Source organism: Pristiophorus japonicus, chromosome 16 (genome assembly GCF_044704955.1).
Source record: "Pristiophorus japonicus isolate sPriJap1 chromosome 16, sPriJap1.hap1, whole genome shotgun sequence".
In the NCBI taxonomy this organism is placed as follows: Eukaryota; Metazoa; Chordata; class Chondrichthyes; family Pristiophoridae; genus Pristiophorus; species Pristiophorus japonicus.
This window is the reverse complement of record NC_091992.1, coordinates 54,145,418-54,433,775: the sequence shown is the minus strand read 5'-3', so window position 1 is coordinate 54,433,775 and position 288,358 is coordinate 54,145,418. Positions and strand designations below refer to the sequence as shown.

The 288,358-nt window shown below is 46.1% G+C and overlaps 2 protein-coding genes and 1 long non-coding RNA gene across 9 annotated transcripts; 1 reads left to right on the top strand and 2 right to left on the bottom strand.

Moving 5' to 3' along the window:
- Positions 1–54,366: 54,366 nt before the first annotated feature.
- On the bottom strand, positions 54,367–96,779 carry LOC139226510 (uncharacterized). The gene is made up of 3 exons (XR_011587273.1): positions 96,607–96,779; positions 92,070–92,391; positions 54,367–54,386 (listed from the first exon to the last, which is right to left on the bottom strand). It is a non-coding gene; the product is annotated as an uncharacterized lncRNA (long non-coding RNA).
- A 176-nt stretch (positions 96,780–96,955) lies between these two features.
- On the top strand, positions 96,956–229,195 carry LOC139226508 (NADPH--cytochrome P450 reductase-like). Of its 7 annotated transcripts, XM_070857338.1 has the most exons (17): positions 101,792–101,900; positions 102,920–103,071; positions 142,855–143,068; positions 168,047–168,095; positions 169,879–170,007; positions 176,175–176,324; positions 179,242–179,366; positions 184,946–185,035; positions 185,615–185,713; positions 196,283–196,399; positions 198,097–198,215; positions 199,431–199,612; positions 208,014–208,163; positions 210,283–210,550; positions 217,067–217,212; positions 217,981–218,066; positions 223,408–229,195. In XM_070857338.1, the coding sequence occupies exons 2-17, from the start codon at positions 103,059–103,061 to the stop codon at positions 223,550–223,552; spliced, it is 2,082 nt and encodes a 693-aa protein (XP_070713439.1). In that variant the 5' UTR covers positions 101,792–101,900; positions 102,920–103,058; the 3' UTR covers positions 223,553–229,195. The 7 variants fall into 7 exon arrangements, with proteins under 7 accessions (XP_070713441.1, XP_070713439.1, XP_070713443.1 ...); XM_070857340.1 differs by lacking the exons at positions 101,792–101,900; positions 102,920–103,071 and adding an exon at positions 96,956–97,045; XM_070857342.1 differs by lacking the exon at positions 102,920–103,071 and having other exon boundaries at positions 142,858–143,068.
- Positions 229,196–245,687: 16,492 nt separating this feature from the next.
- Positions 245,688–280,256, bottom strand: tmem120aa (transmembrane protein 120Aa). Its single transcript, XM_070858129.1, has 12 exons — positions 280,091–280,256; positions 272,091–272,209; positions 271,552–271,668; positions 269,247–269,306; positions 269,062–269,157; positions 264,297–264,386; positions 262,181–262,246; positions 259,875–259,936; positions 256,369–256,461; positions 254,410–254,474; positions 251,832–251,900; positions 245,688–246,042 (listed from the first exon to the last, which is right to left on the bottom strand). The coding sequence occupies exons 1-12, from the start codon at positions 280,151–280,153 to the stop codon at positions 245,926–245,928; spliced, it is 1,017 nt and encodes a 338-aa protein (XP_070714230.1). The 5' UTR covers positions 280,154–280,256; the 3' UTR covers positions 245,688–245,925.
- Positions 280,257–288,358: the final 8,102 nt, after the last annotated feature.

The following is a 288,358-nucleotide window of genomic DNA, read 5'->3' as shown; positions in this document are numbered from 1 at the left end:
TGTTTGATGCTGTCCCCAACCTTACTGCTACTGTTTGGTGGTCTGTGCACAACTCCCACTAGCGTTTTCTGCTCCTTGGTATTCTGCAGCTCCACCCATACCGATTCCACATCATCCAAGCTAATGTCCTTTCTTACTATTGCATTAATTTCCTCTTTAACCAGCAAAGCCACCCAGCCTCCTTTTCCTTTCTGTCTATCCTTCCTAAATGTTGAATACCACTGGATGTTGAGTTCCCAGCCTTGGTCACCCTGGAGCCATGTCTCCGTGATGCCAATTACATCATACCCGTTAACTGCTATCTGCGCAGTTAATTCGTCCACCTTATTCCGAATACTCCTCTCATTGAGGCACAGAGCCTTCAGGCTTGTCTTTCTAACACACTTTGCCCCATTAGAATTTTGCTGTCATGTGGCCCTTTTTGCTTTTTGCCTTAGGTTTCTCTGCCCTCCAATTTTACTTTTTTTCTTTCTATCTTTTGCTTCTGCCCCCATTTTACTTCCCTCTGTCTCCCTGCATAGGTTCCCATCCCCCTGCCATATTAGTTTAACTCCTCCCCAACAGCACTAGCAAACACTCCCCCTCGGTCATTGGTTCCGGTCCTGCCCAGGTGCAGACCGTCCGGTTTGTACTGGTCCCACCTCCCCCAGAACCGGTTCCAATATCCCAGGAATTTGAATCCCTCCCTTCTGCACCACTCCTCAAGCCACGTATTCATCTGAGCTATCCTACGATTCCTGCTTTGATCAGCACGTGGCACTGGTAGCAATCCTGAGATTACAACTTTTGAGGTCCTACTTTTTACTTTAGCTTCTAGCTTCCTAAATTTGTCTTGTAGGACCTCATCCCTTTTTTTACCTATATCGTTGGTACCTCTATGCACCATGACAACTGGCTGTTCACCCTCCCTTTTCAGAATGCCCTGCACCCGCTCCGAGACATCCTTGACCCTTGCACCAGGGAGGCAACATACCATCCTGGAGTCTCGGTTGCGGCCACAGAAATGTCTGTCTGTTCCCCTTACAATTGAATCCCCTATCACTATAGCTCTCCCACTCTTTTTCCTGCCCTCCTGTGTAGCAGAGCCATCCACGGTGCTATGAACTTGGCTGCTGCTGCCCTTCCCTGGTGAGTCATCCTCCCCAACAGTACCCAAAGCGGTGTATTTGTTTTGCAGGGGGATGACCGCAGGGGACCCCTGCACTACCTTCCTTGCACTACTCTTCCTGTTGGTCTTCCATGCCCTATCTGGCTGTGTACTCTTTTCCTGGTAAGACCAACTCACTAAACGTGCTATTCACGTCATTCTCAGCATCGTGGATGCTCCAGAGTGAATCCACCCGCAGTTCCTGTGCCACAATGTGGTCCGTCAGGAGCTGCAGGCGGATGCACTTCCCGCACACGTAGTCGTTAGGGACACTGAAAGCGTCCCTGACTTCCCACATAGTACAGGAGGAGCTTCACACGTGTCTGAACTCTCCTGCCATTACTTAACCCTTAGATAAACTTAATTTGGCAACAACAATGCTAAATGTTACTTACTGATAAAGAAAAGAAAAAGAAAAAACTACTTACCAATCACCAGCCAATCACTTAACCTCTTGGCTGTGACGTTACCTTTCGATTTCTTTCTACTTCTTTTTTGTCTCCCTGCTGCAGCTGCACCGGCTGGCCTCTCCGACTCAACACTGCTCCTCCTCCTCGCTCTCCCGCTCCTGCAACATAACAGTTGGCATTCAAGGATCATGGAGTTTAAAAGTAGGGAAGTCCTGCTACAACTGTACAGGGCATTGGTGACACCACACCTGGAATACTGCGGATAGTTTTGGTCTCCTTATTTAAGGAGGGATATACTTGCATTGGAGGCAGTTCAGAGAAGCTTAATGAGGTTTGATTCCTGAGATGAAGGGGTTGTCTTCTGAAGGAAGGTTGAGCAGATTGGGCCTAAACTCATTAGAGTTTAGAAGAATGAGAGGTGATCACATTGAAACGTATAAGATTATGAGGGGGTGTGGCAGGGTAGATGTAGACAGGATGTTTCCCCTCGTGGGGGAATTTAGAACTGGGGGGGCATAGTTTCAGAATAAGGGGTCGCCCATTTAAAACGGAAATGAGGAGGAATTTCTTCTCTCAGAAGGCCGTGAATCTTTGGAATTCCCAACCCTGAGAGCTGTGGAGGCTGGATCATTGAATATATTTAAGATGGAGATAGACAGATAGTTGAACGATAAGAGAGTCAAGGGTTATGGGGAGCGGGCAGGAAAGCGGAGTTGAGGCCAAGATCAGATCAGCCATGATCTTATTGAATGGCGGAGCAGGCTCGAGGGGCCAAATGGCCTACTCCTGTTCCTATTTCTTATGTTCTTATGTTCAGCTGAACCAGTCTCCCAATCTTCAACTGAACCAATATTCCAGCCTTCAACTCCCCGTGGCAAGTTGTAGGGTTTTTTTTAGAATATGAGGGCTGATTTCCTGATTGGGCAGTTCAGTGAGGACTGGCACTCTGACAGAGCTAGTCAGGAAATGACAAGCCTCCAGCCTCTAACTTTCCTCCCAGTTAAATGAATGGATATAAAATTAGGGGTTGTAGGCCCATGATCTCCCAACCAGCATTACCTGTGAAGGTGAGACTGCACCAGGGGTGCCTGACCAGGTAACCACATCTATAATAGAAGAATTTTACAATTTCTCTTTGTGAATTGAGTGCTGAACAGGGTGAGGGTTGCTAGCAATGGGAAATGGCACACATTCCATAGTAATACAGGAACATTGGGAACAGGAGTAGACCAATCAACCCCTCGGGCCTGCACCGTCATTCAATCAGATCACGGCTGATCTGTACCTCAACTGTATTTTGCTGTTTTTGCTCCATATCCCTTGATACCCTTACCTAACAAAAATATATTGATCTCAGTCTTGAAAGCTCCACTTGTCTCCCAGAATCCACAGCCTTTTGGGGGAGAGAATTCCAGATTTCTACTATTCTTTGTGTGAAAGAGTGATTTCCCTCTTGAAAGGCCTAGCTCTAATTTTAAAACTATGTCCCCTCATTCTTGACTGCCATCACCAGAGGAAATAGTTACTCTGTAGCTACCCTATCAATTCCTTTTAACATTACAAACACCTCGACCAGATCACCCTTAAACTCCTATACTCAAGGGAATAGAAGCCTAGTTTGTGCATCAAGAACAGTTTTGCACACCGTAATGTATTTGCTTCATGGGTTCTTTGCTTAAGAATTCATAGCAACTCATTGCTGTTAAGAATTAGGTGGTTAATTAACAAAGGTTTAACACACACACTACACATTACCAGTTCATCCACCTGCCTCATTGTGGATGACCGAGACTCAACTGGCTGGGGTTTTATTGAGTCTTGTGAACATCACGTGACTGGCTAAGCCACTTACAATGCTACAGCTCTTCAACTATTTTGGTAGAACCTATGAGCATGCTCACCGGTGCATACATTAAACCCCACAAGTCAGGTACAGCAGAGTTAGATGCAGAGTGACGACAGCTCCCTCTGCTCTGCCCCGACAATGTGCCTTAGCTGCGACTTCAGGTGAGCGCCTTCTCCTGCATTGGTGCGGCATTTTTCCTCTTGTCGCAGTGGCTTATCCCGTGTGCTGTCTGAGTGAGATTTCCAGTCAGTGACATTCTAGGGGTTCTGTGTTGAGACTGCCAACTAGAAACTGGGTGAAACTGCCAACACTGACTCACCCTTGCAGATAACAGGAAGAACAAACAATTCAACAAAAAGATAATTGAGACGCCACTTTTTTCTGGAAGCTGCTTGATGGACAATTTCACAACTGACAATTCCAAGAAGGTGACTTCAATAGAGAGCATTGGGGTCTTAACTGAAGAATGGCCACTGCAATCCTGATGCAGTAACACAGTTTTTATATAGCACTTTACACAACCTCAGGACGTCCCAAAGCGCTTTACAACCGTTTAAGCCCACCAAGCCCTGAGCCCCACCACCGAGCCCTGAGCCACAAAGAGGCAGAAGTGGTGGTGGGAAGACAGGCGGGGGGGAGAGAGAGAGAGAGAGAGCCTGGGGGGGTGGAGGGGAAGGGAGAGATGACAGGGGGAAAGAGACGGTGTGGGGGGGGATCGGAGGGGAGAGAGGGAACCGAGGGAAGACGGATCACGTTCTTCCAACCCCCTTTACATCCACACCCGATTCTCGGAAAGCTCGGTGCGTGTGTTACAAGGGACATCGTTGGAGTGGATGAAATTCAGAAGTCACGATGCTGTCACTATTCACTTCATACCCAATAAACCATCCCTGGGGGAGGGATGCACTTGTGCTGGTTTAAGGACTTCGGCTGGAGGAGGCAGCACTTGCGCTGGGGTAAGGGACTTCTGCTGGAACTTGGGAGGCTTTTGCTGGGTTGTTCGTGATCTGTCCTCTATGACTTCAGAAGTCAGAATGGATCAAATTACAATTTGCAAAGTCAGTGGACTTGGGCTGGGTGGTTCCAGTTACACATTCCAGAGACACCTCAGGGTGTGGCTTATCCTCCAAGGGGACCAATCAGCAATATGTCATGTGATAATGAAGAGCCAATCAGTCACACAGTGGCCAAATAGTTAGTACAAATAGTTGGTATCCTTAAATATACCCAGGTGAGCTGCATGTTGGGACAAGCATCCATTAACACTTCTCCAACGGTGTTAATTACATAGAATCTACAGCACAGAACTCCAACCCAGGAAGAGCATCCTCTACTGAACCAGTCTGACATCTCCATTTTGCCCCAAAAAGTATCACACAAAGATATTGGTATTTTTATGTCGTGGACTAGATTTGGACCAAATTCATTTCACTTACAGCCAGCAGAGAGAGTAGGCCATCAGCACATCAGCCTGGGCTTGAACTGTGCTCAGCTTTGTGAGGTAAAAGTGACTGTGTAGTAACAGAACCCAAAGTCTCTTTTTCTTCGATTTGGTCTATATCGTTAATAAATGCTGCCTTCCAAACTCAGGTTGGCAGACATTCTGCATGGCAGGAGGGGGGCGGGGGGGCCTGGGGTCCACCTAAGTTTGTTTGTTTACGTCATTCCTTTAGGGTTGCCACGGAAGTTACAGAGATGGGAGAACTCCCCAGCGGAGATTTTTTACCAGATCATTTGTCACTTGAGGGAAGATCAGGGAATTAATCACTGTGGGCTTTACAATCTATCAGGGTTACAGTCAGACACATTTACCATCGGTGATGACAAAAACATACAATGGAGGAGTTCAGCTCTGTTAAAAGCAACTTCAGGAGGCTCAGGGCTCACACTCATTGTCCTTATAAATGAATTCAGAAAAATGAAATTAGAGGGAAGAAAATACAACCGACATCACCTAACCAGATTATATGATCATTGCTTACTGTCAGCGGTGGCTGGTAGCACTCTCACCTCTGAGTCAGAAGTTTGTGGGTTAAGTCCCACACCAGAGATTTGAGCACAAAATCTAGGCTGACACTCCAGTGCAGTACTGAGGGAGCACTGCACTGTCAGAGGTGCCAACTTCCAGATGAAGCGTTAAACTGAGACCCTGTCTGCCCTCTCTGTGGATGTAAAAGATCCCACAGAACTATTTAGAAGAACAGCAGGGGAGTTCTCCCTGGTGTCGTGGACAGCATTAACCCCTCAGCCGACATAACCTAAACAGATTATATGATCATTATCACATTGCTGTTTGTCGGACCTTGCTGTGCGCAATTTGGCTGCCGCCAAACAGTGAGTAGTGAGTGCTTCATTATAACAGTGAGGGCTTCATTATAACAGTGAGGGCTTCATTATAACAGTGAGGGCTTCATTGGCTGCAACATCCTGAGATCATGAAATGTGCTATATAAATATAAGTCTGTCTTTCTTTTGCTGGGAGGGTCAACACATGGAGAGCATTAACTCAGCATATGGAACCATATTACATTACTAACATTCTGCATAGCTATTATATTTCCAAACAAAACAAATATTGCCAAAACAAACAGGACTACAAATGTCCTTTGTGGTCCCTGAATGCTAAACTACAGGGAAATAAATGATGAATGGCATTCAGTGGACAAACGTGTGCAACATGAGTAGAATTTTGGATCTGGTATGTTCCATTTCTATTGTACAGTGCAAGTCCCGGAGACCTGTTCTGATGCTTTAAGTGGTGTTCACAAAAGAAGAGAGAGTTCTCACTGTGTCTGGATCACATTTCTCCTTCAACCAATAACATGCAAAAAAGAGTAATCGGTCACCCATTCAATTGCTGTCCGCGGGATCTTGCTATGTGCAAATTAGCTGCCACATTTGCCTATGCAGCAATGACTGTATTTCATAAGAACATAAGAACATAAGAAATAGGAGCAGGAGTAGACCATACGGCCCCTCGAGCCTGCTCCGCTATTCAATAAGATCATGGCTGATCTGATCATGGACTCAGCTCCACTTCCCCGCCCGCTCCCCATAACCCCTTATCCCCTTATCGCTCAAGAAACTGCCTATTTCAATGTAATTCACGTTCCATGAAGCATTTTAACTACCCCAAAACTAATTTCCCAGAAAAGATAGGTAAAGGGGATAAGGGAATGGAGTTCCAACAAAGTGTACTGGATTCCTTTCTAAACCAATATGTAAAAAGCCCAACTAGCAAGGATTCACTACTGGATCTAGTAATGGGGAATGAACCAGAGCAAATAAGAGCCATAAAAGTAGGGGAACATCTAGGCAATAGTGACCATAATATAATGCGCCTTAAGATAATAATTGAGAAGGACATATGCATGACAAGACCAGGGTAATAGATTGTAGAAAAGTTGTTTTTTAGGAAGTGGAGTAGAACTTGGGAAAATGAAATGGACAACAATATTGACAAACAATGATGTAGAGCAGCAATGGGAAACATTTAAAAAAGTGTTCAACAGAGTCCAGGAAAAATATATTCTGCTAAAAAAAACAAGAACAAACTAAACACTAATGAGACACCATGGATGAATAAAGACATAAGGGAAAAGTTAAGGGAAAGAGGCATATATTAAATACAGGGACAGCAAGGGAGAGTATGACAAGGGAGAATACAAAAAGATTAGGAGAGAAGTCAAAAAAAACAATTAGGAAGGTAAAAAGAAGCTATGAAATTAAATTATCAAGGAACATAAAATATTCTACAGGCACATAAATAAAAAAAGAAAAGTCGGGATGGGAGTATGGCCATTCAGGGATGGACAGGGTAAAATCACAGGCAGTGATAGCGAAGTGGCAGAAATATTAAATAATTACTTTGCTTCAGTATTTACCAGGGAGACAGATCAATTGGACATGACATTGGAAGATGAGATTAGAAATGATATAACCGCAAAAAGAGGAGAATATTAAATAAATTAATCAAGCTCAAAGAGGATAATATTCCTGGTCTGGACAGATTGCATCTGCACATTTTAAAACAATCTAAGGAAGAGACACATATTTAATAATTCGTTAGAAAAAGGTGTAGTGGCAGATGATTAGTGGATAGCTAACGTTATACCTATATTTAAGAAGGGGATAGAACATGTCCAGGGAACTATAGACCAGTCAGCTTAACATCGGTGGTATGAAAGATAATGGAATCCCTACTAAAGGCGAAAGTAGAAAAACATCTAAAAACCAAAAATATAATAATGAATAGTCGGCATGGATTTCAAAAGGAAAAGTAAGCTTGACCAAACTCATTGAATTCTTTGAAGAGGTAACAGAGAGTAGACAAGGGTGATGCTGTAGATGTAATATATCTAGATTTCCAAAAGGCCTTTGATAAGGAACCACATAATAGACTAATGAATAAGGTCAGAGAATGCAGAGTCAGGGGACAAGTAGCAGAATGGATAGCTAGCTGGCTGCAAGACAGAAAGCAGAGAGTAAGGGAACTTGTAGCTATTCAGAGTGGCATAAAGTAGGAAATGGGATCCCACGGGGATCAGTGCTGCGAGCATGTTGTGCTCAATTTATATTGATGATTTAGATGTTGGAATCAAAAATACAATTTCTAAATTTGCAGAGGACACCGGATTGGGGGAACAGTCAATACTGAGGAGAAATGCAACCAATCACAAGAAAACATTAATGAACTTGCAGAATGGGCATATAATTCCCGCCCCGCTCAGGAAATTGGGGTTACGGCCCACAAAACGAAGTGGAGTGCAAAATAATGCTTCCTTTCTGGGGCGGGCACATCGGGAATGGGGCACAGTGCTTCGCATGGGCCGAGGAGCGCTGCTGCGTGGGGAGGGTAGGACCCAAGCTGAAAACTCAGCAACAACAATAGGGGCCTCCCTGGACCACCGGGGAGCAGGGGAGGGGTACCGTGCCAACAGCCCCGCAGAGCGCCGGGGCGACCGATCGCGGCACGGACCCTATGGTCAAAGCAGCAACCGGACACCTGACAAAATCAGCTGAATTTGTTCTTGTAATGGCCCACACCTCCCCTTTGACACGTGCCCCGCGAGCGGCCAGCCGTGCCTGTACGCACCCCTGCCCGGCGCAGCCTCAGGGGACGATACCCAATTTAGGGTCAGGGCACTAACGAGGCGCTGCGCACGGTGATGATGTTGTCATCGCCCGGCGCAGCAGAGCTGAGCGCTACAGGTTACCGTCGAAACTAAAACCCCGCAGAATTTAGTGGGATTCGTTAGCAGCGCCGCACCTGGGCGAAACATTCGGGGCGTTAACGGGAGGCACAAAGGACCCGAATTTCTCGGCCTATGGATCTAAATGACATAGAGGAGCAAAGGGATCTGGAAGTACAAATATACAAATCTCTAAAAGCAATACAGGTTAGCAAGGCCATAAAAAGCACCAAATACTAGGGTTTATTTCGAGAGGGATAGAATTGAAAAGTAGAGAAATTATGCTCAACCTGTATCAAACTTTGGTTAGACCACAGCATCCAATGGTCAGGCTGAGAGAGCAGTGCAAACCATCAAGCAAGGCTTGAAGAGGGTAACTGAAGGTTCACTTGCAGACTCGCCTATCCCAAGTCCTGCTTAGCTACCGCACGAGACCCCACCTGCTGAATGTTGTGTATGGTGAAAGAGTCAGCCTGAACACTGTGAGCTCGAAGTAAAGTGTGACCTTAGTCTTTTATTGCAGGTCTCCAGAGTGCCTCCCCAACCTGTGAAGCCTCCTTAAATACCTGTGCTCCCAAGGGATTATGGAATCCCTTGGGACTCCCATGGATGAGCCCTCTGGTGGCTGTACAGAGTAAATACAAGTATACATATATAACAACACTCCCCCCGCAAAGTCAATAGTGTAACTATTTACAATGTGAGTCGATTTGGGGCCCTTCTTGCCCTGGTTAATCGTCTCGGTCTGAAACCTCGTGTTGTTGAATCCTTTGTTGGGCCCTGCTGGGCTGCTGTGGATGATGGGTTCTGCTTTGTGGTCAACCGTGGTGCCGGTTGCCACTGGTGTATATGTTGGGGGATCAAAAAAGGTAGAGTCCAAGGTGTGTTGCTCAGGATAGTCCGCGAATCTGAGTTTGATTTGGTCCAAGTGTTTCCGGTGAATGAGTCCATTTGAAAGTTGGGCTTCCCTGCTCCCCTTTTTGGCCACGACAGTGCCGGGAAGCCACTTGGGACCTTGTCCATAATTTAATACAAATACAGGATCATTGATTTCAATCTCATGTGACACATTTGCGCTATCATGGTATGCACTTTATTGAAGCCGCCTGCTCTCTACCTGTTCATGTAGACCAGGGTGAGCTAACGAGAGCCTTGTCTTAAGCGCTCATTTCATGAGCAGTTCAGCAGGTGGGATCCCAGTGAGTGAGTGGGGTCTCATGCGGTAGCTAAGCAGGACTTGGGATAGGCGAGTCTGCAAGTGAGCCTTCAGTTACCCTCTTCAAGCCTTGCTTGATGGTTTGCACTGCTCTCTCTGTCTGACCATTGGACGCTGGTTTAAACGGGGCAGATGTGACATGTTTGATCCCATTATGGGTCATGAATTCTTTGAACTCAGCACTGGTAAAACATGGCCAGTTGTTACTCACCAGGACATCGGATAAGCCGTGTGTGGCGAACATGGCCTGCAGGCTTTCAGTGGTGGCGGCGGACATGCTTGCCGACATTATCTCACATTCAATCCATTTGGCGTACGCGTCTACAACCCAAGGAATATGTTACCCAAGAACAGGCCTGCATAGTCGACGTGTACCCTAGACCATGGTTTGGAGGGCCAAGACCATAAACTTAGCGGCGCCTCTCTGGGTACATTGCTTAACTGCGAGCATGTATTACATCTGTAAACACAGGACTCTAAGTCCACATCGATACCGGGCCACCACACGTGGGATCTGGCTATCGCTTTCATAATTACGATGCCTGGGTGAGTACTGTGGAAGTCATTGATGAAGGTGTCTATGCCTTTCTTGGGGACCACTACTCGATTGCCCCACAGAAGGCAGTCTGCCTGTATAGAAATTTCATCTTTGCGTCACTGGAACGGCTTTATCTCTTCCTGCATTTCCACTGGGACACTGGACCAGCTCCCGTGAAGCACACAGCTTTTGACTAGAGATAATAAGGAGTCCTGGTTTGTCCAGGTTTTGATCTGCCGGGCAGTGACAGGTGATTGCTCACTCTCAAATGCTTCCATAATCATGGCTAGATCTGCGGGCTGCGCCATTTCCACCCCAGCGGTGGGCAATGGCAACCTACTGAGAACATCGGCGCAGTTTTCTGTGCCTGGCCTGTGGCGGATGGCGTATGTGGACAACTTGAGCACCCATCTCCGGATGCTGGCCGATGCGTTGGTATTTACCCCTTTGCTCTCAGAGAACAGGGATATAAGTGGCTTATGATCAGTTTCCAATTCGAATTTTAGCCCAAACAGGTATTGATGCATTTTCTTTACCCCATAGACACACGCTAACGCTTCTTTCTCAATCATGCTGTAGGCTCCCTCAGCCTTAGACAGGCTCCTGGATGCATAAGCAACCAATTGCAGTTTCCCGAAATCATTAGCTTGTTGCAATACACACCCGACGCCATATGACGACGCATCACATGCTGGTACCAAACGCTTACATGGATCATACAACACAAGCAATTTGTTTGAGCAGAACAATTTTCTCGCTTTTACAAAGGCATTTTCTTGGCTTTTGCCCAAAACCCATTTGTCCCCTTTTCGTAGTAAGACATGCAGTGGTTCTAACAGTGTGTTGAGACCCGGTAAGAAGTTACTAAAGTAGTTCAGGAGTCCCAGAAACGACCACAGCTCCGTCACGTTCTGTGGCCTTGGTGCGTTCTCGATTGCTTCCATATTCTCATTGGTGGGCCTGATGCCGTCCGCCGCAATCCTCCTTCCCAGGAACTCCACTTCAGGCACCAGGAAAATGCATTTCGAACGTTTTAACTTGAGCCCCACACGGTTGAGTCAACTAAGAACCTTCTCCAGGTTCTGCAGATGTTTGACTGTGTTCCGAGATGTCATCCTGGAAGACCATGGTGTGCGAGACCGACTTCAGTAAACTTTCCATGTTTCTCTGGAATATCGCCGCCGCCGATCGGATTCCAAAAGGGCATCTGTTATAAACAAAAAGACCTTTGTGCATATTGATGCAGGTGAGTGCTTTTGATGATTCCTCCAGTTCATGTGTCACGAAGTCAGATCCAGCTTCGTGAACGTCTTTCCTCCCCCCAGCTTTCCAAAGAGGTCGTCGGCCTTTGGTAGTGGGTATTGGTCCCGCAGGGAGAAACGATTGATAGTTACTTTGTAATCGCCACAGATTCTGACCGTGCCGTCTCCCTTGAGGACTGGGACGATAGGACTGGCCCACTTGCTGAACTCGATCAGTGAAATGATGCCCTCTCTTTGCAGCCGGTCTAGCTTGATCTCTACTTTTTCTCTCATCATGTACGGTACTGCTCTCGCCTTGTGATGGATGGGTCACGCCCCCGGAATTAGGTGGATCTGCACTTTTGCTCCTTGGACTTTCCTGATGCGTGGTTCGAACAGCAAAGGAAATTTGTTTAAGACCTGGGCACACAAAGTGTTGTTAGCGGGCGATCGCGCTCGGACGTCGTCCCAATTCCAGCGTATCTTTCCCAACCAGTTCCTGCCGATCAGCGTGGGACCATCGCCCAGTACCACCCAGAGTGATAGCTTGTGCACCGCTCCATCGTAAGAGACCTTTACGGTAGCACTGCCAATTACAGGAATCAGTTCTTTCGTGTAAGTTCTTAGTTTTGTGCAAACTGGAGTTAAGACTGGCATTGAGGCCTTGTTGCACCACAACCTTTCGAAAGTCTTTTTGCCCATGATGGACTGGCTCGCGCCCGTGTTCAGCTCCATTGACACCGTGAGTCCATTTAGTTCAACATTCAGCATTATCGGGGACAATTCGTGTTGAATGTGTGCTCCCCATGTACATCTGCCTCATCGATTTGAGGCTCTGGTTCGCCGTGATCCTCCGTGGATCTGTCCTCCTCTTCAATGTGGTGGTTTGCAGGTTTAACAGGCTTTGCAGCTCACCTGCACATTCGTTGGAGGTGTCCCATTGTTCCACAGCCCTTGCAAACGTACTCTTTGAATCGGCATGAATGGAAACGATGATCACCCCCGCAGCGCCAACAAAGTGTTAATGGCCTTGCATTCATCACGCTTGATGGTGGACTCTGAGACATCTGCGGATGTGTAGCTCAGGTATGTGTGACCTGTTCTGTATGTTATGATTCGAAAACAACATCACTTTGTTCACAGTACTTGTAGCAGCACTTGTGTGCTGGGAGATTTGTTTTGTATTGTCACTGGTGACAATGAATGTCTGGGCTATCGCTATGGCCTTAATCAAGGTTGGGGTCTCTACAGTCAAAAGTTTGCGAAGTATGGTTTTGTGGCCAATGCCAAGTACGAAAAAGTCTCTGAGCATGTGCTCTAAATGTCCTTCAAATTCGCAATGTCCTGCAAGGCGTCTTAGCTCGGTGACATAGAAACATAGAAACATAGAAAATAGGTGCAGGAGTAGGCCATTCGGCCCTTCTAGCCTGCACCGCCATTCAATGAGTTCATGGCTGAACATTCAACTTCAGTACCCCATTCCTGCTTTCTCGCCATACCCCTTGATCCCCCTAGTAGTAAGGACCTCATCTAACTCCTTTTTGAATATATTTAGTGAATTGGCCTCAACAACTTTCTGTGGTAGAGAATTCCACAGGTTCACCACTCTCTGGGTGAAGAAGTTCCTCCGCATCTCGGTCCTAAATGGCTTACCCCTTATCCTTAGACTGTGACCTCTGGTTCTGGACTTCCCCAACATTGGGAACATTCTTCCTGCATCTAACCTGTCTAACCCCGTCAGAATTTTAAATGTTTCTATGAGGTCCCCTCTCATTCTTCTGAACTCCAGTGAATACAAGCCCAGTTGATCCAGTCTTTCTTGATAGGTCAGTCCCGCCATCCCGGGAATCAGTCTGGTGAACCTTCGCTGCACTCCCTCAATAGCAAGAATGTCCTTCCTCAGGACATAACTCGCCACTTCTTGGCCTTCAGACCTTTTGTAGGTGTAGAACCAGTACCTCGCCATCAGAACGCTTTCCTTCGGGTTCAAATGCTCTCGGACCAGTGTGCACAAATCGTCATACGATTTCTCCATGGGTTTCGCTGGAGTGAGCAGATTCTTCATGAGGCCATACGTTGGTGCCCCACAGACGGTGAGGAGGATCGCCCTTCGTTTGCAGCGCTCTCTTCCCCATCTAGCTCGTTGGCCGCGATGTATTGGTCGAGTCGCTCCACAAAAGTTTCACAATCATCTCCCTCCGAGAATTTCTCCAGAATGCCCACTGTTCTCTGCATCTTTGGGTTCACTATCTGTATCTCGTCACCAGTTATTGTGTATGGAGAAAGAGTCAGACTGAACACCGTGAGCTAGAAGTAAAGTGTGACCTTAGTCCTTTATTGTGGGTCTCCAGAGTGCCTCTCCAACCTGTGAAGCCTCCTTAAATACCTGTGCTCCCAAGGGATTATGGGATCCCTTGGGACTCAAGGGGATGAGCCCTCTGGTGGCTGTACAGAGTAAATACAAGTATACATATATAACAGTACTGTGGACAGTTCTGGTCGCCATATTATAGAAAGGTTATAGAAGCTCTGGAGAGGGTGCAGAGAAGATTTACAAGGATGATACCAGAACTGTGAGCTTATACATATCAGGAAATGATGAACAGGCTGGGTCTCTTTTCGCTTGTAAAGAGAAGCCTAAGGGGTGACCTAATAGAGTTCTTTAAAACTATGAAAGGTTTTGATAGAGTGGATACAGAGAGAGTGTTTCCACTTGTGGGGAAGAGCAAAACTAGAGGCCATCAATATAAGATAGTCACCAAGAAATTCAGTAGAAACCTCTTTACCCAGAGAGTGGTGAGATTGTGGAACTCGCTGCCACAGAGAGTGGTTGAGGTGAATAGTATAGCTGCATTTAAGCGGTGGTTAAACAAGCACATGAGGGAGAAGAGAATAGAGTGTTATGAGGATAGATTTAAATGAGGAAGGAAGGGAGGAGGCTCGAGTGGAGCATAAACTCCACTGTTTGGGCTGCATGGCCTGTTTCTGTGCCATATATCCTACGTATTCCTGTTAAGTGTTATGTATTGTCCAGGTACATTAAAGGTATAAGTATAATAGTGCGCCACAGAGGGCGCTGTGGTGGGAGACCTGAAAGTACCTGCATGACAGAGTATAAAAGGCTGCCCATCACACCTGAGAGGCACTCTGGAGTTACACAATAAAGGACTAAGGTCACAGCAGTTACTACAACACCAGACTGCGTGGAGTCAGTGATTTGAGTGCTGCATACACTACATTGGCGACGAGGACACGGACGAGCTTCACGCAACCATGGCTACTCTGGGCTCATTAAAGGATTTTACAGTGGGCAATGATTGGGAGGCCTTTACAGCAAATGACCTGACGGAGGGCACGGACGCACTGAGAGAGAAGCGTAAGGTGATATTGCTTTCCAGTTGTGGTGATGAAGTTTACTGTCTCGTCAGGGATTTGCTGGCACCCGCGAGCGCTAAGGACAAGTCACATGAGGAGCTGATTGAACTTATTCGTGACCAACTGAAACCAAAGGAGAGCATCCTCACAGCCAGGCACAAATTCTACCATCACTGCAGACCTGAGGGCCAGGATGTCACCAAATATGCTGCGGACATCAGGAGACTCGCGGCGCCGTGTGATTTTGGCACACACCTTGACAAGGTATTGCGAGACGCCTTTGTTATGGGGATTGGACATGAGGGTCTCCTCCACAAGCTGATATCCACTGAACACACAATCACCCTGAAGCAAGCCATCACCATCAGCAGGGCATTTATGACCTCGACTTGCAGCACCAAGCAGATGTTCCACACAGTCTCAAACCCGGCAGGCACTGTCCACAGGATAGTGCCCACCACAGACAAAACTGCAGAACGTGGCTCTGCCCAGGGCAGAGAGCACGGATCTCGGGGTCCTGGAACTCAGAGTCTGCCGAGGGAGGGCTAATCGAGCAGCACCATGCTGGCGCTACGGAGGAAGCCATGGGGCTCACCGGTGCAGGTTTGCGAAGTATACGTGCAATACCTGCCACACGAAAGGCCACCTTCAGCGTATGTGCAAAAGAAATCTGACTCACCGTGTGGCTGAGGAGATGGTAGAGGGTCCATCTTCCAGTGAGGAGCAGGCAGAAGAAGATGAGGCGTTTGGTCTGTATACATGTACCGACGGTTCGGCCCCAGTGATTTTGGAAGTCAAGATTAACGGAGACCCAGAGAGTATGGAAGTGGACACTGGATCGGGTCCATCGTTGATGAGTCAGGAAACTTTTGATAAACTTCAGGTCAACCCAGCTGCATGACCCAAGCTGGTCCCGGTCACGGCAAAGATGCGTACCTACACCAAGGAATTGATACCTGTTCTTGGCAGAGCGGAGGTGCAGGTACCGCACGGGGGCGAGACGCACGGTTTATCTTTGTGGATCATTGCAGGTGATGGGCCGATGCTTCTCAGCAGGAGGTGAATGGGGAAGGTCCGTGCAAGCTGGGAAGACTTCATTCCTCCACAGACCACTGTTCCCCGGGTTCCCAAAGAGCAGCGCCGACCGAGTTGGAGGAGAAAGAAGCAGTTCATCGGCAGTCTAAATCCCCACACAGACGAGCAGACCCTGGAAGAGCAGTTTTTCAAGTACGGGCCGATTGCTGAGGTGCGAGCCGGCGACGTGCTGCAGGCGATGAACGGGAAATCCATCGATGATCGACAAATCGGGGGGGGCCCACGTGGAGGAAGAGTCGGGCGGCGGTCGCGGCTACGGTGGAGGCCAGGACAGCGGCGGCGGTGGTGGCGGCTACGGCAGCCGCAGGAGAGGCAGCAGTTACTGGGACAACAGCAGGAGCGGAGGCTACAGGAGAGGCGGCAATTACTGATACAATGGCAGGAGTGGAGGCTATGGCGGCGGCAGGTATGACTCGGGAGAACGCGACAGCTACTTGGGTGGGTACAAGAGCCAGAGCGGTGGATATGGCACCAATTACAGAGGCCGCTCTCACAAGGACTATGACTGATCGATCCAAAGAGCCACGATCAAATTGTCTTGACCATTTTCCTTTCTTTTTTCCTCTTTAATCCTTCTATTCCAGAGAGTAAAACGTCATACCAGCGAGCTCAAGATGGTGGCGAGCCACATGGCAGCAGAGCTCTGCAGACAAAGGCAAGCAGAGCACCTAAAATGGCGGTGCCCTAGGGAAGCCTCGTGGAACCACAAGATGGCGTCTTAAAAGGGAAATGCACCCGGGAGTCTTAAAAGAGCTTTACACCATGGCGGGCCCCACAAAAAGACTTTTGTAAGGCAAGAGTGAGTCTAAATGAGCAATGTGATTTGTATGATGACGTGAGTTATGATAAGAGTTAATATTTTGATGCTGAATGGGTACTGTGTTTAAAATAAGGGATATGCATTACGAAAAGAATTAATACTCTCTCTCCTGCGACAGTTGGAACTGATGCTCTCCACTCTTTCTCCTGTGACAGTTGGAACTGGTGCTCTCCACTCTCCTGTCCTTATATATATCAGTAATTAACTTTTAGCATTGTAGTTCCAATTTAAGTGTATCTCAGGGTTAAGTCATGGCAGGACAGCTCGGACACGTGTTATGCTCCTCCTGTAATATGTGGGAAGTCAGGAACACTTCCGGTGTCCCTGACGACTACGTGTGCGGGATGCGTGTTCGCCTCCAGCTCCTGACAGACCGCGTTGCGGAGCTGGAGCTGCGGGTGGATTCATTCTGGAGCATGCACGATGCTGAGAATGACGTGAATAGCACGTTTAGTGAGTTGGTCTTACCACAGGTAAAGGGTCCACAGCCAGATAGGGAATGGAAGACCAACAGGAAGAGCAGTGCAGGGAAGGTAGTGCAGGGGTCCCCTGCGGTCATCCCCCTGCAAAACAGATACACCGCTTTGAGTACTGTTGAGGGGGATGACTCATCAGGAGAGAGCAGCAGAGGCCAAGTTCATGGCACCATGGCTGGCTCTGCTGCACAGGAGGGCAGGAAAAAGAGTGGGAGAGCGATAGTGATAGGGGATTCAATTGTAAGGGGAATAGATAGGCGTTTCTGCGGCCACAACCGAGACTCCAGGATGGTATGTTGCTTCCCTGGTTCAAGGGTCAAGGATGTCTCGGAGCGGGTGCAGGACATTCTGAAAAGGGAGGGTGAACAGCCAGTTGTCGTGGTGCATATAGGTACCAACGATATAGGTAAAAAACGGGATGAGGTCTTACGAGACGAATTTAGGGAGCTAGGTGTTAAATTAAAAAGTAGGACCTCAAAAGTAGTAGTCTCAGGATTGCTACCAGTGCCACGTGCTAGTCAGAGTAGGAATCGCAGGATAGCTCAGATGAATACGTGGCTTGAGAAATGGTGCAGAAGGGAGGGATTCAAATTCCTGGGACATTGGAACCGGTTCTGGGGGAGGTGGGACCAGTACAAACCAGACCGTCTGCACCTGGGCAGGATCGGAACCAATGTCCTAGGGGAAGTGTTTGCTAGTGCTGTTGGGGAGGAGTTAAACTAATATGGCAGGGGGATGGGAACCTATGCAGGTAGACAGAGGGAAATAGAAGGGGGGCAGAAGCAAAAGATAGAAAGGAGAATAGTAAAAGTGGAGGGCAGAGAAACCCAAGGCAAAAAGCAAAAAGGGCTACATTACAGCAAGATTCAAAAGGGGCAAAGTGTGTTAAAAAGACAAGCTTGAAGGCTCTGTGCCTCAATGCGAGGAGTATTCGGAATAAGGTGGATGAATTAACTGCGCAGGTAACAGTTAACGGATACGATGTGATTGGCATCATGGAAACATGGCTCCAGGGTGACCAAGGCTGGGAACTCAACATCCAAGGGTATTCAGCATTTAAGAAGGATAGACAGAAAGGAAAAGGAGGCGGGGTGGCGTTGCTGGTTAAAGAGGAAATCAATGCAATTGTAAGGAAGGACATTAGCCTGGATGATGTGGAATCGGTATGGGTGGAGCTGCGGAATTCCAAAGGGCAGAAAACGCTAGTGGGAGTTGTGTATAGACCACCAAATAGTAGTAGTGAGGTTGGGGACAGCATCAAACAAGAAATAAGGGATGTGTGCAATAAAGGTACAGCAGTAATCATGCAGGACTTTAATCTACATATAGATTGGGCTAACCTAACTGGTAGCAATGCGGTGGAGGAGGATTTCCTGGAGTGTATTAGGGATGGTTTTCTAGACCAATATGTCGAGAAACCAACTAGAGAGTTGGCCATCCTATACTGGGTGATGTGTAATGAGACGGGACTAATTAGCAATCTTGTTGTGCGAGGCCCTTTTGGGAAAAGTGACCATAATATGGTAGAATTCCTTATTGAGATGGAGAGTGACATAGTTAATTCGGAAACTAGGGTCCTGAACTTAAGGAAAGGTAACTTCGACGGTACGTGAATTGGCTATATTAGACTGGCAAAGGATACTTAAAGGGTTGACGGTGGATAAGCAATGGCAAACATTTAAAGATCACATGGATGAACTTCAGCAATTGTACATCCCTGTCTGGAGTAAAAATAAAACTGGGAAGGTGGCTCAACCATGGCTAACAAGGGAAATTAAGGGTAGTGTTAAAACCAAGGAAAAAGCATATAAATTGGCGAGAAAAAGCAACAAACCTGAGGACTGGGAGGAATTTAAAATTCAACAGAGGAGGACTAAAGGTTTAATTAAGAAGGGGAAAATAGAGTACAAGAGGAAGCTTGCAGGGAACATAAAAACTGACTGCAAAAACTTCTATAAATATGTGGAGAGAAAAAGATTAGTAAAGACAAATGTAGGTCCCTTGCAGTCGGATTCAGGTGAATTTATAATGGGGAACAAAGAAATGGCAGACCAATTGAACCAATACTTCGGTTCTGTCTTCACAAAGGAAGACACAAATAACCTTCCGAATGTACTAGGGGACCGTGGGTCTAGTGAGAATGAGGAACTGAAAGATATCCTTATTAGGCGGGAAATTGTGTTCGGGAAATTGATGGGATTAAAGGCCGATAAATCCTCGGGTTCTGATAGTCTGCATCCCAGAGTACTTAAGGAAGTGGCCCTAGAAATAGTGGATGCATTGGTGATCATTTTCCAATAATCTATCGATTCTGGATCAGTTCCTATGGACTGGAGGGTAGCTAATGTAACGCCACTTTTTTAAAAAGGAGGGAGAGAGAACGCGGGTAATTATTGACCGGTTAGTCTGACATCAGTAGTGGGGAAAATGTTGGAATCAATCATTAAAGATGAAATAGCAGCCCATTTGGAAAGCAGTGACAGGATTGGACTGAGTCAGCATGGATTTATGAAAGGGAAATCATGCTTGACGAATCTTCTGGAATTTTTTGAGGATGTAACTAGTAAAGTGGACAAGGGAGAACCAGTGGATGTAGTGTATTTGAACTTTCAAAAGGCTTTTGACAAGGTCCCGCACTAGAGATTGGTGTACAAAATCAAAGCGCATGATATTGGGGGTAATGTACTGACGTGGATAGAAAACGGGGGTTGGCAGACAGGAAGCAGAGTGCAGGAATAAACGGGTCCTTTTCAGAATGGCAGGCAGTTACTAGTGGGGTGTAGCAGGGCTCAGTGCTGGGACCCCAGCTCTTTACAATATACATTAATGATTTGGATGAAGGAATAGAGTGTAATATCTCCAATTTGCGGATGACACCAAATTGGGTGGCGGTGTGAGCTGTGAGGAGGACGCTAAGAGGCTGCAGGGTGACTTGGACAGATTAGGTGAGTGGGCAAATACATGGCAGATGCAGTATAATGTGGATAAATGTGAGGTTATCCATGTTGGGGGCAAAAACACAAAGGCAGAATATTATCTGAATGGCGGCAGACTAGAAAAAGGGGAGGTGCAACAAGACCTGGGTGTCATGGTTCATCAGTCACTGAAAGTGGACACGCAGATACAGCAGGCGATAAAGAAGGCAAATGGTATGTTGGCCTTCATAGCTAGGGGATTTGAATATAGGAGCAGGGAGGTCTTACTGCAGTTATACAGGGCCTTAGTGAGGCCTCACCTGGAATATTGTGTTCAGTTTTGGTCTCCTAGTCTGAGGAAGGACGTTCTTGCTATTGAGGGAGTGCAGCGAACTGATTCCAGGGATGGCTGGGCTGTCATATGAGGAGAGACTGGATCAACTGGGCCTTTATTCACTGGCATTTAGAAGGATGAGAGGGGATCTCATAGAAACATATAAGATTCTGACGGGACTGGACAGGTTAAATGCGGGAAGAATGTTCTCGATGTTGGGGAAGTCCAGAACCAGAGGACATAGTCTTAGCATAAGGGGTAGGCCATTTAGGACTGAGATGAGGAGAAACTTCTTCACTCAGAGAGCTGTTGACCTGTGGAATTCCCTGCCGCAGAGAGTTGTTGATGCCAGTTCATTGGATATATTCAAGAGGGAGTTAGATATGGCCCTTACGGTTAAGGGGATCAAAGGGTATGGAGAGAAAGCAGGAAAAGAGTACTGAAGGAATGATCAGCCATGATCTTATTGAATAGCGGTGCAGGCTCGAAGGGCCAAATGGCCTATTCCTGCACCTATTTTTCTATGTTTCTATGTTTAATACCACAAGGTACAATAAAAGGGTAAATGGATCCGTGACTAACATGATTAATGGACCAATGCGATTCTCGATTTATGTGATTCATGCAATGGTTCAGCGGCTGCAGATGAGCCGCCAAGGCGATCACTTTCTGAGAACAGAGGCAACGCACTTGTTGTGATACCCTGTCTCAGTGCAGTCCGTTACCTTGGGCAAAAAGAGGCACTATACCGCCACCGTACCTCACCCAGAGGAGCTGGGATTAAATAACTGTTCAGTGTAACTGCAACATCTGTACCACATATTATATGTACCATACAAATGTACTGTCTATCTATACCTGTTTTCTGTTGGAGGTTATGCTTGTGTACTTCATCACCCATGTAAGGACTGCAAATACCACAGACTTGCATCGGATCGCAAGCATAACCTTTACATGGGGGAGAAGAGGGAAGTGGATGGTCATGGACTTCATGGATTCACACTCACAAATCAACCAAGACGAACAAGGCCGAGGTCACCGGCGATGGCTTCTGGAACTGGGGTGGGAGTGAGATGTTATGTATTGTCCAGCTACATTAAATGTATAAGTACAATGGTGCGCCACAGAGGGCGCTGTGGTGGGAGACCTGAAAGTACCTGCAAGACAGAGTATAAAAGGCTGCCCACCACACCTGGGAGGCACTCTGGAGTTACACAATAAAGGACTAAGGTCACAGCAGTTACTATAACACCAGACTGCGTGGAATCAGTGATTTGAGTGCTGCATACACTACATTAAGAACTTTGGGATATTTCTGAGAGATGTGATAAGACACTTTGGGGGTCAAAGTAACCTAACCTACCCAGCGGGTAGAAACTGACGGGTCGGATCTGTCGCCTGTTTCACCACTTGCCCGATTTGACATTCCATTGTCTTCAGTTAAATCTGGGGGGCAGGGGGTGTAAACCAGGCGAGGTGTAAAATGGGCAGGATAACTGATCCCTGGAGAATTAGGTTAAAATAACCACTACATAAATGTAGATACCATTATTTATTGATTGACTAATATCTTGTAGTAGTTTGGGACCTCAGCCATAGCTCATGCCACTGGCCATTTAATCATTTCACAACAACTTGTATTTATATGACACCTTTAACGTAGTGAAATGTCCCAAGGCACTTCACAGGAGTATTATGAGGCAAAGAAATTTGACACCGAGCCGCATAAGGAGAAATTAGGGCAGGTGACCAAAAGCTTGGTCAAAGAGGTCAGTTTTGAGGAGCGTTTTAAAGGAAAAAAGAGAGGCGGAGGGGTTTAGGCAGGAAGTTCCAAAGTCTAGGGCCTAGGCAACAGAAGGCACGGCCACCAATGGTTGAGGGGATTATAATCAGGAATGCTCTAGAGGGCAGAATTAGAGGAGCGCAGCCATCTCAGGGGATTGTGCGGGGGGGGGGGTGGCGAGGAGATTACAGAGATAGGGAGGGGTGAGGCCATGGAGGGATTTGAAAACAAGGATGAGAATTTTGAAATCGAGGTTTTGCTTAACCGGGAGCCAATGTAGGTCAGCGAGCAGAGAGGGTGATGGGTGAACGGGACTTGGGCAGCTGAGTTTTGGATGACCTCTAGTTTATGTAGAATTAAATGTGGGAGGACAGCCAGGAGTGCATTGGAATAGTCAAGTCTACAAGTAACAAAGGCATGGATGAGGGTTTCGGCAGCGGATGAGCTGAGGCAAGAGTGGAGACGGGCAATGTTAGGAGGTGGAAATAGGCGGGCTTAGTTATGCTGCTGATATGTGGTCAAAAGCTCATTTCAAGGCCAAATATTCATTTGTGACTTTGATGAGAGCCGTTTCAGTACTGTGGCAGGCGCGGAAATCGGATTGGAGGGATTCTAACATGGATTGCAGGAAAATGGGCATGGATTTGGGAGACAACAACACGTTCAAGCATGTTTAAGGACAGTAGTGATAGCAGAGTGTGTCCTGGATGTTAGATTTTTCTCTGTTAATCCTGGAGTGAAGCAATCCCAGACATCCTGGGGGTTTCTATAACTACAGGAGTTGTAACCCAAACTGGCCAATTACAGTGGCACATATCAGCAGCTGCTTCAGAGTAGCAGTGGCAGAGGCCTGGGTGACAGTCAGCAGCCCACCTCTGGTGTATGTGTCCAGGGAGACAAAAAAAATGGGATTAAGTCAATGGATTCTTAACCCACTTTCTGAGCCTGACAAGTATTATTGGTTTTACTCATCACCAAATTATGGAGATAGTCATCATCATAGGCAGTCCCTTGGAATCGAGGAAGACTTGCTTCCACTCTTAAAATGAGTTTAGGTGGCCGAACAGTCCAATACGAGAACCACAGTCCCTGTCACAGGTGGGACAGATAGTCGTTGAGGGAAGGGGTGGGTGGGACTGGTTTTCCGCACGCTCTTTCCGCTGCCTGCGCTTGATTTCTGCATGCTCTCGGCGATGAGACGCGAGGTGCTCAGTGTCCTCCCAGATGCACTTCCTCCACTTAGGGCGGTCTTTGGCTAGAGACTCCCAGGTGTCAGTGGGGATTTTGCACTTTATCAGGGAGGCTTTGAGGGTGTCCTTGTAATGTTTCATCGCTATGCAATGAATAGCCACTAGATGGAGCCTGTGCACAAAATCTATTTGTTTATTTAAAAGCTTTATTGTTGACTGTAAAGTTAACAAAAATGACTCAGAGGTTAGTCAGATGCAATGCCCAGATGCACTGAGCCAATACAGGCCAGGAACGGCTTGATTCCAGGTCTGTGCTGAGGCCTTTAGAAATAGGAGCGTAGAGCCAATCACATTGAATAATTCTCACAGACAGCAAACCAGGACATAAAATGCATTGATTATTATTTACTTTTTAATATGACAGCAATATGAAGATTAGGACACACATAGGATTAGGGTAGATGCTGAACTATCATCAGCAAACTTTTAAAAATATTTTTAAAAACCATGTAGTTCTTAATCATATTAATGGAAATGTTTGACATTCCACAAATATGAAATTAGTTTTTCAGGGCCAGAACAGTTGTTCAGCAGTCGATATGCTGTTAAAAATCCAGTTACACCTTTTTTAACAAGGCTTAGCCTTTTCGGGGGCGGCGGGGAGAGCTTAACAGTGATATTCCAGCGCAATAGTGGAAGTTTCCATCCTACAGTACGATTAGGTTTGATTGCCAGCTATGGGGAGCTCCAAAGCAGAGCCTGTGGCGGAGCAGGGAATGACTGACACCATCCTCAGGATCTCCATGTTTATCTGCGCGTGCGCGAAATCCTGAAGTTGCGGTCAGTTACAAAGGTAATGACAGCAAACGCTGTCAGTTCACAATAATTACCACCACAAAATCCAGCCGTGAAGTTTGTATAGAACATGGAATTCTTAATCATATTAATGGAAATATTTGATATTCCACAAATATAAAGAAAGACTTGCATGAAGGTAGGCATGCAGGTACAGCAGGCAGTAAAGAAAGCAAATGGCATGCTGGCCTTCATAGCTAGGGGATTTGAGTATAGGAGCAGGGAGGTCTTACTGCAGTTGTACAGGGCCTTGGTGAGACCACACCTTGAGTCTCCTAATCTGAGGAAGGACGTTGTTTGCTATTGAGGGAGTGCAGCGAAGGTTCACCAGGCTGATTCCCGGGATGGTAGGACTGATATGGTGGCGGTGCAGGCTAGAAGGGCTGAATGGCCTGCTCCTGCACCTATTTTCTATGTTTCTATGTTTCTATATATGGAGAAAGACTGGATCGACTAGGCTTATATTCACTGGAATTTAGAAGAATGAGAGGGGATCTCATAGGAACATATAAAATTCTGGGATTGGACAGGTTAGCTGCAGGAAGAATGTTCCCGATGTTGGAGAAGTCCAGAACCAGTCTAAGGATAAGGGGTAAGCCATTTAGGACCGAGATGAGGAGAAACTTCTTCACTCAGAGAATTGTGAACCTATGAAATTCTCTACCACAGAAAGTTGTTGAGGCCAGTTCGTTAGATATATTCAAAAGGCAGTTAGATGAGGCCCTTACGGCTAAGGGGATCAAGGGGTATGGAGAGAAAGCAGGAATGGGGTACAGAAGTTGCATGATCAGCCATGATCATATTGAATGGTGGTGCAGGCTCGAAGGGCCGAATGGCCTACTCTTGCACCTATTTTCTATGTTTCTATATTTCTATAAGCGCCTGTCATGGTCGCTAGATGTCCCACAGTGCTCTACAGCTAAAGAAGCACTTTGTGAACTGTAGGCAGAGTTGGAGCACTGTGTGCAGTTTTCAGCACTCCCTTATAGAGAGGACATTGAAGCCACAGGGATCGTGCAGTGCCGATTCACCAGGGGAAGTAGTTATGAGGAGAGACGTGAGATACTGGAACTATTTTCAATAGAGCAGAGACAGCTAAAAGGCAATTTAATTGAGGTTTTTAAATTCTGAAGATTTTTGATAGAATGGATCGGGGAAAATTATTTCCTCTGGTTGAAAATTCAGACACAAGGGGGCCAATTCATTAAAATTGTCAGTAAGAGTGAGGGGAGAGATTAGGAAAAATCTGTTTACACACAGGCGTGTTGGAGCATGGGATGCTTTGCCACAGGGAGTGGTTGGGGCAGACAGTCGTACCCTTTAATGGAAACAGGATAAATATTTGGAGCACAGGAAGATGCATGGCTATGGGGAGAGATGAAGCAATGGAATGAGCTTCGAATTTCTCTAGCACAGACTAGGCCTGCCATGATGGGCTGAATGACTTCCCTCTGTACTGTAAACCTTTGTAGGTAGTTGATCTCAGCTGGGGGCAGTAGTTCAGATGCTACAGCTGGCCTCAGTGCCCGGGTCAAGGAGGGGAAAATTAGCCAATGTCACTGCTAGAAACTTTTTGGCCCTGAAATTGTGGCCTCTCTGGGCGTGTATGATGTGCCCACGTGCCCAAAGAGGCCCCGCAAGTTCCGAGTTTAGATGCGCGAAGCGCATGCGCCTGAACCCAGCATTTGGGATCTGTCAAAGCGTCTTTTGACTGATCGCACACAGCCCCGGGAGAAGAGCCTTCACGGGCGGAGATTTGGGCTATTTGTCCAACTCCTGTCCAGCGAATGTCCTTCAAACTCTTCCACCTGGTAAAAGCAGTAAAGATGTAAGGCCTGCTTTTACCAGCGTAAGAGCTTTAATTGATAGAAAAAAATAAATGTTATTACTTATTTTTATATTAAAAACCCTGAATATGAAGGCAAGTTTATTTTTAACATTATTAAAACATTTTTTTAATTTCCAAAAAATAAATTTTTCTCTGAAACATTTAATTTAATGCAAGTTCTATTAATTTTTTTTTAAAGTGTTTTTAAAATTTATGTTTATGTTTCATTTGTTTTTAGGGGTATTCTTATTGATAGTATGGGAGCTCGGAGCTCAATGCTCCCATTACTATGAATGAGAATACTACATTGTGATTGGTGGTCCAGGCCCACGTGATCCCAGGATGCCTGTACGCTCCTGGGATGCGTGGGTCTCTGCGCTGGGCAGTGCATCTCAGCCTCGGAGCACATGTGTTCCTCCGGGGCCACCAGGTACTTTGGTAAATAAATTTTGGTTGGAGGCGTCCGTCCGAGGGAAACCCCGACCGCAATTTTTGGCCCTTCATGAGCAGACAATGGTTGAGAAAGGAGGTGTGTTGACCTCAGGTGCCCCCATGAAAAGAAAAAGAAAGACTTGCATTTCTGTAGCGCCTTTCACGGTCACCAGACATCCCAAAGCACTTTACAGCCAATGAAGTACAGTCACTGTTGTAGCCAATTTACGCAGAGCAAGCTCCCCCAAACGGCAAGTGTCAGTTTAGATTGTCGTGCTTCAGTCTCTGGATTGGGACCTGAATCAACTCACCTTCTAACTCAGAGGCGAGGAAGCTACCCACTGAGCCATTGGCTGACACTGTATTCCAGAAATTGTGCATCTGGTATTCTCTGAACCCAAAGTGCAGATTGAGGTCCAGATCCACTCACAATCTCATAGAAATTTACTGCGCAGAAGAAGGCCATTTCGGCCCATCGTGTCCGCGCCGGCCGACAAAGAGCCACACGGCCCTCGGTCAGCAGCCCTGAAGGTTACACATAAACCTATGAACAATGAACAATGGCGGAAAGGTAAAGGGCATCCGGCCCAAACAGTCCACCCCACACAACTGCGACACCCCTTGCACCGAAACATTCTATACTCCACCTCAACCGGAGCCATGTGATCTCCTGGGATCTCCACCCCACAATTTTCCTCCCATCAAAGAGATCAGGCCGGAGATCACAGGCTCGCGGTAACAGAGGGGGAGTGGCCTCGGACACTAACTTCCTGTCTTCAGTCCGGCATTTTCTTTCCAGCGGCAAAGCTGTGACCAAAATGACTGAAGCTTCACTACCTCCACTGGCCACCAGCGATTGCTCAAGGACAGATCTCAAATGGATGAACGTGGCTAAATCGGAATTAACTCCAATTTTTGAGCCACTGTGTATTTTTGACCCGAACTAAATGGCCCCTCTGCTCGCCCTTAGCACAACTCATGGCTAAAGCCAATAAGATGGAGGGTGGACAGATGTTGTCTCCATTACTTTATTCAGCAGAAATGCTGAGGAAAGGCATCGTGAAGCCACAAAATCAATGATACTTGTGGCTTCACGATCAGAGGTATTAACCCATATAAAATAAACAGGGTTCAGTGTCAGAAGTTCATGGGTTCAAGCCCCACTCCAGGGACTTGAGCACAAAAGAAAACTAGGCTGACACTCCAGTGCAGTGCTGAGGGAGCGCTGCACTGTCAGAGGTGCCGTCTTATAGATGAAATGTTAAACCAGGGGCTCGCCTGCCATCTCAGGTTGACGTAAAATATCCCACGGCACAATTTGGAAGAAGAGCAGGGCAGTCGTTTTCAAAAGGAAATTGGATAAATACTTGAAGGAGCAAACATTGCAGGGTTAGGAGAAAAGAACAAGGGAGTGGGACTAACTGGATCGCTCTTCGAAAGAGCCGGTATTGATTTGATGGGCCGAATTACCTCCTTCTGTACTGTACTATTCTATGATCCTACGATCACATCGGAAAATCAAGAAAAGATTTGGCAACATTCTGGACATCACATTTTAGGTTTCAGAGAGGGTGCAGAAGAGATTTACTCGAACTGTTATGTCTGTAATGCACTTATGAATGACTCCACGAGGCAATGTGTTGTACTCAAATTGTAGTGACCTTGGTCCTTTATTGGTAACTCCAGAGTGAGGCACAAGCATGGTGGGCAGCCTTTTAAAATGGGCCCTGCTCACCTATGCAGGTGACCCTCAGGTCTCCCACCACAGTGCCCTCTGGTGGACAGCCTCTGCCACAGGGGCAGGAAACCACGGTCTCCACCAGTTGCACCCTCTAGTGGTGCCAGCATTGTATATACACAGTGTAAACCTTATTGATAGTACATTAGGTAACATGTCTCCATCTTTTGCAACTAGACAGTGACTACACAGAGAATATATCTATAGTCTGCATATATAACAAGAACTTATAACCAGGGTTGAGGTACTTCAGTTATGTGGAGGGACTGGAGAAACTGGATAGAGGCGCAAAGGAATCTAGGGGTATGGATACACAAATCATCAAAAGTAGCAATTCAGGTGAACAAAGCCATAAAAACTGCAAACAAAGCTCGAGGATTCATTCTAGAGGAATAAAACTCTAAAGCAAAGTTATGTTAGATTTATATACAATGTTACACACTTAGTGGCCAAACTTGGTCACGGCCCCTGCCCGCCCAAAGTGCCGTCGATGGCCGGCAAGATACCGGATGGTACTTTGGGCGGGATTTTCATCGCTGAGGTCCCTCGAAGGTCGGCGGGTGGCAAATCAACGACGTACACCGCCAATCTGTGCGTCAGCGAGCAGGAGATCTAATTCTTGGTGGCAGAGGTGCTTGCCGCCCAAGTGCCGCCGAAGATGGAGTTGAGCCCACGGAGGGTCGAAGAGCTGAAAAAAATAATCATCACCAACAAAAAATAAACATGTGAGGACCTTCAGGGGACCCCCATCCAGGTAAGTACCTGTAAAGAAATCATTTTAAAACATTCTACTCACCTTTTTTACAGGATCTTGACACTTACTGTTGAGTACGGAGCAGCCTCCACACAGTGGTCCACCGCTGCCCTGCCGCCGACTTCCACCCGCACCAATCTGGCATCTCGGCGGGCGGGAGGTCACTTACACACATCGGCCATCTGCTGATGTTGACAGGCGCTTCCCGGCGGCTCTCCCCTCCCACCCGCTCCATGCCACGTCGAAAGCGGCACTGGGCGGTTCGAGCAGAGGAACGTCGGCGGCAGTGGGTGGTGAGTTCATCAAGTTCAGCCCCAAAGAGTAGGGCTCCAAATTATTAAAAGGATATAGAGGCACTCGAAAAGGTGTATAAAAGATTTACAAGGATGATACCAGAAGCGAGAGTGTGGAGCTGGCAGGAAAGACTGAACAAGCCGGGGCTCTGTTCTTTAGGAAAGAGAAGACTGAGAGGTGATCTGACCGAGGTCTTTAAAATGATGAAGTGTTTGATAGGGTAGACATAGGGAAGATGTTTCCACTTGTGGAGGAGATCAAAACTAGGGGCCATAAATATAGGATCGCCACGAATAAATCCAATAAGAAATTCAGGAGAAACTTCTTTGCTCAGAGAGTGTTGAGAATGTGGAACTCACTACCACAGGGAGTGGCTGAGGCGAATATTATCAATGTTTATAAGGGGAAGCTACATAAATACATGAGGGAAAAAGGAATAGAAGGATATGTTGATAGGATGAGATGAAATTAATAAAGTGGAGTATAGACACCGGTAAATAGCCTCCTTCTCAGCAGTAAACGCTATATAATTTTATGTAAACTGGGATTGTTCTCCTTCATCATAATAGGCGAGGATGACTTGCTTCCACACTAGAAAAGAGTTCTCGGGTGACTGAAGAGTCCAATGCGGGACCTACAGTCTCTGTCACAGGTGGGGCAGACGGTGGTTGAAGGAACGGGTGGGTGGGGGGCCTGGGTTGCCGCGCGCTCCTTCCGCTGTCGACGCTTGGCTTCAGCTTGCTCTCGGCGACCAGACTAAAGGTGTTCAGCACCTTCCCGGATGCTTTTCCTCCACGTTGGGCAATCTTGGGCCAGGGATTCCCAGGTGCCGGTGGGCAATGTTGCACTTTATCAAGGAGGCTTTGAGGGTGTCCTTGAAGCATTTCCTCTGCCCACCTGGGGCTTGCTTGCCGCGTCGAAGCTCCGAGTAGAGCGTTTGCTTTAGGAGACTCGTGTCAGGCATGCGGACGATGTGGCCCGCCCAGCAGAGCTAATTGAGCGTAGTCAGTGCTTCGATGCTGGGAATATTGACCTCAGCGAGGACACTGATGTTGATTCGCCTATCCTCCCAGTAGATTTGCAGGATCTTGCGGAGGCAGCGCTGATGATACTTCTCCAGTGTTTTGAGGTGCCTACTGTACATGGTCCATGTCTCTGAGCCATATAGTCTCCTTAGAGCAAAGGAGGTTAACGAGGCATTTAAAGAAATGTTCAAAATGATCTGGGGTTTTGATAGAGTAATTAAAGAGGAACTGTTTCGCTGACAGGAGGATCAACAAGTAGAGGATACAAAGTTAAGATAATTGGTAAAAGAACCAGAGGCGACATGGGGAGAATGTTTTTTACGCAGTGACTTGGAACGCGCTGCCTGAAAGGATGGTGGACGCAGATTCAATAGTAACTTTCAAAAGGGAATTGTTATGCGATCACGGCTACAACTGGATGTCAGATGAGGACAAGATCAGACTTACCCACAATGCCCTCACCCCACACTTCACTCCCCCAGTATCGAATACACTCCTAACACTGACTGTCAAGGTTAATCCCATTTTGGCAATTCCATGAAGTCACGGTCCCCATGGAGTGCTGTGCTCCCAGGGAGCCCAGGTTGGAGTTAGTCCTGATTCTCCAAATCCCCTCTCCCTGCTGGGAGCAGGGGACCATGGAATTACCCTCAGATCTCAGAAAGGAATTAACTCCTTTCAGAGAAGGTGGGAGGACTGAGAATCGGTGAAAAGGTACAGTGCGAGGTGTAAGGATTGTCTGCTGATGTGTCATAGGCTGTAACACAAACCAGGGGCTCCGTTGACTTCTGAACACAGGCATTGTATTAAAGCTTGTAGTGTCTTACTGGTCTCTTTTATCCTCAATATAATTACTGAAAATTCAGGGTGTGCTCATAATGTTTGGAAATGTAGTTAACAAAAGAACCTGCATGCTACAGCTGCTTTTTCTCTTGATGTTTTGAGACCATCAATGTACGTAGTTGAAGTTGTCATGTATCCACACATGTTGCTGCCTGTACTATTACATAATGATGTACCACCAGAGGGCACTACTATGGGAAACTTGTACACCAGCTGTATGGTCACTAAGGTATGCCACCAGAGGGCACTGCAGTGGGAGACTTGTAGGTTACCTCTACAGGTGTGCCAGGCCTTTCATTAAATGGACTACGGTCACCACAGTACAAGTACAATACATTGCCTCGTGGAGTCATTATCAGAGCATCTAAAGACATAACAATTGGCGACGAGATTATGGACTTTCACGCAAAAATGGCTAACCTTGGCACATTGCAGCAGTTCGCCGATGGTGATGATTGGGACACCTTTGTGGAACGGCTCGACCATTTCTTTACAGCAAACGACCTGGCAGGCGACAATCCGGCCACATTGGCTGATAAGCGCAGAGCTATCCTGCTAACCAGTTGTGGACCCACCGTCTATGGCCTCATCGAGGACTTGTTGACACCAGCGAAGACGACGACCAAGACGTACGAGGAGCTTGTAACACTGATCCAAGAACAACTCAAGCCCAAAGAGAGCATCTTCACAGCCAGATACCGGTTTTATACCCACTGACGGCCCGAAGGCCAGGAAGTCGCGAAATATGCTGCAGACCTCAGGAGGCTGGCTGCACCGTGTGATTTCGGCGACCACCTCACCGAAGCACTGCGGGATATCTTTGTCATCGGAATCAGCCACGAGGGCTTTCTTCACAGACTGCTATCTGCGGATACCACAGTCACACTGCAGAAGGCCATCTCCGTGAGCCAGGCATTCATGACCTCGACCTGCGACTCTAGGCAGATGACTCACCCTCAGGACTCAAACCCGGCAAGTACTGTACACAGAATGATGCCTTTTAGAGGCTGGACTGTAGAACATGAATCTCCTCAGGGGAGAGAGAACAGGTCCCGAGTCTTTAACTCAGAGTCCGCCAAGGGGGGCTAATCGAGTAACACCATGCTGATGTTGTGGAGGGAATCACAGGGCCCACCAGTGCCGTTTTAAGGACAATGTGTGTAAAGGCTGCAGCACAAAAGGCCATTTCCAGCAAATGTGTAAAAGAAATATGACTCACTGTGTTGATTAAGAGTCTGCAGATGGCCATGAATCCAGCACGGATTATGAAGCAATAGTCAGAGGGGCAGCTCAGCCCCACAATGAGGTGTATGGCATATTTAGCTGCACCACAGAATGTTCCCTGTTGAGGACGGAAGTCGAGATAAACGGCGTTCTAGTTTTCATGGAAGTGGCCACAGGGGTGAGCCAGTCAGTAATGAATCAAGAAGCCTTTGAGAGGCTATGGGACAATCAAGCTGAATGACCCAAGTTGGTCCTGGTTCAGGCAAAGCTGTGCACCTACACCAATGAACTATTCCCAGTCGTTGGTAGTGCGGATGTAATGGTACTCCATGATGGCGCGGTGCACAAGTTATCACTGTGGATTGTTGCAGGTGATGGACCAGCGCTACTCGGAAGAAGGTGGATGAAGAAGATCCATTGGAGCTGGGAAGATTTCATCCCTCCAGCGATCGTTGTCCCCCATGCTCAGAGGCAAAGCAAGCCCTCACCTGAGGTTGGATCCGGCACCAGAGAGCAGACCAGCACAGCACCCGAGGCACAGACCACTCAGTATGACTGCGTGGAGATAATCCAGCTGATATGACCCGAATGCACCTTCCAGGCTCCAATGGCAGGACTCCAGAGGAAGAAAATTGGATCCAAAGGCGACTTCCCAGCTTCGGTGGCAGAACCCGGGGAGAAGAGGATCATCGCAGTCGACATCGTGGATGGAAGAAAGATGGCGCCCGAACCACGAGGTGAAGCGCTGAAGAAAAAGATGGTGGTGGCCAGACCACGAGGTACAGCGCTGATGGAGCAACACGTGGTACCAAGCGAAGAAGAAGATTGGGGTAAAGATAGCAAGGCTCCCTTAAAGGAGGCCAGCAACCCACCACACTTAAAGGGACAGTTCCACATTCTCAATCAATGTAATAGCAACCATGAGTCAAATGTAAAGTTTGTAATTGATGATCAGAGCTTTATATATGTAATAAGCAAAGAAAAGTCGTGCGATTGCGATCGGAGATATAGCTTATCTACAATGAGTAATGAAACGTTGTGCGATGTAGGATTTCAACTGTATTCAGATAATGTAGCGGGTAAACACCCACCGGGAGCACACAGGTCCAGCCGGCTACCCGATGCTGTAGCCTGCGTCCCTGGGACCACAGTGATGCACCACGGAATGTGGCCATAAGCAGCTAAAATAGACAAGCTGCAGAGCAAGCGATCTCAGGAGGGCAACGGCACCCATATCGATACCCTGTCCCTGATCGGCTCCACCTCTCAGGCACCCGATGGCACCAACCGCCACGAGCCTGAAAAAGCAAACCGCACTAAGGCACAGCCCCAAGACCCAATCGCCCCTAAGGCTACACCCGGGAACGAAGGGTCACCCGCAATGGTCCTCCCAAATGGGACCGGGACAGCCAGGATCCCAACCCAAAGAACGCCCAGGCAAGTGAGGCAGCAGTTCCCTGCGCACTGCCAGACGATTTCCCCTCAGGGAGCAGCAGCGATCCGGGGCGCAAGGAAAGGACAGGGAGGTCACAGGCATCTGTGAACCTGCCCGATGCTAGGAGCAATGGCAAAGGCCCCGAGAGCAGGCTACTTGAGCTAACTGGGTTCCCACTGCCAGCACTGGGCACCGCTCCGCCACCAGACTACCTGGACATCAACGAGCAGTTCTTGAACTAGTTTGTCCTCATGCTCCGGTACTGACACCAGCACTGAGTCCAAGAATGTATCAAGAATGCACCGCACCAGTCAAATGTACTTGCCTTACAACTGTACCACAAATGTATGTGAATGTAACTAACCACCGGCATAATTTATATGTGGGGGGGAGAGAATGGAATGGTCATGGACTCACAAACAGAAACCACCAGCACCTCTACTGCCAACGAAACACCACCTACTCACCCAAAATGGAAATGACCCCCTAAGGGTCAACCAGACAGAGCTAAGCCCAGAGCATCGTCAATGCATGAAGGCGATTTGCACTAAAGACTTGGGGGAGAATGATGTCATGTATCTAGACATGTTGCTGCCTATACTATTACATAATGATGTGCCACCAGAGCGCACTACTATGGAAAACTTGTACACCAGCTGTATGGTCACTAAGGTGTGCCACCAGAGGGCACTGCAGTGGGAGATTTGTAGGTTACCTGTACAGGTGGGCCAGGCCTAGTATAAAAGGCAGGCCACCATGTGTGATCCTCACTCTGGAGTTACATTAAATGGACTAAGGTCACTACATTCAAGTATAATACATTGCCTCATGGAGTCATTATCAGAGCATCGAAAGACTTAATAGAAGTCCAGTGTACTGGGCTTGTACTCATTCATTAGAGTAGGCCAGTGTATTGGGCTTGTACAGCATTGGGCTTGTTTAGCATTGGTGTAGACCAGTGTGTAGGGCTTGTTCAGCATTGATTGTAGACCAGTGTATTGGACTTGAACAGCATTGGTGAGCCAGGGTGTCCCTAGAGATGGAGCACGCGGTGTCCACCAGTAAGCTCGCGGCCTTCCACGAGAGGTGGGCAGGAGAGGGACTGGAGTGCATCATCACCCCCCACAACCAAATTTTGATTTGAATTGAGTTGATGTCCAAAATGTAATTTGTTTATTGTGTCGGTTTTAGTGCCCTCCCCCATACCTTTTAGTCAGGGAGCACTTGTATAATTTGTGTGTTGGTGCCCTCAAAAAAAACAAGGGGGCACTTGTTTGAAAGTTCCTGATTTAGTGCCCCCCCCCCCTTTAATCAGGGGGTATTTGAGTTAACGACTTACGTTTTACAGATTCCAACAAAATAGTTGTACAGCATTGGTGTAGGCCATTGTATTGGGCTTGTGCAGCATTGATTGTAAGCCAATGTATTGGACTTGTACAGCATTGATTTTAGACCAGTGTATTGGACTTGTACAGCATTGATTGTAAGCCAATGTATTGGACTTGTACAGCATTGATTTTAGACCAGTGTATTGGACTTGTAGGCCAATGTATTGGGCTTGTTCAGCATTGATTGTAGCTTTTCACTAGCACGTTATAAAGGACAGTGTTTTGCTCTGGGTCCACCCTTCAGAACATTCCACATGTGCATGCAGTGGAGGAAAGAATTACCTTAGTGTACTACGTGCAATAAAATTGCAATAATTTACAACCCATGAAATTCGTTAGACAGAGGAAGGTTTCCCCGTATGGTGAGCTCCTGATTTCAAATATGCCGCCCTGTTTATCTGCGGGAAGCCCAACAATACTCCACAGGAGGGGGTTGGGGGGGGGGGGGGGGGTTCGTCCTGAATAATAGTCACACGGTTTTAATCAAACCCTTTCATTGTGCGCTCATCATCATCATCATCATCATAGGCAGTTCCTCGAAATCGAGGAAGACTTGCTTCCGCTCTTAGAATGAGTCCTTAGGTGGCTGAACAGTCCAATATGAGAGCCACAGTCTTTGCTACAGGTGGGACAGATAGTTGTTGAGGGTAAAGGAGGGTGGGACAGATTTGCCGCACGCTCTTTCTGCTGCCTGCGCTTGATTTCTGCATGCTCTCGGCAACGAGACTCGAGGTGCTCAGCACCCCCCCGGATGCACTTCCTCCACTTAGGGCGGTCTATGGCCAGGGACTCCCAGGTGTCGGTGGGGAGATTGCATTTTATCAGGGAGGCTTTGAGGGTGTCCTTGTAACATTTCCTCTGCCCACCTTTGGCTCATTTGCCGTGGACGAGTTCCGAGTAGAGCGCTTGCTTTGGGAGTCTTGTGTCTGGCATGTGAACGATGTGGCCTGCCCAGCAGAGCTGATCAAGTGTTATCAGTGCTTCAATGCTGGGGATGTTGGCCTGGTCGAGGATGCTAATGTTGGTGCGTCTGTCCTCCCAGTGGATTTGTAGGATCTTGCGGAGACATCATTGGTGGTATTTCTCCAGCGACTTGAGATGTCTACTGTACATTGTCCGTGTATCTGAGCCATTACAGGAGGGCGGGTATTACCACAGTACTGTAGACCATGAGCTTGGTGGTAGATTTGAGGGCCTGGTCTTCGAACACTCTTTACCTCAGGTGGCTGAAGGCTGCACTGGCACACTGAAGGTGGTGTTGAATCTCGCCATCAATGTCTGCTCTTGCTGAGAAGAGGCTCCCGAGGTATGGGAAATGGTCCACATTGTCCAGGGCTGCACCGTAGATCTTGATGACTGGGGGGCAGTGCTGTGCGGCAAGGGCAGGCTGGTGAAGGACGTTTATCTTACGGATATTTAGCGTAAGGCCCATGCTTTCGTATGCTTCAGTAAATACATCGACTATGTCCTGGAGTTCAGCCTCTGTATGTGCGTCGTCCACGTACTGTACTTCGACGACAAAGGTTGAGGTGGTCTTGGACCTGGCATGGAGATGGCGAATATTGAACAGCTTCCTGCTGGTTCTGTAGTTTAGTTCCACTCCAGTGGGGAGCTTGTTGACTGTGAGGTGGAGCATGGCAGCGATGAAGATTGAGAAGAGGGTTGAGGCAATGACGCAGCCCTGTTTGACCCCGGTCCGGACTTGGATTGGGTCTGTAATGGATGAGTTGGTAAGGATCACAGCTTGCATGTCGTCGTGGAGCAGGCGGAGGATGTTGACGAACTTTTGGGGCTATCCAAAACGGAGGAGCATAATCCAGAGACTCTCGCAGTTGACAGTGTCAAAGGCCTTTGTAAGGTCAAAGAAGGCCATTAATAAGGGTGGCGCTGTTCCCTGCATTATTCCTGCAGCTGTTGTGCTGCAAAAATCATGTCCGTTCTGCCCCGTAGGGGATGAAATCCGCAATGTGACTCCGGGAGGAGCTCCTCGGCCACAGGGAGAAGATGGTTGGGGAGGACTGTAGCGACAACTTTCCCAGTGGCTGAGACCAGGGAGATTCCCCTGTAGTTGCCGCAGTCGGACTTGTCCCCTTTTTTAAAGATGGTCACGATCACTGCATCACGGCATGCTCTCCTCCCTCCAGATGAGAGAGATGAGGTCATGTATCCGTACCAACAGCGCCTCTCCGCTATACTTTAGTGCCTCAGCAGGGATTCCATCCGCTCCCGTAGACTTGTTGTTCTTAAGCTTTCTTATGGCTTTTCCTACCTCGTGCAGTGTTGGGGTCTCACTAAGGTGGTGGCGGGTCACATGCTGCGGGATGGAGTCGAGAACACTCGAGTCAACGGCAGAGTCTCGATTGAGGAGATCTTCGAAGTGCTCCTTCCAGCAGGCCTTGACTGCCTCGGTGTCCTTGATGAGTGTTTCCCTGTTCTTGGCCAGCAGTGGGGTGGGGCCTTGGGAGTTTGGACCATAGATGGTCTTGACTGCGATGAAGAATTCTCGCACATCATGGCTGTCGGCCAGCTGTTGTACCTCCTGTGCTTTCTCCATCCACCACCTGTTCTTTGGGTCCCGGGTTTTTTGTTGGACCTCAGCCTTGAGCCGCCTGTAATGCTGCTTTGCTGCTCCAGAGTTGGGTTGTTGCTTAAGGCTCAGAAATGCTCTGCACTTGCGATCTATTAACGCTTGGATCTCCTGATCATTCTCATCAAACCAGTCCTAGTTGAATGACCAAGCGTCTCTTCTCAGGCACTGGTTATGGAGGCCTGGAGGGCAGACTAAGCACTGTGGGCATTCTGCATCACAGAGTCATCAAGGCACACCAGGTTAGCTGTGAGGCACTGACTGTATAGGGTTCTCTTAGCTGGGTCTTTAAGTACCCGGCATTGACTTTTTTGTGGCACTGCTTCTGCTGCCCCCTCCACTTTGGGGCTATGTTGATGTCAATGATGGATCGGATTAGGCGGTGGTCCGTCCAGCAGTCATCAGCTCCTGTCATGGCACGGTGATCCGCACATCCTTGCGATCCCTGGCTCGGATGATGACATAGTCGAGCAGGTGCCAGTGCTTGGAGCGAGGGTGTTGCCACGATGCCTTGTATTTGTCCCTCTGGTGGAATAAGGTTTTGGTGATGAAAAGTTCATGTTCTAGACATTTTGTCAGGAGTAGGGTATCGCTGGAGTTGGCTTTCCCTGACCCCTCTCTGCCAATCACGCCTCCCCAGACAGCTGTGTCTTTGCCGACCCTGGCGTTGAAGTCACCTAGGAGGATCAGTTTGTCGCCCGCAGGGACGCAGGACAGGGATTTTTCGAGGTCGGAGTAAAAACCCTCTTTGTATCAAGTGTATTGTTGTATCGAGTGTTGGGGCGTGCGCACTGATGACTATGGTGCATTGATTCCAGGATAGGGTGAGTTGAAGAGTCATGAAGAGTTCGTTAACCCCACAGGGGGAGTCTTTGAGATCGTCGACCAGCTCATTTTTGATGGCACTATGGATGTTGAGATTTAACATGACCCTTAATGACGTTCACTTGCTTTCTGTCACTGGACACTAGCAGAGGGAAATGGAATATCACTGAATCCCAACATCCACTAGAAAGGCCCAGAATGGAAGTCCAAAGATACATGAACCAACAGGCCTACCAAAGATCACAAGTTATTGGGAGCACGTGCTCGCCAGGCCATAGTAAAGGTACCAATGCTGCTCACAGCACCTTCCTGAGGAACATAAACATCATCTCTCTCAGTAGATTCTGACTAACCTTTGTTCTGAGTCCTGTTCTCCCATTACCATCATCCTCATCGGCAGTCCCTCGGAATCGAGGAAGACTTGCTTCCACTCTTAAAATGAATGCTTAGGTGGCTGGATAGTCCAATACGAGAGCCACAGTCCCTGTCACAGGTGGGACAGATAGTTACTGAGGGAAGGGGTGGGTGGGACTGGTTTGCCTCACGCTCTTTCCGCTGCCTGCGCTTGATTTCTGCATGCTCTCGGCGATGAGACTCGAGGTGCTCAGCGCCCTCCTGGATGCGCTTCCTCCACTTAGGGCAGTCTTTGGCCAGGGACTGCCAGGTGTCGGTGAGGATGTTGCACTTTATCAGGAAGGCTTTGAGGGTGTCCCTTGTAATGTTTCTGCTGCCCACCTTTGGTTCATTTGCCGTGAAGGAGTTCCGAGTAGAACGCTTGCTTTGGGAGTCTCGTGTCTGGCATGCGGTGTTCTCCGATCACCCCTGTGCTCGCTGACCTACACTGGCTCCCACTCCAACAACACCTCAATTTTAAAATTCTGATACTTGTTTTCAAATCTCTCCATGGCCTCACCCCTCTCCATCTTTGTAACCGCCTCGAGCCCCACAACTCTCATTAAACTTGGCATTCCTCCACTTGTGGCCCCTTGTCCATCCTCCACTTCCTTCACCCCACCATTGATGTCCATGTCTTCAGACGTCTAGACCTTAAGCTGTGGAATTCCCTTTCTAAACCTCTCCGCCTCTCTACTTCCTTCTCCTCCTTTAAGTCGCTACTTAAAACCTATCTCTTTGACCAAGCTTTTGGTCTCCTAATATCTCCTCATGTGGCTCGCTATCAAATTTTGTTTGATTACACTCCTGAGAAGCACTTGGATGTTTTACTACGTTAAAGGCACTCTGAGAATACAAGCTGCTTGCTGCGTTTGTGCTTCTGAGTAGCTACCTGGCTCCTGATTTAATTTATCCACTGGTTATTAGTGCAATGAAGCCTTTGAACTCATGCAATTGAGGTTACCAATCCCTTTTATCTATTTTATGTAAGGGAAGTACTGGTAACTTCAGAAAGATTCATTTTCCAATTAGCTGCATAACTCTGTTAGAACTCGGTCCTCTCATCTCTAAGCCTGGTGTGAATCCAGCCCAGACTGGTGGAAGATAACTTTAAGGGGGGGGGGGGGGGGCGGTGGGGGGGATTTTAACACCCTCTGCCCGGCAGAAACAGAGCAGAATGCTAAACAAGCCCAATGCTCCTCTGGGTTCCACAATGATGCCCCCTCCTCCCTCATCTTCCTCACACCTGGTACCCTCCAGAATATTGCGGGAAATACAAATCGGATGGGACGTAAAGCGGGCCGACGATTTGCTATCGCCTATTCTATGTGATTGCAGGAAATCAAAATGACCTGCTCAGGGCAACTGGGGATGGGCGATAAATGTGGCCTTGTCCACATCCTGAGAGTTACAAAGTCTGATGGGGCAAGACTTCCATCTGACCGATGGACTCAGCACACTGACCCCAGTGAATTTTCTACAATCAGCCAGGCCCCTGGCAGCTTTGCTCCCTTGCACTTGAGAGCTCGACACTGGGGAGGGCAGGAAATGGCAGATGTCGTGGGATTTATATGCGTGCAACAACTTAAAGGGACAGGCAGCTTCAGGGGCACCTTTGTGGCACAGGAGGAGTCCCCAAGTTTGCACAATCTACACTCAAGGGTAGTGTTATGTCGTTAATACTCTTATAAATGACTCCACCAGGTCTAGTATTGTACTTGCTGTTGTTGTGACCTTAGTCCCATTTATTGTAACTCCAGAGTGAGGCACATGCATGGTGGGCAGTCTTTTATACTGGGCCCTGCACACCTATGCAGGTGACCCTCAGGTCTCCCACCGCAGTGCCCTCTGGTGGCACACCTTATGTGACTATACAGTTAGTATACATGGTCTACGTACATGACAGTTAGGCTGCAACATGTCAGGGTGAGGAGGGAGCCCAGGTTGGGGTGTGGAAGTAGGAGGGCAAGTGCCAGCTGCAGGTTCGTCATGGCATCTGAATTCCAATCTTCCACAATCTCTTCTAGCTTCTCGTCCCCTCCTGCTCCTCCTCCTCCTCTAGATATCCCACAGCAAGAAGAGGCAGAGAAGACAGAACCACATCTGCCAGGCCCTTCTGCTTACGGCCCTGCCATCATTCACCCTCTCCCTGCCAAACACCAGCTCAGACACAGCCACCTGAAGGGAAATTGCTCCCTTTACTTCTCAACTTCTCAACTTTCTCATTTTTCAGCTCCCTCTCCCCTGCTTCCCGGTCAATGTTGTGGTCAGATAGGCTTTAGTTACAAGTACCCGCTGAGATCTCTGCATTCCTCTACTCTGGCCTCCTGTCCTCTTCGCCCTACAGCTGCGCCTTCAGCCGTCTACGTCCTAAGCTCTGGAATTCCCTTCCCAATCCTCTCCACCTCTCTCTTCTCCTTTAAGACCCTCCTTAAAACCTACATCTTTGGCCAAGCATTTGCTCACCTGTACTAATGTCTCCTTCTTTATCTCAATGTCAATTTTTGTCTGATTATTTTCCTGTGAAGCGCCTTGGGACATTTTCCTACGTTGAAGGTGCTATATAAATGTACGTTGTCATTGTATTGAAGAAACCACAAACATGTGGGTTTTTAAAAAATGTATTTGTTCCTGGGATGCGGGTGTCGACAACAAGGCCAGTATTTATTGCCCATCCCTAATTGTCCTTGAGAAGGTGGTGGTGAGCCGCCTTTTTGAACCACTATTCTTTATAGTGGTTTGGTACAACTGAGTGGTTTGCTGGGGCTATTAAAAGTCAACTACATTGCTGTGGATCTGGAGTCACATGTAGGGTCCAAAAGGACAGCAGATTTCCTTCCCTAAAGGATGTTAGTGAAACAGATGGGTTTTTAAAGACAATCACTGTCAAGATTATTGACGCTAACTTTTTGTTCCAGATTTATTTAATCAACTGAATTTAAATTCTCCTGCTGCCATGGTGGGATTTGAACTCATATCAGCTGAATCACGTCTGTGGATTACTAGCCCAGTATCATAACCACTATGCTGCCGTTCCCCTGTACAAGAGGGTTGTGAGTAATCAGTCCTGACTGCCCACGTGAACACAGGAAAACGGTGCAGTTGGACTCACTGTGGGGAAACCACAAGCAAAACCAGCACTGGCCCCAAGTTTCCACACGCTACAAAACGGGCGCCCCTTCGAGCTGGGCGCCCGTTTTTCACGCCGAAAATGGCGCTGGAAAAAAAACGCGCGATTCTGGAGCGCCCTGCAGCTCCATGGCAGCTTGGCGCAGTGCCCAGGGGGCGGAGCCTACCACTCGTGCCGATTTTGTAAGTGGGAGGGGGCGGGTACCATTTAAATTTTTTTTTTCCTGCCGGCAACCCTGCGCGTGCACGTTGGAGCGTTCGCGCACGCGCAGTGTGAAGGAAACATTAGCACTCGGCCATTTTTGTAGTTCTTTGTAGCTGTTTAATTTTTGAACATTTTTTAATAAAAGCACATTGCCCTTCCATGATCAGCACTGAGGCTTCTTGCAGCAGTGAGAAGGCTGCAGGAAGCCTCAGAAAGTTGAGGCAGCCGTTTCCCGACGGCCTCTCCCCCTGCCGTCGGGAATGGCTGCTCAACTTGTGAGGCTTCCTGCAGCCTTCTCACTGTCTCCTTCCCCCCCCGCCCGCCGTCTGGAACGGCTGCCTCCCCCCCTCCCCCGCTGCATTCGGTCGGTCGGTCGGGCCCGCACTCCCTCCTTCTCTCCCTCCCCCCTGCCCGCCCGCCATCTGGAACGGCTTCCTCTCCCCCCCGCTGCATTCGGTCGGTCGGTCGGGCCCGCACTCCCTCCCTCCCCCCCCCCCCCCCCCCCCCCCGCCCGCCGTCGGGAATGGCTGCCTCCTCCCCCCCCTGCCGTCAGGAACGAACGGCTGCCCCAACTTGTGAGGCTTCCTGCAGCATTCTCCCTGGCTGAAGCACTTTCACACAGGTAGGAAGATGGTTTATTTAATCTTTTCTTTGCTTATAAATTTTTATTCAGGTTGGATTTATTTGTATAATATTTGTATAAGTATAAATAAGGATTTATTGTAGAATTTAATGACTTCCCTCCCCCCCCCCCCCCCTCGTTCCCTACGCCTAATTTGTAACCTGCGCCTGATTTTTTAATGTGTAGACAAGGTTTTTTCAGTTCTACAAAAATCTTCACTTGCTCCATTCTAAGTTAGTTTGGAGTACGTTTTCACTGTGGAAACTTTGAAATCAGGCGTCAGTGGTCGGACACGCCCCCTTTTGAAGAAAAAATTCTGTTCCAAAGTGAAACTGTTCTAACTGACTAGAACTGCAGAAAAAAAAATGTGGAGAATTGCAATTTCTAAGATAGTCCATTCTCCACCAGTTGCTCCTAAAAATCAGGCGCAAATCATGTGGAAACTTGGGGCCAGTATGTGGTGAACCAACGTGCTGAGTCACTCCGCTGCCAGGCTGGCTATTTGTGTTGACTTGGTTTCTTTCACAGTCAACAGGTGACTTCTGAGTTGTGAAATCTAGAACAGTGAGGCAAATCGAAAGTCCTTTTGCATCAATGGGGTTCCATTTACTGCTCGCATTTTCTTTTCTCGGCTGCATTTAGTCCCCATGCTTAATATCCACAAATCTATCGATCTCTGTCTTGAATATACTCAAAGACTGAGCCTCCACTGCCCTCTGGGGTAGAGAATTCCCACCCTCTGAGTGAAGAAGTTTCTCCTCATCTCAGTCCTAAATGGCCAACCCCATATTCTGAGACTGTGACCCCTGGTTCTAGACTCCCCAGCCATGGGAAACATCCTCTCTGCATCTATCCTGTCAAGCCCTGTAAGAATTTTGTATGTTTCAATGAGATCACCTCGCATTCTTCTAAACTCTAGAGAATATAGGCCAAGTCTACTCAATCTCTCCTCATAGGACAATCCCCCCATCCCAGGAATCAGTCTGCTGAACCTTCGTTGCACTCCCTCGATGGCAAATATACTGGGCCCAAGTTTCGGCTGGAGTAGCTCCTATTTTTTTGGAGCAACTAATTTAGTTTCGAGTATTTTAGAAATCGCAATTCTTGGCATTTCGTTTGCTCCAGTTCTAGTTAGTTATTTTAGTTTTGTTTTAATTAATTTTTTTTTTCAAAAGGAGGCATTACCAGCCACTTACACCTGTTTTGCAAGTTCAGGCAGCGAAAAGTTACTCCAAACTTCCAAACTAACTTAGAACGGAGTAACTGTCAACTTTTGTACGCTCAGAAAAATCTTGCATACACTTTAGAAATTAGGCGCAGATAGCCAGAGATAAGGGGGGGTGGGGGGGAAGGGTAGTTAGAGGGAAGTTAGGGGATTTTCCAAAGCATTAAACACTTCACTTTTAGCAATAAAGAGCCATCATCAATAATAAATGATAAATAAATCAATAAATCAACCAATAAATCAATCAATCAATAAAAAAATAAAAAATAAAAAATAAAAAATCAATCACTAAATCAATAAATAAAAAACTAAAAGTTTCTACTCACCTATTGCAGCACCTATCCGTTCGGGAGCACCAGGAGCCCTCCAACAGCACACAGCCCTGCCTGCCGAAGAGCTGGTCGGGCGGGCCCCATTGCCGAGGAGGAGTTCGGGTGGGGCCCCACCGGGGAGGAGTTCGGGTGTGGCCCCACCGGGGAGGAGTTCGGGTGTGGCCTGCCACCGGAGAGGAGTTCGAGCAGGCCCCACCGCTGAGGAGGTGGTCGGATGGGTCCCGCCACCGGGGAGGAGTTCAGGTGGGCCCCACCGGGGAGGAGTTCAGGCGGGCCCCACCGGGGAGGAGTTCAGGCGGGCCCCACCGGGGAGAAGTTCAGGCGGGCCCCACCGGGGAGTTCAGGCGGGCCCCACCGGGGAGGAGGTGGGGCCCGACATGCTGACTGTCCGTGACTAATCCGTGTCTTTCTAGGTGAATATTTATCCTGTCCTTCAGGAATTTTTCCAATAAGTTTCCCACCACTGAGGTTAGGCTGACTGGCCTGTTATTATTCGGTCTATCCCTTTCTTACTTCTTAAACAAAGGTACCTCGACATCCAGGGGGCTCTAAATTTGTTAGTCCCGCCCTTTTTCTTTCAGGGTACATATTTGGCCTGAACCCGACGGATCTCCTCCTTGAATGCCTCCCACTGCTCTGACGATGATTTACCTTCAAGTAGCTGTTTCCAGTCAACTATGGCCAAATCACTTCTCAGCTTAACAAAGTTGGCTTTTCCCCAATTTAGAACTTTTATTCCTGGTCTATCCTTGTCCTTTTCCATAACTACCTTTAATCTAACTGAATTATAGTCACTAGCACCTAAATGAACACTGATACCCTTTCCACCTGCCTAGCTTCATTCCCTAAAACTAAATCCAGAACCGCCCCCTCTCGTGTTGGGCTTGCTACATACTGGCTAAAAAAGTTCTCTTGAATGCATTTTAGTAATTCCGCACCCTCCATACCCTTCACACTAATTTTGTCCCAGTTAATATTAGGACAGTTGAAATGCGCTACTATTACTGTCCTATAGTTTTTGCACTTCTCAGAAATTTGCCTACATATTTGCTCTTCTATCTCCCTCTCACTATTTGGAGATCTATAGTACACTCCTAGCAGTGTGATTGCCCCTTTTTTGTTTTTCAGTTTGACCCATATGGCCTTGTTTGATGATCCCTCAAACATATCATCCCTCCTCACAGCTGTAATAGTTTCTTTAATCAATACTGCCCTCCACCCCCCTCCCTTGGTACCCCCCCCCTCTAACCCGTCTGAAGATCCTGTAACCAGGAATGTTGAACTGCCATACCTGCCCCTCTTTTAGCCATGTCTCTGTAATAGCTATAATATCATACTCCTAAGTGTCTACCTATGCTCTCAGCTCATCTGCCTTATTCGCTATACTCCCACAAATAGGAATGAGATAATGACTAGATAATCTGTTTAAGTGATGCTGGTTGAGGGATAAATATATGCCATAACATCAGAGAGAACTTGCCTGCTCTTCTTCAAAATTAGTACCATATAATCTTTTACCATGGGATCTTGACCATCCACCTGAAAGGGCAGACAGGGCCGTGGTTTTACATCTCATCCGAAAGATGGCATCTCCGACAGTACAGTGCTCCCTCAGGCAATAAGGAAGGAAAATGGCAAGTTGGCCTTTATGGCAAGGGGGTTGGAGTATAAGAGTAAGGAAGTCTTGCTACAAGGCCCTGGTGAGACCACACCAGAAGTACTGTGCAGTTTTGGTCTCCTTATCTAAGGAAGGATGTAGTTGCCTTGGAGGCAGTGCAACAAAGGTTCACTAGATTGATGCCTGGGATGAGAGGGCTGTCCTATGATGAGAGATTGTGTAGAATTGGCCTATACGCTCTGGAGTTTAGAAGAGTGAGAGGTGATCTCATTGAAACATACAAGATTCTGAAGGGGATTGACAGGGTAAATGCTGAGAGGTTGTTTCCCCCTGGCTGAAGTGTCCACAACTGGGGAGCATGATCTCAGGATAAGGGGTAGGCCATTTAAGACAGAGATGAGCAGGAATTTCTTCGCTCAGAGGGTTGTGAATCTTTGGAACTCTCTGCCCCAGAGGACTCTGGATGCTGAGTCTTTGAGTATATTCAAGTTTGAGATAGATAGATTTTTGGATTCTCGGCGAATTAAGGGATGTGGAGATCGGGCGGGAAAGTGAAGTTGAGATCGATGATCAGCCGTGATCTTATTGAAGGGTTGGAGCAGGCTCGAGGAACCAAATGGCCCACTGCTGCTTCTATTTCTTATGTTCAATACTATACTGAGGTGTAAGTCTAGATTATTCTATGGTCCTAAGTCTCTGGAATGGGGCTTGAACCCACAACCTTCGGACTCAGAAGCGAGAGTGCTAGCACTCAGCCAAGATTGACACACCAAGTGAGTTAGGTACCGAAATTGGCCCTTTTATTAAGAGGCGGTGACGGGATGGAAATGAGTTTCTGCCCAGTCGGGGCAGACTCCCTGACGATCGGGACATTGCCCTTGTGATTTTTTTGAGGAGGAGAAGGTATCTGCCCTGCTTCTGTGCGAGCGGCGGTAATGACATAATTAGAGCGCGCACCGCCTGGTCCCCGCCTGGAAGCGACATCGCCCTCAAATGGTCGATCGTGGGCGGGAAGCTGTCAGTGCGTCTGCCCTTAAAGGGGAGGGTGCACCGTTGTGGCCGCCATTTTATTTTAATTGTCGGCCGACTCTGCAGTCGGCCCGCCAATGGCGGCCATGGGTTCGGCCGGGCCTCCAACAGGCAGCCCAGCACCCCGCTCTTGGCCCGGCCGAAGCCCGCCCTGGTGGCCTCGCAGCATCCCTCCCCTTTAAGTGAAGGGAAGGGACATAGCTAAGCGTCAGCACCAACCAAAGTTAAGGACACCCCACCCACATGTTTGATGGGGTGGAGTGGCATCTAAATCTATCAAATTTGAGTACCCCTGATAAATAGCAATACAGTATTTAGTCGGGGCTCCTCTTGCCAGGGCTGTTGGGAGTCGGATCCAGACCCAACCCTCCTACACCCTTTGCTGAGGCTGCCTGCCTTCGCAGCATGTGCTGGATCAGAGTCAGCAACACTAACGCTGAGCCAGTGGTCACTCCATCCGGATTTGAGAGTCCCATTGGATGTTAACTCAATATATAAAGACCGTATTCAAGTCTTCACTCGCCGGGCGGGCTAGAGTAGGGCTCCAACCCTCCCCCTTCTAACTCAGAGGCGGGAATGTTACCCGCCAAAGACACACACCCACCACCGCAGTTCCAGCGAAGATCTAAAGCAAAAGGTTACATTTGTAATCTTCACTTATTAGCAGTGATGGGCACTCATACTGACTTAAACATGCAACCTAGTGCAATATAGAGCTCCCCCTAGTGGACTACTGTGGTAAAGCAACTGCTGATGTAAATACAATAAAAGGGTCATGTATGATGACAAGTTGCTGTAGAGCCATCTTGTGTGTGTGTGTGTTTGTGATGTCGTAAAGAATATATCACACCTAGTTTGACGCATGTCACTTTTAAAATTTAAGTAAGCAGTTCCTCTGAAGCAGTTCCTCAGTGGGGAATATGGCACTGTCTGGTGTGTTTGTGAGCTGTACAAAACAGAGATGTCCCAGATTTCATCCCTGGTATTTGCTAATTCACCTGCCCTCATCTAATGCAACTGCGATGTATGACAATTAGCTTCAACAATTAGGGTCAAGAAGGCAGTTCACCACCACCTTCTCAAGGGCAATTAGGGATGGGCAATAAATGCCGGCCTTGCCAGCGATGCCCACATCCCAGGAATGAATAAAACAAAGGACACAACTATTTGTACTAACTATTTGGCCGCCGTGTCTCTGCTGACTCTCCATTATCACATGACATATTGCTGATTGGTCCCGTTGGAGGAGAAGCCACACCGTGAAGTTTCTCTGGAAGGTATAACTGGAACTGCCCAGCCCAGGTTCTCACTGACTTCGCAAAATTGTAATTTGATCCTTTCTGACTTCTGAAGCCAGAGAGGAGAGATCTCGAACAACCCAGTAAAAGCCTCCCAAGTTCCAGCCGAAGTCCCTTACCCCAGCACAAGTGCTGCCTCCCCCAATCTAAGTCCCTTACCCCACAACCCTAGTAGCTAGCAATAGCCACTGACCCAAAAGACGTGGAAATAATGTAAAAAATATAATGAAATGTATTGACAATAAAAGACAATCAAGTTGCATTGTACAAAACTCTCCAAAACTCAGAGCTCAGTGGGAGGCTCGGGGCTCGGAGGCTGGCCGCTCAGTCAGACAACGTGGTCAGTTCAGAATGAACGTGTTGGAGGGGGGGGCGGGGGGGAGGGGTGAAATAGGGAGGACGCATGCGCAGAAAGTGCTTAGTACAAATAGTTACTCTGAAAAAACGACCAGGATTGGAGAGGAAACAACACCGGTTCTCAGTCTTGATCGCTATCCATCTGCAATTGAGCTCTTGAAAATAGCTATGACTCAGTGGTAGCACTCTCACCCATGAGTCAGAGGTTGTGGTTTCAAGTCCCACTCCAGACACTTGAACACATAATCCACGTCGACACGCTAGTGCAGTGCTGAGGGAATGCTAGACTGTTTAAGGTGCCATCTTTCAGATGAGATGCTAAACTGAGGACCTGTCTGCCCTCTCAGCTGAACGTAAAAGATCCCATGGCACAGAGCAGGGGAGTTCTCCCTAGTGTCCTGGCCAATATTTATTCCTCAATCAACATCACTAAAACAGATTATCTGGTCATTATCACTTTGCTGTCTGTGGGAGCTTGCTGTGTGCAAATTGTTTGCGGCGTTTCCTACATTACAACAGTAACCACACTTCAAAAGTCATCATAGGCACTCCCTCGGAATTGAGGATGATTTGCTTCCACTCTTAAAATGAGTTCTTAGGTGGCTGAATAGTCCAATACGAGAGCAACAGTCCCTGTCACAGATGGAACAGATAGTCTTTGAGGGAAAGGGTGGGTGGGACAGGTTTGCTGCATGCTCTTTCCGCTGCCTGCGCTTGATTTCTGCATGCTCTCAGCGATGAGACTCAATGTGCTCAGCGCCCTCCCGGATGCATTTTCTCCACTTAAGGTGGTCTTTGGCCAGGGACTCCCAGGTGACAGTGGGGATGTTGCACTTTTTCAAGGAGGTTCCTGTAACGTTTCCTCTGCCTACCTTTGGCTTGTTTGCCGTGAAGGAGTTAAAGCGCTTGCTTTGGGAGTATCGTGTCTGGCATGCGAACGATGTGGCCTGCCCAGCGGAGCTGATCAAGTGTGGTCAGTGCTTCAATGCTGGGGATGTTGGCCTGGTCGAGGACGCTAATGTTGGTGCATCTGTCCTCCCAGGGGATTTGTAGGATCTTGCAGCGACATCGTTGGTGGTATTTCTCCAGCGACTTGAGGTGTCTATTGTACATGGTCCATGTCTCTGAGCCATAAAGGAGGGCGGGTATTACTACAGCCCGATAGACCATGAGCTTGGTGGCAGTTTTGAGGGTCTGATCTTCAAACACTCTTTTCCTCAGGCGGCCGAAGGCTGCACTGGTGCACTGGAGGCGGTGTTGAATCTCATCGTCAATGTCTGCTCTTGTTGATAAGAGGCTCTCGAGGTATGGGAAATGGTCCATGTTGTCCAGGGCCACGCCGTGGATCTTCATGACTGGGGGGCAGTGCTGTGCGGCGAGGACTGGCTGGTGGAGGACCTTAGTCTTCAAAAGTATTTCTTTGCTGTAAAGTGTTTTGGGACATCGTGAAAGGCATTATATAAATGCAAACCTTCCGTTCTTTCTTTCATGAACACCACCCCTTGCCTGCGATATCACTATGGTGAAAATATTAATTCAACTCTATTACCGCTCCAACCCAAGTCTAAAGTTTGCCGAATAAAAAGCAATTCTGGGAAGAGAAGATCCCTTTAATATCTGAATGTAACTTGTAGTATTTGTGTTTTCTAATTGCCATTGTTCCGTTTGTCAATAGGCCGTAGCCGGAGGAAAGTATCCAGCGTGCATATAGTAAACAGTACTCAATGGTAATGGAATATCTTTAACGGAGCCATTCAAACATTAAATATCCACTTCAACAATGGTATTTAATGAGCTTTAAAGCATGGACAATGGAATAAAAACAGAAAAGACAATAGCTGTGATCCTATCTGCATGATTTCTTCTATTTGTTGAGCTCTCACTCATCAATAGAATGAGAAAATCCATCATAATGCCTTGACTCTCACAGCGGGATCCAGATCACATTGCTTTGGCCATGCGTAGGTGAGAACAGATGACATTTACAAAAAATAAAATTGTCCCTATTTTCTACTTTCTTCTCCTGAATATGTCGATTGCTGCTGACCTATGATCCCATAGGCCCTAGTACCAATACTCATTGGGGGTCGTTTTCAACATCTCTGTCTGGGTGATAACTGGGATCAAACGCCACCCCTATGTTTCTTCTGACGTTGAACGGGTTCTACAATAGGGAGGGAAAATTGTTCTGCCACATTACGTCCCTGGCACAAAGTTGAAATTTATTCCAATTTTCTTTGATTGCTGAACCATCTAAGAAGTTTCACAATGTTCAAAACTTCAATGTGCATTGTTTTAGATCTTGGCCAGGGTTTCATGGGCAAACAACACACCAGATGGGCAAAGGGTCACACCGTCTCCAGTGCCTCAATATCCTTTTAGTAATATGGAGAGCAGAACCGTGCACAGTGCTCTCAGGGGTGGAAATTCGCCTATTTAGAGGCGGTGACACCGCCTGGTCGATGATCTTACCGCTGCCAACCACGAAATTCAGTTTTACTGCCTGAAGAGGGGATTGGAGCGGTAAATCAGGCATTACACGCCACTCTTGAGGTGGTAAACGGCGGTAATTGGGGTGGTAAAATCCGAGCGGTAATCAGCATTGTTGCTGCGCAACAGACATACTGGCGCCAGCTGGATTCAATTGAGGCGGTGATATGATACGGCACTACCTCATGCTTATCTTCGCTGCCTGTGCACGCTTACTGAGAGGAGAAAGATGGCAGAGGCGAGAGGTTGTCAGCGTGCTCACCGGTTCTCTGACGCCGCAGTGGATGCGCTCCTGGACATTGTGGAGAGGCGACGGGAATTGTTCTGGAGCGAGACTGGCAGGAGACCACAGCCTCAGACGTTCCAAGATTGTGGAGGAAAGTTGCGCAGAGCGTGTCTGCGAGAAAAACGGTGCCCACGACAGCTACCCAATGCAGGAAAAAGTTCAATGGCCTGACGCAGTTTGTGAAGGTGAGTATCTTTTACATGAACCTTAGCATGCCATGCTCTGAGCACAATGTTTAGTGTGTGCAGTCACTCCTCAATCAGTATGTGTAGGACCCCATACTTTTCGTAGGTGAGCATAGGTGCAAAGTTCGCCTTTGCAGCCTCAGCCATTCCCTGGGCCGGCATGTGCAGTTAACCTTCCTGCTCCATTGTTGAGTCCAATCCCTGGTCGTGCTACCTCCTCAGTCTCCAGATGCGTGTGGAAAATGGTAGCCTGATCTTAACTGTTAAGTGCCAAATTTCAGCATTGCCACACCTAGTGCGCGCAGCTATTCCGAATGACATCGACCTGTGAAGATTCCCACACAGTAACATCTACTCAACTATGTAAGGCATCTCGGACAGACGGATAGAAGGATACAGATGTTCTGTTTCTTTTTGCAGGCCAAGCTGGCGCATAACTGCGCAAACAAATGCGGACCGGAGGAGGGGCCCCCTGACCTCCAGGCCCTCCGCGTGGTGGAGAAACGCGTTTCGGCCCTCGTGGACGCACAAATGGGTGTGGTGGCAGCAGGTGAGGCCGAGCCCCCTCGAGACAATGATGGTATGTTGAGGACCTTAGCATCCTCTATCAGGTCACTTAGCCCTGACACCACAATCCTTCCCCACTTTCCATGAGACTGGCATTTCAAAACGCCTGTCCCAGTCTTGGCCCCCTCCCCTGCAGGTAGCCACTCTTCTCTGGCCCAGGAGCCTGTACGTGAGCCGTCCAGTGCCGGCAATGGTGGAGACGAGGAGGAGGCGGGGGGGACCTCTCTCCCAGTTACTGAGGAGCCAGCGACCTCAGCAAGTGGGGACACCACCTCAGGTGAGAAGGGCATGATCGGGGAGTTGGAGGCGGGTGATGTTCTGGGACCCAGTGGACTGCAGCAACGCCAGGATGGAGGGAAAACTTGGGGGCCAGTTCCCCGGAGGGTGAGTGCGTGGCTGAGAGATGCTCAGCAGCACTCTGAAGAGGACCCCAAGCTGGAGATTGTCGCAAGACAATCATTGCGGATGCGCAGCGATCTGTTGGGTGCATTGGCAAGAGTTCCCAAGTGCCTCAATGCACTTGCTGTGAGAATGGAGGAGTCCGCCTCAACTTTTGCACTTGCGACTCAGCTGGCCATCGAGCCCAGCCTTGGTAGATACCAATAGATGCTGGAAGCCACAAGTGACCACAACTGATAAGTCGTCAGTGCGTGGTGGCATCAATGTGCTCATTCTCTGATGCAGACGCAGTCTGCCCTGATGCAGACTCATTCTACTCTGATGCAGAGTCAACTTGATGCCACGCAAGCACCGACTGCTGTCATTGTGTCTGGCTTCCCATCAGTCCATCAGTTAACAGAGCCAAAGCAGGCCAGAAATCTGCGCTCCCCCAGACTACTCAGGATGCAGAGGCTCTGCCCCGGGGAGCGGCAATGTGTCGGTGTGTCGGTCGAGATGGTGCATGGTGTCCTCTCTCAGGTCGACATAATTCCCCCTCCTACCACTGCCATTCCGCCTTTGCACCTGCCGCTGTCTGCAACCATCCCGCCGCTACTGCTGCCGCCCATGCTGAGGTGGTACAGTCCGCAGCTGGGCCTTCCAGGGCCCGAGCTGGTCAGGGACATCCTGCTAGGCCACCAGTTTTGTCTGCGGTGCCCAAAGTTCACCCAGCCTTGCTGCAGGCACTGAGACCCCATTGAGGAGGAGCAAGAGGCGTGGGAGGGGGGAAAAGGCAAAGGGTGTTAAATCACTGCGCATGTTTCACTAACCAATAATAGCATTGTGGCCATATATGTTGATCTTATTGGAATATTATGGTGTGTGTATAGTTGCACTTGTCTCTGGGTGATTATGTTTGCAGGGCTGCTGCTTCATTCATAATTTGCTGCTGATGATGAGTGAGATCATCAGTGGAATGGTGGTTTAAAAACCTCTACCTATCCAGAGTGCAAATTAAAACATGCAGAGAACATCTTAAAGCTATGTACAGCAGCTTGAATATCATTATTTCAGTCCAGTTTCTAATCCATGCTTCTTTAAGGCACACTCTTGTTTTTAATAAAAGTTATTTTGCAACTTTCATTATTGTGGTGCGATTTATATACATGGATGGTTGGAGAGTGACATCAGCACATCGCCAGGTGAATAGACTGGCCACTCGGCATGTGTTGCATCATTTACTGGAATCGCTGCACGATGAGGCTCTGACAAGCAGCCCTTGCAGTGGCAACAGTGTCAGGCTGCCTCCTCCATGGCTGATGCTCCTCATTTTCCACCTCATCGTCCTCTTCCTCTTAAGGTGCAGCTGCCATCCCTGGTGGCAATGGCTGATGACCACGCTGTGCAGCATGCAGCACACAACAGTGATCACTGAAAACATTTCACCCCCAGTGGGTCTGCCAGTCCTGGGTAGAGAAAGAAAACAGGTCAACATCATAGGAACATAGGAGCTATCGTCAAATCCCCCACCATCAAACCCTAGGGGTCATCATTGACCAAAAACTTAACTGGACCAGCCACATAAATACTATGGCTACAAGAGCAGGTGAGATGCTGGCTATTCTGCAGCAAGTCACTCACCTCTTGGCTCCCCAAAGCCTCAATTTTGAACTCAATTGCTGATTATTTTTTGAAAAACCAATGTAAGTATCGTGCAAGTGAAAGATTATATGCTGGTTACTTGTTATATTTTGCTGCTTCTGTGTAATAATTTTCTTGTTAATAAATTTGAATATTCATTTTAGCCTAAATGCAATGGATTTAAAAAATATATTATTTGTTCATCGGATGTGGGTGTCGCTGGCAAAGCCAGCGTTTATTGCCCATGGACTGACAGCATGATATTGTTCTGTCTTTTTAAGTGAATAGGGGAACATGATCTGTAGGCCTCAATGTTTCTCCAGTAAAAAATACCATGGTAGAAAGGTAATTATTAGTCCTGTGGCACACTGACCAATTTGCATCAAAAGTAAGAGAACAAGTTTCAGATCACCGGAGATCTGCTTGTAGAAAGTTCCTTTGTGCAGGAATCAAGCGGAATTGTGCCTGTGAATGATATTATTATAGCAGGGCAAAAATTAAGAGATTTGCTCTTTACATTTGGCCCAAAGGGAACCTTTAAGAAAACGACTTGGATTTTTCATCCAGCTTTCTGTTGGCATTAACGAACAAGTTGAGCCCGCAGGTGTTTCATTGTAGTAAGCAACATGTATTGTATGAATATTAGACCAGGAACAGCTGGAGAGGGACACAATTATATAACAATAACCGGTCCAGTTAATTAACTACCAGACAATGACAGTCCAACGGCATTAATAATGTCAATGGGAGGGAAAAACAGGAGAGCACCTGAGTGTAAGCTTGCAGAGGATAACAGTATCTGGACTTGACCAGGATACTTCAGGGGAACATGAATTATGCTGATTATTCATGTAACATTATAGAGAAACATTAATGGAAAATAATTTTGGTATAGCAAATTCTTAGCACAGAAGTTGTGAATATTTACAGTAATAATAAACAAGATTTTGATATCTACTCATCCAGAGGACACAGACCTGGCACTCAGTCAGACTGAAGATCTATCAGGTAAGACACATAAATCAATGCCATTCTCAGGGCTGGATTTTGCGCTGAAAGGCAGCGTTCAGGTTGCCTGCGCCCCGTCGCGATCCTCTGGTCCGTTTTTACGGTGGTGCTGAGCAGCACCGCTGGGAAGAGCTGTGCCGGGTGTGAAGGCCTCTGGTTGTGACACCGGCAGTACTTCGGCCTTTTGCCCGATCCGTCCGCCCAGAAGTGCGCCCGCAATGACCGCCTGGGAAATTAGCATAGCCGGCAGTGCAGAGGAAGGTTAAGTCATCATCATCGGCAGTCCCTTGTATCGGGGATGACTTGCTTCCACGCCAAAAAGGGATGAGTTCACAGGTGTTTCAATGAAGGACCTAATATTCCAGGTCCCGAACTACATCCTGAAGGGTGGAAGATGCCTGTGCGTGCATTTTTTTAACGTTGCACACCAGCTACTACACGGGCTTGACAGAGCTAGGTCTTAGTCCAGTGGCAAGGATTAACCAAGGCGACTGGAGACCAGCTCTGCTGCACGGACCTAGTGCGCGCACATATCGCAGTGTGGGCTGGCCCATGCTGCCCCTGGGTCCTCAGCGCTCTGGGCCCCGTACCCTCATTTGCCGCACCTCTGCAACGATCTCTCGCCGCTTCTCCACCACAAACATTCGCCGCATCTCCGCCACAATCTCCCGCCGCACCTCCAGACTAACTGCCATTCACCAGCTAACCGCTGGCTGACAAATCCTATCTTGCAGATTGACAGACTCCCGTGTGGATACAGCACGTACTCAAAAGATAAATGCGAGTGTTGGTTCCTTTCATTTCTTTAGTGATTTGTGTTGTGGTGGCATGGGCAATGTTTTGGAAATGTTTTTTTTTTAAGATTCCTCTCCGCCCCCAGGCCTCTCTCGGAGCGCACATGGCCCGGCACTTTAGCTCGCGGGTTTCCCATTTTTGCAGCACAAAAAGTGTACGTCTCCCTTAGCGCTGCGCTCCCTGTCGCAGGGCCCAGATGCTGAAACTTTCTTACCAAAACGCAAACTATTCCTGCCGGTAACTTTCCCACCCCGCCTCTGTTTTTGCCCTGAAAACAGAAAAGCCTAAAATGCAACTCGTCTTTCAGAATGGTTTCTGTTTGATCAGTTGTTTATAATCTCCAGACCCAGTGCCTGATTGAGACAAGCACGGAAGATTGGAGTTCAGAAAAGGGAAAACTAAGATCTATTTTGTGGTAGATCCAAGATGCCTGGATCCCCGGTAGTTATCTGTACTTTGTCCAGTCATCGGTACATTGTCTAACTATCTGTACATTGTCTAACTATCTGTGCATAGTCCAACTATCTATACATTACTAACTATCTGTACATAGTCCAACTATCTATACATAGACAACTATCTGTACATAGTCCAACTATCTATACATAGACAACTATCTGTACATAGTCCAACTATCTGTACATAGACAACTATCTGTACATAGTCCAACTATCTGTACATAGACAACTATCTGTACATAGTCCAACTATCTGTACAATGTCCCATTATCTGTACTTTGTCTAGTTATCTGTACATTGTCTAGTAATCTTATATAGAATCATAGAATCATCGAAAGTTACGACACAGGAAAAGGCCTTTCGGCCCATTGTATCCGTGTCAGTCGAATCCCACTTTCCAGCTCTCGGTCCAGAGCCCTGTAGGTTACGGCACTTCAAGTGCACATCCATGTACCTTTTAAATGTGATGAGGGTTTCTGCCTCTCCCACCCTTTCAGGTAGCGAGTTCCAGACCCCTACCAGCCTCTGGGTGAAAATGTTTTTCCTTATCTCCCCTCTAATCCTTCTACCAACTACTTTAACTCTATGCCTCCTAGATATTGACCCCTCTGCTAAGGGTAACAGGTCCTTCCTATCCACTATATCTAGACCCCTCATCATTTTATGCACCTCAATTAAATCTGCCCTCAGCCTCCTCTGATCCAAAGAATACAACCCCAGCCTATCCAATCTCTCCTCATAACTAAAATTTTCCAGTTGTGGCAACATCCTCGTAAATCTCCTCTGTACCCTTTCCAGTGCAATCACATTATTCCTGTAATGTGGTGACCAGAACTGCACGCAGTACTCTAGCTGTGGCCTGACTAGTGTTTTACACAGTTCCAGCATAACTTCCCTGCTCTTGTATTCTATGCCTCAGCTAATAAAGGAAAGCATTCCGTTGGCCTTTTTAACTACTTTATTGACCTGTCCTGCTACCTTTAAGGATCTGTGGACATACACTCCAAGATCCCAAGACATTGCCTAATTATCTGTATATTGAGTGTTAATTGATGTAAAAATATTGTGTAAATTCACTTGCCAGTGTAAATGAATATCTAAAATGACTACTTCTTTGGATTCTACTTCTTGATACTTCTTATCAGTTGTTAGTTTTCAGTAAAGGATAATACAAGCAGGTGGTTAAAGAATGGAGCACTCAATGAAGGCATACAGTGGCCCAGAAGAGCCAAGGGCCCAGGGGCAGCACGGACCAGCCCACACTGCAATATTTGCGCGCACTAGGTCCGTGCAGCAGAGCAGGTCTCCAGTCGTCCTGGTTTAACCCTTGCCACTGGATAAAGGCCTAGCTCTGTCAAGCCCTTGTGGTGGCTGATGTGCAACGGTCACCACATGTTAAAAAAATCCACGCACAGGCATCTTCCACCTCTTCAATTGTTCAGGACTGGAACATTGGGTCCTTCATTGAAACATCTGTGAATTCTTGTGGAAGCAAGTCATCCTCGTTCGAAGGACCGCCTATGATGATGATGATGACAGTGGCAAGTTGACTTGACTGGTTCATGAGCAAGTGATCAAAAGGAGAACAAAGGGATCAAGAGAGAGATGGTAAAGGCTGGTCTGACTGGGATTAGGTGTTCTTTACCAGTGTGACAATTACAGTCACTTTGCATTGGAGAGAGAGATTGCTAAATGATCACAGCCCAAGTGCAACATGTTTTGGGGGCTCGGTACAATATATAATTGTTGACAAGGCCATTATTTAAGTTGAACATTTCCCTACTCAATAGAAACAGTTGGATCAGGCAAGCATATTTACTTTGAAACATTTTTATTACATTTAAATATAAAGCACTTTACAGCCAATGTATTATTTTTCACCTGAAGTTACTGTTGTTATGCAGTCAAATGTGGCAGCCAAATTGGACACAGCAAGATCCCACAAACAGTAAACAACTGAATGACCAGGTATTGTGTGTTAGGTAGCGTTGATTCAAGGATCGAGGAATGCTGGCCAGAGCACCAGAACTTTCTGCTTTACTTCAAATAGTGGCCATGGGTTGTTTACATCTGCCTGAGCAGACAGCCGGAGCCTTGGTTTAACATCTCTGACAATCCAGCACTAGATTAACTTAGACCTAGTTAAGGACCCAAGGACACAAAAAAATAGGGGCAGGAGTAGGCCATTTGGCCCCTCGAGCCTGCTCCGCCATTTAATACGATCATGGCTGATCTGATCATGGACTCAGCTCCACTTCCCTTCCAGCTCCCCATAACCCTTTGTTCCCTTATCACTCAAAAATCTGTCTATCTCCGCCTTAAATATATTCAATGACCCAGCCGCCACAGCTTTCTGGGGCAGAGATTTACAACCCTCTGAGAGCAGAAATTCCTCCTCATCTCAGTTTTAAATGGGCAGCCCCTTATTCTGAGACTATTTCTCCTAGTTTTAGTTTGCCCCATGAGTGGAAATATCCTCTCTGCATCCACCTTGTCGAGACCCCTCATTATCTTATATGTTTCGATAAGATCACCTCTCATTCTTCTGAACTCCAATGAGCCCAACCTACTCAAAACCTCAACAGCAAGTTGAGTGTCCGAAATCTGGAGTTCAACAATTCGAAATGTTCCGGAATCTGTACACCGGGCCGATCTGTGGTGGGGTCGTCCGGAAACTGGAAAATGTTCCGAAATCCGGACTCCCTCGCCTCGGCAGCCTGACCTCGCCTTCCCCCACCCCCAACCCCTTTACCTCGGCTGCCCGACCCCACCTACCTTGGCCAAAGACTTTCCAAAATCCGGAAATACCCAGAATCCGGAACAGCCTCGGTCCTGAGGTTTCTGGATTTCAGATGCTCAACCTGTATAAATATTCACTTTTATATCCAAGGAGTCTTCTAAAGTTTCTATTTAGAATGCAGGAACTACCTTGATTTCTGAGCCATGTGGGAACTTCAGGACGCTTCATGTGTCCCGGAATCCCACATGTGCAGGAAGTGCTTCCAGCAGTTTGAACTCAAGCTGAGAGTTCCTGAGCTTGACAGGCAGCTGGATTCACTGCAGGGCATACCGGTAGCTGAATGTTTCCTGGATCGCAGGTCCTGGGGCGGGGGGCGTCACCTCACAGCCAGATAGAGATCAGAATAGCAAGCAGATGGCCACCCGAAAGGGTAGGAAGAGGCAGGCAGTGTGGCACGCTCAAACTGTTATTCAGCATTGAATACCTGCATGGTGATGACATCTTGAAGGAGTCATCATCATCATAGGCAGTCCCTCGAAATCGAGGAAGACTTGCTTCCACTCTAAAAGTGAGTTCTTAGGTGACTGAACAGTCCAATATGGGGATTACAGTCTCTGTCACACGCTCCTTCCGCTGCCAAAGCTTGTTTTCTGCATGCTCTCGGCGACAAGACTAGAGGTGCTCAGCGCCCTCCCGGATGCTCTTCCTTCACTTAGGGCGGTCTTTGGCCAGGGACTCCCAGGTGTCAGTGGGGATGTTGCACTTTATCAGGGAGGCTTTGAGGGTGTCCTTGTAATGTTTCATTGCTATGCAATGAGTAGCCACTAGGTGGAGGCTGTGCCATCCTAGACTGGGTGATATGTAATGAGAAAGGACTAATTAGCAATCTTGTTGTGCGAGGCCCCTTGGGGAAGAGTAACCATAACATTGTAGAATTCCTTATTAAGATGGACAGTGACACAGTTAATTCAGAAACTAGTGTCCTGAACTCGATGGTTTGAGGCGTGAATTGGCTAGAATAGACTGGCAAATGATATTTAAAGCGTTGACGGTGGATAGACAATGACAAGCATTTAAAGATCACATGGATGAACTTCAGCAATTGTACATCCCTGTCTGGAGTAAAAATAAAATGGGGAAGGTGGCTCAACCATGGCTAACAAGGGAGATTAAGGATAGTGTTAAATCCAAGGAAGAGGCATATAAATTGGTCAGAAAAAGCAGCAAACCTGAGGACTGGGAGAAATTTAGAATTCAGCAGAGGAGGACTAAGGGTTTAATTAGGAGGAGGAAAATAGAGTATGAAAGGAAGCTTGCCGGGAACATAAAAACTGACTGCCAAAGCTTCTATAGATATGTGAAGAGAAAAAGATTAGTGAAGACAAACGTAGGTCCCTTGCAGTTAGATTCAGGTGAATTTATAATGGGGAACAAAGAAATGGCAGACCAGTTGAACAAATACTTTGGTTCTGCCTTCATGAAGGAAGACACAAATAACCTTCCGGAAATACTAGGGGACCTAGTAATCCTTATTAGTCAGGAAATTGTGTTCGGGAAATTGGTGGGATTGAAGGCCGATAAATCCCTGGGGCTGATAGTCTGCATCCCAGAGTACTTAAGGAAGTGGCCCTAGAAATAGTGGATGCATTTTCCAACAGTCTATCGACTCTGGATCAGTTCCTATGGACTGGAGAGTAGCTAATGTAACACCACTTTTTAAAAAAGGAGGGAGAGAGAAAATGGAAAATTATCGACCGGTTAGCCTGACATCAGTAGTGGGGAAAATGTTGGAATCAATTATTAAAGATGAAATAGCAGCGCATTTGGAAAGCGGTGACAGAATAAAAAGTCCAAGTCAGCATGGATTTATGAAAGGGAAATCATGCTTGACAAATCTTCTCGAATTTTTTGAGGATATAACTGGTACAGTGGACAAGGGAGAACCAGTGGATGTGGTGTATTTGGACTTTCAAAAGGCTTTTGACAAGCTCCCACACAAGAGATTGGTGTGCAAAATTAAAGCACATGGTATTGGGGGTAATGTACTGACGTGGATCGAGAACTGGTTGGCAGACAGGAAGCAGAGAGTCGGGATAAACGGGTCCTTTTCAGAATGGCAGGCAGTGACAGGGTGCCGCAGGGCTCAGTGCTGGGACCCCAGCTATTTACAATATACATCAATGATTTAGATGAAGGAATTGAGTGTAATATCTCCAAGTTTGCAGATGACACTAAGCTGGGTAGCGGTGTGAGCTGTGAGGAGGACGCTAAGAGGCTGCAGGGTGACTTGGACAGGTTCGGTGAGTGGGCAAATGCATGGCAGATGCAGTATAATGTGGATAAATGTGAGGTTATCCACTTTGGTGGCAATAATACGAAGGCAGAATATTATCTGAATGGCGGCAGATTAGGAAAAGGGGAGGTGCAATGAGACCTAGGTGTCATGGTACATCAGTCATTGAAGTTTGGCATGCAGGTACATCAGGCGGTGAAGAAGGCAAATGGTATGTTGACCTTCATAGCTGGGGGATTTGAGTATAGGAGCAGGGAGGTCTTATTGCAGTTGTACAGGGCCTTGGTGAGGCCTCACCTGGAATATTGTGTTCAGTTTTGGTCTCCTAATCTGAGGAAGGACGTTCTTGCTATTGAGAGAGTGCAGTGAAGGTTCACCAGGCTGATTCCCGGGATGTCAGGACTGACATATGAGGAGAGACTGGATCTACTGTGCCTTTATACATTGGAGTTTAGAAGGATGAGAGGAGATCTCATAGAAACATATAAAATTCTGATGGGACTGGACAGGTTAGATGCAGAAAGAATGTTCCCGATGTTGGGAAAGTCCAGAACCAGGGGACATTGTCTAAGGATAAGGGGTAAGCCATTTAGGACTGAGATAAGGAGAAACTTCTTCACTGAGAGAGTTGTTAACCTGTGGAATTCCCTACCGACGAGAGTTGTTGATGCCAGTTCATTGGATATATTCTAGAGGGAGTTAGATATGGCCCTTATGGCTAAAGGGATCAAGAGGTATGGAGAGAAAGCGGGAAAGGGGTATTGAGGTGAACAATCAGCCATGACCTTATTGAATGCTGGCGCAGGCTCGAAGGGCTGAATGGCCTACTCCTGCATCTATCTTCTATATTTCTATGTTACACAACAGGACGTTTAACGTCGGTGGTGGGGAAGCTTTTAAAAACAATAATCCGGGTGAAATTTAACAGCTGCTTGGACAAGCGTGGACTAATAAAGGATAATCAGCACGGAGTTGTTAAGGGCAAATCGTGTTTGACTAACATGATTGAGTTTTTTGATGAGGTAACAGAGAGGGTGGATGAGGGCAGTGCAGTTGATGTAGCATTTATGGACTTAGATAAAGGCGTTTGATAAAGTGCCACATATTAGGCATGTTTGTAAAATTAAAGCCAATGGGATAAAAGGGGCAGTAGCAGCAGAATGGATATAAAATTGGCGAAGGGATAGAAAACAGAGAGTTGTGGTGAATGTTTTTCGGACTGGAGGGACGTATACAGAGGTATTCCTCAGGGACTGGGACCAATGCTGATTTTGATATACATTAATGTCTTGGACTTGGGGGCCTACAGGGCACAATTTTGAAACTTGCAGATGACATGAAACTTGAAAGTGTAGTAAACAGTGAGGAAGATAGTAACAGACATCACAAGGACATTGAGAGTTATGGAATGGGTGGACGCATGGCAGATGAAATTCAATGTAGAAAAGTGTGAAGTGATACACTTTGATGAGATGAATGAGGAGAGACAATACAAGCTAAATGGTACAATTTTAAAGGGGGTGCAAGGACAAAGAGATCGAGGGGTGGGAGGAGGGGGAGGATGCATGGAAGGGGGGGGGGGATGTTTGTGCACACATTTTTGAAGGTGACAGGACAGGTTAACAAAGCAGTTAAAATAGCATATGGGATCGTAGGCTTTATAAAGAGAGGATTGGATACAAACGCCAGGAAATTATGCTATACCTATATAAAACACTAGTTTGACCCCAGTTGTAGTATTGTGTCAAACACTGAATGCCACACTTTAGGAAGGACGTGAAGGCTTTGGAGAGGGTACAGAGAGAATTTATAGGAATGGCTCCAGGGATGAGAGATTACAGTTACATGGTTAGACTGGAGAAGCTGGTGTTGTTCCCCTTAGAGCAGAGAAGGCCGAGGAGATTTGATAGAGGTGTTTAAAGGGTTTAGATAGAGTAAGTAAAAAGGAACTGTTTCCAATCGCTGAAGGGTCAAGAAGCAGAGGGCAGAGATTGAAGGTGATTAGCAAAACTTTTTTAAGCAATGAGTGGTTCAGATTTGGAATGCACTGGCTGATAGGGTGGTGGATACAAACTCAATAGGGAATTGGATAAATACTTGAAAGAGAAAAGATTGCAATGATTTTGGGAAAGAACGGGGCTGTGGGACCAACTGGGGTGTTCTTCGAAGGAGCCGACACAGACTCGATGGGTCGAGCAATAAAAGTCTCGGCCCCGGAAGATTACCGGCCTCAATCGGGGTGAGGGGCAATTTCGCCCCCACACACTTCAGCCACTGACTATTAAATATTCATACATTGTTCTAAATGTTAACTTTCTTGTATAAATGAATGTTACTGGTATGTATTTTTCAGAGATTCCCACGATTTTAAATGGATTTGGAGGCAATGTAAGACCTATGGTCCCAAAGTTCCCAAAGTTCAAAGATGAGAATATCACAACCTCATCGACCAGTTTCAGCAACACAACCTCTACCTTGAAGGTTATAATTTCCACCACAGTGGTCACAGCTCCTGTTTTAATGAACCTGTCTGACCCTCGCCATAACACTCCCATATTGGGAGTCTCTTTGCCAATAATTTATAGGAGCATTTGAGTTTGAAGACATTACATCAATTCCTTCAAATGTGGATTCTACTTCAGAAGAATTCAAAACAACAGCAGCAAATATTGAGCTAACCGTAAGTGATCTGGATTTCTTTATTTGTAACGTAAAGCAATGGTGTTCTCTCAGCTGATCTCCAAAGTGTCTTTTTCATGTTTCCCTTGCTGTGATCTTTGAGTGTTGCAGCCATTTTAGATAACCCCATGTTATCAACACAGTGCCCGCTCCCACCCCATGTACACACAGTGCCTGCTCCCATCCCATGTACACACATTACTCGCTCCCACCCCATGTACACACGGTGCCTGCTCCCACCCCGTGTCCACACAATGCCCGCTCCCACCCCATGTACACACAGTGCCCGCTCCCACCCCATGTACACACAGTGCCTGCTCCCACCCCGTGTCCACACAGTGCCTGCTCCCACCCCATGTACACACAGTGCCCGCTCCCACCCCATGTACACACATTACTCGCTCCCACCCCATGTACACACAGTGCCTGCTCCCACCCCGTGTCCACACAATGCCCGTTCCCACCCCATGTACACACAGTGCCCGCTCCCACCCCATGTACACACAGTGCCCGCTCCCACCCTGTGTACACACAATGCTCAGTCCCACCCCATGTCCACACAGTGCCCAGTCCCACCCCATGTACACACAGTGCCCAGTCCCACCCCATGTACACACAGTGCCTGTTCCCACCCCATTTACACACAATGCCCAGTCCCACCCCATGTACACACGATGCCCAGTCCCACCCCATGTACATACAGTGCCCAGTCCCACCCCATTTACACACAGTGCCTGCTCCCACCCCATTTACACACGATGCCCAGTCCCACCCCATGTACACACAGTGCCTGCTCCCACCCCATTTACACACGATGCCCAGTCCCACCCCATGTACACACAGTGCCCGCTCCCACCCCATGTACACACAGTGCCCGCTCCCACCCATGTACACACAATGTCCACTCCCACCCCATGTCCACACAGTGCCCACTCTCACCCCATGTCCACATAGTGCCCACTCCAACCTCATGTACACACAGTGCCTGCTCCCATCCCATGTACACACAGTGCCTGCTCCCACCCCATGTACACACAGTGCCCGCTTCCACCCATGTACACACAGTGCCCAGTCCCACCCCATGTACACACAGTGCCTGCTCCCACCCCATGTACACACAATGCCCAGCCCCATCCCATGTACATACGATGCCCAGTCCCACCCCATGTACACACAGTGCCTGCTCCCACCCCATCTACACACAATGCCCAGTCCCACCCCATGTACATACGATGCCCAGTCCCACCCCATGTACACACAGTGCCCGCTCCCACCCCATGTACACACAGTGCCCGCTTCCACCCCATGTACACACAGTGCCCGCTTCCACCCATGTACACACAGTGCCCACTCCCACCCCATGTCCACACAATGCCCGGTCCTGCCAGTTTGCAACTGTAGTGCTTCCATTATATGTTAGCTTTGTAAAGATTAAACATCAGCCAAGGCTACTGTCAGCAATTGGAGTAGCTAAGGTTTTTAACTCAGGATCCTCAATTTGCTATGTCATGATTACCAATGCAAAGTCGATATTTCAACCCTATTACAAACTGGAGCCATATTACCCTTCTCTTTCCAGATTTCCAATTCATGACTTGTTCTTTTCATGCCATTTATATGTATTACACAAGGATAGAAATTCCACCTCAGCAATGTGGAAAGCTGGAATTGATACGAATTTATGCTGTTTGAAGGTGCAGCATTTTCCTGTAAAATGTATCACAGAATTTCAAAGCTTAGGCAGCTGGAAGCACGGCCACCAGTGCTGGAGCGATTAAAATCAGGGATGCTCAAAAGGCCAGAATTGGAGGCGCACAGAGAACTGAAGGCTTGTAGGGCTGGAGGAGGTTACAGAGGTAGGGAGGGACCAGGCCATGGAGGGATTTGAAAACAAGGATAAGGATTTTAAAATTGAGGCATTGTTGAACCAGGAGCCAGTGAGGGTCAGCAAGCACAGGGGTGATAGATGAATGAGAGTTGGAGCGAGTTAAGATACAGGCAGCTGAGTTTTGGATGAGCTCAAGTTTATGTAGGGTGGAAGATGGGAGGCCAGCCAAGAGAGCATTGGAAGAGTCAAGTCTAGAGGTAAAAGAAAAGGCATGAACAAGGGTTTTAGCAGCAGATGAGCTGAGGCAGGGACGGAGTTGGGCGATGTTATGAAGTTGGAAGTAGGCAGTCTTGATGATGGAATGGTTATGTGGTTGGAATCTCATCTTGGGGTCAAACACAACTCCAAGGTTGCGAACAGTCTGGCTCCGCTTCAGACAAATAATAGAATAGAACGACTGGAGAGTGGCATAATTACAAATAACAAGATAGCATTTACATACTTTGCTTGTCACATCCAAATATTGCAAAATGAATTACTTTTGAAGAACAGTGACCACTGTTGTGCAAATGAGCATGCAGCCATTCGGTAACACTCCACAAACAGCAACATAATGAATGACTACCTCATCTATTTTTCTGGCAGTTTTGATTGAGGGGGTAATGTTGGCCAGGATACTCAGGCAGCTCCTTCTTCTTCGAATAGTGGCACATGAACAGGCAGAATCTCAGTTTAACATCACATCTGAAGGATGGCACCTCCGATAATGCACGCTCCCTCAGTACTGCAGTGGAGGATGATCTCAGTCAGCCTGGATGATGAGCTTGGGTCTGAGCGTGGAGCATAGATCCAAAACCTCAAGCTGAGACAGTGAGAGAGGAGGGATTGCATGCACGGCGCTGGGGAATCTGTTGTTACTACCACAGTGAAGGGAATAGGCTTTGACAAGAATGGGCCACCTGAAATAAAAAGAGTTGGAAACGCACATAACTACCAACAAAGTTTGAAGAGAGTTGGAAAAAGGCAAAGTAAATCACAGCCTATCAATCAGGTGTCATCAAACTTGGGCCTTGTAGATTGTAGAAGGAAGATAAGTCTGAAGGAGGTAACCAGGAGGCTCGATGAAGGCAAAGCGTACGATGTAGTGTATATGGACTTTAGCAAAGTTTTTGATAAGGTCCCACATGGCAGACTGGTCACAAAAGTAAAAGCCCATGGAATCAGGGCAAAGTGGCAAGTTGGATCCAAAATTGGCTTAGAGGTAGGAAGCAAAGGATAATGTGGATGGGTGTTTTTGTGGCTGGAAGGATGTTTCCAGTGGGGTTCTGCAGGGCTCAATATTGGGTCCCTTGCTTTTTGTGATTTACATCAATGATCTAGACTTGAATATAGGGGGTACGATTAAGAAGTTTGCAGATGATACTAAAATCGGTTGTGTTGTTGATAATGAAGAAGAAAACTGCGGATTGCAGGAAGATATCAATGAACTTGGCAGAACAGTGGCAAATGGAATTTAATCAAGAGAAGTGTGAGGTAATGCATTTTGGGAGGGCTAACAAGGAAAGGAATACACATTAAATAATAGGATACTGAGAAGTGTAGAGGAACAAAGGGACCTTGGAGTGCATCCCTGAAAGTAGCAGGCCGTGTAGATAAGGTGGTTAAAAACGCATACAGAATACGTGCCTTTATTAGCTGAGGCACAGAATACAAGAGCAGGGAGGTTATGCTTGAACTGTATAACTGGTTAGGCCCCAGCTAGAGTACTGTGTGCAGTTCTGGTCACCGCATTACAGGAAGGACGTGATTGCACTGGAGAGGGTACAGAGGTGATTTACGCGGATGTTGCCGGGAGTGGAGAATCTAAGCTATACGGACTAAGATTAGATAGGCTGGATTTGTTTTCATTGGAACAGAGGAGGCTGAGGGGAGACCTCATTGAGGTGTATAAAATTATGAGGGGCCTAGATATAGTGGATAGAAAGAGCCTATTTCCCTGAGCAGAGATTCAACAACCAGGAGGCATACATTCAAAGTAATTGGTAGAAGGTTTAGAGGGGATTTAAGGGGAAATTGCTTCACGCAGAGGGTTGTGGAGGTCTGAAACTCACTGCCTGAAAGGGTGGTAGAGGCAGAAACCCTCACCACATTTAAAAAGTACTTGAATGTGCACGTGAAGGTTACGGGCCTAAAGCTGGAAAGTGGGATTAGGCTGGATAACCTCTTGTTATTGTTCCCCTCAGTTATTGAGTATCACCCAAAATTTGGTGACATCCGCAAATTTAGAAATTGTGTTTTTGATTCCAAAGTCTAAATCGTTAAAGTAAATTGTGAACAACAGTGGTCCTAGCATTGATCCATGTGCAATACCACTACACACCTTCTGCCACTGTGAATAACTGCCTTTTACCCCTACTCTGCTTTCTGGGAACAGATTAGCACAGGAGAAGAAATAAGCCAACAGTGATCTGCCTTAATTCAGGCTAAGACAAGAACCCCTCTCACTAGGATCACTAGTTAGGCAAGACCGCTTGTTGCCCATAACTGAATTCCAGAGGTAAAACAGAATGAACCATCTTGACCATTAGATATGAACTGTTGCCAATATATGCATGACCATGCCAACACAGCCAATGTACACACATTGTGCTCTGGCTTCACATTATATGTATCTGTATGTGAATTCTTGAAAATTATGTTGACATTGTTATGTTAAAATGATTAAATTATGAGGACAGGTTGCATAGACTAGGCATGCATTCCCTTGAATATAGAAAATTTTAAGGTAATCTGATTGAGATGGTTAAGATGATCAAAAGGAGTTGATAGGATAGAGTGAAACTATTTCCTCTGATGGGAGAAACAAGGGGGCATAACCTTCAGATTGATAGATTTTTGTTAGGCAGCGGTATTAAAGGTTATGGAACCAAACGGATGGATGGAGTTAGGATACAGATCAGCCATGATCTAATTTAATGGCGGAACAGGCTTGAGGGGCTGAATGGTCTACTCCTGTTCCTATGTTCTTAAGACACCAATTAGTTGATGACAGTATATTTGTCAACACATTTCCATGACCAGTGTGGTATTAGCACGGTTAGGAAAGTTGGAAATTTCTGCCTACAAAGTTTAATTATGTTCCAGTTACGGTAATCAGAATCATTTACCTTTGCATCTGTTACCATTAATTGAATATAACGAGCGCAAGTTAGCAATTAGTAGTCATCGGTCTCAGTGACTTGTACAGTGATCCAGGAGGGCTTGGAGGCCATACTAAAACAGAATGATGTTCCTATGTTGTTGTTTTAATATTATTGTATTAGTGTCAAAGTCCTGCACATGCTGTAATGAGTCTATCTCCTCCCTCACCAGATCAACCTCATAGTGAATTCGTCTTCGCTGAGTGCATTGTATCATGGCAGCTCTGTGTTTGCAATTGGGCAAGTTATCTGCAGGCCTTATCTTTTTTCCAACAGCATCCATAGGATTACATCGAATTTATAGCACAGAAACAGCCATTCGGCCCAACTGATCCATGCCAGTGCTTATGCTCCACTTGAGCCTCCTCCCACCCCTCTTCACCTCAGAATCATAGAACATTACAGCACTGGAACAGGCTGTTCAGCCCATTGAGTCTACGCTGGTGTTTTTCTCCACATGAGCCCCCTAGTCTTGTCCCACTCTCCTGCTCTATCCCCATGCCCGTAAGGGACATCTCTCCCAAGCAACTAATTCCCATTTCAAAGAATTTTAACAATGGTTAGTGGCAGAAAATTCCACATTTTAACCATTTTGCTATAAGAACATAAAAAATAGGAGCAGGAGTAGGCCATACAGCCCCTTGGGCCTGCTCCGCCATTCAATAAGATCATGGCTGATCTGTTCATGGATTCAGCTCCACTTCCCCGCCCGCTCCCCATAACCCCTTATCGTTTAAGAAACTGAACCCCTTATCATCCCCTTTAACTTGTCGTGTGATTATCTTAAGTTTATGCCTTCTTTTACTGTCTCTTTTACTGTGGAAACAATCTATCACTGTTTATTACATCATAACCTTTGAAGTTACCCCTTTACCTTCCCAGTTCCAGTGAAAAAGCCTGAACTTCTCAAGTCTCTCTTCATAACTATAATCCCTCATCCCTGGTGACATCGGAATGAATGACAACAGCACCTTTTTCATCACTTCTATATCCTTTCTCTAAAAGGTGTCCGAAGCAGTGCACAATTGTTGTTCTTTTATTTAAGGCCTTTTTTTCCATTTGTGTGAGTCATCTTCTAACCATTCTCAAACGAGCCCTGCGAATGAATTGGGCCAAGAGTCCAAGATGGTTTCACTCCCCTGCATGTCTTAAGTTGTTGAAACTCGATGGTCTTTGAAGATTTGCCAACTTTTCTCTTCTGTTTTTGCAGCTCGGATTGCACGACCGTGAATTTCTGGATGGATTATTGTTCCTCAAATGGCACTGAATGGGTTCTCAGTGCAACTAATGTCACAAATGTCTTCCTTGAAAATATTAACAACACAAATGTATTACAGAGCACCTTCCCATCAAATCCCATCAATGGTGGTTCACTCGAGGTTCATGGTAAGTCTTTGGATATTGGTTGGAATCTCCTTCCCCCTTCACTTCCAATTCAGTCAATGGTGGAACATCATCTGTAAGAATGAAGCTGTAGTTTGACAGAAATTTCAAACTGTTTATCAGTACAGATATTTTTGCTCTTCCCAACTCCATTGATTCAGTAAATCCTTGGCACATTTGTCAGGACACATTTAAGAAGCCCAGATATAAAAGTGTGTTGCAGGACAAAAAAGTAATTTATCTCGAAGACTGATGTTAGCTTGACTATAATATAGATATATTTTTACATTATTCTAATACAGAACCACTAAACGTCCCAAAGCCAATAAAGTACTATTTTGGAGTGTAGTCACTGTTGTAATGTAGGAAAGGCAGCAGCCAATTTATGCACAGCATGCTCCCACAAACAGCAATGTGATAGTGACCAGATAATCTGTTTTAGTAATGTTAATTGAGGAATAAATATTGGCCAGTCATCATAGGCAGTCCCTTGAGTCGAGGGTGACTTGCTTCCACGCCAAAAAGTTCACAGGTGTTTCAATGAAGGACCTAATATTCTGGATCCAGAACTACATCCTGAAGGTGGAAGATGCCTGGGTGTGGATTTTTTTAACGTGTGGTGGCTGGTGCACAACGGCCACCACACGGACTTGACAGAGCTAGGGTTATCCAAGACGACTAGAGACCAGCTCTGCTGCAAGGACCTAGTGTGTGCACATATTGCAGTGTGGGCTGGCCCCTGGGCCCTCGCCTCTTCTGGGCCCCGAACTCACACCTCTCCTTGGCCCCGATCACGTCCCTCTACAATCTCTCGCCACTCATTCGGCCCGACCTCGCCGCTCCTGCTGTACCTGGCTACGCTCCAATCAGTGCCCTGGATCTTGGTGACAACCAATCCAGTCACCCTCTTCGCTGCTGTTGCTCTCCTGCTCCAGCACGTGCTGCTCCCTGGAGTGGCATGCCACCAAGCTGCTCCTTCCGTTCTCCGGCCTGCTTCGATGGTGCTTGCAGGCCAGGGGCGGTATATTGGCCAGTACACCAGGGATAACTCCCATGCTCTTCTTCAAAATAACACCATGGGATCTTTTACGCCCACCTCCGACAGTGCAGCAATTCCTCAGTACTGCACTGGGAGTGTCAGCCTAGATTTTTGCACTCAAGTCTCTGGAGTGGGACTTGAACCCATAACCTGCTGACTCAGAGGTGAGGGTGCTGCCCACTGAGCCACAGCTGACACAGATTCAGATAGAATTGGCTTAAACAGTGTTCTCAAAAAGCCTATCTTTTCCCCTCAATTATGCTGATAACATTGGAGAGGGTAGAGGATAGTGTAAGAGAAGGAGATTGCTGAAAGGCTTTATGTTGCTATAGAGCATGCATCAAGAGTTTTTTTTTTACAATAAGTCTATGGCTCAGGAAAAACAATGATAGGAAGTAACAGTATGGCAGGAAAAGACCTGAGGCTTCTCACCTAGCTATCTGTTCAAAGAATTAGGGGCCATAAAATAGCCAATAGTGTTGCATCCAGCAGGAAGCAGACCATAAAGAAAATGGGATAAAGCTACAACATTTGACTCTGACAAGACTATATTGGTGAACGCGGTACGTGGATGATCCATTATGATTTACCCCTGGAAGTTCCCTGCACAGATAGATTCAGACGTATACTATTCTGTATGGAACGCTAAATGATGAATGTTTTGAAGAATGAATGAAGTTAATTCTCGGACATATTGCTGTCTCTAGCTTTCTGCACCTGTTGAGAGGATAACGAAGGAATCATCCAAACGCTCGTAGTTCGAATAGTATAACAGTGCCAAACTGCAGTTGAGAGAGAAAAGCAATCAGGTAAATTCTCAGATCTGGCGCTTCCAGTGAGCAAGCACATTGAGGGGCGCCTGGGTCAGGGACAGAGCTAGAGCCCTGATTCCCCAACCCACACAGATGTCTGCTGGGAGCATGAAGTCGAGCAATTCACCTTTCTGCACTTTATGACAAATTGTCAGTTTGGCTCACTGGCTACACTTGCATCTTTGAGCCAGCAGATTGTGGGTTCAAGCCCTATTAAGGTGCCGCTCTAGAAGAATATTTTCAAAATAGAAATGGAGTCATTTAGAAACAAAAAAGTCCAACATTCACACAGAAAACCTCAAAGCCAGGCCTTCGTTTTTTTCTGAGGGAAACATTGGAATGAACAGGCTTAGCTGACAAAAAAGGTTAACGCTAGTCCTTGAAAACTAAACTGTGACAATTCTTCGGCACTTCCTGGGGAGAGGGTGGTGGAGGAATACATTAGGTGCAGCTTGTGTTGATCCCCTTCTCTGAGCCACCGTTTTGTTTACTTCTGTACGGAGAGCTTGTTAGGTTTAGAATCAACTTTTTTACGCAAGTGGGATCATAAGTAATCATACTGTTGGCATCATCCCAAGTATGCTACCTGCTACTTATGCACCTCACTTTGAAGTCAGATTTACAGACATCCATGTAAGCTAACAGAGTGACATTAATACTCAGCCTGTTGATAGGGTGAGATGAAGAGGATTGGGAGGACGCTGGTGTAGAGCATAAACACCGGCAGAGACCAGTTGGTCCGAATGGCTTGTTTCTGTGCTGTACATTCCATGTTTAATAATTATGCAAATGAAACAGAAATTATTAGAGTTTAATTTATGGCACCCATAAATGCATCCATAATTGTAACTCTTATTTTGACAGAAATACAAGAAGCTCAGCTCTACAATTTCACAGGTAAGTACAATGCTCATACCACGTGGAACATGTACCTGGGCTTTCAATACTCTGCATTTGGGTCACAATCCTTCACGCCAGAGTGGCGTTTTTTTAGGACTCTCTTGCCAGTCAGGTAGTCTGCTTAGATCAGCTTGGACTATCATATTGAAGGGTGGTAGACCAATTACAACACACCACTATAATACAAAATAACCCTGCTCTCTACAGTGGCAACATCATTGGATCACCTGAAAATTGAGATGTGAGAACATAAGAACAAAAGAAGTAGGAGCATGAGTATGCTTGTATCACAATGCTGTGAATTTAGGCCTTGCGCCACTTGTAGCAATGTTTAAACAGATCAATCTTTCATTGCTGTCGTTTTCCTGAGATCCTTCCGGCCCCATTAACCAACTGATTCTCTGAAGAGAGTATGGCAGGCCAGCCTGGGGCATTCTTAATGCCACTTTTTTTTGACACACTAAGTGGTCCAGGGCAAGATTCCTTCCTGAGCAGTTCCACCAGATGATCCAAGTCAACAGAGAGTGGAGAGCACCAGTTCCAACTGTCACAGGATGGGAGAGTGGAGAGCACCAGTTCAAACTGTCATAGGAGCATCCAGTCGTGCCCCGGTAACTGCCCCCAAAGGAAGTAGAGTGTGGGAAATTGCACTCCGCTTCCATTGAGGGGTGGTAAGGCCAATTCTGCGGCGGGAGCAGGACTTCCACGTTGGGGGCTAAAATTCCCTGCCCCAGAAGGTTACCGCCCCCAAGGTGGGAGCCTGTGCGGAGAGGCAGAGGGAAGATGAGGGGAGACGGGAGCGGGGGATGGAGGGGAGAGTGGTGGAGGTGGGATGCGGAGAAACCCAGGGCGGGGGACAGGAGGGGCCACATTGCAACGAAGGTCTGGGGGGGGGGCGAAGTGTGTTGGAGGGGCTGGCTTGGGGGCTCTGTGCCTCGGTGCGGGGAGTGTTCAGAGTGGGGTGGACGGGTTGACTGCGCAGATGGCAGTTGGTGGATGTGGTGTGGTTGGCGTCGCGGGGGGCGTGGCTCCGGAGTGGCCGGGGCTGGGGGGCTCAACATCCGGGGGTGTTCGGCATTTGGGAAGGTTTCTGACGGGACGGGGCGGGTTGGGTGTGGGGGGAGTGTTCCTGGTGTTGGGTGGGTCCGGAGCCAATGGGTGGCATGCTTTTGGGATGGGGGGGGGCTGTTTGGGGCTGGGATTGGAAGGGACTTCTTCACTCGGGGAGTTGTTGGCCTGTGAGTTGTTGATGCCAATTCGTTGGATGTGTTCGGGAGGGAGTTGGATGTGGTCCTTGCGGCTGGGGGGGGGGGGAGCGGTCGGGGGGGTGTGTGGAGGGGGCGTGGTGGGGAGGTGCTGGGGTGGGTGATCAGTCATGATCTTGTTGAATGGCGGTGCAGGCTTGAAGGGCCGAATGGCCTACTCCTGCACCTATTTTCTATGTTTCTATTAACAGATTCCTCCCTAAATGAAACCAGAGTTCTAATTTCATTCAAGACCAATGTTGTAACGCAAGTTCTTAGAGGCAGGAATCCAGCACGCTACTGTTTGGTTCTGGGCACCCTCCGGAGCATTAACTTTTGCCTACAGCTGCTGCAATTGCTATGCAGCTGCAATTCTTATTTTCAGGGACAGAAGAGTGTTGAATGTGCTCAATGAAAGGCTTGTTTTTGTACAAAAGCCAGTATAAAAAGCATTCGAACTTTTTTTTGCCACAAACAGTGAAGTATATTGAGCGTCAGTGGTGCCATTGCTGAACAGAAGATCATGTGCTTCCGGTTGCAGTTCCTCACTTTAGGTTCCTAATCTCAAATGTGCCACTATGAACAAAAGCCAATCAGAGGTCAATGCCCTGCTATTGACTGCATCAGCAACACTCCAGTTAGCACCATGGTAAGGTTCAGTACCAGTGCTTACAGTGATATATGCCTCGGGCTATTTACCCTTCCCTGCCATAACATTGGTGGAATTTCAGTAAGGCGAGGTTCCCGTCAAATGTCCGCTGAAGTTCCAGCATGGAGCGGGAGAAACCTCCCGGAAATTCAGTCATTTCAAAATGTGACTGAAACCTAATATGAATCAACGCAACCTAAATCATAAAGCAGAGTAATCAAAATTACGTTAGCTGCTTCCTCTTAAGACCACAAAGATCAGCACAGACGGTCCAGGGTGTCCTTGGAGATGGAGCACGCGGTGTCCACCGGTACGCTCGCGGCCTTCCGCGAGAGGTGGGCACCGGAGGGACTGGAGTGCATCATCACGCCCGGCAACCAAATTTTAATTTGATTTTACGTTTTAAAGTTTAATTTGTTTTAATTGCCGGTGCTTTTAGTGTCCCCCTTCCCTTTTATAGGGGGCACTGGGGAAAATTGTGATTTTAGTGCCCAAAAAAAAACCAAAAAAAAAAAAGATCAGCACAGATAAAGGAAGCCATTCAGTCCATCGTCCTCATCTTTCTATAGAAACCTATAGGGGTGGGTTTTTGGGTTTTCTGCGCTCCCTTATTCGCCCCCGCAGTGATCCTCGGGTCCGGTTTTGCGTCGGTGTGGAGCAGCACTGCCTGGAAGAGCTGTGCTGTTATGTAACGTCCCTGGTTGCAACACCGGCGCGGGTTTTGACTTGAGCCCGATCCGTACACCCCGTCGCACGTCCTGCAGTGACCGACTGGGAAATTAGGCAGTCCAACGATACCGACTGCAGTGAGGTAAGTAATGCACTCCTAAGGTAAGTGCGATTGATTTCTCTTTTAATTTTTTTACGATTTGTGTTGTGGTGGCATAGGCGATATTTTGCGAATGTTTTTGGGGGTTTTCTTTTTAGGTTTTTTTCTCCCCTGGCATCTCTCGGAGCGCTCCTGGCCCGGCTCTTTAGCTCAGGAGTTTCCCATCCTAGCGCCCCAAGTGAGGGGTACAATGCCTCCCTCAGCGCTGCGCTCCCTGACTCAAGACCCAGCTGCCCAATGTTACTGACTGAGGCGCAAACTGTTCCCGGGCGCTAACTTTACTGCCCTGCCGTCATTACCGCCCCGAAATCATCAAAATTGAAAATCCAGTCCAATGTCCTTCCAGAGTTTAAGTATTTCTCTTGTGCTCAGTGAACAGAACCGAATGTACATTTCAAACTGTGGCCTTCGCTATACGGCTTCAGTGTGATAGCCTGAACCTTAACTACTGTCTTATCTTATAGTAGCCTTGAATGACGGGAGAGTTTTGCCTCCAGTAACCTGCCAGGATATTAATCAATGTGTATGAAGTACTGCTTCCTGATATCTGTCCTGAACTTGTCACTTTGTACTTCTTTCTCCTTGCCCTGCAGTCACTGTTTATCTTGAAATAGTGCTCAGGTTTTATGTTTTCTGTATCATGCAGTATCTTATATATGACTAGCGTATAAAATTCTGATGGGACTGGACAGGTTAGATGCAGGAAGAATGTTCCCGATGTTGGGGAAGTCCAAAACCAGGGGTCACAGTCTAAAGATAAGGGGTAAGCTATATAGGACCGAGATGAGGAGAAACTTATTCACTGAGAATTGTGAACCTGTGGTATTCTCTACCACAGAAAGTTGTTGAGTCCAGTTCGTTGGACATATTCAAAAGGGAGTTAGATGTGGCCCTTACAGCTAAAGGCATCAGGGGATATGGAGAGAAGGCAGGGGTGGGGTACTGAGGTTGCATGATCAGCCATGATCATATTGAATGGTGGTGCAGGCTCGACGGGCCGAATGGCCTGCTTCCGCACCTATTTTCTATGTTTCTAGAAGGTCCCCTCTCTTACACCTCCTTTAAGGCTGGATCACAATTTGTTGACCCGTTCCACAGAACTCAATCCTCTGTTCCGCAATACTTCAGATCCCGAACTACATCTTGAAGGGTGGACGATGCCTGTGCGTGGATTTTTTTAACGTGTGGTGGCCGTTGCACACTAGGCACCACGTGGGCTTGACAGAGCTAGGTCTTGGTCCAGTGGCAAGGATTACCCAAGACAACTGGCAACTAATGGAGATCATACAATGGGCCCAAGTTTCCACAGGATAAAAAACGGGCGCCCCTCCGAGCTGGGCGCCCGTTTTTCACGCCTAAAACGGTGCCAGAAAAAAAACGCGCTATTCTCGAGCGCTTTGCAGCTCCTTGTCTGTTTGGCGCGGCGCCCAGGGGGGCGGAGCCTACACTCGCGCCGATTTTGTAAGTGGGAGGGGGCGGGTACTATTTAAATTAGTTTTTTTTCCTGCCGGCAACGCTGGGCGTGCGCGTTGGAGCGTTCGCGCATGCTCTGTGGAAAAAAAACATTGGCACTCGGCCATTTTTGTAGTTCTTTGTAGCTGTTTAATTTTTGAACATTTTTTAATAAAATCACATTGCCATCAGCACATCACTGAGGCTTCCCCTCCCTCCCCTGTGCGGCAACAAGCCGCTGTCTCCTTCCCCTCCCTCCCCTGCGCGGCAACAAACGGCGGTTTCCTTCGAACGATGGCTGAAGCACTTTCACACAGGTAGGAAGATGGTTTATTTAATCTTTTCTTTGCTTATAAATGTTTATTCAGGTTGGATTTATTTGTATAATATTTGTAGAAGTATAAATAAGGATTGATTGTAGAATTTAATGAGTTCCCTCCCCCCCCCCCCCCCCACCTCGTTCTGGACACCTAATTTGTAATCTGCGCCTGATTTTTTTTAATGTGTAGAACAGGTTTTTTCAGTTCTACAAAAATCTTCACTTGCTCCATTCTACTTTAGTTTGGAGTACGTTTTCACTTGGAAACTTTGAAATCAGGCGTCAGTGGCTGGACACGCCCCCTTTTGAAGAAAAAAATTCTGTTCTAAAGTAGAACTGTTCTACCTCACTAGAACTGCAGAAAAAAAAATGTGGAGAATTGCGATTTCTAAGATAGTCCGTTCTCCACCAGTTGCTCCTAAAAAATCAGGCGCAAATCATGTGGAAATTTGGGCCCATTATGTTACACAACAGAGCACATAGTTTACACATGGATTTTAAAAGCCTGTTAAGGATCTAATAGGACACTGCAGCCTGAGACAATGACCAGGAAAGGGGATTGAATCGATGGCAAGGTACAGAGATTGTGGTGGGGGCCAAAGATGATGGTTTTGTTCTTACTGCTGTTTAGCTGGAGGAAATTGCGATTCGTCAAAGATTGGATATCGAATGAGCACACTGACAACACAGAGGCAGTGGCGGTGTTGAGAGAAATGGTGGAGAGACAGAGCTGGTATCATCAGCATATATTTGGAAGCTGACCCCATGTAGGTGGATGATGTCGCCCAGGGGCAGCATATAGATGACGGAGAGGATGGGCCAAGGATAGATCCTTAGGGGATTCGAGAGGGAGTGGTGCAGGGGATGGAAGAGAAGCCATTGCTGGAAATAGTCCTAGTGAACTGGACAGCAGAAGAAAGGTGTAGGAGGAAGATGGCATCGTTGATCATGTCAAAGAGGAGAGAAGGGATAATGCATTATGGTCACAGTGACAGGGGACTTGTCACTTTGGTTAGGGTCCTTTCAGTACTATGTCAGGGGCAGAAGCCCAATTGGAGAGATTCAAAGATGAAGTTGCAGGAAAGGTGGCACACATATGGGAGGTGTCAACACATTTAGCGAACAAGAGAATCATAGAAATTTAAAGCACAGAAGGAGGCCATTTCAGTCCATCGGGTCCACGCTGGCCAACAAAGAGCTATCCAGCCTAATCCCACTTTCCAGCTCTTGTTCCGTAACCGTGTAGTTTACAGCACTTCAAGTCCACATCCGAGTGCTTATTAAATGTGATGAGGTTTTCTGCCTCTACCACCTTTTCAGGCAGAGAGTTCCAGACCCCCACCACCCTCTGGGTGAAGAAATCTCCCCTCAAATTCCCTCTAAACCTTGTACCAATTACTTTAAATCTATGCCTCCTGGTTGTTGACCATTCTTCTAAGGGAAATAGGACCATCCTATCCACTCCTAGGTCCCTCATAATCTTATACACCTCAATAAGGTCTCCCCTCAGCCTCCTCTGTTGCAAAGAAAACAAAGAAGCAAGAAATAGAAAAAACAGGAAGAAATGAACCAGTACACGACAGAGGATTAATTAGCAATCTGGTCGTGCGGGGCCCCTTGGGGAATTGTGACCATAATATGGTAGAATTCTTCATTAAGATGGAGAGTGACATAGTTAATTCAGAGACTAGGGTCCTGAACTTAAAGAAAGGAAACTTTGACGGTATGAGACGTGAATTGGCTAGGATAGATTGGAGAATGATACTTAAAGGGTTGACGGTGGATAGGCAATGGCAGACATTTAAATATAACATGGATGAACTACAGCAATTGTCCATCCCTGTGTGACGTAAGAATAAAAAAGGGAAGGTAGCTCAACCTTAGCTAACAAAGGAAATTAGGGAAAGTGTTAAATCCAAGGAAGAAGCATATAAATTGGCTAGAAAAAGCAGCAAACCTGAGGACTGGGAGACATTTAGAATTCAGCAGAGGAGGACTAAGGGTTTAATTAGGAGGGGGAAAATAGAATATGAGAGTAAGCTTGCTGGGAACATTAAAACTGACTGCAGAAGCTTCTATAGATATGTGAAGAGAAAAAGATTAGTGAAGACTAATGTAGGTCCCTTGCAGTCAGAATCAGGTGACTTGATAATGGGGAACAAGGAAATGGCAGACCAATTGAACAAATACTTTGGTTCTGTCTTCACTAAGGAAGACACAAATAACCTCCCGAAAATACTAGTGGACCGAGGGTCTAGCGAGAAGGGGGAACTGAGGGAAATCCTTATTAGTCAGGAAATGGTGTTAGGGAAATTGAAGGGACTGAAGGCCGATAAATCCTCATGGCCTAATAGTCTGCATCCCAGAGTACTTAAGGAAGTGGCCCTAGAAAATACTTGAAACTATCATTAAGGAAGAAATAGCGGGACATCTAGATTGGAATAGTGCAATCAAGCAGATGCAGCATGGATTCATGAAGGGGAAATCATGTTTAACTAATTTACTGGAATTCTTTGAGGATATAGCGAGCATGGTGGATAGAGGTGTACCGATAGATGTGGTGTATTTAGATTTTCAAAATGCATTCAATAAGGTGGCACACAAAAGGTTACTGCAGAAGATAAAGGTACACGGAGTCAGAGGAAATATATTAGCATGGATAGAGAATTGGCTGGCTAACAGAAAGCAGAGAGTCGTGATAAATGGGTCCTTTTCGGGTTGGAAGTCGGTGGTTAGTGGTGTGCCACAGGGATCGATGCTGGGACCACAACTGTTTACAATATACATAGATCATAGATGACCTGGAAGAGGGGACAGAGTGTAGTGTAACAAAATTTGCAGATGACACAAAGATTAGTGGGAAAGCGGGTTGTGTAGAGGACACAGAGAGGCTGCAAAGAGATTTAGATAGGTTAAGCGAATGGGCTAAGGTTTGGCAGATGGACTACAATGTCGGAAAGTGTGAGGTCATCCACCTTGGGAAAAATAACAGTAAAAGGGAATATTATTTGAATGGGGAGAAATTACAACATGCTGCGGTGCAGAGGGACCTGGGGGTCCTTGTGAATGAATCCCAAAAAGTTAGTTTGCAGGTGCAACAGGTAATCAGGAAGGCGAATGGAATGTTGGCCTTCATTGCGAGAGAGATGGAGTACAAAAGCAGGGAGGTTCTTCTGCAACTGTATAGGGTATTGGTGAGGCCGCACCTGGAGTACTGCGTGCAGTTTTGGTCACCTTACTTAAGGAAGGATATACTAGCTTTGGAGGGGGTACAGAGACGATTCACTGGGCTGATTCCGAAGATGAGGGGGTTACCTTATGATGATAGATTGAGTAGACTGGGTTTTTACTCGTTGGAGTTCAGAAGGATGAGGGGTGATCTTATAGAAACATTTAAAATAATGAAAGGGATAGACAACATAGAGGCAGAGAGGTTGTTTCCACTGGTCAGGGAGACTAGAACTAGGGGGCACAGCCTCAAAATACGGGGGAGCCAATTTAAAACCGAGTTGAGAAGGAATTTCTTCTCCCAGAGGGTTGTGAATCTGTGGAATTCTCTGCCCAAGGAAGCAGTTGAGGCTAGCTCATTGAATGTATTCAAGTCACAGATAGATAGATTTTTAACCAATAAGGGAATTAAGGGTTATGGGGAGCGGGCGGGTAAGTGGAGCTGAGTCCACACCAGATCAGCCATGATCTTGTTGAATGGCGGAGCAGGCTCGAGGGGCTAGATGGCCTACTCCTGTTCCTAATTCTTATATTCTTATGTTCGTTGGTGGTCATTTTCCAACATTCCATGGACTCTGGTTCAGTTCCTATGGATTGGAGGGTAGCTAATGTAACCCCACTTTTTAAAAAAGGAGGGAGAAAGAAAACAGGGAATTATAGACCGGTTAACCTGACATCGGTGGTGGGGAAAATTCTGGAATCAATTGTTGAAGATGTAATAGCAGCGCATGTGGAAAGCAGTGACAGGAGCGGTCCAAGTCAGCATGGATTTATGAAAGTGAAATCATGCTTGCCAAATCTTCTAGAGTTTTTTGAGGATGTAATTGTTGAGTGGATAAGGGAGAACCAGTGGATGTTGTGTATTTGGACATTCAAAAGGCTTTTGACAAGGTCCCACACAAGAGATTAGTGTGCAAAATTAAGGCACATGGTATTGGGGGTAATGTATTGACGTGGATAGAGAACTGGATGGCAGACAGGAAACAAAGAGTGGGAATAAATGGGTCCTTTTCAGAATGGCAGGCAGTGACTAGTGGGGTGCCGCATGGTTCAATGCTGGGACCCCAGCTATTTACAATATACGTTAATGATTTAGACGAGGGGATTAAATGTAGTATCTCCAAATTTGCGGATGACACTAAGTTGGGTGGCAGTGTCAGCTGCGAGGAGGATGCTATGAGGCTGCAGAGTGACTTGGATAGGTTAGGTGAGTGGGCAAATGCATGGTTATCCACTTTGGTGGTAAAAACAGAGAGACAGATTATTATCTGAATGGTGACAGATTAGGAAAAGGGGAGGTGCAACGAGACCTGGGTGTCATGGTACATCAGTCATTGAAGGTTGGCATGCAGGTACAGCAGGCGGTTAAGAAAGCAAATGGCATGTTGGCCTTCATAGCGAGGGGATTTGAGTACAGTGGCAGGGAGGTGTTACTACAGTTGTACAGGGCCTTGGTGAGGCCACACCTGGAGTATTGTGTACAGTTTTGGTCTCCTAACTTGAGGAATTCTTGCTATTGAGGGAGTGCAGCGAATGTTCACCAGACTGATTCCCGGGATGGCAGGACTGACATATCAAGAAAGACTGGATCAACTGGGCTTGTATTCACTGGAGTTCAGAAGAATGAGAGGGGATCTCATCGAAACGTTTAAAATTCTGACGGGTTTAGACAGGTTAGATGCAGGAAGAATGTTCCCAATGTTGGGGAAGTCCAGAATCAGGGGTCACAGTCTAAGGATAAGGGGTAAGCCATTTAGGACCGAGATGAGGAGAAACTTCTTCACCCAGAGAGTGGTGAACCTGTGGAATTCTCTACCACAGAAAGTTGTTGAGGCCAATTCATTAAATATATTCAAAAAGGAGTTAGATGTAGTCCTTACAACTAGGGGGATCAAGGGGTATGGCGAGAAAGCAGGAATGGGATACTGAAGTTGCATGTTCAGCCATGAACTCATTGAATGGCAGTGCAGGCTCGAAGGGCCGAATGGCTGACTCCTGCACCTATTTTCTATGTCAAGACCAGGGGCTACAGGGACTAACCTGCATCCTACCATCCATCAGTCAGTACAGCATTTTGTGGCAATTTCTGGGTGGCTTTTACCTTAGACACTTTTAGAAAAATACACTAACCTCAAGAGATTGGCGAACCTTTTTTCTTTGTTAAGGGACAAGGACACCCACCAGATGCTACATGTCATTGTAATCACGTCAAGATTTCACAAATAGTATGATGCAGTTCAACAAGATATGTCACTGCGCAGTAACAAAAACAGAATCATTGAATTTATAGCCCAAAACAGGCCATTTAGCCCATCGTGCCTGTGCTGGTCTTGGTCTTCACATGGAGCTACCTCCTCCAATCCCATTTCTCTACCCTTGCCTCATATCATTTGATAGTCGTACTTTTCAAGTACTTATCCAATTCCCTTTTAAATAAAGAAAAAAAGAAAAACTTGCATTTATGTAGCGCCTTTCACAACATAAGGATGTCCCAAACCACTTTAAAGCCAATGAAGTGCTTTTAGAAGTGCAGTCACACAGTGTAGGACAAGGTTGTGCAATAGCAACGTGATAATGACCAGAATATCCGCTATCAGGTGTTGGTTGAAGGATAAATATTTAGGACATTGGAGAGAACTCCCCTGCTGTTCTTCAAAATAGTGCCATGAGACCTTTTACATCCACTTGCGGGCAGACCGGGCCTCGGTTTTAACGTCTCACCCAAAAGACTGCACTCTGACAGTGCAGCACTGGAGTGTCAGCCTAGATTTTATGCTCAAGCTTCTGGAGTGGGACTTGAAGACAACCTCTGACTTCGAGGCGAGAGTGCTACTCACTGAGCCACGGTTGACATCTGATGGGTTAGAGTCGCTGCCTCAATAGCCACTTCTGGTAAAGTATTCCATGAGCTGAGCTGTGGGTAATGCTGTACTTTTGTCTTAGCCACAGCAATCTTTGGACCATTATCCTTGGGAAGAAACCACTGGATGAAGTAAAACGTCAGATAAGGAGTATTAAATACCCAGACAATCTCAGTGGAGCAGACGATATTGCATTGTGTAGGCTGAATAAGTCTGTGACATTTAATAACTATATTTGGCCAATCTGTCTATCTACTGCTGTTCATTTAAGTATCAAATGTAGAGCCACAGAATCAACCGATGACGAGGATGGTAAGTGTAATGTATGCACCTATGAGTATGCTCACAGTTTTGTAGGGCTGTTGACAGTCAATGCGATCGAATCGCTAAAAATAGCACTGGGCCCTGATTCCGTTAGGTGTGTCGAGGAGGCTCAAGCATGTGGGGAGTTTTGTCCGAACTGACTCCTGTCCGGACGGAATTCCTCATCGGCGCCAAGCCCCGAAACCTCCCTCGGGAGCCGGTGCCTCACAACTTGAGCCTTCTCCAGGAAATCCTCTCCATGCCTTTCAGTTCTGCGCGGAGGGGTTTCCTGTACGGGCTGCTCTTGCACACTCTCCACCTTGCCACCCTTGTCTACCGTCCGGACACACCATGGCGCACCATCTTACCATCCGGAGGAGGCGGGGGTCTCCAATGGAGTGCACTCTACGCGGGAGTCCTCCCTCTATTTATTGGGGACTTGGCCTAGTTTTTAAAGTCGGTTCACGGGCTCCCAGGCCACCTGCAATTTCAGCGGTCTGGAAGAGTCCGTGTTCCCTGTTATTGAATGTGTGAGGTTGCAGCCCCTCTTCCAATATTTGAAGGGGCTGCTCCTCAAATTCTGGTTGCACTTCAGTCCCACACTCCAGATTTTTGGGCACACTGTGTGGAGGGGAGCGGGCAGGTCGGAAGTCCTCCTCGTAGGACTGCTCCTGGGCATGGCCAAGGGGGCCATCAGCCGGTCCAAGCAGCGGGAGGTCGAGGGGGTCGTTCAGCCCGACTGCCTGCCTCTCTTCTGCGGTGACATCTGAGCCAAGGTGTCGCTGGAGATGGAGCATGTGGATCCACTGGTATGCTCGCGGCTGCCGGAGGGATTGGAGTGCATCATCACCCCCGGCAACCAAATTTTAATTTGACCGTAGTTTTTCAAAAGTTTAATTTGTTACTTTGTCGGTTTAAGTGCCCCTTTAATAAGGGGGCATTTAGTTTAAAGTTTTACATTAATAAAATAGTTGTAGAGCTGTTGAGTTGGGAGTGGCTTAGCCAGTCACGTGATGTTCACAAAACTCAATAAAACCCCAGCCAGTTGGGTTCGGGGGATCCACGATGGGGCAGGTGGTTGTGAACCTGGTGGATGAACTGGCAATGTGTCGCGTGATTGTTAAACCTTTTGCTAATAAACCAACTAGTTCTTAATAGCAATGTGTTGCTATGAATTCTTAAGCAAAGAATCCATGAAGCAAATACATTACAAGAAGGAACCTGGGATGGGTTGGTGGGTATGGTGGGAGAGGGGAAGGGGACAGGGATGGGTCTGTGAAGGCATTGAGTAAACCGCTTTGGAGAGCAATGTGGGTATTTAGAATCTTTTCATATCAAAGCCAAAATGGAGAAGTTGCTTTGAAAACATTATAAAAACGCTGTGACTGTAAGTATCAAACTCATCTTTAAAATTACACAACAGTTATGTCTGTTGAAGACTTGGGATTTAAAATTATCAGGTGCGTGCATTCCGCTATACCACTAATGCCTGTGGCACATATCATCATCATAGGCAGTCCCTCGGAAACGAGGAAGACTTGCTTTCACTCTAAAAATGAGTCTTTAGGTGGCTGAACAATCCAATACGAGAACCACAGTCCCTGTCACAGGTGGAATAGATAGTCATTGTGGGAAAGGGTGGGTGGGACTGGTTTGCCGCACGCTCTTTCCGCTGCCTGCGCTTGATTTCTGCATGCTCTCGGCGATGAGTCTCGAGGTACTCAGCACATAAAGCACTAGCCGAATGGAAAGTTTGATTTTATTTTACTCTTGAGAACAAAGGAGCAGGAGTGGGCCATTCAGCCCCTCGAGCCTGTACCGCCATCCAATTAGATCATGGCTGATCTGCATCTTACCTCCAAGTACCCACCTTGGTTCCATAACCCTTAATACCCTTGCCTAACAAAAATCTTATCAATCACAGTTTTGAAATTTTCAATTGGCCTAGCCTCTTGGTGTGCGAATTTCAGATTTCCACTACCATTTGTGTGAAGTACTTCCTGGCATTCCCTACACACTTCGCATTCCTACCCAGCGCTCTGCACTTGTGCCACTATTTCATGGCCAGCACGGTGTTGGATCTGGGATTCAAAGAAGGGGCTGTGCTTGAAAGGTTAGAAATGAGGGGCAAATGTCTAAGCCCTCACCCGTGGTGTGATACCTGGTCCACCGCGAGCACGGAGGGGAAGATTTTCCAACTATTGATTTTAATTAGGTGGCTAATCTCAGATAGCACACCGTGATTTTTGCATCCATTCTCGTAGCTGGCCAGGTACCACATTGTAGGAGACAAATCGAATATCTACCCCCACAGTCCAAAATAGAAATTTCACTGTGGCGATTGCACCACCATCGAGAAGCTTTTAATGTGATGTGGCGGTGCTTGAAGCAATTGGCCACACCAGGAACATCGGCACCAATCCACCTGCAGAAGCTCCAGATCATGCAATGCCTCCAACACAGGAGTGCTGACCACAGGCCTTCAGGACTTGGGGAATGTATGGAAAATGGCTTCTGAGAGCTTCTCTCAGGGTCTGCCGAAGCTAGCAGATTTTCTCACCTGCTGATCAGTGGGCAGTTTTGTATCATAGTCTTGTATCATGCCGTAAAATTCTCTTCAAAATAGCAGATATTAGCATACGGATTAAATCAGCTGTATCATTACAGGCAAATAAAGCGTAATATTAAGCACAATAGTTGATAATTAGCTACAGTATATTAATATAATATACATACTGGGAGAAAGTCCATAATGAGTCAATTGTCCTTCATAAGAATGTCTTTAGATTAGGTTCAAGAATCTTTGTAAATTTGTTGTTTTTTACAAATTAAATTCAACCTAATTTATCCTCTCATTTGGCTTTATAAGTTTATACAATTTATCTTTTATTGGTACAGGAAAATGGGAATTTCGGATTGATGATGAAGATACTATTACACTACAAGCATTATTATCTTCATCCAATAATCAAACAGTCAACGCTTTTCACAACTTTCAGGTACACTAGGGTAACTATTTAATTTATTTCTAATCTTCCGTCATTATTCTCTACTCTCGTCAAGAGCCCCACCTAAGAATACTTTTCCCTGCCAGTACAAAGGGCAGCAACCTATTCGTTGCCTTTGCCAATACCAGTGTTTTAACCAGTGTTGTACAGTACCAGCACAGGGTTAGCTTTTTGCTGTGTTTTTTCTCTATTCCCCATTTCATTCTGCAGCTCTCTCAGATGATCCTTCCGTGAGATCAAGAACTTACACAACAGGGAATTACAGACTGGAGAAATCTCTTAACATTTCAGCGCAATTAGATATACTTTGAATCTTCCAAAAGAGTCAGTCGCCTGTCACCCACGGATCCCCCCGTGGACTCTGTAATTCCTTTCCGAGTACATTTGTGGCAGAGCCAATATGTTTTTGAAGATAATGTGACAAAAATGTACTCTCAATCCTCCCAGCTTTCTGGATGCTGCCTTTGGAAACCCAATCCAATACAGAACAACACAGTGGGTACTGTTCGTTAAAGGTGGAGCAGGCATGCACCTAGTTCAGTAATTGAGTTCAGACCTGCTTGAAACTTGATTCCATCAGTCATGAATTACTGAATTGTGTTGGTTCTTGTACAATCTGGCAGATAAACCGTGCTACAGAATGGGCTGTGGGCAATTTAGGGAATAGCTGTCTTGGGATCTACTTTTATGAATTTCTGCTCAAGGAGTGGAGATTCCCCTGTTGGGAGAACAGATCAGGAATTCAGGAACGTGCCCCAACAATTGTCCATTCTTTAAAATTCATGAAAACAGTAAGGAGAGCAACAGCTGAATTCTCACAATGTGCAATCGGAAGGTGAAGCTTTGTGTGATACTGCATAGCACACTCGCCTCAGAAGGTTGTGGTTCAAGCTCCTCTCCAGGGACTTGAGCACCTAATCCAGGCTGACACTTCAGTGCGATAGAGGGTCTGCACTATTGGAGGTGCTGTCCTTTGAATGAGACGTAAAACCAAGACCCCGTCTTCCCTCTCAAGTTGGCGTAGAAGATCCCATGCCACTATTTGTTCTGGCCAATATTTCTCCCTCAACCAACACAAAAAAAAACATATTATCTGGTCATTATCTCACTGCTGTTTGTGGGACTTTGCTGTGCGCACATTGGCTGCCGTATTCCCCTACAAAAGTGATTGCACTTCAAACGTACATTGGTTGTAAAATGTATCCTGAGGTTGTGAAAGGTGCGCTATAAATGCAAGTTCTTTCTTTATTGGATGGTCAGAGTTCACTGATGATTGAAGGAAAACTCTAATGTTATCGGCCCCAGATAAGTGAATGCAATTAATTGGTTTGTTCCTGTGGTTCCCAATATGGGTTGCTTCTGTTTTATTGGTGAGACACCAAATGGAGGCTAACCATTTCTTTAAAGAGAAAGGGGAACCAGCAGCCGTTGCCCTAGCCCACTATTACAGACCTCCGAGTGACTAGATTAGAATCAGCATTGGCAGGTGTTGGGGAACGTGGAGAAGCATGGATGCAGCGAGTTAATTAGCATAGGGCATGGATGCTAACATTGCTAAAGGAACATGGTTAAAAGTGGCATTCAGAAAAAATGTTTCAGCACTAATCTCCCAACCAGATATATTTGGGTTTAAGTCCCAGATCTCACTTGGAGAACAAGGAGGTCTGGAAACAACAGGATCAAATCAATGCCTTCCTTCTATCCATGGCAATGCACATTGGTTCATCGGTGCACTGTACCATCATAAAACCCTGTGAAAACACATCACTTGAAAATTTACTATAGCAACCTTTCCCAGGGAATAAGAACATAAGAAATAGGAGCAGGAGTAGGCCATTTGGCCCCTCGAGCCTGCTCCGCCATTTAATACAATCATGGCTGATCCGATCATGGACTCAGGTCCACTTCCCTGCCTGCTCCCCATAACCCCTTAATCCCTTATCGGTTAAGAAACTGTCAATCTCTGACTTAAATTTATTCAATGACCAAGCTTCCACAGCTCTCTGAGGCAGCAAATTCCACAGATTTACAACCCTCAGAGAAGAAATTCCTCCTCATCTCAGTTTTAAATGGGCGGACCCTTATTCTAAGATTATGCCCCCTAGTTCTAGTCTCCCCTATCAGTGGAAAGATCCTCTCTGCATCCAATTTGTCAAACCCCCTCATAATCTTATACGTTTCGATAAGATCACCTCTCATTCTTCTGAATTCCAATGAGTAGAGGTTCAACCTACTCAACCTTTCCTCATAAGTCAACCCCCTCATCTCCAGAATCAACCTAGTGAACCTTCTCTGAACTGCCTCCAAAGCAAGTATATCCTTTCTTAAATATGGAAACCAAAACTGTATGCAGTATCCCAGGTGTGGTCTCACCAATGTCCTGTATAACTATAGCAAGACTTCCCTGCTTTTATACTCCATCCCCTTTGCAATAAAGGCCAAGATTCCATTGGCCTTCCTGATCACCTGCTGTACCTGCATACTAACCTTTTGTGTTTCATGCACCAGTACCCCCAGGTCCCGCTGTACTGCAGCACTTTGCAATTTTTCTCCATTTAAATAATAACTTGTTCTTGGATTTTTTTTTTTGCCAAAGTGCATAACCTCACACTTTCCAACATAATACTCCATCTGCCTAATATTTGCCCACTCACTTAGCCTGTCGATGTCCTTTTGCAAGTTTTTTGTGTCCTCACACATTGCTTTTCCTCCCATTTTTTGTATCATCAGCAAACTTGGCTACATTACACTCGGTCCCTTCATCCAAGTCATTAATATATATTATAAATAGTTGGGGTCCCAGCTCTGATCCCTGTGACACCCCACGAGTTACTGTTTGCCAACCCAAGAATGAATCATATATCCTGACTCTCTGTTTTATGTTAGTTAGCCAATTCCCCATCCATGCTAATATATTACCCCCAACCCCGTGAACTTTTATCTTGTGCAGTTATCTTTTATGTGGCACCTTGTCAAATGCCTTCTGGAAGTCCAAATACACCACATCCACTGGTGTCCCTTTATCCACCTTGTTCATTACATCCTCAAAGAATTCCAGCAAATTTGTCAAACATGACTTCCCCTTTATAAATCCATGCTGACTCTGCCTGACTGAATTATGTTTTTCCAAATGTCCTGCTACTGCTTCTTTAATAATGGACTCCAACATTTTCCCAACCACAGATGTTAGGCTAACTGGTCTATAGTTTCCTGCTTTTTGTCTGCCTCCTTTTTTAAAATCGATGCATAGGGAATAATAGTATTTTGTTCAACTGATTACTTATATTTCTCTTTACTGCAATTAGAAATTCATATCAAGAGCTTTCTCACACAATGTTCCAATACAACCTTATACAACTGTAGATCTTTATAAAAGCCTTTAACTGAATTAGTTTCTTGTAATATTAAACCCAGGTCAACATTAATATCTGATCTGCTGAATAAATTGGCCCTCCATTTTAAAGTTCTTGGTGTTAATAAGAACAACATAAAATTACCTAATTAATTCATGAAAGATGTTTATTTGATTAACTGAATAAGTGGGCCAAAGTGAACTTGTTATATGCAAGGAGCCAATTCAGGCGTTGGCCATCATAAGGATTTGAGACAGGATTGTGACTCTTAGGATTTAAATATTCACCCTCTAACGCCATTGCAGACTTGGAAGGAATGGAAATATTTGAGGGTCGATGGGGTGTCACTGCATGTCCCACCACCATGCAGTGCCATGAGATGGTACAGTGCAAGATGGATCATCCATGTCATCAAGTTCCTGACCCCATCTATTCCACTATAGGAGCTCACAGAGGGGAGGAACAGCAGAAGGGCATTCATCCCTGCATCCTCCCCCATTTACTTCTTGTGAGTATGGCAGTGGTCTGGGAGCAGGCCGTCCATTCCATTCTTTGAGCTCTAGTTAATGTATAGCCCAATATTATGGCCCTGAAATTCCGATGTCCCGGGTCCGTACGAAGTTTCTACGGATCCGGGAAGGCATCGGAAAAGACGGTTTTCGGCACGCAATGCGCATGCGCTGAAAACTGGCATTTCCAATCTGTCAAGTTTCTGGCTTGACAGATCCTCTCCGTATCTCGGGAGCGGGGACACTTGCAAGGCAAAATTTCTGATATTTCCAAATATCTTGCCCTGCAAATGTCCTTTAAAATCTTGCGCCTGAAAAAGCAGGCGTATAGCCTACTTTTACAGGTGTAAGAGTTTAAAAACATAGAAAAACATGATTAAAATAAAAATTTTAAAAACACATTTATGTTAAAACCCTGCCCACTCATAATTTTATTTTAAACCCTAACCCTAACGTTTTTTTAAAAATCGGGAATTTTTTAAATTTAAAAAACGTGTAACATTTTTAATTTCTATTAGTTTATTGTGTGAGGTGTTTTTTTTTAAATGTTTTGTATAGTGCTTGTGCGTTTTGGGGTTTTTCTCATTCTCCTATTACTATGAATGAGAAAATACTTGCCTGTAATTGGGTGTCCAGGCCCACGTAACTCCCGCGGATGTCCCGACGTGCACGTGCTGCGCGTCGTTTGGAGAAGAGGCCTTTGAATCGGAAGTCCCAACGTGCGCAGCAGCTCCAGGTAAGTGCGCAGTTTATTTCTATTTTTTCAGGATTTACCCATGGGAAGCCCTCCTTGGAATTTCAGGGCCAATGTTTACCATGGTAAAACAGATGTGTCTCTGCCAAAATAGTTCAGGAAACTGCAGGCACCGTATAATTAAAGCTTTATCAACACCCAATGTCTTTGCGATTCTTTGCAGTATCATCAAGGGAGTCCCTTAATCTGTGGTAAAATGGAGAAAAGATGAAACCTGGAAGGCAGTGAAACTATTGCGACGATACAAATATTAGGAACTACAAATCGATCAGGAAATATATACCATGGGTCATAAAATATGTTCCAAACATTCGCATTATCTGACAAGTGCTTTTCTGCATTATTATATCTTGCTTTCACTGCACAAAATGAACCTACTGTGAGAATTTACGCAGAATTCATGCATTCTGATTTTAAAGAAGCTGTTTATCTGACTTGGTTTTAGGTTGGAGTACAACCACTGCTTTGAACTTTAACTCCCTTGTTCCTCGTAAGTTCCAACAATGCCGTTCTACATACTGAAGCAAAGTACTGTGGGTGCTGGAACCTGAAATAAAAACAGAAAACGCTGGAAATACTCAGCGGGTCAGGCAGCATCTGTGGAGAGAACCAGTGTTAACGTTTCAAGTCGATGACCCTTCATCAGAACTGGAGAAAGTTAGAGAAGTAACAGGTTTTTAAGCAAGTGTAAGGGCAGGGAAAGGGGGGGACAGGAGGAAAGGACAAAAGAGAAGGTCTGTGATAGGGTGGAAGGCAGGAGAGATTAAGAGACAAAAGGGATGATGGTATGAGACAAGAGGAACATCCTACACATTGTTCCTCGTTGCAGTGTCGGCATCAAGACCCATTGGAACCAATCGTGATGCAATGTGGGCTTACGGAGATAGAGCAAGGGAATGACATTCATGCTGACACAAAACCTAATGCAGCAGTCTCTGCACTTCAGCGGTCGTCAATCATGGTTCAGTTACTGCTCTGTCCTACTGTCACTGCAAACTCATGCCGACACTCGGGTAATTTTGACAATTAATGTAAAACGGGTGGTAGCGAGTCTGCAGCCCATTTTGTATCTCTCCCGATTTTTATTTCCATTAAAACACCAAGAATCGGGAGAGATATAATGTGGGCTGCCAACTCGCATTCACCCATTTCTCACAAACACATAAAGTCAAGATCTAACCCCATTTCTCTGTTCCCTTCATCTTTGTCATTCTTAATCCTCCCCCCCTCATCCTTGGAAACGACTGAAAGAATTTTTGTCCCTCTATTCTACCACTTCCATTTAATTATAAGTTTGGGTTTTGTATAATTACATACGGCTCCAGGTACCATTGTACTGGGAGTACACATGATGGGAGGGGAAAATTGTATGTAGGCACATTTTAAGGACGTGTTTATTTGCAACACCTAAAGCTCCGATTGGGCCCCCTTGATGACAAGTCCTGATTGCTGATTGGTCCCCTTGGAGGATAGGACACACCCAGCAAAATGTAATTCGAGCCATTCTGACTGCCGACTAAAGACAGAACAGAGCTCACTTGGAACAGACATAGAAACTAGGTGCAAGAGTAGGCCATTTGGCCCTTTGAGCCTGCACCACCATTCAATAAGATCATGGCTGATAATTCACCTCGGTACCCCTTTCCTGCTTTCTCTCCATACCCCTTGATCCCTAGAGTCGTAAGGGCCATATCTAACTCCCTCTTGAATATATCCAATGAACTGGCATCAACAACTCTCTGTGGTAGGGAATGCCACAGGTTAACAACTCTCTGAGTGAAGAAGTTTCTTCTCATCTCAGTCCTCAATGGCCTACCCCTTATCCTTAGACTATGTCCCCTGGTTCTGGACTTCCCCAACATCGGGACAGGGCTCTCTTTCACAGATTAAGACCTTCTCCCATCCCCCAAAGAAGTTCCTGCCCTCTTCCCCACCTCCCGCCACACCCAAGTTCCTGACTTTCTTCCTCCATTGCCTCCTGCCCCAGGTTCCTGACCTTCCCCGACGAAGTTTCTCCCCCACCGATTCATGACCTCAATCCCAACAAGTTCCTGACCTCCTACCCCCACCCCCTACCATAGAGAGAGCATTGTGTGTGGGTCACGGATTGTTAACAGGTTTATTAGGTACGAAGTAAATAGTGACAGTGTCATGACTTCCGGATTTCATCCAGCCTGATAGAGAATTCAAACAGGCTGCATTTAGACAGGCTGTGAAAATTCACAGACACCAAGTCAGAGATGCTACGTGAATGGGAGCATGTTGCATTAAATCATCAATCAACTTGACATTTTAGGACCTTGGGTAGCGAGCCAATTAAAAGGTTAAAAGACTATTAATTGAGCCAATAAGGTCAAAGAAGGCGAGTTCTTTTCTGTAAATTGAACCCGGTATAAATACAGCCATTTTGACCATGTGGTCTCAGAAGGACAAAGACCTGGCTTAAAGCCAAGAGCTTGTTACTGCTGCTAAAATAAAGTGACATTAAAACTACAATCGGAGTTTGTATTTCATTGGAAATTAAGAGATCTAACACAGCCTTACCATCTGGATCACGGTCTCGCTTGTAACCCCCCTTTAGACTGGATCACATTCTTCCGCCATCCCCACTGTGCCCTCTGTATTCTCTACCTCCCCATCCCCACCCCCACCCATTGAGTTTCTGACACCTCTTCCCTTCCCTATGCTCTCCCCCTTCCGATCTCCCCTCCTCCCCCCTCTGATCTCCCTCTCTCTCTGATCCTCTTTTCCCTCTGATCGATCCTCTCTTCTCCCCCCGGCCTTATGAGGGACCTTGTTCCACGAAGCTGAAGAAAGTGTGGCTACACTGCAGCCGCAACTGTGAGGGTACAGTGCATGCGCAGAAGGACACAACAGTGTTCGTGCAGATAATCACTTGGAAATTTTAACAGGATGAAAATTTTAACATTTCCCTGGAACTGAAACCAATTATGCAAATACCCAAACTCACAAAATTAGATCGTTATTAGCACTTTACCATTCTGGTAAGATTTGTCTCAATTCTAAACCATTTAGAACTGACTTACCCCAGTACATGACAATTGGCTCCATTATACCATCTCCTACTCGAACTCATGGCAAGCCTACCACATTCTTCCAAAAAGTCGGTAAATACCATACCAACCGACCACTGCATATAGGCTAAAACTACTTACTTGTATTTATTTAGTACTTAAATACACAGAAGCTAAATGGTATGTTGGCCTTCATAGCTAGGGGATTTGAGTATAGGAGCAGGGAGGTCTTACTGCAGTTGTACAGGGCCTTGGTGAGGCCTCACCTGGAATATTGTGTTCAGTTTTGATCTCCTAATCTGAGGGAGGACGTTCTTGCTATTGAGGGAGTGCAGCGAAGGTTCACCAGACTGATTCCAGGGATGGCTGGACTGACATATGAGGAGAGACTGGATCAACTGGGCCTTTATACACTGGAGTTTAGAAGGATGAGAGGGGATCTCATAGAAATGTATAAGATTCTGACAGGATTGGACAGGTTAGATGCGGGAAGAATGTTCCCGATGTTTGGCAAGTCCAGAACCAGGGGACACAGTCTTAGGATAAGGGGTAGGCCATTTAGGATTGAGATGAGGAGAAACTTCTTCACTCAGAGAGTTGTTAATCTGTGGAATTCCCTGCCGCAGAGAGTTGTTGATGCCAGTTCATTGGATATATTTAAGAGGGAGTTCGATATGGCCCTTACGGCTAAAGGGATCAAGGGGTATGGAGAAAAAGCAGGAAAGGGGTACTGAAGGAATGATCAGCCATGAATTTATCGAATGGCGGTGCAGGCTCGAAGGACCGAATGGCCTACTCCTGCACCTATTTTCTATGTTTCTATTTTTCTATAATATGGTAAGATACTGAATCACCAAAATACTTAAAACAATAAAACCAGTCCACAAGGCATTAATATACCATCTTTAGAATTTACTTCTTACAGATAAACAACTGTTTGGTGAACAATAGTTTTGTCTCTTGGTAGACCCTCCAGATGCAATATTTTCCATGAAGTTATGATTTCTTGCCAAATTAAGCTGTGTAACTGTAGCTGGAATTTATGACACAGGCTATCTTTGATGTTGCAACCATTTTCTTGACTTGGATGTTCCAATATTTCTTCAAGATAAGCAAACAGACTGAGGGTTTATCTGTCCTTCTCTTGTGAAACGATAACATCTGATGCTCACCTCTTTAGCTCTATATTTCCCTTAATCGCTTCGCTTTAGAATTGTCTATTCCACTGTCTGTCAGCCCACATATGTTATTATAAATAAACTATTCCAACCACCAAATAAATTTTTGACTATTATTTTATTAACAAAGGCAATGAAACAAACAAAGAAACCTTATTTGGGAATCCTTTTCCATTGAATATACTCACCTTTTGTTCAGGTTGACATGGTACCGTGAGGCAAAATCCAATACAAACAGGGCAACCTCCAAGCATCCGTCCAAACTGCAAGTGAATAACAGTAAATTTAAGTAACAATTTAGAACTCCCTATCTGTTGGGACATTTGAGGCTGGATTTTTGACTCCTCTCCGCTCAGTTTTTTGCCCCGGAGCGCGACACTGGCGGCGGTGAGGTGTTCTGGGTGGGCGGTCAGCCTCCAGCGCCCCGCAGCGATCCTCAGGTCCGGTATAGCGGTGGAGCGGAGCAGCACCAACCGGAGGAGCTGCGCCGGGTGTGCAACACCCCTGGGTGAGACACCAGCGCGAATTTTGATTCTTGTCCGACCCGTATGCCCCACAGCATGCCTCGCACTGGGAAATCAGGGCGGTCCAACGGTGCCGACAGCAGAGAGGTAATGGATTCCTAAGGTAAGTGTGATTGTTTTTCTTTTTAATTTTTTTTGCGTTGTGTGGCGTGAGCAATGTTTTGGAAATAATGTTGTGGTTTTTTTTTAAGGTTCCCCCCCAGGCGTCTCTCGGAGCCCTTCCGGCCCGGCTCTTTAGCTCGGGACTTTCCCATCCTAACATCCTAAGAGAGGTGTAAAACGTCTCCCTTAGCGCTGCACCCCCTGACTCGGGACCCAGCTGCCCAAACTTAGCTACTGAGGCGCAAACTATTCCCGGGCACAAACTTTACCGCCCTGCCGCCATTATCACCCCAAAAACATCAAGGCTGAAAATCCAGCTCCTGATATAGTACAGTGGCGACTAATTGCAGAACGTTTCTGATGGACCTGTGGACCAGGTGTGTCCTAAAGATCAGAACATGGACAGGCAGACAGAGAGGTCCTACACCGTGATCTTACACATCTTGGAACTCTCCCAGAGGTACTGTCAGCTCAAGCCAATTTTCAAATCAGATTTACCCCAATTGACATTGCAGAAAGTAAGCTAGACTATAGATAAGGCACCAAATTAACAAGTTTGAAACAACTCAATATAGAAACATAGAAACATAGAAAATAGGTGCAGGAGTAGGCCATTCGGCCCTTCTAGCCTGCACCGCCATTCAATGAGTTCATGGCTGAACATTCAACTTCAGTACCCCATTCCTGCTTTCTCGCCATACCCCTTGATCCCCCTAGCAGTAAGGACCTCATCTAACTCCTTTTTGAATATATTTAGTGAATTGGCCTCAACAACTTTCTGTGGTAGAGAATTCCACAGGTTCACCACTCTCTGGGTGAAGAAGTTCCTCCGCATCTCGGTCCTAAATGGCTTACCCCTTATCCTTAGACTGTGACCCCTGGTTCTGGACTTCCCCAACATTGGGAACATTCTTCCTGCATCTAACCTGTCTAACCCCGTCAGAATTTTATATGTTTCTATGAGGTCCCCTCTCATTCTTCTGAACTCCAGTGAATACAAGCCCAGTTGATCCAGTCTTTCTTGATAGGTCAGTCCCGCCATCCCGGGAATCAGTCTGGTGAACCTTCGCTGCACTCCCTCAATAGCAAGAATGTCCTTCCTCAGGTTAGGAGACCAAAACTGTGCACAATACTCCAGGTGTGGCCTCACCAAGGCCCTGTACAATTGTAGTAACACCTCCCTGCCCCTGTACTCAAATCCCCTTGCTATGAAGGCCAACATGCCATTTGCTTTCTTAACCGCCTGCTGCACCTGCATGCCAACCTTCAATGACTGATGTACCATGACACCCAGGTCTCTTTGCACCACCCCTTTTCCTAATCTGTCACCATTCAGATAATAGTCTGTCTCTCTGTTTTTACCACCAAAGTGGATAACCTCACATTTATCCACATTATACTTCATCTGCCATACATTTGCCCACTCACCTAACCTATCCAAGTCGCTCTGCAGCCTCACAGCATCCTCCTCGCAGCTCACACTGCCACCCAACTTAGTGTCATCCGCAAATTTGGAGATACTACATTTAATCCCCTCATCTAAATCATTAATGTACAGTGTAAACAGCTGGGGCCCCAGCACAGAACCTTGCGGTACCCCACTAGTCACTGCCTGCCATTCTGAAAAGTACCCATTTACTCCTACTCTTTGCTTCCTGTCTGACAACCAGTTCTCAATCCATGTCAGTACACTACCCCCAATCCCATGTGCTCTAACTTTGCACATCAATCTCTTGTGTGGGACCTTGTCGAACGCCTTCTGAAAGTCCAAATATACCACATCAACTGGTTCTCCCTTATCCACTCTACTGGAAACATCCTCAAAAAATTCCAGAAGATTTGTCAAGCATGATTTCCCTTTCACAAATCCATGCTGACTTGGACCTATCATGTCACCTCTTTCCAAATGCACTGCTATGACATCCTTAATAATTGATTCCATCATTTTACCCACTACCGATGTCAGGCTGACCGGTCTATAATTCCCTGTTTTCTCTCTCCCTCCTTTTTTAAAAAGTGGGGTTACATTGGCTACCCTCCACTCCATAGGAACTGATCCAGAGTCAATGGAATGTTGGAAAATGACTGTCAACGCATCCACTATTTCCAAGGCCACCTCCTTAAGTACTCTGGGATGCAGTCCATCAGGCCCTGGGGATTTATCGGCCTTCAATCCCATCAATTTCCCCAACACAATTTCCCGGCTAATAAGGATTTCCCTCAGTTCCTCCTCCTTACTAGACCCCCCGACCCCTTTTATAACCGGAAGGTTGTTCGTGTCCTCCTTCGTGAATACCGAACCAAAGTACTTGTTCAATTGGTCCGCCATTTCTTTGTTCCCAGTTATGACTTCCCCTGATTCTGACTGCAGGGGACCTACATTTGTCTTTACTAACCTTTTTCTCTTTACATATCTATAGAAATATTGAGTAGCTAAATTAAACTAAGATAAATAAGTTAATATTTCAGTACTCCTGCTGAGGCTAGACACTACACTCTCCGGCTGTTTTACATTCCTCTGGACTGTTGCACTCTCACAGGACAAAGTGTACTCATCAGGGCACTGTGAGGTCTCCAGTAGGACAAAGTTTGTGCAATAATTGCAGTTCTTCTAGATACTGATACTGTAAAATTCACCAAAAATTGACTTGGTTGCAGCAAATGACCCTGCATCAGATTGGCTGGATAAATTGCCTTCGATATTAGTTTACAGTCAATAAAACATTTTTCTAACAGAAACTTGGGTTCCCAACTCCAAAATTAATTGTGTGAGCCAAAAGCCTGACTCCCCATTGCCTTCACGGTGCTAATCACCTGCTTCCTCCCAGCTCGAAAGAAAGAAAGCAAGGCATGTTGCAAATGCTCCCAGATATTACATCCTGGCCCACTTTGATACCCACCTTCGATCTGGCGTATGTTGGTTGCTATCTTGCTGGTTAACCCAAGCTCTCAGAAAGGTATAATTGAGTAAATTTCTAAAGTGACATGTATTATCAGATCAGTCACATGGTCTACTCCTGCTCCTATTAATTATGTTATGTATTAAAAACATACAGAAGATGGAGGCGACATGCAGGAAAGAAAGTGGAGACAGAAAAAAAGTCTCACATAAAGAATGATGAGAAAAAGAGCGGTCTATAGAATCAATACCCTCATGAAGAGAGAAAGAAAAAAAGACAGAAAGTTGGGAGTGGGAGACCACAGAGACACAGTTACAGAGTTTGTAGCCATGAGCAGCACAAATCAACAATAATAAACAATTTGTATATTTAATAGTGCCCTTAGAAAATTGAAATGTAGCAAAGGACTTGATAAGAACAATTGGACTTCAAGCAATAGTTGCGAAAAGCAATAATCTTGGTAGGTTTTTAAAGGCAGGAGGAGACGTGGCAAGGGGTTGTCAGCACGCCAAGATCATGGATGTCAGGAGATGCAGCATGTAGATTAGGAGTAGGGGGGTACCAATGATGAATGTAGCACATGCTAGGAGTGACCATAAAGTAAGTTAGGCATGCAGTAAAGAAAATACTTTTATATATCATCTTTCACAACCTCAGGATGCACTGTAATCACTGTGTTAATGTAGCCACAACCAATTTGCACACAGCAAGCTCCCACAACAAACACAACCTACAGTGTTGTGGGTTAACTGTTGGACAGCACATAACCCCATTGCTCTTTGAAATAGTGGCATGAGATCTTTTACATCCATCCGAGAGGGCAGACGGGGGCTCTGTTTATCAACATAGATAGTCCCTCGGGGTCGAGGATGACTTGCTTCCACACTAAAAATGGTGACAGATTAACTAATTTAAAACAGTGGAAGATGCTTGTGTGTGAATTTGTTTAACGTGGGGTGGCCGTTGCACACCAGCCACCACACGGGCTTGACGGGGCAAGGTCTTGGTCCAGTGGCAAGGGGATCCAAGACGACTGGAGACCAGGCTCCGCCGCATGTGCCAATATATACACACAAACACAAAGATATATATCCAAGAGACGGCGCCTTCAACAGCGTCAGCCAAGATTGTGTGCTTATGCCTCTGAACTGGGACTTGAAATCACAACCTTCTGACTCGGGAGCCAGAGTGCCATCCATTGACCCTACACCCAGGAAGATAAGAGTGGCCATACTCATACATTAAATATTGGAACACCTCAACTCAGATTAGTTTGTCATTTAGCAAATATAGACTTTATTAATACCCACTCCTCTCCCAAACAAATCCTGTCACTGTAAGGCCCTATTTCCCACATTCAGCATTAATCAACAATTTACTTCAACTTGTCCCCACTTGGCCAACCTGCAGCCACTGGCTTACATCACCACCAATTCTGGTACGGGGGGGGGGGGGGGTGGGGTCATCATTCATGTAACTATTATAAGATAAGGGGCTACATTAATCTTGAACCAACTGAATTCCACATTAAAGGTTAGTTAAAACTTACAGTTAAAGTTTAGATCTGAGTACATTACCCTCTACCAGCGTCAGTATCTGTGTACTGCCCCCTCACTTATATTGGCTCATTCCGAAACCTCGGGGCGGGGCGAAGAGTGCACTGGGAATATAGAGGGGAGCTTGAAATCATAAATCATATTTATTGACGAGATTGCACCGTGTTTTGATCAGAAGGCCGTGGGTTTAACGATATAATTTGATTATATTGTTTTATTTTTACACCGATGAGTGAAATCGTGGTGTATTAGCTGAGAGCAGTGTAAGTGTTTTGCTCCTGCCCCCCCTCCGGAGGATCGCGGCGGTAGTGGCGGCGTGGCTCGAGCGGCCCTGCCTGCCTGCCTGGGGACGCTTGGGGCTGAAGCAGCTGCTCCCGTCGTGCCGCGCCGTTCGGTCACAGTAAGTACCGCAGCCGCCCGCCCGCTGGGTTTACGCGCCGCCGCTGACACCGCCTCATGAATAACACGGTCGCGGTGCCGTGAGGCATTCCCGTTCCCTTTTGCTGGGCCGACGGTGTCCGCGGGGGTCCTAGGGCCGACGGTGTCCGCGGGGGTCCTAGCGCCGCTGGACGCATCTGTCTTTTGTTGCTCCCCTATTCCCCAAGACTCAAACTTTTGCGGGGCGAGGGGTTTCAATCACAGATTCCCCGCGGGGTTTAGCGAGGGTCAAGTGTGCGTCTGCAAATGTTGCCTGGCTGCAACATAAGTTATAGTCAAGTCGTGCACAACTCCATGGTCTCCTTGAAACTTGGCACGTTGTCCATTGCAAGTCTTCCCTGATGTATTGTCTTCCAAGTTTAGAAAATAAGAAATAGGAGCAGGAGTAGGCCATTTGACCCCTCGAGCTTGCTCCCCCATTCAATAAGATCATGGCTGATCTGTTCTTGGCCTCAACTCCACTTCCCCGCCCGCTCCCCATGGCCCTCGACTTCCCTATAGTTCAAAAATCTGTCTATCTCCACCTTGAATATATTCAATGACCCAGCCTCCACAGGTCCCTGGGGTAGAGAATTCCAAAGATTCATGACCCTCCTGAGAGGAAAAAAAAATCCTCCTCATTTCTGTTTTAAATGGGCGACCCCTTATTCTGAAACTATGCTCCCTAGTTCTAGATCCCCACCTGAGGGGAAACATCTTCTCTGCATCTAACCTGTCCAGCCCCCTCCGAATCTTTGGAGAGCGTCCATCACATTCACAAATGTAGAAAATAACGAGCAGTGTTGCTTTAGAAAGCATCTGGCAATCTGCAAACTCCACCCCACCCCTCACCTATCACAGCTATATGCTGGTTGAATTTATTTGGCTCAGGGAATATCTGAGTGCTCATTCCAAACTTCTGGTCTTTGTGGGTCGCTGAGGTGAGTACTGTGAAACTCCAGTTCCTGCTCCCCCTTCATTTGCACTTTTCTCTCCTTGCAGATACAAACAGGAGCTTGGTGTTCTGATTTAGGATTTATTACCTAAGCGTCGAACACCTCAATGAGATTACCTGTAACGTGCAGAGTGGTTAGAATGTGGAACTCGCTACCACTGGAAATGATTGAGGCAAATAGCTGACATGCTTTCAAAAAGTAACTAGATGAGTACATGAGAGAAAAGAGAATAGAATGATATACTGAAATGCTGAGATGAAGTAGATTGAATCGGAGGAGATGACAACAATTTGTGGTAAAACGTCCCAAGACGCTTTACAGAAGTGTTATAAGACAAAAATTTGACCGAGTCTAGTGTATAAACACTAGCACAGACTAATTGGGCCAAATGGCTTGTTTCTGTACTGTAAAATTCTATGTAATTTTATGTTTCGTTTAAACCATGCAAACTTAAAATACTGATGTATTTTGCTTCATCTTCATGCATCCTGTTATGGCCTGATCAAGTAACAAGCGCTCCCGTCTACAAGTTCGGCCCACCTATTAGTAATGTTCAAGTGATTCCTTTAAATAGAAACATAGATACATTAATCATCAATATCTTTGTTCCTGTGACTGTACAACTACAGTTTAACTGTGGACAGTTTGTTGCAGAAATCTCCAGTGCATAAAGACAATACATTGCACAGATCCCGGGGGGTGGTGGTGTGATACACAATTTAATTGGTGTGAAAAGGTTGTTAAAATGTCTGGAATAACCAGCGCAATTAATACCTTTTTTAAGTGACGCTTTTGTAATTGATCCCTGTGGTACGAGCATTATTTGTCCGATATATGCAGATGCCCGTGATAAGCATGGATGGTGTAAGTGTTGGGACTATATATGTAAAATAAAAACTTGAGCTCATTCTGAATAAGGGGTAAGAATGCTACATTTATCTTAAGTAGGATGTTTTTACCTGATGGGCATTATAGATTAGAACAACCAGAGGAAGAGCAGTGATTGTTTATCTGATCACAAGTTCTAACTAGGAAAAGACTGGAACAAGCAATTTTTAAAGGATGTGCCGTACTGTTTGAATTTGTCTCACCAGACTGTTGTGAACAAAATATTGGTTGGGCTTGTTTTTGAAAGGTTTTGGATTTTCGGAAAGGGGGAGCATTGTATAAACTGATACTTACTTTGGGGAGGGGAGGCGAGGGGTTATTTCCAGTTGGACTTTATTCAAATAGTTTAACGATGACGTTAAATAGTATAAATGTCATCATGGCCCATTGTGGAGGAAGAGGTCATGCTTGAAGTAATGTGTTGTACTGCCCTTGTACATTCTGACAGTGATCGATAAATAAATAAGGACTGTCAGTCTTGGTCCCTGCCAACCACTATCCATTGACTGGCATTCTCCCACCCTTTCTTATTTGTCCCCGGTGTTCACTTGACGTTGGGTTCAACCTGCCTGCCCCCCAGCCTCCATGCCCCCCTCTCTCCCCCACCCCACCCCGCTCTAGTCGGCCTGACCCCCAGGCGCAGAGCTGCAGTCTGTTCCCTTCAATGTTCAGATAGAAAGTTGTTATATTTTCGCTGTGACTTTGTGAACTGAGTGTCAGATTGACTAGTAGTGCTACAACAATTACGGTTCAGGTCTTTGAGTGTCGAGAATAATTGAAACAAGTCTCATCTATTCCAATGAAATACTTTAATAACAAATAGTAAAATACAAACAAGCAAACCATACAAGCCTCACACCTTCTGTTCTATATTATCCGTTTAAACAGAGGTGATCAGTCTCTGCTCCGGTGTCCTGCTTCAAGTTCCTAACTTGAGGTCCCTGCTTCTCGAGGTGTTGCTCCTAGGTTCTCTCTGGTTGACTAGCCTTTTCCCTCTACTTTTATACCATTCTTAGACTTAGTCTACATGCACCAACCTGCCCATGGGGTGACTCAAATGTCTGAGGCCACAGTCTTCCAGAACATCTTGTGGTAGTCACAAGGCATCTCATGCTTTCTTTGACCTGATTATGCACCCTAGGAGTAGATGAAGGTTGGCGGCCTTTGACTTTCCCTTTGTTTGCTTTTGATGTGATTATCGCGGCCGCTTCCGTTGTGACTTGTCCGTATATGTGACATGTCTTGACCGTTTAGTGGCTGCAGTATTTTCCAAAAGAGTTCATATCAGTAATAGGCCAGTTATAGAAAAACTATTTGTACCTAAATAAAGAACATCTTCCAAAATCTTTATATTTTTTAATATGCACTCTTGGGATGTCGACGTCACCGACACGGTCAGAGATTATTGCCCATCCCCAGTTGTCTAGACTGAGTGACATGGTAGGCCACTTTGTAGGGCAGTGAAGAGTCAACTACATTGTTGTGGGACTGGAGTAAGCAGGGCAGATTTCCTTCCCTAAAGGGCATTTAATGAACCAGTTTTTACAACAATTCGATAGCTTCATGGTCAACTTTTTACTAGCTTTTTATTTTTAAACTGCAAGGGTGAGACTTGGACTCAAGATCTCTGGATTACTCATCATCATAGGCAGTCCCTCGAATCGAGGATGACTTACTTCCACGTCAAAAAGTTCGCAGGTGTTTCAATGATGGACCTAAAATTCCAGGTCCCGAACTAAATCTTGAAGGCTGGAAGATGCCTGTGCTTGGATTTTTTTAACGGGTGGTAACTGTTGCACACCAGCCACCACACGGGCTTGACAGAGTTAGGTCTTGGTCCAGTAGCAAGGATTAACCAAGACGACTGGAGATTGGATTACTCATCCAGTAATATAACTACCGCCCACGACCGCATGCCAGATGTTCTGTTTGTTGCTGGAGCTCTGTTTTCTGGGATGTGATTGGTTTACTGGCCAGTGCTGAAACCGCATTCTCCACGATTAACGATGACTGTTAAACTTGCTCTATCTTTCCCATGTTTCTGCAGTATCTTGCATATGGTTTGACCAGGCTCCACCCAACCTCAGCCCTAGCCTGAAATCACCCCAACTTGCTTCCTTGGCTGATTCTTTTCTTCAACTTTGACCTATAAATAGTAAAAATGTAGTCAAAGGAGGGTAGGGGCCTATGGGGGACCAAAAGGAGATCTTGTGGAGGCAGAGGTCATGGCTGAAGTACTAAACGAGTACTTTGCATATGTCTTCACTACCACGAAATACAAAAACAGATAGCAAGAGTTTCTACAGGTAGATAAAAAGGAAAAGAGTGGCTAAAGTAAATGTTGGTCCCTTAGAGGACGAGACCAGGGAATTAGTCATGAGGAACATGGAGATGGCAGAAACTCTGAATAAATTATTTGTATCAGTCTATACGGTAGAGGACACTAAAAATATCCCAACAGTGGATAGTCAAGGGGCTATGAGGGCGGGCGGGGGAGGAACTCGACACTGTGTAGAGGACACAGAGAGGCTGCAAAGAGATTTAGATAGGTTAAGCGAATGGGCTAAGGTTTGGCAGATGGAATACAATGTCGGAAAATGTGAGGTCATCCACCTTGGGGGAAAATAAAACAGTAAAAGGGAATGTTATTTGAATGGGGAGAAATTACAACATGTTGCAGTGCAGAGGGACCTGGGGGTCCTTGTGCATGAATCCCAAAAAGTTAGTTTGCAGGTGCAGCAGATAATCAGGAAGGCGAATGGAATGTTCGCCTTCATTGCGAGAGGGATGGAGTACAAAAGCAGGGAGGTCCTGCTGCAACTGTACAGGGTATTGGTGAGGCCGCACCTGGAGTACTGCGTGCAGTTTTGGTCACCTTACTTAAGGAAGAATATACTAGCCTTGGAGGGGGTACAGAGAAGATTCACTAGGCTGATTCTGGAGATGAGGGGGTTACCTTATGATGATAGATTGAGTAGACTGGGTCTTTACTCGTTGGAGTTCAGAAGGATGAGGGGTGATCTTATCGAAACATTTAAAATAATGAAAGGGATAGACAAGATAGAGGCAGAGAGGTTGTTTCCACTAGTCAGGGAGACTAGAACTAGGGGGCACAGCCTCAAAATACGGGGGAGCCAATTTAAAACCGAGTTGAGAAGGAATTTCTTCTCCCAGAGGGTTGTGAATCTGTGGAATTCTCTGCCCAAGGAAGCAGTTGAGGCTAGCTCATTGAATGTATTCAAATCACAGATAGATAGATTTTTAACCAATAAGGGAATTAAGGGTTATGGGGAGCGGGCGGGTAAGTGGAGCTGAGTCCACGGCCAGATCAACCATTATCTTTTTGAATAGCGGAGCAGGCTCGAGGGGCTAGATGGCCTACTCCTGTTCCTAATTCTTATGTTCTTATGTTCTTGTGACACAATCACAATCACTGAGCAGGTGGTACTCAGTAAGATAATAGGACTTGAGGCGGATAAATCTCCTGGACCTGATGGCTTGCACCCTAGGGTCTTAAGAGAAGTAGTGGCAGGAATTGTGGATGCATTGGTTGTAATTTACCAAAATTCCCTGGATTCTGGGGAGGTCCTAGCAGATTCAAAAACTGCAAATGTGACGCCCCTATTTAAAAAAAGGAGGCAGACCAAAAAGCAGGAAACTATAGACCAGTTAGCCTAACAACTGTGGTTGGGAAAATGCTGGAGTCCATTATTAAAGAAGCAGTAGCAGGACATTTGATAAAGCATAAATCAGTCAGGCAGAGTCAGCATGGATTTTGAAGGGGAATTCATGTTTGACAAATTTGCTGGAATTCTTTGAGGATGTAACGAACTGGGTGGATAAAGGGGAACCAGTGAATGTGGTGTATTTGGACTTCCAGAAGGCATTTGACAAGGTGCCACATAAAAGGTTACTGCACAAGATAAAAGTTCACGGGGTTGTGGGTAATATATTAACATGGATAGAGGATTGGCTAACTAACATAAAACAGAGAGTCGGGATAAATGGTTCACTCTCGGGTTGGCAATCAGTAACTCGTGTAGTGCTGCAGGGATCAGTGCTGGAACCCCAACTATTTACAATCTATATTAATGACTTGGATGAAGGGACCGAGTGTAACGTAGGCAAGTTTGCTGATGATACAAAGTTGGGAGGAAAAGCAATGTGTGAGGAGGACACAAAACACCTGCAAAAGGACATAGGCTAAATGAGTGGGCAAAAATTAGGCAGATGGAGTATAATGTTGGAAAGTGTGAGGTTATGCACTTTGGTAGAAAAAATCGAAGGGTAAGTTATTTAAATAGAGAAAAATTACAAATGCTGCAGTACAGTGGGATCTGGAGGTCCTGGTGCATGAAACACAAAAGGTTAGTATGCAGGTACAGCAAGTGATAGAAACATAGAAAATAGGTGCAGGAGTAGGCCATTCGGCCCTTCGAGCCTGAACCACCATTCAATAAGATCATGGCTGATCATTCCCTCAGTACCCCTTTCCTGCTCTCTCTCCATACCCCTTGATCCCTTTAGCCGTAAGGGCATATCTAACTCCCTCTTGAATATATCCAATGAACTGACATCAACAACTCTCTGCAGCATGGAATTCCACAGGTTAACAACTCTCTGAGTGAAGAAGTTTTTCCTCATCTCAGTCCTAAATGGCCTACCCCTTATCCTAAGACTCTGTCCCCTGGTTCTGGACTTCCCCAACATCGGGAACATTCTTCCCGCATCTAACCTGTCCAGTCCTGTCAGAATCTTATACATTTCTATGAGATCCCCTCTCATCCTTCTAAACTCTAATGTATAAAGGCCCAGTTGATCCAGTCTCTCCTCATATGTCAGTCCAGCCATCCCTGGAATCAGTCTGGTGAACCTTCGCTGCACTCCCTCAATAGCAAGAACGTCCTTCCTCAGATTAGGAAACCAAAACTGAACACAATATTCCAGTTGAGGCCTCACCAAGGCCCTCTACAACTGCAGTAAGATCTCCCTGCTCCTATACTAAAATCCCCTAGCTATGAAGGCCAACATATCATTTGCCGCCTTCACCGCCTGCTGTACCTGCATGCCAACTTTCAATGACTGATGAACCATGACACCCAGGTCTCGTTGCACCTCCCCTTTTCCTAATCTGCCGCCATTCAGATAATATTCTGCCTTCGTGTTTTTGCCACCAAAGTGGATAACCTCACATTTATCCACATTATACTGCATCTGCCATGCATTTGCCCACTCACTTAACCTGTCCAAATCACCCTGCAGCCTCTTAGCATCCTCCTCACAGCTCACATCGCCACCCAGTTTAGTGTCATCTGCAAACTTGGAGATATTACACTCAATTCCTTCATCCAAATCATTAATGTATATTGTAAAGAGCTGGGGTCCCAGCACTGAGCCCTGCAGCACTGCACTAGTCACTGCCTTCCATTCTGAAAAGGACCCGTTTATCCCGACTCTCTGCTTCCTGTCTGCCAACCAATTCTTTATCCATGCCAGTACATTACCCGCAATACCAGGTGCTTTGATTTTGCACACCAATCTCTTATATGGGGCCTTGTCAAAGGCCTTTTGAAAGTCTAAATACACCACATCCACTGGTTCTCCCTTGTCTACTAGTTACATCCTCAAAAAATTCCAGAAGATTTGTCAAGCATGATTTCCCTTTCATAAATCCATGCTGACTTGGACCGATCCTGTCACTGCTTTCCAAATGTGCTGTTATTTTATCCTTAATAATTGATTCCAACATTTTCCCCACTACTGATGTCAGGAAGGCCAATGGAATCTTGCCCTTTATTGCAAAGGGGATGAAGTATAAAAGCAGGGAAGTCTTGCTACAGTTATACAGGGTATTGGTGCGGCCACACCTGGAATACTGCGTGCAGTTTTGGTTTCCATATTTAAGAAAGGATATACTTGCTTTGGAGGCAGTTCAGAGAAGGTTCACTAGGTTGATTCTGGAGATGAGGTGGTTGACTTATGAGGAAAGGTTGAGTAGGTTGGGCCTCTAATCATTGGAATTCAGAAGAATGAGAGGTGATCTTATCAAAACGTATAAGATTATGAGGGGGCTTGACACGGTGGATACAGAGAGGAATGTTTCCACTGATAAGGGAGACTAGAACTAGGGGGCATAATCTTAGAATGCGGGGCCACCCATTTAAAACTAAGATGAGGAGGAATTTCTTCTGAGGGTTGTAAATCTGGAATTTGTTGAGAACTGTGGAAGCTGGGTCATTGAATAAATTTAAGACAGAGATAGACAGTTTCTTAATCGATAAGGGAATAAGGTGTTATGGGGAGCGGGCAGAGAAGTGGATCCGAGTCCATGATCGGATCAGCTACGATTGTATTAAATGGCGGAGCAGGCTCGAGGGGCCGTATGGCCTACTCCTGCTCCTATTTCTTATGTTATGTTTAGAAGAGGATGTTGCCAATGTCGCAGTAAAGGATGAGGTGATAGCGATATTAGATAGGGGAAAAAATAGATAGAAGAGGTACTTAAAAGGTTGGGAGTCCTCAAAGTAGAAAAATCACTCAGTCTGGATGGGATGCAGTCTCGGTTATTGAATAAGGGTTGAAATTGTGACTCTGGCCATAATCTTCTAATTCTTCTTGGATTGGGGGTGGGGAATGCCAGAGCAATGCAAATGTTACACTGCTGTTTTTAAAAAAGGGGAGAGGGATAAACACAACAACTACAGGTCAATCAGCTTAATGTCAGTAATGGGGAAACATAGAAACAAAGAAAATAGGAGCAGTAGCAGGCCATTCGGCCCTTCGAGCCATTATGATCATGGCTGATCCTCAATCTCAACACCATATTCCCACTTTTTCACCATGCCCCTTGATGCCTTTTGTGTCTAGAAATCTATCTCCTTAAATATATTCAGTGACTTGGCCTCCACAGCCTTCTGTGGCAGAGAATTCCACTGGTTCACCACCCTCTGAGTGAAAACATTTCTCCTCATCTCGGTCCTAAATTTCCAACCCCGTATCCTGAGACTGTGACCCCTTGTCCTAGACTTCCCAGCCAGGGGAAACATCCTCCCCACATCCATTCTGTCCAACCCTGTCAGAATTTTATACATTTCAATTGCTGCACCTGCATGTTTGCTTTGAATTACTGGTGTACAAGGACATTTCCCAAGCTATCACCATTTAAATAATAATTTGCCTTTATGTTTTTCCTACCAAACTTCACATTTATACACTTTATACTGCATCTGCCATGTATTTGCCCACTCACTCAACCTATCTAAATTGTCTTGCAGCATCTTTGCATCCTCCTCACAACTCACAATCCCACCTAGTTTTATGTCGTCAGCAAACTTGGAAATATTACATTTGGTTCCCTCATCCAAATCATTTATTATATATAATATATACTATGGTGTCCCACTAGTCACTGCCCACCACCCCGAAAAAGATCTGTTTATTCCTACTCTGTTTCCTGTCAGTTAACTAATTTTCAATCCATGTTAGTACATTACCCCCAATCCTATGTGCTTTAATTTTGCAACCCTTATGTGGGACTTTATCAAAGGCCTTCTGAAAATCCAAATACACTACATCCACTGGTTCTCCCTTATTTATTCTATCAGTTACATCCTTAAAAAATTCCAGTAGGTTTGTCAAACACGATTTTCCTTTCATAAATCCATGTTGACTTTGTCTAATTCCGTTGATATTATCTAAATGTGCCGTTATCACATCCTTTATAATATACTCTAGCATTTTCCCTACGACTGATGTCAGGCTAACTGGTCTGTGGTTCCCTGTTTTCTCTCTCCCTCCTTTTTTAAATAGTAGGGTTACATTTGCCACCTTCCAATCTGCAGGAACTGTTCCATAATCTCTAGAATTTTGGAAGATGACAACCGATGCATCCACTATTTCCATGGCTACCTCTTTTAGTACTCTGGGATGCAGATCATCAGGCCCTGTGGATTTATCAGCCTTCAGTCCCATTAGTTTCTCCAGCACTATTTTCTTACTAATAATCATTTCCTTTCATTTTCCTTGCTCATTAGACCCTTGGTTCCCAAGCATTTCTGGGATGTTATTTGTGTCCTCTTCAGTGAAGACACAACCGAAGTATTTATTTAATTGTTCTGCCATTTCCTCCTTCCCCATTACAAATTCTCCCGTTTCTGTCTAAAGGACCTACAAAAACAAACTTTTTTTTTTAGAAACATAATCCGGGACAAAGTTAACTGGCATTTGAAAAAGTATGGGTTAATAAATGAATGAATGTCCACCCGATTCGTTAAAGGCAAATCGTTTTGGGCAGTGCGGTTGATGTGCATCTGGATTTAAAAAGGTGTTTGACAAAGTACCGTAATAGAATTGTTACCAAAATGTAAGCCCATAGGATTAAAGAGACAATGGCAGTTTGGATACAAAATTGGCTAAGGGGCAGAAAGCAGAGAGTAGTGATGAACGATTGTTTCTCAGACTGGATGGAAATGTGCAGTGGTGTCCCCCCAGGGGTTAATATTAGGACCACTGCTCTTTTTGATGTATATTAATGACCTGGACTTAGGTATACAGTGAATAATTTCACAATTTGCAGGTGACGCAAAACTTGCAAATGAGGAGGATGTAACAGACTTCAGGAGGACATAGACTGGTGAAATGGGCAGACACAAGGCAGGTTAAATTTAACACCCAGATGTGTGAAGTGATACATTTTTGTAGGAAGAACAGGGAGAGGCATATGGTGAGTGAGTACAGAAGAAGAGGAAATGGAAGGAATTAAAAGTTGGAAGCAACCAGACAGAAGGATCTGTTTGTATCTGAGCAGTGCCATGGGAGAGATTTGGTATCTCGCGTACTTGAGATAACCTGAGCAGATGCACTTTTGGTGTGAGCCACAAGAAGCTGTAAAAGTCTCGCTAAACAGCTGCTGTAGAGGTGGCCAATAGCAGCTCGTAACTACTGGCAGTGAGCTGGTGGTATCAACATCGCACATTGTGTTTGTGCAAATAAAGTGATGTAATCCACCATCTCGACACCTTGGTGCTACTTTATGTTGGTCTGCTCTGCAAGATTGGAGTTTCTCCATGGCTCGAAGGAAGGTTTCTTCTACCAATTGTGTAGGAAGTGTTGACTTGTTCATTGCTCATGAATCAGATCTTTGTAACTCACAACCTGAGAGTGTGTCTTTAATGGGCGAGCAGTTCTCACTGGGCAAGCAGCAGTTTAGTGCTCTGTGCTGATCAGCTGTGCAGTTGTAGCTGGCTAAGGCTGCGCGATAACCCTACACACACTGGAGATTGGGGGCCCCAAGCCTTGGCACCCTGCATCTAAGCTTTCACGACATGGGTATGTCCGGGTCTTAACTCGCACCATGTCCCGCTCAACCATCACCCCTATGCTCGCTGACCTACATTGGCATCCGGTTAAGCAATGTCTCGATTTCAAAATTCTTATCCTTATTTTCAAATCCCTCCATGGCCTCGCCCCTCCCTATCTCTAATCTCCTCCAGGCCCCCCCCCCCACCCCCCGAGATGTCTGCGCTCCTCTAATTCTGTCCTCTTGAGCATCCCTGATTATAATCGCTCAACCATTGGTGCCTTCTGTTGCCTGGGCCCCAAGCCCCAAGCTCTGGAACTTCCTGCCTAAACCTCTCTGCCTCTCTTTCCTTCTTCAAGATGCTCCTTAATACATACCTCTTTGACTAAGCTTTTGGTCACCTGCGCTAATGTCTACTTGTGCGGTTCGGTGTCAAATTGTTTTGTCTCATAATACTCCTGTGAAGCGCCTTGGGACGTTTCACTATGTTAAAGACGCTATATAAATACAAGTTGTTGTATGTGTGCCATGTGCACTCGTACCAATCAACCTAACTTACTTGTGAGGATTTTACAATGGCTAGCTTGGGAGGCTCAAGTGTGGTGATAGAATTCTGTGCTGATCAATTCTTATTTGGGCTGACTAGTTTTCTGCCTCGGCAGTTATTTGTAAATTAAATTTGGGTAAGAGGAAGGGCTGGTTAGAAAGTTGCACAAAGTGTTAATTTGTTGATCAGATAACTACAATGTGTGTCAGCTGTGGCTCAGTTAGTAGCACCCTTGCCTCTGAATCAAATGTTGTGGGTTCAAGTCTCACTCCAAAAATATGAGCGCAAAAATCTCGGCTGACACTTCAGTGCAGTACTGAGAGAGTGCTGCACTGTCGGAGGTGCCATCTTTCGGATGAGGCATTAAACTGAGGTCCCGTCTGCTCTCCCAAGTGGACGTAAAAGATCCCATGGCTCTATTTCGAATGAGAGCAGGGGAGTTATCCCCGATGTTCTGGCCAATATTTATCCTTCAATCAACATCACTAAAATAGATTATCTAGTCATTATCATATTGCTGTTTGTGGGGGCTTGCTTCCACATTTCCTACATTACAACACTGACTGCACTTTAAAAAGTACATAATTGACTGTAAAGCGCTTTGGGACGTCCAGTGATCATGAAAGGCGCTGTAAAAACAAAGTAATTATCTGCACAAACATTTTCGCGTCCTTCTGCACATGCGCGCGGTTGGACCCGTCGCTTTCTGCGCATGCACACCCCATCCTTTCTGTGTATGTGCGCTGGCACCGAGATCTGAGATGCGCAGTACCCCATAGCGTGGAGCGGGGCTTTGTTCTGTCCGTGGAACAAGGCCCCTGAGAAGTTTGAATCGGTGGGGGGGGGGGGGGGGGGAAGAGAAGGAGAAATGGGAGGTCAGAGGGGGAAGAGAGGGAATGGTGGGGGGGAAGGAAGGGAGAGAGAGAGAGAGAGGGGGTCAGGAACTCTGGGTTGGGGGGGAGCAGGGAGAGGGTTTGTAGTAAAGAGTACAGAGAACAAAGTGGGGATGGCAGAAGAACGTGATCCAGGTCTAAAGTGGGGGTTGAGAGCGAGAACGTGATCCAGATGGTAAGTCTGGACGAAATCCGGAAGTCACGACACTATACACAATAAACCTATTAACAATCCGTGACCCACACACAGTGCCCCATCTATGGGGGAGGTCAGGAACTTGTTGCGGGGAAGAAGGTCATGAATCTGTGGGGTGGGGTGCAGGTGGACAGAAACTTGGGCTAGGGGATTGGAGGTCAGGAACTTGGGCTGGGGGAGAGGAGGTCAGGACTTGGGCTGGGGGTGGGGTGAAGGTGGTCAGGAACTTGGGTTGGGGGAGAATGTCAGTGGGCTGGGGTGTGGGGGCAGGAACTTCTTTGGCCGCCCTGTCTGTTCCAAGTCAGCAGTCAGAATGGCTCGAATTACACTTTGCAAAAAGAAACTGCTGGGTGTGTCCTATCTTCCAAGGGAACCAATCAGCAATCAGGACTTGTCATAAAGAGGGCCCAATCAGAGCTTTAAGTGTTGCAAATTAACACGTCCCAAATAAATGCAAGTCTTTTCATTTTTTTTCATTGACGCCTAACCGGTTAGGTTTTCTGCCTCAATTTATCTAAATTTTCATGAATGTATTTCTAATTTTGTATTGTGTTTCTGCTGTTGCTGAATTGCCCTTCTCACCCATGCCACTCCAGTGGGGAAAGTAGCTCCTCCTTGGAGTTCAGGGGAGGAAGTAAAAATGGGGAAGTGGGGAGGGAAAAGAGAAAGACAGCTGTCCTTGGCTGTGTGACTCCACACAGCTGGAAGAAGCAGCCAGCTATGAGTAACACTGCTGGAGGATCCAGAGGATGTTGCCTGCTCTCTTAGTGTGTGGCTTACGAAGAAAATTAGAGGGGCTCGTACCCTCTCTCGGTCTCCCTCCCACTTCCAATTTCCCGCCCCCCTCCTAGAAGGCTGCGAAAATGTTTGTGCAGATAATCAAAGCGATACTCTAGGCAAAAGCATGGTCACAGACCTAAAATGTTAACTCTGTTTCTCTCCACAGATGCTGCCTAACCTGCATTTTCTGTTTTTATTTCAGATTCCAGCATCCGCAGTATTTAGCTTTTGTTGCAGCCCTAGTAGCAGGGTCAGGCGTGAGTGGCAACATGGTTCAGCCCCACTTTCGGCTTCCTCATAGATTATACTGTGCATGCACGACTGGATCGCATGCACATGTGCAATAGGGGACGGAGTTCACCGCGCACATGCGCAGAAGAACATAAAAATGTTTGTGCAGATAATCACTTCGGCTTAATAAATACAATGAGGAAGAAGCTAAATGAGGCTCTGGTGACTGGCCTTACTGTAGAATGTTGTTTGGTCAGTTTTTGTTAACCTGGAACAAAAATGCACTGCAATTGTTCTCTAATAACCTGTTGGAGTGCGTGACCTGTTATCCAGCCGCACAAAGATGCTGTACCTATAATGTCTTTGTTAACTCTGAGATCTCGGTCTGTGCTGTATTTCAGCAGTGGCAGTGGTATTACAATTAGCCTCTGTATCCCTAGGGCTGTTGAGGGAGAAAATCTGCCAGGGTTCCTGTTATTTAGTGGCTGGAAAGTGTGCTTTTGTGAATGTCAATCCAGGAGGGGACTGGGCTCAACTCGGCGGTGATGCCCTACATGGTTTAACAGCTTACCAGAACTAGCATGTGAAGAATGGGCACTGGCTAGGGGGCAGAGCGAGGCACTTGGAGATTGCTGGTTCCTTTCGAACTGTGCATCAGCACAAGTCAGTAGCTTAGGTGGGGGAAGACACAAATAGTGCAATTCAGTCCTGCAGTCTGGTCTTTTGTTTATGAATTGGAAGCGTTTGTTGATGAGCAAAGCTGGTGCTTTTGAAATGCATGTGTACAAAACTGGCAAGTCCAACAAAAGAGATCACTTTTTTTCAAACTCTTAACCCCAAAAACAACAACTTGCATTTATATAGTGTCTTAAAAGGAAGTAAAAAACATCCCAAAACGCTTTACAGGATTGTTATCAAACAAAATTTGACACCGAGCCACATTAGGAGATATTGGAACAGGTGACCAAAAGCTTGGTCAAAGAGGTCGATTTTAAGGCATTTAGGAAGGAGCTGCTAGCCCAGGTGCCATCTTGAAAGCCCTTGCTGATTTTATTCCATTTCATTCTCTCCCTCTGGTTTTCACTTTCTGTAATGCTGTTGCTTTTTTATTGCTCTCTTAATTTTTTTTCCATTTCCATGTTTGTGGCTAACAAACTAAAGGCCAGCTTCCCAGTAGAAGGTTGGCATAAGATCTAGTAAGTGAATGGCAATCTCAGTTGCAGACTGTAATGCTATCTGCCATGGAGTGGCTTCGAGTGCAGCGCTTTCCACTCTGCATGGCATAACATTTGTAATGGGGGTTGTTAACTTGACCACTTGTGTTTTAAGAGGTGATCCTGGAGTGAGTGCGCATAATTGAACTCTGTGAACACAAGCATTGTAGTTTTAATAGGAGAGTTGTCCAGCTCTCCATTGTTGATGCCAGTCATTGAAGAGTTAGATTTGGCATAGAGGTCTGCATTTTGTCGAGGCAGAAGTGTTCTTGTATACATGTGACAGTGTTCTGAGAATGGGCAGAGAAGAGTTTCATTGTGTTTTCTATCTTTTTTTTGCTAAATAGAATCATGGAAGGAAACCATTTGGCCCATAATGTCTGTACCAGCTCTTGGCTAAAGTAATTCAAAACTGACCCTTTGGAACAGAGGAGGCTGAGGGGAGACTTAATTGAGGTGTAAAAATTATGAGGGGCCTAACTAGAGTGGATAGGAAGGGCCTATTTCCCTTAGCAGAAGGATCAATAATTAGGGGGCATAGATTTAAAGCAATTAGAGGGGAGTTGAGAACTTTTTTCACCCAGAGGGTGGTGAGGGTCTAGAACTCATTGTTTTAAAGGCTGATAGGGGCAGAAACCCTCATCGCATTTTAAAAAGTACTTGGATATACTTCTTTTGCTGGAAAATGAAATTAGGCTGGATAATTTTTTGGCAGACAGACATGATGGGCTGAATGGCCTGCATCTGTGCAATAAATTTTGGATTTTCTGATCCCGCTTTACTTCTCTGCTTCCAAAGTTTGAGTGTTCCCTTAAAAGATGCAGTGACTGCTGCTTCCACTGCTTTCTTTGGCAAAGCACACCATGCTGTAATAGCTGTCTGTATAAACAAATTCTAACCCCTCTTCACCTTCATGGTGACAATTGTATATTATAACCCCTCATCACTAACTCTTCAGCTGCAGGAAATGGTCCTTCTTGTTCACCCTATTCAAACCCTTCATAAATTGAAAATCCTCAATTCAATCTCCTTGGTCTTCTGGGCTCCAGTGGAAATAGCCCCACTGGAAATCTCCTGTTTCTGCTTGTAACTGTAGTTTCTCATCTACATCATCAATACGCTTGTTTCAATTTTCACCAGGATATCATACATGGTGGAATGGTTCCAATTCAGCATTAACTTCTAAGTATATCATGAACATTGAAATCGTATCTCTATCTCCCTATCTTTGTCATCTTCTCCAGCCACACAACCCCCCTGAGATGTCTGGGCTCATCGAATTCTGCGCTCCTGGGCGTCCCTGATTATAATCGCTTGACCATTGATGGCCGTGCCTGCTGTTGCCTAGGCCCCAAGCTCTGGAACTTCCTGCCTAAACCTCTCCGCGTCTCTATCTCTCTCTCTCTCTCCTCCTTCAAGATGCTCCTTAAAACATAACACTTTTACCAAGCTTTTGGTCACCTGCGCTAATTTCTACTTGTGTGGCTCAGTGTCAAATTTTTGATCTCATAATATTCCTCTGAAGTGCCTTGGGACATTTCACTACTTTTAAAGGCGCTATATAAATACATGTTATTGTTGAAATGCATTTTATTTAAGAAAATCCTATTTAGGTTATTAATAAACTTGGAGGGAAATGAAAAGTATGTGGGTCCTGAAATGGGATCAGATCGCGGGTGGGCTGGATGGTACTCTACATCCTTAGCAGCTTCTGCTGTGTTGATAAAAACCAATTCCTCTGTGGTATTTTACAAGAAATTGCTATTTCTGTCAATCTGAGGCCTTTCTGCTCATGTTCGTCTGTTTTTTGTCAAATGATGGTGGAGGATTCCTTTAGTTCTTTGTTCTGACTTGAGCAAAGAAGAGCAATTAACCTTGTGTGTCTCCTCTTCAATCATTGTTGCACTGATCTGATAACACATTTTACATGATATTTCAAAACAAAATTTATCACTTGTACAAAAGTGCAAGACTGCGAATGCTGGAAATCCTAAAATGAAAAAAAAGTTTGGCCTGTATCTGGCATAGACTTCCTTTTTAACTCCAAATATTTAAGGAGTATTGGGCTCTTGAACATGGAACATATTCTCATTCAGGTGTAGCATCCTCTGCTTCTGTATTAACCATGATTTTAGAAACTTAGATCATGTTTATTAGCACCCAGTTGTTTTACCTCTAGCTCTCCCATCTCTTCATAAATCTGCACCCCTTTTTCTGCATCTCCATCTTTTGTGAGTATAGTGGCTGCAGTCAGACACACTATTCCGCCAGTCCCATTCTCAGGAGTCCTGACCCTTTGAGTTCAGACTAAGGTGTCTTTTGATTTAAGGCTGCCATTATACTGTGGGTACTCAGGCTAATGAAACTGAACATCTTCCATTAACACCAAATGCATTTTAATGTTGAAGTTTATACTTCTCGTTAACGTAAACAGTAGCTGACCAATTAGAGGACAGCACGTGTGCTATGTGTGACCAACTAAATGAAAGGGAACATGGTGGCCATGAATAAGGAGGCCATGTTCTTGGGTCTACTTCTGTGGGTTAGTTACTTAAGGTGTATTTCATTATGAGCTGTTCATATTACCTTTCAAACGTTTGTACTTTGGAATGACACAGATTAAAGTGGCGTGCGTGTTGGGAGTGAAAAGGCTGTGATAGACTTCTGAGTTGGTTATGCAAGATTATTGAATCAGTGGGTGGATGGGCAGGGCTGGGGAGTAAACACACAGATTTCATAGTAAAAGAACATTTTGCAATATGTATAATGTGGCATATAGATTTACCAAGCTTGTGGTTGTACTTAAAACACCGTACTGTACAAGGTGAAAACATTAAGTACAATAGGGCAGTCCTGGGGACTTTGTTACACAAACTCTGTTCAATACTGGCCATAGATTTTTGTTTTCCACGAGGGGTGGATTGAATTGACAATAAATGACTGCTGAGGGCATGTTTAAAGGCAGTCACGCATTCAAGGGACCTGTGTGGCTTTGTAAACCAAGTTCTTTTTTCTCCCCCGATTTTTTTAAATCCTTTTTTTTTAAAAAAAAAGCATTGATTCCTCGCTGGAATACCAGTTCCACGGGTCACCTCTGATGTCTCTCATGCATCGTTGGTTACGTGAACCCTGATGGTGAGTGCTGATTGGCTATTTCACTGTCAGGGCATCTCCCAATCCTGTGCATGTATCCAACAGTAATTGGGGACACAACCCTAGTCAATTAAAGAAAAAAATTGCCCTCCATCCGTGGTACCCTGCCTCCTCGGCTGAGATCAGTACAGACCAGGGAATGACCCTTGAACCTTCCTGGTCTGTAAAGGTCTCTAAGGGGAGACACTTTGGAGGTAATTTTCCTCGGAGCTTCTGCCGCTCCGCCACCATAACTTTGGTGGAAGATCGACGGAATCCTGCTGTTGAGCATAAAGTTATGACAGCTGAGCTAAGATAAGTTAAGAAATAGGAGCAGGAGTAGGGCATTTGGCCCCTCTGCCATTCAATAAGATCATGGCAACTCCACTTCCCTGCCCGCTCCCCATAACCCTTGACTCCCCTATCGTTCAAAAATCTGTCTATCTCCACCTTAAATATATTCAATGACCCCCTCCACAGCTCTCGGGTCGAGAATTCCAAAGATTCACGACCCTCTGAGAGAAGAAATTCCTCCTCATCTCCGTCTTAAATGGGCGACCCCTTATTCTGAAACTATGGCCTCTAGTTCTAGATTCCTCCACGAGGGGAAACATCGTCTCTGCATCTACCCTGCCACACCCCCTCATAATCTTATACGTTTCAATAAGATCACCTCTCATTCTTCTAAACTCCAATGAGTATAGGCCCGACCTGCTCAACCTTTCTTCATAAGACAGCCCCCTCATCTCAGGAATCAACCGAGTGAACCTTCTCTGAACCCAGAGGAAATTTTATTGTAGTGTTGTGTGAGTAACAACTTTGATCACTGGTCTGCCGAATAACACACTCTCAGCTGCTTGCTTTTGATAATATGAGTAATCTGTTAGGCATTCTGTGTCATGCGTCCTTTATGTAACTCTGGGATTGTTGATTTGTGCTGTGTATTGCTACTGGATCACTTACATTGCAGGGTGCTTCCGAGAGCACTCTGGCCATTGGTTGCAACTCTGTGACAAAGGGTCGTCCAATTCATTGTCGGATTTTGCATTTTCTCTCATGTTGCACAGCTCCATTTCATGACCGAGGGAAGCTCTAAGTACATGAGGGAGAGAGGAATAAAAAGTTATGCTGCTAAGGTTAGAGGTTAGAAGAAGTAGGATAGGAGTAGGTGCATATGGAGCATTAACATTGGCATAGACCAGTTGGGCCGAATGGCCTGATTCTGTGCTGTAAATTCTATGGCAGGAAGAGGACATTTGTATGTGGGGATTAGTGCTCTCCAGTTAGGGGAAATGGAACCCAGCAGCAGGATTACTGAATTATTCCAAGATTGATACGTTTATGCTGCACCTTTAGTCCAAAATAAATTGACTTTATTAATGATTGATTATTACTGTCACGTAGCATCTGCAGTAACTCTGGATTAAAAGAAAGCACGGTTTCATCGATTTTGAAGCATTGCTTTAACCCATCAAAATCTTTAACATGCTCTCAGACCACACCTTGAGTGCTGAGCCTAGCTCTGGTCCCTGAGCCACAAGGCAGACAAACTTTATATAGCGCCTTTCAAATCCTTGGCATGTCCCAAAGTGCTTTACAGGCAATGATGTACCTTTTGAAGTGTAGTCACTGTTGTACCATAGGAAACGTGGAAGCCAATCTGTGCACAGCAAGGACCCACAAACAGCAATATGGTAATGACCAGACATTTTGTCTTAGTGATGTTGATTGAAGGATAAATAGGACACCGGAGAGATCTCCCTTTGCTCTTCGAATAGTGCCATGGGATCATTTACTTCCACCTGAGAAGGCAGAAGGGGCCTCTCTTTAATGTCTCATCTGAAAGACGGCACCTCTGACAGTGCAGCAATCACTCAGTACTGGCATGGGACTTGAACCCACAGCATTCTAACTCGGGGGTGAGTCTTTCAGTCTTGAAAGCAAGTAACTGAGAGGTGATCTTTCACAGGTATATAAGATAGCTAATAGAAAAGTTGAATACAGAGCTTTAGTTCAAGCTAAACCATGAGAGTAGGATAAGGGATCATTGGATTAAATTGACAGTAGGATAAGGCAACATTGGATCAAACTAAACCATGATACTCTGCAGTAGGATTTTGGGAACATTGGATCAAACTAGTCAGACAAATGTAGCTTAAAGTTGGGAAATTTTGCACAAATAATTGGCAACATTTGGAATGGTAGAATAGTGGAGGCAAAAACCCTGGAATAATTTTAAAAGGTATATGGGGCGGGGGTTCGGGTGGCGGGAGGGCGGGTGTGGGGACGTGGGGGATGGGTGCGGGGTCTGCATGGTCTTTTTGGGTGGATGAGCTAAAATGGGATGAATGGCCCTCCTTCTCTGTGTCTGTTTTGGGAGCACCTCGGTGTACAGAAATTCCTGGTACAGTCATAGAACAGCCAGACTATATGCATGGACCCTGTTACTTTCAGGCACTTGCTTGTTTTGATGTGTGAAATGAATGCACCAAGCAGCTGGTGTTGAAGTGGAGCCAGATATCAGGGCTGCAGTCACTCCTCTGATTAAATTCCATTGCATTCACTTCTGGTTGATTTTTTGAATGAGTTGAAAGAAACCGTCTGCTCAGTTTGTGCTGCGATTAGACCCACACCAGGGCTGCGTGTATCTGTTCATAACATTGAGGCTTGCACCATCAGTCTTGCATGTGACTTTTGACTATTTTGCTCTGCGCCAGCATTTCCTCAAGTCACTCGTGTTATGCTACAGTGCTGTATTCTGTGTTTTTCTTTTATTTTGTAGCACCGTGACCAGTTCCCACACTGCTATATTTACAAGGGGGCATTAATATAAGCTAGCCACTACTGATCAAAAGAAGAATTTAGGAGGAATTTCTCTAGAGTGTTGAGAATGTGGAATTTGCTGCCTCATGGAGTGGTTGAAGCAGAGATAGATTTGAAAGAAAGACAGACTTGCATTTATATAGCACCTTTCATAGCCACCGGAAGTCTCAGTGCCTTGCAGCGCCTGATGCATTTAAGGGCAAGCTTGATGCATTGAGGAGAGAGAAGGGAATCGGGGACACGAGGAAAAGGTGGAAAGAAGTAATTGGAGTGGGAGGAGCCTCGTGTGGAGTATAAACACCAGCATAGACCAGTTGGGCCAAATGGCTGTAGATTCTATGTTGTATTATTTGAACAATGGATCACAGCCATCGCATTACAGAATTGTATTAAAATTGGAAATATATTGAATACTAATGAAATACATATCTCGTAATTCAAAAAAAAAGGAGCGTTTTGGGGAAGTTTCCAGACAAATTTACAACATTTTAATGGCAAAAGAATTGCAAATTGGGCTTTCTTGGTGAGAATTTTAACTCAACCCTGCGGTGACCCATTGGTGTGTTGATGTTGCTCCTATCTGGAGATCTGTGCAGAGTCTACACATCTGCACTGCAAGGCAGTCGCATGTCTTGCATCTGGAATGGCCTTATTCGTCCCGTACACTGGCTTATCCTTGATTTATATTCAGTTGGTAAGGGTGAGGCAGCAGGAGGTGACCAGTTTGTGATTTGGCAGCCTCAATGAGCCTCATTAACCACCATCAGAACCTGACTAACCAGCCAGCTCAGTGAAGGATCAGCCTTTAAAAAGGATCTAGAAGCACTGGAGATGGTGCAAAAGAGATGTACAAGGAGGATACCAGAACCGAGAGGGTACAACTATCAGGAAAGACTAAACAGGCTGGGACTCCTTTCTCTAGAAAAGAGCAGATGGAGGGGTGACCTAAGAGGTATTTAAAAGTTATAAAGGCATTCAATAAGGCAGACATAGAGAAAATGTTTTCACTTGTGGGAGAGTCTAAAACTAGGGGCCATAAATATAGGACCGTCACTAATAAATCCAATAAGACATTCAGGAGGAACTTCTTTATTCAGGGACTGGTGAGAATGTGGAATTCACTACCACATGGAGTGGAATAGCATAGATGCATTTATACCTTTTAAGGGGAAGTTTGGTAAACACAAATGAAAAAGAAATAGAGGAATATGTTGATGGGGTGGGCAGCAGCTTGAATGGAGTATAAACACTGGCATAGATCTGTTGGGCTGAATGGCCTGTTTCTGTGCTGTAATTTCTGTATAATGCTCTTTTAAGCATGATAGCAATGGCGATGGGGCACACAAACCTATAAATGACCTCATTGGATGAAATTGTTAATGAATTTATCCACTTTGTTCACAGGCCATGTATAAGTAACACCTACGTAGACTTTGACTGACTCCACAGATCACTAGAAAGCTTTTCAGAAAACAGCCTTCTTTTGTTAATTTGGCCTACATTTAGGATCAGAGTAAGGCAACCTATAGTCTTGAGTGGCTGGGTGACCAGTTAGTTTGTCGTCTTCTCCTTGACAATTATTGATTAGTGTACATCAGTAATTTCGATCATACAGACCAGGGTATCCAAAGTGAAGTCTGTCAATCCGTCCCAGGAAGCCCTGGAAACTTAATTCTAATATGGCTTACATTTATTGGCAAGTAAATCATTTGAGGTTTGGAAAAGGCTTTGCATCAACCTTGGGTATTGTCCTGTTGGATGCATTAAGAGGCCCAGTGCTTCTCTAGGTGAGGGAACTGCTGTATATGATCTGTCTGGCATTCCATACTTTTTATTCCCCCTCTCCCAGTCGCTGGGGTGTGGTTCAGCAGGGGTTGGCAGCTTTCCCTCCCACTGTTGCCATCCTTCATGTAGGAGTCTTGACTGAGAGTGCCAGCAGACTTTTCATCTGCAGGGTTGGGGTGGTTGGGAGGGAGGAAGAAAAGCATCACCATGGAACCCAATCTTGTTCTCGCCTTCAACCATATGCACACACTCTTTTCCAAGGATCACTTCATAGCAACCAAGAGTGGGAGCATCAATTATTTTTTTTTCCATTCCCAGCCTAGGGGCACTAGAACAAATTGCAGAGCCTTACTGCATCCAGAGGTGAGATCCGCAAACTCAGCACAGACTGGATCGGACCTCATTCTTCAGATTCTGTATAACTTGTCTGCAGAGTGATAATAACTACGCTTCAAAAGTGATTTGTTAGCATGAAGCTATTTGAGATGTTTTCAGGATGTGAAAAGTGCTTTTTAAATGCACGTTTGTACATTTGCTCTTTGAATAGAGGGGTACTCATTATACAGTCTGTAGGCCAACTATGGCCTCTGTTGCAGCCCTCCGACTGGATGAGATACTCCACCTGCATTTTGCTTTGTGGTATTCTTTGTTGTTTCTCATTAAACTCTAGCACCAGTGAACGTGTCCCCTATTAAGTCTTGAGGCCCTATAGTTTAATAGAGGACTTTCACTCGAGCTATGGATTGTGGAACAGAATCACCTTCATGGAGTTGCTATTTTCTTTCTACTGAAGAGAAGCAAAAGAAAACTGACAGCAGTGCTTGTCTGGTACCAAATGGAATGTGAAGGCAAAATAAAGAGAAAAGGCAGGGACATAGGGCCCAAGTTTCCACAAGAAAAAAAACGGGCGTCCCTCCGAGCTGGGCGCCCGTTTTTCGCGCCTAAAACGGCGCCTAAAAAAATCCTCGGTATTCTGCACCTACTTACAGGTCCTCTGGCCCTTGGCGCAGCCAGCACGAGCTGTGGGGGGGCGGAGCCAGGTCACGGCGCAGAAAACAGTGCCGGGACCTCTGCACATGCGCGCTACAGTCGGCACGCAAGTGCAGTAGCTCCAGGCGCCGAACTGTGTGGGAGGGGCCCGAAGCACGCAGCCCCTATCCCTGGCTGAATGGCCTCACTGGGGCTCCTCCCACGGCCAGCTCCTGCTCCCCGCTCCCAACAAGACCCGACCTGTCTCCCCCCCCTCTCTCTGTCTCCCCCCCCCTCTCTCTGTCTCCCCCCCCTCTCTCTGTCTCCCCCCCCCCCTCTCTCTGTCTCCCCCCCCCCCCTCTCTCTGTCTCCCCCCCCCCCTCTCTCTGTCTCCCCCCCCCCCTCTCTCTGTCTCCCCCCCCCCCTCTCTCTGTCTCCCCCCCCTCTCTCTGTCTCCCCCCCCTCTCTCTGTCTCCCCCCCCTCTCTCTGTCTCCCCCCCCTCTCTCTGTCTCCCCCCCTCTCTCTGTCTCCCCCCCCTCTCTCTGTCTCCCCCCCCTCTCTCTGTCTCCCCCCCCTCTCTCTGTCTCCCCCCCCTCTCTCTGTCTCCCCCCCCTCTCTCTCTCTCCCCCCCCTCTCTCTGTCTCCCCCCCCTCTCTCTGTCTCCCCCCCCCCTCTCTCTGTCTCCCCCCCCCTCTCTCTGTCTCCCCCCCCTCTCTCTGTCTCCCCCCCCCTCTCTCTGTCTCCCCCCCCTCTCTCTGTCTCCCCCCCCTCTCTCTGTCTCCCCCCCCTCTCTCTGTCTCCCCCCCCTCTCTCTGTCTCCCCCCCCTCTCTCTGTCTCCCCCCCCTCTCTCTGTCTCCCCCCCCTCTCTCTGTCTCCCCCCCCTCTCTCTGTCTCCCCCCCCTCTCTCTGTCTCCCCCCCCTCTCTCTGTCTCCCCCCCCTCTCTCTGTCTCCCCCCCCTCTCTCTGTCTCCCCCCCCTCTCTCTGTCTCCCCCCCCTCTCTCTGTCTCCCCCCCCCCTCTCTCTGTCTCCCCCCCCTCTCTCTGTCTCCCCCCCTCTCTCTGTCTCCCCCCCCTCTCTCTGTCTCCCCCCCCTCTCTCTGTCTCCCCCCCCTCTCTCTGTCTCCCCCCCCTCTCTCTGTCTCCCCCCCCTCTCTCTGTCTCCCCCCCCTCTCTCTGTCTCCCCCCCCTCTCTCTGTCTCCCCCCCCTCTCTCTGTCTCCCCCCCCTCTCTCTGTCTCCCCCCCCTCTCTCTGTCTCCCCCCCCTCTCTCTGTCTCCCCCCCCTCTCTCTGTCTCCCCCCCCTCTCTCTGTCTCCCCCCCCTCTCTCTGTCTCCCCCCCCTCTCTCTGTCTCCCCCCCCTCTCTCTGTCTCCCCCCCCTCTCTCTGTCTCCCCCCCCTCTCTCTGTCTCCCCCCCCTCTCTCTGTCTCCCCCCCCTCTCTCTGTCTCCCCCCCCTCTCTCTGTCTCCCCCCCCTCTCTCTGTCTCCCCCCCCTCTCTCTGTCTCCCCCCCCTCTCTCTGTCTCCCCCCCCTCTCTCTGTCTCCCCCCCCTCTCTCTGTCTCCCCCCCCTCTCTCTGTCTCCCCCCCCTCTCTCTGTCTCCCCCCCCTCTCTCTGTCTCCCCCCCCTCTCTCTGTCTCCCCCCCCTCTCTCTGTCTCCCCCCCCTCTCTCTGTCTCCCCCCCCCTCTCTCTGTCTCCCCACCCTCTCTCTGTCTCCCCCCCCCCTCCTCTCCTCCCCCCCTCTCTCCTCTCCTCCCCCCCCTCTCTCCTCTCCTCCCCCCCCTCTCTCCTCTCTCCCCCCCCCTCTCTCCTCTCTCCTCCCCCCCCCTCTCTCCTCTCCTCCCCCCCCCCCCTCTCTCTCCCCCCCTCTCTCCTCTCCCCCCCCTCTCTCTCCTCTCCCCGCCCCCCCCCTCTCTCCTCTCCCCGCCCCCCCCCTCTCTCTCCTCTCCCCCCCCCCCCTCTCTCCCCCCCCCCTCTCTCCTCTCTCCTCCCCCCCCCTCTCTCCTCTCCTCCCCCCCCCCCTCTCTCCCCGCCCCTCTCTCTCCTCTCCCCGCCCCTCTCTCTCCTCTCCCCCTCCCTCCCCCTCTCTCTCTCTCTCTCTCTCTCTCTCTCTCTCTCTCTCTCTCCCCCTCCCGCTCAGCGACACAAACGGCTGCAGAATTCTCCCTGGCTGAAGCACTTTCACACAGATAGGAAGATGGTTTATTTAATCTTTTCTTGGCTTATAAATGTTTATTCAGGTTGGATTTATTTGTATAATATTTGTAGAAGTATAAATAAGGATTTATTGTCAAATTTAATGAGTTCCCTTCCCCCCCCTCCCCCCCACCTCGTTCTGGACGCCTAATTTGTAACCTGCGCCTGATTTTTTAATGTGTAGAACAGGTTTTTTCAGTTCTACAAAAATCTTCACTGGCTCCATTCTACTTTAGTTTGGAGTACATTTTCACTGTGGAAACTTTCAAATCAGGTGTCAGTGGCCGGACACGCCCCCTTTTGAAGAAAAAATTCTGTTCTAAACTGGAACTGTTCTACCTGACTAGAACTGCAGAAAAAAAAATGTGGAGAATTGCGATTTCTAAAATAGTCCGTTCTCCACCAGTTGCTCCTAAAAAATCAGGCGCAAATCATGTGGAAACTTGGGCCCCTAGAAACAAGATAAAAGGGAGTGGGGAGGGAAGAGGATAAGAGACAAATATGTTCATATGTTTTTACTGCATTGAAAAATTCAAAGCTGCGCTTTCACAGTGATTTGAGTGGTAGCTGTGTTTTTGTTGCCTGTACCTGTGTCAAGCTGGGGGAGACAGGCTCTACACATTTACTCAAACCCAAGCGAGGGGTGCTGTCCATCAGTGGTACAGCAGGCTACCCAGAGTTGTAAATCTTTTTACTGGGGCTTTGCACCAGCTGCTTTTCTACTGGAGCTATTGCCCATTCTTCCCAGCGTAAGACCATCTCTCCCAAATGATTTCTGATGGGTGACTGTCTTCGAGCTATTGGGCAGTTTGGTGGTGCTGACAGTGAACTGAAGGATATTGGTCACTGAGTGGCTAATGCTGCAACAACTGGACAGCGAACTGGGATTAAAGCACATGCAGCTCATCTCCGGCGACTCGAGATGGGCGCAGATTGTCTCTTCACCAGGTTTGTTTTATTGGCCCCTTGGGTACATGGCTGATTTTGAGATCATATACCTTGCCCCTAGCAGAAGTTAAATATTGGCAACTTTGGCTTATCTTCAGGGAATTATTCTAATGCAGTGCAAGAGGACAAATATGTAATATTTGAAGTATCCATGTGTCGCCGCTCGGTATAGCTAAAAGTTGTATGTAGATAAGCCCACTATCCATTAAAATATTTATCACAAAGGTATATTAAATATCTGAGCAAATTAACTGGAGCCCGGAACCTGATCCTGGTCTGAGCTGTGTCCTCTGGCGCATTGCTGCACGTCCCTCTGACCTTCACTGAGACATCTGCGCCCCCCCCATAAGAGAGCAAAAATAGCAATTTTGGAGAGCTGTCTGCAACTAGCTAATACAGTGATCCAGGAAATAGTCCTGTCCAAAAGTATTGAAGCTGAGAATGCAGCAGGGAATGCCCATTTCCTGTTTAAACTCCCTTCACTTGTGCCTAGTTCCAGTGGCACTTTCAGGTTTCACATTGTCAGATAGCCAAATCTTGATTTGCTCCTTGGTAGCTTCGCACTGCTGAAGTCACTCTGATCTATCAGAGTGTGGCTTACGATCATGACCACTCTCTCATACGTGGCATAAATAAAATCGCCTATTTCCACCTCTAACATTGCCTGCCTCCACCCATGCCTCAGATCTTCTGCTGCTGAACCTTTCATCCATGCCTTTGTTACCTCTAGATTTCACTACTCCAATGCACTCCTGGTTGGCCTCCCACATTCTACACTACGTCAACTTGAGGTCATCCAAAACTTGGCTGCCATGCCCTAACTCGCACCAAGTCCTGTTCACCCATCACCCTGTGCTTGCTGATCTACATTGGCTCCCGATTAAGCAATGCATCGATTTCAAAATTCTCATCCTTGTTTATAAATCCCTCCATGGCCTCGCCCCTCCCTATCTCTGTAATCTCTTTCAGTCTCTCAACCAACCCCCCCCCCCCCCGCCCCTGCGAGATGTCTCAAATTCTGCCCTCTTGAGCATCCCTGATTATAACTGCTCAACCTTCTGTTGCCTAGGCCCCAAGCTCTGGAATTCCCTCCCTAAACCTCCGCCTCACTACCTCTCTTTCCTCCTTTAAGACACTCCTTAAAACCTGCCTCTTTAACCAAGCTTTTGGTCATCTGCCCTAATTTCTTCTTTGGTTCGGTGTCAAATTGATCTGTTTTGTCTTCTAACACTACTGTGAAGTGCCTTGGGACGTTTTATTATGTTCAAGGTGCTAAATTTTAAAAAGTTGTTGTGACTATACTGTTATTTCAGGCCAAAGAATCATAGCTTTTAAATCATCGTTTCAAGTTACGTTCAGCAGTTTTCTGCCTTATCATCTTTTGTTGATTGGCAGCATTTTTTTATAAATGAATTCAAACATTATCTGCCTTCCTCGCTATAATTCCAGCTAAATAACCCTTTTTCTTCAGTTGAGGAATCCATAGTGCAGAAGCCCACCAATGTTGCAAAGTATAGGAGGGAAAGCTAATACTTGTGAAGACTTCATCTTTTCCTTCATTTCAAAAAAAATGACACAAAGATTGCATAGTGCCAGATTTGTTTAGGATCCCGTGATAATATGTCCAAGTTCCTTGTTATACAACATGTGACGAGAGTGCGATTGTGAAACTGGTTCACTTTCCGCTCGTCACTTTCTCTAGTAAACAGAAATCCAAAAAAGGAAAATAGAGGCGTTCCATCTGCAGATTAGTTCACAAGCAAGTGGAATCCTGCAATGTCATTTAGCCAGTTGACAGCACCTTGTGTAAAGAGCTGAGGAAACCAAAGTCCAGAGGACTGCTGTGTCAGAGTAACGTGCTAGCATGTGTGTTGAAATTGTTGACGCAGTTCAAATTGGGAAATGATGAATAATTCACGTGTGACATTTTGAACTTTGTTTAGCTCAGGGTCATAGAAACATAGAAAATAGGTGCAGGAGTAATGGGTGACTTTAATATACACATAGATTAGGCTAGCCAAACTGGAAGCACTACGGTGGAGGAGGATTTCCTGGAGTGCATAAGGGATGGTTTTCTAGACCAATATGTCGAGGAACCAACTAGGGGGGAGGCCATCTTAGACTGGGTGTTGTGTAATGAGAGAGGATTAATTAGCAATCTCATTGTGCGAGGCCCCTTGGGGAAGAGTGACCATAATATGGTGGAATTCTGCATTAGGATGGAGAATGAAACAGTTAATTCAGAGACCATGGTCCAGAACTTAAAGAAGGGTAACTTTGAAGGTATGAGGCATGAATTGGCTAAGATAGATTGGCGAATGATACTTAAGGGGTTGACTGTGGATGGGCAATGGCAGACATTTAGAGACCGCATGGATGAATTACAACAATTGTACATTCCTGTCTGGCGTAAAAATAAAAAAGGGAAGGTGGCTCAACCGTGGCTATCTAGGGAAATCAGGGATAGTATTAAAGCCAAGGAAATGGCATACAAATTGGCCAGAAATAGCAGCGAACCTGGGGACTGGGAGAAATTTAGAACTCAGCAGAGGAGGACAAAGGGTTTGATTAGGGCAGGGAAAATGGAGTACGAGAAGAAGCTTGCAGGGAACATTAAGGCGGATTGCAAAAGTTTCGATAGGTATGTAAAGAGAAAAAGGTTAGTAAAGACAAACGTAGGTCCCCTGCAGTCAGAATCAGGGGAAGTCATAACGGGGAACAAAGAAATGGCAGACCAATTGAACAAGTACTTTGGTTCAGTATTCACTAAGGAGGACACAAACAACCTTCCGAATATAAAAGGGGTCAGAGGGTCTAGTAAGGAGGAGGAACTGAGGGAAATCTTTATTAGTCGGGAAATTGTGTTGGGGAAATTGATGGGATTGAAGGCCGATAAATCCCCAGGGCCTGATGGACTGCATCCCAGAGTACTTAAGGAGGTGGCCTTGGAAATAGCGGATGCATTGACAATCATTTTCCAACATTCCATTGACTCTGGATCAGTTCCTATCGAGTGGAGGGTAGCCAATGTAACCCCACTTTTTAAAAAAGGAGGGAGAGAGAAAGCAGGGAATTATAGACTGGTCAGCCTGACCTCAGTAGTGGGTAAAATGATGGAATCAATTATTAAGGATGTCATAGCAGCGCATTTGGAAAATGGTGACATGATAGGTCCAAGTCAGCATGGATTTGTGAAAGGGAGATCATGCTTGACAAATCTTCTGGAATTTTTTGAGGATGTTTCCAATCAAGTGGACAAAGGAGTACCAGTTGATGTGGTATATTTGGACTTTCAGAAGGCTTTCGACAAGGTCCCACACAGGAGATTAATGTGCAAAGTTAAAGCACATGGGATTGGGGGTAGTGTGCTGACGTGGATTGAGAACTGGTTGTCAGGCAGGAAGCAAAGAGTAGGAGTAAATGGGTACTTTTCGGAATGGCAGGCAGTGACTAGTGGGGTACCGCAGGGTTCTGTGCTGGGGCCCCAGCTGTTTACATTGTACATTAATGATTTAGACGAGGGGATTAAATGTAGTATCTCCAGATTTGCGGATGACACTAAGTTGGGTGGCAGTGTGAGCTGCGAGGAGGATGCTATGAGGCTGCAGAGTGACTTGGATAGGTTAGGTGAGTGGGCAAATGCGTGGCAGATGAAGTATAATGTGGATAAATGTGAGGTTATCCACTTTGGTGGTAAAAACAGAGAGACAGACTATTATCTGAATGGTGACAGATTAGGAAAAGGGAAGGTGCAACGAGACCTGGGTGTCATGGTACATCAGTCATTGAAGGTTGGCAAGCAGGTACAGCAGGCGGTTAAGAAAGCAAATGGCATGTTGGCCTTCATATCGAGGGGATTTGAGTACAGGGGCAGGGAGGTGTTGCTACAGTTGTACAGGGCCTTGGTGAGGCCACACCTGGAGTATTGTGTACAGTTTTGGTCTCCTAACTTGAGGAAGGACATTCTTGCTATTGAGGGAGTGCAGCGAAGATTCACCAGACTGATTCCCGGGATGGTGGGACTGACCTATCAAGAAAGACTGGATCAACTGGGCTTGTATTCACTGGAGTTCAGAAGAGTGAGAGGGGACCTCATAGAAACGTTTAAAATTCTGACGGGTTTGGACAGGTTGGATGCAGGAAGAATGTTCCCAACGTTGGGGAAGTCCAGAACCAGGGGTCACAGTCTAAGGATAAGGGGTAAGCCATTTAGGACCGAGATAAGGAGAAACTTCTTCACCCAGAGAGAGGTGAACCTGTGGAATTCTCTACCACAGAAAGTAGTTGAGGCCAATTCACTAAATATATTCAAAAGGGAGTTAGATGAAGTCCTTACTACTCGGGGGATCAAGGGGTATGGCGTGAAAGCAGGAAGGGGGTACTGAAGTTTCATGTTCAGCCATGAACTCGTTGAATGGCGGTGCAGGCTAGAAGGGCTGAATGGCCTGCTCCTGCACCTATTTTCTATGTTTCTATGTTTCTATGTTTCTATGTTTCTATGTTTCTATGTTTCTATGTTTCTATGTTTCTATCTGCATCTAACCTGTCCAATCCCGTCAGAATTTTGTGTTTCCATGAGATCCCCTCTCATTCATCTAAATTCCAGTGAATATAAGTCTAGTCGATCCAGTCGTTTCGAAGTGTAATTATTGAAGCCAGTCATGTGTGGAACTGGTCAAGCTTTAAGGAACTGGCTGATCGCTTTACCATAATTGAGATAAAGGTTTTTGCCTCGTGTACTTGGATGTAAGGACAGACTTGGATTTATATCGCACCTTTCAGAACCTCAGGATGTCCCAAAGTGTTTTACAACCAATGCAGTACTTTTTTTGAAGTGTTATCACTGTTGCAATGTGGGAGACGTGGCAGTCAGTCTGCAGCAATGAAATAAATGACCAGACATACTGGTTTGTTTGTGATGTCGGTCTGTTGTTCTGGCCACTTGCGTACCAGCCGTGGCGTTTTGGCCAGTCGAATGCACAGGCCTCACGGCATTACTGCCAGCCCGTGCCTCTACCACTGGTGCAGCACCTTTACTAGACCCAGTTTTTAAAAAATCTTCCTGGCTGCTTATCTTTTTAAAAGAACAACATCTTGGCAGGTTACTTTTAATGTGACCATTGACTTCTAAATTTTATTAGATTTGGGGATTTTGTGTTTTGGCTGCATTATTGTATGGTTCTATCCATTTTTCAATGCAGTCCAATGATCCAATGCAAATTAGAGTTGAGGTCATAGATCACCCATGATCTTATTGAATGGCGGAGCAGGCTCGAGGGGCCGTATGGCCGACTCCTCCTATTTCTTACCTTCTTGGGATCCTGATAATAGTTGGCCAGTCGTTGAAAGCCACTTAAATAGGACAGCTCCAATTGTCAAGGCTAACTCATTTTTATTATTTGTTCTTGGGATCTGGAGACAATTGATACGTGAAATATTTGTTTCCCATCCCTAGTTACCCCGAGGGCATTAAGAATCAACCATGTACTGTGGGACTGGAGTCACTTGTAGACTAGGCCAGGACAGGTTGTTGTAAGTGAAGTGAGACCCACGTTGTCTCTTCACTTGAGTAGTAACAAAAATAGTAATTGCTTCAGGTTCAATACCTTTATTTCTTCAGTCAATATGCAAAGCACTTTGAGCAGAGTAGATTAAACAAACATGAGTACAGATGTGTAGACATGCACTTCACTATTCTCTTGCTGCATTAACTTTACTAAGCACAAAGGGGACAAAATTGCCCCTTTAAGAGCCGTGACCGCCTCAAAGAGGCCACCCGACCGGCGACGACCCCTTTCCGCCCTGCGTGGGAAATTGCCCCGCAGGAGTGGATTGGCCACAGCTCAATGCCCCCGACAGCTTTCCTGGCGGGAAGCTGTGTGTGGTTGGGCAGCACGTCCGCCCTTAAAAGGGAGGGCACGCTGCCGCAGCCACCATTTTATTTTAGTTGATGGCCGACTCCAATGACGTGACCGCAGAGTTCGCAGTGCCCCTCCCCTTTAACTGAAGGGGAGGGACATTTGTGATACGTCAGCACGACGCTGATGACTCCGACCGATGTCGGTCCGCCCTGACCGGAAAAAAGGTTAAAGAACTGAATATCACGCGAATCTCCGCCCCATGGATTGAGACGGAGAGAAAAAACAAAAAAAACGATAGGGGCACCACTTTTTAGGGTGGAGGGGGGGCAATTTTGGTTCCAAAATGTCTGCTTTTATATAATTCTATGCTTGTAGTGATCTCTAATCTGCCCCTTTTCCCTTGATTGGATTCTTTCTGTCACCTGACTTAATATGATCTCCCCCACCCAATTAGTAATCTTCCCATGTGTCATGTATCTTACATTATTATATACAACTGTATCCCAACATGCTATACATGACTGTAATAAGATATGACCTGTAACCACCAGCATACCTTATCACCAGGGGTGCACTTGCAAGAGACAGGTATATAAGGACAGGTCTCAGGCAAGTGCAGCATTCCAGAGCTGTGAAATAAAGGTGCAGGTCCAGAGTGACCTTGACTTCACTACATACCTCGTGTGAATCTGTACTGAGGGGACAGGACTTTACACCATGGTGTCCATTTTGAATCAGAGTTCAAACCCCATGTCACGCAGCTTTACTTATCTCGTCTGTCCTCAGAACATTATCTGTCTGCTTTTCTGTGAAAAGTAGCTGCATTTAATAACTTCTTTATCTTTCAAACTTTTACAGCCAAAAAGCCTTCATCTGGCAAGTGTTCCGGTTCCAAGTACAATGCTTTATTCAATTGATGACGCACACACGCTATCCTACAATGATGTTACCGATTCGCTATGCTAAACTAGCTGTTAGTTTTCCCACTATCTACCAAGCTAATAACGTAACGTCTCAGTTACCTGGTTTTATTTTGTATGCTAAGCTAACTTCTAATTTCCCAGCAAACTCTCTTAAGTTAGTTCATTGGCTCACAGGAACAGGTGTAGGCCATTCAGCCCCTCGAGCATTTTCCGCCATTCAATGAGATCATGGCTGATCTGTGACCTAACTCCATATACCTGCCTTTGGCCCATATCCCTTTAATACCTTTGGTTAACAAACAGCTATCATTATCAGATTTAAAATTAACAATTTTAGTTTGCGGAAGAGAGTTCCAAACTTCTACCACCCTTTGTGTGTCGAAGTGTTTCCTAATTTCACTACTGAAAGGTCGGGCTCTCATTTTTAGACTATGCTCCCTAGTCCTAGAATTCCCAACCAGCGGAAATAGTTTGTCTGTCTCTATCTATCCTATCAGATCGCCACTTAACCATCTAAATTCTGGGAAATACCACCATCATTTTTATAATATCTCCATCTAACTTTATTTCCTCGTGATTATTTACCAGGAAGATAGAAGAGGTGGATATGAAATTGGATAATGAGATTAGTAATGAGATAAGTACATTTAAAATAAAAAGGGGATATATTAAATAAACTAATAAAACTCAGAGGATAAAACCCCATGTCCAGATGGATTGCATCCATGCATTTCTTTTAAATCTAGGGAAGAGATAGCAGAGGCATTACTACACATATTTAATAATTAATTAGAAAATGGTGTCGTGCCAGAGGACTGGCGGATAGCTAACATAATACCTATATTTTAAGAAGGGGGGTAGAACATGTCCAAGTAATTATATACCAGTCAGCTTAACATCGGTGGTCGGAAAAATATTGGAATCCCTACTAAAGGAGAAAATAGAAGAACATCTGGAAATCAAAAATATAACCATGAATAGTCAGCATGGATTTCAAAAGGGAAAGTCTTGCTTGACCAACCTCAATTAATTATTTGAAGAGGCAACAGAGAGAGTAGATAATGGTAATGCAGTAGATGTAATTTATCTAGATTTTCAAAAAGCCTTCGATAAGGTCTCGTGACTCATGAGCAAGGTCAGAAAATGCAGAGTCCGGGGACAAGTAGCAGAATGGATAGCTTGGCTGGCTTCAAGACAGAAAGCAGGAGAGTAGGGTAAAAGGTAGCTATTCACAATGGCAGAAGGTGGCTAGTGGTGTTCCACAAGGATCAATGCTGAGACCACTGTTCACAATTTATATTAACGATTTGGAATCAAAAACACAATTTCTAAATTTACAGATGACATCAAATTGGGCGGGGGTGGGTAGACAATACTGAAGAGGACAGCAACAAATTACAGGAGGACATTAATAAACTTGCAGAATGGGCATATCATTGGCAAATGAAGTTCAACACCCACAAATGTGAGGTACCTTTCGGAGTGATTATCTGCAAGAGCATTTTTGTGTCCTTCTGCATACGCGCGCAGTTGGTCCCGCCCCTTTTGCGCATGCGCACCCAATCCCCTCATGCGCGATGTCACCGAGGTCTGGCCGAGCATGTGCAGTACCCCACAGTTGCGGCTGCAGTGTGGCGTAGCCCACACTTTCCTCAGCACTGGGCAAAGGTCCCTCACTGGATCAGTGGTGAGAACAGAGGAGGGAGGGGGAGAGAGCGAAGGAGAAGGGGAATCTGGGGGAGAGGAGGTCAAGAACGAGGTGGGGGTTAAAGAGTACGGAGAGCACAGTGGGCATGGCGGAAGAACGTGATCCAAGTCTGGGGGGGGGGGGGGGTGGCTGTTGAGCGTGTGATCCAGCTGGCAAGACTGGACGAAATCCAGAAGTCATAACATTCACTTCATACCCATACCCAATGAACCTGTTAACAATCTGTGATCAACACAATGCCCCCTCTATGGCGGGGAGGGAGAAGGTCATGAATCTGTGGGGTAGGAACTTGGGCAGGGGGAAAAGGTCAAGGAGGGGGGAGGTGGGGGGGCAGTGGGGGAAGAATGTCAGGAACTTGGGCGTTGGGGGGTGATGAGGTCAGCAACTTGGGCTGAGTGGGGGGGGGGAGTGGGTCAGCAACTTGGGGTGGGGGATTAGGTCAGGAACTTGTGGGTGGGGGGTGGGGGAGCAGGTCAGCAACTGGGGGTGGGGGATTAGGTCAGGAACTTGGGGGTGGGCGGTTGTGAGGGATTAGGTCAGGAACTTGGGTGAGGATGGGTGGGGCAGGAACTTGTTTGGGGGGTGGGAGAATCTCTTGCCCTGTGAGTGAGCTCCGTTATGTCTGGAGTCGGCAGTCAGAATGGCCCAAATTACACTTTGCAAAGTCACTGATTACGTAGGCAGGCCGGTTCTAATTACACATTCCAGAGAAACTTGCTGGGTGAGTCTTGTCCTCCAAGTGGACAAATCACCAATCAGTCATTTGATCAAGGGGACCCATGATCAAGGGGACCCAATTGGAGCTCTAAGTGTTACAAATAATCATGTCCTTGAATCCATTGGCGGGCGGGATATAGCCCGAGGCCGTATTTGGCCCGCCATTACAATGCAGGAACATGTAGGTTTAGATCTGAGGACAAATGCAGTAGAATCATTTTTCTGGAATATATTTACAGAGTACAAGTTGAACCTCCCTTATTCGGCTCCCTCGGGACCTGGCCTGTGCCGAATAAGGGATTTTGCCAAATGAGGGGCGATCCGCGGCCTGGGAGGGGATAGGGGGGGCGGGCAGAGAAGAGGAGGTTGGCATCCTGGGCGGGTCTGAAGCGTCAGCAGGCCGTCAAGGAAGTGTTGGCAGGCCCTTTCCGGGCCGAGTGTCGGCATAGCCCCAGCGGGTGTCGGCGCAGCCCCAGCAGGCTCTCTGTCTCACTAAGTCGGGGTGGAGGTTGGCCACGTTCTGCGCATGCACTGCCGGAATCATGCCGGACGAAGGGTGGTGCCGGACAAGGGAGGTCCAACCTGTATATAGACTCCACTGATGAATTTTATGAACAAATTGGCTTTTTATGACCTGTAGCTTAAATGTTGTCACTAGGATGCCAGCGAGTGTTTTTGACACTTCTGGAAAATTCTGCACACTCAATGGGACCACTACAATTGTGGATTTTATCCTCCCAAATGTGAATGGAACTGAGATACAGATCAGCCATGACCTAATTGAATGGCTGAATGTCCTCCTTCTGTTCTTATCTTCACAAATCTTATGACGTGTTCAGTTTCCCCTCTGACCTGTACCTAACGTTGGTGACTGTAAACGGTGGTGGTATTGCATATGGCTTTTGTGACCCCTCTATTCTGTATTGCTTTAGACTGTATTTAAATACCCTCAAAAACTCCCGGAGAGTGTGCAACGTCCCCGTTGACACCTGGGAGTCCCTGGCTAAAGACCACACTAAGAGGAGGAAGTGCATCCGGGAGGGCGCTGAGCACCTCGAGTCTCATCGCCAAGAACGTGCAGAAATCAAGCGCAGGCAGCGGAAAGAGCGTGCGGCAAATCTGTCCCACCCACCCTTTTCCCTCAACGACTATCTGTCCCACCTGTGACAGGGACTGTGGTTCTTGTATTGAACTGTTCAGCCACCTAATGACTTATTTTTAGAGTGGAAGCAAGTCTTCCGAGATTCCCAGGGACTGCCGATGATGATAATGATTTAAATAGTGTGTTATGAAACATAGAAACGTAGAAAATAGGTGCAGGAGTAGGCCATTCGGCCCTTCGAGCCTGCACCACCATTCAATATGATCATGGCTGATCGTGCAACTTCTGTACCCCATTCCTGCTTTCTCTCCATACCCCTTGATCCCTTTTAGCCGTAGGGGTCACATCTAACTCCCTTTTGAATATATCTAACGAACTGGCCTCAACAACTTTCTGTGGTAGAGAATTCCACAGGTTCACAATTCTCTGAATGAAGAAGTTTCTCCTCATCTCGGTCCTAAATGGCTTACCCCTTATCCTCAGACTGTAATCCCTCGTTCTGGACTTTCCCAACATCGGGAATATTCTTCCTGCATCTAACCTGTCCAATCCCGTCAATGTTATGTTTCTATGAGATCCCCTCTCATTCTTCTAAATTTCAGTGAATACAAGCCTAGTCGATCCAGTCTTTCTTCATATGTCAGTCCTGCCATCCCAGGAATCAGTCTGGTGAACCTTCGCTGCACTCCCTCAATAGCAAGAATGTCCTTCCTCAGATTAGGAGACCAAAACTGTACACAAAACTCAAGGTGTAGTCTCACCAAGGCACTGTACAACTGTAGTAGGTCCTCCCTGCTCCTATACTCAAATCCCCTCGCTATGAAGGCCAGCATGCCATTTGCTTTCTTTACTGCCTGCTGTACCTGCATGCCTACCTTCAATGACTGATGTACTATGACACCCAGGTCTCGTTGCACCTCCCCTTTTACTAATCTGTCACCATTCAGATAATCTGCCTTCCTGTTTTTGCTACCAAATTGGATAACCTCACACTTACCCACATTATACTGCATCTGCCATGCTTTTGCCCATTCACCTAACCTATCCAAATCCCCCTGCAGCCTCCTAGCATCCTCCTCGCAGCTCGTGCTGCCACCCAGCTTAGTGTCATCTGCAAACTTGGAGATATTACATTCAATTTCTTTGTCTAAATCATTCATGTATATTGTAAATAGCTGGGGCCTAGCATTGAACCCTGCGGCACCCCACTCGTCACTGCCTGCCATTCTGAAAAGGACCCGTTTATTCCTACTCTTTGCTTCCTGTCTGCCAACCAGTTCTCTATCCACGTCAATACATTACCCCCAATACCATGTGCCTTAATTTTGCACACTAATCTCCTGTGCGGGATCTTGTCAAAAGCCTTTTGAAAGTCCAAATGCACCACATCCCCACTGGGTTCTCCCTTATCCACTTTACTAGTTACATCCTCAAAAAATCCTCGAAGATTTGTCAAGCATGATTTCCCTTTCATAAATCCATGCTGACTTGATCCGATCCTGTCACTGCTTTCCAAATGCGCTATTACATTTTTAATAATTGATTCCAGCATTTTCCCCACCACCGATGTCAGGCTAACCGGTCTATAATTCCCTGTTTTCTCTCTCCCTTTTTTAAAAAAAAAAAAAGTGGGGTTACATTAGCTACCCTCCAATCCATAGGAACTGAACCAGAGTCCATGGAATGTTGTAAAATGACCACCAATGCATCTACTATTTCTAGGGCCACTTCCTTAAGTACTCTGGGATGCAGACTATCAGGCCCTGTGGATTTATCGGCCTTCAGTCCCTTCAATTTCCCTAACCCCATTTCCTGACTAAAGGATTTCCCTCGGTTCCCCCTTCTCGCTAGACCCTCTGTCCGCTAGTATTTTCGGGAGGTTATTCGTGTCTTCCTTAGTGAAGACAGAACCAAAGTATTTGTTCAATTGGTCTGCCATTTCCTTGTTCCCCATTATGAATTCACCTGATTCTGACTGCAAGGGACCTACATTAGTCTTCACTAATCTTTTTCTCTTCACATATCTACAGGAGCTTTTGCAGTCAGTTTTTATGTTCCCTCTTACTCTCATACTCTATTTTCCCCCTCCTAATTAAACCCTTAGTCCTCCTCTGTTGGATTCTAAATTTCTCCCAGTCCTCTCCCAATGGATTCTTCTCCCAACCCCCACCCCCAAAAGAATTCTAAGACCCATTACCTGCTGGATACAAGTTCGGTACTTTCACCGTTGCTGGTGATGCTGGTATTTTCATCTATTAAACTCCGAACTCCAAAAATAGCGAGAGAAGGTATTACGTGAGGACCCGAGCCTTTAGCCTCTTTTTACACTTTCTTCTCATGCTTTTTCTCTCTTTCTCTCAATGGTCAATATTTAACATGTTGTTAAATTGTTATGAAGTGCCTTGGGATGTTTGACTACGTTAAAGGCACTATACAAATAAAAGTTATTATTACTGATGGGCAGATAGGCTGGATTCATTGTAACCGGGGTTCTGAATGTGGCATTTCTTTTTCAGGTGTATTGCATTGAATTTACAGCATACATCCCATGCTGCACACGAGCATCCTCCCAGCCTACTTCATATCACATTATCAGCTTCTATGTCTTTCTCCCTCATGTATTTGCCCAGCTGCCCCTTAAGCGCATCTATGCTACTCGCCTCAACTACTCAAAGATAGCAAGTTCCACAATCTAACCACTCTTTGGGTGAAGAAGTTTCTCCTGAATTCCGTATTGAATTATTAGTGACTATCTTATATTAATAACCCCTAGATTTGGTCTTCCCCACAACATTGGCCCGTAATTTGCGGTCAGTAGCGAAGCAAAGGTATTTGCAGCTGGCCCCGATGTAAGCTTCCCACAGTGATCTTGCGATCTCGGAGGCGAAAAGTTTGGCTTTTCTGACGTACAGTTGAAATCAGCATCACTTAACGGGGAATCCTTAATGCAAACTGCTGTGATGTCAACAAGCTGTCTAAGCAGCCAATCACAATGCAGAATTCTCATAGACCGAGAACCAGGAATTGAGTAAGCTCCTTTGATTCTAACTTTTAAAAAATGTTTTAGAAAGCAAAACAAAGATTGGGGCTCTCTCATGGGGAAAAGGTAAACCTGAAATAAAGATTTTAAAAAAACTTTAAAAAAAAATTAAAAAGGTCTTAAATTGTAATTTTTATTAAAATGGATAAATTTGACACTTCACAAAATTAAGATTAGCTTTTCAGGGCCATAACATTTTCTTAGCAGTCAATACGTTGTTTAACAATCCCAGTTACACCTAATCCAAAAGAGTCTAGCTTTTAAGGGATATTTAACAGCGGTATTACTGCATTAAAGCCAAAGTTTTTGTCAGTTTCACTGATTGCTGGCTCTGTGGGGGAGGGAGGGGCCACAACGCAGTCTGTGATGGAGCAATGAATGACTGCCCGCAACTTTAGAATTTCTGTTGGGCTGTAGCACATCCGCTACTTGAAGTTGCAGTCAGTTTCAAAGGGGTAATAATAGTGAATCCTGTTCGTTCGCTCTTATTACCCACCGCCAATTCCGGGCCATTGCATTCAGTGCTTTACCCCTCTTTCCCCACCCCTGTGCCATTGCTCATCGATTGAGACATCCAGATGTTCTATAGTCTGTATCTAACGTATTTCACGAATCTTTTGACATTGAAGACATTTCTAGAAAAGGAACTTGCAGTATTTGGCTTCTTAAGTGTGTTGGGAAAGCTGATTTCTGCTTTGAATTTTCCCTAAGGTGATCATTTGTTCTTTCAGCAGCCTCATCAGTGAGGAACATGGATTCTTCTGATGTGGAGTTTGGGGCGTCAACAGCAGACAGCACAGCCGAGTCTCCCATGGTGGTAGAGGAATCGTTCTTCAGTACATTGGACATTTTTCTCTTCTCCCTTATTGCTGGGTTTGCAATCTATTGGTTTGTCTTCAGAAAGAAAAAAGTGGAAATCCCAGACTACAAAACAATCCAACCACAGTAAGTGTTTAAACAAAAATTCCTGCAAAATCATCATCGGGATGTCCCGTGGAGAAATCCACAGACATGACGAAGAATATCTCTCTTTCTATAGTTATTTAGATTCTTTCTGTCCCTGGAACTGTCTGAGGCTGAACCAGATTGTTCGAGACCTTGGTGTTGTATTTGACCCTGAGAAAATCATCCAACCACACACCCACAACATCACTAAGACCGCAGATTTCCACCTCCATAACATCGCCTGACTCTGCTTCTGCCTCAGCTCACCTGCTGCTGAAACTCTCGACCATGTCGTTGTTACTTCTAGGCTTGATTATGCCAATGCACTCTTCCACCATCCATAAACTTGAGCTCATCAAAAACTCTGATGCTCTTATCGTAACTCGCACCACATCCCATTCACCCATCGCCTCTGTGATCGCTGATCTACATTAGCTCCCGGTTGAGCAATGCCTCAATTTCAAAACTCTCATCTTTGTTTTAAAATCCTTCCATGGCCTCACCCCTCCCTAATTCTGTATATTCCTCCAGCCCTACAACCCTCCGATATCTGCACTTGTCCAATTCTGGCCTCCTGCACGTCTCCGATTTGAATTGCTTCACCACTGTTGGCTGTACCTTAAACTCCTGAGACCCTAAGCTCTGGGATTCCCTCCCTAAATCTCTCTGCCCCTCTACCTCTCTTTCCTCCTTTAAGACACATCTTAAAACCTACCTCCGTCATTTGGCTCAATATCTTTGTGGTTCGGTGTCAAATGTTTGTTGACACTCCTGTGATGCGCTGGCAGTATATTGCTGTTGCTGTACTTGCTCTCTTCCTGTACCATCTGCTTCAAATGTTTATCTGCTCTTAACAAATGCAATGTTTCAACTGAAATAAATATTCAATGCTTTTAACAATTGTGAAGCAAAAATAAGCCTCCCCCAAATGACAATTTTAAATTGACTACCACAGACTGTCCTTATTCACCCATCAACTATTTTAATTTTGAAAACTGTTCCAATATCTTGACTGTCACCTCTCCAGTATAAATACAAATATCTTGTCTTAACTAGTTTCTCATCTCTGCAAAGTCTCTGACTTGGCTCAAGTATTGTAATTTTGTATTAACGAATTATAAGTGAATAAAAAGCAGCTCTAACCAGAGATTAGCATCCTAAAGAAATCTAGAGAAAATAAGCAATTAGCTTTTAATTTACTAATTTCAGTGTCAGCTGTGGTTCATTAGGTAGCACTCTTGCCTCTGAGTCAGAAGGTTCAGGGACTTGAGCACATAATCTAGGCTGACACTCTAGTGTAGTGCTGAGGGAGTGTTGCACTGTCAGAGGTGCCGTCTTTCGGATGAGACATTAAACTGAGGCCCCATCTGCTCTCAAGCGGACGTAAAAGATCCCATGGCACTATTTTGAAGAAGAGCAGGGGAGTTATCCCCAGTGTCCTGGCCAATATTTTATCCTTCAATCAACATAACAAAAAAACAGATTATCTGGTCATTATCACATTACTATTTGTGAGAGCTTGCTTGTGCGCAGATTAGCTGCTGCGTTTCCCACATTACAACAGTGACTACACTCCAAAAATACTTCATTGGCTGTAAAGCACTGAGACGTCCAGTGGTCGTGAAAGGCACTATATAAATCCAAATCTGTCTGTCTAACTTTTACACAATTCACTGTGGTTTATATGTATTTCTGTAACCTACTCTCCTCTTAATGTTGCTTATGTATATCTCCTGGTGTGTCTTGTGTTCCTTTACTGGTGCACTCCATTGCTATCTTTCAGCTTTGATGTTCGTATGCAGTAGGATAGCAGCCCAACATGTACCTTAATACTGGGATTGATGGCGCAGGCCCTCTAGAAGTTGCAACACATGTAGGTGCAAGAGAACTTGAGGTTGGGAGAGCAGTGGGAAATGGGTCCTAGTGTTGCCTTGGGAGGGACTGGGCAGGGATTGGGCTATTTGGGAGTGTCGCAGGTAATCTGGGAGCTGGCTGCACTTGTGATGTGTGGGGATCTGGCAAGACTAGAATGGAATCTACCTCAAGAAATGGGATCGATGAAATTGAGATATCATAAACTCAAACTTGCATGCTTTTAATATTCTTCCTCTTGAAGCAAACAGTTAATTCCCTTTTAACAATTTTTAGTTTCGATAACAGTTTATGGCAGAGAATTCCACATTCTAATCACTCCCTGCAAAAATTTGTTTCTAAACTTTCCTTTAATTCTTTGCATGATCTTAAATGTGTGCCCTCATTACTCTTACTGATCAGATTCTTTTGAAACAGTCCATCATTTAATCTTTTGTAACTATCTTAGGTCGTCCTTTAACTTTTTTAGATCTAGTGGGTGGGATGGGGGGAATATTTTCATGATGAACTCCTCATCCCTGGTAATATCCTAGTGAATCCACACTACTTATTCCATTACTTTTAAATCCTTACTAAAAAGGAAGACAATGGTGCCAACTTTGGTCTTATCTCCATCATTCTCTCTAAGTTTGTGTATTCTATCCAACCAGATGCATGTCTGTTTGATTTTTTTCATGGCCATATCCTTTTGCAATGCTGCCTTTTTAATGAGCCATGTCTGCTTCAATACTCTTTTAAAATCTCGCCATTTAAGAAGGTGCACAACATTTAGTTTTGCCATCAACTTGATCCCAAAGTGAAATCACATTGATTTCACCATTTGCTTCATCCAGCAGTGTTTTCACTCAGTCACATGAGATAAATCCCACAAATTTCCACACTTGCTGTCCAAGTACTCCAGATTTGTCCCTGGAAGCAGCGAAAGTGCCGGACACCGAGTGATAACACATCACTCGCCCTAATTCTGAGACACTGACGTAAGAAGCTCATGATTTAAAACCTAAACTTTCTGTATCGGGTTTTAATTATTGAAATGTTTGGTTATCTCGCATAAAAATCCAACTGTCCAGTCCATAACGGGACAGGGGGAAACCCAAGGCAACGAGAACCAGTGTTAGTCGTCTCTTCCCCACCAGTCCAATGGGGTTTGAATACTGAGTGCGAGAGACATTTAAGAGAAAAAAAAACACCAGACTGATCCCTATGGGCTGAGTGGTGAGGAATGACTGGAAAAACTCAAAGGTGATTAAAGATGGGATTTTTCAATGGTATTTAAGGTAGTAAATGGTATAGAAAAGCCATGAGTAGAATCAGTTCAAACTGAAGAAAAGGCAAATTCAGGATTGATGTTGAGAAATCTTTCTTTGCACACAGTCATCAATACTTGAAATGGTCTTCAGGTAGGATAGTTGAAATAAAAGCCCTGGAAATATTCGAGACAATTGCTTGCTGTGACAGGAGGAACAGTATAATCTGAATGGATGAGCTAAGATGGGCTGAATGCCTACCTTCATTCTACTTGCCTTGTTCTTGTTTTGTCCTCTGACTTAGTTTTTGGGGCATTCTCTCTTCGCAGTTGTGCGGTTGGTGATGGGAAGACAGCTTATTTTTTGAAATAGGAGTTCAAACAAAAAAACTGACTTTGTCAAAACAAAAAACTACAGAGATAAAAATGAGTGAATTGAAGATGTGCTCGGGTGTAATCGCGTTGCAGTAAACCCATTGCTGGCAAACACAGCCAGTTTTTGCAACACCAAAAAGCTGCAGAAGAATTATGTTCTAATGAGATCATTCTACCTCTCCTCTAACTCACCCTACCCCAGAGAATTTTGAGTTGCTCAAGGTGCTGGGAAATGGAACACCTCCCACACTCCCACTTTTTCTGAAGCCAGATTGCATGGTCAGTCATTTCCAACTGCACCAGTGTGACCTGATATTTTCCAGTTCCAGTATAGGCCACCTTGTGGTCGATGAGTGAGTGCGAGAACCAGCATGTGTTGAATTAGAGGTTCAACATGGAGGTTATTGTGTTCCTAACACAGATGAGACTGCACACAAGGTTAAAGTAACGGTGACCTCAGTCTTTAATAAGACACTCCAGAGTGAGGAATAGGCCTTATATACAGTGCTCCCAAGCGATGCTGAGATCCCTTGGGACTTCAGGGGATGAGCTCCCTGGTGGCGGAACATGGGAGTGCATGCTTTACAGATACACATCACTCCCCCGCCAAAGTCAAAGTGAAAACTATTTACAAGGTGAGGCGCTCGGGAGCCTTTCTTTCCCTGGTGGACTGCCTCGGTACAAATGTCTGTTCTGGTGTGTTGGCTGTGCTCTCGCTGGGCTGGCATGTTGTTGGCCCTGCAGGGCTGCTAGGTGAGCTTGGCTTTGCTGGGCTGTTGGCGTGATGGGTTTGATTTCCTGGTCTGGCATGGTGTCGTTGAACCTTTGGGTGTGTGTTGTGGGCTCAAAAAAGGTGGTGTCTGCTGTGGGTTATTCAGGGCAGTCTGTGAACCGCAGCCTCGTTTGGTCCAGGTGCTTTCTGCAAATTTGTCCATTGTCTAGTTTGACTACAAATACCCTACTCCCTTCTTTAGCTGTCACCGTGCCCGCGATCCACTTGGGACCATATACACAGGTCAATTTCCCGTGACACAGTGGCGCGACCATCGTTTACATTTTGTTGCTGCCGCCTGCTCTCTACCTGATCATGCAACTTGGGGTGAACCAGCGAGAGTCTGGTTTTAAGTGTCCTTTTCATGAGTAGCTCAGCCGGGGGCACCCCTGTGAGCGAGTGGGTTCTTGTGCAGTAGCTGAGCAGTACTCGGACAGGTGGGTTTGGAGTGAGCCTTCTGTGACTCGTTTAAGGCTCTGTTTGATGGTTTGCACTGCCTGCTCTGCCTGCCTATTAGAGGCTGGTTTAAATGAGGCCAAGGTGACATGTTTGATCCCATTGCGGGTCATGAATTCTTTAAATTTGGCACTAGTGAACCATGGCCCATTGTCACTGACCAGTATGTCAAGCAGGCCGTGGGTGGCAAACATGGCCCTCGGGCTTTCAATGGGGGCGGTGGCGGTGCTTCCCGACATTATTTCACATTCAATCCATTTTGAAAAAGCATCCACCACCACCAGGAACATTTTACCGAGAAACAGGCCCACATAGTCGACATGGATCCTCGACCATGGTCTGGAGGGCCAGGACCACAAACTTAATGGTGCCTCTCTGGGCGCGTTGCTCAACTGAGCACACACGCCGCATTGCTGTACACAGGATTCTAAGTCAGGGTCTATACCGGGCCACCACACGTGGGGTCTGGCTATCGCTTTCATCATTATGTTACCCAGGTGTGTGCTGTGGAGATCCGAGATGAACGACTCCCTGCCCTTTTTTGGTAGCACTACATGGTTACCCCACAACAGGCAGTCTGCCTGAATGGACAGCTCGTCCTTTCGCCGCTGGAATAGCTTGATTGACTCTTGTATTTCAACGGGGATGCTGGCCCAGCTCCCATGCAGTACAATTTTTTAAGTAAAACAGCAGAGGATCTTGGCTGGTCCAAGTCCTAATCTGGCGGGCTGTGACAGGTGATTTATCATTTTCAAACGCTTCCATGACCATCAACAAGTCTGGGCTGTGCCACCATCAACAAGTTTGTAGGCTGCGCCATTTCCACCCCAGCGGTGGGCAATGGTAGCCGACTGAATGCATCCGCACAGTTCTTGGTGCCTGGCCTGTGGTGGATGGTATAGTTATACACTGATAGCACGAGTGCCCACCTTTGTATGCGGGCTGAGGCATTAGTATTTATCCCCTTGTTTTTCAGCGAACAGGGATGTGAGGGGCTTGTGATCGGTTTCCAGCTCAAATTTGAGGCCAAATAGATATTGATGCATTTTCTTTACCCCGAACACACACGCTAATGCCTCTTTGTCAATCATGCTGTAGGCCCTCTTGGCCTTAGACAAGCTTCTGGAAGCATAGGCGACAGGTTGTAACTTCCCCGTAACGTTAGCTTGTTGTAATGCACACCCGACTCCGTACGACGACGCGTTACATGCTAGCACAAGTCTTTTAAACGGGTTATACAATACAAGCAGCTTGTTGGAGTATAAAATGATTCTGGCTTTCTCAAAAGCAATTTTTTTTTTTTCCCCCATACCCAGTTCTCACCTTTGCGCAATAACACATGTAGGGGCTCTAAAAGGGTGCTTAACCCCGGTAGGAAGTTACCAAAATAGTTGAGTCCCAGGAATGACCGCAGCTCCGTGACGTTCTGGACGCGTTCCTGATAGCCTCTGTCTTGGCATCTGTGGGCCAAATGCCGTCCGCTGCGATCGATCTTCCCAAAAACTCCACTTCTGTTGCCATGAAGACGCATTTCAACCTCTTCAGCCGCAGCCTTGCGCGATCCAGTCGCTGGAGGACGACCTCCAGGTTTTGTAGGTGCTCGGCGGTGTCCCGACCTGTGACCAATATGTCGTCCTGAAAAACCACCGTGTGTGGTACCGACTTGAGTAGGCTCTCCATGTTTCTCTGGAAGATCGCTGCAGCCGACCGAATTCCAAACGGGCATCTGTTGTAGATGAACAGTCCCTTGTGCGTGTTGATACAGGTGAGGCCCTTCGAAGACTCCTCCAGCTACTGCGTCATGTAGGCTGAAATCAGGTTGAGCTTGCCTCCTGCCAGCGTCGCAAATAGGTCGTCTGCCTTAGGTAGTGGGTATTGGTTCTGTCGCGAGAAACGATTAATAGTTACTTTATAAGCGCCGCAAATCCTGACCGTGCCATCACTTTTGAGTACTGGAACATACGGGCTGGCCCACTCGCTGAATTCCACTGGGGAGATGATGCCCTCGCGTTGCAGCCTGTCCCGCTCGATTTCCACTCTCTCTCTCTCTCTCATCATGTGAGGTACCGCTCACGCCTTGTGGTTAATGGGTTGTGCCTCTGGGACCGAATGAGTCGTGCCTCTGGGACCAAGTGGATCCGCACCTTCGCCCCGGAAAAGTTTCCAATGCCTGGCTCAAAAAGGGAAGGAAATTTGTTGAGAACCTGGGTACATGAGGCCTCATTGACATGTGATAGCGCTCGGATGTCATCCCAGTTCCAGCGGATTTTGTCCAGCCAGCTGCTTCCAAGCAGTGTGGGGCCATCGCCCAGGACAATCCAGAATGGCAATTCGTACACCGTGCCCTCGTAGGTGACCTTGACCATGGCGCTGCCCAGGACAGTGATAAGCTCTTTGATGTTAGTTCTCAGTTTCGTGTGGATGGGGCTCAGGGCTGGTCTGAATGCCTTGTTGCAACACAGTCTCTCAAACATCTTTTTACTCATGATGGATTGGCTAGCGTCAGTGTCCAGTTCCATGGCTACGGGTAAGCCATTCAATTTTACATTTAGCATTATAGGTGGACATTTCGTCTCAAATGTGTGCACCCAGTGTACTTCAGCATCTGCCTCCCCTCTCTCAGGCTCGAAATTGCTTTGATCCACCATGGACCGATCTTCCTCTGCCACGTGGTGGTTAGCAGGTTTTGCAGAGCTTGCAGCTCGTTTGCAAGCTCGTTGGAGGTGCCCCATTGTTCTACAGCTCTTGCAAACGTACCTTTTGAAGCGGCATGTATAGGCTGAATGGAAGCCTCCACAACGCCAACAAGGTGTGAATTGCCTTGCATTCATCCTTTGTTGGGGACTCTGAGTCATCTGGGTCACCTGAGGCCTGCTGGCAGTTGCAGACTCGTGGGTTCTGCCCTGTACATTTCTGCTCGCAAACACAGTTCCAGTTAATTTATGAACATTGCTAGCACTTGTGTGCTGAGAGATTTGTTTGGTGTTAACACTGGTGGACATAAACGCCTGCACTATCGCAATGGCCTTACTGAGAGTCGGTGTCTCTACAGTCAAAAGTTTTCGTAGGATGGTCTCGTGGCCAATGCCCAGTACAAAAAGGTCTCTGGGCATTTGCTCCAGATAGCCATCAAGCTCACATTGTCCTACAAGTCGCCATAGCTCGGTGACGTAGCTTGCCACTTCCTGACCTTCAGATCGCTGGCACATGTCGAACTGATACCTCGCCATCAGCACGCTCTCCCTCTGGTTAAGATGCTCCCGAACCAGTGTGCACAGCTCCTCATACGACTTATCTGTGGGTTTCACCGGAGCCAGAAGATACTTCACGCGGCTGTAGGTCGGTGCCCCGCAGACTGTGAGGAGGATCGCTCTCCTTTTTGCAGCGCTTCATTCTCCGTCCAGCTCGTTGGCTACAAAGTACTTATCTAGCCGTTCGACATAGGCTTCCCCATCCTCACACTCAGAACTTCTCCAGGCTGCCCACAGTTTGCTCAATCTTTGCGTTGGATTCGTATTCTCATCGCCAGTTATTGTGTTACTAACCCAGATGAGGCTGCACACAGGGAGGTTAAAGTAACAGTGATCTCAGTCTTTAATAAGACACTCCAGAGTGAGGAACAGGCCTTAGGATCCGGCTTATATACAGTGCTCCCAAGGGATGTTGGGATTCCTTGGGACTTCAGGGGATGAGCTCCCTGGTGGCAGAACATGGGAGTGTATGCTTTACAGATACACAACAGAGGTAGCCTTTTGACTTGGGTTGGGAGGTAGGAGACAGAGTGGGTATAACTGTTAGGTACTCAGATGGCAGGATGTGACCAGTAGTATTTCCTAGGGCTCTGATCTTGGGCTTCTATTTTTCATCATAATTATTCATGACTTGGATGAAGGAATAGAGAGTTGTACATTAAAGTTTGTAGGTGACACTAAATTAGGAGGGACAGCAAGGAGTGCCGATGGGAGCAGAAAGTTGCAAAGGGACATAGACAGATTAAGTGAGTGGGCAAAACTGTGGCAAGTGGAGTTTAATGTGGGCAAGTGTAAGGTTATTCACTTGGGATCTTAAAGATAAATCAGTGTATTTTCTAAATGGTGAGAAATTGGGACTTCTAAATCTTGTCGCACATAACATAACATAAGAGCATAAGAAATAGAAGCAGGAGTAGGCCATACGGCCCCTCGAGCCTGCTCCACCATTTAATACTATCATGGTTGATCCGATCATGGACTCAGTCCCACTTCCCTGCCAGCTCCCCATAACCTCTTAGTCCCTTATCGGTTAAGAAACTGTCTCTCTCGATCTTAAATTTATTCAATGTCCCTGCTTCCACAGCTCTGAGGCAGTGAACTCCACAGATTTACAACCCTCTTGAGAAAATAAATTTCTCCTCCTCTCAGTTTTAAACGGGCGGCCCCTTATTCTAAGATTATGCCCCCTAGTTCTAGTCTCCCCCTCAGTGGAAACATTCTCTCTGCATCCACCTTGTCACCTCTACAGTTCCAAGTACACATCATTTAAAGCTAGTAGGCAGGTCCAAAAAGGCCAGTGGAATGTTGGCCTTTATATCAAGGGAGAGGAAGATATGCTTCTATTGAGCCTTGGTCAGACCCCATCTGGAGTACTGTGTTCAGTTTTGGGCATTGGACCACAGGAAGGATATATTATCCTGGAGAGGGAACAGTGCAGATTCACCAGAATTATATCACAGTTTATAGGGTTATATTATGAGGACAAGTTACATCAACTTCGCCTGTATCCCACCATAAGTATAGAAGATTGAGGGGTGATCTGATTGAAATGTTCGAAACATTAAGGATTTGATGGGGTAGTTATAGAGAAACTATTTCCTTTGGTGGGGGAATCGAGAACGAGGGGACAGAATCTTAAAATTAAAGCCAGACCATTTAGGAAGGAAGTCGGGAAGTAGCTTTTCACACATAGGGTAGTCGAAATCCGATTTCTGTTCCTCAAAAGGCTGTGGATGCTGGGGCAATTAGAGCTTTCAAGATGGAGATCGACAGTTTTTTGTTAGACATGGGTATCGAGGGATATGTAGCTGACGTGAGTAAATGGAGTTGAGATACAGATCAGCCATGTTCTAATTGAATTGTGAAGCAGGCTCGAGGGGCTGAATGGCCTACTCGTGTTCCTGTTTTTCCTAGAGCCAGATTGGTGATGTTGTCCATGCCTTCTAGAAGCTGTGTTGAGACTACCCGAATGAATTTCATACTGGATCTCAACAGCCAGTAGGCTTTCATTCCAACAGTATGCTATGGATCCCAATGATGAAGGGCCTATGTCTAACCCGCTGCACCATCCAGCCCCTCGGAGGCCTTTACTCATTAACTCAAATCACAGTATTGCTGTGCAGAGGCCTCTGGCATTTCTTGACCACGTCAAGCTTTGAGGTCCAGCAATGAGGAAATCGCCTTGTGGAGGGAACAACTTAAACCTTTAAGCGTAGAAGTTTCAGCTAAAAGCTGTTATGCAGTTTTCTTTTTCAAATTACCCCATTGCAATTTTCACCTGTCCACTCGAGTAGCTTGCAACCTGCCTCTAGATTAGCCCAGGATCTTGATTTGGAAACTGGTTAAAAATGAGCATGGGAGGGGGGAGGTGGGCTGCTGTTCACGTGCAACTTTGAGTTAGCTAACATTTGATTAGAATGTATGGATGTTCTTTGAAAACATTGTACGATTAGCTCAGTAAGTACCATTTATAAAATAAGTAATTGGAAAACAATCGCTGCTTTAATTTTTGCGTATTAATTAGCAAGGACCGAGTACTTAGCAGATTCAAGTGCGATGATTGTCACCTGATATTTTTGTTTTCTGCCATCGTTTGATGTGGTGCATCATTCATTGTGGCGGTGAAAAGATCGGGAGACATGTCATGAGTAGGAACCTTTTATGATGGATTTGGTAACCATAGCAACAGGCTTCCTCTGTTCAGTCCTGAAACAGCTGCCTTTCGGCTCAGATCGTCTCCTCGAGAAGGCATTGGCTGTGATGCGGCTGTTGCCAAGGGAAACATAAGTGTGGAAGGGGGGCAGATTGCAAAAAAGATTTCCCGCACAGATGGGCAGGGCTGCTGACAACTGTAGAAAATTGAATTATTTACTGATGCAATCACTCCACTGTTAGCGGATCTTAGCAGGGGGTGCAGTGACAGCGCAAATATGGATCACGAATTAGTTTGACTGAGATGAGGGATTCCACTGGGAGAGTTATTGAGGCTTTACTTTCTCACTGTTGTATTCAAAAATCTTGGTTGTGGAATGCTGGCAGGATGAATGGTCTATAGTATCTGAATAGATCAATAAAGTGGCATAATTACAGGGGAACTCTGCCTAATTTGCATGATAGACTGGGAAACCTGCAACTGGAACTATGGGCTGCATATACTCTGTTCGCCAGCAGGAAGCAGACCTAAGCAGGTTAGTGTTTACTTAATTAATGCTGAAGAATAATAGTGTAGTGATACGACACAGCAAGACGGCCTGCATTTTGCTGCTAGTATGTCTCATATTCCAGGTTTGATTTTTCACTTATGTTACAGTGGAGGTGGCATCTGTATCTCTGGATGCACATGAGAACCTCGAGGTAGTTTTATTCTCTGCCTCCAGGAAGCACGGTGTTTGCCGACTTCCCACCAGGAGTTGCCCTTTGGGTCCGTGGGAGAATCGGCCTTCTGCCAGCAGTCGGACTTTCTCTCACACAGGTGCACGCACAGACAGAGACCATACACAGACACGCGAAATTACTTGCCTCCTGCAAGGAGCATGAGTTCACATGACTTACAATACCAACATGAAGCAGGCTTTTAAAGTGCCAATCAGGTTGGAAGAGTATAACTCCCCCACCTTGAGTAAGGAACAGCCTCTCCAGTCACGGGAGTGTCAGCACAGCAATGTTTGACTCTATATACCCATATTGTGCAAAGTAGTGACAATCAAGTAAATATCTGCCTGCTTTTGTATTTGGTGCATTTTTATTCTGAGGCTAAAAGTGATGTTTACATGGCTTCAATTAGCTATTTTATTCGAATGAATATTCTAGCCTTCAGTGCGCTCTGAGTTGGACTTGTGTGGTTGTGCGCTTTCTGTTAAGCTGCTTTCCTCCCAGCCACACACTAAAGAGGTGCTGATTCAGACCTCTTTATATCTCGTTCTGCCAAGTCCCGTAATTATGTCGGAGAAAAACGAGGTGGACGACTTTGAAAGAGTTTTTGGGCCTCTTGTCTTTCACCTATATTAAAATGATGTAGAAATGCGGCGACTGCACTACAAAAACTGGTTAATGTCGTTGTTGGTGTGCTCTCAAAAACAATGTTTCCCCAAATTAAACGACCCTCTTCCTAATCGGGGCTAATACAATTTTACAAAACAAAGAAAAATAATCTCATTTGGATGGGTGAGAGGAATTTTGAGACACTCCCTTTACAGTTTTGCATGCACAGAAATGTGAAGTCAGCCGTCAATTAAAGCTCCGAGAGATTCTAATGAATGACGTGCTGCGTGAATAACTGCTGTTCTGCATCATGTGGAGCTAAATTCATTTAAAGCATATCTTTCTGCTACACGGATTTCAGCACATCACTGCAGCTGCATGAGACTTGAGTTTAAGGTTGAGCATAGTGGGTAATGAGTCATATTAGTGGATTAGTACAAGGGTCGATTATCCATAAGGCCACAGCAAGAAAAGAAGCATTTGGAGTCTCCTCGCAGGTACTAACAGGAGATTGGTGTTCTGATTTAGGATTTATCCATCAACTAGACAACAGCCCTTTCCAAACCCTCCAGATATGCAAAAGTCCTACAGGTCTGGTTGGGCTGGGCACTCTTTACCTTTCTGCCATTGTTTATAGGTTTATATGTAACCTTCCGGGCTGCTGACTGAGGGCCTTGTAGCTCTTTGTTGGCCGCTGCGGACACGATGGGCCGAAATGGCCTCCTTCTGCACTATGTTTCCAGGACAAGCCTGTATGCGAGAAACGCATGTGTAAATAGAAAGTGAGTTGACTGGGCTTAGTCAACCACATTGCTACGGCTAGAAGCCAGAACGGACTGTAGTTTGAATAGCCCCTTCAGGGATAGACCAAGTATCGTAACTGTTCCATCCCCCACCCTACTTGCATGGAAGGCTACAGGAGATTGGCTAACTGCCCCCTTCCCCCTTCCCCCCCCCCCCCGGTTTATACCGTGTTGTTAACACAATTTGTCTGCTATAAATGGTGAAACTCTGATTTATTATGTAACAACTGGTCAGTGCCTCATGTTTGAGACCAACAGCAGTAGGCCATTCAGCCCCTCGAGCCTGTTCCGCCATTCAATTATATCAAGGCTAACTTGTATCTTAACTCTCTCTACCTGCCTTGGTTCCGTAACCCTTAATCCCCTGGCCTAACAAAAATCGAACAATCTCAGTTTTGAACTTTTCAATTGAGCTTCTTTTTGAAGGAAGAGTGTTCCAAATTTCCACAACCCTTTGTGTGAAGTGCTTCTTGACATCGCACCTGAACAGCTTAATTCTAATTGTCAGGTTATGCCCCCTTATTCAGGACTCGCTGCCCCGCACCCCCCCCCCCCCAGAGGAAATAGTTTCTCTCTATCCTATCAACCCCTTTTAATCATCAACACCTCAATGAGATTACCCCTTAACGTCTAGAGTGGAACAAGCTGCCACAGGAAGTGATTGAGACAAATAGCTTGCATGCTTTCAAAAGGAAATTCGACAAGTACGTGAGAGAAAAGGGAATAGAAAGAAATGCTGAAAGGCTGAGATGAGGTTGTGGAATAGGAGTCGCTGCATGTGGAATATAAACATTAGAACGGACTAGTTGTGCTAATTTTCGCGGTGGGGGGTGGAGGCGATGTCCTGGGTTCAGCCCTTGAATTCAAGACATGCTCCAGAGTCATTTTTGCTCGGGTGTAGAGTAATCACCGACGCGGATGAGTTGGGCTGAATGCCTTGTTCCTGTGTTGTTGGCCTAATGCTGGGAGCTCACCAAAGAAGTACAGTGGGAACTAGCATACGTTAGCAGAAAAAACATGGATGCAGCCGATTAATGGCAAGTGGCCCCATTTGGGGAGCCTAGAAAAAGGTGTAAAGTTGGGGGAAAGGCTCAGTCAGAAACAATGGTAAAAATGATAGTTTAAAGATATTTAAAAGAGCAGAGTTCAGGTCCCAAACAGTGATATACTATGCATACTCCCAGGTGAAGGGAATATTAAAATAACTAAAGTACTGTAGTTACAGCAGGAGTGATGAATAAGAAAGGTGTTAAGTTAACCAGTGTGAGAAAAACAGCATCACGACCGGTTAGGGTCTCTTGCCCAAATAAGTGTTTTATATACTGACGCACGGAGTACAAAGAATAAATTTAGTGAATTAGAAGCACGGCTACAGTTGAGAGTATGACGTTGGCTATTGCTGGGACATGGCTGTAAGCTGGTCATTCTATGTAATTCTATGATTGGGAGTTAAATATTCCAGGTTATAAGATCTTTAGAAAGGATGGGGAAACTGAAAGAGGAGGATGGGAAGCCTTATTGATTTAAAGATGCTATTACAACATTACTATTGGAGGATATAGATAAGGGAAAGCAGTCAGCGGACTGACTATGGTTAAATTTGAGGAATAAGAGAGGACTTAAAACTGTAATGGGAGTTGTTTACAGGCCTCCTGATCGCAATGAAGTGACAGAATCTATTAATTCAGAGATTAGAGAGGCTTGTAGGAAAAGCTGAGTCGTTTTAATAGGAGATTTTAATTCTCATAGATTGGGAAGAGCAGAGTAGCTCAAGTCAGAACTGTAGTGAATTTCTTGAGTGCATTAGTTTTCTGGAGCAATATGTTCTAGAACCAATAAGCTAGTAGACCATTACTAAATCTAGTCATACTCAGTTAATCTCTCGTGTTTCCTACATTACAAGTGACTACCCTCTCAAAAAGTACTTAATTGGTTGTAAAGTGCTTTGAGTCGTCCAGTGGTCATGAAAGGCGCTATATAAATCCAACTCTTTCTTTCAGTAAGGGAATATTTATCTAACAGTAATCCAACATGATCAAATTCAATGTTGGGTTTGAAAAGGAGAAACTTAACATAGTTACTAAGGCCCCAAGTTTCCACACGCGGCAAAACAGGTGCCCCTCCGAGCTGGGCGCCCGTTTTTCGCGCCGAAAACGGCGCCTGAAAAAAAACACGCTATTCTCGAGCGCTTTGCAGCTCGATGTCAGCTTGGCGCGGCGCCCAGGGGGCGGAGCCTACCACTCGCGCCGATTTTGTAAGTAGGAGGGGGCGGGTACCATTTAAATGAGTTTTTTTCGTGCCGGCAACCCTGCGCGTTGGAGCGTTCGCGCACGCGCAGTGTGAAGGAAACATTGGCACTCAGACATTTTTGTAGTTCTTTGTAGCTGTTCAATTTTTAAAATTTTTTAATAAAACCACATTGCCCTTCCATGATCAGCACTGAGGCTTCTTGCAGCAGTGAGAAGGCTGCAGGAAGCCTCAGAAGTTGAGGCAGCCGTTTCCCGCCGGGCCCGACCGACGGCAGGGGGGCCTCCCCCCTGCCGTCGGGAATGGCTGCCTCAACTTCTGAGGCTTCCTGCAGCCTTCTCACTGCCTCCCCCCCTCCCCACCCTGCCATCGGGAACGGCTGCCTCCCCCCCCCCCCCTCCCCGCTGCCGTCGGTTGGGCCCTTACTGCCTTCCCTCCCCTGCCGTCGGGAATGGCTGCCTCAACTTGTGAGGCTTCCTGCAGCCTTCTCCCTGCCTGAAGCACTTTCACACAGGTAGGAACATGGTTTATTGAATCTTTTCTTATAAATTTTTATTCAGGTTGGAATTATTTGTATAATATTTATATAAGTATAACTAAGGATTTATTGTAGAATGTAATGACTTCCCTCCCCGCCCCCCCCCACCTCACCTCGTTCCGGACGCCTAATTTGTAACCTGCGCCTGATTTTTTAATGTGTAGACAAGATTTTTTCAGGCCTACAAAAATCTTCACTTTATCCATTCTAAGTTAGTTTGGAGTACGTTTTCACTGTGGAAACTTTCAAATCAGTGGCCGGACACGCCCCCTTTTGAAAAAAAAATTCTGTTCAAAAGTGAAACTGTTCTAACTGACTAAAACTGCAGAAAACTTAAATGTGGAGAATTGAGATTTCTAAGATACTCCGTTCTCCACCAGTTGCTCCTAAAAATCAGGAGCAAATCATGTGGAAACTTGGGGCCTAAGATTCTAGATTTTGATCAGGCTAACTTTAACAGAATGAGACAGAGACTGACAACAGCAAACTGCTATTGAGACTCCCAAAGCAAGTGCTTTACTCGGAACTCCTTCATGGCAAATGAGCCAAAGGTGGGCAGCGGAAACGCTACAAGGACACCCTCAAAGCCTCCCTGAATAAAGTGCAACATCCCCACTGACACCTGGGAGTCCCTAGCCCAAGACCGCCCTAAGTGGAGGAAGTGCATCCGAGAGGGCGCTGAGCACCTCGAGTCTCAATGCTGAGAGCATGCAGAAATCAAGCGCAGACAGTGGAAAGAGCGTGCGGCAAACCAGTCCCACCCACCCCTTCCCTCAACGACTGTCCCATCTGTGACAGTCTGTGGCTCTCGTATTGGACTGTTCAGCCACCAAATAATTCATTTTAGGAGTGGAAGCAAGTCTTCCTCGATTCTGAGGGACTGCCTATGATGATGATGAAAAGTAGAAGCTATAGGAGATGTTCAGGGAAAAATAAATTATTTTAATACAGGACTAGTATATACCCTTAAGGGGCCAAGAGCTCTACTTACCAATAAAATTACCATGGTCAACTAGAAGTGAAAGATAACATATCCAAGGGACCGAGCTGCCAAAAGGAATACGAAAATAAACTTTCAAGGGATATCAAGATTAACACAAGGGCCCAAACTTGGTGGACTTACCGCCTGCTGCTGCCAAGTTTTCTGGGAGGTCTCCCCTCCGAGCGAGTTTGGTGGAGGCCTCCCGCCGGCGGGGAGGGAAGATCGTTGGGGACCGCCTGCTGACTAAAATTAACGTTGGCAAGAAAACAGTGTAGTTGCACCTCTCCAGCCCGGCACTGTTGGGACCTGACCGGTGCCGGACCAGAGAATTTTCCGGACCACGGGAGGTCACGCCAACCCTAGCGTTGTCAGCAGTAACCGGTAAGTCTAGGGTTCTGCGCCGCGTTCTGCGCAAAAGCCTACTGCGCAGCATTTCTCAGGCCCAGCTTCGGCGCCTCAGTCAACCTCCTCGCTCCCTCTCCGCGCCGACCAGACCTCGGAGGGAACACTGGAGGCAACGGGGAGAAGAGGAGCAGCCAGCCCCAGGACACCGCGCGGAACGCGACACCCCACGCCAGGAATGATGCCGGACCAGGGATGTTGCCGGACCAAAGAGTCCTGGACTGGGGAGGTACAACTTGTACTAGAAAAAGCGCTAAGGCCTGACCAGTCCTGAGGACCTGATTGAAGTAGGTGAGGAAATTGCAGATTCTTTGGCCATAATCTTCCAAAACTCTCAATTCAATAATTGTCGCTTTTAGATTGTGAAATTGCAAATGTAACTCCATTATTTAAGAAAGATGAGATTGAAAGCAGGAAATTATAGACCTGTTTGTCTAACATCTGTTGTGGGGATGTTATTGGAATCCATAATTAAAGACAGAGTGACTGTGCACTTGGAGAAATTTGAGCTGATTAGAAAGAGCCAATATGGGTTTGTAAAAGGTAGCTCATGTCTAATGAACCTAATTGTTTTTTTTTTGAGGAAGTAACTAAAGTAGTAGACTATGGATGTAGTTTATTTGGACTTTCAGAGGCATTCAATAAGGTTCTGCATAAGAGACTGTTAGTTAAAATTAAAGTTCATGGAATTGAAGTTACATTGACCTGGTTAGGAGATTAGTTAAATGGTATAGAGATAATGGGTATGTACTCTAATTGGAAGGAAGTGACTAGTGGTGTCGCACAAGGATCTCTGCTGGGGCCTCAACTATTCACTATTCATTAATGACTTGGATAACACAATAGCCATAAATCCAAGTTTGCCAATGGCACAAAAATTGGTGCTGTAGTAAGTTGTATAGACGGGTGCATAACATTTCAAAGAGACAGTGATAGATTAACTGTGATGGGTGTATTTCAACACAGGTAAATGTGTGGCTGAAAGAGATTGGAGATAGGGAGGAGCAAGGCCATGGAGGGATTTGTAGACAAGGAGGAGAATTTTGAAATTGAGGCGTTGTTTAACTGGGAGCCAGTGTAGGTCAGCGAGCACAGGGGTCATGGGCGAGCGTGACTTGGTGCGACTTAGGACACGTGCTGCCCTTTGATGCCCTTACATAGAGTAGAATGTGGGAGGCCAGCCAGGAGTGTCTTGGAGTAGTCAAGTCTAGAGGTAACAAAGGCATGGATGAGGGTTTCACCAGCAGAGGAGCTGAGGCAAGCTGCGTAGGTGGAAATAGGCAGTTATGCTGCGGATTTGTGTCCGGAAGTTCATTTCAGGATCAAAAATGACACCTAGGTCGCGAACAGTCTGGTTCAGCCTCAGATAGAGGCTAGGGAGAGGGATGGAGTTTGTGGCTAAGGAACGCAGTTTGTGGCGGGGCCAAAGACAATGGCTTCGGTCTTCCCAATATTCAATTGGAGAAAATTTCTGCTCATCCAGTACTGGATGTCGGACAAGCAGTCTGACAATTTAGAGACCATGGAGGGGTCGAGAGAAGTGGTGGTGAGGTAGAGCTGGGTGTCGTCGACGTATAATGGGGAACTGATACTGTGTTTTCGGATGAAGTCGCCAAGGGGCAGCATGTAGATGAGAAATAGAAGGGGGCCAAGGATTGATCCTTGGGGGACACCCGAGGTAACGATGCAGGAGTGGGAAGAGAAGCTATTGCAGGTGATTTTCTGGGTACGATTAGATAGATAAGAATAGATTAGGAAAGTAAAAGGTTTACAAATGGGTTTGAAGCTGCACCTCCCTGGTATTGGTGGGGTGGAGGTGGGGTGGCGCGGTGTTTGTGAAAGAAGCTTAAAAGAAAGCATGAAACCGCACAAGTCATACTAGGAGCACACTGGAGGCTGGATTATTTATTCTGATAAAATAGCTAATTAAAGGCAAAAAAAATCACCCATTTTGCTTCAGAATAAAAATGCACTAAATACAAAAACTGTTAGACATGCATTTATTGGTCTGTTCCTACTTTGCACACTATGGGTGTACAGAGACAAACAATAACTGGAGAGGTTTCTCCTCATTTGAGGTGGGGGAGTTACACTACCACAGTTCTTGCAACCCAATCGGCACTTTAAAAGCCTGCTTTGTGGTCATAGTGGGATTTTTATGTGAAAATCCTAATTCCGAATTCCTCACCCCCACCACCACCACCCCTCCTCCCCCATATATTGACCAAATTATTAATCCTGTCTGGTTTATTCTTGAGTACAATTATGGGTTTTTGCATAATTATTGTTAATATTCTGTATAGCTCTGTAAATAGAAAAATGCCTCGTGTTAATGACCAAACTGTGGCTAACTGGCTGTAGTGCACTAGAATGGTCTGTTATGGCGTTCTAATTCTTACCTGTTCATACGCCTTCTCATGGTGCTGCTTCTTGGTGCCACCTGTGGCCAATGCTGCATTAACATTACAGGTGCCAACAGCTTTTGTTTTAATTCACTCAGTTACATCACTCCCAGCTGATCAAAATGCCATCTGAATTGCGGACGCGTTAGCATTGCGGGCGCGAAAGCTGACTGTTACGTCTAATGTTTCTGTTGGAGCAATCCTGGTTAAGATTTCAGCTGTATTTGCATGTTGCTACCATAGGTGCCTGAGCCAATTGGTTGGAATCATGAGTTGGCTACAGATGATGTCCAATCAACTCTCCTTAAGCTCCATCCCCTCCCCAATCATGGTAGGAGATTGATGCCAGGAAGTTCTCCACGCAAAGAAAGAAAGAAGAAAGACTTGCATTTATATAGCGCCTTTCACAACCACCGGATGTCTCAAAGTGCTTTACAGCCAATGAAGTACTTTTGAAGTGTAGTCACTGTTGTAATGTGGGAAACAAAGCTTGATTAACACTTGCACATATGGATAATATAACTTTTTTAATAGACGGCTGGATGCTGTGTTGGAGGACTAAGTTTTTTTCTGCATGGATGTGATGAAATGGTTTATCTTGTGAACTACTCAAAGTGCAGGACCAACAAGCAACAGCTGAAAAGGAGTTGGACAAGAACTTGAAGCAGCAGCTGAATGTGTAACAAATACAAAGAAAAGAATTGCAGAAATGAAAGATTTACACACACTTTTTTTTTAAAAAAAAAGGACAGACCAGAAGACTAAGTTATGTGGCAATTGGTTTTTAGCTTGCCTCAAAAAAGTTGAATATAAACTCTTACATTCTTACTGGTGCTAATTTCTATAGCTGTACTGGTTTTCCACATACAAAGTGTCTTAAGATAAGTGTGCTTATATAATGGGCGACCTAGTGTTTGCATTCCGTGATGTGTACTTGCTCTCACTTCCTCCATATCCTCGCCCTTCTCCATCTCTAATCTCCTTCAGACCTACAACCCTCCCCAATCTCTGCGCTCCTCCAATTCTTGCTAGGGGGAGTGTTAATTGTGATATCCAGTGCATGGTTAGTACTCTAAACCAGAGGACAGAGGCTTGGCCAGTGCTTAGACTTGCAGTAGCTGGGACCTCACATATGCATAAGCTCTTGCATTTCCCTACCAAGTCGCCACACTCCTCCTCCCGTTTCCCCCCCCCCCAGATGGTTAAAACCTTGACAACTTGATTACATAATGCTATCATCGGAGCACCATCAGCACAAGGGCTGCTGTAATTAAAGAAGGTCCGCCACCACCTTGGAGCAGCAAGGGATGGATCAGAAATGTAGCTTAGCCTGTTCTGCCCATATCTCCAACAAAAGGAAACCTTGCATTTTGACACCCAAAACATCAAGAACATGTGTAGGTGCTGTGCCCTCATTGTGGATGTGATGTGCACCTGGGAGAATCCCTTTGGGTCATGCACTTGAGTATAGCACCTAGACTTGAGCGCAAACTGTACTCCGTGGGTGACTTTCCTGTGCACACGTTTTGAGCATCCTGCATTCCAGGAGATGTACACCCTCTGAGCATTACTGAACAAAGTGTGCTCTTGCTGAGAAAGTGAGGCGCCTTCTGCACCTAAGACGAGAAGTAGTGCTGTGTAAACGGGACAATGTGGATGTGTTCGTCTCTTCGCTCTGGGCTGTCTGTGTCATCAGAGCGCTGCTGCCTTTGAGAGAGCTTACTGATGAAAAGTAAGCTCTAGCAATAGTGCTGCAGTGTACTTGCAGTCATACAATTGGTGTAGGAGAGCTTGCATGCGTTTGAAAGCTGAGTAGATCTATTGTCTGCTAGTGCGCCGCATCTCTACTAGGCTGTGGACTCATGGGCAATCTCTGGAGGCTAACTTCAATGATTGTTGCAGGTTTAAGCAGGGTCCCAGACATGAAAAGTTAACTGTTTCTCTCACCACGGATGCCTGGCCTGCTGAGTGTTTCCAGCATTTTCTGTTTTTGATAAAGTCAAGCGCCTGCTCTTTACAAGGCTGCAGAGATCGTGCATGATAACTGCAACCACCAATTCCTGCCTCCGTGCTTGCATTGTGCACCACCATGGACTGCAGCCAGCAGAATGATGAGGGCACCAGGTTATTGGTGAGGCTACACCTAGAGTACTGCGTTCAGTTTTGGTCTCCGTATTTAAGGAAGGAAAAATACGGGTACCTGTATTGGAGGCCGTTCAGAGAAGGTTGATTCCGGAGATGAGGGTGTTGACTTATGAGAATAGATTGGGCCTGTACTCATTGGAGTTCAGAAGGATGAGGGGTGATCTTAGCAAAACATATAAGATAATGAGGGGTCTCGACACGGTGGATGCAGAGAGGATATTTCCACTCAGGAAACTAGAACTAGAGGGCGTAGTCTCAGAATAATCGACCGCCCATTTAAAACGGAGATGAGGAGGAATTTCTTCCCTGAGGGTTGTAAATCTGTAGAATATATTTAAGGCGGAGATAGACAGTTTTTTGAGCGATAAAGGGTTATGGGCAGGGAAGTGGAGCTGAATCCATGATCATATCAGCCATGATATTAAATGGCGGAGCAGGCTCAAGGGGCCAAATGGCCTACTCCTGCAAGTTCTTATGTTCTTGTAATACAAATCATCACATAACTAAACATATGCAAGTAATATTCTTTATCTGCTTGCTGTTTTTCCTAATGATCCTGCTCGCATACTTCCATTTTACCATTTGGACATCTGCATCAGCCATATAGGAATGACTAGGTTAATTGGCCTTCCCCATTACAATGTGGTCCCTTGCATGCAGAAAGTAAGTGCACCTTGGTTTGAACTGCAGGTTTCCATAGTTTGAATGCATTCATTCATGATGCCAGTGCTAAAAGGGTTAAATTATGAGACTAGGTTGCATAGACGAGGCTTGTATTCCCTTGAGTGCAGAAGATTAAAGGGTGATCTAATTGAGGCATTTGAGATGATTAAAAGTTTCGATAGAGTAGATACAGAAACTATTTCCTCTGGTGGGGGAGTCAACAATAAGGGGGCATAATCTTAAAATTAGAGGTAGTTCATTCACGGGTGAAGTCACAAAGCATTTCTTCAGAGTTGTGGGAATCTGCAACTCTTTCTTCTCTCTTTCCCTCCCCACACCCCTGCCCCCCCCCCCCCAAAAAAAAAAAGAAAACTATTGAGGCTGGGGGCAATTGAAAATTAGTGAAACTCTATCATTTTATTCAAATAGTGCAATCCTGCTGTTGAAATAATTTCAATTCTTGGGCACAAAGCAGCCACTTTGGAGCCAATGGACGATTATAAAATTCAACATATTATTCATCATCATCATAGATAACTTGCTTCTATGTCTAAAAGGATGAGTTCACAGGTGTTTCAATGAAGGACCTAATATTCCAAGTCCTGAACTACATCCTGAAGGGTGGAAGATGCCTGTACGTGAATTTTTTTAATGTGTGTTGGCCGTTGCACACCAGCCACCACATGGGCTTGACTGAGCTAGGTCTTGGTCCAGTGGCAAGGATTAACCAAGACAACTGGAGACCTGCTCTGCTGCACGGACCTAGTGAGTGCACATATTGCAGTGTGGGCTGGCCCGTGCTGCCTCTGGGCCTTCGCCTCTTCTGGGCCCCGAACTCACACCTCTCCTGGGCCCCAATCACATCCCTCCACGATCTCTTTGCTGCTCCTGCACCCCAACTTCGCCACTCCTGCTGTACCTGCCCACGCTCCAATCAGCGACCTGAACCTTGATGATGTCCAATCCAGTCGCCCTCTTCACAGTTGTCGCTCTCCAGCATGTGCTGTACCTTTTGAAGTCCCCGATCTGCTGATGGTCCTTGCAGGTCGGGGCCTTCAAAGGAGCAGCGTGCGGCCCGATCCAGCATTCGGCGGGTCGGCACCGACCTGCAAGCATATTAATACCCCGGTGATTAAGTAATAAAATCATTAACTATATCGGCACGATTTTTAAATGTGTTATCAGTAGGATTTCAGTAAAGCATGTCTGATTTCTGCATTATCTCCACTTTAACCGCAAAAAACATTTAGCAGTCCAATGATTTTCCTGGGTTTTTCAATTGGTTTGTGTTTTTTGAAGTGTAGTCATGTGTAATGTAATGTAGGAAATGCGGCAGCCAACCTGTGCACAGCAAACTCCCAATGACCAGATAATCTGTTCTTGTTATGTTGATTGAGGGTTAAATTTTGGCCAGGACACCAGGGATAACTCTTCGAAATAGTGTCATGGGATCTTTTACGTCCACCTGAGAGCAGACAGGGCTCGGTTTAACATCTCATCTGAAAGATGGCACCTCCAACAGTGCAGTGCTCCCACAGCACTGCACTGGAGTGTTGGCCTGGATTTATGTGCTCAAGTTCCTGGAGTGGGACTTGAACCCACAACCTTCTGACTCGGATGAGTGTGCCACCCACTGAGCCACAGCTGACACTTTGCAGGCAGTGGCTGAAAAGTAGCTGTGCAATAAGGGTATCTGATTTTGTGACGGGATATAAGTGAGGCCATGCCATCGGCTTGCACAGGGTTCATTTCAGTATTAGTATTCAACTGAAGAAACTGACTTTGAGATGGACTCCACCACAATTACACCTTATCGGTATAAACGATGGACATGGGAGCTTAGGATTTGGTTTCTCAAGCAGGCTTCTTAAAGGAACATGGCTACTTTAGTTGGGGAAGATATTTTGTAGTCTTGGGTTGTTACATTTTGCTCCGTGCATTAGTTGAATTTGCTGTGTTGCCTGCCATTTTTCCCCCCGCCTGTACTGTGCTGACCCCACTGAGAAACCCCCAACCACCAAAGAAGCACCTCTGCAGGATTATGCTCACTAGAAACTGGATCAAGGCTGCCCAAACTCAATTCCCATAACACCATTTCAGCCTGGGCTAGACTCAAATCCAGGCCACTGGAAAAAGTATTTTAAGCTGCACAACACTAGTTGAAGTACAAGTACTGGTAGTTAGTGGATGCTGCTATTAGAGCAGGGCAGTGGATGAGTTTTGAGTTGGTCCAGCAAGGAACTGGCACAGATATGATTTGGCCGTATGGCTTACTTCTGAGATGGAAACTTCTGTGATATGAATTTAGTGTATTATAGAAGCATATTGGCACAAGGTAAGTGTTTTGGTGCAAGTGATACTTCCTACAATGTATTAGTATGAATATGCTCGATAACTATAGTGGTTGCTCATGGGGTGATTGTGTGAAAGAGATATTTTGCCATTGGCTAAGCTGTTTCCATTAAGATGTGTGTAATGTATTTGCTTCTTGGGTTCTTTGCTTAAGAATTCATATCAACACATTGCTATTAAGAACTTGTTGGTTTATCAACAAAAGGTTTAAAAATCACACTACACATTACCAATTTATCTACCAGGCTTATAGCCACCTGCCTCATCGTGGATCCCCCGAACCCAACTGCTGGGGTTTTATTGAGTCTGGTGAACATCACGTGACTGGCTAGGCCACTCTCAACTCACCAGCTCAACAACCCTGTGAGTATACTCACCGGTGCATACATTACAATGTGCATCAAAATGAAATTCATGGGCCAGATATTGCAGAAGAACTCTTAAACCTCCAGTAATGTTACCTGAGTAATGGGTTTATCTTATCTCTGCAGGGCACAAACATTGCGAGAAACCAGTTTCATTGAAAAAATGAAGAAAACAGTAAGTGTATTTTTCACTTGTGATACATTCTGGGGCATGGACACAACCACTTAATGATTTGGGGGAACTGACTCTTCATAGCGATTACAGCTAACAAAATGACTGAGTAGGCTTGATAGACTGAATGATGACCACCTCCTCTTGTTCATATGTCACCTGTTTTTTGTAGCTCCTTTCTATAGATCTCCCAGTCGACCCAAGAGGGCAGTCTAAGTGGGTGACTTGCTTCCACTGCTCTCTACTTAACCATCTGGAATGAACACAATAATCATGTTTCTTGATTTGAAATGTTTTCCTCCATTACCCTATTACCTCCATGCCAAATGTTGATCACTTTGGTGAACTAATTTGAACAGTTCTAAATTATCTTTCACTAGTTTCAAGTTGTCCCACTGTTATGGTTTAAATTTGGTTACATACTGGATCTGTCTTTTCCATACATTTTACTGTCTTGTATGCCTCCATAAGGACCCCTTTCAGTCACCTTGCCAATGTTTTCAAAGTCTCTCTATAACTCAGTCCTGTGATACTGCATCACCTCTATGGCTTGCATGCCTCCTAGATGTCTTGATGATCAGGACTGGACACTGCACTCATGGTATGATCCGAGCAGAGCACTGTGTAACCGTAGCTTCCTTCAACCTGTACTTGTACAGTTTTGCTTGAGATGAAGAAATTCTGCTTGTGGGAAATTTGTTTGTTTCTTCCCTTTCTATCTCTTGCTAAGGTTGCATAGGCACCCTCCAATACCTTGACCAAATGACTGTTTATCAAGTGAGTAGACAGTTAATGTCAGCAAGCTGTTCTATTATGGAGCATTAGTCAAGCTCAGTCCTGTTCTCATTAAACATCTACATGAGTATATTTTAATCCACTTTCTAATACTGCCTGTACTATTCTACTTTAAAAAAAAAAAATTGTAGAGGTAATGAAAGCAGTGCTGCTAGTTCCTGATTTACATTTATTCTGAAGTATGTCGCCCCCTATATGTGTATGTGTATACTGATTGCTTAGTGTGCCAAGCGCTAACTTCAGATGTCCTGAAGTGTTACAAACATATGAACAATGAGGGAAAGGTAAAGACTCTCTGGTCCATCCAGCCTGTTCCCCCACAATTGTTAATATCTTACATACACTCCACTCCACCCAAAACCATGCGATCTTCTGGTAGAGGCAAAAAAACAGATTTTAGAACACAGGCCAATTTGGGGGGCGGAAAATCTAGGAAATTCCCCTCCGACCCATCTATGTGATTGAAGCTAATCCAGGAGATGACGATGGCCCTGAAGTACCTACCTTTTATGCAAGAGATGATCTCTGCCCCAACCAGAAACACGTCCCGCTCTCGCTTAAAGGAATTCAGGGAATCTGCATCCACCACACGAGAAAGCAGCCTGTTCCAGAGGTCCACTAATCTGTGGGAAATGAACTGCCTCCTGACATCTAAGCTAAATATGGCCTTACCCTAAAAATTGTAATCCCTGGTCCTCCCTGACCTATTTAATTAGAACAAACTATCAACTGGAACATAATCTGTTCCCTTCATCATCTTCTAAACCTCAATCAGATCACCGCTAACTTTACACTTCTCGTGTGTAGATTCCCAACTCTTTTAGCCTATCTTGATTCCTTTCCAAAGTCTCTGAGGAGACCAAAACTGGACACAGTATTCCAAATGAGGCCTGACCAAGGTTGTACAAGGACAAAATAATATGCCTAGTCTTATAATCAATTGTCCTATAAATGAACCCTAATGTGTCTTCTTTCATATTTCTCCCTGCAGGGAAAAAGCATAGTTGTGTTTTACGGTTCTCAAACAGGAACAGCAGAGGAGTTTGCCAACCGGCTCTCAAAAGATGCTCAACGCTATGGGATGCGAGGAATGGCTACAGATCCAGAGGAGTATGATATGGTTAGTACCGCATTTTGAGGGCCACAAAGAACTCGGGAGAACCAAACCGAAGCTAATAGATGTAAATGTATAAAACATAGATGGTGATTCCCCATGACCTTGCTTAAGTTTAAGAAATTCTGTATCTCTTCCAGCAAAAGCTCTCTTCTATTTTCTCTCTACTCCCTTTTCTCTATCTTACTCTTTGTCTTTCACTTGTTGTGCCTCTCTCTCTTCTCTCTCCCCTCTCCTCTCTCCTCTCCTCTCTCTCTTCTCTCCCCCTCTCTCCCTCCCCCTCTCTCCCTCCCCCTCTCTCCCTCCCCCTCTCTCCCTCCCCCTCTCTCCCCTACACCGCATCTCAATCTCCCTCCCTCCCTCCCTCCCTCCCTCCCTCTCTCTCTCTCTCTCTCTCTCTCTCTCTCTCTCTCTCTCTCTCTCTCTCTCTCTCTCTCTCCATCTCTCTCTCTCTCTCTCTCTCACCAGCCTCCCCTTCGCTCAAGGGACCCAGCACAAAAAAACATGCGGGTTCACCCCTTTCAAAAAAAAAAGGGTTAATTATTCAGTAGATTTAATTAGGTTTCTTGAATACTGTTCAACATTAAATGGAATAAATTAGCAATAAAAATATATACTTGGCCGTAACTTACTCCGTCGGCTGATATTGAAAAAGAAAATGATTCATGAAGCAGCAGTTATTTGGCAAAGGTACTATTTAAACAATATTCAACACACTTTTAATTAAATGCCATAAATTAGCAATTAAAAAAAAAAAACATTTATTTGGCAGACCCTGAGGCCTTGTCAAGCCAGGAGGGCACTGGTCCCACAGTGGCATCGATATTAAATCTTTTTCATAAATAAATAGCTTCCACTCTAATGTTTCCTCTTCAGGTATCACTGTGTTTAAAGGGTGAAGAGCTGGGGCCCAAAATTCAGTACCGCTGGAAAACTGGTGCTCCCCCCACCTTTTTGTGGCCATTAGTGCCCAAAAAGTTTTGTGGGTTGGCCACCCCATATTCAGCTCTATAAGTGAACAAATGGGTTCCAGCGCTAATGATCCCTTCCAAAGTGGATTTTTCAGCAGTGTGGCTGTCTTAATTTGAGCGTTATCACCACTGATAAATTCAACATGCAGGTAAGGATTTCTAATGAGCCAGCTGGATACACTGTTGGACGGTGTGGAGAACAGAAGAAGAATACTGTTTCCTGACGTGGGGAGACCTGGCAGACCGCCAGTACATAATGCATGGAGGGAGATTGCAGGGGAGGTGTCGGGCACCTCCATATATTGTGAGGACGCACCCTCCCAGGAGGGTGCTGGCCAGTCTGCACCCGGCCCTTCCAGGGTAGCGATGGGTCGATGTTTCCTAGCTCTGGGGCAACGGGGATCCTCCTCCTCCTCCTCCACCTACTCCTCAGGTGGTACTGCTGGCTTGACCTCCAGCGACTGTCCCCTCATGATGGCCAGGTTGTGCATCATGCAGCAGACCACAACGATTATGGAGACCTGTTGCGAGTACTGCAAGGTGCCTCCTGAGCGGTTCAGGCACCGGAATCTCTGCTTAAAGATGCCTATGCATTGCTCGAGATGCATCTAGTGGCACAATGAGCATCATTGTATGCATACTCTACTGCTGTCTGCAGAGGAGTGAGCAGTCAAGTGGACAGGGGTATCCCTTGTCCCCAAGCAGCCAACAGCAATCCTGATTCAGGTTGGTGAAGATGGCGGGCACACTGGTCTGACACAGAATGAACGAATCATGGCTGCTGCCTGCCTTGCCCACTGCCTCTCTGCCTGGTGCTGACAGCAACGCCTTCTCCTACATGCCGCCCTGCTTCTGACCAGGTGTTGCCCTCCCAACATTCCTCCCATTCTCAGGGTGAACTCTGCCAAGCAGGTCTCTACAGCCCACAGAACTCCACTAAAGAGTCAGACCTGAAAGTTGTACAAAAGTATGTGCAAACCTCTGAGTAGCACTCAGCGGGTTTAATGGAGCCAAAACAATTAATAAAATTATATGAAAAGATAAATACTGCGCATGCTGGGAAATGAAATAACAATGATAATTAATAAAACTATGTTAAAAGATAAATACTGCGGATGCATGCTGGAAAATTAAATAAAAACAATCATAAGTAATAAAACTTTTTACCTACCAAAGGGCCCCAACAGTGTCGCGTTCGAGTACCGCATCGATAACCTCGCGGGGGCACTGCCGGGTAAAGTCCTACCTTTTTCTCAGTGAATTTTGCTGTGGTAGTCCCTTTCCAGCAGGCTGCATAGCTCACTGCTGGAAACCTTCCTTTACAGCGGCTTCACCATGGCATTTCCGGCCAGAAGTGAACACCACTCAAATCCTCCCCGAGCTGAATATGGCTCGAGGAGGGAAAAGTACCCGACAGCGGTGGGCAATCGATTTTTTTCCGATCAACCGCCGAAACTCCACGGTAGCCGTCCCTTCGGCAACGGTGAATTTCAGGCCCCTGATCTCCTCGGCCCCCTAATGGTTGATTCTGGTAGGTGAGTGGGATGGGCAATTTAATGTCTAAAATGAACACTCCTCCTCAGTTCAGCACTTCTACCAGCTGGAAGTGCACGATGTGAACTCTGAACAGTGAAGCCTGAACCTATTGCTCTGCTCTGCAATTTGTGAATACAGCACTAATGCACTTTCAACCATTATAGGCTGAGGCCCATCCCTGAGTTAATGCACTGATATCGCCCTCTTTGATCACAAAAATTCATCTAAAAGAAGAAAAGATTTTACTTTGTTTTTCCCCCTCTCACCTGAACGTGTTGGGGCTGGATTCCGCAGGTGACCGTCGCTCTCGGCTACCTTGCCCGGGTAGCCATTATGCATCTATGAGCCTTAAACATGTTGCCAGGTTCTTCAACCGTGTCTCTGATTTGAGCATTTTTAGTTGTGGTATATCTAATAATCTAGAGATCTCATTGTAGTTCCCCAACCTCTGTACCAGCTGATATCCACTAACTCAGCACAAGAGCACGGATGGCACATTCCTGGTCTGTATTGCACAGCATCTCACTGCATAAATGCATTGAGGCATAGAATTGCAGGTTTTTTTGTTTCTAAAAGCATACAGGCTGACAAAAGCTCAGGATGTTAAGCTAGTATATGAATGTGATGGGAGTGATCAGTGATACAAGAATGCTGAGATGGCCAGGTCGAGTATGTAGATATAAACACACTTTGCAGTATGTGTAAAATTATGGGCTTAGCCATCGGGTTATTAGTCACAATTAGGTCAGGAAATCTCTGGGTGCAATCGTGTATAGGTACAAAGTTTACACTTGAAGTAGTACTCCAAGAACCATCATGGCGCTTAGTATTTCAAACTGTAGTATGTGTACAGTTCTAATGCTGTCCCAAACACACACACAAATCACTAAGCAATAAAAAAGTAGGTATTACGAAAGTGAATGTTCACACTGAATGGAGCACTGTTACATTCCTAACTATTTTAACTGAAAATGGGGAATGCTGGAAATGGCACCCTAAAACCTGTTGTACAAAAGGAGAGGGAATGTAGATGAATTCTGATAATGTACTCATAGAAAATAGGTGCAGGAGTAGGCCATTCGGCCCTTCGAGCCTGCACCGCCATTCAATGAGTTCATGGCTGAACATGCAACTTCAGTACCCCATTCCTGATTTCTTGCCATACCCCTTGATCCCCCTAGTAGTAAGGACTACATCTAACTCCTTTTTGAATATATTTAGTGAATGGGCCTCAACAATTTTCTGTGGTAGAGAATTCCACAGGTTCACCACTCTGGATGAAGAAGTTTCTCCTCATCTCGGTCCTAAATGGCTTACCCCTTATCCTTAGACTGTGTTTAATCTTTCAAATGCTGGCTGAAATTTGCATTCTCAGTAACATACTGTCCTTATTATTTTACTCTTGCTTTTAAAAAAATCTTTTACTTTTAGTTCATGGTGGCAAAGTCTGCTTGCAATCCAAATGAAAGGCAGTGATGTGCTGTAAAGTTAGATGGGGAATTGTGCAAGCAGCTGATGTACCAGGGACATATGTCCAAATGTTCATGAAATTGGTGGATTTTGGTTCATGCGTGGGGTAAAAATGGCGTTGTGTAGAAACATAGAAACATAGAAAATAGATGCAGGAGTAGGCCATTCGGTCGTTCGAGCCTGCACCGCCATTCAATGAGTTCATGGCTGAACATGCAACTTTAGTACCCCATTCCTGATTTCTCGCCATACCCCTTGATTCCCCTGGTAGTAAGGACTACATCTAACTCCTTTTTTGAATATATTTAGTGAATTGGCCTCAACAACTTTCTGTGGTAGAGAATTTCACAGGTTCACCACTCTCTGGGTGAAGAAGTTTCTCCTCATCTCGGTCCTAAATGGCTTACCCCTTATCCTTAGACTGTGACCCCTGGTTCTGGACTTCCCCAACATTGGGAACATCTGCATCTAACCTGTCTAAACCCGTCAGAATTTTAGAAATAGAAACAAGATACTACTGAGCCCCTTGAAGCAAGACTTCCTGTCCACTATGGCCCTAAAAAGAAAATCCTTGTACTCAGCCAGGTGACCATTTAAGGTCAAAGCCTTGTGGCTGACAGAAACCTTGTTCAGTGTTCCTGCTAACACAGTAATGTTCACCATAGCAAAGACTAATTTCTGATGTCTGTGTGGCCACATTAAAAAATGAATTACTGAAGGAAACTGTTAGCAACATCTTTGGGCATGTCTGACCTTGTACTTGAAAATGGGGAGGAGATGTTAAATCTGATTCTGTTAATTTTTATACTTAATTAAAAGTTTTTATAATTGTCCCAGAGTGCCAGGTGATCTCCCTGCAGTGTGAATGGGGTAGTACTAGTCTTATCTAACGTGGTTGACAGCTGAAGCAATGTTGTTCAGTGTAGTGGTAGGCACACTCCCCTTCTCCCCCCTCCCTGCCCATATCCATGGAAGATGAAGAACAAAACAATGGTCCCAGGCTACGATAGAACATAAGTACAACGATACCTTGCATTTGTATAGCACCTTTACTGCAGAAAAGCATCCCAAGGTGGTTTGTGAAAGCGTAATGGAAAAAATTGATTCCAAGCCAAAGTAGGAAATATTAGGAGAGATGTCCAAAAGTTTGGTCAGAGTGGTGGGTTGTAAGGAGGGTCTCGGATGAGAGGGGGAGTTGTAGAGTCAAAGAGTCTTAAGGAGGGAATTCCAGAGTGAGAGACTTGGGTGGCTCAAATGGCCACCAGTGTTAGGGCAATAGGAGGGGGCTGATGCACAAGAGGCTAAAGTTAGAGCAACACAGAGTTTGGGATGGGAGGGTTATAGTGCTGGAAGAGGTCACAGAGATGAGAGGGGTAAGGCAATTAAGGAATTTAAACACACATATATATAATTTAAAATTTGAGGTGTTGGTGAAGCAAATGTAGGTCAGCAAGGACAGTTGGTGCACGATAGGGTTGTGGGCATCAGAGTTTTGGAGGCGGGCTGGAATATTTGAATAGTTGAGTCTAGGAGTGACAAAAGCAGGGATGTGGATTTCGGCAGCAAATGGGCTGAGGTAGTGGTGGGGGAACGGATGTTACGGAAGTGGAAGTAGAAGTAGGTGATCTTTGATGAGGAGATTGGGTGCGAAGTTCAGCTTGAGGTTGAATAGAACGCCGAGGTTGCAAACAGTCTAGTTCAAGCCCGAGTGGCCTGGGAGAGTAATGGGGTCGGTGTGGAGAGTAATGTTGTCATGTAAGAAAACACAGCAGCCAATTTGCACACAGCAAGGTCCCACAAACAGCAATGTGATAATAGCCAGATAATCTGTTTTAGGGATGGTTGAGAGATAAATATTGGCCAGGACCATGATCCTGACTGTGTGCTCAGGTGAATGTAAAAGGTCCCATGATATGCAAATAAAATTAACCTGTGCCCTTGCCAGTATTTTGCCCTCAACCAGTACCACCAAAAACAGATTATTTGATCATTTATTTGATGTTTGTGGGACCTTGTTCTGCGTAGATTGGCTGTATTGTTTAACAGCACAGCCACAGTGACTGCACTTCAAAAGTAATCCATTAGTTGTAAAATGCTTTAGGATGTCCTGAGGGTGTGACATGGTAAAATTCCAATTCTTACAGTATTTTATAGTTAACTGAATGAGGGGTGCAATCTTCTATTCCTTCCTTTCAGTCTGAATTAAGTCGACTTATAGAACTAGAAAACTCGCTGGCAATTTTCTGCATGGCTACATATGGAGAAGGAGATCCCACTGACAACGCACAGGACTTCTATGACTGGATACAAGAGGCTGATGCAGATCTGTCTGGTGTGAAATTTGCGGTAAGTGTTATGGAAAGTGGACAGGAGTAGCTTTATAATCCTTATGTAACCTAATCTGTCATGGAGGTCGTTTCAGAGGACCCTTTAAGAGACTGGGGAATTTGTACAATCTGAAGTGTGTTTACAGTATTGAATAAGAGGGCATACAAATTTAATAATTCTGTATTTAATAGAATATGACTTGTGGTATTTTCATAGGGTGTGATTTATTTTGAAATGAGATGTGGTGGTGCTATGTTTCTTTAGTATTATAATTAATAAAACAATGTTTTCACGTATAATCTTTATTGCAAGTGTAGAAAATAACCGACAAAATAATGCATCACAAACCAGCTTAAAATGAACACAGTTGCTTTGGAGTCATAGAAACATAGTAAATAGGTGCAGGAGTAGGCCATTCGGCCCTTCGAGCCTGCACCACCATTCAATAAGATCATGGCTGATCATTCACCTCAGTACCCCTTTCCTGCTTTCTTTCCATACCCCTTGATCCCTTTAGGCGTCAGGGCCATACCTAACTCCCTCTTAAATATATTTAATGAACTGGCATCAACAACACTCTGCGGTAGTGAATTCCACTGGTTAACAACTCTGAGTGAAGAAGTTTCTCCTCTTCTTCATCCAAAATGGCTTGTCCCTTATCCTTAGACTGTGACCCCTGGCTATAGACTTCCCCAACATCGGGAACATTCTCCCTGCATCTAACCTGTCCAGGCCCATCAGAATTGTATGTGTTTCTATGAGATCCCTTCATTCTTCTAAACTCCAGTGAATACAGCCCCAGTCGATCCAGTCTCTCCTCATATGTCAGTCTTGCCAACCCGGGAATCAGTCTGGTGAACTTTCGCTGCACTCCCTCAATAGCAAGAATGTCCTTCCTCAGATTAGGAGACCAAAACTGAACACACAATTCCAGGTGAGGCCTCACCAAGGCCCTGTACAGCTGCAGTAAGACCTCCCTGCTCCTATACTCTGATTCCCTAGCTATGAAGGCCAACGTGCCATTTGCCGCCTTCACCTGCATGCCAACTTTCAATGACTGATGTACCATGACACCCAGGTCTCGTTGCACCTCCCCTTTTCCTAAACTGCCACCATTCAGATAATCTGCCTTCATGTTTTTGCCACCAAAGTGGATAACCTCACATTTATCCACATTATACTGCATCTGCCATGCATTTGCCCACTCACCTAACCTGTCCAAGTCACCTTGCAGCCTCTTAGCATCCTCCTCACAGCTCACACCAGCACCCAGCTTAGTGTCGTCTGCAACTTGGAGATATTACACTCAATCCTTCATCTAAATCATTGATGTATATTGTAAAGAGCTGGGGTCCCAGCACTGAGCCCTGCGGCACTCCACTAGTCACTGCCTGCCATTCTGAGAAGGACCCGTTTATCCCTACTCTCTACTTCCTGTCTGCCAACCAGTTCTCTATCCACATCAATACATTTCCCTCAATACCATGTGCTTTAATTCTGCACACCAATCTCTTGTGTGGGACCTTGTCAAAAGCCTTTTGAAAGTCCAAATACACCTATCCTCCTAAGTTTTTAAGAAATGGCCTTCATAAAAGTAGCATTGAATGCAATCGTAATTTGAGGCATGACACGTGGTGAGTGCAGCAAGCTTGGGAGGAGCCGGTGACTTTGGACCAATGGTTCCCAAAGCTCTCCTCCACTGGGGTTTTCTTCACATCGTGTCTGGGTCCATTGTGGATTAATTGGTAGAGATTCATTGCTATGGTTAGTCAACAACTCCTGCTGCTAGTCATCATTGTACCATGCGATTACCAGGATAGTAAAAGGTGAACCAGGTGGACCTTGGTCTTTTTCTGTCGAGCAATTCGTACAGAGTATTGGGCTTCCCAAGACGAGGTAAGCTGCAATAGTGTCCCATGCCCTGATAATGCGGCGAGGCGCGGGGAAAATCCAGCAAGGCTGGGGATGCAAAGGTCCTGCCGAATTTAATGGCAGGACCCCATTATAAGTTTTTTTTTTTTCCTTCCATTTCCTGACCAAATTCACAAGCTGGCTAGCTGCTGAGTAGGAAAACCAGTGGCAGGAAGTTGCTGCCGGGGACCCTTGGGGACTGTCCCTGACTGTCAGGAGGGAGGAAACTGGTGGTGAGGGCAGAGTGGTGGGTGGGGAGAGACAGCAGTATTCGGGAGGAAGCAAGAGATTGGGGTGAGAGACCGTTGATCAAGGCGGGTGAGGGAGAGGCCGTGATCAACTGGGGAGGTCGAAGGCTTCCGTGAGGGGCCGGGGGAGCATTCCTCCTCCTGGTCCACAAGGAGTGCTATAAATGACATTTAAATTGTGGAGCCAGCAACTCCCGCCTCCCTTTTACTGCCGGGTTTCTTGAGCCCTGGGAAATACAGCTGGTAGCTGTTAAATTTAAATCCGGCTCCTAATTGCACTGTCCCACATCGTGGGGTTACTATCGAGGCCCAGTCATGGCTGATGTTCTCGCACTCGTTTTCCCTGCAGATTGAGTTTTGCTACTTTCAGCCTAGCTATCTGCAGGAGAGTGAAAACGTGGGGAGTGCTTCAAGCAACACTTGCTACTGGCAGGTTAGCGAGAGGGTGGCCCACTGAAAGAATGTGTTGGTAGGATCAAAACATCACCGAACATTAAATTTTAGACCTAGTGATTGTGAATTGGACTCAGTTACCCAACCAGCCGCTTTGGTCTGAATTTTCAAATTACATATTGCCCTTAGTAACTGATTATCCAGAGTTACGGAAGCACATTGGATACTTTGGTTAGTACCCAGAACATGTCCATTTGCAGAGATCAATCCTTGTGAGCATTGGTTCCAAATGTACAAACTCTCCATCCGCCCCCACCCCCCAAAAAAAATGTCCAAGATTGTCAATCAGACAAATTAATTTAGAATGTGATTCCTTCTTTTAGGTCTTTGGGCTGGGAAATAAAACATATGAACACTTTAATGCAATGGGAAAGTCTGTGGACAAGAAACTGGAGCAGCTGGGAGCAGAAAGGATCTTCGAGCTTGGGTTGGGAGATGATGATGGCAAGTGAGTGCCTTTTTCGCGAGAAGAGATTGTTTTTTTCATCAAGTTTCTATAAATATGGTATTGGTCGAAAATGCTCTAGCTTTCAGGATATCATAGCTGTGATACAAAGGTTAACGGGTGATTTACATTACATCTGCTAAACACAAGGTCACTTGCCAATGTAAAAAAAACTCTGATAATTTAAAATGTAAAGCAGACAGTGACTGCACCCCCTATCGGGGCTTCATTTCCAAGACCAAGGTGCTGATGATGTAAGGCTTTCACGGTTATGACTTGGTTCATTGCTTTCAGTGAACCAGTGACAAATGCTGGGAGCAGAGGCTAAGCACTGCAATCTGAAGTGGTCCACTTCAATGCTGTGTCTTCGAGATAGCATGAGAACTGAGGCATTGATTCGAGGGGGTGGCTAAGTGTTCTTCAGTTGAATCTTAATATTGATCGCAAGCAGAGATTGCATGTATACATGGGGGTATTTCTGTTGCTGGGTGGTGGTTAAGGGCATGTAGACATGTCAAAAAATTAAGCTTTGCTGGATGTATTTCTTCCTTCCTCTCGCCTTATTTTCATTCATTAATATACTTTTTTAAAAATCGCTGGTTTCATTTCTGGCTAAATTGGTAAGTGACCAAAAGGGGTCAACTTACACTTTCCAATGACTTATCCAGAAATAATGGAAGTCCTTACTATCTTAAACAGGAAAGGCCAAGTCCTGGGTAATCACATTGTAATAACAATTCCCTTTCTCACGGCAGCTGTCGGTAAGTACTGATCTGTAACCAGCACTTGGAAAGAGCTCGGATGTGTCTTTTTGCTCATGTTCTTTTAAGCCAAGGCCAAGTGCTGTAGGGTTACAAGTATTCCTTTGCTTGATGTGTTGTCTCAAAATGGCAATGGCTGTTTTTCTATGCCCCCAAGTTTCGTGCCGCGGCGAAAACGGCGCACCTCCGAGCTGGGCGCCTGTTTTCCGCGCCGAAAACTGCGCCCAAAAAAAAGTCCGATATTCTCGAGCTCCTTGGAGCTCGCTGTCTGCTTGGCGCGGCGCGCCCTTTGCAGCAGGGGGCGGAGCCTAACACTCGCGCCGATTTTCTAAGTAGCAGGGGGCGGGTACAATTTAAATTAGCCTTCGTGGTGCCGGCAACCCTGCGCATGCGCGTTGGAGCGTGCGCGCAGTCTCACACAAACATTGGCACTCGGCCATTTTAAAAAATACTGCAGAAAAAGTGAAGATTTGTTTCTTGGACCCCTGCAAAGGCTTGTAATTTAATTTTTTTTGATATTTCTGTGTGTGAGGGAGTGCTTTTAGCAGCACTGCTGAATAAATCACCTGCTGAAATCAGTGAGTTCAGCTTTTCACTGCTAAACTTGCAGAACCGGTGCTGCATTGGTACATGCAAATTAAGGACTGTGTGTTTGGAGAAATAAGAGTGCCAATTCAACTTTGCAATAATACGTGGTGTTGACAATGCAGCACCCATTCTGCAAATTTAAATATAAAACTGTCGATGTGGCTGCCTCTCCCTGTCCAAATGGCCTCAGTCCCCCTCACAGCTCGAAGGCTGCTACTGTATCTTTGGCTGCCGGCCAGCCACTGACGCCGCTGATATCCTATGGCCGAATGGCTTCACGTCCGTCCACTGCTGATTCTTTGGCTGCCGGCCAGCCACTGACGCTGCCCCTAAAGCGTGGCCGAATGGCCTCAAGAACCTTAATGAGCTGCGTGTGTCCTGCGTTGATTCTTCGGCTGCCGGCCAGCCACTGACGCCGCTGATATCTCATGGCCGAATGGCCTCGGGTCCGTCCGGTGCTGCTTCTTCGCGGCCAGCCACGAAGAGAATGAAGGCCTGCCTCAAGCACTGCAGCTCAGCTCGAAGCTTGCTGCCGCTGCCGTCGAGACACTGACGCCACACCGCTGCCTGTCTCCAACATGAAAGGCCTGCCTGAAGCACTTTCACACAGATAGGAACATGGTTTATTTAATCTTTTCTTTGCTTATAAATTTTTATTCAGGTTGGATTTATTTTGTATAATATTTGTATAAGTATAACTAAGGATTGATTGTAGAATTTAATGACTTCCCTTCCCCTCCCTTCTCCCCCGCCCCCCCCCCCCCCCACACCTCGTTCCCTACGCCTAATTTGTAACCTACGCCTGATTTTCTAAAGTGTAGACAAGGTTTTTTTGAGCGTACAAAAATCTTCACTTACTCCATTCTAAATTAGTTTGGAGTAAGTTTTCACTCACGAAACTTTGAAATCAGGCGTAAGTGGCCGGACACGTCCCCTTTGAAAAAAAAATTCTGTTCCAAAGTGAAACTGTTCTAACTGACTAGAACTGGAGCAAACTAAATGTGGAGAATTCCGATTTCTAAGATACTCCGTTCTACACCAGTTGCTCCTAAAAATCAGGAGCAAATCATGTGGAAACTTGGGGGCCTATAAGTGGTGAGGTTTGTTGTGTTGATTGAGGTATTTAGTAACATGTCTGTGGAGTTGACCTTTCAGATGGCACGAGATTGTGTTTGGTAGTTTAGGGATGTTTCTACTTTCAATGTGTGCTGTTAGCGAGTACAAGTTACTGCATTTCTGATGGTGATCTCAGCGAGTTTGGCTGGAAACCTGAATTAGAAGGGATACAGGGACTGGCTGTAGATTCGCAGTTCATATTTGAATGCTGAGATTGGGGTAACGAGGAGCAGGCTCTGTAATGTAGGCTTGCATTATAAAGAAAGCGAGAACTTGCATTTATGTAGCACCTTTCACGACCTAAAGTGCTTTACAGCCAATTAACATATTTTTTCAAGTGTAGTCACTGTTGTAATATAATTATGTAAATGCTGATTTGATTCCAAGCAACAAAATGTGTGAGAAAGAAAGGATATTGTCATTACTGTGTAATTGTTGAGGACTTTGTCCTCTGTTGATTGGAGATAGTAAAGGTTTCATTATTTCTGGTGAAGTTATTGAAGAATGTAAACTGACTGTATTGTCTTTGCTCATCAGATTTATGTTTTCCATTTGATTGTGTATTAATATTTTTGTTGCATTAGCCTTTAGAAGTTGGACTTGGCATTTTGATATTCCATCACTTCAAAGAAAGTGGTACCTTTCCCTGCCATAGAGGGAGTGCAACAAAGATTCATCAGACTGATTCCTGGGATATGGGGATTGTCCTATGAGAAGAGATTGAGTGGACTAGGCCTATATTGTCTAGAGTTTAGAAGAATGAGAGGTGATCTCATTGAAACATGCAAGATTCTCTCTTGATGCAGTGAGGATGTTTCTTCTGGCTGGGGAGTCTAGAAGCAGGGGTCACAGTCTCACAATAAGGGGTCGGCCATTTAGGATGAAGTTGAGGAGAAACTTCTCCACAGAGGGTGTTGAATTTTTGGAATTCTCTACCCCACCGGGCTGTGGAGGCTCAGTCTTTGAGTATATTCAAGACCGAGATCGATAGATGTTTGGATATTAAGGGTATCGAGGGATATGAGGATAGTGTGGGCAAGTGGAGTTGAGGTAGAAGATCAGCCATGATCTCATTGAATGGCAGAGCAGGCTCGAGGGGCCAAATGGCCTACTCCTGCTCCTTGGGCTCAATTTTGGCCATGACTTGCTCCAATTTTTTTTTTGAGTAAGTTGGTTTTTCTGCCGTAAGTTTAAAAAAAAATGCCACTTTCCCCAATAAACTTGCTCCAGAGTAAATCAGTTTGGTACGACTTTTTTTTAGTTGATTTTTTTTCAAAAGGGGGCGTTCCCAGACACATAACACCAGTTTTGGCCATTTATGCCACTTTGGCCAGCTAAAACTTACTCTAAATCGAATTAGGTCAGCGTATGTGGCCAGCTCTGAAACACCTTGAGGGCAGTTAAGAAAGCGGCGCACATTATTACAGCGGCGGATATTAGGCCAGGGATAGGGGAGGGAAGGGAACTGGAGAGGAACTGAAACTAAACAACCAAGCACCAAACATTGCAAGGAAAAGCTCAAACCATTAAAATACTAATAGAAATCAAGTAAATCCTACCTTAATCTTTAAAGTCGGCCTGGGAAAGCAGCGGGCCGGCCTGTGTGTGAGGCCGGCCTGTGTGTGAGGCCATTCTGCCTGGGATAGGGGAGGAAAGACGATGAGTCCAGGGCTAGGGGCATCTGCGAATGAACGGGGTGGGAGTGGGTGCGGAAGCAGAACGACCGAATGCAGCATTGGTGGGTGGGTGGGGGAGGAGAGAGAGCGAGAGATGCTGGCCTCTATCAATGAGGGGGGTGCCAAGCAGAGCGACCGACGCGGCATTGCGGGGGGGATTAGAGAGAGAGATATGCTGCCCTTTAAATCAACGGGGTGGGGGGTGCGGGGAAGCAGAGCGACCGAATGTGGCATCGGTCCCGACACCACTGCGCATGCGGGCAGCTGCCGGCACTGTTTTCGGCGCAGGGCTGTAGCTCCGCCCCCCCCCCCCCCCCCCCCCCCCCCGCACTATATACGCGGCTCCAGGACCTGGGACACTTGGCAGAGCGGCCAGGATGGGGGCACATTTTTTCTGCGCCGTTTCCATCGCACAAAGTCGCCACATCTAGGGTAAGTGCACTGAAAAAAGCGGCTGCGGAAAATTGAGCCCCTAATTCTTATGTTCTTATAGTACAACTGCAGCTAATCCAGCACACGGGTTGCTTGAATTGGGTAATTGTTAATTTCGTAGCTCATTGATCTCTGCAAATACAGATTTAGGAAAACGGAACAGTTTCTGGATTGTAGTGTCATGGTTTGCTTTTATCAACTGCCGCATGACTGTTGTGAGGGCTAAAATTGTTCACTTAAATCATTTGTTTTTAAACCAAGGACACACAGGTTGATCAATTTTGAATTATAAACAAAAAAACTTATCTGGCCATCTTTTTGGGGAAAGCATCTTCCTCCCACGGATTAGACTACAAGACGGGTGTCATCCGGTCAGTCGGAAAAATGCTGCACCACAGTGGCATCCAGTTCCATTTCTGTGGGATGGTGCTCCGGCTGGGACTGGATGGACCAGTGTCCTTCCACTGCTCGATACCTGACACACTATAACAACAACTTGTATTTATATAGCACCTTTAACATGGTGAAACATCCCACGGTGCTTCATAGGAGCATTATGCAATAAAAATTTGACACCGAGCCGCATAAGTAGAAATTATCACAGGTGCGATGTAGGTGTTTTAAGAGGGGGTGGGGGGGTGCTGGAGGAGATTACAGAGATAGAGAGGGGCAAGGTCATGGAGGGATTTGAAAATGAAGATGAGAATTTTGAAATCGAGGCATTGCTTAACCGGGGGCCAGTGTAGGTCGGTGAGCACAGGGGTAATGAGTGAGCGGGACTTGGTGCGAGTTAGGACACGGGCAGCCAAGTTTTGGACTAAGGCAGTATGTAATGTGGCATTTGTCCAGAACACACCATGTCATCTCATTTAATGTAATTCTGGAATCATAACTCATGACATGGATTCTCAGTATATTAAATCCAATATTGTTTTTTACTATTCTGGAATAATAACCCATGAACACGGATTTGCAGTATAATTAAATCTGGAATTTTTTTACCTGTTAGCTTGGAGGAGGATTTCATCATGTGGCGAGAGCAGTTCTGGCCGGCAGTTTGTGAGCACTTTGGAGTGGAGGCCACCGGTGACGATTCCAGGTAAGTGTCCCTTTAAGAATAGCATAGGTCATTTTACATTAGCCTGGGTAAATTCGTCAATTTGACGATCACTCTGGAAACCGCTAGATAGTGGAGAACAGAGATAGAACTGCTGATCCTAGTCAGCACAGGCCAAGAGTTTTACTCTTGTATCCTCTATGGTCAATTTACTTCAGTAGAATATTTGTTATCAGACTGTTTTATGCTGTAATGATGGTTGTTACCTATGATCGTAGGTATAGGCAGAATCGCTCTAACTCATAAGGAGCAGTGTTAACTATGCTAAGGTGCATGGATACCAAATACTGACATTTGGTTGTACACAGTGCCATCTACAAACTGAGGTCATGACCAGTGATAATGGTGTTACTGATTTAACAAAAAAAAAGTTCCAGGCCGCTAGCTGCTTTCCTGGTTACAGATTGTTCGTGACTATCAGTTCCACTGTGGAAGCTTGGAGTAGCGACATAGTTCGATAACTAAGACTAGTTTATCACAGCATCTGTAAAGCATATGAACTGTTCACATAATGCTGTGTGATTCCAGTTTAAAAGTAACATTGCACTTATTGTTCTTCAGCATCCGTCAGTATGAGCTAGTGCTGCATAATGACATTAACATGAACAAAGTCTACAGCGGCGAGATGGGACGTCTGAAAGCTTACGAAACACAGAAACCGTAAGTGTGTTTTTGCAATGTGCTTACAGTTGGCGCTGCTTTGTGTTGCAAAAATCAGCTCACTTTATTTCAGTGTAATTTCATAAACAATAATCCTAATTTGAATACATCTATTAAAGAAAAGTAGCTGACCTCCTGCCTATATCCAAATCTATTCCACTTGTTACTGATTAACTTTTTTGGCACAGCAACTCGTTGTCACCTTGTTTCTGACAATTGCTGCATTTGCAACAGAACCAGTGCCACAATCAACTTATGAAGATATGGATCCTAAACTCTGCTTTCTCCTTTCTGAAGAAAACATTGTCATTTTTTTGTGAAGTTTTAGGCTAACCCACTAATTGGGCAGGGTACCAAAGAGTTGCATGCACGTTAATCCTTTTTGTAACACCTCTCACTCCTCTCAGTACTTTTTAAGGTGACCTGTACTTTTCAGGAAGTACAGGTTGAGCCTCCGAAATCCAGAGTTTCGGAATGTTCCTGAATCCGGACACCAAGCCGATCCGTGGCGGGTTCGTTCGGAAACCGGAAAATGCTCTGAAATCCGGACTCCCTCAGGCCGCCCGACCTCACCCCGTCTTCGGGCTGCCTGTCCTCCGCCCGACCTACCTCGAGCTCTCCTCATCCCGACCGACCCCCCCTCCCCTCCTTTACCTGACCCTCCTCTCCCCTCATTTGCCCTGACCCCTCCCCTATCTACCTCGGCCCAGACAAAGACGTTCCGAAATCCGTAAATACCTGGAAAGGCCTCGGTTCTGAGGTTTTTGGATTTCGGAGGTCTCACCTGTACTTCCAACCTAAAGCTCTCTCTCTCTCTCTCTCTCTCTTTCCCCCCCCCCCCCCCCCACCTCCCCCCACCACCACCACCCTGACCCCTTCCAAATACTTTACATTTGAGAGAAAATTGCTTGCCATTTCCCTTATTTGGAAAATTCTTAAAAAACCATCGACAACCGGATGAGACTATAACAGGCTGTTATAGACTCCTGTGGGGATAGTTTGACATTTTATAATTCCTAAACTAACATGGCTAGATGTCTCAAAACAAATGAAAGAATAGTTCAAGATCCTTACAGCTCCCAGCACAAGGGTTGGAGGGAAAAGTGCAGAAGTTCCTGGAGCTCTACAAACTTTGTGGAGTATTTTAAATTTCACCCCTCTTGGTCCTTTGCTGCCATCTCCAAACACATCATACCAGATCCGTAAATTGGATTAAAGTCTGATTGAAAACATTCTCTCCTCTGCACATATGAGGCGCTTTTGAGAATAATCGAATCCAGATCTGTTCCCAACTTGTTTGAAGACCTTTAAGCAGTATTGCAGTATTTCAGTAAACCAGTACTTCCACTTAATAAATTTTAAGTTTTTTGTAATGGGTGAAAGGCATTTCCAGGACTGGTTTGCCGTGCTTATAAAACATTCATACCAAGCATTGGTTTAAAATCAGTATCCAGCACTTGCGTATGGAGCACACAACTTGTTTAAAACAGTGTGAAGCGACTAAAACTGCACCAGGATAGGACAGGACAGGCCGGGTGGAAAACAAAGCCAGCTGATTTTGCCACACATCTGCTTCTGGATACAACTTGGTAAATTTAAACGCCTGGATTTTCACCAAACTTCAGGAACAAGTTTAACCAGTAGTGCCCCAGGACTCTCTTCCAAAAGTTATCTGTTCCGAATTGTAAATGTCTGAGGGCATTGAACACTCGAACACCAGATTCATTGATGCCAAACTCAACAGGCAAGAGACTTTCTCACCGTATCCCTTGTTTCTTTTTGACAGAAGGTGAATTATTAGATCAAAAAGTGATGGCCATTTGTTCCTGAACCATTTTGTGTTCCACCTGAAAAAAGCACCCAGACATTATTGCAAGTGACAAACATGTGACCTCTTATGTACAATGTTCCATTAGATTTGAATTGGATGCGAGGAATTTATAGTTTTGGCTGTGGTTTGCTACATGCAGGGAGATCCTGGCCACTACCATTTTGCCTTTTGGATAGCAAATGCAGGATGTTTCCCCAGCGAAAAGGAATGAGATTGCAAACAGACTCGGAAATGTCTATTCTCACAGGGCGCATATACATTGGCTGTAAAGATACATTAGCAATCCAGAACTCTGCTGTCCCTCACCAATGTGCTCGCTGACTTATATTGATTCCCAAACCAACAGCACCTTAATTTTAAAATTCCCATCCTTTTGGTCAAATCTCTCCATGGTCTCGCCGCTCCATATCTCTAATGTCGTCCAGCCCTACAACCCTCTGATATCTCAGGACACCAGAGTGGTGAGATTTGGGACTCACTGCCACATGGAGTGGCTGAAGCAGATTACATCGATACATTTACGGGAAAACTTGATGCATATATGAGGGAATAGAAGGATATAGGGCAGGGTGGAAAGACGCAGTTAGAATGGGCCGAGGCTCGTGTGGAGTATAAACACGGGTCTGGACCAGTTGTGCTGAATGGCCTGTTTCTATGCTGTAATTTCTATGTAATTCTACTTGTATCTTCTGACATTTATGTCTATAGTTTGTTGAATGTGTAAGGAATCTCATTTGCCCTGTTTCCATCACAACAGTACACTGTTTCATATTCATTGAACATCTGTTTGCATATTATAGCCTGCATGTCTGTGGTACTATGGAAACAGCTGAATCGATCTATGCTCATTGCATTAAATAGTTGCAAAGGTGTCACTGAATGGAAAGAATAGCATGGTCTGTTCACTACTGTCTGTCTCTGTCTGGCCTGTTCCAGACATTTCACATTTTAAATATGAGCAGACTTTGAAAATGTCTTTTGATAAACTGATGAACCTGATTTATACATTAAGTGGGAATATTAAGATCACAAAATAGTCCCTTGTTTAGGTAGTGATTAGTCTTTCATTCGGTACTTCAGGACAATCTACAACAACCTTATTGAGTAATAGCTTGTAAATAATTTAAAATCTATTGTGGCATTAACTGGAATTCTATATTCCTGGCATTTCTGAGCCTAGGTGCAGAAACATGGGTCGGGAATTTCCTCCGAGCTGATCCCACTGCCCCGCCATAAATTTACCAGAGATGCGAGAGGAATCTCTGGAAAATTCTCGGCCAAGATGTTTAATGTCAATGTTCACTAGTGCATCGGATGGTGGATAGACAACGGATTGATTACTGAACTGAGGAAGATACTATGATTGTGTGAGACCATTTCCATGGTGTGGGGAGGGAGGGGAGTTCGATTTAAGTTGGGAAAACAAGCAAAGCCTACAGAACCCACCCGAATCTCGCATATGAAAGTGGAACAAGCAATATGTTAACCTTGTGTTAAGTGTTGCCTTGGTTCAGTTGATAGCATACTTGACTTTAGTTTAAGCCCCACTATAGATGAATATAGTTGAAGCGAATAGTATGAATGCATTTAAGAGGGAGCTAGATAAGTGTATAATGGGTTATGCTAATCGATTTAGATGAGGAAAGACAGGAGGAGGCCTGAGTGGAGCATAAGCACCGGCATGGACTGGTTGGGTCGAATGGCCTGTTTCTGTGCTGTATATCCTATGAACACATGTTCTAGCTTTACACTTCAGTGCAGTACTGAGAGAATGCCGTCTTTCTGATGAAGCATTAAGCCAAGGTCCTGTCTGCCTGTTCAAATGGACATACAGTCCCATGGCATTTTAACAAAGAACATGGCGTTATCGTCCATTTCTCCCCCCCCCCCCCCCCCTTAACCAACACCATTAAAATAGATTAACTGTTCATTCGTAGCATTATAGGTCCCAAGTTTCCACATGATTTTTAGGAGCAACTGGTGTAGAACGGAGTATCTTAGAAATCGGAATTCTCGTCATTTAGTTTGCTCCAGTTCTAGTCAGTTTCACTTTGGAACAGAATTTTTTTTTCAAAAGGGGGCGTGTCCGGCCACTTACGCCTGTTTTCAAAGTTTCGTCAGTGAAAACTTACTCCAAACTAACTTAGAATGGAGTAAGTGAAGATTTTTGTACGCTCGAAAAAACCTTGTCTACACATTAGAAAAAACAGGCGTAGGTTACAAATCAGGCGTAGGGAGGGGGGGGTTGGGTTTAAAGGGAAGTTTACAAACATTCAACAATTCAGTTTTACAAATAAAGAGCCATCATCAATAATAAATGATAAATACATCAATAAATCAACCAATAAATCAATCAAAAAAAATGAATAAGAAATAAAAAAAATTTTAAAAATCAATAAATAAAACATTTTCTACTTACCAACTGCAGCACCGGGAGCCCTCCAACAGCGTGCTGGGATGCCCCACCCCAGTGTGTCTCTGTCAGTGTCTCTATCTCTCTGTCTGTCTGTGTGTGTCTCTCATTCTCTGTCTGTCAGTGTCTGTGTTTCTGACAGCGAGAGGGGGGGAGGAGGGAGAAGGGGATAAAGGGGAGAAAGGAGATTGGTGGGGGGGGGGGAAGGAAAGGAGATTGGGGGGGAGGAAAGGAGATTGGGAGGGGTGGGAAAGGAGATTTGGGGGGGGGAAGAACGAGATTGGGAGGGGTGGGAAAGGAGATTTGGGGGGGGGAAGAACGAGATTGGGGGGGGGGGAAAGGAGAAGGGGGAGGGAGGCTGAACGGGCCGGGCCAGAGACTTCGGGCAGGGACCGTCCCCAGCACCGGATTTACAGGTAGGTGGCATTGGGTCGGGTCGGGGGGGTGGTGGGAGGGAGGTTGGGTCGGGGGGAGGGAGGGAGGGAGGGAGAGGGAGGTCAGGTCGGGGGGAGTGTGATCAGGTCGGATCCAGTCCGGGGGGGTGGGTGGAGCGGGAGTCGGGTCGGGTCCAGTCCGGGGGGTGGGGGGGGAGCGGGAGTCGGGTCTGTGTCGGGTCCGGTGCGGCGGGGGGGGGAGCAGGAGTCAGGTCGGTGTCGGGGTCCGGTCCGGGGGGGGGAGTCGGGTCGGGAGGAAGCAGGAGCTGGTTGTGGGAGGAGCCTTATTCACGCAGCCCCAGTGAGGCCATTTGGCCAGGGCTAGGGGCTGCGTGCTTCGGGCCCCTCCCACACAGTTTTGGGCGCCCACTGTAGCGCGCATGTGCAGAGGTCCCGGCACTGTTTTCAGCGCAGGGACCTGGCTCCGCCCCCTACAGCTTGTGCTGCGCCGCGCTGAGGGCCAGAGGACCTGCAGGGAGGTGGAGAATCTGGAGGGTTTTTTTAGGCGCACTTTGTGGCACGAAAAACGGGCGTCCAGGTCGGGACTGCGCCGTTCTAGGCGCGGCTCGAAACTTGGGCCCATAATCTCTGCGTTCTTGCTGCGTGTTGTGGCTGCCTCGTTTATCTCTCTTACAACAGTGACTACATTTCAAATAGTAATTTATTAGTTGCAGGGTTTCCCGAGGATGTGAAAGATTATTTGAAGTCCACAGTTTTTATATTTTACAGCTGTGAAGAAGGTTTTCTGCTCTTTTCAGATATCACATATTTCCAAATGATGCCCTCGAAGTTCTTGTCATTCTTGTATTTTCAAATATTTTTTTATCTTTTTTTTATACCTTTTGATGGGGAAAAGCTTCTGCAAGCTACAGAGTTAACCTCCAGATCATAATCGGAGACTGTCATTTGAGATGCAAAAGGCACCTTGCAACATGTAAAGCATACTAGAGCAGGAGAAAGATTAACTTTATATAATTATGTGTGCGTATTGTATTCACCTTTCTTTCAAGGGTTCTCCAGGCAGCCTTTGCGAATAGTTAAACCAAATTTACAGCGCAGAAGGAGGCCATTTCGGCCCATCGTGTCCACACCGGCCGACAAAGAGCCACACAGCCCCTCGGTCAGCAGCCCTAAAGGTTACATATAAACCTATGAACAATGACGGAAAGGCAAAGAGCACCCAGCCCAACCAGTCTACCTCACACAACTGCTACACCCCTTATACTGAAACATTCTACACTCCACCCCAACCAGAGCCATGTGATCCCCTGGGAGAGGCAAAAAACAGATAAAAACCCAGACCAATTTAGGGAGAAAGAAATCTGGGAAAATTCCTCTCCGACCCATCCAGGCGATCGAAACTAGCCCAGGAGATCACGCTGGCCGTATTCTATTCCTTGCAGTACTTACCATTATATCTGCGCCATCCAACAAAAGGTCATCCAGTCTAATCCCAATTACCAGCTCTAGGTCTGTAACCCTGCAGGTTACTGCACTTTAAGTGCCCATCCAACTATCTCTTAAAAGTGGTGAGGGTTTCTGCATCCACCACTCTTCCAGGCAGCGAGTTCCAGATCCCCACAACCCTCTGCGTAAAGAAGCCCCCACCCTCAAATCCCCTCTAAACCTTCCACCAACCTCCTTAAAAGTATGTCCCCTTGTAATATACCCCTCCAGCAATGGAAATAGACCCTTACTATCCACTATGTCCAGGCCCCTCAATATTTTGTACACCTAAATGAGGTCTCCTCTCAACCTCCTCTGTTCCAATGAGAACAAACCCAGCCTATCCAATCTGTTCTCATAACTAAGATTCTCCATTCCAGGCAGCTTCCTAGTAAATCTCCTCTGCAGCCTCTCTAGTGCAATCACATCCTTCCTATAATACGGCGACCAGAACTGCACGCAGTACTCCAGCTGTGGCCTAAGCAAAATAATAATACAATTTAAACCTAACCTCTCTGCTGTTGTATTATATGCCTCGGCCAATAAAGGCAAGCATTCCGTATGTCGTCTTAACCACCTTATCCACCTGGCCTGCTACTTTCAGGGATTAGTGGACAAGCTCTCCATGGTCCCTTTGTTCATCTAAACTATTAAGCTTAATGTGTATAACTTTTCTTTATTAGCCCTCCCAAATTGCATCACCTCACACTTCTCTGAATTAAATTCCATTTGCCACTGCTCTGCCCACCTGACCAGTAGATTGATATCCTTCTGCAGCCCATGACTTTCCTCATCATTATCAACCATACAGCCAATTTTAGTGTCATCTGCAAACTTCTTAATCATACTCCCTATATTCAAATCTAAATCGTTGATGTATACCACAAAAAGCAAGGGACCCAGTACTGAGCCCTGCGGAACCCCACTGGAAACATCCTTCCAGTCACAAAAACATCCATCAATCATTACCCTTTGCTTCCTACCTCCAAGCCAATTTGGATCCAACTTGCCACTTTGCTCTGTATCCCATGGGCTTTAACTTTCATGACCAATCTACCATGCGGGACCTTATCAAAAGCCTTTCTAAAGTCCATATATACTACATCGTACGCAATATCCTCATCGACCTTCTTGGTTACCTCCTCAAAAAATTCAAGCAGGTTAGTCAAGCACGATCTTCCCTGAACAAATCCTTGCCTTTCCAAATGCAGATTTATCTTGTCTTTCAGGATTTTTTCCAATAATTTTCCCACCACCTGAGGTTAGGTTGACAGGCCTGTAATTACTTGGCCTATCCCTTTCTCCCTTCTTAAACAAGTAGGCCTCCAATCCTCTGGCACCATGCCCAGATCCAAAGAGGCCAAAGTGGATAACCTCACATTTATCCACATTATACTTCATCTGCCATGCATTTGCCCACTTACCTAACCTATCTAAGTCACTCTGCAGCCTCTTAGCATCCTCCTCGCAGCTCACACTGTCACCCAACTTAGTGTCATCTGAAAATTTGGAGATACTACATTTAATCCCCTTGTCTAGAACTCGGCTGCCCGTGTCCTAGACGAGGGGATTAAATGTAGTATCTCCAAATTTGCGGATGACACTAAGTTGGGTGGCAGTGTGAGCTGCGAGGAGGATGCTATGAGGCTGCAGAGTGACTTGGATAGGTTTGGTGAGTGGGCAAATGCATGGCAGATGAAGTATAATGTGGATAAATGTGAGATCCACTTTGGTTGTAAAAACAGAGAGACAGACTATTATCTGAATGGTGACAGATTAGGAAAAGGGGAGGTGCAACGAGACCTGGGTGTCATGGTACATCAGTCATTGAAGGTTGGCATGCAGGTACAGCAGGCGGTTAAGAAGGCAAATGGCATGTTGGCCTTCATAGCGAGGGGATTTGAGTACAGGGGCAGGGAGGCGTTACTACAATTGTACAGGGCCTTGGTGAGGCCACACCTGGAGTATTGTGTACAGTTTTGGTCTCCTAATTTGAGGAAGTGCTATTGAGGGAGTGCAACGAAGGTTCACCAGACTGATTCCCGGGATGGCAGGATTGACATATCAAGAAAGACTGGATCAACGGGGCTTGTATTCACTGGAGTTCAGAAGAATGAGAGGGGATCTCATAGAAACGTTTAAAATTCTGACGGGTTTAGACAGGTTAGATGCAGGAAGAATGTTCCCAATGTTGGGGAAGTCCAGAACCAGGGGTCACAGTCTTAAGGATAAGGGGTAAGCCATTTAGGACCGAGATGAGGAGAAATTTCTTCACCCAGACAGTGGTGAACCTGTGGAATTCTTTACCACAGAAAGTTGTTGAGGCCAATTCACTAAATATATTCAAAAAGCAGTTAGATGTAGTCCTTACTGCTAGGGGGATCAAAGGGTATGGCGAGAAAGCAGGAATGGGGTACTGAAGTTGCATGTTCAGCCATGAACTCATTAAATGGCGGTGCAAGCTCGAAGGGCCGAATAGCCTACTCCTGCACCTATTTTCTATGTTTCTATGACTGGAAAATGATGGTCAAGGCCTCTGCTATTTCCTTTTTTACTTGGTTCAACAGCCTGGGATGCATTTCATCCGGGCCTGGGGACTTAACTACTTTCAAAGCTGCTAAATCCCTTAATACCTCCTCTCTCTCTATATTTATATTTATATTTATATTTATATTTATATTTATTTCATTCAGAATATCACACTCCTCCTCGATAGCAGTATCTGCATTACCCCTTTCCTTTGTGAAAACAGATGCGCAAAGTATTAGTTAAGAACCCTACCAACATCTTCCGCCTCCACACACAGATTACTCTCATGATCTCTAATAGGCCCTACCCTTTCTTTAGTTACCCTCTTACTCTTAATATAAGAGTAAGCTCCATAAGATTTGCCAGCACTCCAAACATAATCATAATTTGAAATCTTGGGGGCCAAAATTGCCCCTTTCCTTAAGGCCTCTTAACACCGGAAATCAGCCGCCACGCAAGGACACTGACTTTTCGTGTATTGGCTACCATTATCAAAATTCCGCTCCTGCGGTATACCGGCAGTGACCTGCTTCATCTTCTCCTCCCCCCCACCGCTTCGCTGCTGCCGATCCGTCCTAAGTGCGCCATCACAGTGTGCACCGCTGATGTTCCCCTTCCCCCGATGGTGAAATTCCGCCGAAGTAATCTTCCTCCTGCTGGATGGTGCCAAACCTGCTTTTTCCCCGATGGTGCAATGAGGCGGTGGCCTTCTAAAATGGCGTTGCCGCTGCCATGGCTTTTTCTGTTGGTCAACTGCCATGTCGGGCCGACAGTTCTGTCCCCGGGTTTGGCTGCGCCACCAACAGGCAGCCTGGCACCTCCTCTTGGGTGGCCCAGTAGACAGTGCTACGCTGATGACTGACAACGGCGGTCACTCCGCAGCCCCCCAACTTCCACCCCCTGGTGTACTCACCACCAGACTTGGTCCGTCGGGGAAAAAAAGCCAAAGAGTGGAATTTTGCTCAAGAGGCCACCTCAACCACTGCGGCGGTAAAAACAGCAGAAAACGGGGTGTGTGCGCTCTGTTTCAGGCGGAGGGCAATTTCGGCCCCGTAGACTTTAGTTGCAATAGAAAATTAAATGTATTTGAAAAGTTGAATGAAGGTATGGATGGATATCAGGCTGGCAGTATTGAAGGAGTTGTAGGAACTGGCCCACTGCAAGAGTTCCCCCGCTCAAATGTTGGGCTTAAGTGCAGATTTGTGTCCACAACCCCGAGCTGGGGCAGTGCAAGTCTCAGTGATGTATTAGGAGAACGCACCAGCTGGAAACCATATCGCTCAGTCAGCAATAGAATGGCACTGGCAAATGCCTGGTTAATTTGTCACGTGTAGGAATACAATGTGTTACATGACCAGCACAAATGAGAAGAGAGAGAGAGAAGGGTGGAAGATAAAACAGTAATAAGTAAAAAAAAAAAAAAAAAAATTTGGATGCTGAAGGCTGGTGGAAGCAGATTCAGTAGTAACTTTCATAAGGGAATCGGATATATACTTGAAGAATTTTTTTTTTTAATTGCAGGACTATGGGGAAAGAGCTGGAGAGTGGGTTGAATTAGATAGCTCTTTCAAAGAGTGGTGCAGGCCTCAATCGTCGCCTTCTGTGCTGTATGATGCTGTGATTCTGAAACCCACGGTGGAGGTCATCACCAGGGTAGGAGTTGGAATAAGTCAAGAAATATGGACTAGAACGTGCGAAGCTTGGATTTTAAAAGCCTTTAGATTGTAGGAAGAAGGGAAGAGTGATTTAGGCAAGTTTATTCTTGGCACTGAATAAAAGACTATTGGGGTAATGGATTTTGGAAACTGTCCATCTTCCTGTTTTGTTTTCCAGCACAAATATTGAGCAATGTTACTTTCCTTGATGTGAGCACCATGCTAATGTTTATTTCATAACTGCTGTTATTTCCAACTTAGGCCTTTTGATGCAAAGAATCCATTTTTGGCATCTGTGACAGTGAACCGGAAGCTGAATAAAGGAGGTGATCGGCACCTCATGCACCTGGAACTGGACATCAGTGGCTCAAAGATTAGGTAAAGTATGAAGACCTTTCAGTATTTGGCACTGGTTTCTTCAAACAGTGAATCCTCTTGTTGAATATGAATTGATTTCATAAACCTAGCAATGAGAAACTCGTTCAGCACTTCAATGAGAGGGCAGTCAGAAAAGAGGTCTGATCCATAAGAAATGCAGATGGACTTGAAACGGAGGTTGAGCATAAGATGGTTAATATTCTGAATGATTACAAAATGGATTGTGGTGGTGTGGGGTTTACTGAATGGATGGGGGAGGTTACTGAAATGGGTGCCCATGAATCTCTATTGTGACCACGACGCATTCTAATTTTCATCAGTGTCTTGGGTCTAGAAACTCCGTGCAAATTGGTGAAGTTTGCATATGGGAGCAAACTAGAAATGATAGAGGCATCTTGAGAATTACAAAAAAAAGTGATCGATATTGCTTTTATTCATAAATAATTTTGAGGCCTCTTGATTGCGTCTCAGACTGGAATAAGAGTGAATAATTGTGGACAGTTATTCCTTTTTAATTTTTTTGGAAGGGTGGGAGAAAGTAAACCTGAATCCAAACAGCAGGGTAGCAGCACAAGAGGGCACAAGTTCAGGATTGTGAAGGGCAGTTAGGACAAATGTCAGGAACTAGTTCTTTATACACAGAATAATTAACACCTGGAACTAGTTCCCAGGAAGATGTGGATACCATGGGACTGGACTTGTTTAAGGGACAGCTAGATGCTCGAATACAAAGACAGGAGCCATGCAGACGAGGGAGGATCCAAGTATTAACCCCCAGTTTGCACTCAGTTTGGCAGGCTGGCGTTGGGAACCTTGGCATCTATTGGCTAGAGATTGCCATCCAGAAATCGGCTAAAATGCCATCTTTATTGGCCATTTCAGTTCTATCTAATCCTGTTATCCTGCTTTTTCTTCATATTGATAACCATTGTATCTAGCTCCCTCTTAACCACCAGTTGACTTTGCATCTATGGTTTTCTAGGGCCAAGTGTTCCACATTCTCTCAAATCTTTTGTGTGTAAAATTGTTCCTTAGTGCAGGTTGTACCTCTCCAGTCTGACACATTTGGGACCTGACTGGTGCCGGACCAAAGAATTTTCTGAACCACGGGAGGTCAACTGGTGACAACGCTGCTGACAACGACCTGGACACATTCTGCGCATGCGCTGCACAGAAGCCTACTATGCAGCATTTAGTCGTCCAGAAGTAGAGAGAAGCAGCGGGACGGGGAGAGAAGTGAGCTGAGCCGCCGAGCCCCAAGCCTCTAACCGGGTCCCGAGCCTTCCCTTTGAGCCACGGCGGGAGGAGAGCAAGAGAGCCTGGAGGGTGGGGGGGGGGGGTGCAGGAGAAAGAGTGAGAGCCTAAGGGGGGAAAGAGAGAGAGAGAGTGAGAGCGAGCCTGGTGCCAGACCCAGCTTCGGTGCCTCAGTCAGCCACCTTCTCTTTCCTTCCCCGGCCCGCTTACCTCAACAAACAGCATGGGACGCCACCCATCCCGAGACTGATGCCAGACCAGGGATGCTTCCGGATTAAAGAGTCCCAGACTGGAGAGGTGCAACCTGTAAAAGAAGCAATTATGGGGAATATGAGAGTACAATATGTCTGATCTTTGGGGGCCAGCTAAGTAGATAGTCAGTCCTCCACATTTCTATGATCTTAACATTCACTGTGTAGTGTTTCTTTTCCTTTCTGTTGCAGATATGAGAGTGGAGATCATGTGGCTGTGATCCCCACGAATGATTCAACAATCGTCAATGAGATTAGCAAAATACTAAACTCAGACCTAGATGTAATATTTTCCTTAAAAAACCTTGATGGTGAGTGAAAAGGGAGCTTTCCGCATTCAGTAAAGGGTGGAAATGGTAAAAGCAGTGAGGAAGGAATGTCTAATGTTTGTTGAATCGGATGGTGGAATATTAAATATGCAGCTCGTATTCAAGCCGAGAAACAAGCTGCCATTTGCGATGTGGGGAAGGGGCTCACAACTACCAGTGTCCGTGGCATGGTTAAAATCCCCAGCCATGTGCCTGTTGTGCTGTTCATTAGAATCATCGTAGGATCATAGTAATTTGCAGCACGGAAGGAGACCATTTTGGCCCATTGTGTCCGCACCGACCGACAAAGAGCGACCCAGCCTAATCCCGCTTTCCAGCTCTAGGTCCGTAGCCCTGTAGGTCACAGCACATCAAGTGCACATCCAAGTACTTTTTAAATGGGATGAGGGTTTCTGCCTCTACCACCCTTTCAGGCAGTGAGTTCTAAACCCTCACCACCTTCTGCATGAAGAAAGTTCCCCTCAAATTCCCTCTAAACCTCCTCCCAATTACTTTAGATCTATGCCCCTGGTTCTTGACCCGTCTTATCCATTATTGTCATTTGATCATTAGTCCTCTAATTTGACAGTTTCAACCCCAATGGGAATGTGAGGCATGGAAAGGATCATTTAAATTCAGAATGAGTACCCCTGGAGTTTACTGCATTGCTATAATTAATGGCAGTATTTTCCTTAAACAGTGATGCCACTTATGGATCCCCTTTCCCCAAGCTTCCAAACTTTTATTGCTGTTTTAGTCCTTGAGCACAGACCTTTTTCAGGTTATGAATTCAGATTAAATATAAAACCAATTGAATTAAACAGTCTAACTGTACAAGGCACATGATCTGTCATGAATCTAGTCTGAAGCACTAAAAGCAGTATTTCCTTCTGCTAAAAGAGGTTATAAATCCTCTGGGAGTTGATGTTTACATACTTGACTATATAAATAAAAATCCTAGGCTGTGTCTGTGCTAATGCTGATGAGGGTAGGTTAATGGGCTTTGATAGTCGAAAAGGATACACCGAACTTGTCCTCCATTTGGAGAAGTGCAATAACTTACCCACCAGCATTTAGCTTTGTTTGAGATCAGTTATTTTTCAAGTGCTCCAAATGCACATCTTAATTAATTTCCATCACAAAGAGCTACTGAGACTGCTCAAGTGCTCTCTCCAGTGTGCCGTTAATGTCTCCTTTGTTGTGGTTGTCTGCTTCCAGAGGAGTCCAATAAGAAGCACCCGTTCCCCTGCCCGACCACATACCGAACAGCTCTGTTACATTACCTGGATGTCACCAATCCTCCACGCACTAATGTCCTCTATGAACTGGCACAGTACGCATCGGATCCCAAAGAACAAGAATTTCTCCGGAAAATGGCTTCATCCTCCCCTGAAGGAAAGGTAGAGTGCACCAATGTTTATCGAGAGCCTAGTTATGAATATTGAAGTGAATCTTGTTCAGACACCAGTTGGGCATCTGCTTGCGGGATTGGTTTGTCTTCTCTCTCCCTCTCATCCTCTTTCTCACTCTCACTGTCTCTTCCATTTTTTTTCATCCCTAGCTACAGCATTTAGAAAACGGCTTTTCCTTCAGCCGCCATGCCTTCAGCAGTCAAGGCCCTAAACATGATCATTCCCTCCATAAACCTCTTCACCTTCCTCGCCTCCTTTAAGGCATTCCTCAAAACCTAGATCTTTGATCAAGCTTTTCGACATCTATCCTAATGTGTGGTTCCTTGTAAATGTGTGGTTCCTCACTAACCCTCCCTCTCTCTCTCCCGGCTCTCCCACCCTCTCTCTCTCCCGCCCTCACCCTCCCCCCCCCCCCCCGCCTCCCCCCTCACCTCGCCCCCTCACCTCGCCCCCCGCCTCCTCGCCCCCCGCCTCCTCGCCCCCCGCCTCGCCCCCCGCCTCGTCGACTCTCCCTCCCCCGCCTCGTCGACTCTCCCTCCCCCGCCTCCTCGTCCACTCTCCCTCCCCCGCCTCCTCGTCCACTCTCCCTCCCCCGCCTGCTCGTCCACTCTCCCTCCCCCGCCTCCTCGTCCACTCTCCCTCCCCCGCCTCCTCGTCCACTCTCCCTCCCCCGCCTCCTCGTCCACTCTCCCTCCCCCGCCTCCTCGTCCACTCTCCCTCCCCCGCCTCCTCGTCCACTCTCCCTCCCCCGCCTCCTCGTCCACTCTCCCTCCCCCGCCTCCTCGTCCACTCTCCCTCCCCCGCCTCCTCGTCCACTCTCCCTCCCCCGCCTCCTCGTCCACTCTCCCTCCCCCGCCTCCTCGTCCACTCTCCCTCCCCCGCCTCCTCGTCCACTCTCCCTCCCCCGCCTCCTCGTCCACTCTCCCTCCCCCGCCTCCTCGTCCACTCTCCCTCCCCCGCCTCCTCGTCCACTCTCCCTCCCCCGCCTCCTCGTCCACTCTCCCTCCCCCGCCTCCTCGTCCACTCTCCCTCCCCCGCCTCCTCGTCCACTCTCCCTCCCCCGCCTCCTCGTCCACTCTCCCTCCCCCGCCTCCTCGTCCACTCTCCCTCCCCCGCCTCCTCGTCCACTCTCCCTCCCCCGCCTCCTCGTCCACTCTCCCTCCCCCGCCTCCTCGTCCACTCTCCCTCCCCCGCCTCCTCGTCCACTCTCCCTCCCCCGCCTCCTCGTCCACTCTCCCTCCCCCGCCTCCTCGTCCACTCTCCCTCCCCCGCCTCCTCGTCCACTCTCCCTCCCCCGCCTCCTCGTCCACTCTCCCTCCCCCGCCTCCTCGTCCACTCTCCCTCCCCCGCCTCCTCGTCCACTCTCCCTCCCCCGCCTCCTCGTCCACTCTCCCTCCCCCGCCTCCTCGTCCACTCTCCCTCCCCCGCCTCCTCGTCCACTCTCCCTCCCCCGCCTCCTCGTCCACTCTCCCTCCCCCGCCTCCTCGTCCACTCTCCCTCCCCCGCCTCCTCGTCCACTCTCCCTCCCCCGCCTCCTCGTCCACTCTCCCTCCCCCGCCTCCTCGTCCACTCTCCCTCCCCCGCCTCCTCGTCCACTCTCCCTCCCCCGCCTCCTCGTCCACTCTCCCTCCCCCGCCTCCTCGTCCACTCTCCCTCCCCCGCCTCCTCGTCCACTCTCCCTCCCCCGCCTCCTCGTCCACTCTCCCTCCCCCGCCTCCTCGTCCACTCTCCCTCCCCCGCCTCCTCGTCCACTCTCCCTCCCCCGCCTCCTCGTCCACTCTCCCTCCCCCGCCTCCTCGTCCACTCTCCCTCCCCCGCCTCCTCGTCCACTCTCCCTCCCCCGCCTCCTCGTCCACTCTCCCTCCCCCGCCTCCTCGTCCACTCTCCCTCCCCCGCCTCCTCGTCCACTCTCCCTCCCCCGCCTCCTCGTCCACTCTCCCTCCCCCGCCTCCTCGTCCACTCTCCCTCCCCCGCCTCCTCGTCCACTCTCCCTCCCCCGCCTCCTCGTCCACTCTCCCTCCCCCGCCTCCTCGTCCACTCTCCCTCCCCCGCCTCCTCGTCCACTCTCCCTCCCCCGCCTCCTCGTCCACTCTCCCTCCCCCGCCTCCTCGTCCACTCTCCCTCCCCCGCCTCCTCGTCCACTCTCCCTCCCCCGCCTCCTCGTCCACTCTCCCTCCCCCGCCTCCTCGTCCACTCTCCCTCCCCCGCCTCCTCGTCCACTCTCCCTCCCCCGCCTCCTCGTCCACTCTCCCTCCCCCGCCTCCTCGTCCACTCTCCCTCCCCCGCCTCCTCGTCCACTCTCCCTCCCCCGCCTCCTCGTCCACTCTCCCTCCCCCGCCTCCTCGTCCACTCTCCCTCCCCCGCCTCCTCGTCCACTCTCCCTCCCCCGCCTCCTCGTCCACTCTCCCTCCCCCGCCTCCTCGTCCACTCTCCCTCCCCCGCCTCCTCGTCCACTCTCCCTCCCCCGCCTCCTCGTCCACTCTCCCTCCCCCGCCTCCTCGTCCACTCTCCCTCCCCCGCCTCCTCGTCCACTCTCCCTCCCCCGCCTCCTCGTCCACTCTCCCTCCCCCGCCTCCTCGTCCACTCTCCCTCCCCCGCCTCCTCGTCCACTCTCCCTCCCCCGCCTCCTCGTCCACTCTCCCTCCCCCGCCTCCTCGTCCACTCTCCCTCCCCCGCCTCCTCGTCCACTCTCCCTCCCCCGCCTCCTCGTCCACTCTCCCTCCCCCGCCTCCTCGTCCACTCTCCCTCCCCCGCCTCCTCGTCCACTCTCCCTCCCCCGCCTCCTCGTCCACTCTCCCTCCCCCGCCTCCTCGTCCACTCTCCCTCCCCCGCCTCCTCGTCCACTCTCCCTCCCCCGCCTCCTCGTCCACTCTCCCTCCCCCGCCTCCTCGTCCACTCTCCCTCCCCCGCCTCCTCGTCCACTCTCCCTCCCCCGCCTCCTCGTCCACTCTCCCTCCCCCGCCTCCTCGTCCACTCTCCCTCCCCCGCCTCCTCGTCCACTCTCCCTCCCCCGCCTCCTCGTCCACTCTCCCTCCCCCGCCTCCTCGTCCACTCTCCCTCCCCCGCCTCCTCGTCCACTCTCCCTCCCCCGCCTCCTCGTCCACTCTCCCTCCCCCGCCTCCTCGTCCACTCTCCCTCCCCCGCCTCCTCGTCCACTCTCCCTCCCCCGCCTCCTCGTCCACTCTCCCTCCCCCGCCTCCTCGTCCACTCTCCCTCCCCCGCCTCCTCGTCCACTCTCCCTCCCCCGCCTCCTCGTCCACTCTCCCTCCCCCGCCTCCTCGTCCACTCTCCCTCCCCCGCCTCCTCGTCCACTCTCCCTCCCCCGCCTCCTCGTCCACTCTCCCTCCCCCGCCTCCTCGTCCACTCTCCCTCCCCCGCCTCCTCGTCCACTCTCCCTCCCCCGCCTCCTCGTCCACTCTCCCTCCCCCGCCTCCTCGTCCACTCTCCCTCCCCCGCCTCCTCGTCCACTCTCCCTCCCCCGCCTCCTCGTCCACTCTCCCTCCCCCGCCTCCTCGTCCACTCCCCCTCCCCCGCCTCCTCGTCCACTCCCCCTCCCCCGCCTCCTCGTCCACTCCCCCTCCCCCGCCTCCTCGTCCACTCCCCCTCCCCCGCCTCCTCGTCCACTCCCCCTCCCCCGCCTCCTCGTCCACTCCCCCTCCCCCGCCTCCTCGTCCACTCCCCCTCCCCCGCCTCCTCGTCCACTCCCCCTCCCCCGCCTCCTCGTCCACTCCCCCTCCCCCGCCTCCTCGTCCACTCCCCCTCCCCCGCCTCCTCGTCCACTCCCCCTCCCCCGCCTCCTCGTCCACTCCCCCTCCCCCGCCTCCTCGTCCACTCCCTACCACCACGACCCCCCGCATCTACCTGGTCATGCCCTGTAAGAATCTTGTATGTTTCCATGAGAACACGCTAGAGAATATAGGCCTCGTCTACTCAATCTCTCCTCATAGGGCAATCCCCTCATCCCAGGAATCAGACTGGTTAACCTTTGTTGCACTCCCTCTATGGCAAATATATCCTTCCTTGGGTGAGGAGACCAAAACTGGACACAATACCTCAGGTGTGATCTCATCAGGACCCTGTATATTTGCAGTAAGACGACTTTACTCTGGTACTCAGATCCTTTTGTAATAAAGTCCAACATACCATTTGCTTTCCTAATTGCCTGCTGTACCTACTTGTTAACTTAGTGATTCGTGTACAAGGGCACCATTTCCCTCTGAACGGCAACATTTCCCAATTTCTCACCATTTTAAAAAATACTCTTCCTTTCTATTTTTCCTACCAAAGTGGATAGCTTCACATTTCTGCACATACTGGGCTCAAATTTGGCTGGCCCCTTTTTTTCTGCGCACTCATCAAAGATGTGCCGACTTTGTGGGCTGAAAACGGCGCTGAAAAAATCTCCCCCAATTCTGGCCGCTGTGTTGCCTCTACCGGGGCTTTGCGCAGCGTAGCCAGTCGATTGGGGGGTGGAGTTGCACCAGAATCAGTGCCGACAGCTCTCTACATGCGCGTTGGAGTGTGCGCGCATGCGCAGTAGCTCCTGCCCCCAGCCTCTGTGTGCGTGCTGCAGCGTGGGACCCGATGCGACCCACCCCTATCCCAGGCCGAGTGGCCTGGCTGAGTGGGGTAGAACACTGTCTTTCAGGTCTCACATTATGTTCAAAACAAGCTCAGATGGATGGGAGGGAAGTCCAAGGTTCCTAAGTGAAATAATTTTGGATGGTTTCAATCCAGTTCTTGTTTACTGTTAGCCCATAGTACAAAATTACCAAATAATTCCAGGACTTGAGCATATAATCAAGGCTAATGCTCATGAGATGAACGGCTGTATACCATAGCTGACCAGAAACTGCCAGTGGAATATCTATCTCTATAGTGAAATACCCAGTGGAAGTAGAGGTTCCATGTCTCCTTTGGCAGGTTGGCAGTTTATCCTAGAAGTTATTTTCTGCTTGGATGTCGGTGGCCACTTCCCTGTGCTCTCCCCGGTTGTCCCGCGCCTATCCCCGGCCGAGTGGCCTCCTGCACTGGCCGGCACGCTGAATTCCCGGGCCGAGTTTTGATAGGAAGGTAGGACTTAGTTTTATTTTTTATTTCTTGAATGTTTTGATGCTTACTAATGTTGTGCTTTGTTTAGTGCTTTGCAAGGTCCTCTCCGCTTCTCTTCCCACCCCTATCTCTGGCTGAATGGTCTCAGATGTACCTGCCTGTGCTGATTTCTTAACTCTCCAAGGGTGTGGCCACATACGCTGGCCTAAGTTAGTTTGGAGCAACTATTAGCTGTCTAAAGTGGCCTAAATGGCCAAAACGGGCATAAGTGGCTGGTAACACCCCCTTTTGGAAAAAAAAACTAAACAAAAGAAAATCCTAACTAACTCACTTACACTGGCGCAAATTGAATATGCAAAATGGGGATTTTTAAGATACTGCAGAAAAATCAAGTTGCTCCAAAAAAAACGAAGCAACTCCTGGGCAAATTTGAGCCCTATATTCCATTTGCCATGTTCTTGCCTACTCTCTTAACCTGTCTATATCCCCTTGAAGCCTCTTTACATCCTCCTCACAACTTACATTCCCACCTAGCTTTGTATCATCAGCGATGCTGAGGATGTTGTGAATAGCACGTTTAGTGAGTCGGTCACACCGCAGGTAAAGGATACACAGGCAGATAGGGAATGGGTGACCAACAGGAAGAGCAGTGAAAAGAAGGTAGTGCAGGGGTACCCTGCAACCATCTCCCCCCAAAACAGATACACCACCTTGGGTACTGTTGGGGGGGGGGGGGGGGAATGACTCATCAGGGGAGGGCAGCAGCAGCTCCCTGGTGCAAGGGTCAAGGATGTCTGAGTGGCTTCAGGACATTTTGGAGGGGGAGGGTGAAAAGCCAGTTGTTGTGGTGCATATAGGTAAAAAATGGGACAAAGAAATGGCAGACCAGTTGAACAAATACTTTAGTTCTTTCTTCACGAAGGAAGACACAAATAACCTTCCGGAATACTAGGGGACTGAGGGTCAAGTGAGGAGGAGGAACTGAAGGAAATCCTTATTAAGCGGGAAATTGTGTTGGGGAAATTGATGAGATTGAAGGCCGATAAATTCCCGGCCTCCCAGAGTACTTGAGGAAGTGGCCCTAGAAATAATGGATGCATTGGTGATCATTTTCCAACAGTCTATCGACTCTGGATCAGTTCCTATGGACTGGAGGGTAGCTAATGTAACTTTTTTAAAAAAGGAGGGAGAGCGAAAATGGGTAATTATAGACCGGTTAGCCTGACATCAGTAGTGGGGAAAATGTTCGAATCAATTATTAAAAATGAAATAGCAGCGCATTTGGAAAGCAGTGACAGGATCAGTCCAAGTCAGCATGGATTTATGAAAGGGAAATCATGCTTGACAAATCTTCTGGAATCTTTTGAGGATGTAACTAGTAGAGTGGACAAGGGAGAACCAGTGGATTTGATATATTTGGACTTTCAAAAGGCTTTTGACAAGGTCCCACACAAGAGATTGGTGTGCAAAATGAAAGCACATGGTATTGGGGGTAATGTATTTACGTGGATAGAGAATTGGTTGGCGGACAGGAAGCAGAGAGTCAGGATAATCGGGTCCTTTTCAGAATGGCAGGCAGTGACTAGTGGGGTACCGCAGGGCTCAGTACTGGGACCCCAGCTATTTACAATATACATCAATGACTTGGATGAAGGAATTGAGTGTAATATCTCCAAGTTTGCAGATGATGCTAAACTGGGTGGCAGTGTGAGCTATGAGGAGGGATGCTAAGAGGCTGCAGGATGACTTGGACAGGTTAGGTGAGTGGGCAAATGCATGGCAGATGCAGTATAATGTGGATAAATGTGATGTTACCCACTTTGGGGGCAAAAACATGGACAGAATATTATCTGAATGGCAGCAGATTAGGAAAAGGGGAGGTGCAACGAGACCTGGGGTGTCATGGTACATCAGTCATTGAAAGTTGGCATGCAGGTACAGTAGGCGGTGAAGGCAAATGGTATGTTGGCCTTCATAGCTAGGGGATTTGAGTATAGGAGCAGGGAGGTCTTACAGCAGTTGTACAGGACCTTGATGAGGCCTCACCTGGAATATTGTGTTCAGTTTTGGTCTCCTAATCTGAGGAAAGACGTTCTTGCTATTGAGGGAGTGCAGCGAAGGTTCACCAGACTGATTCCTGGGATGGCTGGACTGACATATGAGGAGAGACTGGATCAAGTAGGCCTTTATTCACTGGAGTTTAGAAGGATGAGAGGGGATCTCATAGAAATATATAAAATTCTGACGGGACTGGACAGGTTAGATGCAGGAAGAATGTTTCCGATGTTGGGGAAGTCCAGAACTAGGGGACACAGTCTTAAGGATAAGGGGTAAGCCATTTAGGACTGAGATGAGGAGAAACTTCTTCACTGAGTTGTTAACCTGTGGAATTCCCTACCGCAGAGAGTTGTTGATGCCAGTTCATTGGATATATTCAAGAGGGAGTTAGATATGGCCCTTACAGCTAAAGGGATCAAGGGGTATGGAGAGAAAGCAGAAAAGGGGTACTGAGGTGAATGATCAGCCATGATCTTATTGAATGGTGGTGCAGGCTCGAAGGGCCAAATGGCCTACTCCTGCACCTATTTTCTATGTTCCTATGTATATATTACATTTGGTTCTGCTCATCCAACTCATTGATATAGATTGCGAATAGCTGAGGCCCAAGCACCGATTCTTGCGGTGCCTCACTAGCTATAGCCTGCCAACCCGAAAATGACCCATTTATTCCTGCTCTCTGTTTTCTGTCCGTTAGCCAATCCTCAATCCATGCTACTATATTACCACCAACCCATGAGCCCTGATTTTGTTTAACAATCACTTGTGGGGCACCTTATCGAATGGCTTCTGAAAATCCAAATACACCACATTCACTGGTTCCCCCTTCTCGATTCTGGTAGTTACAACCTCAAACATGATTTCTCTTTCATAAATCCGTGTTGACTCTGCCCAATCCTAATATTTTCTAAGTGCCCTGTTACTGTGTCCTTAATAACAGATTCTAACAATTTTCCCTCGCTCTCGCTCATATCTCGACAAGGTTTAATCTTTGCACAGCCCATGGGTACTTATGTAATTGATATTTGTGGATTTAGTAAAATGCAGGACATTGTATTGCTTGTTTATTTATAGTCGAGTCTATTTCATAGAATAATACAACACAGAAGGTGGCCATTCAGCCCATCGAGTCTGCTAAATAGAGTATCTGTGGTATATTCTGTTGTCCCACAGGTCAGGAGAAACCTAAGCTGGTAAATACTTAAAAGAACAGCATCAGATTGGAATGTGAGGTAGTCTCTTCAATCTCTAGTAAGAATGTGTAAATATTGTGTTTCAGTCGCAATACCTCAAATGGGTGGTGGAAGACAGGAGAAACATTCTCGCCATCCTGCAAGACCTGCCATCTCTCCGTCCTCCCATCGACCATCTCTGTGAGTTGTTGCCACGGTTACAGGCCCGCTACTATTCTATTGCTTCATCTTCAAAGGTGAGACTTGCTGAGAGGTGCTGCCGAATGCTGCTGTTGTAGAAATATAATGGCTGAAGATGTTAATGTGTATAAACCACTTACAATATGGTATTGATCACAATACCAATAAACAGATCGTCAATTTTAAAACCTTAGATCAATAAAAATGTGACAAACATTTGTTCGGTGAATGTTCTGTGACTTCTCGATGAATTCCGATTGCAACTATGCACAGCATTAATGTCAACGAATGCAACTATGAATCTACAGTGTTCTGAGTCTGTGCATTTTAATTTTGCCCCCATCACGCTGGGCACTTTAGTTCCTCCCCAGTGATTCCATCAGAACTGATGTAATTTTGTTTTCTGAAACAAATAGTAAAAAGCAACCTGATCATTTCGTAACAGTTCAATTTTGAAGAGAAATTTTTTATTCAAATTGAGTCGGATGCTAATCAAATAGCTTGGTGCTGCATATGACCTAGTACTGACATGTTACTGCTAACTTGCAGCTAACTACTTGCTTAAAGTAATACTGACATTGTGCTGCAGGACTGGAAGCCGAATGTTGTTCAAAATTAATAACAGGGTTGTCTGGAAAAGTGTCTTGTGAATTGTTTATGCGTTGCATTGATTTCCTGCCATAATGCAAGCCCTGCTTTGGCCTGAGCAGAGTGAGATCGCTGGAGCCAAAGGAAAAGTTGCTGCCTGCACTGTTGGCTCAGTGGAAGCGCTCTCGTCTCTTGAGTCAGAAGGATGTGGGTTCAAATCCCATAATCAAGAGCACATAATCTAGGCTGACACTCCAGTTCAAGACTGGGGGAGTGCTGCCATGTCAGAGCTGCTGTCTTTCGGATATAATGTAAAGCCCCATCAGGTAGACGTAAAAGATCCTATGGCACTATTTCGAAGAAGGAGCAGGGAAGTTATCCCTGGTGTCTTGGCCAGTATTTATCCCACAACTGATTTTCTGGTCATTATCTCAATGCTGTTTGTGGGAGCTTGCTGTGTGAAAATTGGCTGCTGCCTTTCTACATTACACCAGTGACCACGCTTCCAAAGTACTTAATTGGCAGTGAAGCACTTTGTGATGTCCTGAGGTCTTGAAAGGTGCTATATAAATGCAAATTCTTTCTCTTGTTTTATTGGGAGTTTGCATGTCAGTCTGATGCCAAACCTCCATGAAAAAGACACCAAATTGTGAGGCCCCTGTCAGTGTTGTTGGTACCAGCTGTACCTCTTTCATGCCTCTTTAAGGGGTAGGCCATTTAAGACCGAGATGAGGAGAAACTTCTTCACTCAGAGTTGTTAACCTGTGGAATTCTCTACTTCAGAGTGTGTTGATGCCAGTTCATTGGATATACTCAAGAGGGAGTTAGATATGGCCCTTACCGCTAAAGGGATCAAGGGGTATGGAGAGAAAGCAGGAAAGGGGTACTGAGGGAATGATCAGCCATGATCTTATTGAATGGTGGTGCAGGCTCGAAGGGCCGAATGGCCTACTCCTGCACCTATTTTCTATGTTTCTATGCAACAGGATATCCAACAAAATGACTATGCCGTGCCTGGCCACTCATGGGCAGGGGAAGAAAGAGCTCACTGATTGCACAATACAATGTCAGTCTTTGGACTTTGCTGCCTGAAGGATCGGGCACCTGCCTTGTTCGGGGGGGGTGGTCACACGGGGCGTTGTCAAAGAAGCTCCTATACACTTCACCTGAAATTCTTCAGGCTTCCAGCTCCAACCAGACCATATAGGATGGGACAGAGAACCAGAATCCCTATCCAAACCTAGGTGGCATGGAGTGCTAGCAATTCGCTCTGGGTATTATTATGTAGCACTCCGAGTCAGCATGTGAAGCAGTAGTGTGACTTGAGATTTACTGGCACTATTACAGGGATCTAGCTGCAAGGGTGTGTTACACAGAAACTAACAAACTACCTGGGGCATCAGTGCTCCTGTAACAACTTGTATTTTCATATTTAACAATGATATCTCGCACAGCGCTGAGGGAAAACAAGTTACTTTACCTGGCAGCGAGTTGTGTTGAATGATTTGATAATGGCTTTGTGATGTGCTCAGCACATATTTCACTGCTAATGTTTTTAAATGGTTTAAAGAATGTGTTGTGTTTTAGGTTCACCCTGATTCAGTTCATATCTGTGCAGTTGTGGTAGAGTACACGTCCAAAGCAGGCCGCATCAACAGAGGCGTGGCGACAACCTGGCTACACAACAAAGTGTCGACTGATAACAATCACAAGTCAACTGTCCCAATGTACGTCCGGAAGTCTCAGTTCCGGCTGCCCTACAAACCCAGTACGCCTATTCTCATGATCGGACCCGGCACCGGAATCGCTCCCTTTGTTGGGTTTATTCAGGAACGAGCCTGGCTGAAGCAGCAAGGTACAGGAGTAAAACAATACTTCCAACGTTCGCAGGGGCCTGAAACTTTCCGTTTATGGCTGACTCAGTCCAGTGTTGTTGTTTGCTGATCCCCACTTCCTTTCCCCCCCCCCCCCCCCCCCCAACTTTCTTGAGATGTGGCTTCTGTTTCTTTCCCTCTTTAATGCTGTGCCATCTCTGTATTGAGATCTGGTTCCATCATCATCAATGTGTAACCAGGTTGCTGCAAGAGTTGCCTATGGAGCTCTCACTGCTGGGGATTGCAACATCGATATATTGAATTGTTCCTGGATTCAACAGTCAATTTGGAAAGTGGTTATGGAAATCACAGAATGGGTGCTTTGGGCATGGGTATGGATCATTATGCTACAGGTGATTCTTGTCAGATTCTGACATTTTACATTTGTGAAACTCTTCATTCAAAATGTCCATTATGATTAATATACAATATTTGCTAGACCTGAGTTTAAGTACAGACTTTAGGTGGTGGTGATTGAGTGCATTGACAGATTTGTGGAATGGGTGTAGGAATTTAATTTTCTGATGAGCAAAACTAGAGACCGTCAATATAAGATAAAAACTAAGAAATCAAATAGGGAATTCAGAAGAAACGTCTTTATAATGCAGTATAATGTTGATAAATGTGAGGTTATCCACTTTGGTGGCAAAAACACGAAGGCAGAATATTATCTGAATGGCGGCAGATTAGGAAAAGGGGAGGTGCAACGAGACCTGGGTGTCATGGTTCATTAGTCATTGAAAGTTGGCATGCAGGTACAGCAGGCGGTGAAGAAGGCAAATGGTATGTTGGCCTTTATAGCTAGGGGATTTGAGCATAGGAGCAGGGAGGTCTTACTGCAGTTGTACAGGGCCTTGGTGAGGCCTCACCTGAATATTGTGTACAGTTTTGGTCTCCTAATCTGAGGAAGGACATTCTTGCTATTGAGGGAGTGCAGCGAAGGTTCACCAGACTGAGTCCCGGGATGGCCTATGAGGAGAGACTGGATCGACTGGGCCTGTATTGACTGGAGTTTAGAAGGATGAGAGGGGATCTCATAGAAACATATAAAATTTTGACGGGATTGGACAGGTTAGATGCAGGAAGAATGTTCCCGATGTTGGGGAAGTCCAGAACCAGGGGACACAGTCTAAGGATAAGTGGTAAGCCATTTAGGTCTGAGATGAGGAGAAACTTCTGCACTCAAAGTTGTTAATCTGTGGAATTCTCTACCGCAGAGAGTTGTTGATGCCAGTTCGTTGGATATATTCAAGAGGGTGTTGGATATGGCCCTTACGGCTAAAGGGATCAAGAGGTATGGAGAGAAAGCAGGAAAGGGGTACTGAGGTGAATGATCAGCCATGATCTTATTGAATGGTGCAGGCTCGAATGGCCTACTCCGGCACCTATTTTCTATGTTTCTATTTCTTTACCCAGAGAGTGGTGAGAATTATGGAACTCGTTACCACAAGGAGTGATTGAAGCGAATAGTATAGATGCATATGAGGGAGACGAGAATCGAGGGTTCAGCTAATAGTTAGATGAGGAAAGACTGGAGGAGGCTCGAGTGGAGCATAAACGCCAGCATGGATTAGTTGGGCCGAAAGGCCTGTTTGTGTTGTATATCCTATGCAATCATTTTCTTCACACTGCCTTGGCACCAGACATTTATAACACACTCAGTTTTCAATCTATTCACTTGTGTGTTTTTAAATGTTTTTTGTGTCAGCTTGGCTGTGTTGGCAACTTTTGTCCCTGAATCTGAAGATTGTGCATACAAGCCCCACACTCTTTAAAATTAGCGGACATGATCTAGACTGAGACTCTACTGCAAGGTTGAGGGAGTGCTGCATTGTCAGAGTGGCTGTCCTTGGGGGTGATATTAAACTGAGGAATGCATAATTTGGTGGACATTAAAGATCCCATGGCGCTATTTGAAGGAGACCAGGGTGTGCGCTCCCAGTATCCTGGCCAACGTTCTTCCCTCGGTCAGCACCACGAAGAACAGATAGGTTGTTCACCTCGTGGTGGTTTGTGGGCAAAATTATTGTTGTGTTTACCCTCATTCTGGTTTCATAATGTAGTTTGTTGTATGAAATACTTTGAGATATTTGAGAGGTGTGAAACAGTGCTATATAAAGTCTTCCTTAACTGAATCCAGTCATCAGCTAGGCAGGGATCTATTCCATATGTTAGCTGCGAAGTGATTTTTTTGAGTTACATATAAATATATATCATCATTTGTGATGGAAGGTTCGGTATAATGGAGGCCAGTCAGCTCATTGTGCCAATGCTGCCCCTCTCCATAGGAACTGACTGCTCGGATTCCAGTCCCTTGCTCTTTCTCCATATGATTCAATACATTTTTCCAAATATTTATTTAATTCCACACTTAGTAAATACTGGTTTGAAATGTTATGACATATAATCAGATACTTTAGGCTCATCGGGTGAGGGGGATCAGGAGTAGCACACTATTCCACTTTTGTTCTTCCAGATCATGTATAATGGATTCACATGCCTCCATAGTGATTGGTTACTTAGAATTACACAACAAATTAGGTTTCCACCACCCACCCCCCCGCCCCAATACAAAATAAATTCAAACGTCCTGTGCAAAGATCAACTGGCCACCTGTATCTACCTCACTTGCCTCTTTTTGCTGTTCATATCCTGGCCTGCTCCTCTACTGCCTGGGCTGATCTGATCCACCTCCATCCACGCTCGCTTGCTCTCTGATCCACCTCCATCCACGCTCGCTTGCTCTCTGCTGCCATTGCTGCGGTTCACTTTGCTGTCTCTTCCCTCATCATGCGTCCGTCACCCCTCAACATTTGAACACTCAAAAGTTTTAGGTTTTCTTAAAACCTATTTGTCACATCTAACTCCCTTTTAAATTAATCTAACGAACTGGCCTCAACAACTTTCTGTGGTAGAGAATTCCACATGCTCACAATTCTCTGAGTGAAGAAGTTTCTCTTCATCTTGGTCCTAAATGGCTTACCCCTCATCCTTAGACTGTGACCCCTGGTTCTGGACTTCCCCAACATCTGGAACATTCTTCCTGCATCTAACTTGTCCAATCCTGTCAGAATTTTATGTTTCTATGAGATCCCCTTTCATTCTTCTAAATGCCAGTGAATATAAGCCTAGTCTATCCAGTCTTTCTTCATATGTCAGTCCAGCCATCCCGGGAATCAGTCTGGTGAACCTTTGCAGCACTCCCTCAATAGCAAGAATGTCCTTCCTCAGATTAGGAGACCAAAACTACACAATATTCAAGGTATGGCCTCACCAAGGCCCTGTACAACTGCAGTAAGACCTCCCTGCTCCTATACTCAAATCCTCTCGCTATGAACATGCTATTTGCCGCCTTCACCGCCTGCTGTACCTGCATGCCAACTTTCAATGACTGATGTACCATGACCCCCATGTCTCGTGTCACCATTCAGATAATAATCTGCCTTCCTATTTTTGCCACCAAAGTAGATAACCTCACATTTATCCACATTATACCGCATCTGCCATGCATTTGTTCACTCACCACTCACCTAACGTGTCCAAGTCACCTTGCAGTCTCTTAGCATCCTCCTCACAGCTCACACTGCCACCCAGCTTAGTGTCATCTGCAAACTTGGAGATATTACATTCAATTCCTTCGTCTAAATCATTAATGTATATTGTAAATAGCTGGGGTCCCAGCACTGAACCTTGCGGTACCCCACTAGTCACTGCCTGCCATTCTGAAAAGGACCTGTTTATTCCTACTCTTTGCTTCCTGTCTGCCAACCAGTTCTCTATCCACCTCAATACATTACCCCCAATATCATGTGCTTTAATTTTGCACACTAATCTCTTGAGTGTGACCTTATCAAAAGCTTTTTGAAAGTCCAAATACACCACATCCACTAGTTCTCCCTTGTCCACTCTACTAGTTACATCCTCAAAATTCTAGATTTGTCAAGCATGATTTCCTTTTCATAAATCCATGCTGACTTGGACCGATCCTGTCACTGCTTTTCAAATGCGCCGCTATTACATCTTTAATAATTGATTCCAATATTTTTCCTAGAACTGATGTCAGGCTAACTGGTCTATAATTCCCTGTTTTTTCTCTCCCTCCTTTTTTAAAAAGTGGGGTTACATTAGCTACTCTCCAATCCATAGAATTGATCCAGAGTCTATAGAATGTTGGAAAATGACCACCAATGTATCCACTATTTCTAGGGCCACTTCCTTAAGTATTCTGGGATGCAGACTATCAGGCCCTGGGGATTTATCGGCTTTCAATTCCATCAATTTTCCTAACACAATTTCCTGACTAATATTTGTTCAATTGCTCTGCCATTTCCTTGTTCCCCATTATGAATTCACCTGATTCTGACTGCAAGGGACCTACATTAGTCTTCACTAATCTTTTTCTCTTCACATATCTATAGAAGTTTTTGCAGTCAGTTTTTATGTTCCCTGCAAGCTTACTCTCGTACTCTATTTTCCCCCTCCTAATTAAACCCTTAGTCCTCCTCTGCTGGATTCTAAATTTCTCCCAGTCCTCAGGTTTGTTGCTTTTCTGGCCAATTTATATGCCTCTTCCTTGGATTTAACACTATCCCTAATTTCCCTTGTTAGCCACGTTTGAGCCACTTTCCCCTTTTTATTTTTACGCCAGACAGGGATGTACAATTGTTGTAGTTCACCCATGTGATCTTTAAATGTCTGCCATTGCCTATCCACCGTTAGCCCTTTTAGTATCATTCGCCAGTCTATCCTAGCCAATTCACGTCTCATACCATCAAAGTTTCCTTTAAGTTCAGGTCCATAGTCTCTGAATTAACTGTGTCACTCTCCATCTTAATGAAGAATTCTACCATATTATGGTCACTCTTCCCCAAGGGGTCTTGCACGACCAGATTGCTAATTAATCCTCTCGCATTACACAAGTATAGGATTGCCTGCTCTCTAGTTGGTTCCTCAACATATTGGTCTAGAAAACCATCCCTTATACAGTCCAGGAAATCCTCCTCCACAGTACTGCTACCAGTTTGGTTAGCCCAATCTATATGTAGATTAAAGTTACCCATGATAACTGCTGTACCCTTATTGCACGGGTCCCTAATTTCCTGTTTGATGCCATTCCCAACCTCCCTACTACTATTTGGTGGTCTGTATACAACTCCCACTAACGTTTTCTGCCCTTGGTGTTTCGCAGCTCTACCCATATAGTTTACGGCTAAAGGGATCAAGGGGTATGGAGAGAAAGCAGGAATGGGGTACTGAAGTTGCATGATCAGCCATGTTCATATTGAATGGTGGTGCAGGCTCGAAGGGCCAAATGGCCTACTCCTGCACCTATTTTCTATGTTTCTATTTTCTATGTTTCTATATTCCCCCAAGGACAGGTTAAAAGCTGCTGCCTCATCGGTCTAAATCCACCAACCAGAGAGCAGCTGGGCCCAGACTGGAACTGCCAGGTGGGTCTTTAGAATTCCTGAGTTCTCAGAACCAGTGCTGCCTCATTAGCCTAGGCTGGCATTGTCTCAACAAAAACTGTGGGTTTTACAAACTCCCATTGTGCAACTAAGGCTGCAGAGGTGAACGTCTGAGGTGTTGTGAATAGTCAAAGCTGAAAACAGTCGGTTCTGCCCAACCCAAGCTCCATATTTGGAGACTCACACCAATGGATGAAGCCCAGGGTTCTGGTTTGGATGCAGGTTCAGGATTTTAAAACTGCCTGGAAAAATAAAGGTGTTTCTCAATAATTAGCCAGGTTTAAGGTGACCCTTATTTTGTATCAACCTAACCTAAATGCCTCCTCACTGTGTTAAAATCAGGACTTCTCATTGTCTCCTATAGCAATGAGATGTCAACACAGACACAGGCCATTCTTTAGTATTACAACTGACTCTGGGGCTCAATTTTACCCATACTGATGGGCTGATTATCTCAGAAGAGATAGGAGTCGGAGAATGTTACACCACAAAGAATGGACATTTATCCCATAAAGTCTCCGTCAGTGTAATCCCACTTTTGTTCTCTATCCTCATACCATTTAATATTCCTCTTTTTCAATCTAATTTCCTGACTGCAGCTCTTCTCTCTCCTCCCCCCCCCCCCCCCGCCGCCCCAAATGATCTCAAAACTATGAAACTCATTGCTTCTTCAATCTATCTTTCCTCCTACAATCAGCAGACTTTTAAAACCAAGTTTGATGTCACCTAACTAATACTACTTGATTTTCTAATGTATTTTGCTCTTCAACCTCTTGGGCATCCTGCACTATGAGCCTTGGCTCTTCACCTAGGTTTCTAGTTATGACCTACTGACTGTTGTAAACCTAGAATATTGTTTGATGTTGAGAAATCCTATTCCTCTTCAGCTTTGCCTCTCCCAAATTGGTTATTTTTTTTAGCCATCTCCTACCTATAAAAAAAATTTCAAACTGACTTTTGCCTAATGAATTATACGCCCAGAGGTGAATGTGTTTGGGGAATAAGAGACCATCGCACTTTGTTTTACAGGGAAGGAGGTTGGAGAGACTGTGTTGTACTACGGTTGCCGTTTCCAGAACGAGGACTACCTGTATCAGGAAGCGCTGGAGCAATCTCAGAAGGATGGTGCCCTTACTCAGCTTAATGTAGCATTCTCCAGAGACCAGACCGAGAAGGTGAGCCAGTGTAGAAACGAGCTAAGGCCATAATACACGGCCTACCCTAGCATGAGTTTCTCCCCCTCTCTGGTCCCCTCCCTGCACCAAGAAATCCTGACATTCCATAATTTACAATGTAATGAGTCCCTTGCAATACCATGCTTGGAAACTGACTTTATTTTATTGATTTGAATTTATCCTGATGAGATAAATGAGGAACATATAACCTCATGTTTAAAGATCCTGATGAAATGGGTCCTTCAGCTTTAGTGGGAATACTTAACCAGCGTTTGGTCATTGATGCGCATAGTTCAATCCCTGAGGCTCTTCTCCGTACCTCCCAGGGATTCGTGTTGGGGCCCTACTGTTTCTGATCTGAGTTTTATTCAGAGGCCCAGTGCAAATTGGTCAATGAAAGATAAGTTCAGGGCTGGTGTTAGGAAGCACTACTTCACGCACTAATTAATAGCTCTCTCCCTCTCTCTGATCCTTTTAAGACCTTCCTTAAAACTTAGCTTTTTGACCAAGTTTTTAGTTGGAGTGTTTTTGTGAAGTTCCTTCGGATGTTTTCCTATGTTAAAGGTGCTATATAAATGCCAGTTGTTTTTGTTGTTGTTGGAATGGCCCTCCAGGTAGGGTAGTGGGAAAAAAAAGTTGAATCATTCACAAGGTGGATGCTGTGATGGGGAGGACTTTAGGTTTCTGTGGAAAAATTGGTCAATGGCCTCCCTTGCCTGTACATTTGTGATTTCAATTGTTTCATTCTTCTCTCTCATCAACCCTCAGGTGTACGTCCAGCATTTGCTGAAGAAAAATAAAGAGCACGTGTGGAACCTGATCCAGAAGGAGGGTGCACACATCTACATTTGTGGGTAAGGAAAGGGCACAGAGGAGGTGCTACACAAAGGGGAATGCTACACTGAACTGTATTGCTCATTTATCCATATTAATTGGAGAAATGATGAAGAATGTGCTTACTCCCGATACATCTGACCACTCTTTAACCAAAGCCCAGAAAATGCTGGAAATGCAAAGCAGGTCAATCAGCAGCTGGGAGAGAAAAGCAGGGCACCAATATCTGGTCGAACCAGCAGAGCGCCTGCACATTTCTCCCCTACACCCCCCCTTTTTGGTTCAAATTTCCAGGGCACGTATTTTAGTTTGTTTGGTCTCGTAGTGAGAGGTGCAAAATTTCAGCACCTATCCCCAAGAAACATTCTATTTGTCTCCAGCCATGATATGTAGATTCGGATGTAGTTGGAAAGCTATCCTCTACATCACAAGTTTGGCATTGCAATGCTCATTGGTAACTAGGTGGCCAGTGGATACCTGCTCTCTTTCATGCTCATAACATTTAACTGAAGTCCCTAAGTGGCCTTTTCTGATTTCTTACTTGACCATTCTGGACATGTTCTCCACCTTGTTAAATTCTTTATTGTAACTTTGTTTTCAAACCTATTGCATGTGAATGTTCCCCTTAATAGCGAGGGGATTTGAGTACAGGGGCAGGGAGGTTTTACTACAGTTGTACAGGGACTTGATGAGGCCACACCTGGAGTATTGTGTACAGTTTTGGTCTGCTAACTTGAGGAAGAACATTCTTGCTATTGAGGGAGTGCAGCGAAGGTTCACCAGACTGATTCCCGGGATGGCGGGACTGACATATCAAGAAAGACTGGATCAACTGAGCTTGTATTCACTGGAGTTCAGAAGAAACGTTTAAAATTCTGACGGGTATAGACATGTTAGATGCAGGAAGAATGTTCCCAATGTTGGGGAAGTCCAGAACCAAGGGTCACAGTCTAAGGATAAGGGGTAAGCCATTTAGGATCGAGATGAGGAGAAACTTCTTCACCCAGAGAGTGGTGAACCTGTGGAATTCTCTACCACAGGAAGTTGTTGAGGCCAATTCACTAAATATATTCAAAAAGGAGTTAGATGTAGTCCTTACTTCTAGGTGGATCAAGGGGTATGGCGGGAAAGCAGGAATGGGGTACTGAAGTTGCATGTTCAGCCATAAACTCATTGAATTGCGGTGCAGGCTCGAAGGGCCGAATGGCCTACTCCTGCATCTATTTTCTATGTTTCTAATATGGGAATCCAGTCTAAAAGCAGCACAACATTGCAATGCTGCTCTACCTGATGATACTAACTATGCTGAGTGAAGTTCCTCAGCTGCCAGTCATGCTCTGGTTCCTTGCTAAACACCATTCTTCATTGGTGGGCCCAGTTAGTAAATGTCAATGGGCTATTTGATCATATCACATTGAAGCCTGATTCTATCTTCAGCCAGCATCCCCGAAGGGTCGCAGGATAGTGATAAACATGAGGAGCCTTCACTGACTCATCTTTTTACCCACTAAACCCATGCTGCTGAAACCAATTGCAGCTCCCCAATTACCACCCTGGTTGAGACCAGCTAACTCAGAAGAAGCCAATAACACACATTTTGAGTTCTTGACACCTCCCTTCAGTAGTACCCCTCTCCTTTGGTTTTTCTTTGCCTGTTGCAGAGGGATAGAAAGGCAAATTTTTCCCCTGCCTGGCTCACTGCAAGGTACAGGTCAGTGGTCTGAGTGTCCTATCTCTTGTAAGATTTGGATCACAGGTTACCCAAAGGGTCTTAGGAGTTGTACAGCGTCTTATTAAAGAGCAACAGTTATAAGCATTATCAGATACAACATGTGAGTATAGTAGACATACAATCCGTGACAGATGAGAACGATCTACAGCCCCGGCAAAGAACGGACAGACATTGAGGCAGAACGGTGGTCTCTGAACAGATCCCAAGCTGGTGGAGGTGTTGGGCCGAAGCTAGCATGAGGGGTCCACCTCGGAGATTTGTTAGAAATATGCCAGTTAAAGCTATCTCTATTCACTTTAATAATCAGGATCGACTCTAAAAACAATCAGGTAAATATATTGTGTGTAATCAGAGTTTAAGACGGAATATAACACATTAGTTATACTGCAAAAACATACAATTGTAACAGGTAGTTGATACCGATTCCAAACGGACAAACAGCTGGCGCATGTAAGCAGTTCTCTTTTTTGCAGTCTCTTTTCCTCATCTAGAGCTTCCTTCGCTAAAGCAAGGGATCACTCTCAAAGTCACTCCTGTTCCGCTCTCTCCTCCACCGTCTGCTAAAATTCTCTTTTTAGGGGTGGGCCTGACCTTGGATATTGACGAGACCTTTTGACCTATAGAGGTTCCCCATCAAACTTAATATCCAATAAGACTTCTAATTCTTTGACTTGATTCTCGAAACAAAGCCCGCCTTAAAGATGTCTTCTGATTTTGACCAAATGTCACTGTTTACTCTAACCCAGGGTTTCTTCCCGTGGAAATTTCTCTTCCTGATCCTCTCTGATCCCAGATGCCAAACCAGAAAACTGCTCGTTACCTCTTTTACAACGTAGCAACATGTTTGTTAACTCCTACAATTTCCATCAATTCTAAGCCTTTTCTATACAAATTGTCTTCAAGATACATAAACAAACTGAAGCTTTAACTTGAAAACCACAGTTAATAGTTGCCATAGTGCAAAATACCATAACATCTCAGCAGGGTACCAAGACATTAGCATTTCTGAGCATCTTCAATAGACAATTTGTCTCCAGTTCAAAACAACTATTTAAACATGGCATTCATATCAGTTGTATATATTCGTAAGAGTTTTATACATTTTTAGGCATCCCTGATTTCTAACAGTTTGAGCTTGACCTAGGTGTTAGGCCGAAGCCCGCATGAGATCCACCTTAAGGAAACGGTCTCCTCCGTTTCATGCACACCCTCTTTAATTATGCCTGCCACAGTACTGAAACGGCTCTAATCAAAGTCACAAATAACATCCTTTGTGACTTTGACAAAGATAAACCATCCCTCCTCATCCTTCTTGATTTGTCTGCAGTCTTTGACACAGTTGACCACTCCATCCTTCTCTAATGCCTCTCCTCTGTCGTCCAGCTGGGTGGGACTACACTCACCTGGTTCCATTCTTATCTATCTAATCGTAGCCAGGGAATCACCTGCAATGGCGTCTCTTCCTGCCCCCACATCGTTATCTCTGATGTCCCCCAAGGGTCTATCCTTGGCCCCCTCCTATTTCTCATCTACATGCTTACCCCTTGACGACATCATCCAAAAACACAGCGTTTGTTTCCATGTGTACACTGACGACACCCAACTCTACCTCACTACCACTTCTCTTGACCCCTCCACGGTCTCTTAAATTGTCAAACTGCTTGTTAGACCTCCAGTTCTTTGAGCAGAAATTTTCTCCAATTGAATATTGCCAAGACTGACTCCATTGTTTTCGGTCCCTGCCACAAACTCTGTTCCCTAGCCACTGACACCATCTCTCTCCCTAATATCTGTCTGAGGCTGAGCTGCATTGTTCGCAATCTTAGTGTCACATTATGACCTCAAAATGAACTTCCGACCACATCCGCAACATAACAACAACCGCTTATTTCCACCTCCGTATCATCGCCCGTCTCTGCCCTTGCCTCAGTTCATCCGCTGCTGAAACCCTCATCCATGCCTTTGTTACCTCTAGACTTGACTATTCCAATGCTCTCCTGGCTGGCCTCCCACATTCTACCCTACGTAAACTTAGTCATCCAAAACTCGGCTGTCCGTGTCCTAACTCTCATCAAGTCCTATTCACCCATCATCCCTGTACTCGCTGACCTGCATTGGCTCCTGGTTTAGCAATGCCTCGATTTCAAAATTCTCATCCTTGTTTTCAAATCCCTCCAGGACCTCGCTCCTCCCTATCTCTGTAATTTCATCCAGTGCCACAACAGTGCACTCCTCTAATTCTGCCCTCTTGAGCATCCCTGATTATAATCGTTCAACCATTGGCCATGTCTTCAGTTGCCTAGGCCCCAAGCTCTGGAATTCCCTTCCTAAACCTCTCCGCCTCTCTCTCCTTTTAAGACGCTCCTCAAAACCTACATGTGTGACCTGTCACCTGCCCTAATTTCTCCTTGTCAATTATTTTTGTCTTGTAATACTCCTGTGAAGCACCTTGGGATGTTTTGCTATGTCAAAGGCACTATACAAACACACATTATTGTTGACTCTTGTCATCACTTCTTAACAGCCTGGCCAAGATTAGAAATTCTCCAACTGAGGAAAATTACCTTACCATCTTGTGGGTAACTGGCCCCTAGAGCAGCTTATTTTTATAACAACTTTACAATAGCATTTATCTTGAAACCTTTACCCGAGTTTGACATGTGAAAAGGTTGCTGTTAGTGGTGTGTACAGGGGGACAGGCTTAGTCACATCAGAATATAAGATTTTTAGAAGTCGGAATTGGATTCTGGGCCCAGCAACCCTTCCCCAATAAAGCATTCTGCCCAAGTTTCCCTTCTAGTTTGGTGTAAAAGTTTTACAATGTTTTATATATTGGCCTGGATTTTGCGTTCGTTATGCTTAGTCTTTTCGTGGGCTTTTGAGCAGCACCCTGCGGTCGGGTGTCTGAAACAGCATGGCACCCTCTACAGGGATCTGGGCCCTGTGTGAACAGGGCAAGTAACGGCGTGTCTCTTCAGTCAATCAGATTGAAGAATCCTTACTGAGACACGCAGAATCTAAACCAGAAAATGTAAGTTAGAATATTTAATTAAATGTAAAGTAATGTACAAAAAGCGAAATAAGGAGGGAAAGAAAGATGAGATTAAGAGAGGGAGATAATTTCATTAAAATTTCCACAACAATAAAATCTGAAGGAATGCGAAGTCCACACTTATAAAAGTTAGTTTTCAGTGCCAGAGAGGTTGTTTGGCAGTAATTAAGGCTATCCTGGTGTTAAAAATTCACTTACACTTGAATGGACAAGCTGTAACTTTTTATGGCGTGTTTACTGGGTAACTAGTGGATAAGGACCACAAATTCATGTATTTCAATGCTGAGTCTATCGGCGAGGTACCAGTGCAGTGCAGCGCAGCACGAATAGCCTCATCATTACACTCAATGTAAAATCCAGACCATTAAGAAGAAAAGGAGTTCTCTCTGGTCTCTTGGACAATTTTTATCCCTCAACCAACATCGCATTGCTGTATGTGGGATCTTGGTATGCACAAATTGGCTGCCGCGTTTCCTACATTACAACAGTGGCTACACTTTTTTAAGTACTTAATTGGCCGTAAAGCACTTTACCGTGAAAGACGCTATATAAGTTCGTCTTTCTATCTTTCTTTCAGTGACGCAAAGAACATGGCAAGAGATGTCCAGAATGCGTTCTACGAAATCGTCGCTGAGCTCGGCGTCATGACGCACACGCAGGCTGTTGATTATGTCAAGAAACTGATGACAAAAGGCCGTTACTCTTCCGACGTCTGGAGTTAAAATGGAAAGGAGGGGAGCACTCAGCTTGCAGCGCTGCATTGTGCATGTGTTCACTGAAGGCTGAACAAAATATCAGTGGTCCCAGCTGGTGACGTGCACCGGTCAATGCAAGAGATCTTTAAAGTTAAACAGTGAGGCAATGATTCTTTTTCAATTCTAAAATGTCCTAGAAACTGTTTGTGGGAAATAACTCTGTGCTTTTCTAAATACTGTACTCACATCAGGATTGATACTAATATTTGACATTAGAGACTTTCCATTGCTGTCTTCTAAAAGTTATTGAGAATTACAAATCCCCTGTTCCAGAAGAATCCTTTTACAATAGTAATTGTTTAAAAGGTCAGCAGCAGCACACCATAGTAAACCTGCCCAGTCCAAGTATAGAATGGGGCCTTTCCCGTTATTTGTCTTGTGGTCATTTTGTTAAAATCTCAAATTAAACATGAACTATATTGCAGGAAAAAAATGGCTGGTAACATTGAAAACAGCGCCAGGTGGAATGGATCATTTCATACGGATTTGATCAGTTTATTTACTCGGCTTATAATTACCTTTTTATATCTTTTTTGATTCGCAGTGTTTCATGTTTTGCGAGGAAAGGGGGTTATGTGAGGATATCGGAATGTATTCCTGAGCCTCCACCATGCTTTGAGTTCAGGACGCATTTCTTATACAGTCTGCAAAGTTCTTGTTTAACTTCCTATAACTGTAACACAGCAGAGAAATGTACAGAAACAAAGGTGTTGATTTGCGGTGTTAACTTGCAGTGCTCTTCGATCTACCAACTTTAATCTAGCTCCTGATCTTCAGACAAGAGTGTGGGATTGTTGCCTCTAATGTACTGTTCCCTATTGAGTATCCTCAGTGGCTTGATGAGCTTAAGGATTTTCCTTGTTTTTTTAGGAAGTGTTTTAACTGACTTAATAATGCAAAAGTTTCTAAATCAGCCAGTAGCTAAGCCTGCCACAAGAAAATTCGATACAAAATTTGAACTAGAACACTTATATCCAGGCAACGTAAATTCAGTAACCTGATGTGACATGTTAGCAGAAACACAGATTGGATGTTATGAATCTCTGCATCTTAGTCCCCACTGCCAGGTTAAGCTGCTGCAGGGTGAGTAAGGGGGATATTGCGATGCTGCAGTGTTGTAGTAGCGGAAGTTCTCCATTCAGCCGAATGGCTCTGAGATAGACCTGTTCGGCTTTGCTTTCAGAGAGCATCTTGGTCCCAAGCCCGTATCCTCAGGTTAAAAGAAAATAAATTGGAAACCGAAAAATGCTGGAAATGCAGTGTGACATGAGATTTGCTGTTTCAGATGCAGACACAGTTCTGATGAAGTTCTACACCTAAAGCCTGCCCTTTCTCACCACTGATGTTGACAGACCTGTTGTGTACTTCCAGCATTTTTTGTTTTATTTAAATTTCCAACCTCTGCAGCCTCTGCCAATGAAACATTAAATCGCTGAACGAATCCTTGATCATTTGGCGGGGGGGAGAATGATTTGCAACCACCCCCGAAAGCAGGCCAGGCGATCTTTCAATCACTAGATATATTTTTCACATTGATTTTATTTTTCCTTGACAGGATGAGGAAGCCCAAGAAATGTTTTGTCATATTGCAACGTGACCTGTGCCGTGCATATAATTCGGCACTGCTGAGCACATCAACAGAGGCAATATCCTAAAAGTTTATAAAGTTGTTTTCATTGTGCTGTGGAACCTTTCCAGAGGCTGTTTTAACAATGAAGCATAAAGCAAAGATCGGCCATCAAAGTGGTTTTTTTTGTCCCATTTTTAAATTGCCTTTGCTCTCATATTCTGCAGCTGAGACACAAGGTAGGTGACCTGCCATTGGGTCTCTGCCGATATTGTTTGTGAGATCTGAGACAGTTGCCTTGGGTAACTCGCTCTATTTTTCTCTTGTTTTTATCTTTTGCTCTTGCTCTGGGTAGTACCTATCCATCACTCAGTCCTTTCTCCGACTCCAAACTTGTAGCACTAATGCCCTGTCTGCTTAGTCTCCAAAATGGTGAGTCGTTGGCTTTAAGAGAATTTTCATCTCTTCCGTCTTTTAGTTTGATGCAAAAGCCCCATTGGAGCCTCATTAGATCAAAAGGGAAGAAGTCCTTATTAATGGTAGTGATTTGGGGCACTTCCCAAAACTAAGGATGAGGTTGATCGAAGCTGGTATTTGAATTTTAGTATTTTTTGCTCAGGCAACTGATTAAATCATTGGGAAGTGTGAAAGGATATTGTGAGCTCAACCAGTGTCTCAGTCAGTGAGCATTAGTTCACTGTTGTTGTAATGTAAGTGGAAATGATTCAGTACCAGTGTATAACCATTTAACTAGGGATTTTTATGACTAAAAATTATGAAAACAAATAATGTTTTAGCCTCGTACTACATTTTAGGATCTTTTACCATCTTTGTAGAAAGAAGCTATCTCTGATACCATTTTAGGATTGATGGGGTTGTTTGCAATTTAACAGTGTAACCCTGCCCTCACAAGGCACTTGAACTGATGTTACCAGCTGACGTAACGCTCTGACCCTCCCTTGCTTTGTTCCAGCCGAGCACCTTAACATTCTCAATGCTGCTAGCCTGTTTCAAAATAGGCAAATCACTTGGCACACTTGTGTGCGGATTGCTAAGTAACTCAGAAGTTGCACGTTCCCTTTGTAGGTTTGGATCATGCAGCAAGCAATTGATGTTCATATGCCTTGCACTAACATCTGTTTGTTGTTGGTCAAACTTTGTAATGTGATTTGTGTTAATGAACTAAAAATAAGTCGGCTGTTTGGATGGCCTTTGTGTGTAGAACCTTACTCAGTTGTGTTTGCTTCAACGTGCTGGCAATTCCATTAAACTTCTGCCATGTGTAGTAAGATCTTGTGGAGCTTTAAAAAAAAAAATACCCTACGACCATGTCTTACATGGTGCCTCAGTTGCATTATTCACTCCTGTACAGATTTGGTTATCTTTTATACATTCTACACTTGGCTGATTAATAGCTGCCATTTTTTGCTAAAAGTCATCGTTGAGCACATTAAATCTAAGATGGCTATCTCTCTCAAAGGAAATGACAAAGTGAAAATTACTGGCTGTAAATGATTTCTGCCTACCTCCAAGCAAGAGATGCTAAACTTTTCAGCTTTACTTTAATGAAGGAAATAGTCAAGTTTTCTAAAACATTAAAAAAAACTTGCTGCAGTCAGTCTCTGTCCAGTGTTTTTGTAAATACGGCAGCCGAAAGGCCCAGGAGCACAAGTGGCAGCTGAATTCTGTGGTGTTTATTTTTCATTGGGCAATGTTCACTTTGAGCAAATTGAATGTGCAAAGGAAGCAGTTTTCATCATTGTTTGAATACGAGTGAGATTAGAATTTTCTACCTCAGTTACTGTACGGAATAGACCCAGATGGAGCTATATCCTATTGCAATTTGAAGGGAATGTGCTTCTTGGTGGTTTTTACGCAAAAGCCCTTCTCAATACCAGTGAACAAGAATGTAGAAAAATGCGTAAGCGGTGCTGGAAATTGGCAGCGTTCCTAGGGTAATATTTGGTGCCACCTCTTTCTCCTGCTTGAAAGCTACTTTGAAAAATCAAATTAGTACTCTGACATGTGTTTTATTTTTAAAAAAGAAAAAAAAACTGGACCAAGAACCAAACTAAAGTTACACGGGATATGAATGTATTTGGGGGGAGAAACCATCTGATATGGGACATGAAGCAGGCACAGTGGGAGGGGATTCCTCCAGATACTGGACACAAAAGAAGCACGAGGAGGGAACGATGCCTCCTGCCGGTAATCTTTGTGAGTTTAGGATGCGAAAGCCCCTTGTACTTGGGCCAACTGATTTGCCACAATGACCAGCGGGAGGACTTTCACCTTGATGCACTCAGCTGCAAAGCTGGCAGTGGAATGCAACAGGAGCCGGTGCATTCATCAGCATTGTGACCCTAACTACACGGTCTCTCAACCCCTCGCTGAGGTGCAGGTTGTAGATAACCGGCACCACTTATGTTGAATATAAATACAATTCATATTTTTTTATCTTTTGTATTTGAGTGGTTGGATTCGTTATTCTCCCTCTAGATCATATTAGGAGACAGAGCGGTGCACGATACTTCAAGTGTAATCTAGCCAAGGAAAACAATCACATGGATCTTCTAATAGATGAAAAACATGAAATTGGGTTGGCCCTGCAAGTGCCCACCAGTAGTGCCACAGTGTCGGAGTCATCGGTTTGCATTAAAACTACCCTAACTTGGCCACATGGGCCCGGCAGTGTGGGGATCTCCAAACTGGGATATCTGAGCCCTGGCAATTCAGCCCAGACAGCACGATTCTTTTGTGGGTGTACTTGTGTGTTGGCTTGTCCCATTTCAGCTTTGTGGGCCCGGTGGTTTGGAAAGGGCTGTTCTTAGAACTGTTGCCTCCTTGATGAATAAATCCCAAATCAACAGCCGAGGTCAGTCTCCAGTTTGGGAGATCAGCGATTGAATGGGAACTGGGGTGTAAACTTTATCTGCGACCCATGGGGCTATGTGATGGGCACCTAAGCGACCCAGTTAGGATTTCCCCTCCTTAACTTGCACATTATGGAGATCTTAACCTCATCTGTGTGGCTGCAGGGTGGAGAGGGATTTTGAGTGGCGATCAAGGACTATCTGATGGAAAGTCACCCCCAGACCTGGTATAATCCAGGTGAAAGAAGTGTTGGCACAAGGGCTGCAATCGCCCTGGGAGAACAGGACTGCACTGTTACAGCAAAAACAAATTAAACATTAAAAAATAATAATGAAGTTAACTTAGGCTGCAAATTCTTCATTTCTTTAAATACAGTTATTGGAGACCAGCCAGTGCACACAGCACTTCATATTTGCCTTTTTTGCAAATACAGTGTATGCAAATGACCCCTGACTGATTTGCACTCCTTTCCTTGTGAACAGGGCAGGGTTAAATGCTCAGTTGATTTACATGCTACAGTGCAGTATAATTCTCACCTTAAATTAAAGGTGCCAACTTGACTGGATGGGGGTGCTGGACAGACTCGTGGCATTGCCATTCATTCTGGTTCCTTGTGCCAATTTGAAAGAGTCCCAATGCCAATGGGGAGCTGCACAGGCTCACAGCTCGGGCTCTAGCTCCTTCTTGATCGCTAATTCCTTACAGTTCTCGTTCAGTTGTGGATGTAACTTGACTATTAACAGAATGCTGCCTACACTGGCGTACCCGTTGGGGATGTGTATACCTGTTGTCAAATGCTCTGTTGTCTATCAGTGTGTGTAGTGTGGAATTCTAGAATCCTGTTTGACCTCAAACTCATTAACTTTTCTATAGAAAGTTGTGAATTAATGTATAAGCCACCAGTAGTTTTTAATGAAAGTAATACTTCAAAGTGTTACAACAATGAAAGAATATTTGGGTTGTTCAAACTGTATAGATGACCACAACATTTCTTAAACTATTCTCTATATAATGAATACAGTACTGTTCTCTCAATCTCATGCTCCTGATTATTTAATTTTCACTGTTGCCCTGCTCTGGTTCCTAATGGTCCTACAATATTTTGTTCAATGTCTGTAGGTCTGTCATCTAGTAATTTGTCTCCAAAAACATTAAAAGATTTACAAAAATCCAGACTTTGTTCTCTATTGTCCAGCTAGGGGCAGTACTCTCCGCCTCACTGGCTGCTTTTGGCAGTGCGTATCTGTGTACTACCTGTAATATGCACTGCACTCTGACCAAGGCCGGTAAATGAACCACTGCTTGGCAGTTACCAGAGGGCTTCTGAAGGCTATCGAACTACAACAGTAGAGGTCAGTGCATTCTGAAAAACAGGAAACACCACCAGGATGTTACATACATATGTTATATATTGTCACTATCCATCATTTTTTGTGCTTTTTTAATTTTTTTTTAAATGTACTTGCCCAGATATACACCCCAGCCCCTGTAGTAATGCAGAAACTTAAATTTTATGAAAATACAGGTTACTTGTTGGATTTAACTAGCAATTTCCCCTTAGTTTCCTTTCAGAGCTGGGCACTGATTAAATTGTCAAATCTTAAAGTGAGGCGTCGCTATATCCAGCTAACAATTACTTGGGAAGGAACTGGAACAAAAAAGACTTGGTCCAGAATGAAGTCTTGTAATTCCGACTGCTGAAACTAAAGTGACTGCTAAAGCGGCCTTCCACAGAATAGATTTTAAATTGTATGAATTTCAAAATTCTGATTGATGGGAACTGTTCCCTCCATGACACCCTTCCCACTGTCGGGGGGGGGGGGGGGGGGGGCTCCCCAAACACTTGCAGGTGAAACAGCGATTTACTTGTACTCCTTTCAATGTAATATACTGTATTTGCTGCTCCCACTCCAGAGACTTGAGCACAAAAATCTAGGCTGACACTGCAGTGCAGTACTGAGGGAGTCCTGCATTGTCGGAGGTGCCATCTTTCAGATGAGAGGTGAGACTGAGGCCCTGTCTGCTCTGAGAATCATAGAATGGTTATAGCACAGAAGGAGGCCATTTGGCTCATCGAGCCTGTGCCGGCTCTGCAAGAGCACCTCAGCTAGTCCCACTCTCCCGTGCTTTCCCGTAACCCTGCAAATTATTTTCCTTCGGGTAATTGTCCAATCTCCTTTTGAAAGCCACAATTGAATGTACCTCCACCACCCTTTCAGGCAGTGAATTCCAGATCCTAACCCAAATGTTTTTTTACTCGTGTCGCCTTTGGTTCTTCTGCCAATCACCTTAAATCTGTGTCCTCTAGTTCTCGACCCTTCTGCCAACAGGAACAGTTTCTCTCTGTCTAGACCCCTCATGATTTTGAACACCACCATCAAATCTCCTCTCCACCACCTTTGCTCCAAGGAGAACAATCCCAACTTCTCCAGTCTATCCACACAGCTGAAGTCCTTCATCTCTGGAACCATTCTTGCAAATCTTTTCTGCACCCTCTCCAAGGCCTTCACATCCTTCCTAAACTGCAGTGCTGAGAATTGTACATAGTACTCTAGTTGAGGCTGAACCAGTGTCTTATAAAGGTTCATTATAACTTCCTTGTTTTTGTACTCTATGCTTCTATTTATTAAGCCCAGGATCCCATATGCTTTTTAACCGCTTTCTCAACCTATCCTGCCACCTTTAATGACTTGTACATATATACCCCAGGTCTCTCTGTCCATGCCCCCCCCCCCCTTTAGAATTGTACCCTTTTGTTTATATTAAACTCCTTGTTCTTCCCACCAAAATGTATCACTTTGCACTTTTCTGTGTTAAATTTAATCTGCCACATGTCTGCCCATTCCACCAGCCCGTCTATGTCCTCTTGAAGTCTATCACTATCCTCCTCACTGTTCACTATACTTCCAAGTTTTGTGTCATCTGCAGATTTTGAAATTGTGCCTCGTACACCAACTTCCAAGTCATTAATATGCATCAAGAAAAGCAGTGGTCCTAGTACCAACCCCTGGGGAAAACCACTGTATACCTTCCTCCTGTCCAAAAAACAACCATTCACCACTATCTGTTTCCTGTCACTTACTCAATTTCATACCCATGCTGCCACTGTCCCTTTTATTCCATGGGCTTCAACCTTGCTGGCAAGCCTATTATGTGGCACTTTGTCGAACGCCTTTTGGAAGTCCATGTACACCACATTAACTGCATTGCCCCATTGATTGTTACCTCATCAAAAAACTTAAATAAGTTAAACACGATTTGCCTTTAACAAATCCGTGCTGGCTTTCCTTAATTAATTCATACTTGTCCAAGCGACTGTTAATTTTGTCCTGGATTATCATTTCTAAAAGCTTCCCCACTACCGAGGTTAAACTGACTGGCCTGTAGTTTCTGGGTTTATCCTTGAATCTTTTTTTGAACAAGGGTGTAACATTTGCTATTCTCTAGTCCTCTTGCAACACTCCTGTATCCAAGAAGGATTGGAAGATTATGGCCAGTACCTCTGCAATTTCCACCTTTACTTCCTTACCATCCTAGGATGCATCTCATCCGATCCTGATGATTTATTTACTTTAGGTACAGTCAGCCTTTCTAATATATCTCAATTTTTATCCCATCCAGTATCTCACTATCTCCTCTTTCACTGACTTTGGCAGCATCATCTTCCTTGGTGAAGACAGATGCAAAATACTCATTTAGTTCCTCAGCCATACCCTCTGCCTCCATGCGTAGCTCTCCATTTTGGTCCCTAATTGGCCCCATCCCACTTACTACCCATTTACTATTTATATGCTTATAGAAGATATTTGGATTCCCTATTATGTTAGCTGCCAATCTATTCTCATACTCTCTCTTTGCCCCTCTTATTTTTTTTTCACATCCCCTCTGAATGTTCTATATTAAGCCTGGCTCTCACTTGTATTCTCAACCTGACCTTTTCTGTTTCATCTTTCTATCTCTTCCGTCATCCAGGGAGCTCTGGCTTTGATTGCCCTATGTTTCTCCCTTGTGGGAATGTACCTCGACTGTACCCGAACTATCTCTTTAAAGGCAGCCCATTGTTCGATTAAGTTTTGCCTGCCAATCTTTCATTCCAGTTTACCCCGGCCAGATCCTTTCTCAACCCACTGAAATTAGCTTTTCTCCAATTAAGTATTTTTACTCTAGATTGCTCCCTGTCGTTTTTCATAGCTGGTCTAATTCTTATGATAATTGTGATCACTTCCCTAAATATTCGCTTACTGACACTTGCTCCACTTGACCTACCTCATTCCCCAGAACCAGATCCAGCCAATGCCTCCTTCCTCATTGGGCTGGAAATGTACACTTCAGAAATTCTTCCCCTTCTCCGCCCTTTACATTCTTACTATCCCAGTCTGTATTAGGATAATTGAAGTCCCCCATTATCACTACTCTATAGTTCTTGCACCTCTCTATAATTTCCCTACAAATTTGCTCCACAAGTTGGCTACCTATAGAATACACCTAGTAGTGTAATGGCACCTCTTGCTTCTCAACTCTATCTAAATAGATTCTGTCCTTGACCCCTCTCTCTAGCACTATAATATTCTCAATCAAGACTGCCACCCCACCTCCTTTCCTTCCCTGTCTTTCCTGAACTCCTTATATCCAGGAATATTTAGTACCCAATCCTGTCCTTTTTTGAGCCAGGTCTCCATTATCGCCATGACATATTCCTATGTGTCTATTTGCGCCTGCAGCTCACCAACCTTATTTACCATGCCTTAGGCACTCAACACATGCACTATAAACCTATCTTGGACCATCTTGTATTGTCTCCTAGTCTGACCCCACCTAATCCCATCCTATTACTCTATTGGTATCTGTCTCTCCCAATCCTTTGTGCACCTTGTTTCTCCTTTCTAATGCCACATTGTGTTGCCCATCCCCCTGCCAAATTAGTTTAAACCCTCCCCAACAGCACTAGCAACCCACCATCCACCCCCCATGAGGACATTGGTCTAGGCTCTGTTGAGGTGCAACCCGTCCGGCCTGTCCACCTCCCCCAGAACCGGCCCCAATGCCCCAGGAATCCCGCACCATCGCTCCAACCATGAATTCATCTGCTCTATCCTCCTATTTCTATTCTCACTAGCTTGTGGCACTGGGAGTAAAATGGAGATTACTAACTTTGAAATCCTGCTTTTTAATCTCTTTCCCAGCTCCCTAAAATCTGCCTGCAGGATCTCATCCCTCTTTCTACCTATGTCGTTGATACCAATATGGACCATGACCTCTAAATGTTCACCCCTGCCCCCCCCCCCCACCCCACCCCAGAATGTTCTGCAGCCGCATAGTGACATCCTTGACCCGAGCACCAGGGAGGCAACATACCATCCTGGAATCACGTCTGTGGCTGCAGACAGATCTGTCTGTTCCCCTAACTATCGAATCTCCAATCACTATTGGTTTCCCAATCTTCCTCCGCCACCCCTCCCCCACCATACAGCTGAGTCACCCATGGTGCCATGGGGTTGGCTCTGACTACTCTCCAGAGCAACTATCACCTTCACCAGCTGCAGGGTGACCACCTCCTTAAATGTGCTTTCCACGTAACTCTCAGCCTCACTGATGCACTGCAGTGATGCCAGCTGCTGCTCAAGCTCTGAAACCTGGAGCTTGGGCTCCTCCAGCTGACGACACTTCCTGCACATGTGGTTGTTCAGGACACAGGAAGTGTCCTGGAGTTCCCACATGACACAAGATCTACATTCCATGGGATCGAGATGCCCTGCCATGCCTCTACTTAATAGACAATTAAATAACAGAAATAAAGTGTTTTTTAAAATTTTAAATCAGCTCCTCTTGTGCTCCCTGACACTTGAGCTCCCTTTGGGCTCTTGGGCCTACCTCTATCTGCAGCCACTCCTCTCGCTGTTCCACAGATCTGCTCTCGTGTCTATTAACTTACAGACCTTGGGTTCTGTGGCTCCACTCCTATCCAGTCAGTCTCCACCGCCTTCCTCTTCGCCACCAAATTCCTCCACTCTGCGATTCACTCCGTTTGCAATCTCCTAGCTCTGTGCTCAAGTTCTCTCTCGTGGATATAAAAGATCCCATGGTCACTATTTCAAGACGCGAGTTCTCCCCAGTGTCCTGCCCTAATATTTATCTCTCAATCAACATAGCTAAAATTGATTATCTGGTCATTATCACATTAGCACAGCAAACTCCCACAAACAGCAAATTGGCTGCTGCATTTCCCACATTAAAACACTTTCAAAAGTGCTTCAAAAATTGGCTGTAAAGCACTTTGGGATGTCCCGAAGTTGTGAAAGGCGCTATATAAATGAAAATCTTCTTTTGTGATGTGGTCTCCTTTACGTTGGAGAGACGATGCAGATTGGGTGAAATGTGACTGAACCTCTGTACAGTCCAGAAGCATAACCCTGAGCTTCCGGTCGTTTGCCAATTTAATTCTCCGTCTCACTCCCACTCTGCACTGTTCCAAGGAAGCTCAATGGAAACTCGGGGAACAGCACCTCATCTTTTGATTAGGCACTTTACAGCCTTCAATTTCAGATCCCAATTTGTCAGATAGCAGGTCCTAGTAATGGTTTTGCTGTTGCCGTTTACAGCTCCTTTAGACCCATCTCTTGTCTCTTTACTTGTTCCATTACCACTCCCTTTTGCCTTGCACCATCATCCCTTTTTGCCGTCATCTGCCTATCACAGACTCACTGGCCTTTTATTCTATCCTTCCCTCCATCCCTCCACCCCTCCCCCTCCCCCGCCCCCACTTTCCCTGCCTCTGATCTTGCTTAAAAAGGGTCAACTCTCTAACTTCTTCCAGTTCTGATGAAGGGTCATCATCCTGAAACGTGTACTCTCTTTCTCTCCACAGATGCTGCCTGACCTGCTGAGTATTTCCAGCATTTTCTGTTTTACTTCAGATTTCCAGCATCTTCAATATTTTGCTTTTGTACTGATAGATTTTGTGAGGTAAGGGCATTTAGGGTTACATAGATGGAGTAAAGATCGGAGGGCTAAATGGCCTACTCTTGTTCCTATGTTCTTTGAGAGATGGTTTGGGACATTCAGCTACATGAGAAAAAATTTGCTTCGTGAATTGAACCAAGGCATTAATCAGTGAGCCTAAGACATCAATTTTAGTGGTTTTGTCATCAAGAAGAGAAGAATCCAGGGCAGGATGAGAAGCTTGGAAGAGATAACATAAAAGCAGAGCTCAGGAATGCAGGAGCTTGTGTCTAATTGGATCGTTCCTAATGAAGGAAAAAACCTGCATTTATTTGGTACCTATGTCCTCAGGACATCCCAGAGTTTTTCACAACCAACAAATTACTTTCGGGCTATCGTCACTTGTTTCGAACGACATGCCGCAACCAATAGATGCACAGCAAAGCCCCAAAAGCAGCAAATGTCCAGTTAAACCTGTTATCGGTTGAATGATAAATGTCGGCCAGGACACTGGGAGAACTTCCATGCTCTTTTTTGAATTATTCCCCTTGAGTTAATGTTTCCTTGGCTCAGGGGTGGCACTCTGAACTCTGTCAGAAAGTCATGGATTCAAGGCCCATTCCAGAGACTTGAGCAGATTATCTTTCAAGGGAAGAAGAGGTAAAGGTTTGCCAGCAAAGGAAGAGACGCAGGCCAATGGGATTAGTTTTGGAATTTTCTCGCATAGTGCTGGCATAGACATGATGGGCTGAATGGCTTCCTTTTGTGCTATAAATTTCTATGCCTGGAATTCCCTTGAGGATTCTCCTGATCGCCCGCTGTAACTTGGGCAAAAAAAATGGTCGGGAGAACACCCATGGCAAGACCAGGAACTACGGTCCTAATGTTTTATGGTACCAACAGAATTCCATGGTCACTACTGGAGATTTCTGGCAGCTGGGGCATAGCAGGAGGAGACACATTACTTCTTTGAGTGTTACATCCATCCAATGCAGCTGGTCCTCTCAGAGAACTGAATGGTGGCAGTTTAAGACAAGAGCAGGGACCAACGTGCTCCAGGGCAGTAGTTTGACACAATTCATGGCCCAGCACAAAGAGATAGAAGGGCTGAAATTGCCCACCGTTGGAAGCGGGGCGCATGCACCCCATTTCTAGTGTTTTCACCAATGTGGTGGCCTCTTGAACGAAATTCCACTCTTTGGCTTTTTTTTTCCCGGTAGACCAGAAGTCGGTCATAATGGGGGCGGATATGCGGCGCTGAGCACACTAGGGGCCGTCGGAGTGGTCACCGCTGTCGGTCATCAGCGTAGTGCTGATGACATCATCACGGCACAGCGTCCCCACAGCTCTCCCCTTCACTTAAAGGGGAGAGCCTGTGCGATTTTTAAAGTTCGGTCCACTGGACCATCAGGGAGGGGTTCGGCCGGCCTGTTGTCAGCCCGGCCGAACCTGGGGGCATAATTGTTGGCCCGACATGTCAGTCGGCCGACAAAAAAAAACATGGCAGCAGCGGCAGTGCACCCTCCCCTTTAATGGGAGCCGCACCACCATTTCAGAAGGCCAGAGCCTCGCTGCACCGCCTGAGAAAAGCAGCTTTTGGCACCGCCCGGCGGGAGGAAGATTTTCTCAGCAGAATTTCGCCGTCGGGGAGGAACATCGGCGGTGCGCACTCTGATGATGCAGTTAGGACGGATCGGAGGAAGCGGAGCGGAAGGGGAGGGAGCAAGTCACCGCTGGGATACCGCTGGAACAGAATTTAAAAAATGGCGGCCATTGCACTCTGCAGAACGGTCGCCGATTTCCGTTGGTAACAGGCCTCAAGGAAAGGGGCAATTTCAGCCCCAGAGTGTCACAGCTCCACCAACAGACTCCCATTGAGGACCAGCAGACCATCACCACAATGCTGCCGCTAAGGTAGAACCAGCAAGTAGCATAGAGAGGGCAGGAGATGCTACACACAAAATATTGGCAGTAATGCAAGAGCCCATACACAGCACTGTAGGAGGACAAGAAACTGTTTATACCTTCCTGGGTAATTACAGTAAATTTATTTTCAAAAGGGGGACATGAATGTCAAAGGTAGTTCTGGACCTGGAATATTGGATCCTTCATTGAAACACCTGTGAACTCATCCCTTTTTGGTGTGGAAGCAAGTTATCCTCATTACGAGGGACTGTCTAAGAAGAGGTAGAGACAGTAATAATTAGGTCGGACATGTTCATGGGGCCATTGTTTTTGCAGGGGCAGATTTAAGTGAAGTCCCATCCATTAATGATTACACACCAATCTTGGAGGCTGCACATCCGTTTCTTCTTCCTCCTCCTCGTTCTGCCAAAGCTTCAGGGTGACCCAACCGCTCCCCTTACTGAATGATTTCCTGTCAATTATGCAAGATACAGCAGATGCACATAACTGTTAATACCAGGGCTATAGAGCAGTATCCCCTATCCCATCCAAACTGCCCATGCATCGTACTTTCTGTTCTTCCCTTAAAACGTGCAATGTCTTTTCCTCAAATACTCCTTGTGGAAAACATTGCTACTCTAACTACTCTCTGCATGAAGACATTTATCCTCACCTCTCCTCACTGTCTTAGTGACAGTTTTAAATTGAAGATCTGAACATCAATTCTTTGCCCTAACTTGTTTCCTGTCCATCTACCATGCTGCTCCATTTCCTCTTGCACCATATGCCCGAGGTTCCGTTATCGAATGTCTTCTAAAAATACAGAAACGCTTCAAGTACCGCATTCCCTCTATCTATCCATCTTTTTTCAAACATGACTTGTCCTTGACAAATCTATGCTGGCACTTTTGATTAACCACTATATTTCTGAATACATTTAATTTTGAATTCTGATCATTCTTATCCTTATTTTCAAATCCCTCCATGGCCTCGCCCCTCGCTATCTTTGTAACCTCCTTCAGTCCCCCCACCAAGATATCTGCGCTCCTCTAATTCTGCCCTCTTGAGCATCCCTGCTTATAATCGCTCAACCATTGGTGGCTGTCCCTTCTGTTGCCTAGGCCCCAAGCTCTGGAACTCCCTGCCTAAACCTCTTTGCCTCTCTTTCCTCTTTTAAGACGCTCCTTGAAACCTACCTTGTTGACCAAGCTTTTGGGCACCTGCGCTAATTTCTCCTTATGCGGCTTTGTGTCAAATTCTTTGTCTCATAATACTCCTGTGAAGCGCCTTGGGATACTTCACTAGATTAAAGGCACTTTATAAATACAAGTTGTGATTGTTATAGTTACCCAATTACCCTTCTCCCTCATCTTGAAGAGGTGTTACATTGGCTGCCCTCCAGATCCTGGCACAATTTGCAAATTTAAGGTGGGCTCAAAAATGTGTGGCTAGAGCCTCCGCTATCTCCCTTCTGGTTTTCTTCAACCACCTACGATGCATGTCAGGAACCGTTGACTTATTTACTTTGAGTTCGACTCAATTTCACTTTAAGGGTGAAACCCACCAATCGGAGACACTTCTTCAAACAGAGAGATGCCGAGAAATTCACCTCTAAGGTTAGTGGCTGAGGCAGAAACCATATCAACACACAAGATTCGCTTGAACATGGGGATGAAGGATGGAAGGGAATTTTTGTGAACAAGGTGGGAAGTATAATTAGAACCAATTGTTTGTGTGGAGGGTAAATGCTGACATGGACTGGTTGGGTCAATGGCCCGTTTCCGTGTTGTAACTTCTATATATTTTTACACATTAGGGTTCTCTCAATGTTAGCTGTGGTTCAGTGGATAGCACACTTACCTCTGACTCTGAGTCAGAAGGTTTGTGGGTTCAAGTCCCACTCCAGGGATTTGAGTATATAAATCTAGGCTGACACTCTAGTGCAGTGCTGAGGGAGTGCTGCACAGTCGGAGGTGCTGTTTTTCAAATAAGATGCTAAACCGAGGCCCCCATCTACCCTCTTGGGTAGATCCTAAGGCACTATTTCGAAGAAGAGCAGGGGAGTTATCCCTGGTGTCCTGGCCAATGTTTATCCCTCAATCAACATAACAAATTATCTGGTCATTATCACATTGCTGTTTGTGGGAGCTTGCTGTGCCTAAATTGGCTGCTGTGTTTCCTACCTTACAACAGTGACTATACCCCAAAAGTACTCCATTTGGTGTAAAGCGTCTTGTGGTCATGAAAGGCGCCATAAAAATCCAAGTCTTTCTTTCTTAACCTCCCTATGCCAGAAGTGAGAGCCTCCTGTAAATCCGAGCAGTGTGACTCACTAGCTTTGGGCATTGGGGAGAGGGGGGCGGGTTCCCCTGGAGATTTCACTCATTTCTTGGAGTGCTGGCTTCCCAACCCTCAGGAATGTTGAAACAATGCTTCAGCGGCGTCTTGGACTTCCCACGTAGGGACCTCCGGGAAGGCTAGCAGGAAGCACCTGTTTGTTGAGAAGTTCCCTCTTTTTGTGAGGCAAGAACTTGTAAGCCTTGCAGCAGTGGCCCATGTGGCCCTCCATCCATCCACATTGTCACCACAAGGGACAGACTCCTGCAGGGAGTGCAGTATGATAAAACTTTCATTGCTGGTGGAAAGTTGGCAGCAGATTCCCGAAAGTTTTTTTCACAGCATTTCCACCAATCAGAAGCTTGCTGTGCTGAGGTTGTGGCTCCTGGGATGGGTGTGTGTAATCTCTGAAAGGGGGGAGAGGGAGGACAGCAAAAATAGTTTGGGAATTACAATGGAACTGATTGAAATGGGCAACATCAGTTTGTATACAAGGCACGAACTACAATGGTATTTAGTGTTTTTTCAATGACGGTTACTAGTGTTATGTATAAAGCAAGTGCTCTACTCGGAACTCCTTCATGGCAAATGAGCCAAAAGCGGGCAGCGGAAATACTACAAGAACACCCTCACAGCCTCCCTGATAAAATGCAACATCCCCACTGACTCCTGGGAGTCCCTGGCCCAAGACCGCCCTAAGTGGAGGAAATGCATCCGAGAGGGTGCTGAGCACCTTGGGTCTCAACGCCGAGAGCATGCAGAAATCAAGCGCAGACAGCGGAAAGAGCGTGCGGCAAACCAGTCCAACCCACCCCTTCCCTCAACGACTATCTGTCCCACCTGTGACAGAGTCTGTGGCTCTCGTAATGGACTGTTCATCCACCAAAGAACTCACTTCAGGAATGGAAGCAAGTCTTCCTCGATTCTGAGGGACTGCCTATGATGATGATCTGTCATAGAATAATGTTGAAACAGGTACAGACGGTGCAAATCGAGGGTCAAATGTCAGGTACTGCAGCAATAAATCCAATCAGGAATTCAGGAGAAACTTCTTTACCCAGAGAGTGGTGAGATTGTGGAACTCACTACCACAGGGAGCAGTTGAGGCGAACAGCCAATTCTTATGTATGTCAACTTTATAATAATGTAAGACTTGCCACAAGGGGTAGCACCTGTTGGAGACCCAAGGGTCACCTGCACACCCTGTGCAAGCAAGTATAAAAGGTTGTCTGCCATGCTGATTCTTCACTCTGGAGTTAGATTAAAGAGACTAAGGTCATAGCAGTTTGAGCTTACAGCACACAGTCTTGTGGAGTTATTCTGAACATAACAATTGGCGACGAGTAACAGATCACGAACTTTCACGCGGTTATGGCTGCCGTTGGTATTCTTGAGAGATTTGGTGAGGGTGATGATTGGGAAGCCTTTGTTGAGCATCTTGACCAGTACTTCGTGGCCAACGAGCTGGATACGGACAGTGATGCGGTCAAGTGCAGGGCGATTCTCCTCACCGTTGTGGGTCCACGATATATGGCCTCATCAAAAATCTACTAGCACCAATGAAACCAACGGACAAAACATATGCAGAGTTGTGTACGGTGGTTCAGGAACACCTCAAGCCGAAGGAGAGCATCTTAATGGTCAGGTACTGCTTTTATACGCACCATTGCTCCGAGGGCCAGGACGTGGCGAGCTATGTCGCTGACCTAAAACGCCTTGCGGAACCGGGCGAATTTGCCAGATTTTGGGGGGAAATGTTGCGGGACTTTTTCGTGCTTGGAATCGGCCACAAGGTCATTCTTCGCAAACTGCTGTCTGCCAAATCCCTAGATCTGAGCAAAGCCATCACGATAGCCCAGGCATTCATGTCCATGAACGATAATACTAAGCAGATATCTTTTCAACACCGAAGCTCACCAGCAAGTACTGTGCATAAAATAATGCCTTCAGCAGACAGAACTGTAAATGGCAAGGCCTACACGCCTGCAGAGGCCAAACCTAGGATGACTCAGAGTCCAGCGTGGGGCGTGAATGCGAATCCATTAACACCATGTTGGCACTGCGGGGGTAATCATAGAGCCCATGAATGTCGATTCAAGCACTACATGTGCAAAGGCTGTGGAACAATGGGGCACCTCCAGCGAATGTGCAAACATGCTGCGACTCACCACGTGGCAGAGTAGGCAGAAGATGACCGATCCGGCGTGGATCATGCTGAGCGAGCAAGAGAGGCAACTCAACCCGAGGCTGAAGAGGAAGTTTATGGGGTACACACCTTCACCACTAAAAGCCCTCCGATAATGTTGAAAGTCAAATTAAACCAGTCAAAGCATTCCAGTTTCCATGGAATTGGACACGGGGTCAGTCAATTATGAGCCAGTAGGCTTTTGAGAAACTGTGAGGCAACAAGGCACAAAGGCCAAAACTAAGCCCGATTCATACAAAGCTGTGCACTTATACCAAAGAGCTCATACCAGTCATTGGCAGTGCAGCAGTGAAGGTATTGTACAATGGAGCTGTGCATGAATTATCACTATGGATTGTACCAGACGATGGCCCAATGCTGATTGGCAGAAGCTGGCTAGGAAAGATCCGATGGAACTGGGACAACATCAAAGCGCTGTCTGTGGTGGATGACGCCTTGTGCTCTCAAGTGCTAAACAAATTTCTATTGCTATTTGAGCCAGGCATCGGCAACTTCACAGGCGCCAAAGTGCAGATCCATCTAGTCCCTGATGCACGGCCCATTCATCACAAGGTCCGAGCAGTTCCATATATGATTCGGAAGAAAGTTGAGATCGAACCAGACAGACTTTAACGAGAGGGAATTATATCGCCAGTCGAGTTCAACGAGTGGGCCAGTCCAATTGTTCCGGTGTTGAAAAGTGATGGCAAGGTCAGAATCTGCGGAGACTACAAAGTAACGATCAACCGAGTCTCGTTACAGGACCAGTACCCACTACCCAAAACGGAGGACCTGTTCACAACATTAGCAGGGGGGGGAAGTCGTTCACCAAGCTGGATCTAACCTCTGCTTACATGACATAGGAGCTGGCTGAATCTTCGAAAAGATTGACGTGCATCAACACACACAAAGGACTGTTCATATACCACAGATACCCTTTTGGGATTCGCTCGGCTGCTGCCATCTTCCAGAGGAACGTGTAGAGTCTGCTGAAATCGGTTCCACGCTTTGTGTTCAAAGACAACATCCTGATCACTGGTCGTGACACCACCGAACACTTGCACAACCTGGAAGAGGTTCTAAAGCGACTGGACAGAGTGGGACTCAGGCTGAAACACCCCAAGTGTATTTTCCTGGCACCAGAGGTCAAATTTTTGGGGAGAAAGATTGTGGCACACGGCATCAGACCCACGGACTTTAAGACGGAGTTCATCAAGAATGCACCCAGACCACAGAATGTGACGGAGCTGATTCGTTCCTGGGACAACTCAACTATTTTGGTAACTTTCTACCTGGGTTGAGCACTTTGCTGGAACCTTTGCATTTATTGCTATGCAAGGGTGATGACTGGGTTTGGGGTAAATCTCAAGAGACAGCTTTTGAGAAGGCCAGAAACCTGCTATGTTCTAACAAGTTACTTGTATTGTATGACCCTTGTAAATGTTTAGTACTAGCTTGTGATGCATCTTCGTACGGGGTTGGCTGTGTATAACAGCAAGCCAATGGGTCAGGTAAACTGCAACTGGTTGCATATGCATCCAGACGTTTATCTAAGGTTGAAAGAGCCTACAGTATGGTTGAGAAAGAAGCATTAGCATGTGTATACGGGGTTAAGAAAATGCACCAATAATTATTTGAACTCCGGTTCGAGTTCGAAACCGACCACAGACCGCTCACGTCGCTGTTTTCAGAAAGCAAAGGTATTAACACCAATGCTTCGTCCCACAGCCAAAGATGGGCACTAACATTATCTGTGTATGACTATGTAATCCGCCACAGACCAGGCACTGAGAACTGTGCTGATGTCCTCAGTCGGCTACCATTGCCCACCACCGAGGTGGAAATGGCGAAACCCGCAGACTTGCTTCTTGTAATAGAAGCTTTTGAGAGCAAGGAGTCACCCATCACGGCTCGCCAGATCAGGACCTGGACTAGCCAGGACCCTGTGCTATCACTTGTAAAAAAACTGCGTCCTTAATGGGAGCTGGTCGACTGTTCCTGGGGAAATGCAAGATGAAATTAAGCCCTTTTACCAATGCAAGGATGAAATGTCCATCCAATCGGATTGTCTCCTATGGCATGGTTTTGCCAAAAAAGGCAGGGAAACGTTTATACATGACCTACACAGTATCCACCCAGGCATAGTCATGATGAAGGCTATTGCCAGGTCGCACGTTTGGTGGCCCGGCCTTGACTTGGAATTGGAGTCATGCGTACATCAACATAACACTTGCTCACAGTTGAGCAATGCACCAAGGGAGGTCCCACTGAGTCTGAGGTCACTGCCCTCAAAACTGTGGTCCAGGGTCCACGTAGATTTCGCTGGCCCCTTACTAGGAAAGATGTTCCTAGTAGCAGTGGACGCTTACTCTAAATGGATTGAATGTGTAATAATGTCATCATGTACTTCCACTGCCAACATTGAAAGCCTCCAGGCCATGTTCGCCACCCATGGTCTGCCCGACGTCCTTATTAGTGACAATGGACCATGTTTCACCAGCTCAGAATTCAACGAGTTCATGACCCACAATGGCATCAAACATGTCAGGTTTAAGCCCGCATCCAACGGTCAAGTGGAACGGGCAGTCCAAACTATCAAGCAGAGCTTGAAACGGGTGACGGACGGTTCCCTGCAGACCCGGTTATCTCGGATTCTGCTCAGCTATTGGACGCGACCCCACTCGCTTACCAAGATTCCCCGGCAGAATTGTTAATGAAGAGAACACTCAAAACCAGGCTCTCCTTAGTCCACCCGGATCTCAATGATCATGTAGAAACCCAGCGTCACCAGCATAACATGTACCATGATCGCGCGGCTGTATCGCGTGACATTGAGGTTAATGACCCTGTATTTGTTCTTAATTATGGTCATGGTCCCAAATGGGTTGCTGACACTGTTTAAGCCAAGGAGGGGAATAGAGTGTTTGTTGTCAAACTTCTTAATGGACAAACGTGCAGAAAGCACTTGGATCAGACCAAACTGCGATTCACTGACAACCAAGAACAGTTTGAAGAGGACATCACCATCATTGATCAACCAACCAGCAATTGACCTCGCTGTCAATCACGAGGATGAACCCACCATTCCAGACAGTCCGATCAGTGCAGCAATGATCCGACCAACTCACCCATGCCAGGACTTCAACTCAGGCGATTAACCCAGGAACGAAGAGCCGCTGACCGCCTCAGCTTGTAAATAAACTTTATAATAGTGTAAGACTTGCCACCAGGGGGACCTGCACACCTCGTGGAAGCAAGTATAAAAGGTTGTCTGCCATGCTGATTCTTCAGTCTGGAGTTAGATTAGAGACTAAGGTCACATCAGTTTGAGCTTACAGCAGTCTTGTGGAGTTATTCTGAACATAACACCGGGGGGGGGGGGGGGAGGGGAGGGGAGGGGGGGGGGGCAGTCCATAGCAGACAGCTCACCGGCTTTTACATTGTAGATACTGCACATGCACAGAAATTTGAATGGGCCGCACATCAAGATGGGCCATGCAGGAAGCAGTGCAGCTTACGGGGAACATTGCAAGCAGCATAGATGCATTTAAGCTTGATATACGCATAATGGAGAAAGGAATGGAAGGATTTGCTGACAGGGTTAGATGCAGTAGGGTGGGAGGAGGTTCATGTGAAGTGCAAACACTGGCCCGTCGGGCCGAAGGGCCGGTTTCTGTGCTCTACATTCCACGTAATTCATGCATCAGCGGAAATATTCGACTGGCCACAAAGCTAGAAAACAAAGACAAATCGGGTATTTTCAATAGCTGGAGGGTTGAGGGGACTATTTGAACTGAAAAGGGTCCATCCGGGGTCAAAAAGACTAGTTGAAGGTGCTGACTGATACATTGGAAGATTTGTCTTAAATTAGGTTGTAGTGTCACAGTGACCCCCCTCTCATGAACATACGCGATTGACGGGCAGGAAAAGACCAACTGGTCCATTAAGCGTTCCCCAGATCATGGCCGGAGCATTGTGACCAAACACTTCCTCCTGCCCTCCCTCCTTCCCCACCGACTGAACGGGTCAGTCTGCTTTTGGGAGTGGCAACCCAATCATTTTCAGGAATGAGAACTGGACAGTAAAAGTCCAGTTCTCAACTATCGTGTGAGAGGATAGCTCTGTGTAGGCACACAGCTGGTTTAAAAATTGTCCCCTTATTGAAAGAAAGAACTTGCATTTCATTTTTATTGTTTAAGACTGGCCACAAGGTGGCTCCCCGAGTCACTTACTACCACTGGACCATTTACCCCAGCCAAATGGTCGGAATACAAGAGTGCATCAGGAGTACGGTGTAGAGTAGGCCTGTACAATTTTATTTGGTGATCATTTTAACAGAGTCAGATCTTGAATCAATATACTCCACACACACACACCCCCCACAGCTCATCTGCAGTCCTCGGTGCCAACCTTGACAAAACGGATGAGGGTCAGTGAAGAGAAAGTTGCCACAACACAATGTATACTTTCAACGGCTGCATTTCATCGATGTGCAATGATAATGGAACCAAATCTTTGTCTCTCTCTCTTGTCTCACAATTGTTTACTAATGTTATCCTCCCTCTGTTTCTGTTTCTGGTAGATGACGCGAACAGTTGTCAGGAAATTTCCGAGGAAGAGAACAAAAAATGCGATGCCGCACGTGGAAACCTGCAACACAGAGAGAGACAAAAGCAGTCAGCTTCAGCCAAGATCAAGGCCCCATGTGAAGGAGACGCCCACCGAGTCTCGCTCAATTGGAGTGAGGGACGGTGGTTGTGGGTTTAAAATGGCATCTATTGTCTGGCTCTTAAAAGGTAAATACAGCTCTGCATATTCAAATGATTTTCAACCAGCCTCAATCTGTTTGATCATAAATACCAGCATTCGCATCACCGTTGAATGTAAAGGTGCAACTTATACCCACTAATGGGAGGCCGTGGAGACCTTTAAGACACTAAAGGATAGAAACTAGTCTTGTGTGGTTAAGATTAAAATGTGCGGTAACTCATGGGCCACTCGTTAAGACGCCCTGCCTGTGATATATTCTTACATCACTAACAAACACAAGATGGCTCCAGCGGTCATATCACATGACCCTTTTATTGTATTTACATCAGTAGTTGTATTACATCAGTAGTCCACCAGGTGGAGCAGTAGTCCACTAGTGAGAGCTCTATTACACTGCCCAATTACCTCTATTACAGTTAATGAAACTGGGAATTGGGCGGGAAGGCCGACTTGATACCGCCTGTTCCGTGTTACAATTCAAAACCAATGTCTATGCCCAAGAGAGTTCATCCAGGACAAGTGACAGGCCCATTATGTCAAACCCTCCCTGGACAGCTCCACACACTGCAGGGAGAAAGAATTTTCAATCGTATAACTGATCAGAAGTCTGTCGGAAATATCTTGAGGCACTTCACAACACACAATGAGTTTAGCCTCACTGGCTTAAACACAAGCAGAAGCTCCCCAGTAAACCTCCCAGCTACCTGTCCCTCAGGCTTAGCTGGTCTCCATTTAGACAGTAGAGTTGCTACATATTAGAGAATACCAGAGGGGGGAAAAAAAAGAGATGCATTTCCAATGGAGGAGTAGATATTTGCCCTCCCCCCTCAAAGGGGGTCTCGGGGGAGGGGGGGGGGCAGAGGCGAGGGGCTAGCCAATCACACAGCAGTACTGAGTCTCACTGCAAAGCAAGACCATCGCACGGTCCCTGGAGCAGTCGTGAAGCAAGCAGGAAGCCCAAGAATGGCATTCCGGGTTGAGGGTTTGCACATATATACCCACTGATAGATCACCTATCCACCCAGGGTAGCGACAGGGAGATACAGTGGTGCTCATTTCCTGAAGAATTTTGGATGAAACTGAACAAGCCCCATGTTGACTATATAAAGGCCCATGCTGTGTGATCCTCTGCCCCAGACGTGTCCACCTTCACGGGCCACATAGATCGTACCGAGAGCTAGTGAACTACATACACTGTTCCAATGAAGCTCAACGCAAGCTCGAGGAACAGCACCGCATCTTTTGTTTAGGCACTTTACAGCCTTCTGGACTCAACATCGAGTTCAACAATTTCAGACCTTAACCTCTGCCCCTATTTTGTTCCCTTTCCTCCCTTTTAAAAAAAAAAACAAACCCGCCCTCCCTTTTTATTTTATTTCTCTGTTTCCCACGGCAGCTGGTGATGATTCCGCCATTCGCACCCTATCTAGACTCATCTTTTGTTTCCTTACTTCTGCCATTACCATCTCAATTTGGCCCATCAAATCTCTCCTGCCTTCCACCCTATCGCAGACCTTCCCTTTTGTTCTTTCCTCCCCTCCCCCTTTCACTGCCCCTTGCATTTCCTTAAGTATCTGTTACATCTCAAACTGTTTCCAGATCTGACGAAGTGCAAGAATAGAAGTGTTTATTAATGATAAAATTGGATGACTTCCCCAAGTTCATGTCTCCTCACTGGGCAGAGCGCAAGGAACAAAGGAAGCATGGCTTTGAAACTCACCAAACTAGAAAAGATGTTAATTGGAAAGCCATTAACCTAATCAAGGACTGGCACTGGTCCTCCAGATAGACACATGTATGGGGAGAAGCCAATAGGAACTGCCCTGGAAACAAGACCCAATCCTGGGGCTTTCTGAGAAACAATGGCCGCAAGGGCTATAAAAACCCAAGCACAAAGACTGCTTTCTTTCTTCTCCTGAGCACATGGCAAAGCAGGAACCTCCCGCCACAGCAGCGAAGCAAGGACGCCATGTGCTTGTGCTTTGCCACAGGGAAGTGACGTATACCTTTTTATAAATCATTATTGTAACATCATTGTATCTGTTGTAACTCAGTAGATCCATAGGATAGCTGAGGACTACTGTTTCTCTGATAGATGTGCATGTGTGTGTGTTTAATAAACTATTCCAAATTGTTTTAAAAGAACCGGTCTTGCTGTCAATTTAATGCCAGAGATTTAGCAATCTTACAGAAGGGTCATCGACCTGAAACATTAACTTTGTTTCTCTCTCCACAGATGCTGCCTGACCTGCTAAGATTTCCAGCATTTTCTGTTTTTATTACAAAGTTTAAATGTGTTCCCATTAAATCTTCATGTAGCCCTAAGTTGATGAAACTAACAGGTCTTGGTGTTGTGATTTTGGATAGACACACCGATGAAGCAATGGCACAAAGAACAAGCCTTTTCCAAACCTCCAGGCCCCCAACCTTCAAATCAGGACAAACCAACAACCGAGAAATGAGGGCAAGTGGGACTGAGTCGCCTGGGCATCGTGCGGCAGCCTGCCAGGGCTTACAGTCCATGACATCCCTGCTGGACCCTATCCAGCGGCCAGCTCACGCTGAACTGGGCTGGGCATCAGCTTTCTTCCAACTTCTACAAGGCCTTAATGGAAACTCTTATCTTTACCGGAACCAACAAGGATGAAATTGGGAATAAAAAGACGGAACATTAATAATCAAGGCAGGACTAGGAGTTGCCAGAGCAGCAGAGTATTCTCTCTCCCACCACCCTGTTCCTGCAATAACGTGACAACTTCACGGATTCTGGGTATAACTATTTTAATGGAGTGAAGACACAGGAGTGGCATGTGGGGCAATGGGATTCTTTGCAGAGGTGAAAGGTTAGGACCTTAACCCTTTCCTCATTGGCAACTCGGAGGAACGTGGAATGGAAACAGGAGAAGCATGCGTGAGATTTGCCTCAGTGCCCAGCAATCCTCCTGAGCAAGAGTTCCTGACTCTGGTCATGCTGCTGCTCGTAGACGCGCAGTTAATGTTTCCTCAAGAATCAGCGGCCCGAATTTCCCTACTGGCCGTTCTGGGGCAGTACATGGTGTCACGGGACTTACCTCACCCTCCTTGCAGAAAAGGAGACAGGCCATCAATACCTATTGCTTTCCTTAGTAGCAGAAATTCTCCACCACAAACACCAATTATTCACGTGACAGAGAGCGTCAGCAGGCTATCCGCCTGTGGAGGGTGTCCTGTCCCACCCTGCATTCACGCACCTGCATTTGCAGCAGGGATCACTGTAGAGTGACCAAGAGAGAAACCCTACTGATTGGCTAATTTTAGTACTCCTATCGCCATCACAAGATCAGCCAATTCAGCATGGATCAGAGGGTGAACCAGGAGATCTTTGTCTACGGCTATAGAGGCAGTGATTTCACCTCTGATCCACTGGGGAAAGTCGGTTAATTCTTGGCGGGAGTGCAACGTAGGTTTACCAGAATGATATCCGCACTTCAAGGGTTATGTTATGAGGAGAGATTACACAAATTAGATTTGTATTCCCTCGAATTTAGAAGGTTAAGAGGTGAGCTAATCAAAGTTTTCAGGATATTAAGGGGAACAGAGAAGGTAGATAGAGACAAACACTTTGCACTGGTTGGAGAGTCTAGGACTAGGAGACAGAGTCTAAAATTGAGCCAGACCTTTCAGGAGTGAAATTAGGAAACACTTCTACACACAAAGGGTGGTAGAAATTTGGAACTCTCTTCTGCAAACGGCAATTGATGCTAGATCAATTGTTAATTTTAAATCGGAGATTGATAGCTTTTTTGTTAACCAAAGTTAAGGGATGTGGGCCAAAGGCGGGTATATGGAGTTAGATCGCAGATCAGCCATAATCTCATTGAATGGCGGAACAGGCTTGAGGGGCTGAATGGTCGACTCCTGATCCTGTTTTCCTATTCTAAAGCTTTGAGCTTTCTGTGCCAGCATCTCCCGCTGAGCGGGCCCATCATTCTGTTCCTATTGCAGATTCGTATTGCAGTGGGTCCTAGTGTCCCTTGCACGGGGCTTTGGGCATTGGTAAGGTGCTGACCGAGCCTGAAGACCAACCTGTGATCAATGAATTGCAAACAGACCAATCCCGACAACACCAGTTACACAGAGCAGACACGGTGCAAGGGTTGAGGAACTCCCTCACTCCAGCAGATCCACTCCATGTAACATGAAAGAGCCATGTCAATAGGAATGTTGTAGGAACAAATGTGTGGAGGAGGGAGGGGAGGGGAGGGTACTTAACCAGTTAATCTCATTCTGAAAATTCCTAGTCTTGCCTTAATTTTGAACGTTATTCCCAATGTTACTGCTTTTAGATCTTCTGGAGACAGAGATGGGCTGAAATTACTATCGATGTTATTGTACAAACACTTAACCTGTTTTGTCCCAAATTCCCCTCTCCACAATTCTAATGCAGGTGTTATCCCCTTTATTTAAACTCCTCCTTTAAGATTGATAAGATTCGGTATGACTGTTTTAAGCTTTAGTTTGATAAAATCACAGATAGTCATTTCTATCCTAAGGCTTGCACAATGTCACCCATGATGGTGGGTTAGACCACCTATATTTTCACAAAAGCTTTCAACGTTCCAGAACATGGCAGGAAAGTGAGACAACTGTCAGGTACCACTGCCCCCACAGTGAGAGGGTAATGAGACATTACATCTGGTGGTCTCAATGAGGAATATACTGGAACACAGTTAAAAGTAGCAGACCAGCTCCAAGGTTCAAACCCACCGTCCATTGTATAAAGAGGCAAGGCTTCCACGGCCTGTACTACTAGGCCGCACACATTGCCATTGACTGCACAACTCTCCCTCTGCAGTCGGGACTTATCTTACCTATACCAGAGGAGATTTTCTTCGTGTAGCAAAACCCAAGGCACATTTCTATGCCTTTGAGATCTCTGCGCTCCTCCAATTCTGGCATCTTGCAAATCCCTTATTTTAATCGCTCCACCATTGGTGGCCATGCCTTCAGCTGCCTAGCTCCTTAATTCTGGAATTACCTCCCTAAACCACCCCACCTGTCTACCTCTCTCTCCTCCTTTAAGAAGTTAAAGGCGCTATCTAAATACAAGTTGTTGAGTTTTGCAAGATTAGGATCACACAGATTACCCAAAGGGTCTTAGGAGTTAAGGCATTTTATTAAGGGAGCGGTAGTTCAAATTCAATCAAACACAATTCACAATCAGGATAGACATAGTAGACATATGACCGTGACAAGTAGCTGGTACTAGTCCCAATCAGACAGATGGCCAGTGGCACGAACAGTTCTTATCTTCACCGTCTGCCCTGAAATGGCTTCTGGGTCTTTCTTTTATTCTCTTTTTAGGGGTGGGCTTGGTGTAGATATTGGCAGGACCATTTAACCTATATGTTGAGTTCTTTGCCTCAACTCTTAGGTGCAACCCTTCTCTTCCCATCAGACAGGCCACTCTTGGCCTTCAGATGTTTGGAGCTGCCCGTTGTCAGTTATTGATGTTCACGCTGTTCAAGCCGCTTTAGCTATTGTACCATGGAATGAATTCTTCAATTCTAACACCGGTCTGAAGAGACATTTTGGTCTCAAGTTATTCATCCAATTCACAATTTCTTATAGTTTGCTGCACACAGCTCCCACAAGGAATCTTTCCCCAAATACTCACAAACCGTGCTTACCTGCCATTCTTTACAGTCTGGGTGATTCGTTAGATTGAACAAGGTGATTGCATTATAAAACTGCCAGAACTGCAAAGGCAAGAGATATATCAGGTTAGTGAACAGCTTACTGGCTGCATTCTGAGGCTAGCCTGCACGCTCACTTGGGAGATGGACTGGACCGTATGTGGATATTAGTGGCAAGTGGAAGGCGAGGTGGTGTTACCCTATGTTGCACAATCAACCGGATGACATGCCCACATTCATAGAAATTTTCAGCATGGGAGGAGGCCATTTCGGCCCATCGTGTCCGTGCCAGCCAACAAAGCGCTATCCAGCTTAAGCCCACTTTCTAGCTCTCGGTCCGTAGCCTTTTAGGTTACGGCACTTCAAGTGCACACCCAAGTACTTTTTAAATGTGGTGAGGGTTTCTGCCTCTATCCCCCTTTCAGGTAGTGAGTTCCACACCCCACCACCCTCTGGGTGAAAAAAGTATTCTCCTCAACCCCCCTCTAATCCTTCCATTAATTACTTTAAATCTATGCCCCCGATTATTGACCCCTCTGCGAAGGGAAATAGGTCCTTACTATCCACCCAATCTAGGGCCCTTCATAATTTTATACACCTCAATAAGGTCTCCCCTCAGCCTCCTCTGTTCTAAAGAAAACAACCCCAGCCTATCCAATCTTTCCACATAGCTAAAATTCTCCAGTGCGGACAACAGCTTGTAAATCTCCTCTGTACCCTCTCTAGTGCAATCACATATTTTCTGTAATGTGGTGACCAGAATTGCATGCAGTCATCCTCATCATAGGAGGTCCCTCGAACGAGGATGACTTGCTTCCAAGAGTTCACAGGTGTTTCGATGAAGGACCCGATGAATTTTTTTAACGTGTGGTAACCGTTGCACATCAGCCACCACACGGGCTTGACAGAGCTAGGTCTTCATCCAGTGGCAAGGGTTATCCAAGACGACTGGAGACCTGCTCTGCTGCACGGACCTAGTGCGCACACATATCGCAGTGTGGGCTGGCCCATGCTGCCCCGGGCCCTCGGCTCTTCTGAGCCCCGTACCCTCATCTGTCGCACCTCCGCCACGATCTCTCGCCGCTCCTCCGCCATAAACATTCACCGCATCTCGCCACAAACACTCGCCGCTCATCTGCCCCGACCTTCCCACTCCTCTGTACCTGGGTTCTGCCGATGTTCCTGCCCACGCTCCAAAACGCAACCAGGGTTTTGATGACGTCACCCATCTCAAAATCGGCGCACACTTGGAGCAGCTCGTGCTGGAGGTTGAAGTGGTACGCTGCTCCAGCTCTTTTACTTCCTGACCTGCGGAGGTGTTCTCTCGCAGGTCGGGCATGCAGTACTCTAGCTGTGGCCTAACTAGTGTTTTAAACAGTTCAAGCAATACCTCCCTGCTCTTGTATTCTATGCCTTGGCTAATAAAGGCAAGTATCCCATATGCCTTCTTAATCATCTTATCTACCTGTCCTGCTACCTTCAAGGATCGGTGGACATGCACATCAAGATCTCTGTTCTTCTACATTTCTCAGTATCCTACTATTTATTGTCTTGTTAGTGCTCCCCAAATCTATTACCTCTCACTTCTCCGGATTGAATTCCATTTGCCACTTTTCTGCCCACCTGATCAGTCCATTGATATCTTTCTGTAGTCTACAGCTTTCTTTCTCACGATCAACCACACAGGCAATTTTTGTATCATCTGCAAACTTCTTAATCATGCCCCTTGCATTGATATATTCCACAAAAAGCAAGGGACCTAGTACTGAGCCCTGCGGAACATTGCCGGAAGTCCAGGTCAGAGGCTAAAGCATCTCATTTTGGGCCTGTAATTAGCTTTTTTAAAAAATTTGTTCCCACGATGTGGGCAAGGCCAGAATTTATTTGCCATCCCTAAATGTCCGCTGCAGTCCATGTAGTGAAGGTACTCCTACAATTCTATTAGGGAGTGAGTTTCAGGATTTTGACCTAGTAACAATGAAGGAACAGCGATATATTTCCAAGTCAGGATGATGTGTGATTTGGAGGGGAACTTGGAGGCGATGGTGTTCCCATGCTCCTGCTGCCCTTGTCCATCTAGGTGGTAGAGGTCGCGGGTTTGGGAGGTGCTGCCGAAGAAGCCTCTAATTGTCCCCTCTAAATTCATACGCGTTTTCGACCACCTCTCAAAGTTCTTGACTCTTACTGGAATGCATTTCTACAGAGCCAGACAGCCTTCTGCTACCTTATACAAGTGGTCATTGTCTGCGTACAAGTCTAGGAGGTGAATGTTGGCAGGGAATGTGACTATGGAATCAACAGTCCAATCCTGTCACACCCTATGTGCACACTTTCCGACGCTGGTCATCAGGTGCGGGTCACTAGGCGTTACGCCAGGAGAGGTACCAGGAGAGGTAACCCTCGGTTGATTTTTCCTGTCCATAGCCTGGGGTTTTGAGGCTAATTTCACCGTTACCAGCACTGCCCCAGTGGAGCTCAGCTGGTTCAATGCCAATTAGGAATCAGTCTTGGGACCTCGGCTTTGGTTTCAAATTCAGCTACAAGACAACACCAAATATTGCAAATGACTTACATGGCCAAAGAACAAGAACGGGAGCAGAAAGGTGAGTCCTCTCCACATCCAGGACTGGAAACCCTCTGTAAATACAAAACCCAATCCACAGTTAGTCCAGGCTGGGGCAAAGCCATTGCAGAGACCCGCTGCTCACCCAGCCGCTACTCACATCACACCTTCCATGTTGGATTCAGCTTCACTGAACGCGGTCTTTGTTTTAAAAAAAAAACAGGTTTTGATCAAACTGCCTCGTTCTCATATCATCACGGAGACGGTGGCCAGTAAAATGTCCCATCTGGACATTTAATAGCAAACCAGCTGCTGACTATGGATCAGAAAGTGCAAACACATCAAAATACAGGTAGTGACGAGTACTTACCCCGCCATCAGCCCTTCAATGGGGTAAAGTGACAAGGAGTGACACTGGCTCTGTACAGTCTTTGCTCTTTTCAGAGGTCCAGATCACACCAGCACCAGACACACTTGTGCATTTGGCACCGTCCAAAATTTAGCTTTGAGCTCAAGATCCGTAAATCAAGGGTAACTTTCAGGCAGGTTCAAAAATGGAAATAGTTTCGAAAAGCGAATTTGTTTCCCAATGATAGGTTTTGGTTAATATCGACTGAAATATTTGGCTTATTGAAAAGCTCAGACCTGTGAGCACATAGCCACAGGCAGGTATAATGCCCCGTACACATCAAGTATTATACATGAAATGAGGTGGCACCCACAAGTCAGATATAACAGCATAGGGCATGTTACATTATCACTCAGTAATTAACATCCAAGATGTGACACACAGACCGTTCAGGAGATGTTGTTTATCTAAAGGGACTAAGCGGGAATAGTGTGAGGAAATCAATGAAATCATTCACAATGCTCCAGGAGATTAATCACACATTCCAGGGCTGTGAACGTCACCTACACTCATCAGCTTTATCTAAACAACCTGCCCACATGGGAATCGTTAACAATTATTTAGCCACTAAAATTCTTCTTTTTAATTAGTTTGCGATAAATTAATGCAGAAGATTAAATGAGTAGAAACACCAACCAGAGAACAAGTAATTACTTGGAATTTACCAGCACAGAAAACAGGCCTTTTGGCCCAACTGGTCCGTGCTGGTGTCCATGCTCCACACGAGCCTCCTCCCACCCCTGCTCATCTAACACCATCATCAATTAGTGATGTAAAAACAGAAAATGCTGGAAATCCCAGTGGCTTAGGCAGCATCTGTGGAGAGAGAAAGAGAGTTAACGTTTCAGGTCGATGAGCCTTTTTCAGAACTGGCGAGTGTTCGAAATATAACAGATTCTTAAGGAAGTGCTGGGGCCCTGAAAGGGGGAGGGGTGGTGTGGCAGAAAGAACATCGACCCGAAACGCTAACTCTGTTTCTCTCTCTGCAGATGCTGCCCGACCCGCTGAGTATTTCCAGCATTTTCTGTTTTATTTCAGATTTCCAGCATCCACGGTACAGGCAACTCTCAATTATCCGTACACGGATCCAACGGAAAACCGTTGTAACGGGATTTAAAATTCTGTTGCGAACAAGTGAAAAGACAGCCCCAAATAATTTGGAAAAATTGCCTTCCAAATACTGTGCTCATTTGTATTTGCTCATTCTCTCTCACACTCTCTCCCTCACTCACACACACCGTAAAAATCAACCTCCTCTGTCCTTGCTTTGCTGGTGTGTATGTGCGTGCTGCTGCAGCCACGCTCTCTCGCGGCCACCACTGACGTTGGGAACGGGGGCAGTGCTGGTACTGGGTTCCAGGCACAGAACCTATACATGCATGCTGGTAATGTCCAATTTTGTTACTGTTCGTAGCTGATTGTATTGATTCATTCAAATTTTAACTTATAAATGTAAACTCGCCCTAACGGAAAAATCGTTTACCCAGAATAGCCCAATCTCCGAGGGACCCGGATAATTGAGAGTTGCCTGTATTTCGTTTTTGTATCAGTTGACTCACCTACAGTCAGGTCCATGTTGTGTCTCTCCCCCAGGGCTCGCAGTCTGTACAGGCAGCCGCTCTGATAGTAGTACTGCAGGAACTGTACAAAGCCTGCACAATACAAACACAGCCAGTGGGTCAGAGCTCCGCGCGGCCAAAAGCACACACAGCCTCGCACTGTAAACCTCTCACTTGCAACTGTACTGCTTTTAACGGGTCCCCGTTGTATTACTGAACAGTGAGGAAGAGTGGGAGACTGATCGGAATTTCTTTCAACACAGTGAGATTTATGTGTAGCCGCAATGTGACAACAGAAGAGATCGTCAGTCCATACCAATGAGGTACTATTGAAGTGAAGTCACTGTTGTAATGCAGGAAACACGGCAGCCAATTTGCGCACAGCAAGCTCCCACACACGGCCATGTGATAATGACCTGATAATCTGTTGTTTTGTTAGTGATGTTGGTGAGAGACAAATGCTGGGCAAGGCATCAGGGAGAAGTCCCCTGCTCTTCTTCACAATAGTACTGAGAGATCTTTTATGCCCACCTGAGAGGGCAGGCTTAACATCTCTGTTCTAACCGGCCACTAACAGGGGGGGCGGGGTGGAGCAACACGAGTTGCATGAGACCACGTGGCCCAAAAAAAGACTGACATTTCTCTACCACCTTATTGCGCCTCTCAGACACATCGCAAAGATGCCTCACATCCCATAGGTTACAGTGAGGTGCAGGAAAAGGGAACGTGCATGTTTATGCACAGCAACATCCCACAAACAGCAAGATAGTCGCTGCAGTACTGAAAGGGTATTTCAGCTATCGAAATGATACAGAAGAGAGGGACCAGACTGAGAACTCCTTACTCAGTCAGTGCCGTTAGATCCTTAATCTCCCCTCGAGAGGACCAACAGGTCCTTGAGGCGATGGAGGGATTGGATGATGAGGAGCGATTATGTAAATTGGGCAGATTCTCATTGGAACAGAGAAGGTGGAGAGGTGATATGATTGCTGTTTTAAGGATTCTAAAAAGGGACTAGATAATGTAGAATATTGTGTTCAGTTTTGGTCTCCTAATCTGAGGAAGGACGTTCGTGCTATTGAGGGAGTGCAGCGAAGGTTCACCAGACTGATTCCCGGGATGACTGGGCTGACAAATGAGGAGAGACTGGATCGACTGGGCCTGCATTCACTGGAGTTTAGAAGGATGAGAGGGGATCTCATAGAAACACATAAAATTCTGACGGGACGGGACAGGTTATATGCAGGAAGAATGTTCCCAATGTTGGGGAAGTCCAGAACCAGGGAACATAGTCTAAGGATAAGGGGTAGGCCATTTAGGACTGAGATGAGGAGAAACTTCTTCACACAGAGAGTTGTTAACCTGTGGAATTCCCTATTGCAGAGAGTTGTTGATGCCAGTTCATTGGATATATTCAAGAGGGAGTTAGATATGGCCCTTACGGCTAAAGGGATCAAGGGGTATGGAGAGAAAGCAGGAAAGGGGTACTGAGGGAATGATCAGCCATGATCTTATTGAATGGTGGTGCAGGCTCGAAGGGCCGAATGACCTACTCCGGCACCTATTTTCTATGTTTCTATGACAAGCTGTTTCACTGTGTCCAGAACAGTCGAACCAGAGGACACAGCATGTGGTTGAAGGGGGGAGAAGTTTAATATTTCAGTGAGCGAGTGGTCAATCGCTCAGGCTCCCCAGGGAGACGTTGCAAGCAGAGTGTTGATTCATTCAAATGCAAATTAGATAGATTTCTTTCAGACAATAACTTTTTGAGATACAGTATTTCAGTAATTTGAGACAGGACGTGTGCATGGGAGGAAGTTGGGAGGAACAGGTGACTGTGGACCTGGGGTTCCCAAAGCTCTCCACCACTGGGGATTTCCTCACCTCGTGTCTGGGTCTGTTGTAGCCTCATTGATAGAGACCAATTGCTGTGAATAGTCAACAACTCCATTATCATTGTATCATGTATCGACTACCAAGGCGAATTAGATGGACTGAGGTCTGGCAATTCCCATGTTCCTATGTCCCATACGAATGGCCATCTGTTTCTGGTGATAGTGGTGGAAAGAGGAAGACGGCCCAAGACACTGGGAGAACACCCTACTCAATTAGTGCCATGAGATCTTTAATCTCCCCTCGAGCCGACCAACAGATCCTTGAATTAATCCCAGCTGACTGGACGGTGTCTCTGACACTGCGGCACTCAGTACCATAGTGAGGTGTCCACCTAGACTGTTCCCTCATGCCCACAGTGCAGCCGTCTGACCTCGAGACCAGAGTAGTGCCACCCGACGCAAGCTGATATGGTCACCAACAGTCCCATTGATGCACACTGGAGGTGACTACCCTTATAGCACTGACTCCTTAAATAGACAAACTGCAGAGTCAATGCTGGCTGCACCGTCATTCAGATCCTGCTGCTGTCAATCATGGAGAGGAGTGTAATGAACTCTCGTTTGGGCCCCTTCGCAGAGGTGGAGCAAAATGTTCTATTTTTAACATTTGGGCTGAGTTGAGGCAGTCACAGCAGTTCCCACGGGACACGGGACTGCATCGGATTGGAAAGTAATGGGACACCTCAAGTCAGAGAATGGAGAGAGTGGCCGGTTGTAATGTATGCACCTGAGAGTATGCTCACAGGTTTGTAGAGCTGGTGGCCATCAGCCGGTCCAGGCAGCGGGCGGTCGAGGGGGTCGTTCAGCCCGACTGCCTGCCTCTCTTCCGTGGTTACATCCGAGCCAGGGTGTCCCTGGAGATGGAGCACGTGGTGTCCACTGGTACGCTCGCGGCCTTCCGCGAGAGGTGGGCGCCGGAGGGACTGGAGTGCAGCATCACCCCCGGCAACCAAATTTTAATTTGATCCATTATTGTCAAAAGTTAATTTGTTTAACGTGTCGGTTTTGGTGCCCCCCTTTAATCAGGGGGCACTTGATTTAAATTCGATTTAGATGTGCAACTAAAATAATTGTAGAGCTGTTGAGTTGGGAGTGGCTTAGCCAGTCACGTGATGTTCACAAGACTCAATAATACCCCAGCCACTGGGTTCAAGGTGTCCACGATGAGGCAGGTGGTTGTGAGTCTGGTGGATGGACTGGTAATGTGTCGTGTGATTGTTAAACCTTTGCGAATAAACCAACTAGTTCTTAATAGCAATGTGTTGCTATGAATTCTTAAGCAAAGAATCCACAAAGCAAATACATTACAGCCGATGTGAGATTTAGATAAACATCACACTGGCTGGGGATAGAATAGATGGAGCTTTACTCTGTGTCTAACTATATCTAACCTGGGAGTAGGAGCCCAAAACAGTCCTCATTGTGATGAGTTTAAAAAAGAGCCTTAACTCTAAGTGGTGCCTGTGAAGAAGTCAGACAGCTTGCACCCCCCAGGTGAAAGGGTGGGTGGTTCGGGGGCAGAGCAGCAGAGGCCTAGCAATTAATTAAAATACATTGAGTTTTTTTTTAAAAAAAGAGAGAGAAAATAATATGAACACTGAATGTACTTACTCTGATACATGGAATATGAGAGAAACTGGTTTCGAAATATCTGGTACATTTTCGAATCGGGCCTAAAAAATAAAGTCTAATCTGTAATTTTGCACACAGTGCTCATGGGTACGTCAATGCTAACAAGGCACAGGGTGTGCACTGAGCATGCCCAGACTTCTACCAGAACCCTGATTCCGATGAGTGGATTAAACAGATTTAATAAAGCCCCGCCAAGTGCAGTCACCTCAGGTCATTCAGCTCCACATCCCATCAGAGCAGTATAGCAGATATCGAAGCAACTGCATCCAGGACCCAGGGCATAAACACTCCCATCTCCCGAGGTCATGGGGATCAGGTCCCATTTCCTTCTGCAGACAGTCGTTCTTTGTTAGAGTAACAGTACCACAGACAGCAGCTGCCCATCCACACAGCAAAGGCAGACAGAGAGCGGCAACAAGAGAGTGAGGAAATAAAAAGAGTTCGATCCAGAGAGTTAGAGCGCAGGAAAGAGTTAGAGCGCAGGAAAGAGTTAGAGCGCAGGAAAGAGTTAGAGAACAAGAGAACGAGAGAGAAATAAAGTAAGAAAGAAAAAGTGAGAAAGAAAGAAGAAATAAAAAGAAAGAAAGAGACAGCGGAATAAGAGAAAGAGCGAGAGAAACACAGAGAAAGAAAGAAAAAAAGAATGAACTAACATTTATTTCACTGTTCGCTCATTTTGGAAGTTTCAGTTAACTGAAGTATGGATTGTGGTGAATTGTAACAAATCGTTGTTCAAGGTCAGAGAGCATGCAGAATGCGATCTCCCCATTTCCCCGTGTCACTGTGCTGGAGGAAGGGGCGTGAGTGAAGAGTGGCCTCTCCATACAGATCACTGACACCGAGGGGCCAATGTAGTGAGCTCATGCTGCCAGCGGGAGCCTCACCCCTTGTGAACATTCCAACCGAGGTGTGGGACATCAACAGTGAGAAATCAGACACTTCCCCACTACTGCAGCCCAGTGATTGTTCACACCCACAGACCCCACCCCCGACACACATTTGCTAGGAGTACAGCACAGGTTATATATGCAGCCCCCTTTACACAACTAGGGCTCCCTTCATCTGCCAGCATTCCAAGAGCTTCTTGAGCACAATCCAGCAAGAGCTTTTTAAAAAATATAATCTTAGCACTTTCATAATAATATTTACCGGGCCCGATCTAAAGCCTTTGATGAAATGATGACCCTGTGCCTGACCCTCAGTATCGGACATGCTCGGTGATTGCTGGAGTTTTAACGGCAGCTCCGGGAGCCGCACACCGGCCAGATGTGGGAGTATTGCTGACCCCGGCTGTGTGGTGTGTTTGGGGACAGTGAGCCCGGCCTCGCCCGCCCACAGCTGGATTCCACCCCTGGCTTGGCAGATCCTGCTCGAGAAACCTCTGGCTTGCGGCTGGTTTGACAGCAGTGGCCGGACGGGGAGAATATAAAAGAGAAGTACCGAGGTTCACAGCTTCACAAAAAGAATAGGAACCGAACCACAGAAGCCCCGCAGACGGAAGAAAATGCATTAATAGAACATAAGAACATAACATAAGAAATAGGAACAGGAGTAGGCCATACGGCCCCTCGAGCCTGCCCTGCCATTTAATAAGATCATGGCTGATCCGATCATGGACTCAAGTCCACTTCCCTGCCCGCTTCCCATAACCCCTTATCGTTTAAGAAACTGTCTATCTCTGTCTTAAATTTATTCAATGTCCTAGCTTCCACAGCTCTCTGAGGCAGCGAATTGCACAGATTTACAACCCTCTGATAAGAAATTCCTTCTCATCTGTTTTAAATGGGTGGCCCCTTATTCTAAGATTATGCCCTCTAGTTCGAGTCTCCCCTATCAGTGGAAACATCCTCTCTGCATCCATCTTGTCAAGCCCTCTCATTATCTTATATGTTTCGATAAGATCACCTTGCATTCTTCTGAATTCCAATGAATCGAGAGGCCCAACCTCCTCAACCTTTCCTCATGAGTCAAGCCCCTCATCTCTGGAATCAACCTAGTGAACCTTCTCTGAACTGCTTCCAAAGCAAGTATATCCTTTCGTAAATATGGAAACCAAAACTGCACGCAGTATTCCAGATGTGGCTTCACCAATACTTTATATAGCTGTAGCAAGACTTCCCTGCTTTTATACTCCATCTCCTTCGCAATAAAGGCCAAGATTTCATTGGCCTTCCTGATCACTTGCTGTAGCTGCATACTAACTAAACAGCGGCAGGCTATAAAACAACCCGCTTCCCCACCTCAGCATCTCACACTGTGCCCTGGATCAATGAGACGGTACTCACCAGGTCAGCATGACCCCGGACAGGAAGGCCGAAACATAATGATGCATTACCCACCAGCCTTTAATCCTGAGCAAATTAGGGGAAACACAATTAATGTTCAGCAAAATCGATCAACATATTAAGCTTAAACTTTTATATCGACTTGGCGGGCAAAAAAAGCTGCCCAATGCAACATTAAGCAGTATAGAACAAGAGGCTCCTGCTTTGATTCCAAGTCTGAATTTGTTGATTTCAGAAGGCAGAGGACGAGCTGATAAACTCCGAGGTTCAAGGAGAGAATGAGTTTGAGGAGACAGTGTAATAAGTCATGATTTCAATGTAGTGAAAATTGTAAGAACATAAGAACATAAGAAATAGGAACAGGAGTAGGCCATTTGGCCCCTCGAGCCTGCTCCGCCATTTAATAAGATCATGGCTGATCTGATCTTGGCCTCAACTCCACTTCCATGCCTGCTCCCCATAAAATCTGTCTATCTCCACCTTAAATATATTCAATGACTGAGCCTCCGCAGTTCTCTGGGAGTAGAGAATGCCACAAATTTACAACCCTCAGAGAAGAAATTCCTCCTCATCTCAGTTCTAAATGGGCGACCCCTTATTCTGAGACTATGTCCCCTAGTTCTAGATCCCCCCACGAGGGGAAACATCCTCTCTGCATCTACCTTGTCGAGCCCCCTCAGAATCTTATACATTTCGATAAGATCACCTCTTATTCTTCTGAACTCCAATCAGTATAGGCCCAACCTGCACAAACTTTCTTCATGACAACCCCTTCATCTCCAGAATCAACCTAGTGAACCTTCTCTGAACAGCCTCCAATGCAAGTATATCCTTTCTTAAATACGGAGACCAAAACTGTACGCAGTACTCCAGGTGTGGCCTCACCAATACCCTGTACAGTTGTAGCAGGACTTCTCTGCTTTTATACTCTATCCCCCTTGCAATAAAGGCCAACATTCTATTTGCCTTCCTGATTACTTGCTGTACCTGCATACTAACTTTTTGTGTTTCATGCGCAAGGACTCCCAGATCCCTCTGTACTGCAGCACTTTGCAATCTCTCTCCATTTAGATAATAATTTACTTTTTTATTTTTCCTGCCAAAGTGGATAACCTCACACTTGCCCACATTAAGGAAATGGAAAAATTTATGGGATGGTGTATTTGCAGTTTAGGAGAAACAAGAAAGAAAGATCCAGTGCCTTGGGCTTAGGGGGTGAAAAAGAAACAGCTAGGGTCACTTAAAAACATAGCAGGCTTATCAATCACTGCCCAGTGAGTTTGGAAGCAGTTCTGCAGAAGGCCATTGGACTGAAGAAAAATTACACAGCGACCCCTGCTGGAAAGTGCATGCCAGTTGAGGATAGCACTGGGCTGGGCTGGGTGATGTCTCCAGTGTCAAGTTGCTAATACTGTCTAAGCTCTCACAGGGAGACGAGCTACACAAGCAAAGTATGGGCAGTCTGCCGGCACCAGTGGAACCGGACCTCAGCGAGAGTTATCGCCTTCAGAGAATCGGGCTGGAAATGTAAAAAAATTTGTACAGTTGGAGGTTATTTATTGCTGTCCCTCCTTTGTGTTCATGTGCATTTGCGTGTGTACGTATATGTGTGTGTTCGTATGTGGGTGTGAGCGCGTGCATGTGTGGGTGTGAGAGCGTGCAAGTGTGTACGTATGTGTGTGTGTGTATATGTATTAGTGTGGGAATGCATATGAATGTGTGTGGGGATTGCTCTAAGATACACAGGAGACAGAGAGAAGTTCAAAACTAATTAGACGCTGCCAAGGGTGGGTTTTGAAAGGTAAAGAGTTCTCATGTTCTGAGGTCCAAGGAGAGAATGAGTTTGAGGAGACAGTGTAATAAGTCTCGAGTTCAACATAGTGAGAATTGTAAGGAAGTGGAAAAGCTTACGTGACGGTGTATTTGCAGTTTAGGAGAAACAAGAGCAAAATTCAGAGGCACATGGCAACATCGATAAGCTGCAGACAAGCAAAGTTGTGATGGAGACATTGGAGACTAGAGGCGAGAAGGGGATCTATTGAAGAACAGGATTTTTCTTGTGCAGTGCCCAGGAGTGAGACAATTTGCTGGGTTTTCCCCGAGTTCCACCCCTTACCTGGATCCATTATTGATGAGGATGCTCTCTCGGATCGTGAGTGTACAGTAGTACCACACCAACAGGAAGTTGAACAAGGAATCGACCACCCTGCACAAGAATAAATAAAGTCAAAGACTAAGAAGTTAAACTCCAACAGTGTACCCAGAACATTGGAACCACCAACAAGCTGACTGTAAAATAGAACTCAGCAATACGGTGGAGGAGGATTTCCTGGAGTGCATAAGGGATGGTTTTCTAGACCAATATGTCGAGGAACCAACTAGGGGGGAGGCTGTCTTGGACTGGGTGTTGTGTAATGAGAGAGGATTAATTAACAATCTCATTGTGCGAGGCCCCTTGGGGAAGAGTGACCATAATATGGTGGAATTCTGCATTAGGATGGAGAATAAAACAGTTAATTCAGAGACCATGGTCCAGAACTTAAAGAAGGGTAACTTTGAAGGTATGAGGCGTGAATTGGCTAAGATAGATTGGCGAATGATACTTAAGGGGTTGACTGTGGATGGGCAATGGCAGACATTTAGAGACCGCATGGATGAATTACAACAATTGTACATTCCTGTCTGGCGTAAAAATAAAAAAGGGAAGGTGGCTCAACCGTGGCTATCTAGGGAAATCAGGGATAGTATTAAAGCCAAGGAAGTGGCATACAAATTGGCCAGAAATAGCAGCGAACCTGGGGACTGGGAGAAATTTAGAACTCAGCAGAGGAGGAAAAAGGGTTTGATTAGGGCAGGGAAAATGGAGTACGAGAAGAAGCTTGCAGGGAACATTAAGGCGGATTGCAAAAGTTTCTATAGGTATGTAAAGAGAAAAAGGTTAGTAAAGACAAACGTAGGTCCCCTGCAGTCAGAATCAGGGGAAGTCATAACGGGGAACAAAGAAATGACAGACCAATTGAACAAGTACTTTGGTTCAGTATTCACTAAGGAGGACACAAACAACCTTCCGGATATAAAAGGGGTCAGAGGGTCTAGTAAGGAGGAGGAACTGAGGGAAATCTTTATTAGTCGGGAAATTGTGTTGGGGAAATTGATGGGATTGAAGGCCGATAAATCCCCAGGGCCTGATGGACTGCATCCCAGAGTACTTAAGGAGGTGGCCTTGGAAATAGCGGATGCATTGACAGTCATTTTCCAACATTCCATTGACTCTGGATCAGTTCCTATCGAGTGGAGGGTAGCCAATGTAACCCCACTTTTTAAAAAAGGAGGGAGAGAGAAAGCAGGGAATTATAGACCGGTCAGCCTGACCTCAGTAGTGGGTAAAATGATGGAATCAATTATTAAGGATGTCATAGCAGCGCATTTGGAAAATGGTGACATGATAGGTCCAAGTCAGCATGGATTTGTGAAAGGGATTTGTGAAAGGGATCTTCTGGAATTTTTTGAGGATGTTTCCAGTAAAGTGGACAAAGGAGAACCAGTTGATGTGGTATATTTGGACTTTCAGAAGGCTTTCAACAAGGTCCCACACAGGAGATTAATGTGCAAAGTTAAAGCACATGGGATTGGGGGTAGTGTGCTGACGTGGATTGAGAACTGGTTGTCAGACAGGAAGCAAAGAGTAGGAGTAAATAGGTACTTTTCAGAATGGCAGGCAGTGACTAGTGGGGTACCGCAAGGTTCTGTGCTGGGGCCCCAGCTGTTTACATTGTACATCAATGATTTAGACGAGGGGATTAAATGTAGTATCTCCAAATTTGCGGATGACACTAAGTTGGGTGGCAGTGTGAGCTGCGAGGAGGATGCTATGAGGCTGCAGAGTGACTTGGATAGGTTAGGTGAGTGGGCAAATGCGTGGCAGATGAAGTATAATGTGGATAAATGTGAGGTTATTCACTTTGGTGGTAAAAACAGAGAGACAGACTATTATCTGAATGGTGACAGATTAGGAAGGGGGAAGGTGCAGCGAGACCTGGGTGTTATGGTACATCAGTCATTGAAGGTTGGCATGCAGGTACAGCAGGTGGTTAAGAAAGCAAATGGCATGTTGGCCTTCATAGCGAGGGGATTTGAGTACAGTGGCAGGGAGGTGTTGCTACAGTTGTATAGGGCCTTGGTGAGGCCACACCTGGAGTATTGTGTACAGTTTTGGTCTCCTAACTTGAGGAAGGACATTCTTGCTATTGAGGGAGTGCAGCGAAGATTCACCAGACTGATTCCCGGGATGGTGGGACTGACCTATCAAGAAAGACTGGATCAACTGGGCTTGTATTCACTGGAGTTCAGAAGAGTGAGAGGGGACCTCATAGAAACGTTTAAAATTCTGACGGGTTTGGACAGGTTGGATGCAGGAAGAATGTTCCCAATGTTGGGGAAACATAGAAACATAGAAACATAGAAGTCCAGAACCAGGGGTCACAGTCTAAGGATAAGGGGTAAGCCATTTTGGACCGAGATGAGGAGAAACTTCTTCACCCAGAGAGTGGTGAACCTGTGGAATTCTCTACCACAGAAAGTAGTTGAGGCCAATTCACTAAATATATTCAAAAGGGAGTTAGATGAAGTCCTTACTACTCGGGGGATCAAGGGGTATGGCGAGAAAGCAGGAAGGGGGTACTGAAGTTTCATGTTCAGCCATGAACTCATTGAATGGCGGTGCAGGCTAGAAGGGCTGAATGGCCTGCTCCTGCACCTATTTTCTATGTTTCTATGTTTCTAGTATAACTGTAGGATTAATGAACGACACAGTCTGAATCGCAGTGACTCTGATGCACAGTATCAGAGCATGATCTAAACCTGTACAAAACCACCTGTCAGAGCAATGTAACCCAATAGATATTTAATGGCTGGATTTTCGGCTCCTCTCCGCTCCGTATTTTGCCCCGGTGCAGTGGCACTGGCGGCGGTGAGGTGTTCTGAGCGAGCGGCCAGTCTCCAGCGCCCGGCAGCGATCCTCGGGTCTGGTTTAGCGGCAGCGCGGAGCAGCACCGCCCGGAAGGGCTGTGCCCGGTGTGCAACGCCCCTGGTTGTGACACCGGCGTGAGTTTTGACTCTTGCCCGACCCGTACGCCCCGCAGCGCGCCCCGCAGTAACCGCCTGGGAAATCAGGCGGCCCAACTTTACCGACAGCAGAGAGGCAATGGACTCCTGAGATAAGTGTGATTGTTTTGTCTTTTATTTTTTTTGCCGATTTGTGTTGTGCTGATGTGTGCAATGTTTTGGGAATATTTTTGTGGGTTTTTTAAAGTTTTTTTCCCCCCCCTCGGCATCTCTCGGAGCGCTCCCAGCCCGGCTCTTTAGCTCGGGAGTTTCCCATGCTAACACCCTGAGAGAAGTATACAACGCCTCCCTTTGCGCTGCGCCCCTGACTCAGGGCCCAGCTGACCAATGTTACTGACTGAGGCACAAAATGTTCCCGGGCACTAACTTTACCGCTCCGCCGCCATTACCACCCCAAAAATATCAAAGCCGAAAACCCTAATAGACCCCTCTCCACAGCTCTGCAATTTATCCAGAGAGTAGCTGAGCCAAGAAGGGGCAAGGTCTGAGCCCCGGTCTGTACTGAGTTGACTAAGATCCGTTGTAGTGATGGCAGGGGTGCTACAATTGGCCTCAGTACCAAGGAACTAGGAAGGCAAAAATCTGCCAAAGTTTCCACTCTGAGGAACGATTCAAACTGCGGTGTGTGCGCGTTGGGTGAGGGTAGGACCTGGCTCATCTGCGATGCTCCTCGAAGTCAACTGGCATTCACTGTCATGGCTCTCACGTGATTAATGGCCATTTGAGTGAGATACTCACAAGGCAAATGCTTCCCACGGAACTATACCCAATAACTGTTCAACACCTCAAGCAGGGGTGGGGGGGGGGGGGGGGAAAGACAGATCTGTGAATAAAACTGTAGGAATTAGAAACATCGCAGGCATCCGGGAATCGCCCAGATTGTAATCCCAGCTCAGAGTTCAGACAATGGCAGATAAACTGGTCACTCAAACCCTACAAACAGATTCCAGCCTGTAAATCACTCCCATGTATCCATTCTAATCTCAGTAAATGGGGTGATCCATTAAGAAACCAGAAAGAAGCAGGAATCTGCATTTATATAGCATCTTTCACAACCTCAGGAAATTCCAAAATACCTTACAGCCAATTAATGTACTGTTGTAAAATAGTAACAGCCAATTTGAAAGAAAGACTTGAATGGCTTGCATTTATATAGCGCCTTTCACGAGCACCAGACATTCAAAGCGCTTTGCAGCCAATGGATTACTTTTAGAGAGTAGTCACTGTTGTAAAGTGGGAAACGCAGCAGCCAATTTGCGCACAGCAAGCTCCCACAAACAGCAATGTGATAATGACCAGATAATCTGTTTTTTTTGTTACATTGACTGAGAGATAAGTATTGGTCAGAATAGTGCCATGGGATCTTTTACGTCCACCTGAGAGGGCAGACGAGGCCTCGGTTTAACGTCTCATTCGAAAGGCAGAACCTCTGACAGTGCAGCACTCCCTCAGTATGGCACTTGGATTATGTGCTCAAGTCTCTGGAGGATGGCACTTAAACCCACGACCCTCTGACTCAGTCAAATATGGCCGTGAGCATGCAATGGTATCAGGCTGTATCTGGGAGATCAGATACACTCCTGTGGTCACTGCTCTTGGTTTGGGCACCCAGTTTGAAGCCCTGCTCTTGTGCCTCTCGTGCTGAATGGAGAATATCAGGTACCCACCACAGCTCCACTGGTAGGGGAGGGGGGATAGTGAGAAGGGGGCATCTCACCACCTGTCAGAGCAATAGCACATCTCAACTCACAGCTCACCTGGAGTTTAGCAAGAACCTGCAGGTGAAGGAGATGATGACGAGGATGATGGTGAGATACAGCTTGAACTTTTCGTACTCATCCTTGTAGGCAAACCTGCAATGTGGAAAAAGTGGAGACGGTCACGTGGAAGGCTTAAGGGGACAGAACGTTTCCATCAGGTCTGGGCCCAAGCGAATACTTACTTGGCAGGTTTGCTGAGCAGAGTCACATTGACATTTCCCAGAACCAGACTTAAGTATAACCTGTAACAGAAGAAGAAAATGAATGTACGGCAAGAGGCCAGAGCCTCACTGATGGGTGAGGAAACACTTAGTAGTTAGATCAGATATATCAGCTTTCAGACCAATAATGCACCGTATGGATAAAACACGTGAGACGTATGTCAATCTACACGCCATGCCGTGCCCTGCCCCCAACCGGCCAACTCTCTACCAGGGTCTACCCTGTGACTGCAGGGAGAGAAAAGGATAGAAACTCCGATCGTTAAATGCGGCAGGGGCAGATTATCCTCCATTAGCGCCAGGAACAACGGATCTGCAAGCTGCATTGCATGGAGCAAAAGTGAAAGACTGCACACCCGGAGTCAGTGCCCAATTTCCCAGCCATTTAAATGAACGGGCAGCAGACTCCATTCTGGGCGTGTGATCCTTCCCGCCCGCCCGAATACCCTCTCTGTGCTGGGGCCAGGCAATTCTTTACGTCCAAGCTCAATAAGAGGAAACTTTGCCATTAAATCTGCGTAAGAAAACACGTGGAAATGTAGTACGAGTCCATTAAGTCTCTATCAGTGAACTTACATAGGATATATGGCACAGAAGCAGGCCATTCGGCCCAACCAGTCCATGCTGGCATTTATGCTCCACTTGAGCCTCCTCCCGTCTTTCCTCATCTAAATCTATCAGCATAACCCTCCATTCCCTTCTCTCTCATATGCTTGTTCAGCCTCCTCTTAAATGCATCTATACTATTCGCTTCAACCACTCTCTGTAGTAGCGAGTTCCACATTCTCACCACTCTCTGGGTAAAGAAGTTTGTTCTGAATTCCCTATTGGATTTCTTGGTGATGATCATGTATAGATGGCCTCTAGTTATGCTCTTCCCCACAAGTGAAAACATTCTCTCTGTAACCACTATCAAAACTTTTCATAATTTTAAAGATCTCGATTAGGTCATCCCTCAGCCTTCATTTTTCAAGAGAAAAGAGACCCAGCCTGTTCATCCTTTTCTGATATGTATACCCTCGCATTTCTGGTATCGTCCTTGTAAATCTTCTCTGCACTCTCTCCAGTGCCTCTATATCCTTTTTATAATATGGCGACTAGAACTGTATGCAGTACTCTAAGTGTGGTCTAACCAAGGTTCAATACAGGTTCAGCATAACTTCCCTACTTTTCAATTCTATACTTTAGAAATAAACCCTAGTGCTTAGTTTGCTTTTTTAAATGGCCTCGTTACCTGTGTCACAACTTTCAGCCATTTGTGTATTTGTACTCCGTGATCCCTTTGTTCCTCTACCCCACCTAGACTTTCACCCTCCAAGTAATAAGTGACCTCCCTATTCTTCCTACCAAAATGTAATGCCTCATATTTATCTGTGTCGAACTTCATTTGTCAATTATATGCCCATTCTGCAAGTTTATTAATGTCCTCCTGTAATTCATTGCAGTTCTCCTCAGTATTGACTATCGCCCCTAATTTGGGTCATCCGCTTTACCAATCGCAATGTTTAACATCATTCTTTTCCCCCCAAATTGAATGTAGTCGAAATTTCAAATAAAAATAGTTTCCATTGGCTGATACCCTGCTTTACAGAATCATAGAATGGTTAGAGCACAGAAGGAGGCCATTCGGCCCCTTGAGTCCATGCCGGGTCTCTGCAAGGCCGCTTCAGCTCGTCCCACTCCCCCGCCCTTTCCCTGTAGCCCTGAAAACGTTTTCCTTCAGGTACTTATCCAATTCTCTTTTGAAAGCCACGATTGAGTCTGCCTCCACCACCCTTTCAAGCAGTGCATTCCTGATCCTAACCACCCATTGTGCAAAAAACATTTTTCCACATGTCGCCTTTGGTGCTTCTGCCAATCACCTTAAATCTGTGTCCTCTGGTTCTCGGCCCTTCGCCAATGGGAACAGTTTCTCTCTATCTGCTCTGCCCAGACCCCTCATGATATTGAACACCTCTATCAAATCTCCTCTGAACCTCCTTTGCTCCAAGGAGAACAATCCCAGCTTCTCCAGTCTATCCACTGAAGTCCCTCATCACCTTTAAAAGGAAAGTTTTCTAACCAATCGAAATCCCAAAATCTGAACATGTACATGAATGTGTTATCGGCGCACCCAGATCAAGCAAACACGGGTCCAGGATGTTAAGGCTGCTACAACGACAAATCTGATTGTTGGTGCCCATAGTTCCATGGTGTTCGGAGGCGTAAACTCCTCCATGACGCTCAAAGGGTAAAGCCGATAGGGTCACTAGTAGCGATTACTTACCCGTTTTTCTTCGGGAGAAAAGCTTCCATTTCAAAGAAAATGTTTTGTCTTTCCTTCATCAGTTCCAGGATGAAGCCAGTATCTCTCAGTTGTTCTTCACTCTCTAACGAATCACATCTGTGAAGGTAGGAATCGCATCAGGAGTCAACATCACAAACACAACCCCGTCTCCGCCACAGTGCTGTACAGCCAACTGAGACTGCACTGTGGCGTGTCAGTTTGGCTCAGTTGGTAGCACTTTTGCCTCTTAGTCAGAAGGTCGTGGGTTCAAGCCCCACTCCCGGACTTGAGCACGTAACAAAGACTGACACTATTGTCGGCTGTTTCTCGACATGACAATGATTTAAAGTTTATAATTGGCCGTAAAGTGCTTTGAGACATCCTGAGGATGAGAAAGACACTACATAAATGCAAGTTCCTTTTTGCTTCATTTCATTTCTTTCTTTCATCGGGTGAAGACAGGTGTGATGGCTTTATTTGAAGAAGCTGAGTGAGTGGAGGTACTTCAACAGACCAATCTGCTCAAAAATAATATTTACCTGTTGAGACTACTGGAGAGTTTCCTGTATCTCTTCTTTTGTCGTTCAATGCAATGGAGGCAGGAATTCTGAAGTTTGATCACCTCTTCTAACTGTTGCTTGTAATGCTTGTGTGTTTCCTGAAGAGCAGAACCAGAAAAGGTGTAAATATTGATGAAGAATCACCAGGTGGGAACCTCAGACTGCACACAGTAACAACTTTGACCCGCAGATTAATGATTATTATAGGGGTTGTAAAATGCAAGTTTTCTTGTGGACCTACAACCCTCCGAGATCTCTGTGCTCCTCCAATCCCCGATTTCCTTCGCCCCACCGTTGGCGGCCGTACCTTCAACAGCATGGGTACTAAGCTCTGGAATTCCTTCCCTAAACCTCCCCGCCTCTCTCTTCTCCTTTTATGCTCTTTAAAACATAGAAACATAGAAAATAGGTGCAGGAGTAGGCCATTCGGCCCTTCGAGCCTGCACCACCATTCAATATGATCATGGCTGATCATGCAACTTCAGTACCCTATTCCTGCTTTCTCTCCATACCCCTTGATCCCTTTAACCGTAAGGGCCACATCTAACTCCCTTTTGAATATATCTAACAAACTGGCCTCAACAACTTTCTGTGGTAGAGAATTCCACAGGTTCACAATTCTCTGAGTGAAGAAGTTTCTCCTCATCGAAATGGCTTATCCCTTATCCTCAGACTATGACCCCTAGTTCTGGACTTCCCCAACATCGGGAACATTCTTCCTGCATTTAACCTGTCCAATCCCGTCAGAATTTTATATGTTTCTATGAGATCCCCTCTCATTCTTCTAAACTCCAGTGAATATAGGCCCAGTCGATCCAGTCTTTCTTCATACGTCAGTCCTGCCGTCCCGGGAATCAGTCTGGTGAACCTTCGCTGCACTCCCTCAATAGCAAGAATGATCTTCCTCAGATTAGGGGACCAAAACTGTACACAATACGCCAGGTGTGGCCTCACCAAGGCCCTGTACAACTGTAGCAACACCTCCCTGCCCCTGTACTCAAATCCCCTCGCTATGAAGGCCAACATGCGATTTGCCTTCTTCACTGCCTACTGTACCTGCATGCCAACCTTCAATGACTGATGTACCATGACACCCAGGTCTCGTTGCACCTCCCCTTTTCCTAATCTGTCACCATTCAGATAATATTCTACCTCTTTGACCAAGTTTTTGGTCACCTGTCCTAATATCTCCTTATGTGGCTCGGTGTCAAAGTTTGTTTGATAATGTTCCTGTGAAATGCCTTGGGATGCTTTTACCACATTCTAGGTGCTATATAAATGCAAGTTGTTGTTGGGCGTTACTCGAATGCTCGTAAGAGATCTGCGATTGCTCAGCTTTATCTTTTGCAGTACCCCAGTGCTTGCTCAGTCCAGACAGCAATTGTAGCCAATGAAATACATTTGAATCACAGTCGTAATGTAGGAAAATAGAGCAGATAATTGTGTTGTTTGAGTGATAAATGTTGGCCAGGACACCGGGAGTGCCTTGGAAGCTTTTACATTTACTTGACAGAGAAGAAGGAGCCTCGGTTTAACATCTCATCTAAAAGATGACATCTCTGCCAGTGCAGCTCTCCCTTAGTACTGCACTGAACTGCCAGTCTTTGGGCTCGATTTTCCCCAATGATTCGTGCTGTTTTTTTGGCCCAAATTAAAAAATACAAATTTCCCTAATCAATTTGCACCAGCTTTGTCAGTCAACTCAGTCAGTTACGATTATTTTAGGTCAGTTTTTTTTTTGAGTCAAAGAGGGCGTAACCTGCCACCCGCTCCAATTCCGGCCAGTTATACAAGTTTGGCCAGCTCAGAGTTACTCTAGTTCTTCTTAGGCCGGCAGATGTGACCTCTGTAGAAAAACCTTCTGGTGAGTTAAGAAAATCGGCACAGGAAAGTAAATCAGCACAGCAGATGCCCGGACAGCAGCAGCAGGGGAGGTAAGAGAGTGTGGGGGAGGGGAAGAGGGCATTCGGCCTGGGATAGATGCAGGGATTGGGACCGGCATATGACGGCGGGGGGGGGGAGGACTTTAATCATTTAATGGAGGTAATTTGCTGCAACATTTAATGTGCTTGTGCTTGATAAGTTGCTGTAATGTGCTTGTGCTTGGTTGCTGTGAGCTGGCTGTAAGTGTGACTTTCCAGCCTCAGCCCGCATTGTCCCCCTGGTTACCGTGGCAACCCGATCTTTTTGCCGCAGATCAAGGCTCCACCCCCAAAGCTAAATGACAGGCTAGGCGGCGCCAAAACAAAGAAATCAAACGGGGAAACTTGGAGGATTTTTTGGGGGCGTACTTGGACTCCAAAAATATGGGCGTAACTCTTCAAGTACGCCAAAAAACAGCTTTGGGGAAAATTGAGCCCAATATTATGTGCTCAAGTCTCTTCTAACTCAGAGGCAAAAGTACTACACTACCAATGGGCCCAGGCTGGCACTTATGACTTAACTTTCATCTTGGCAGAAAAAATAGAAAAGCAAATTACAATTTAAATGGAGAAAAAAAATTGCAAAGTGTTGCAGTACAGAAGGACCTGGGGGTCCTTGTGCATGAAACATAAAAAGTTAATATGCAGGTACAGCAAGTAATCAGGAAGGCAAATTGAATGTTTGTCTTTATTGCAAGGGGAATAGATTATAAAAGCAGAGAAGTCCTGCTACAACTGTACAGGGTATTGGTGAGGCTACACCTGGAATACTGCGTAAGTTTTGGTCTCCGTATTTAAGGAAGGGGATATACTTGCATTGGAGGCAGTTCAGAGAAGGTTCACTAGGTTGATTCCAAAGATGAGGGGTTGACTTATGAAAATAGGTTGAGTAGATTGGGCCTATACACATTGGAGTTCAGAATAATGAGAGGTGATCTTATCGAAACATATAAGACACTAAGCTGGGTGGCAGTGTGAGCTGTGAGGAGGATGCCAAGAGGCTGCAGGGTGACTTGGACAGGTTAGGTTAGTGGGCAAATACATGGCAGATGCAGTATAATGTAGATAAATGTGAGGTTATCCACTTTGGTGGAAAAAACAGGAAGTCAGAATATTATCTGAATGGTGACAGATCAGGAAAAGGGGAGGTGCAACGAGACCTGGGTGCTATGGTATATTAGTCATTGAAAGTTGGCATGCAGGTACAGCAGGCAGTGAAGGCGGCAAATGGCATGTTGGCCTTCATAGTGAGAGGATTAGAGTATAGGAGTAGGGAGGTCTTACTGCAGTTGTACAGGGCCTTGGTGAGGCCACACCTTGAATATTGTGTACAGTTTTGGTCTCTTAATCTGAGGAAGGACATTCTTGCTTTTGAGGGAATACAGCGAATGTTCACCAGACTGATTCCTGGGATGGCGGGACTGACATATGAAGAAAGACTGGATCGACTAGGCTTATATTCACTGGAATTTAGATGAATGAGAAGGGAATTTGACGGGATTGGACAGGTTAGATGCAGGAAGAACGTTCCCGATGTTGGGAAAGTCCAGAACCAGGGGTCACAGTCTAAGGATAAGGGGTAAGCCATTTAGGACCGAGATGAGGAGAAACTTCTTCACTCAGAGAATTGTGAACCTGTGGAATTCTCTACACAGAAAGTTGTTGAGGCCGGTTTGTTAGATATATTCAAAAGGGAGTTAGATATGGCCCTTACAGCTAAAGGGATCAAGGGGCATGGAGAGAAAGCAAGAATGGGGTGCTAAAGTTGCATGATCAGCCATGATCATATTGAATGGTGGTGCAGGCTCGAAGGGCCGAATGGCCTACTTCTGCACCTATTTTCTATGTTTCCATAATGAGGGGGCTCGACAAGGTGGATGCAGAACGGATATTTCCACTCATAGGGGAAACTAAAACTAGGGGACATAATCTCAGAATAAGGGGCTGCCCATTTTAAACTGAGATGAAGAGGAATTTCTTCTCTCAGAGGGTTGTAAATCTATGGAATTCTCTGCTCCAGAGAGCTGTGGAGGCTGGGTCATTGAATATATTTAAGGCGGAGATAGACAAATTTTTGAGCAATATGGGAATAAAGGGTTATGGGGAGCAGGCAGGTAAGTGAAACTAAATCCATGATCCGATCAGCCATAATCTTATTGAATGGTGGAGCAGGCTCGAGGGGGCAAATGGCCTACTCCTGCTCCTATTTCTTATGTTCTTATGTAACCAACATGCAGTGCATCAGTTTAAATGGTAGTCATTATTAGTGTTGTATATAGAATGGTTTCACTTGCCAACGGATCATCCATTTACTCATGAATGTTCAAACTCTCAAATTCCCTGTCTCATAAAGAGCTGGAGGCATGCACTTTAGCACCCTTGCACCTCGAGCCTAGATTCTATCAGCATTTCTGGCTGCCATCTCAGGATTTAGAGCTCCACAGCTTTTGCATCCTGCTCGATCCCAAGCTCGGCTTCCTGCCCAATGTTCCTCTGTTACCAAAACGGCTTTCTTCCATCTCTGCAAAATACTAGGGTTGTTATACTGCTTAACTTTACTGGTACGAGGTACTATGAAATGTTATAGCTCGAAGAAATAGGCACAGAAATGTTTTATGTTAACACATTTTCCCACTTCGAGCACTGCCAGATCAAGTAAAGCACAGGCAGCTGCTCTGTAAAGCTAGCGGAATCAAGGTATGTGGGCGGGAAAGTGTAGTTGAGGTCGATAATCAGCCATGATCTTATTCGAGGGGCTGTATGGCCTACTCCTGCTCTTATTTTTTATGTTCTTATCTTAGCCCTGGTTTGTCCCCACAACATATCTTGGATCCTTACTATTCCAGTCTGATTTTCTCCATTTCGCATGTGAGCCATTCTTGTGAACTGAGTAAGATTGCCAACTTAGTCACAGTCAGAGAGGGTTGTGGCTTCAAGCTACATTCCAGGACTTGAGCATTAAGTAACCTGGATTGAGACTGCCAAACTCATTTCATGCAGGACACTATGACCAACGGAGCTGCAGGAAACTATAGACCAGTTAGCCTAACATCTGTCGTTGGGAAAATGCTGGAGTCCATTATTAAGGAAGCAGTAGCGGGACATTTGGAAAAGCATGATTCAATCAAGCAGAGTCAGCATGGTTTTATGAAAAGTAAATCATGTTTGACAAATTTGCTGGGGTTCTTTGAGGATGTAACGGGCAGGGTGGATAAGGGGGAACCAGTGGATATGGTGTATTTGGATTTCCAGAAGGCATTCGATAAGGTGCCACATAAGAGGTTACTGCACAAGATAAAAGCTCATGGGGTTGGGGGTAATATATTAGCATGGATAGAAGATTGGCTAATTAACAGAAAACAGAGAGTCGGGATAAATGAGTCATTTTCTGGTTGGCAAATGGTAACTAGTGGGGTGCCACAGGGATCAGTGCTGGGGCCTCAACTATTTACAATCTATATTAATGACTTGGATGAAGGGACCGAGTGTAATGTAGCCAAGTTTTCCGATGATACAAAGATAGGTGGGAAAGCAAATTGTGAGGAGGACACAAATAATTTGCAAAGTGATATAGACAGGCTAAGTGAGTGGGCAAACATTTGGCAGGTGGAGTATAATGTGGAAAAATGTGAGGTTATCCACTTAGGCAGAAATAATAGAAAGGCAAGTTATAATTTAAATAGAGAAAAATTGCAAAGAGCTGCAGTAGAGAGGGACCTGGAGAGTCTTGTGCATGAAACACAAAAAGTTAGTATGCAGGTACAGCAAATAATCAGGAATGCAAATGGAATGTTGGCCTTTATTGCAAGGGGGATAGAGTATAAAAACAGAGAAGTCCTGCTACAACTGTACAGGGTATTGGTGAGGCCACACCTGGAGTACTGTGAACAGTTTTGGTCTCCATTTTAAGGAAGGATATACTAGCATTGGAGACTGTTCAGAGAAGGTTCACTAGGTTGATTCCAGAGATGAGGGGGTTGACCTATGAAGATAGGTTGAGTAGGTTGGGCCTATACACATTGGAGTTCAGAAGAATGAGAGGTGATCTTATTGAAACATATGATAATGAGGGGGCTCACCAAGGTGGATGCAGAGAGGATATTTCCACTTATAGGGGAAACTAAAATTAGGGGACATTATTCTGAGACTATGGCCGCCCATTTAAAATTGAGATGAGGAGAAATTTATTTTCTCAGAGGGTTGTAAATATGTGGAATTCTCTTTCCCAGAGAGCTGTGGAGGCTGGGTCATTGAATATATTTAAGATTTTTGAGCGATAAGCGAGTAAAGGGTTATGGTGAGCGGGCAGGGAAGTGGAGCTGAGTCCATGATCAGATCAACCATGATCTTATTGAATGGTGGAGCAGGCTCGAGGGGCCAACTGGCCTACTCTTGTTCCTATTTCTTTTATGTTCTTATGCCCTTCATCTCGTTACTTGAGGTGAGATTGAAACCCAGCTCTCCCCAAAATTTCATCAAATGGGAAGTGAATCCATTCAATGTCCATCTGGATTGTACATTATGAAGAAAGGAAGGCAGACTTGTTATGAAGGGGACTGACAAAGTTGTTCACTGTAGTAAATATAAAGGGTTAAATCTGAGGAATTAAGCGGGGAACGTCAGGTTAATAGACGTGGAATGAATTACCACAGGAGGCCATTGAACTGAATAAATGGACATGCTATTCATAGAAGAGCTGGGATTCTCCCACTGTTCTGGCCATCATTCCCTCCTCAACAAATAACAGCAGAAAACACAGAGCAATTGTTAATTTTGCTGATTGTTGTTTGAAAGGTCTTGCTCTACACAAACTGTGTGCCAGATTTGCCTACATAACAATCGCTGCATTTCAAAGTATTTCATGGTATGTGAAGCACTTTTGGGCATGAGAAAAGTAGTAAGAATGCTGTATAAATTTACATTTTTGTTACTTTCAGATCTGCACATTAACAACCTCCCTGCTCCAGGAATCTTAGAAACTTTATTTCCTAAATCCTAATATTGACTCACATTATAAACAGATATGTCATTTAACACTTGTGATGTAGTTGCGTCATGTTCACTCACTCCAGCCCAGTCACTCACTCCAGCTTGTCCAATAGCCTACCTTGTAACTATTGAATATACAGAACTAAGCCACTGCACAAAGAAAGCTGAGTCTGAAGATTTATGCCAGCACCAAGATAACTATTAACAGCTTTCATTTAATGCCAATCAGGAAAATATAAATATAAAAATATTCTCATCATTAAAACTTGATATCCAAGGGAGAGGGTACGATTTGATAGCAGTGCTGGTCATTCTTGGTGACTTCAGCCTAGACTGCTCCAGAGACTTGAGCACGACACTCCAGTGCAGTATTGAGGGAGTGCTGCACTGTCGGAGGTGCCGTCTTTCAGATGAGACGTTAAACCGAAGCTCCGTCTGCCCTTTCAGGTGGACCTTAAATATATATAAAAGAAAAGCAGGGGAGATATCCGCGATGTCCTGGCCAATATTTATCCCTTAACCAACATCATTAAAATCAGATTATGTGGACATTATCACATTGCTGTTTGCGGGAGCTTGCTGTGCAGAAATTGTCTGCCGTGTTTCCTACATTTCAAAATTACTTCATTGGTTGTAAAGTGCTTGGGGACGTGTGAAAATCCAAGTCTTTCTTTTACATATTGAATTAAAACAAGTTTTAAAGTTTTAAATAATGTTCGTTTTTAAATGAATTGTACAGTTTGGGGGGAAATGGCGTTAGTGCAATGTAGGAACAGGAAGTGGTGATGAGTTGGAGGATTACTTTGCCTTTAAAGGACGGGACACGTTGCAGACTGGAAGCCAAAGACGATGTAACTCTGCCCTTTGGTCGAGGCCAGCGATCTCACTGCCAACCTGTTGCCAATCAGCAGGGGGGGGCGGTTCAAGACTGACAGCCGTGCCGGCCAATCAGAGAGGAGAGCGGAGCGCCTGGCCCCAGCAACCTACCAATGGGAGACAGAGAAGAGGCGGGCGCTGTGACACTCCGTGGGGCTGAACCCCCCGCCCGGACCCCCGATTAAAGCTCACCTGTAACTGCTGGTAGTCTTTGTCCAGTACTTCCCACTCCTCCCAACACTCCTGGAAGGACATGTCGCTCCCCTCCGGGGTGCGGGGTCCAGCTCCCAGCCCCGGGATCCGCTTGCGCCGTTGCTTTTTGTTACAGGAGCGCTACGTCAAAACAAGGCAGCACGCTTCCGGGTAAGGACGGGGCGACCAATCAGCGCCGCCTTTTTTTTGTTGTTCCACCCAATGGGCCCGCGAGGAGAACAATCGCCGTCGGGCCCCGCCCCCCTCCGGCCTCGTCGGCCAATCGGCTGCCGGCGTGCGAGTGTCAGTTTCAAGCAATTTCCAGGCTCCGCTCGGGTGTCGCCTGCTGCCCATACATCACAATGGCAACCCGCCCGCCACCTCAAAGGCAGCTCCAGCCCGCACTTGGACCCATTAGAGAGGGAGAAAAAGAAATAACTTGCATTTATATAGCGACTTGCACGACCTCAGCGTGTCCCAAAGCGCCTTATAGCTAATTGCTTGCTTGTGAAATGCATCACTGCTGTAGGAAGCGATCAGCCAATTTGGGCACAGCATAGTCCCACACACCAGCAATGTGATAAGCTGTTTTTTTAGTGATGTTGGATGAGGGATAAGTATTGGCCAGGACAATGGAAGAACTCCCCTACTCTTCAAAATAGTGCCGCGGCATCTTTTACGTGCACTTGAGAGTGTAGACGGGGCCTCAGTTTAATGTGTCATCCAAAAAACAGCACCTGTGACAGTGCAGCACTCCCTTAGTACTGCACTGAAATGTCAACCCAGATTACATACTGAAGTTTGTGGATTGAGGCTTGGAACCCACAACCTTCTGACTCAGAGGTGAGAGTGCAACCACTGAAGGCTGGCACAAAGCTAATGGTATACAGCACCAGTATGTGCTTAGTCTCCCTTTATAATAATTTAGAATTAAACTGGAATTCAGCCAATCACTTTCCTTCAAAAGAGACGGGGAATGCCCTGTAAATTGCATTAATAACCCTCTGAAGTTTCTATTTTGTGAGAACCATTTTCAATAGAGGCACTGGACAGTACAAAAAGGATTTTGTTATTCATTCCTGGGAGATGGATGTCGCTGGCAAGACCAGCATTTATTGCCCATTCTTAATTGCCCTTGGTAAAGTGGTGATGAGCCACCTTCTTGAACCGCTGCAGTACATGAGCTGAAAATCCTCCCACAGTGCTGTTCGGGAGAGAGTTCCAGAAATCTGTCCAGCGATGATGAAGGAACAGCGATATATTTCCAAGTCAGGATGGTGTGCGACATAGAGGGGAACTTGGAGGCAGTGGTGTTCCCATGCACCTGCTGCCCTGGTCCTTCTAGGCAGTAGAGATCAGGGGTTTGGTAAGTACTGTCAAAGATGCCTTGGTGAGTTGCTTTAGTACAACTTGTAGATGGTACACACTGCAACCACGGTGTGCCGGTGGTGGAGGGAGTGAATGTTGAAGGTGGATGGGGTGCCAATCAAGCAGGCAGCTTTGTCCTGGATGGTGTTGAGATTCTTGAGTGTTGTTAGAGCTGCGCTCATCCAGGGAAGTGGAGAGTATTCCATCACACTCCTCACTTGTGCCTTGTAGGTGGTGCAAAGGCTTTGGGGAGTCAGGAGGTGAGACACTCGCTGCAGAATACCGAGCCTCTCACCGGCTCTTGTAACCATGGTATTTGTGTGGCTGCTCCAGTTGCATTATTGGGCAATGGTGCCCACCCCACCCCAAGGATGTTGATGATGTAGGATTCAGCAATGGTAATGCCATTGAATGTCAAGAGGTGGTGGTTAGATTCTCGCTTGTTGGAGATGGTCATTGTCTGGCACTTGTGTGGCGCGAATGTTACTTGCCACTTATGTTGTCCAGGTCTTGCTGCATGCGGGCAAGGACTGCTTCATTATCTGAGGAGTTGTAAATAGAACTGAACACTGTTCAATCATCAGCGAACATCCCCACTTATGATGGAGGAAAGGTTATTGATGAAGAAGTTGAAGATGGTTGGGCCTAGGATGCTGCCCTGAGGAACTCCTGCAGCGATGTTCTGGACTGATATTTTTGGCTTCCAACTATCACAACCATCTTTCTTTGTGCGCGGTATGACTCCAGCCAATGGTGAGTTTTCCCTAATTCCCATTGACTTCAGTTTTTCTAGGGCTCCTTGATACCACACTCTGTCAAATGCTGCCTTGATGTCAAGGGCAGTCACTTTCACCTCACCTCTGAATGTTTGGACCAAGGCTGTAATGAGGTCTGGAGCCGAATGGTCCTGGCAGAACCCAAACTGAGCATCGGTGAGCAGGTTATTGGTGAGTAAGTGCCGATTGATAGCACTGTCGACAACACCCTCCATTACTTTGCTGATGATTGAGAGTAGATTGATGGGACGGTAATTGGCCCGATTAGATTTGTCCTGCTTTTTGTGGACAGGACATATCTGGGCAATTACAAGAATGATACTGGAAATGCGAGGTTTTACCCATCAGGAAATGTTGAACAGGCTGGGTCTCTCCTCTTGAAAAGAGAAGGCTGAGGGGTGACTTAATAGAAGTCTTTAAAATTATGAAAGATTTTGATAGAGTAGATACAGAGAGAATGTTTCCACTTGTGTAGAAGAGCATGACATTGCTCAAGTTAAAAAGAGGAGAGAAGATGAGATCGATCAGGAAGTTCTGACTAACAACAACACCTTGTATTTACATAGTGCCTTTGACATAGTGAAACATCCCAAGGCGCTTCACAGGAGTATTGTGAGATTAAGAAAAATGACACTGAGCCCCATAAGGAGAAATTAGGGTGGGTGACCAAAAGCTTGGTCAAAGAGGTAGGTTTTAAGGAGCATCTTGAAGGAGGAAAGAGAGGCGGAGAGGTTTAGGCAGGGAATTCCACAGCTTAGGGCCCAGGCAATAGAAGGCACAGCCACCAATGGTTCAGCGATTATAATCAGGAATGCTCAAGAGGGCAGAATTAAAGGAGCACAGATATCTTGGGGTGGGGGGTTAGTAGGGCTGGAGGAGATTACAGAGATATGGAGGGGCGAGGCCATGGAGGAATTTGAAAACAAGGATGAGAATTTTGAAATCGAGGCGTTGCTTAACCGGGAGCCAATGTAAGTCAGCGAACACAGGAGGTGATGGGTGAATGGGACTTCGTGCAAGTTAGGACATGGGCAGCCGAGTTTTGGATTAACACCAAACTCCTGTTTTAAAACTCTTCAGGTTGTATTCATGTCTAAATCAATCCTGCCTAAACCATGGCCTGCTTCAGGGAAGAACATTTTCAACATGTAAGAAAATGGGTGCAGTTGCACGTGGGACTTTATTTAAAAAAGACAATGTGTAGAACCTACTTACACCCGTACATCGAGCGATTTTCATAGCGCCAAATCTTTATCAGGGTGAACTCAATAAAACATTTACAGGGCTTTAATATTGCACCTGGCTACCTTTGATCTTTGCTAATAAACATGGCAGAAATGTTTCTAATCATTTAATTTTCTAGAAGTGCGAGTGTGAAATCCACCAATATAAGACCATGTCAACATGCAAAGCAAGCAAGAGCTATCAGGCAAAAAAGCACATGGAGCGTAACCTAACAGTACAGAGACACTTTTGTTTACTGTATCACTGGAGGTGCCAATCTTTAAATAAACATAGAAACATAGAAAATAGGTGCAGGAGTAGGCCATTCGGCCCTTCGAGCCTGCACCGCCATTCAATGAGTTCATGGCTGAACATGCAACTTCAGTACCCCATTCCTGCTTTCTCACCATACCCCTTGATCCTCCTAGTAGTAAGGACTACATCTAACTCCTTTTTGAATATATTTAGTGAATTGGCCTCAACAACTTCCTGTGGTAGAGAATTTCACAGGTTCACCACTCTCTGAGTGAAGAAGTTTCTCCTCATCTCGGTCCTAAATGGCTTACCCCTTATCCTTAAACTGTGACCCTTGGTTCTGGACTTCCCCAACATTGGGAACATTCTTCCTCCATCTAACCTGTCTAAACCCGTCAGAATTTTAAACGTTTCTATGAGATCCCCTCTCATTCTTCTGAACTCCAGTGAATACAAGCCCAGTTGATCCAGTCTTTCCTGATATGTCAGTCCCGCCATCCCGGGAATCAGTCTGGTGAACTTTCGCTGTACTCCCTCAATAGCAAGAATGTCCTTCCTCAAGTTAGGAGACCAAAACTGTACACAATACTCCAGGTGTGGCCTCACCAAGGCCCTGTACAACAGTAGTAATACCTCCCTGCCTCTGTACTCAAATCTCCTCGCTATGAAGGCCAACATGCCATTTGCTTTCTTAACTGCAAGCTGTACCTGCATGCCAACCTTCAATGACTGATGTACCATGACACCCAGGTCTCGTTGCACCTTCCCTTTTCCTAATCTGTCACCATTCAGATAATAGTCTGTCTCTCTGTTTTTACCACCAAAGTGGATAACCTCACATTTATCCACATTATACTTCATCTGCCATGCATTTGCCCACTCACCTAACCTATCCAAGTCACTCTGCAGCCTCATAGCATCCTCCTCGCAGCTCACACTGCCACCCAACTTAGTGTCATCCGCAAATTTGGAGATACTACATTTAATCCCCTCGTCTAAATCATTGATGTACAATGTAAACAGCTGGGGCCCCAGCACAGAACCTTGTGGTACCCCACTAGTCACTGCCTGCCATTCTGAAAAGTACCCATTTACTCCTACTCTTTGCTTCCTGTCTGACAACCAGTTCTCAATCCACGTCAGCACACTACCCCCAATCCCATGTGCTTTAACTTTGCACATTAATCTCTTGTGTGGGACCTTGTCGAAAGCCTTCTGAAAGTCCAAATACACCACATCAACTGATTCTCCCTTGTCCACTCTACTGGAAACATCCTCAAAAAATTCCAGAAGATTTGTCAAGCATGATTTCCCTTTCACAAATCCATGCTGACTTGGACCCATCATGTCACCTCTTTCCAAATGCGCTGCTATGACATCCTTGTAATAGATGTTAAGTTCAATTCCGCCTGTCTATTTCTGTGGTTAAATATTCCGTGGCACTATTCAAAGAATTGGGAATTCTCCTGGTGTCCCTCAACTAACATCATTAAACACAGGGCAATTGGTTATCCATCTAATTGGCTATTGTGCGATCTTATTGTGGGGCCAATAGAAGTTCTGTAATGGGCGTTTGTGGGATCTTGCTGTGCACTAATTGGCTGCCGTGTTTCCTACATTACCACAATGACTACGCTTCAAAAAGTACATCATTGTCTGTAAAACATGATAGGACGTCATGAGCTTATAAAAGACATTATATAAATGCAAGTCTTTTCTTTCTTTAAATATATAAATGTTACAACTCTGAAACAGATCATTTGGCCTATGTGCCCCATAACCTGCATTGTTATTTAAAAAACTGTTTTCAAGTCTGTCATTGTATTTCCTCCAGCAGTCAGCATGCGAATGAACCTGCGTTGTACCCTCTCCAAAACATTAATATCCTTACTGTTATCTATGCAACACCTTATAACTAGCATTCAACTGCCACCAGAGGGTGCATCTGTTGGAGTCCCAAGGGATCCCAGTATCCTTTGGGAGCACTGCATATAAGCAAGCCTCCCATGCTGTGCCAGCACTCTGGAGTCAGAATAAAGAGACTAAGGTCACACTTGCTCAAGTCTACAGTACTCAGTCACATTGCTTTTGTTGAGACAGAACAACTGGCAATGAGTAATAGATAATGAACCACCACGCGAAAATGCAGAGAACTGTTGGTATCCTGGAGAAATTCTCAGAAGGTGACGATTGGAAAGCCTTCGTGGAGTGACTCTACCAATACTTCGTGGCCAACAAGCTGGAAGGGAATGAGAATGCTGACAAATGAAGGGCGATTCTCCTCACCATCTGTGGGGCAACAACCTATGGCCTCATGAAGAATCTACTTGCTTCGGTGAAACCAACAACCAAATCGTACGCTGGTCTGGGAGCAACTAAATTTGAAGGAGAGCGTTCTGATGGCAACGTATCGATTTTATATATATCTATGGTTTGAAGGCCAGGAAGTGGCGAGCTACATCGCCGAACTAAGGTGCCTTGCAGGACATTGCGAATTTGGTGGATTCCTGGAGCAAATGCTAAGACACTTTTTTGTGCTTAGCATTGGCCATGAGGTTATTTTGCAAACTATTGACTTTTGAAACACTGAACCTGAGCAAAGCCATAACAATAGCCCAGGCATTTATGTCCACCAGCGATAACACCAAACAAATTTTGCAGCATAAAGATGCATCAGCAAATACTGTACACAAAGTAGTGTCGTTTTCAGGCAGGAATGCAGATGGCAGAACGTACATGCCTGCAGCTGCAAGACCTTAGATGACTCAGAGTCTGCCATCAAGTGTGAATGCGAAGCAATTAACACCTTGTCGGCGCTGCGGAGGTGATCATCGAGCCCATCAATGCCGCTTCAAACACTACGCGTGCAAAGGCTGTGGAACAATGGGACACCTCCAGTGACCGTGCAGACAAGCTGCAAACCATCACGTTGCAGAGGAAGACCGATCCATGGCGGATCAAACTGAACTAGAGACACGAACCGAGGATGCAGAAGTGAAGTGTACGGGATACACACCTTCACAACGAAATGTCCACCAATCATGTTAAAAGTTGAACTGAATGGAATTCCAGTATCCATGGAATTGGATACGGGTGCGAGTCAGTCTAACATGAGCAAAAAGGCCTCGAAGAGGCTGTGGTGCAACAAGGTGCAAAGGCCCAAGCTGAGCCCTATTCATACCAAGCTGAGAACTTACACTAAAGAGCCGATCCCTGTAATTGACAGTGCAGCAGTAAAAGTCTCCTATGATGGAGCGGTGCACGAACTACCACTATGGATTGTACCAGGAGATGGCCCCACACTGTTCGATAGAAGCTGGCTAGGAAAAATCCGCTGGAACTGGGATGATATCCGAGCGCTTTTGTCCGTCGACGACACCTCATGTGCCCAGGTTTTGAGCAAGTTCCCATCGTTGTTTGAGCCAGGCATCGGAAATTTCTCTGGGGCGAAGGTGCAGATCCACTTGGTTCCCAGTACACAACCCATCCACCACAAGGCACGTGCAGTGCCATACATGATGTGAGAGAAAGTGGAGATCGAGCTGGACAGGCTGCAATGAGAGGGCATCATCACGCCGGTTGAGTTCAACGAGTGGGCCAGTCCGATTGTTCCAGTTCTCAAGGCCGATGGCACGGTCAGAATTTGTGGGGACTATAAAGTAACGATTAACCGTTTTCCGCTGCAGGACCAGTACTCGCTACCCAAGGCAGACGACCTATTTGCGACGCTGGCAGGAGGGAAGACGTTCACCAAGTTGGACCTGACATCAGCCCACATGACGCAGGAGCTGGCGGAATCTTCGAAAGGCCTCACCTGCGTCAACACGCACAAAGATCTGTTAATCTATAATAGATGCCTGTTTGGGATTCGGCAATTTTTCAAAGGAACATGGAACAATGCCTCTGCTAAAGTCGGTTCCGTGCACCGTGGTTTTCCAGGATGATATATTGATCACACATCGAACACTTGCAGAACCTGGAAGAGGTTCTAAGTCGGCTAGATCGTGTAGGACTCTGGTTGAAACGCTCAAAGTGTGTTTTCCTGGCGCCAGAGAGAAGAGATCAAGCCGTTCCAGCAGCACAAAGACGAAATGTCCATACAGGTGGACTGTCTTTTGTAGGGCTCGTGGCTGTCTGTGAATTGCAGTTTGGTTTGGTCCAAATGCTTTCTGCAAGTTAGTCCATTTGCAAGTTTAACCTCAAACACCCTACTCCATTCTCTGGCTACGACAGTGCCAGCTAGCCATTTGGTACCATGTCCATAGTTGAGTATAAATACAGGGCCATTGACTTCAATATCGCGTGACAAATTTGCACGATCATGATACATGCTTTGTTGATGCCGCCTGCCCTCGACGCGATCATGGAGATCAGGGTGGACAAAAGAGAGCCTTGTTTTGAGCGCCCTTTTCATGAGCAGTTCGGCTGGGGGAACTCTGGTGAGTGAATGGGGTCTGGTGCGGTAGCTGAGCAGCACATGGGACAGCCGGGTCTGCAGGGAGACTTCCGACACACGTTTCAAGCTTTGCTTGATGGTCTGAACTGCCCATTCTGCCTGGCTGTTGGATGCGGGCTTGAACGGAGCAGATGTGATGTGTTTGATCCCGTTCCTTGAATTCAGCACTGGTGAAGCACGGCCCATTGT

What these genes read in the sequence shown, in the direction of transcription:
- tmem120aa (XM_070858129.1), bottom strand. Translation starts at nt 280,153, where the DNA reads ATGTCCTTCCAGGAGTGTTGGGAGGAGTGGGAAGTACTGGACAAAGAC. An exon ending in CTGCTCAGCAAACCTGCCAA is followed by an intron (nt 269,158 to 269,246) that starts GTAAGTATTCGC and finishes TCCACATTGCAG; the next exon opens with GTTTGCCTACAAGGATGAGT. An exon ending in CTCATCAATAATGGATCCAG is followed by an intron (nt 262,247 to 264,296) that starts GTAAGGGGTGGA and finishes TAATTTGCTCAG; the next exon opens with GATTAAAGGCTGGTGGGTAA.
- LOC139226508 (XM_070857337.1), top strand. An exon ending in TACAAAACAATCCAACCACA is followed by an intron (nt 143,069 to 168,046) that starts GTAAGTGTTTAA and finishes TTATCTCTGCAG; the next exon opens with GGCACAAACATTGCGAGAAA. An exon ending in GCCACCGGTGACGATTCCAG is followed by an intron (nt 185,036 to 185,614) that starts GTAAGTGTCCCT and finishes ATTGTTCTTCAG; the next exon opens with CATCCGTCAGTATGAGCTAG.